The 246808-nt window shown below is 37.7% G+C and overlaps 7 protein-coding genes across 17 annotated transcripts; 3 read left to right on the top strand and 4 right to left on the bottom strand.

Moving 5' to 3' along the window:
• Positions 1-5179: 5179 nt before the first annotated feature.
• Positions 5180-28049, top strand: LAMP1 (lysosomal associated membrane protein 1). The gene is made up of 9 exons (XM_081326752.1): positions 5180-5434; positions 14746-14858; positions 19249-19465; positions 19756-19914; positions 20430-20650; positions 21236-21358; positions 23609-23678; positions 25714-25884; positions 27111-28049. Exons 1-9 carry the CDS (start codon positions 5386-5388, stop codon positions 27248-27250), a joined length of 1263 nt encoding a protein of 420 aa, XP_081182878.1. The 5' UTR covers positions 5180-5385; the 3' UTR covers positions 27251-28049.
• A 232-nt stretch (positions 28050-28281) lies between these two features.
• On the bottom strand, positions 28282-68182 carry GRTP1 (growth hormone regulated TBC protein 1). Its single transcript, XM_081326759.1, has 8 exons — positions 67779-68182; positions 60868-61019; positions 55768-55926; positions 50873-50997; positions 44058-44154; positions 31574-31746; positions 31289-31474; positions 28282-29167 (listed from the first exon to the last, which is right to left on the bottom strand). Exons 1-8 carry the CDS (start codon positions 67835-67837, stop codon positions 29078-29080), a joined length of 1041 nt encoding a protein of 346 aa, XP_081182885.1. The 5' UTR covers positions 67838-68182; the 3' UTR covers positions 28282-29077.
• Positions 68183-76135: 7953 nt separating this feature from the next.
• Positions 76136-116643, bottom strand: ADPRHL1 (ADP-ribosylhydrolase like 1). Its single transcript, XM_081326757.1, has 9 exons — positions 116375-116643; positions 110184-110348; positions 106201-106326; positions 102774-102914; positions 100680-100807; positions 100118-100250; positions 99132-99285; positions 96257-96284; positions 76136-76237 (listed from the first exon to the last, which is right to left on the bottom strand). The coding sequence occupies exons 1-9, from the start codon at positions 116586-116588 to the stop codon at positions 76178-76180; spliced, it is 1149 nt and encodes a 382-aa protein (XP_081182883.1). The 5' UTR covers positions 116589-116643; the 3' UTR covers positions 76136-76177.
• Positions 116644-118946: 2303 nt separating this feature from the next.
• DCUN1D2 (defective in cullin neddylation 1 domain containing 2) lies at positions 118947-151473 on the bottom strand. Of its 3 annotated transcripts, none has more exons than XM_081327569.1 (7): positions 151186-151213; positions 149130-149346; positions 139884-140052; positions 130823-130953; positions 123376-123458; positions 122401-122497; positions 118947-121055 (listed from the first exon to the last, which is right to left on the bottom strand). In XM_081327569.1, exons 1-7 carry the CDS (start codon positions 151186-151188, stop codon positions 120976-120978), a joined length of 780 nt encoding a protein of 259 aa, XP_081183695.1. In that variant the 5' UTR covers positions 151189-151213; the 3' UTR covers positions 118947-120975. The 3 variants fall into 3 exon arrangements, with proteins under 3 accessions (XP_081183695.1, XP_081183693.1, XP_081183694.1); XM_081327567.1 differs by lacking the exon at positions 151186-151213 and adding an exon at positions 150504-150520 and having other exon boundaries at positions 118948-121055; XM_081327568.1 differs by lacking the exons at positions 118947-121055; positions 122401-122497; positions 123376-123458 and adding an exon at positions 127621-127756 and having other exon boundaries at positions 151186-151473.
• Positions 151474-152174: 701 nt separating this feature from the next.
• Positions 152175-179246, top strand: TMCO3 (transmembrane and coiled-coil domains 3). 4 transcript variants are annotated; one of them, XM_081327211.1, is made up of 14 exons: positions 152175-152238; positions 152742-152958; positions 156975-157867; positions 158534-158713; positions 159524-159715; positions 161692-161820; positions 163213-163305; positions 164747-164933; positions 167096-167213; positions 172181-172376; positions 173578-173728; positions 174435-174514; positions 175624-175773; positions 177686-179246. In XM_081327211.1, the coding sequence occupies exons 3-14, from the start codon at positions 157286-157288 to the stop codon at positions 177797-177799; spliced, it is 2172 nt and encodes a 723-aa protein (XP_081183337.1). In that variant the 5' UTR covers positions 152175-152238; positions 152742-152958; positions 156975-157285; the 3' UTR covers positions 177800-179246. The 4 variants fall into 4 exon arrangements, with proteins under 4 accessions (XP_081183337.1, XP_081183338.1, XP_081183336.1 ...); XM_081327212.1 differs by lacking the exon at positions 152175-152238 and adding an exon at positions 152360-152591; XM_081327210.1 differs by lacking the exon at positions 152175-152238 and having other exon boundaries at positions 152471-152958.
• A 998-nt stretch (positions 179247-180244) lies between these two features.
• TFDP1 (transcription factor Dp-1) lies at positions 180245-224445 on the top strand. 6 transcript variants are annotated; one of them, XR_014026300.1, is made up of 13 exons: positions 181183-181259; positions 182166-182248; positions 190779-190845; positions 192652-192749; positions 196794-196915; positions 198597-198762; positions 198973-199119; positions 201092-201160; positions 201676-201827; positions 209237-209403; positions 218246-218327; positions 220106-220356; positions 224421-224445. XR_014026300.1 is itself a non-coding variant. In XM_081326755.1 (12 exons), exons 2-12 carry the CDS (start codon positions 182237-182239, stop codon positions 220254-220256), a joined length of 1233 nt encoding a protein of 410 aa, XP_081182881.1. In that variant the 5' UTR covers positions 180245-180328; positions 182166-182236; the 3' UTR covers positions 220257-221351. The 6 variants fall into 6 exon arrangements, 4 of the variants coding, with proteins under 4 accessions (XP_081182881.1, XP_081182880.1, XP_081182879.1 ...); XR_014026301.1 differs by lacking the exon at positions 224421-224445 and adding an exon at positions 221379-221736; XM_081326755.1 differs by lacking the exons at positions 181183-181259; positions 224421-224445 and adding an exon at positions 180245-180328 and having other exon boundaries at positions 220106-221351.
• Positions 223007-228248, bottom strand: ATP4B (ATPase H+/K+ transporting subunit beta; the record flags this gene model as incomplete). The annotated part of the gene is made up of 7 exons (XM_081326760.1): positions 223007-223376; positions 223464-223550; positions 223996-224052; positions 224399-224598; positions 225819-225932; positions 226703-226831; positions 228137-228248. The coding sequence occupies 7 exons, from the start codon at positions 228246-228248 to the stop codon at positions 223215-223217; spliced, it is 861 nt and encodes a 286-aa protein (XP_081182886.1). The 3' UTR covers positions 223007-223214.
• Between the last annotated feature and the right edge of the window lie 18560 nt (positions 228249-246808).

The following is a 246808-nucleotide window of genomic DNA, read 5'->3' as shown; positions in this document are numbered from 1 at the left end:
AGTATAGGTGGTACCTTGCTCAATAGTAGTAACTGTGAGAGGGATCTCAGAGTCCTAGTAGACAATCACTTAAATATGAGCCAGCAGTGTGCTGCAGCTGCCAAAAAAGCCAACACAGTGCTAGGCTGCATTAACAGAGGGATAGAATCAAGATCAAGTGAAGTACTAATACCACTTTACAATGCTTTGGTAAGGCCACACCTGGAATACTGCATCCAGTTTTGGTCACCACGATGTAAAAAAGATGTCGAGACTCTAAAAAGGGTACAGAGAAGAGCAACAAAGATGATTGGGGGGCTGGAGGCCAAAACATATAGGGAACGGTTGCTGGAATTGGGTATGTGTAGTTTAACGAAGAGAAGAGTGAGGGGTGACATGATAGCAGTGTTCCAATATCTCAGGGGCTACCACAAAGAAGAGGGAGTCAAGCTATTCTCCAAAGCACCTGAAAGCAGGACAAGAAGCAACGGATGGAAACTAGTCAAGCAGAGAAGCAACCCAGAACTAAGGAGAAACTTCCTGACAGTTAGAACAATTAACCAGTGGAACAACCTGCCTCCAAAGGTGGTGAATGCTCCAACACTGGAGCTTTTTAAGAAGAGACTGGACAGCCATTTGCCTGAAATGGTATAAGGTTTCCTGCCTGAGCAGGGGGTTGGACTAGATGACCTCCAAGGTCCCTTTCAACTTATTATTATTATTATTATTATTATTATTATTATTATTATTATTATTATTATTATTATTATTATTATTATTATTATTATTATTATTATTCAAAAGTATACAGTCACAGAATATAATTATCTAAATCTTTGTTGCAATTTTTCTCTTTGTATTACTTTTTTTTTTAATTTAAAAAGTTTTACAATACATTTTGACTTTAATCCCCCCCTCCCCCACCCCTATCCAACCCTCCCTATCCCTCTCCCCCATTCCCTCCTCCCCCCCCCCCGACTTCCCAGAGCTAAATACAGGGTATAAAATCGAAAAACAAACGTAAACACCCCTATGTTATCAACAATAAACTATAAATTCTATCTCCCTCTAGCTCATATAAAATGAATACAAACAATATTAATATTACAAATAAAGTAAAAAAGAAAAAGAGGAAAACAGAAAAAGAACTTTACTCAAAATAAATTTTCTTAATCCCAGTCCTTATTCATATTAATTTCAAAAAAAAAGAAAAAAAAACTTTCACCTGCTATTTGCATTCTCCCCTTTCTCTAATTTCCAAACAAATTCTCAGTTACGCGCCAAAAGCGCCTATCTCTGTTAACCTTAATAATCTCCGACCAAACTAAACTATGATCAAAAATAGTTCTTGCATGTATCACGCCAAATGTCTCGCCGTTCCAAATCATCCTTGAGTTCAAATAAAAAGAATATAAAAAGAAGGTTTAGGCAGTCTCTAAGACAACTTGTTAATTAGGAGCTTGCATACCCATTCTTAATTCAACACATACTTTAAGTCCATAACCCTAATATACTTTTCTAGCAAGCAAATAACATCAATCTTAAATTGTGTAAAATATTAAAAAAAACTTTCTCCTCTATAATAATTTTACTCCATTGACATTCTAATTTAAAAATTTAATCAGCAATCTTAACACCCCAAAACTTTTGGAGCACATCTGTCATGACCCCCAAAACTTCTTTAGACCGCTCCCCTCCCAGATCTTCACTGTAAGCACGCTTTGGAGATTCCATAACTTTCTGCTGGTCTTGCTCTTGCTCTCGTCTCACTCTTCTTAGGGCGGCACGCGTCATCTTCTGGCCTCCTGCAGCAACCGATGAGACTGTGACTTGATCCCCTCCAACACCATTGTCCTCTGTCTGTCTATCTGCAACATCTTGAAACTTTCCCACACCGTATCCTTTTGCAGCTTCCAAAAAAAATAAGGGGGTTGCTTTTAACACATTACTATAAAAATCACGTGCCTGAGCCACAGTAACCAAACGATGTCTTTTACCTTCATACGTCGCCACCAATCCAACTGGAATCTCCCATCTAAACTTAATATCACGTTTCTTAAGTTCCTGTACTAGAAATGCAAAATCTTTCCTTCTCCTTAGGATCTTCGGAGGGATCTCTTTTAAAACCAAAACCTCTTGCTCAGCCACTACCAATTTAGTATCATAAGCAGCTTGAATAACTTCATCTCTAATTACTCTCTTTGTAAAATAGACCACCACATCTCTGGGTAACTTCCTCTGTCTTGCAATCCATGAATTTACACGAAAAACTTTGTCCATATTTCCCTCAATTACCATTCTCCTTTAAACCCGATTCTAATAGCATAATGCATCTGATGATACTGAACAAGGCTCACTTCTCCGTCCATTTTATCCCTTATATTTTCATTTTCTAATACCTTTGCTTCTAATATAGAGTTCTTTTGACTGAGATCCTCCACTTTTACATCCAGCTGTTGCACACATTCAGCTACGGATTCAACCATAGACAAGATGTCCACCCTCATTGCTCTCAACTTCTCTTCCATCTTCTTCTCCAATTTCTCCATTTTCTCCTCCATTTTCTCCTCCAGCTTTTTCAACTTTTCATCCATCATATCAGACATCAATTGTGCATGCTTTCCAAGAGCATCTTGTAAATCCTTAAGCGTCAATACCGGGGGAGATGCAGGAGGAAGCAAAGCTTGCAATGAGGTCTCCTGCACCAGGGAAGACCCCGCATTCCGAAGAGCTTTAGAAGTTTTAGCCGCCATCTTCCCCCACTTTCACTTATTACGCACTTTCACTTTAAAGCTATAAAATCCATTGAGCTAGAGAGTAAAAATAAAGAGTCCACTTCACCTTGACCTCCTGTACCGCTCTGCCTGCGTCTTGATAATCAAAAGTATTTCCTTTTGGCAGGGGTGGTTGCTAACGCCTGGCTCTGCTCCAAAAATCCCGGAGCAGAGGCGCTGCGCAGCTCGGAGCAACCCAGGCTTCGGGGGGGCTCATCCTTCAGCCGCCCAAGCTCTCAGCTCCAGCGGCCCCGGAGAGCTCAACCCCTACCTGGGGCCTCACCCCCTCCTCTTCTCCCGAGGAGGGGGCTTCAAATCCATCTAAACAGCTGATCGGCGCTGTTTACGATGGAAAAACACAGCTGCGGAGCGGGCAGCCCGAAAACGGCTGTCTTCGGCGTCGCGTCGCCACCGGAAGTTTCTCTTTGTATTACTAAATGACATATAAACTGGAGGATTGAAAGTGGGTTGCATTATTCATTGATAGACCCTATATGGAGACAGACACAGTTGTGCTTAAAACTTGTTAACCTTTTTGGAATTTTCAGAACTTTTTCCTAAGTATGACCTAAACATGTTCTTTATACAAGCCTTAAAGAAAACACAATTAAACAAGTGAGTCAAAAATATTATACGTTTATTTCTTTACTGATGAAAATAATTCAGAGCTACATGTATATGTTCAATAACCTGCTTCATGTACCAATATCTGAAACATCTTTAGCCAAAGTCTATTGTAGTTTCAAAAACGTTTTAGTTCTGCTTTTAGAATTCTGATCAAACTTTTAAAACTATTCTTAATCAGATGAACTGCCAAGAGAGTAATTACATAAAAAACATAGTAGCTGAACTTTCTAATTAATTCAAGGCATACATTAGTGGGTTTTTTAATCATATGAAGTGAATTATATGGAGTGAATTAAACTGCCTTACTCCAGGACAGTTGCTTTGTGAAATTTCATGTAACACCACAGGATACTTTAGTTTTCCTTTAAGAGTTGTCCTGAATGTTTTAATGTGTTTAAATGTCTTATAAAGCAGGGGTGTCAAACTGGCATCCCGCAGGCCACACCCACCCCATCTCTGCACGTCATGGTATGCCACATGACGGGATCGAGTTTGACACCCAGGTCTTATAGCATAAAAATATATGTGAAAATCATCTCCTTATTCCTCCCATTTACAGAACCATTTATAGTAGCTTCCCTTCTGCATGTTTAAATATGCTTACAAATGCAAAGAACTAATTTCATGGTTTTTGTCATAGAAAAATAGTAGCCAGAAGACTGATCAGTTGACTTCAGTGAGCTTTCCCTTAGTTAAGTCTTCAAGGGAATGCAGTCCTATACAAAATTAAAATTCTTTCACATTTTTTTCCTGCATTCAACATCACAATGTAATGAAGATCTAAGAGTGTTCTCCCAGTGACTTTTTGTTGAATCACATCCTGAATTCCACTTTGGAAGAGTGTCCGTGATGGATGATCAGGAGTCAATGCTTAAGAATTATCAATTATATTATTCTGTGTTAGCAAAGTCTCAGGTCTTGCCAAAACTTTTAAAATTTAAGCATAATCATCATAAAAACAGTTTGTGAAATTAGTGAAGTCGAAATATAACACATATTGCTTTGTATAAATCAGATTCAGCAATACATTTGCTAGCAATCAAGACTGGGGTTCAGGACTTAAGATTTCCTTCGTTATTCAGTACACTTTCTAGGTACATACTTAATTTTTAGAAAATAATCACTAATAAATATTTACTAATTATATTAACTACTAATAAATATTCAAATTCTGAGCAGCTTACACTCCAATAGCAGTATGTAAAGCAGATGTAACAAAACAAGTCACATTTTGTCTCTCAGTAACATCAAGAGGGCGGGATAGGAATTCACAAGGGATCAAGGTTTGATTCCAAGCCCTCCGGATATACGAGTTCAGTTTCTCCCATTCAGATGAATAGCCGTATCCCGTGCCGTCACTGGATCCTATCAAGTGTTTTATTGTGAGATGAACAGAGGGATACTAAAATGCCACAAACCTCTCGAGTGTCTCTGCACGAATTGCACGCCTCTCCAAAAAGGTGGCGACGAGAACACTTCAAAAAAATGCACTTTATCTGGAAAAAAACCCCGTTCCATGAACTTTCGGTCTGATTCAGGTAAACGCATTCTAGGTTGCTAAAATACATTTAAAAAAAGAACCCCTCGACCCCTAGTTAGCCTCGTACAGCATCACGCGGCAATCACGTGAAAACGCAGCAACGCAAACCAAATGCGTGTTAAGCTAAGCGCAGGGCAAGAGAAAACCGCGGCCCGGACGAACTTCTCTCGCGCTCGCCCAGTTTGCTTTGATGGTATTCTCGCGAGAGCGTGATTCTCTCGCCTACCCCTCCCCCTTTAAAAAAAATAATGAAGGAGGCGGGTTTTAATTGGGATCAGGTGACAGTGAGGGCAATAACGACGGAGGGGCGGGGGTGGGGGCTGAAGTCCCGGGTCATGTGATCGCGCCCCTGGTCGTTTTTCAGCGTTGTGTTAGGTCTCGGCTCCCGCGTCCCGTAGTCGCTCGCAGCTTCGTACGGCGCTCCTCTTCTTTCGGGTCCTCCCTTCTCCCTCAAAGCGCTCCGTCATGGCGGGCCGAAGTGCGGTGGGTTTCGTCCTGGTGGCTGCCCTGCTCGGTGAGTGTGACCGGGGCGGTTTCTCCTCTCTCACCAGGGCGACGAGGCCGTTCGTCTTCCCTCACGGCGAAGGCCCGCGGGGGAAAAACTCCCGGCTTCTTGCGTAGCGCTGGACTCGCCTGGCCCTTCCCGAGGGTACCGGACGAATTCCCCACCCCACCCCCCGGCCGAGGTTCGGTCGTTCTAGCAGGGCGGCCGAAAGGAAAGGTAAGGCGGCCTTTCCTAGGTAGATTGGCCGCCTCCTTGCTTGGCGAGGCGGTTCGTTAGCTGCCTTTGGAGAAGGTGAAAGGATGAAAGGGAAAAGGGTTTCCTTTCCCTGCTTCTCTCCCCACCGGGTCCCCGATCACATCCGCCGCTTCTGCTCAACGTTGAAACTGGCTGATAAGAGCCTCCGAACCGGATCGGCTGTCTAAACTGTTCATGAAAGAATGCGTGAATACAACACGGAGGTGCTGCTAGGCAGCCCCAGCCTCCTTTTGTATTCTGGTGTCATTTCGTAATGCCTCGAGTAGTGAAATCAGCGCCTTTCCTTTCTCCCTTTTCTTCTTCCTGAAATTTATCCCAGCGCTTTTTTTTTCCGGTGGAGGAAGTGACTAACTACTTTCTTCTTTTTTGCCCTTTTGGGGCACTGTAATGTAAAATAAGCTGCTCTTCCACCTTGCATTATGCTGGGTAATTGGGAAATTTTAAAGCTGGAGGCCTCATTTTTTTTTCTTGGCCGTGTTTTTAGCATTGGTTGCTGTATTCTCCTTCCAACTATGTTTTGCTGCCGAAATGCTTTGCTCCAGTATTTGACTTACTCTGTATTTCTTCCCAACTCTCAAGGTAGATCTGGGCCTTAGGTGTTAATTTATGGTAGCTTGGTGTTGTTCAAAGCTTGTACTAAGGAAAATAAGAGTTGAAAAGAATAGCAGCTCTAAAATCTAGTTCATTTTACTCGGAATAGCTCAATGCAACAGTTTCGTACAAGAAGACTGTAACTTCTCCCTGCTCAAAGGGCAACAAGCTGTTAGTGTTATACCAACTAGTGAGGAGTTCACAGATTTATTTAAGATGGTAAACATCTTATCCTTGAGGAAATTCCCTGTGGATTTTTACTATATATTTTCTAAGTAAAACCATTTTAAAATATTTCGCTGTGTCATTCAAACATGATTTATTTAGGATATTACAGCAGAACTCTTGGTTCTTTTTTTCCTCCTTTTTTGAAGATTCTGGATTTCTGCTTTCCTCTAAATGTTACATCTGTATGTTTACTTAAACAACCCAAATTTCTCACATACTGGTAAGATTCAGCTGGTCTATATCCAGGTATTCTTTACTTTGTGAAAACTAGGTAGGTGTGATTCTTTGAAGAATCATGTAATATGCTACCATTGATCCAAATTACATAAATTTCCTTTATGTCTTCCTATGTCAATATTTGTTTCCAGTATACTTACTTTGATTCTATAATGTTTATGATGATAGGGTATGAATGAGCCTATACAAACTTGAGGAAATATTATTGAACTGTATGAACTATTTACAGCAAAGTTTCCCAAACTCTGCATTGTTGTGACCTTGGAAAATTATAAATCTGTGATTCTCTCATATGAATAAAACTAATAAATTCATCTTGTTTACTTTTGTGAGAAATAAACTACATACCTTTAATAAATTGTTAATCTAGAGGCCAAATGACACAACCATAGAACTGTACAGCTTTATAATATAAAATATTTTGCCTGAAATAATAAAACAATTCAAAACCTTATTTAAATAAAGTTTGATTTTACAGAATTCTTCAAATTTAGAGTATATCTTAACCCTATCACTACTTTTTTCTATATTCAAGATTGAGATATGTATTATTTTAGAGCAGCAATTGTAAATAATCCTGACCTTGCTACCAGTTTGTGAGGGCAGAAGAAGAATATGTAAATGAAAGCAATCCACACTTTGGCTTCATAAGCAATAAGAGCTTTGCTTTGACAAGTCAGTTGCTGGCTTGTCCAGGCAAAACAAGTAGTGCTTCTGATATTGTTTCAGCTTTGTGGGTGTAAGCCTTTAAGTTTGTGTATATAAGGCCTGAGACTTGGCATATTGTATTCTAGCTGTGATTGGTCAAATAGAAGAGAATTCTGTAGTAATCTAGCCTTGTATGTTCTTCCTCAGACTAGCCTATAATAAGTCTAGATAATACACAATTTCCTAGCATCTAAGTAAAATATAAAAGAATACCCATAAAAACTATTGATTTAATAGTGGCTGGTTTCATTGTGGTCCTGTAAATGAGATGGATTTTTTAAAAAAAAACACCTTGAAAATTCAACACAGAGCAAATGTTACCTCATTCTTTCTTCCTTTGAAAATATGTCTTATTGCTTATGATTTATAGTATTTTCAAGAGTTTCCACATTATGCAGGGGGGAAAACTTACCAATGAAGTTAATATCTTTTTGAGCTTAGGTATTTCATAAATATAACTTTCCAGTGCCAACATACCTCTTCTTTACCTGAATCCATGAATGATTTGGTTTACAATGTTTTAGAGACAATGAAGCAGATTAGGAAAACAAAAGGGCATTGTTTAATTAGTGAAGTCAGTCTTCCCTGTTTATCATGAACAAAGATGAAAATGTTCTTGTTAGCTCTATGCTTAGGCATTGCAAAACTAAAAATTTAAAAGATGAACTCGTAAATATGACTCTGAATTTTGTTTTGTATTTGATAACTGTTTGAAAGCCACTTTGTTACTTAGCCTTATAGAAATATTTCTTTACCCTCTTTTAAAAGCATGCATGTAAATTTTCTTTTGAAGTTGCTTTTGACTTAAAAATGCTGATCCAGCATGAAATTAGAACTAGAACACTATTGGCTGGAAAATACAATTTATTGCCATGATATGTGACTTTCATAACCAGAAAAGTTTCAAAATTAAACTATTAGATGTTATTTTCTATAGAAATGTATATGTGCAGTTTACTTCCCAGTCCAGTTGGTTTCCAGGAAATATAAAAATATTAGTATTCAAACACAACGAAATAATAATACATTGTAGTCAGTTGCAAATTTTCCATGTAATTGCTCTCTATATAGCTAGGTAAGGTAAGCAACAAAGTTTTTATATGGGAAATAGTTGTTTGGTTGGCCTGGGTTCAATTCCAGCCTTATAATAAATAATGAACTAGATTCTCCACCATTTGTAATAAGGTCTTTGTATCTTCCTCTGCCCGTGAGCTCAACTGATGAAGGGACAGTTGCAACTTAAAATGAGACAGTGCCTTTAGAGATCAGATAGGAGAGAGAGGATTGAAGGAATGACATTTAAGAAAACTATAGACTTTACATGGGAAATGCCTATTTTTTGTTTTAACTTCCCATGTGTTCCTCTTGTGCTCATATGTGCTGTTCTTAAGACCCACTTGACCATGGAATGTTCTATGTTTTCACAGAACCAGGACAGAAATATATAGACATGACAGTATACCGTATTTTCCGCCGTATGAGACGACATTTTAACGCATGAAAATCTTCTCAAAAGTTGGGGGTCGTCTTATACGCCCAGTCGCCTTATACGCCAGAAAATAGTAAATCCTCAGGAGCAGAGACGTTAGTGTAAACGGACAAATCCAGCGCTCAAGAATGGCGAAAGACAACGTCATAAATAAACCGACCAGCCCAACCAAGGCTGAGGCTCCAGCTTACCGGCGTCCTACGGCAGCAGCCCTTTTTTTTTTTTTTTTTTGGAAGGGAGCGGGAGTTAAGCGTGTGCCGAGCCGCTGGCGCTCCGCGAGCACGAGAGCTCAAGGGAGTGCGGGAAGCCAGGCGGAGGCCGACCTGACATGTTCGTGCAGAGCTAAGCTTCACCTGACCCTGGGAGTTTGACTTCAGGGTGTGGTGCCGTGGCAAACCTACAGCAACACTCGCCCGGGAAGGCGCAGCTCGAGAATTGCGACAGGCAGACCGCAGCGGAAAGCTGGCGCTGGGGCTTCAGCAGCCCGGGGTCGCCCCTCCGCCCTGAAGTAGAAGGCGACCTTGGGGAGGGGGTGTGTGTGAATCTTAAACTTGCGGCGCAGGGCTGAGCCCATTTCTTTCCCCCCCCCCACTCCTCCGCCGCCCTGTTCATTAACTAACCTATGGAAAGAACCACCTTCTTTCAGACCTGGTGCCTCCCCAAAGTGTTGGGCCACAATGCTCGTCGCTCCTGGCCGAAACAGCCAGCGCATGTGGCTGAAGTAGAAGGGGCGCCAATGCGAGAGGAGACGAGGTTTAGGCGAGGCAGAGCAAAGCTGATCTCGAGGCCAAAAGCTCTTGATAAACCTTCACCTAATTGAGAAGCAGCCCTGACTTCCTACTTACCTGTATTTTCCGGCGTATAAGACTTTAACCCATTAAAATCGTCTCAAAAGTTGGGGGTCGTCTTATACGCCCAGTCGTCTTATACGCTGGAAAATACGGTAGTACAATTATATTATTTACTTAGTAGAACTAGATAACTTTATTCTTATGATCTTTCCTTTTTTGGGACAGTTACACAGTTGCTCCCTAATCTTAATTTTTAGTATCCTTATAAAATTAATCCTGTTAAATAATGAAAATGCATGCTGTATCCCATTAAAGTGGCTCCAATTTTTTCAGTAAATGAAATAGGCTACTTTAAGATGAATATTACTTCTGTTTTGTTAATGTTGCAATGCTATAATGTAGTTGGTATCTTCTTGAACAACATTTCAGCATTATATTTTATACTGCTTATGCTGAGAAACATGTGGTGGAAGATTGGATTTGGTCAGGAGGCAGAACCCAGCTCACCACTTATTCAGTGAGCTAACTAACCAAAGTCTGGAGTTAGGGCTTATTTATTTCATTTGAAATCTTATCCAGTATTGCAGTAATGTAATTTTTTCTAGGCTTCATCTAATATGCACCTTTCCTCAGTGAAAAAAGATGTGACAAACTAGTACCATCCAGTTTTATTTGCCTCCTGCCATTCCTTCTTTATAGGAAAAAGAAAGTATGAGCAAGGAATAGAGCTTTGGTAGAAGGTAAGATGTGAATCCAAACTGCTTCACCCTGGTCTTAATCCATGTTAGTATGCAAGATTGATGCATTTTAAAACATAAGCAAAGCCAGTATCATTTTCCTTAATATGTCCCAAATCATTTAGCTATTCTTTTATAAGGATAGTGGTCTGCTTTGCTTTGGTTTGTTCTAAGTTAAAGACTATGTTTCAAACCCAGTTAAGTATGTGGCTGACTATGAAGATGGAAGAATTATCTGCCTTTGATAATCCTAAATGTCAGATTTCACTATTGTAAAATATCTTGTCTATAGATTTTTTAAAATCCCAGATCTAAGACAAAATACTCATTTTGTAAGGAACTAGTCTTCTCCCTTCTCCCATTTTTAATAGTGAGCAAAAATCATAACAAATCAACATATCTGGAGTATGCTGGGGTGCAGTGTGTATTTTTTCTGATAGGAAGCAGTTGCCCCATGATATGTAGTTTTGATTAGATGTAGTTTTGATAAAATGTGTATCTAGAAAGGAAAGGAGAAGGGCAGAGGAGCCAATATTATTTCTAATTTGGATCTAAGTTGTGCACATTTTAACACTTACATGAGCTGCATGCACTGGAGTAGTATCCATATTGGGATATTACAAACCCAGTACAATTTGGACAAAGGGACAAGATGTTTAAACAGAGTATAATAAATCCTGCATATAATCTGATGTCAGATTTTTTAAATGTTAGGAAAATCCTATTTGGAAGCACTATAAAGTTGATTGTAGCCACTCTAAAAAAGAAAAAAGGTTGCTGCAATATATACATATTTGTATAGTATCTAGAAGGTACACTTGAAAAAGGAGAACCAGTACAAATAATGTCAATTAAAATAGTCACTACTGATTTATAATTGTAAAATTAGATGCCTTATTTTTAAAATTAACTTATATCAACTTTTTTCCTATACAGAAACTATATGCATACATGTTTACATAGTCCTTTTCAGTAGAAATAGCAAAATGGGGACAATACAGGGTGAGAGATGACGAATAGCTGGAGGGAAAGGAAGAGGAAAGAAAACACAATGGAGATGAGAAAAATAATAGAAGTTGGGAAAATAATAGAAGTCTACAGCCCTTTCCCTTATCAGTCATTGTCAACAGTGCTCCCACTACTTGTAATATTTTGTGTGCCAGCAGTATTACTTAAGGTCATTAGTGATTCTGAATTTTATTTTTCAGTTTGAAGGCTATTCAAATAAGTTGAATCCTTTAGAGCTGTAATAGAATCTTTATTTTGTCACCTTGAACAGTGTGTTATCATGGCCTCTCTACTGCTCATCCTGAACTCCAGTAGTTCAGGACAGTAGGTCCCAATCCTTGAGAGGCCTACTATGCATATCTCTCCAGTGTAACAATTGGTCTACCTATCCTCCTCCTTCCTGGTCATTGAATTGCTCAATTGCTTTGTTGAAGTCTTTCATAAAACATCAGATATATTTACCTTTTCAGCCTGCCTTTTCTCACCTTCACCGAAGTCTAGGTAATTAATATTGTGGAAACTATGTTTCTTTTCAGTCAAATTCACTGCTCTACTTAAATCTTTAAGTAATTTTATTTTATTTTATTTTAATTCTTCTAATTCTTCAATTTTTTTGAACAATTTTCATTGGAACAGATATTAAGCTAACTGGACTGTGGTATTCTTTATCTCTACTCAATCCTTTTCCAAACATTAAGGTCACTTGTAGCTATTTTTAAATTCTGGAAATGGATCCTAATTTTAAAAAGCATTTGCTTTTTTTAAAACTATTATCAATTTCATATTTAAGTTATTGAAGAAATCTCTTTTCAATATTGTATGGCCCTGTGGATTTATTCTTTTAAAATTGTACACTTTGACTTAGGAATATTTTTTCTTCAACTATATTTGTTTCAGTTCATCTGACATTCATTCCCTCTGAAAAAGTCACCTTTGGCACACATATCTGTCCTATGATCTCCACACTAAGAAGCAAAAAATTCATTTTCTATACTGGTTTTCTATCTTTCAGCACACATTGTCCTGATGTTTTCTTTGCTCAGATTCCTGTTTTGAAGAACTATTTTGTTGTCTTAACATTTTACCAGGTGCTTTTCTGCATCTTTTATCATTTAATTAGCCATGTTTATGAACAAGAGTTTTAAAGAGATATATGCTGAATTAAGTTTTGTTGTAATAAGATCTCTGAGTCTGCTGATTATTCACTCCAGTTTCCTCTTGAAACATAGTTAAGTATTTCTTGACCTGAGATGTGCTAATATTCTATTATTATTAAATTCTACTATTAAATAATTTCTGAGCATTGTGGAGAAGACTGGTCTTGACTCTACTCTAATTTCACCATGGCTTTTGAGCTTTTTCAGTAAGCTCATATACATGGATGCCTACAGTTGTGTAACACTATGATTCCAAGTGAGAAAAGAGGGATACCTTTTTTAGGCCTTACACAATATTCACTAGGTGCATCATCCTTTCCAAGTAACTACTTTTTAAAATGAGATGATCTTCGCTTACAGTATTTGCACCTTTCAGTGCTCCGTCTGCAATTATTTAAACCCATGAATTACTTTGTTTGCAATAGATTCAGCTGTCCTAGCAAGAAAATTTCAGTTCACAAATAAATTATTTATAGGGAAAAACTTAATTATATAAATAGTTATCCCTCTCTTCCCAAGTACAGAGGTGAAAATGAGAATACCATGCTGTATAATCCTAGTAGTGAAGCTGGTATTGACTCCTGTAAAAGCAAATGTGTGGTTATAGCTATATGTAGGTAATCTGAAGAGTTGATGTAGATGGCATGAGCAGATTGATTAATTAATCTCCCCAAAATCTTGTTTTGAGTTACCAGTTCTCCTTAGGGCAAAGTAGTTTTCAAAGGCAAGGTTTTTGTCCTTGTTCAGTTAACATCCTAAATGCTGAAAAATTACTTTTTTCTTCTCTTAAATATACCCCATACTCTTATAGTCCTCATGTTCATTAGGTTTTCAGATTGAAGGAAATCTCACTATAGAGTTATAGCAGCAATTTTAAAATAATTTGTAAAAAACTATTTATAAGGGCAATAATGCCAGAAAATTCTACAGTGTTCTAAAGTGCTGTGTTGTTAGCAACACCTATATCATCTGTTCTTGTTCCTGTTTGTACCCTTTCAAATAGTATTTATTATGCATCCTGTATGAAGCTTGGATAAAGCATTGACACAGAAGTGCTGTCACATTCCTAGGAGTTTTTGCCACATTTTTTTATATATGAAGGACTATTTCTCTAAGTAGAACAAAAATGTGCAGCTATATTGTAATGGTAATGGCAATCTTTTTGTATGTGAGTTGAAATCACCATTACATTATATCATTTTGTCCTATGCTACACTCTATTGTAGAAAAACAGATTTGTATGGTTGTGTGTACAATATTACTAATTGTAAATTTAAGGTAGAAAAAGGATATTATGGGGAAGTTGTATCTTGCGAATTCAATGCACAGGGAGTGCATTATTTTTTAAATGCAGGTCTTTGAAGAATTGTCATATATAGAAATTACGCTGTCACTGAGTAAATCATTAGCTCTTGTGGGTGATAGTTTGTACAGTTGCTGTTGACAACAGCTTGTATTGTAATAACAAGAATCTTGTTAATGAAGTGTAGCTAAGATGAAGTTAATATTACTTGCTTTTAAAGCTTTGTCTCCTGCCAAGGTAGAAATAATATTTTATGCACAACTTTGTAAGATAGTGCTTTTGGCGTCAGAAAAACCCCCAAGAATTAATCTTATCTCATTTTTTAAAAAATCTGAAGGATCATTAACATTTGAGGAGGAGAAAAAGTATATATTACTAGGGTAATTTTGAAATAGTATTTTAACCAGTATGTTATTAAGAGTTCTTAATATAAATTATGCTGTAGAAACTTAGTTGACTACTGCCTCTTTAGTAATCCTTGTGAACCTGTTCCATATATAATAAAAGAGAAAGAGATGAATATTGGACACAGACTGTTCTTAAATACTAAGCTTCTTAAGGCAGTTGTATGTAAGCAGGGTAGAATAAATGAATTTGCTTTTAAATCACTTTCCATGTACACAAGAGCTCAACATAAGTTAGAATCCTGAGTAGGTTTCTCTGTGTAAGGTTTAGATCGCTTGAACAAACAAGAACTTTATAAAAAGCTTGAAGATCTTCTGAAAATATTTGTATTATACTGAATCTCAAATTACATACAGCTCTTTAAAATAATTGTAATCCACTGCTTTGTTTTTCTTTTTTATATATTTATAGGGCTTTTACAAACATCATCATCATTTGAAGTGAAAGATGCAAGTGGAAAACTATGTCTATCAGCCAATTTCTCCATGAACTTCACAGTGGAACTTGTCACAAAGAGTAAACAGGTGAAGCTACTGAAACTTAAAGGGATGCTAAGAGAGAATGCTATATAATGTTGTTAGAGCACAACAGTATAGGTGGTCCTCAAATTACGACCACAGATGGAGCCAAAGAGCTGCTTGCAGGAGGATTTCAGCTCTGATCCTGCAGCCTGCTGAAGGATTCCCCCTCTCCTCCATGCATGGAGGGGGAATTCTTCAGGGGACTGCAGAAATGAAACTGAAATCCAGAGTAGTCCTGCAGACCATGAAAGGATTTCAACTCCCTTTCATGCACAGAGCTCATGTGTTCCCTCAGTCCCACTGAGTTTTTCAGGTCTCCTCTGTCCCGTCCCCTTGCAACCTCCTTTTCTGGCTTCCCCATTGACTTTTTGGGGAAACTGGCAGAGATGATAGCAAATGGTGATCACATGATTGGGGGCACTGGGCAACTGGTGATGAATGTGAGCCAGTTGCCAAATACATGGAATAAGGTAATGTGACTGTGACCATCAGAAATGCTTTACAAGCTGTAAAAAAATATCTGAGGCTGTTGTAACTTTGAGCAGTCATTAAATGAGTGGTCATAAATGGAGGATTATCTGTACTAACCCTCCACTGCTTTTTAGATTATATGATAGCAAACATCAAGCTTTCTGAATCATGTACTTTGCATATGAAAGCTAGTTTGATATAATAATAGGCCCAACATCATCCAGTGACTTCATGTCTAGAGCGGAACCAGAACTCCCAGTTTCTAGCCTGGTACTTGTAGACCCACTTAGGCATGAAGTCAGCTGGGTGAGGTTGGGCCAGTCATTCTTTTAGCCCTGGGAGAATGTAATGGCAAGCCACTTGCCAGGAAAATTGCATGGTTTTCTTGAAGACAAATATACACAGTTCCCTTTGCATGCATATGTTCAGCCTATTTTTGTGTTATATTTTAAGTATGTTAATTCAAAAAATAAATGAATTCACTGTTATTTGCAGTAAATCCATGCAGGTCATATATACTGTATGTATGGTTTCAAACTAAAAAAAAATTACAATCAGGTTACATTCTGTGATATCAATTGTTGGTACCTCTAGGATCTAATTTATTTAAACAACTATTGTTCAGAATAAATAGCTGTAGAATGAGTACAGAGCTAAAATACTCCAGTTACACTATTGGAAGAGGTGCTTTTTATCAATAATTAACTATTGCTTATTGTCAAACTATAGTATTTCATCCCCTACCAGCAAGATTTCTGGCTCCCAGGTGTCTTTTATACAGATAACGAGCTGAGTTTAGGAGCACTCTCTTAAAGGGAATGCTCCTAATCTCAGCTTGTTACCTGTATAAAAGATACCTTCCATAGATGCAATCAATCAGATTCCAAACTCTTCACCATGGCCAAGACCAACGAGGTGTCCAAGGTGGTCAGGGACAAGATTATAGGCCTACACAAGGCTGGAATGGGCTGTAAGACTCGCCAAGCAGCTTGGTGAGAAGGTGGCAACAGTTGGTGCGATTATTCGCAAATGGAAGAAACACAAAATAACTGTCAATCTTCCTCAGTCTGGGACCCCATGCAAGATTCACCTTGTGGAGTTTCAATGATCATGAGAAAAATGAGGAATCGGTCCAGAACTATATGGGAGGATCTTGTCAATGATCTCAAGGCAGCTGGGACCACACTACACTGTGAAGGACTGAAATCCTGTAGGGTCTCCCTGCTCAAGAAAGCACATGTTCAGGCCCGTCTGAAGTTTGCCAATGAACATCTGAATGATTCAGAAGAGAACTGGGTGAAAGTGTTGTGGTCAGATGAGACCGCAATCGAGCCCTTTGGCATCAACTCAGCTCACCGTGTTTGGGGGAGGATGAATGCTGCCTATGATCCCAAGAACACTGTTCCCATCGTAAAACATGGAGGTGGAAACATTATGCTTTGGGAGTGTTTTTCTGCTAAGGGGACAGGACAACTTCACCTCATCAAAGGGATGATGGACGGGGCCATATATCGTCAAATATATGTTTGTGGAGTTCCTCAGGGGTCGGTCCTCTTGCCTCTCCTGTTCAACATCTATATGAAGCCGCTGGGTGAGATCATTCGTGGTTTTGGAGTGGGGTATCATCAGTATGCTGATGATACCCAGCTTTTTATCTCTACCCCAAACCACCCCAGTGATGCCCTCGATGTGATGTCCCATTGCCTGGAGGCGGTCCGGGTCTGGATGCGGAGGAACAGGCTTCAGCTTAATCCCGACAAGACTGAGTGGTTGTACGTACCGGCATCTCGGGAAATTCAGTTCATTCCATCTTTAACTATGGGGGGTGAGGTGTTACCCCCCGTAGATAGGGCTCACAACTTGGGTGTCCTTGACTCACAGCTCAGTTTGGAAGACCATGTAGGAGCTGTGGCCAAGGGGGCTTTTGCCCAGGTTTGCCTGGTGCGCCAGTTGCGGCCCTACTCATGCGCTCGTGACCTCTCGGATAGACTACTGCAATGCTCTCTAGATGGGGCTGCCCTTGAGGACCACTTGGAGGCTTCAACTGGTGCAGAATGCAGCCGCGCAAGTTGTGGTGGGGGTTTCCCGATACTCCCATGTAACACCTCTCCGCAAGCTGCATTGGCTTCCAGTTGCCCTCCGGGTGAGATTCAAGGTGCTGGTGATGACCTATAAAGCCCTAAATGGCATGGGTCCGGACTACTTACGGGAGCACCTGCTGCCGGCGTCAACTTCCCTTCGTCTTGTGCGCTCCCATAGAGAAGGCCTCCTCAGGGTGCTGTCGGTCAGGGATTGCCGGCTGGCGGCCCCCAGGGGGAGAGCATTCTCTGGGCGCGCCAGCCCTTTGGAATCAACTGCCTGTTGAGCTCCGGACGGCTCCCGACCTTCGCTCTTTCTGCCGTGACCTGAAGACTTGGTTGTTTAAACAGGCTGGCCTGGACTAAGGGTTTGAGTTTATTTTAACTATTTATTGTTAGGGCTAATTAATTTTAATTTTCTTTTAACTTTTGTATGTTGCATTTTATTGCCCTGTACACCGCCCTGAGTCCTTTGGGAGAAGGGCAGTATAGAAATTTAATAAATAAAATAAAAATAATAAATAAATCTTGGATGAGAACCTCCTTCCCTCAGCCAGGGCATTGAAAATGGGTCATGGATGGGTATTCCAGCATGACAATGACCCAAAATACACGGCCAAGGCAACAAAGTGGCTCAAGAAGAAGTACATTAAGGTCCTGGAGTGGCCTAGCCAGTCTCTAGACCTTAATCCCACAGAAAATCTGTGGAGGGAGCTGAAGGTTTGAGCTGCCAAACTTCCGGTTCAAAATCTTAATGACTTGGAGAAGATCTGCAAAGAGGAGTTGGACAAAATCCCACCTGAGATGTGTGCAAACCTGGTGGCCAACTACAAGAATGTCTGACCTCTGTGATTGCCAACAAGGTTTTGCCACCAAGTACTAAGTCATGTTTTACGAACGGGTCAAATACTTATTTTTCTCATTAAAGTGCAAATCAATTTATAACTTTTTTGAAATGTGTTTTTCTGGATTTTTGTTGTTGTTATTCTGTCTCTGACAGAATAATGAACCATTAAAATTATAGACTGATCATTTCCTTGTCAGTGGGCAAATGTACAAAATCAGCAGGAGATCAAATAATTTTTTCCCTCACTGTACACACACACCAGAGGGAGAGTCCTTCGGGAAAGGGCGGTATATAAATCCAATAAAATAAATAAATAAGCAGTATAGAATTCTTCATTCTGCTGTGGTTGTTGGCTCTGCTTTTAACGAAATTATGTTCACTTTACTATTTCTTCCCTGAAAGTCAGCATTAGACATTTTTAGCAATTATTCCTTGTCCCTGCCCCTCCTAAGAAAAGCTTTTTAGAGTATAAAATTAAATGATAAGGAGTGGTTAAAAAGTTTTACTCAAGAACCATCTCAAATCTTTGTATATCTAGAATGGATGTGTATGTCAAGGCTGCTCCAAATATGTGGGCATGTGTTAATTTTGTATGATGAATGATATGTCTGAAGTGCTCATTATTAATACTGGGCATATAAAAATTAATTATCAAAATTTGATTGGTTTGATTAATGAGATTTTGCAGATTTGTGTATAAATCCATATTTACCCATGATATTCTCACAGGGTTACTGTGGGGGAAAATAGGAGGAGGGAGATGTTGTAGACATGTTTGCCAACTTGATTTAGGTATAAATTAAATACAAAATAAATACATATTTGTTAGATCACCTTTTATAAATTACTTGTGGCTTTGCCACTCCAATGTAATAATTCATTATATACTATTGTGGGCTTGTTGAAGGACGTTCACTTTAAACGTACTCAGATCAAGGGGGATTGCATGTTAAATCTACATATATTAAAAATAGATAATCTCTTTTATGTCTGTTAGAACCCAACTTTCCCACTTCCAATTGATGCTTTTGTAATAAAGAATGCTAGCAGCTGTGGCAACAAGCAAGCACTTGAAGAAATTCTTACAGTTGGATTTGGCAAAGGACATTCATTAAATATGACATTTGAGAAAAGTGCATCTAACTACATGGTCATTGCTTTGGGGTTCAAATTCAACTTGAGTGATTCTTCCCTTTTCTCAAATTCATCTGGAGGTAAGTGAAGAGGTTTTATTTTTAAGGTTTTCAAAATCCACTGCACAGGAGTAATTGGTAAAGGTGTTGGATTAGGAACAGAAAGACTTGGCGTATTGATCTGCCATGAGCTTCAAACACTCTCTGGGTGGCTTTGGACTAGTCTTTCAGTCTTGATCCAATACCTCTGGATTATGGGGAAAAATAGGAGGAGGAAGATGGGGTATAATGTCTAATAAATAATAGTGTTGGGTTCCACATGTATAGAATTCTGTGAAGAATCTTAAACTACTGTCTGTTTCTTGCTACAGAACTAACAGAAGTAAAAAATGGAAGTGATATTCAAGCAGTCTTAAATACAAAATACTTGTGCCATAGCAACAAGTCAATAACTGCGGGAAAAGTGTCTGTTCTTCTTAGTAATGTTGCAATTGAAGCATACATTACAAATGACACCCTCAGTAAGAAAGGTAAGTACTTCTGAAGAGTAACTACATAAGTTAAGTCTTTATTCAGTTCAAGTCTAATACTGGGTATTATCTACTTTCATTTGAATCTATTTAACAGGTTTGTAATTGTTTTAATAACATGGACTTCTAAGAAAGGAACACATTACAGTCTTAAGTAGAGTGCCAGATTTCACCGAATCATAGTGTAACTATTTAAAAAGTATTTTAAAAATAGTTACTATTATTGGACCAGATGCATATGGAGGTTATATGTGGCCGTTGAGTGGCATATTTATAGGTGCATTTAAAGAAAAAAGCAGATTCTCCTTTTGTCATATTTTTAAAATTCTAGTTTGGTAATTATTGTGAAGTTGCTCTGTGGTTCCATCCATTCTTTGGGGGCATTGCAGCATGTGTAAAGAGAGTTGTTAAAATTGTTTAGGTTGGCCTCTCTCCTGGTTATTGGAAGTGAGCCAAGAGGTTTATAATTTTTCAGTACTGTTTCAGCCTTGTGATTTGCAGTTGTTGCTTTCTAGAAACAATTTGTTCTGAAGACAAAAGTTCTACTGTTAGTCCCGTAAGCACTACTCACCTATCACCAACTCACACGCCTTCAACTACCGTTGTTACAACTACCAGTGTACCACCCTCAATAAAACCAGAAGTTGGACAATACAGTGTAAATGGTTCATATGGGATGTGCTTACTTGCTTCTATGGGTTTGCAACTTAATCTCACCTACAATACACAAAATAAGGTATAGAACTTTTTAATATACTTTTACATCAGATCTTTGCAACTAGAGCATCTTTTTAAAACCAGTAATGCTGCTGCTATTCTTCTCCTTACTCTAATAGCTCTAGTTCTAGTTCCTCTCTCTACGTGTATTCTGTACATGTAGAACATTTCTCCATATCTTATTTACATTTACATTTATTAAATTTAGAAACTGCCCATCTCACACAGTGACTGGGTGGTATACAAGTAAAATATTACTGCTCTATCTATATATGTGTTGTGTTACATATAGTATACCTTAAGATAGCTTTGAAAAGTTTATTTTCAACTTTAAAACAAAGTGTTTTAATCATACTGCAAGCTTAGAATGGTTGAAACAACTTTTCAACACTGAATATTTAAAAAAACTTTAATCAGACTACACTGGTGTAAAATGCTGTACATAGTATACTCTATTCACCTTATATAAATAATTGTGAGACATAATTCTTTACTGTTTGGATAAATACAATTGAAGTAAAGTAGTACATAATGATAATTACTACTTTTTCTTGTGTGCAAAGTTTAAACTTTCTATCACAATATTTTTTTATTTAATTTTTAGACTGTTCGTTCAAAAGTGTTGAATATTCCACGAAATGCAATTTCTTCTGGGCAGTGTGATAACAACACAGTTACTTTAAATTTGACTTCTGACAGCACCAAAATTTCTCTCAATTTTGTACAGGTAAGCATATTTCAGTATACAGCATTACCGAACTTTCAGCCTATGAGTAGAGTAGGCTGGGCTGCTTGAGCTGCTTACAATGAATTGGATGTTTATAACATTTAATGACAGAAGTGTTGTTTGTTCTAGGTTTAAATATTTGCTTCACATTTTGTTCTGGGTATAGAGCACAAATATGCACAATTTGGAACAGTTGGAACATTGCAGGGTATAGAAATAATATTCATCAAAATATTTCTGGCACAGAATCAAACATTTCAGGCCTGCTTACAAATTATTATTTGCCTAAATGCATGTATAAAAGATTATAATAGATGAGATCTAGACCAACCTGGCAACCTTGAGATTAATGTTCCTCAACCCCAGCAACTTTAAGATATTGGCTGGTAAATTCTGGGAATTGAATTCCACACATCTCAAAAGTTGCTGAGGTTGAGAACCATTGCTCTGGATGTATTAGGACCCCAAATCTTAACCAGTGCAATCTTCATTCCAGCACACCTGATGTTTATTTGTAGGGAAAGACTAATATAGCTTGCTATAAAAAGATGCAGAACTTGGAAGCAAAATATATGTTTGCAATTCTATTTTTTTTTAAAAAAACGTATCTTCTTCCCATTATCTACGCCAGCTGTAGCTGGTGGTAATTCTTCTATGTAGTTCACTATCATGAAAGATCTTTGAAAGAATGAAAACTTATGGTGAAGTATTTATAAATTTATGACTGATCTAATTTCTGTCAGTATCTTACAGTAAAAACAGTCTTAATATTGCAGTTTTATTAACTGCAAACCAGCTGAACAACTCTAGATTAAGACGCAGATAAATCTCACAAATTGTTCAGTTGTTGAGCACTATTTTGTTGGTTATTATATGGTCATTCATAATATTACCACTTCCTGTTTCCAAGTTACCAGCATACTATTTATTGAATAGCCAACACTCCAGAAGATAGGCTGAAGATACAAAAGGATCTTGACAGACTTGTACACTGATTCTGTCTAACCAAATGAAATTCAGTGATGAGAAAAATAAGGTTCTACATTTAGGCAAGAAAAACCAAATGCACAGTTATAGAATAGGTGGTACCTGGTTCAATAGTAGTAACTGCGAGAGGGATCTTGGAGTCCTAGTGGAGAATCACTTAAATATGAGCCAACAGTGTGCTGCAGCTGCCACAGTTCTAGGCTGCATTAACAGAGGGATAGAATCAAGACCACAAACAGTGTTAATACCACTTTGTAATGCCTATTGGACTATTGCATCCAGTTTTAGTTGCCATGATATAAAAAAGATGTTTAGACTAGAAAGAGTTCAGAGAAGAGCAACAAAGATGATTAGGGGAATCTAAAACATATGAAAAACAGTTGTAGGAATTGGGAGGTTTTTAAGAAGAATTGGACAACCGTTTGTCTGAAATGGTATAGGGTTTCCTGTTTGAACAGGAGGTTGGACTAGAAGACTTCCAAAGTCCCTTCTTTTTTTCTGAATACCATCATAATGAATTCTGAATAAATTTTCAGAAAAAGAGCTCACAATGCAGCAAATTAATATGCTATGGTTTAAATTGATTAATCCTTAGAAGATGTACATAAAGTCCTTGCTTATCAACAGTAATTGGGACTGGAATTTCCATTATTGGTTAAGGAAGTTGTAAAGTGTGATATCATGTGATCACATTTCTCAGCAACAGCAATTCCAGCAATCCCTGTTGCTGTTAAATAAGTATATGAGTTTTACAACTTCCTGCCAGCTTCCCACAAGCAAAGTCAATGGGAAAGCCAGCAGAAAGTCTTTAAGTCTCAGGAAGCTTGCAAGCAGATTGATGGAGGGGCGAGTTCCACTGAGTGCAACTGTATGGGGGATACTAGCTGTAGTCTGGCATGCATAAGCACTGCCAGGCAGGGGGAAAGGGGACTGCTGCAGTGGAAGTCTGCAGGAAAGTGGAGGGAGCAAGTTCAACCTTCTCTGTCAGCTTCCCTGCAATCATCTTAAGTGTGAGCCATTTGCCAAGCACTTGGAGTGTGATCATGTGATTGGAAGGTATTGCAATGGCTGGTATTTGGAGAACCGGTTTTAAGTACTAAATTTCTAAAAAGTTTTAATTACTATTGGACTTTTCAAAACTTCACACATAATGCATGTTTTCTCTGAATTAACTGTGAGGTATTTGAACTGCAAACATTGAAGTAGTGTTTGTTAAAGAAAAATGAAATTAATAAGTGATTACATCTGTGTGTTTTTTTTAAGAATTCGAGTACTGAGAAATATTTCCTGCATGGCATCCTTGTGAACGCAAATCTTCCTTCTGAAGCTACAGGTAAGAATTCAAATTTCTTTATAAAATGTTAATGTTCTAAACATTTAAAAATACATAGTGTGTTTTAAAAGTGCAAACTACTCAATTAAATTCCTTTTACATTTTCTAAATTTGCACTAATGTACATTATTTATTCTTTTTCTTCAAATGGTCTTCCAAATCCTTAAAAAAAAACTAACATATTTTTTGGACCATAAGATCCACTTTTCCCCCCCCCAAAAAAAAGTGGGGGGAAAAACGAGGGTGCATCTTATGGTCCGAAGGTGATCCGTATGGCCAGCCCCAACCTCCGCAAGTGGAAAGCAAGGGAGATTGCCAGGAGCACGAATCGGCACGTGCTGAGAAACGCCAATCTCGCGCTCCTGCAATCTCCCTCGCTCGGTTTCAGCTTCCCTTGCTACAAGAGAAAGCAGGCTGAAACAGAGCGAGGGAGATTGCCAGGAACACGAATCAGCCGATCTCACGCTGCTGCAATCTCCCTCACTCCGTTTCAGCCTGCTTTCTCTTGTAGCAAGGGAAGCTGAATCCGAGCAAGGGAGATTGCAGGAGCGCGAGATTGGCCGATTTGCGTTCCTGGCAATCTCCCTCACTCCGTTTCAGCCTGCTTTCTGCAAGAGAAAGCTGGGCCGCAGGGCCACCTCCGTGGGTACTGCTGTAACGCGGAGAGGGAAGGACAAAGAGGGAGGGAAGGAAGAAAAGAATGAAGGGACAATGGGAGAGGGAGGGAGAGAGACGGAGAGAGAGAAGGAGAAAGAAATAGGGAGGGAGAGGGAGAGAGAGGAAAAAGGGAGAGAAATAGAGGGAGAGAGAAAGGGAGAGGGAAAGAGGGAGAGAGAAAGGGAGAGAAAGAGAGAGAGACGAGAAAGGGAAATGGAGAGAGAGGGAGAAATAGAGGGAAATAGAAAAAGGGAGAGAAAGAGGGAGAGAGAGAAGGAGAAAGAAAGGGAGGTAAATATAGGGAGAGAGAGAAAGGGAGAAATAGAGGGAAAGAGAAAAATAGGGAGAGAAAGGGAGAGAGAGAGAAATTAAATTAGTAACATGATTGTTAAGTGAATCTGGTTTTCCCACTAACTTTGCTTGTCAGAAGGTTGCAAAAGGTGATCACATGACCCTGGAACAATGTGACCATCATAAATATGAATCAATTGCCAAGCATCCAAATGTAAATCACATGACCCTGGGGATGCTGCAACGGTCATAAGTGTGAAAAATGGTCATAAGTCACTTTTTTCAGTGCCGTCGTAACTTTGAACAGTCACTAAGTGAATCATTGTAAGTCGAGGACTACCTGTACTTTATCATTTTTTTTCCTTTTTTTTGGGGGGGTTCAAGTTTTTGACACCTTGCTGGGCGACTGGTGGTACTCGGACATTGCCTTGTACTAAAAGTGGTACAATGGATGAAAAGGTTGAAAAGCCCTGTTTTAGTATACTGGTACTATTTGGTTCAGAATATTTTTTTCTTGTTTTCCTGCTCTAAAAACTGGGTGCATCTTATGGTCATAAGTCACTTTTTTCAGTGCCGTCGTAACTTTGAACAGTCACTAAGTGAATCATTGTAAGTCGAGGACTACCTGTACTTTATCATTTTTTTTCCTTTTTTTGGGGGGGAGTTCACGTTTTTGACACCTTGCTGGGCGACTGGTGGTACTCGGACATTGCCTTGTACTAAAAGTGGTACAATGGATGAAAAGGTTGAAAAGCCCTGTTTTAGTATACTGGTACTATTTGGTTCAGAATATTTTTTTCTTGTTTTCCTGCTCTAAAAACTGGGTGCATCTTATGGTCAGGTGCGTCTTATGGTCCGAAAAATACGGTAAGTATTTAAACTGTAGGAGCTTTGATCAAATTGTCAGTCATGATTTGATGGTTTCTAACTAAATAAACAGATGATTTTTGAACTTATTATTTGATGGAGGGCAGAACATCAGCAGCAATGGTTGCTCACTTTTAGTTCAGTTCTACATCTTGCTCTCACTTGTCTTTTTAAACCAAGGTTGCTTGTAATTTGGATTGTTTCTGTAAATCTTTTGCAGAAAAAAGTATCAGTGTTGCCAACAATAGCCTAAGTGCCCTAAAAGCTACAGTTGGAAAATCTTACAAGTGTGTGGCAGAAGAGATAATTCAGGTTTCAGACAAAGCTTCTATCAATATATACAATGTTCAAGTACAGGCTTTCAAGATTGCAGGATACAAATTTGGAGCAGGTAAGATCTCTTGAATATAGATTAAAAACATAAGTTTATTGCAAATATGCATTCCTATTGAAGGTTTTGAAATGTTTTGTTTCAAAGTATTTTAAGCAATTTAGCCCCATGCCCTTTCAAAAACAGAGTTGATAAAAGTGCTCTAAGAGTCAGCATTACAATTCCTGTGGCATGTAGACAAATTCTACATTAAAAAATAAAACAGTCCCAATGAGAATGGGGAATTGAGATTGTAGCCATTTTTCTCTCAAGAAATGGCATATGCCACCTAATAATAGAAAATGGGTATATACATGGAAACATATTGCAGATAAGTGTGTCTTTATCATTGGAATTATATAAAAACATGTCAAGACTCATATAAAATACTAACAAGATAGCATAATGCCAATGGGAATTCTACATTTCTTCCATCAAAAGGAATATCCATTGTAAGTGCCAAGATGGTAATAGGATGGTAACTTGGTGCATACAGTATAATACAGTACTGTTGTTAGTATATTGCAAGAGCTCAGCAGGGCTTGTATTTGCCAGAACAGTTTCAAACGCTCAATAGAGTATAGAGGGAGGATTGGAATTTTACAAAGTTTATTTGATCAGATCTAATGGGAAAACTGTAATGTCCTGTTGAACATGCTTATGGTAAATAAATATATTTTTCCCATTTCAAATTGGAAACTAACTGTGCCAGGTTTGGAAAGTAGAAAGTAGAACTTCATTTTTTGAAAATCAAAATACATTCTTTTATATGGCAGATCTGCCTAAAGCTGAGCTAAGGACTTCTACATCATTTTTGTGAAAAGAGAAAATTATACATTTTATTATTTGATCATTGGCAAGTAAAGTGTCAAATTGCATTTCTTTAATTTGAATGGAGATGGCTTTTTTCCAAACAGATAACTCCTAGATGTGGCTGGTTTTACACATTGCTTCAAGGCATGAGGTTTATTTGTCATAATGTTTTATTCAGTGATTATAACAGATCATATTTTACTCTAACACAACATGAAAATCCAGTCTATTTGTAATCTTAAAGCTAGTTCTTCATGTGTCATTCTACAGATTTTTACCACAGTATTCTGAATGGTGTAGTCTAATAGTATTGTAGTCTGGGTTTAGTCAGATACTTTGACAAATTATAGTTCTCTGTTGAAAGAATTACATTGTACTTACCTTGCTCTTTTAACTATTTAAAATTGAATTACATTTATTTATTTTTCTTTCAGTGGAAGAATGTCAGCTGGATGAAAATAATATGTTGATTCCTATTGTAGTTGGTGCAGCCCTTGCTGGACTTGTCCTCATAGTATTGATTGCATATTTAATTGGCCGAAAACGTAGCCATGCTGGTTATCAAACAATTTAATGATTTGCACTGAATTATACCAGCATGGAAGAACAGCAGTTTGCAAGAAGCAGAAAATTGATTCCCCTCCCCCATCTTCTCCTCAGTTAGATTTATGAGGGAGCACAATCTTTTCCTTACAACTGTTTCTTGCAGTGTCTGCTTTACTAAATGTGAAATCCATTTTGTGGCATTTAACTATGCACAAGGAATAACTTTAGTTCTGTTTAATTTTGCTAATGGGTTACGTATTTGCCCATCTAGAAACAGGCTGAAATTTTATGAATGCTTTTCTCAATTGGCATGGTTTATAATGTCAACTACTTAAATGAGGATGATATAGTTACTTCATATTCCACTTAAATTCAGATTAATTGTATTTAACAAAGGGAAATTTCCACTTTTCTGGTACTACCAACCTGTGCTGACCTAAGTTACTGCATTTACAGTAATGATTGACCAATCGACCTCTGCTATTCCCACTTTGCCTCTACCTAGGTGTGTATCATTAATCTTTAAATGCTAAGCTTGGTATATGCAAAGTGTGAAAATAAAATGTGGCTAACTCTTTAATATATTTTTGGTCTGTCAGCTTAGTAGGAGCTGGCCCTTTTTTACATGAAAATGGGTGTTACTTTATTTTTGGTAAAGTGAATTTCAGTCTCTTTTGTTGGAAGTTCAAAGGAGATCCTGTTTCTGCACATGTGTACAATAAATTTCAATCTGCTAATTCTTGCTTTGACCTTGGCTGGGACTGTACACTGCAAGGATCAGTTATGAATGCATTGCCTGTAACAATGCTAATAAAGATTTTTCTGTATGTTCTCGGTGTTCTTTTAAGCAATTACAAGGCTGCTTTGATTTTGAAGTAAATTAAGCTTGTTTGTAAAGTTTGGAGGGGTAACTCTTACCTCAGATTCTTAGTTGTAAACTATAAGCCTAAAATCTAAATCCATGTTTTGTATTTCAAATAATCTTCCTTCAGTCCTTGCATAGCTTTTTTTCCCTTGGGGTGTATGGAGGAATTTACCATTAAACAAGTGGATCTGTGTTTATAGAATTCCCTTGTCACACTTGAACCTGAGCTCTTGTGTTTGCTATAGTTTTATCCATAGAGATTTCCCACAATGCAGTTAAAATGTTACAAAGTAGTAGATTGAATAAGAAAAAACTTGGTTATTCCTTGATAGAATAACGTTCCATTAGCAGCACATGGGAGTACATAGGTGATTGCAGCTCTTGTACAACCGACAGTTCTGGGATGAAGCAGATTATTCAGGACAAAACTTCACATGAAGCATTTTGCTCACTTCAGTTGCATGCAGAAAAGTAGAAAGAAACATAAATTGTTTTTTAATTTGCTATAAGGTGTAACTCCTGGTGTTTTTGATTCTATCAAAGTTCACTATTCAGAACGTAAGCGTGTGTGTGCATATAAATAAAATAATCTCATTTAGCAGAGCCAGACAACAGAAAAAGGTAGATATGCTGTTCTTTAAAAAAAAGTGAGATTAAGTAGAGCACTAGTTTTCTAAACAAGGATCTCTACTTAAAGTCCAGAGCCTTAACATGGTTACAATTCAAAAAATGATAGCTTCAAATATACTTTATTATAGTTTCTTTATTATATAGTTTTGTATTCTGTTATTACAAAAATGTCTGAAAATATATAGTCCATTTGTTGAAAAGGGATTACATCTACATTACATTTTATTTACATAATTAAAGTGTTTGTGCTTTTTTTAAAATAAAAATATCCCATTGAACACATGAAAGGCTGAGGCTAATTAGTGAAGTGTCAATGGCAGCCTGAGAAAATTGTATCGGAGCAAGTGAAGTAATGTTCATTTAGACTGATGTAATCAGATTTGCTCTACACGTATCTCGTAGTTTGTTTATTGTAGCCATTCGCAGACTTCCAGGTTCCGTAAATATTTTCTAGAATTGAAAATTAAAATATTAACATATACTACGATACAAAGAAATATCTGAGTGTGCTTTGTGCTACAAAATGAGCAGAATCACACTAATCAAAAAATACCATGAGTCAAATCCCTCTTCCTAGAATGGGATCCATCACATTATTAAATCAACAACTCACAAGGTTCCATTCAGATTGTTACACCTGTGCATTAAGAAATACTTAAAATTCACTTGCAGTACATTAGAAGATGAAAACTAGTGAACATTAGGGTCTTGTACCAATTTGGTCAGATAGCTATGGAGGAAAATTAGCCCTATATCTAAGTTTCCATGTTTAGACACAGCCTACTTCTAAATGCCAGCTAAATTTATGCTGCAGTTGTAACTTATACTGCTAAGCTTGTAAGCCGCCCTGAGTCTTCGGAGAAGGGCGGGATATAAATGGAATTAAAATAAAATAATAAAATAAAACTTTCTCAAGGTAATTAGGCTGGCCAAAAATTAGATGGGTCTTAGAACTGATCCCATCAAAATTTTAGAGAATTTATATCTGACCCTAGAGATTTTTAATTGACTCAAAATAAGGAATTGTGCTTAGGAATAATTGGAATACTGTGTTACATTTAAAAATACTGAGTTTCCAAAAAAAAAAATCCTATAAAAACACGTAAAGCACCAATCTTATGCATGAAAACTTAGCTTTCAGAGTGAAGATGGATAAAGAAGACATTGGAAATATCTATAAAATCATATATGGTTAATATGGCACATAGGAAGATAATTTTTTCTCCTCAGAATGAATGACATTGGGGGCATCCACTAAAACTAAATACAGGGAGGAGATTCAAGATTTAAAGAAGTTCATTTACACAGCATGTTGTTCTACTGTTGAATTTGCTGCCATTAGTTGCAATGGCCATCAAAAATCATTGTAGGAGGGACATTAGACAAATTTACACAAATCAGTCTATTAGTAATTGCACGATGGTTGCATTGTGACTCAAGAGACAGCATATTTTAAATGTCAGCTGCTGGACAGTAATAAGACTGTTCCTCGCTTGTTCTTGTTTGGAGATTTAATTTGCCACAATGAGATAGAATGGGGGACTCAAGGGGTCTTTGAGACACTCCCAAGGATCTACAGGGTTCTTGTAGAAAATGAGAGTATTTCTCAACTTTTAGAGATTTAGTGCTATTCAGTATTTATGAAGCATGGGGCTGCCCCCTGATCTGTGAAACAAATTATATAGCTACTGACACTATATGAAGCTAATTGAAACTAACTCCCTGCAGGCAAATCATGAATATTATTATTATTATAAACGAATGGTAGATTTTACTGAAGCAAAGTGACTTTTCGCAAGTAAGAGCATTGTAGGGTTAAATGTAGTTCCAGAAGTTTGATAGAAAGCATACCCATAAAAGTAAAATGGCATCTACATTTCCATTATCTATCTGTATATCCTTAGCTATTTTGGTTATGCAGAGGTGAGAGAACCTGGTTGACTCTACAATGCTGTGGATTATTTCCAACATGATCTGTGCCCATTACCAAGAGTGATCCTGATTGGCTCAAGGTTGACTCGCCTTCCATCCTGCCAAGGTCAGTAGAATGAGGATCCCAGATTGTTGGGGGCAATATGCTTACTGTAAAATGCTTAGAGCAGGCATGTCAAACTCGTGATATCATGTGACGTCATGCAACGTATTGGGACTTTTTCCCTATTGCCGGCAGTGGGGTGGGCGTGGTTTCAGCGTGATGCATCCCACCCGCAGGCCAGCAGTTTGACATGCCTGGCTTAGAGAGTGTTCTAAAGCACTATGAAGTGGTATATATGTCTTAAGTGCTATTGCTAATATTTTTCGGAGCAAGGTTGAATTCCTGTTGGAGGGAGCCGTTTTGTTTTATATATTTGTCTCAGCAGCTCATGATCTCTTTTTTGTTCTTGTTTTCTTTTTAATTGTGAGCCTCCCAGAGTTGTTGGGCAGTGTGCAGCCTATACATGTATAATTAAATACAATATATTTTAAAAATATTGAATTATATTTCATAATGCCCGCTTAAACAATCTTATGGACAATAGTATCAATACGCATTTTTATAGCAGATTCATTGTTTTCTAGGATGACACCCACCTGCATGAATATGTGACACTCAGTTACAAATGATCCTGTAGTAATCTGCTTAAATTTTTCACAGATTTCAGGAAAATTTGTAGCTTCCAAAATGAAATCTTGATGTTGCTTAATTAATGTTAAGGCCACACGAAAGATTATTTTTGATCCTTCATAAAACAAACAGTCCCAAATTCGGAGCACAGTCTGTTGAAGAATGAAATTAGTTACTGACTGTATGAAACACATGCACTAGAATTTGGATAATTACATAAAAGGTAATACATTGTTGTCATTCTCACTTGCCTCTACTGGAAGAATGTCAATGAACAAACATATAAACCAACGGGATGCCACCAAAGTCCACAAGTTGCCATGTTTTTCCATTAATTCTGCCACGGCTGGAATCTTCATTTTCACAAGGTGTCCAAGAACCTCTTGATCTGTTTTCAGACCCATCATTTCGGGACTATAATAATCTTCAGAAAGATATGAAAACTAAAGTCATCAGAATGCAATTTATTGTTTTAAATATATATATACAAGCAAAAAATCCAAACACTGGGATGAGATAAAAACAAAAGCAGTTTAATAAAATCGAGCTTTCATTGGCCAACTGCCAACATTGTCAGGATAGAATTGCTGGAGAGGAGAAACCACATTTATATCACTGGCGCTTTTGCGCTCCACTCATGGAGCGCATCACAGGTCTGCCCGCGATAACACCAAGGGCAGCCGATTACTTAAAAAAGCCTGGTTTTTGGACCGTTCCTCAATTAACCAGCATATAGATCTCCTCCCTGCATATGAAGCCCTTAAGAGCTGGGAAGAAGAACGGCACAGACAATGTGAACACTCATGGAATACACCGTCGAGCTGAGATCTGGATTGCACGGTTACACAGCAACACAAAAATCAAGAATGGGGAGGAGCAATCCCCAAGGAGGTTTGGCATGAGGACACACGCAATGACGGCATTGATTGTGACCGGAAGAACAGGCAGCGATTCCCTGCTGACAGCGAGTACCCAGAGACAATTGCACTCCGAACGAGCACAAAGTAGTTCGAGATAATACGGCCAATGGAGTCAAACAGACCAGTGATGCACTCCATGAGTGGAGCGCAAAAGCGCCAGTGATATAAATGTGATTTCTCCTCTCCAGCAATTCTATCCTGACGACATTGGCAGTTGGCCAACGAAAGCTCGATTTTATTAAATTGCTTTAGTTTTTATCTCATCCCGATGTTCGAATTTTTTACCTGAATATCAATATTCTGTAAGAGATATCTAACAGTAAGAAGAATCTTCTTTCAAAGCTAGTTTGCATTTTTTCTAGTCCATGAGTCCTGTGAAATTATGAAATTCTAGAGTAGCCAAGAAAACAAAGACTGGGCTGTATTACAAGTTTTGACCAAGGACAGTTTGGAGGAAAAATACATTCATGAACATGGACAGAGAAGATGGGCTAGCAAGAATAGATGGTGCTGGAAATTTTTGTTTTTTATTACCACTAGCTGGATCTCAACCAGAATGAAATGAATTTCCAGCCCTACAAATTATGAAAAGTTATAGATGTTGAGTTTCCATGAAACTACAGACAAATTTACATCTTAAGGAAGGTATGTTCTATATTGAAGTATAACATTGGCATGGTACATCTAGCTTCAAGGAGCATACACACAAAAAAATTATTCCATCAAAAGTCATTTTTCTCCATACTGTATGAGAAAGTAAAATGGTCACACCAATTTTTAATAAAGACACCAGATGGCGCTCCATAACTTGGCACAGATTGCCATGCAATAAATTCCAGGTTTCTAATCAATCCAGGATCTGTTGAAAAAGAACAGCAGTTGCTGCTTTCAGTCTCTAAAAGCAGAGCAAAAACCCCAGGCCAAAGCTCTTTGCATGAACAATGGGGCATTATTTCAAACCACTAGAAATGCTACAAGATCAAGGTTAGGCATGCCACTACTTAGCTTTCCTGATTGTAGAAAAAGCCAACTCCAGAGAAGAAAGATTTTCTTTCTTTAAAACATAGCCCATATTCCAACCGACTCCCAATCAAAATTTAAAACCACATATAAAATCATGTTAAAATTATAAAACTAAACACATTAAAATGTTAAAAACAACAAAAATATGCTGCCAAGTCGAGCTTCTAATGTGCAGTCATCCAAATATGATCCCAGAACTTGAGGAAAATGCCAGAGCTACAAAGCTTTATGAACGACTGGAGGGTAGAGGCCTGTTCCAAGGGGCAGGGGCTGCCACAGAAAAGGCACACTTCATGGTTCCTATCAGATAGCAACATTCAGGCAAGGTACTAGGAGTTGACCTGGTAGGATGGGTAGATGGCCTTAAGTCCGGCAGATAACCTGGCTCTGTGCCATATAGAGCTTTAAAGTTGACGACTAGCACCTTGAATTGCACCCAGAAAGAAACTGGAAGTCAGTGCAGCTTAGTACAACAGAGATGGGCAAACCTAGGAGGCCCTATTACTCTGTGTGGTGCTGCAGTCTGGGTGGTCTTCAAAATTGAAAATGATAAAAAGATAACATAAGGTTTCGTTCTACAATAATGTATGGCATTCTGCTACATCACATGCCTTATTTTACACATGGAACATTACCTGTGGGAAATATAAAAATCTAGCGGAATACAGTGATGAAGCAATTCTGAATGCTTCAGTAACAAAACTTTCGAATACATAATTCTGGGTTGCATTTGTTTTGCCATTTTCAAGTGTTCTGCTGCAACGAACATTCCATTTCAATATTTTACTGCAGCCACAAATTAGCATAACTAGCCCAGAATCACTGAGAATTATAACTAATAAAAGACTACCATTAAAAGCCATAGACTATAAAATACATAAAGCCTACGTATTAGCTTTATATTCCACCTTTTGTTCAAGAGCTCAAGTAGCCTACTCAGAGCTCTGTCTTCCTATTTATCCCCATGGCAGCCACACAAAGCTCAGTTGGGTTAACGGAGAAAAATTGTTCCAAAGTTGCTTTCATGGCAGAAGAATATCTAGAGCCAAGGTTTCCTGCTCCTAATCCAGCACCAGAACCACTATAAAACATTAGCTCTCATTGCTTTCTCTTACTTTTAAGTAGGATGCAGGAAGTGATAGCATCCATACATGCTGCTGATTATTGCATTACTACTCCAATTACAATGTACAACATACATTAAAAAAACATCTAAAATAATGTATTCTAACAATAACAGAAGCCTCAAGAAGCACTACATCACTAAACCACTGAAAGCTAATTTAAGCCGATATTCACAATCCAAGAAAGAGAAAGGGCTTTATTCTGATATTGAAAAGTCAACATAGGTGCCAGGAAAAAGAGTTCCAGAGCTTAGGAGTCCAACTTCTCAACACTCCTTATATCCAAGTATCCATACTAATAGATCATCTCAATATGAATATGCAGATTGCATTAAAATGGCATATGCAGCACTATTTTTCCTGCAGCTCTATGCTGCAAAGGTATTAGTATAAATGAATCACAAACCAGAACTTGGTTATATTATCATAATGCTATTATGAAATTCAGTTTTCTACTTTCAATAATAAAATAGGTATAGATAGATAAAGAAAACAACTAGGAAAGTTTTTGCAACTAGTAAGGCTTTTATAATCTGCTGAAGCAGCCTATATTTTCACCTAACATTATTGGTTATTATTGATCAAAGCCTAAAGCACCCACGCTAGCTTATTATTTTCTATCTCTTTTGCATGAATAAACTCAAATTTTAAAACAGCTGAAAATTCTCACATGCAGGCAGGCCTTGGATCTTCTTAGCTGAATAACCTGGTAAGATTATTTACATGTAAAACACACATATATTTAAAACACTAATGATTATCCAGTCCTTGTATTTATAGAAATAAATCCTTTAGCATTTCACAATCTGATGAACTGTGGCAGGACCCACATTTTGAAGATGGGTCTTCAATTGCTACAGATAGTTCATCTACAAATAAAGAATTCAGTGAATTCAGTATAAAAGGTCAATGAACTGCACCCTTCTTCTATTTCTGGCCATTCTTCTCTATCTATGGTATCTCTAGTCCTTCATTTCCTTATTTCCAAATGCAAAGTTGCTACTTTGCAATATTAAGAAAAAAATATCAGGACTTTAACAAAACAAAATAATCTGCTTTCTTTCCACTAGGTAAATGGAAGGAGGGCTGTCATAAGCAATTGTGTTGTAGTACAATTTTAAATCCATTCTGGAGTTGCAAGGGGATGGGATGGGAAGAAAGTGGTATGAACATATTTGCATATATTGCATCCAGCAGTGGAAATATGTATGCAGAGACTGCAGCCTAACAAAACTGCAATACATCTCCTCCTTGAACATCTCCTCTGCAAAAACAGAAGTTTTTAATGTTTTACAATACAATACAATACAACAAACTGAAGGGAAGAAAAGCATAAATAATACTTTTCAACAGTACAAACAGAAGACTGTGGTTATAAAAAATATGGAATAATCTGAGATATTTAACTGAGACACAAGGAAACAGTTGCTTAAATTACATGCCACTTTGAAGACAAATACAATTACTTCAATGTTAAGACTATAGAGTTTCCCAAATGTTTTCATTTCAGTGTCCTTACTGTATTACTATTTTTTTTCATAGCATCCCTAACTTCTAGTTACATATGGTCCTATAGGTATCAAATATTACTGTGTTATTTCACACAGCCTCTGAGTGTTGGCTGTGTAGCACTCAGCACAACCACCAGTGATAATTGTTCCTTTTACAAGAAAGAAATATTCAGGTCTCTAATAATTTTTGGTTTTCTTTTTTCCCAATCTTTTTCAGCTCTGTCAAATTGTATTCTTCTTAAGATGCAGTGACCAGAACTATGCACAATACTCTTTAAGTGTGATATCACCATAATTTGCAAATCTACTACATATTTAGGATAATAATGATAGTAACAACCCTTGAACATCATTGGGATTGACAAAATCATCAAGTCAATTGCAAAATTCAGTTGCAATTGAACAGTTTACGTCCTTCAACAATTCCTTTTACACTATCAAACAACATCTGCCTATCCCATAACAACAACAGTTTCAAAGTTGATATTTTCACCAGGCAGTCAACTGTGATTCCAAGTCCCCTTCATTAGTATTTATTACCAGCTCATATTCCATTAATGTATTACAAGTGGATATTTTGTATGTGTACCAACATACCGGTATATTGCTTTACTTATTTACGATGACTGCATTTGCCATTTAGAAGGCCATCTAAGTTTGGAGAGATCTTTTTGGAGTTCTGCACAGTTGTTTTTTTGATTTCACTACCTTGAACAGTTTGGTATTATTAGCAAACATAGACACTAACAGTCCAAAATGAACCCCAGATCATCTAAAAATTGCAAATCACCACTTTCTGTATTATACACTTTTCCCCACTATGAGAACTGAACTTTTATTCCAACCACTTCCTATTTTAACAGATGCCAATCTGGATAAGTACTTATTCCATGCAGCTCAGTTTCCTTAGAAGTATTTAGGAAGAATTTCGATAATGGCTTCTTTAAACCCACATGAACATTATTAATTGGATAATCCTTATCTCCCTGAATTTCTATACCCCTATAAATGTTTGAAAATTTAGTGAGACGAGACTCCTTGCAGAAGCCATGCTTTTTAGCAAATCTCATTCTTCTGCATATTCTCTTGTTTCCTCTTTAATATTCCTTTCAGTTATTTTCCTTGAAACAGATGTTAATCTAATGGGATTATTTCCTTTACTGATCCTCAAAGACATTATACGAATTGGGTCACAATGGCTATTTTTAAGCCCTGAGAATGGAGATTAATGTTAAATAAACGTTTTATTATTTTTTTTAAAAAGACCAGCAATTTCATAATTAGGTTTTGAAGAATTTCTGATTGGATATTATCTGGACCTGCATGCTTATTTTTAATTCATCCATTTAGTTTATGAGTTATGACTTTACAACAATTTTTCAATTGTTCTCATTTGTCTCAATTCATCTGACATACATTCTGAAAAGTCAGCTTTGGCTCAGAAATCTGTTTTATGTCCTAAAAGTGAAGATAAAAGGAAATAATGCATTCAATTTCTATTTTCCTATCCTCCTTTAATATATCCTTGTTGTCAGTTTCCTATTCTGAATATAGTTGAGGGCTTTTTTTTTCTTTTTTTAAAGAAAGTGCTTTGGAAATTAATATTGCCTGTATAGGTTCGGACTTTCTCAAAGTACAGAATCCCCACCCAACACCTGGTGTGCTGTCGTCATGGGTGGGTGGGCATATTCCTGGGACAGTTAAGTGAAGAACACTAGCAATATTTGTCAGAAATATATAGTCCCAGCAGAGTCACCCAAGGTCTAGCTCTCCAGCTTAAGCAAGCAGGTACCTATGTTGGGCCGCAGCAAAATAGGGAGATGCTGGGATAGATGATCACTTCAGGTGACAATGGCAATGGCATCAGTTCTTACTACATAGGAAAAGGAAATGCATTTCATCAGGAAAATCATATGAATAAACAATATAAAGTGATTGATGATATAGTGCCAGATAAAAGGCCTCAGCAATCAGATGGCACTCAGCACACTACTGAAGAAAAATTATTTCGGAATATTTATTTATTTAATTGGATTTGTATACCGCCCTTTCCCGAAGGACTCAGGGCGGTTTACAGGGAAGTAAAACAAGAAATATAAAAGTTAAAAACAATTAAAAAGATTATAATAGTCCCTGAGAGAATAAAAACCCCAATTAAAATTAAAATTAAAATTCTCAGCCTGGGCCAGAGAGCTCGAAGATCCAGGTCTTCAGGTCCTGGCGGAATGAACGGAGGTCGGGGGCATTCCTCAACTCCACGGGCAGCTGGTTCCAGAGGGCAGGCGCACCCACTGAGAAGGTCCTCCCCCTGGGCATTACCCACCGGCAATCTTTTACCGGCGGCACCCTGAGAAGACCCTCCCTGTGGGAGCGCACTGGACGAAGGGAGCTTGATGCTGGCAGCAGGTGTTCCCTCAGATATTTATTTATTTATTTATTTATTTATTTATTTTTATAAACCGCCCTTCTCCCGAGGGACTCGGGGCGGTGTACAGAGTAAGGTAGGTATACAGATTGAACCATTTAGGGCTTTATAGGTCATCACCAGCACCTTGAATCTCACCCGGAGGGCAACCCGAAGCCAATGCAGCTCGCGGAGTAGAAGTGTTACATGGGAGTATCGGGAAACCCCCATCACAACTCGCGCGGCTGCATTCTGCACCAGCTGAAGCCTCCGAGTGGTCCTCAAGGGCAGCTCCATGTAGAGAGCGTTGCAGTAGTCTAAACAGGAGGTCACGAGCGCATGAGTCACTGTGCGTAGGGCATCTCGGTCCAGGTAGGGTCGCAACTGGCGCACCAGGCGAACCTGGGCAAAAGCCCCCCTGGTCACGGCTCCTATATGGTCTTCAAAATTGAGCCGGGAGTCAAGGAGGACGCCCAAATTGCGAGCCCTATCAACGGGGGGTAACACCTGGAATATGAATTTTTATGACATGGTTAGGTTAAAGCTCTTGGGATGTCTACTTGTTGATGCTGCCATATAAAAAAAGAAAAACCCAAGCTGCAAAGACAAAATTAAAGTACAGATAAAAACTTAGGATCATTCATTTAGAAACTGTTCAAAGTTATGACAAGGCTGAAAAATGTGACTTACAACTGGTTCTCATTCTTATGACCATCATAGTATCTTCATAATTGTAAGGTTGCCATTTAGGTGCTTGGCAACCAGCATGTATTTACAAGGCTTGCAGTGTCCCAGGGTCACATAATCTCCATTTATGACATTCCCAGAGAGTCACTAGTCAAAAGTCAATGGGAGAAGACATATTCATTTAATGACTGCATTGATTTGCCTAATGACCCCAGCAAAAAAAGGTTGTAAAACAGTTGTTCAGTGACTCATTGAACAATTGCATTGCTTAGAGAAGGAAGTTCCCAGTAGTGGCCCTAAGTCAAGGATTACCTGTAGAAACATGAAATGTATGACGCATAAACATGGCAAAACTCAATATAGCAAAAGATGAAATGAATCAACTACAGGTTGATATCATGGGCATCAGTGAATTGAAATGGACTGAAATAAGAAACTTTCAGTCAGAAAAATCATACTATTACTCAGGACATGAAAAACAAAGAAAGAACAGGTGTACTTTCATATACAGGATGCTTGTATATGATCTTGGCTACAGTGCAATCAATGACCAATTAATATTAATTAGACTTTGCAGACAATCCTTTAATTCGATATTCATCCAAGTTTGTATTTCAACCACTGATGGAAAAGAAAAAGTTTTCTTCACATGCAAGTAAAATAGTGCTTAGGATCATCCAATGTAAATTAAAGCCGTACTTGGAATGAGAGTTACAGTTGTTCCAGAGGGTTAAGGAATAAAAATACATTATTCGAAGACAAATTGATGGCTGCTTCATTGATTATAGAAAGTTATGTGGCTGTGTCAATCATATCAGGTTGTGGAATGTGCTGTGTTTTCCCAAAAATAAGACCCAACCAGAATAAGCCCTAGCATGATTTTTCAGGATGGTCGTAATATAAGCCCTACCTCAAAATAAACCCCAGTTAAGATCGTCAGTCAGAAGGCCACATCAGTATTGTGGTTGCCCGGGGGGGGGCATGGCCAGGTTGACATCACTCGTGTCAGGGGACCCTGTGGAGGTCTCTGGACAGGGCTGGGGGGAATCTAGGGGTCTCTGGTGGAGGGGGTGGGACCAGGGTGGGCACCAGGCCTGATCCACTGGAGGAGCTGTGCCAATCCTCTTGGGCCACATGGGGGGGAGGGTGGATGGCAGTGTAGGCTGCCTGGGGACATGCGTCTGACCCAGCCCATGAGCTTCTGGGGCACTAGGACCCCATGGCCCAGCCCCATTTCCCTGAAGGAGCACCTGGCTGCACTTGCCTCCTCCTCAAGGCTGCTGCTGCTGTGCTTGCTCTCTTTTCCCGGGCTAGGCTTCCTGGGCTGCAGGAGGGCTGAGGGGCAGCGGGGCTCCTGCTGGATGTCACCACCACGAGGCAGGTGGGGGGGTTGGCCTGCCCACAGGGCCCCAAGGTGCATGGGTGCAGGGCGTGTGGGGCAGTTCTGGGGCTGGGCTTGGGTGGGGAGGAGGAGGAGGAAGGAGAGTCCCGGCTGCTTCTTGGGGACCGGAGCTCCCTGCCCTTCCTGTTTTCTGGGGCCATTGCGGGTGGGACAGTGGGTGGGAGGCTTATCCCGCATTTGCAGTGGAGCTGGAGGATGAGGTTGGATGGCAGGAGCCAAGTGCTCAGAGGCTGTGGTATGGCGACAACCCCACCCTGCCACATCCCTCATCTTGCAGTGGTGGCACCAAAAGCAGGCGGAGGCAGAAGCACCGGGGAGGCATGCGATCCAACCCATTGGATAAGCCATGCGGCTGTTTGCCCGATGGCGGCCTCAGGCAAACGAAGGCAGATGATGGGACAGAGTGGGTGGATTCCTCCCTCTGCGCCTCTGCTTCCATGTGTTGCTTGGAAGGCTGGCCCAGCGGTCACAGCGCTCAGACTCACCTGCGCTGTATGAGCTGTGCAATCCCAGAGTGCACTGCCCAAGGGGCTGGCAGTCTGCAACTACTACTGGACACAGTCAGCCCCTGCATGCCGGCTGCCTCCTGTACACCTTGGGGGGGCACCCGGCTGGGCTAGGGTGGTGGGGGCTGGTCCCTCACCATCTCCAGGGTGGCCCCATCAGCCAGATATGGCCCATTGTGGGCCATATGTGGCCCACGGGCCTTCTGTTTGATATGTCTGTTGCACATGAAAAAAATAAGACATCACCTAAAAATAAGCCCTAATTGGTCTTTTGGAGCAATAATTTATATAAAACCCAGTCTTATTTTGGGAGAAATATGGTATTTAGAAAAAATGGAAAGCCCAGAATCCCTTGTTGCCCTCATGCAAAGCCTATAGACAGGTGAGGAAGTCACAGTCTAGGTGGAACATGGCAAAATGGACTGTATATTAAGGGATACTGAATTGAAAGAAGATATGCATAGTTTAAAAATTGGAGGAAGAAATATCACTAAACTGTGCTATGATAAAAATACTACTCCTTTAGCTGAAAATACAAATGCAAAGATAATAAAGCCAAAGAGCAAAGTGAAAAAGTAGTAGTGAGATTAAATATAAAGACAGCCCAATTCATGACAACAGGGACTGACAATGAAAATATTGAAGTGGCAGATAGCTTCTCTCTTTTTTGGAGCAATTACCAATAGCAAAGGAACAAGCAGTGAAGAAATTTACCAGAGACCAGTACTTTGTAGAATAGCAATCTTGGAAAAAAAGATATTCAGATGCTGGGATCTGTCTACACCTATGAAGATGAGAACTGTGGAGGAACTGGTTTTCCTTATGACTCTCAATGGAAGTGAACATTAAAGAAGCAGGACATAAAAAGTATTAATGTTTTTGAATATTGATGATGTAAAAATATCATGGATAATCAATAAAACCAACTCATGGATCACTGAACAAATCAACATACACTACTCACTGAAGGCACAAATACCTGGATTGAAATTATAATAGTTTAGATATATTATGCAAAGACTTAATTTTTTTCTGAAGTCTATAATGCCAAGAAGATGGAAGGAAAGAGGGGAAGAAAGGCTAACTCACAGCAAGGTGAACCGACTTCTTTACAGAAGAGATTGGCACACAGCTAGAAGACATGACAGGCCAGGTTAGGGAAAGTATCCTAGAAAAACTATCTATGTAGTTGCTAAGATCCAACATCAATTTGATGGCACATAATCAATCAAAAATAGTTATTCCTCAATTTATGCATTTTAGTCCATACATCTCCATGCTTGACAGTTAATTCTGTTGCTTTAACACATACATACACTCCTCTCTTCAACCCAGGTACATGCATATATATGCATTTTTTTTCTTTAATTCTTTCTCAAGGAGCTTATAGTTACAGTATGGACTAAGCAGAGATTATGGAATATCTCCATGCAGGAGCTAAATAAACAAAATTAATTTATCCATCTTATAATGGAATTTTGGCATCAGTTCCAAATGATAATAAACATCAAATTACTTTTATTAAGACTAGATTAAATATCCCATCATCACATGTGTTGGAATATAGATTTGAAAGGATTTCTATCCTACAAAGATTTAATTCTTTCAATATCAAAACTGGATCAATGGAGCTCATTTCTAATAATCTGCATTTTTATGTAATAGTTCACAAGGATTTAATCTGGTTTATTTTAAGAATGTATCAAACAGATTTAATTTCAAATATACATTTTTGTCACCAGACAAGAGATACAAAGGTGGTTCTTGTGATGATCAAACCTTTAGTGCTAGCTTCTGAAAGCAGCTAATGAATTAAATAGGAATAATTGAAGTATTTTGGACACATAATTAATAGTTAATCAATACTGAATATTTTTCTTAATGTTATAATCAGCTTAGTTCTGCAATAGCTATATTCCATTTCATGTTTACTTTAACTGTAATAGATTTGCAGTATATAGAAATATAGACTCCATCTAATTTTTCACATTCGCTGCAAGCTTATTCATGCAAACACCTACCTCATCAACTTTATGAGTAGATTAGATTCTAAGGATGAATTATAACATTCTGTGCAGTGTATCATTCCTCATCCTGTTGAATGTCATATTTTTTACTAAATAAGTCATAAAGGATTTTATGTCTTCCATCTGAAAGACATTGGTTAACTTATCCAAATACTATTATATGCTGCCATCCAAAAAAAATCCTCCTTACTTTGACAGTATTATGGGAATGAATTAGTAATAAGAAAAGCAGCATCAGTTTATCAGATATATATAGCAGATTACTGAGCCTATACTGTGTTTCAAAAAGCTGTAATGTACAACAGATTTTCCCACTCTTGGGCAACTTGTGGATATCAACTTCATAATTCCCAGCAGTGGCCATCATAGCAGGGGAATTCTGGGAGTAAAATGCCCAGGTCTGATGTAGAGAACAAGGACTGCTATTCCAAATTAAAAGACTTCAAGTCAAGCTAATGATCTTCCTCAGGGTAAAGGCTTTTATGTTCTTTGAGTAAACTATTTTGCAAATAGTCCAACATAATCTATCAATATTGGCTATTTTTAAAAAACCATTGGCTTCCAAGCACTGTTTTGAATCATTGTTTTTAGTAATTAAGCTACAGTCATCAATATATAGAACACCTAGTGCATTATCTAGCAGTCTGATATATGAAAAGTTATTTTAAAGCTACTAGATCCACTAAGAACTCCAGCTGACCTATTTTAACAATTATACAAATATCTTTAAACTTTTAGAAGAGCAGCTCTGGTTTAAGTCAGTTTTTTTCAAATCATCTCTCATAAAAATAGTAAAATATCAGCCGAGAATGGACTGCAGATGAAAGTCCACATAACCATATAAAGCTTGTCCAAATACATTCCATTTCCCGAAGCAGAGCAAAGTTAAACTGGAAACAGTCTCCTTTAAAAAAAAACCACAAGATGCAAACATCATCATATATTAATTTTGTATATAGGTAAACATCAACTTAAGAAACATATACAATAATTTACAATTTCTGACATGAATGTGCTATTTGTGTAAAATGAATACATTCTCAATGAATTACTGATTGTACTTCATATATATTTAGACTTCTGGAATCTCAGAACACAGGAAATGAATTGTGAGGTGAGATTCAAACATACCAGGTAATATTCGGCTGATGAGTGCATCCAGTAACCAAAATGATTCCTCCTCATTCCTTGTAATAAGAATCAAGTATCCAGCTATGAAATTCATGCCCTGAAATAAATATGAATTTCCTATTTATTTCATGTCAAAAGAGGGAGTCAAAGGAATGAAATAAAAAAAGCAAAACATTTTTTTATTTCTCATTGGTTAAGCAGCACAGGAATTCTTTCTTCTCCTCACATATCCAACAGAAGCACCTTGGGGGTGGGGGCTGCAAGGCTTTGATGAAAAATTAGTCCAGATACTTATGAGGTGGTTAATCTGACATAAACGAGAAAGGAAACTGATCTGGGATAATTTAAAAAATGGCTCTGCTGTCAGTATAAAATTTGCCTTTGCTCTATTACGAGCTTATAGACTGGTGTCTATGCCAATAGATATTTTCAATATAAGCATTTTTATAAATCAAAAATTACTTTGCAACAAAGTTGAGTAATGCTGTAGCTTTTGAAGTGTTAAATGTGTGAGCTGTAAGTTTTAAAATATTCAGGAAGAATATCACTTACATTAATTTAGATTTAATTTCAATGCATCTCCAGTTTCTCATTGTCTTTTTAATTCTCTTAGCTTTTATTTCACTAATTGTTCTTGATCTTTCCAGTCAATTCTAAAGCAGAAAGATTATACTTTTTAAATTTTAATTTTATAAATATTGCCAGCTTAGATTTAAACAAGACAAAAAAATCTAAGTGGCAATATTATTTTATAGAACATTTCAGGTCATTCAAATAGAATCAGCTGTTCTAAGTTTCCAAAACTTTATAATCATCTGTTGATATGACATTGGCTTTCTTCAAAAAGTGCCATCTCCCACATCTCCTCTTTCTAATCTACGAAAAGCCAAAACCAGTATCAAAAGTGTTCCATGTGGTTGCGTTATTTTGCTCTCCAGTTGTGCTGTTAGTTTGCTTGACAATAGCAACCATGGTGACTATTTGGCATTTGGTTGCAGGAACTATAAAGGTCTACCCCTCAGAGGGTGTTTGAAGAACAAGTGCATTTATTAATCATGGACACCAGTACAAGACTCTATTAGTACTGTTGCAGAAAACAACAAAGCAAGCTTGTCCAATTCTTTTAAAGGAACAGTCACTGCAAGATTCTCTGAAATAGGTTAGCTGTCAGTCACATTAAATTTTTGTACTGGTAACTAATTAACAATTCCTGAAATATAAACTTAAATTACAAAAAAATCACATATATTCTACTGCTTCTCAAAGGTCTATGTACTTGGAACAATCTGCCACCTGCAATGTTCAACATATTTTATCCAGTTGAAAAAAAACTTCAACTTCTCTAAAAAAACATAATTGTCACAATTCCTCTACTGATGCACTGATTTGCCAAATATTTTGGAAAACAGTGGATGTATTTTGAAGAATATAATAGCAACATGTTTCAAACCTAAAGTCACCATCTACTGAAATTTGTTGTTCTTAGCTGCGAAGTCGTGTCCGACTCATCGCGACCCTATGGACAACGTTCCTCCAGGCCTTCCTGTCCTCTACCATCGTCTGGAGTCCATTTAAGCTCACACCTACTGCTTCAGTGACTCCATCCAGCCACCTCATTCTCTGTCATCCCCTTCTTCTATTGCCCTCAATCTTTCCCAGCATTAGGCTCTTCTCCAGTGAGTCCTTACCTCTCATTAGGTGGCCAAAGTATTTGAGTTTTAGCTTCAGGATCTGGCCTACTAAAGAGCAGTCAGGGTTGATCTCCTCTAGGACTGACCGGTTTGATCGCCTTGCAGTCCAAGGGACTCGCAGGAGTCTTCTCCAGCACCATAGTTCAAAGGCCTCAATTCTTTGGTGCTCAGCCTTTTTTATGGTCCAGCTTTCACTGCCATACATTGCAACTGGGATGACCATAGCCTTGACTATATGCACTTTTGTTGACAGGGTGATGTCTCTGCTTTTTAATGTGCTGTCTAGATTTGCCATTGCTTTCCTCCCGAGGAGCAAGCGTCTTTTAATTTCTTGGCTACAGTCCCCATCTGCAGTGATCTTGGAGCCCAGGAAAATAAAATCTGTCACTACCTCCATTTCTTCCCCATCTATTTGCCAGGAATTGAGAGGGCCGGATGACATGATCTTGGTTTTCTTAATGTTGTTTCAACCCAGGTTTTGCACTCTCCTTCACCCGCAACAAGAGGCTCTTTAGTTCTTCTTCACTTTCTGCCATTAGAGTGGTATCATCTGCATATCTTAAGCTGTTGATATTTCTTCCGGCAATCTTAATTCCAACTTTTGATTCCTCTAACCCTGCCTTTCTCATGATGTGCTCTGCATATAAGTTAAATAGGCAAGGCGACAGTATACAGCCTTGCCGGACTCCTTTCCCAATTTTGAACCAATCAGTGGTTTCGTGTCCAGTTCTCACTGTTGCTTCTTGGCCCACATATAGGTTTCTCAAGAGACAATTAAGATGGTCTGATAGGCCCATCTCTTTAAGAACTTGCCACAGTTTGTTATGATCCACACAATCGAAGGCTTTAGCATAGTCAATGAAGCAGAAGTACATGTTTTTCTGGAACTCCCTAGCTTTCTCCATGATCCAGCGTATGTTGGCAATTTGATCTCTAGTTCCTCTGCCTCTTCGAAATCCTGCCTGTACTTCTGGTAGTTCTCGATCCACATACTGCTGGAGTCTAGCTTGTAGGATTTTAAGCATAACTTTACTAGCTTGATAAATGAGTGCAGTGGTGCGATAGTTTGAACATTCTTTGGCACTGCCTTTCTTTCGAATTGGAATGCAAACTGATCATTTCCAATCCTGTGGCCAGTGTTGAGTTTTCCAAATTTGCTGTCAAATTGAGTGTAGCACTTTTACTGCATCGTCTTTTAAGATTTTGAATAGCTCAGCTGGAATACTGTCACCTCCACTAGCTTTGTTGTTGCTCAGCTTTTCTAAGGCCCACTTCACTTCACATTCTAGGATGTCTGGCTCGAGGTCAGTGACCACCTCATTGTGATTATCAGGGACGTTAAGCTCATTCTTGTATAGTTCTTCTGTGTAATTTTGCCACCTCTTCTTAATCTCTTCTGCCTCTGTTAGGTCCCTGCCATTTTGGTCCTTTATCATGCCCATTTTTGCATTAAATGTTCCCTTCATCTCTCCAATTTTCTTGAAAAGATCTCTGGTCCTCCCTATTCTATTGTTTTCTTCTATTTCTTTGCACTGTTCATTTAAGAAGGCATTCTTATCTCTTCTAGCTATTCTGTGGAATTCTGCATTCAATTGGGCGTATCTTTCTTTTTCTTCCTTGCTTTTTGCTTCCCTCCTTTCCTCAGCTATTTGCAAAGCTTCCTCAGACAGCCATTTTGCTTTCTTGCATTTCTTTTTCTTTGGGATGGTTTTAGTTGCTACCTCTTGTACAATGTTGCAAACCTCTGTCCATAGTTCTTGAGGCACTCTATCAGATCTAATTCCTTAAATTTATTTGTCACCTCTACTGTATATTCAACAGGGATATGATTTAATTCATACCTGAGTGGCCTAGTGCTTTTTCCTACTTTCTTCAGTTTAAGCCTAAACTTTGCAACAAGAAGCTCATAGTCTGAGCCACAGTCAGCTCCTGGTCTTGTTTTTACTGACTGTATAGAGCTTCTCCATCTTTGGCTGCAGAGCATATAGTCAATCTGATTTCTGTGTTGACCATCTGGTGATGTCCATGGGTAGAGCCATCTCTTGGGTTGTTGGAAAAGAGTGTTTGCTATGACCATCGTATTCTCTTGACAAAATTCTATCAGCCTGTGCCCTGCTTCATTTTGTACTCCAAGGCCAAACTTGCCTGTTATTCCAGTTATCTTTTGGCTTCCTACTTTAGCATTCCAATCCCTCATGATGATAAGGACATCATTTTTTGGTGTTAGTTCTATAAGGTGCTGTAGAGCTTCATAGAACTGGTCAATTTCATCCTCTTCAGCACTGGTGGTTGGGGCATAGACTTGGACTACTGTGATATTGAATGGTTTGCCTTGGATTCGAACTGAGATCATTCTGTCATTTTGAGGATTGTATCCCAGTATTGTTTTTCCTACTCTTTGATTGACTATGAAGGCTACTCCATTTCTTCTGAGGGATTCTTGCCCGCAGTAGTATACCTGATGGTCATCTGAATTAAATTCACCCATTCCTGTCCATTTTAGTTCGCTGATACCTAAGATGTCGATGTTCAGTCTTGTCATCTTTTGTTTGACCACGTCCAGCTTTCCTTGATTCATGGATCTTACATTCCAGGTTCCTATGGAGAAAAAATCTTTACAGCATCGGACTTTCCTTTCACCACCAGACACATCCACAGCTGAGCGTCTTTTCGGCTTTGGCCCAGTCGCTTCATTCTTTCTGGTGCTACTAGTACTAGTCCTCTGCTCTTCCCCAGTAGCATGACGCCTTCCGACCTGAGGGGCTCATCTTCCAGCGTCATATCGTTTTGCCTTTTGGTACTGTCCATAGGGTTTTCATGGCAAAGATACTGGAGTGGGTTGCCATTTCCTTCTCCAGTGGATCACGTTTTGTCAGAACTCTCTGCTATGACCTTTCCGACTTGGGTGGCCCTGCACGGCATAGCTCATAGCTTCATTGAATTATGCAAGCCCCTTCACCACGACAAGGCAGTAATCCATGAAGGGGCTACTGAAATTATTTGATGGTAAAATGAATTTATGGTAGTTATTCTCCAACTTCTCTAAAGCACATAATTGTCAGAATTCCTTTAAATGATCCACTGATTTACCAAATATTTTGGAAAAGTGGATGTATTCTGAAGTCACCATCTACTGAAATTATTTTATAGTATAATGAATTCATGATAGTTATTCTAGAACAGGGATAGACCCCTCACATCCTGGACATAAACTGTTTCAACTTCTTCTCTCAAGATGAGCATTGCAAGCCAAAACAACTAGACAGTTCCCCCTACCCCCCCATGCCATCACTCTGCTAAACAACTAATTCCCACAATACTGTCGAACTACCTAGTAGGGCTGTATTAATATTATATTTATTATCAAGCCTAATTTAGACTACCAGACCAGCTCCCCTTGGCAGTATGGTTGTAAGACAAATCCTTTCCTACTTCCATATCTACCAAAGTTAGTTTCTACAGGCACTCTAGCAAAACACTCTTATGAACAATCCTTTTTTCATGTCTTCTGCCTTCCTTTGTGGAAAGTGCAAAGCAATCAAGAACTGTCAGTTATTCCTGCAAGTATTCTACTTAAAATACCTGTCAGCTCTTTCTTAATGGGAGAATGTACAGGCCAACTAGTTTCTTGGTATGGAGAATTGCCTTCCTGCTGCATCCTGAAAAGAGGAAATGTTTCATGCACAGAATGTTGGTTCTCCACCTCAATTGGCTTTGTCAAGCCTCTACAGATTGCCCCTCATATCCTCCTTCATGGAAAATGCATGTTAGTTGTGGGGCATTTTGGAAAAGAAGAACATTATTCCATTAAGCTTCACCAAAGAGAGAAAGAGGAATGGCTCACCTGGGTAGGTGCTCCTAGATCTATTCTTTGCTATACTGGTTTCTGCTGGATGAACTGATATTCAAACTGATAATACTGGCTACGAATTCTGGATATCATAGCCCCAACTTACATGACTATGCTAAAGAACATCAATTGGGAAAGGCTGCTCTAAAACTATTTTTAGCCAGATTCTTTTATACTGTAACAAGGAGGCAACTCCACTGGTGCAAGGAACATACATATGTAAAGTCATATTAGTCATGTGACTAGTCCCATTCAACAGACTTACAATAATCAAATGGTACAGCACAGGTCTCCATGCCCCTCAATAATATTTATAAGCTCATAAAATCCTTTTGATTATCCCAATGGAAGAGCCTTGTTTGCGGAATCTGAATTTTTAGAGAAGAAATTTACTTGCTACACCAAAAAGATGGTTCTTAATCTCAAGATGCTTTTCAAGTGCTGAGACCCAAAATGCCATCCATCCATTCATATCCCTTTATTATTTTAACAAATAAGGCTGTAAACATATCCAACACACCTTCCTCCTCCTATTTTTTTCCACAACAACCTTGTGAGGTGAGTTGGGCTGAGAGTTACTGGTCCATGGTCACCCTGGTGGCTTTCATAGATAAGACAGAAGTTGAACTCATGATCTCTTGTTTTCTAGCCTGGTGCCTTAACATTATACCAAACTGGCTCTCATCCTAATCATTAAAAGGTCTTGCTTTAAAGCCTAGTTTGCAATCTTGATTTGATAATATTCATTCCTTTGAAATCTGTCAAATATCATATTTAATTATAACATGCTTGATCTGGTTAGTCTTATACACTTGATGTCTGTGGGTTACTCAATCATGGTTTATTACTTAGGACAGAGTAACCAATAAGATTTGTTCCAAATGATTGAGTTTAGCTCAAATATGATCAAAAGCAGTAGGAAATAGGATACAAGGCTTAGAATACATTCTCAGTGATATGCTGATGGTGTCCTTCTTCTTTGTACATTCTCACTTGTTTCCTGTCACCTGTAACAGAGAATTTATAGGTCCTGACACATATGTGGCACAGTACGTCTTCTTAAACCCAGATCTAGTGCTGGGTAGGAGATGCTCAATACCAATTTCCAAAGCAACTCCAAAGAGGTTCAAACTGGAAAACAACTAGACTGCGTGTCTTAAGATATTGAAACATAAGCAGCATTCAAGATACTACAGGAGTAAAATTCAATGATATAAAGTTTGTTTGCTATTATTTTCTACTTCAAAAGTAACATTTATTTTTATATTACATACCTGGCAGTATCCCACAGATGGGTTATGGTGCCCATATGCTACTAATACATTGTAGAGTGTTTTCTGTAAACAGGGAACAGCAGTTTTGCGGAACTTTACATTATCTGGAAATGTTCTATTTATGTCTATAATTTGAAAAAGGAATCATGTTAAACATGTTAAAAATTAATCTATGGAAAAAAAGTTTTGGGAACTGAAGCAAATTGAGCCCCCATAAATTACTCATGAAATTATGATTAAACAAATGATAACATAGATAATACTTTGCTCAAAAGCAAAAACCTACATCAAACATTTTAGAAAAATTCTAGTCTGGCTTTATGTTTTTCTTTCATCCTACAAAATCCATCATTTCTCGCCAGATTGCACTTCTAGATGCATCCTAATGAATAATTCTTGAACCCAATAGAATTTAACTTCAAATAAGTAAAAAGAATCATAGAATTATATTATAAAAATGTAAGTTTCTCAATAATTTTTTAAGACTAAGGTTTAATTACTTTTACTGCCGCATCCTTAAATACAAAAACCAGCTAAAAGAATATATATGAAATTAAAGGACTGAGAAACCTGCCTCTGTTAAACTGACATGTTGCTGTGGCCTGTTCAAAGTCATTTAAAGATAATTTCCAGTGAGTTCAGTAAAATTTATTTCCTTGCAATCACACTAGCTTTAAGAAATACATCAATCCTAAGAACTGTGAGCAAAGACTAACTTGTATGAATCATCATCATCATCATCATTTTAGCCATTGTCTGTCCACTGCAGGATGAAGGCCTCTTCCTCATTTTGCCAACCAATATGGTCCTGAGCTTTCTTTTGCCAAGTGGGCCCACATTACTTGCTGATATCGTCGATCCATCTTGTTTTAAGGTCTCTTTTATGGATGCTTTTTATCAAGTGGGATCCATTCTGTGACTGCCTTGGTCCACCTGCCATCAGTTCTTGCTATGTGACCAGCCCATTTCCATTTCAATTCTTTTACTCTCTTGATGATATCGTATACTTTCGTTTGTTCTCTAATCCATGTGCAGGTCTTTCTGTCTTGTCTTGTGATGCCAAGCATGTATCTTTCCAAGGCTCTTTGCACCACTCGTAACTTTTGTATAATTGTGAGGCTAGTGACCATGTTTCACCGGCATATGTTAAAGCAGGTAGCACACACGGATCGAAAACTTTTCTCTTCAGGCATTGGGGGAGGTTGTTCTTGAAAATTATGCTTAGCTTGCCGAATGCCTATCAACCACATTTAACATGACGTTCAAGTTCCTTGATTGTATCACCTTCCATTGAGATCCATTGGCCAAGGTATATGTACAGTAGTCGTCTACTACATCTAGTTTTTCTCCAGATATAATTTTTTTCTTTCTTTGGTGAATTTATTCAAGATAACCTGGTTCTTTTTTAGGTTTATTTTTAAGCCAAATGGTTCTCCTGCTTTGTGCAGTAGTTGTATGTGTCTCAGTATTCCAGCACGCAATAATTAAGGCATTACTCAACCATGTAAGCATAAACACTGCTTACATAAACTTACTACAATCAATATATGAAAAAAACAATGGCAACAATTTGCCTTAATGACCTTAAAGTGGAAATCGACATAGAACGAGGTGTACGACAAGGCTATACAATATCATCTAGCCTTTTCTCAGCCTGCCTTGAAGAAGTAGTTCACAAACTAGACTGATGGAATAAATATGGAATAAAAATCAGTCATGCCTATTTAAATCACTTAAGATGATGATGTTCTCTTCTCACAAAGGAGAGCCACAAAGACACATACAAGAACGTGTATAAATTATACAGCTATATTTCAAGGAGTAAAAGGGACAGCTAAAATATGATAATTAAGTAATACATTTTGGCTTAAAGTATCAAGAATTTCCCATCATGCTCTTCCTCCTTTCTGCATTTTTAGGCATGCCCAGTTTTCAGTAAAATAGGTTTGTCTTGAGTGTGACCAAATCAGAGTCCTATTTAGTATTCCAACTCCCCCTTTAATAAAGACATGAATTTTAAACTAGCAGGCACTGAAACTGATCCAGGGAACCCTGCAGGATAGAGTGGTTGGTATAGGTAGCAGTGGTGCTTAAAGAGTTATATGTTACTGTATACTTATGCAATGTTAATTATATGGCTAAATGACACTACTTTTAGGATTTTACTTAGAAGAGCCACAAAGCACTATAGATGCAGTCCTTGACTTACAATCATTCATTTAGTGACTGTTCAAAGTTAGAATGGCACTGAAAATGTGACTTATGACCAGTTCTCACACTTACGACCTTTGCAGCATCCCCATCAAAATTTGGGCACTTGGTAACTGGCATGTACGTATGATGGCTGCTGCATCCTGGAGTCCTGGGACTGCATTTTATGCAACCTTCTTAGGGAGCATCTGATAAGCAAAGTCAATGGAAGAAGCCAAATTCGCTTAAGTACTGCATGATTCACTGAACTGTAGTGATTCACTTAATAAAAAAGGTTGACAAGAAGGTTGTAAAATGGGGCACGCCTCACTTAACTGTCTTGCTTAGCACCAGAAATTTTGGGCTCAAATGTGGTCATAAATCAAGGACTACCTATAAATAGCTATATGGATAATGTTGTACTATTATATATTTATATTATATTTATATTTATTAAATTTTTATACCGCCCTTCTCCCAAAGGACTCAGAGCGGTGAGGTTTAGTGTTATTTTTTCTCTCGAGCAGCACAGCATGGTCACTGTTGGAGTGAATAAGGAGTTATTCTGTTGGATAAGATTGCAAAAAGATTTTTTATTGCTATAAAAGTTAGGTACAGGCAATCCTCAACCTGGCTGGTCACTTAGCAACCATTTAAACAACCTTAAACAACCTTATTTGTTGTTCAGTCTGCATTCACTCTTATACCAACAACCTCTGAGTAACTAGGGGGACACCAAGGCAGGATAGGTTTTGCTGTATGAGCTTTCCCACCATTGCACAGGGAGTCTCTTGAGTTGATCAGCTTCAAATACTTGATTTTTTTTTCAACCATTCCCTTTTAAACTAGGGTATATACCAGGGGTAGGCAACCTCGGCTCTTTTATGACTCATGGACTTCAACTCCCAGAATTCCTGAGTCAACTGACTCAGGAATTCTGGGAGTTGAAGTCCATGAGTCATAAAAGAGCCGAGGTTGCCTACCAATGGTATATACTATGTTACATTTCAGAATAACCATTTTGGGGAAGTCTTGTTGTGGGAAACCTATCTTTGTTTAGGGTCCTTCAAACTTTCTAACAAAATTCTTTATTTTCTCCACCTGTTCATTGTTACCTTGCCCTTTCTTATTGACAAAAATATCTTCTCTTTGGGATATCAAATTCTCATGCTATATCTATCCAGGCCTTTTTCCTTCTTATTACAGGTAGTCCTCAACTTATGACTACAATTGAGCCCAAAATTTATGTTACTAAATTAATTTTAATTTTAATTTTAATTTTATTAGATTTATATACCGCCCTTTCCCCAAGGACTCAGGGCGGTTTACAGGGCATTTTAAAATCACACCAATACAAAATACAAAAGTTAAAAGACAATTAAAAAGATTAAATTATCCCTGAAAATAAAACCCCAGTTAAAATTCTCAGCCATTTGTTAAGTGAGTTTTGTCCCATTATACAACTTTTCTTGTCACATTTTCTCAACACTGCAGCTGGCATAAATATGAGTCAGTTGCCAAGCGTCTGAATCTTGATCACATGACTGTGGGGATGTTGCAACGGTCATAAATGTGAAAAATTGTCATAAGACAGTTTTTTTCAGTGCTGTTTTAACTTTGAATGGTCACTAAACAAACTGTTGTAAGTCAAGGACTACCTGTAGTTCGTTTACTTGCTCAAGTCGGTTGGCACATTTCCAGGAACCTGCATGTGACTATTTACATTCTAGACCATTACTTTCTGATAACTCAGTTTTTGCCTGTAGTTCCTGTCTTTGTATGTTTTTAACATTAGCTTAGCCTTGTTAGGACTTGCTTCAGCCGCTTCAACAAATAACTACTCCAATCACAGCGTGAAATGCCGGTTACAAAAGCCTTGAATAGTAATAATCTTAATTGTTTCTTGAGGACACTTACTTTGTAAACAGAAAATCTTTTTATATTACTACCATTGTATCAATTTGCTTATGTCAATTAACATTTATCGCATATTTATCCCTCGGGAGAAGGGCGGTTTATAAAAACAAATAAATAAATAAATAAATAAATATTTCAGCATTCAGTTTTAGTGTTCCACACCTCAATGACTTTCAGAGCTTAAAACCTCCACCAGCTGAACTGGGTTAGAGGCTGCAGCCCAAAATAGCCAGAGGGCACAAGGTGGAGGAAGACTTCTATGCAATGATATAAAGGCAATTGCATAAAAGCAGCTTTACTTGTTTTCAAACAGTCTTCTCAAACATAGCTTTGTCTAGATTTGTTGGAATTTTACACTCTCCCATTGTGGACGTTTTTAGAACCGCAATCCCAGCACAACTGTGATACAGTTGGGAAAATCTAGTGTAGAACTGTTCAGTCATTATTTAGCTTCCTCTAAGAAAAAGTAAATGGAAAATTTATTACAGAATTCTAAACTTACAGGAACTAAAACTTAAAACTTAGAATTAGTACTAGATTAACATATCTGCCAAATTTTCTGACATATAGTGAGACAAGGAAAAACAATTCAGTGATTCTTAAGATGTTTTAACTGACCTAAAAAACATTGCTTTTGTGCAAAACAATAATTATTTATTTTATGCACTTCCACAATGCAAGAAGATGGTTATGCTTATATGCATTATATCTGTGCAGGGAAATGTGGACAACAAAATCCTAATACACACACAAAAAAATAATGTATAGACATGTATTTTGAAGCTAACCTGTCATAATAGTTTCGACAAGTTTACTGTTATGGTCTCCTTCCAATAATTTCTGGTAGTAGCCTGGGTTGTGATCCATATGAGACTGAGCACCACTCACTACCATCCAGACTTCGGCACGGTGTTCATTTGGAATGCCTTTTCTGATATAGCGTTTAACTACAATAAATTAATTAAAATACATGTTTTAACATGTAAAATGATGCAATAATGATACCCAACAATTAAAGCTATAAATAATTAAAATATATTAAACGTATTAACAGTAGAGATAAGGACCATCTTGCACTGTCATACGTCAAGGTGAATTCAATGTTGTTAATGTTTCATTCCAACATAATAATTTCATATTGTCCTTCAAGATGAGACATACCAATAACCACAGTAACTTTGGAGTCACTTCAGGCCTCTTGCACCAACTGTAAGAAGCTGCCTAAAACCCGAAAGATGGAGAAGAGGATAAGCTTCCGATAAGAGCAACTTGGAAAATAGAAAGAATATTGGCCAGGCTATCATGGTGTCTTGTCTACAGAAGTTAATCAGCTCAAACTACCAAGTTCTGCCACCTCACACTGTGTTGTGAGTATACAGAGACACATTGCCAATCTGTATCATAACATGCTTGTATGCAGAAGGAACTTCTTAACTGCTATGCTACAGTAGTGGCCAAAATTGTGGAAACCTTTTGGGAAAAGTGTACATTTGAGGTTTAATGGCTAATAACACCACTTTTTTTGGAGTAGTACCATAAAATTATATATCAATGGAAAGATAATTTAATCAAGAATGTAATGCAATAACATTTATAAGGATTTGCTATTAGAATAGCAGTTATAAAAAAGAAAAGTGAAACATGTAGAAAAAATGAGATATACAAAAATTATCACTGTAGAAAAAACAAGATATACAAAAATTATCACCCTAGAAAAAACAAGATATACAAAAATTATCACCATGTCAGTTAATATTTAGTTGGGTAACCTTTAGCATGAATTACGGCCTTACAATGTCTTCCCATGGAGTGAACCAAGTCCTTTAGTTCTGCAGCTGTGATAATGTGAAACCAAGATTGAATGATTGCTTCTATTAACTGGGTTTTATTGCTGGGTTGCTTCTGACTAACAAGTTTCTTTAGTCAACTCCATAGATTTTCAATTGGGTTAAGGTCTGGGCTATCCCCAGGCCATTCCAGCAGTGGAATATGATTATCTTGAAACCACTTTTTGCACCCAGCAGCAACAAGACATGGAGCTGAATCCTATTGAAATATAAATTCTTCATTGTCTTGGAAAAGATCATGTGCGGAAGGCTTCTGTTTGGGCTCAAGTATTTCATTAATGTATTTTTGGCCATTTATATTCCCATTAATCACACAAATTCTGCCCACACCTTTTAATGTCATACAACCCCAGATCATAACACTGACTGGGTGTTTCATGGTACATGTAATGCAATCAGGATGCAAATCTTCTCGATTCTTCTCCTTATGTATTTTATGCCATCACTTCCAAACAGGGAGATCTTGGTCTCATCACTCCAAATAACACTGTCCCATTATTCCTCTGTCCAGGTAACATGGGTTTTAGCCCAGTTTATTCTTTTCAACCTTCATTTGAGACATAAAAGTGGAATTCTAGAATTTAGGCCAAATTCCTGCAGTCTGCGCAGAACAGTCGTTGCACTCAACTTCACATTGCATTGCGCCTTTTCATCTTGTTTACACCCAGATGATTTTCTTGTCACATAGGCACAGTCTCTTAATTCTTCTATCATCACTTGCTGTTGTGCACCTTTTCCTGCCTTTGCCAGTGTGGTTTTGTAGTGACTGAGTCTCCTTATACCTTTTCAAAAACTTAGAAATGCCACCTTTGGTTAAGTTTCCACCAATTTTTCTTCTAATTTCTTTATAACTGTAGCCTTGTTCACTTAATAATACTATTTTACATCGCTTTCTGGGCGACCAGTCAACTTTTTGCACCATTACTTTAATTTTATTATGTTTTACAAGTTCACTAAATGAAGGAACACAAAAAAACCCAACCAACTTGATAGCGATCACATAACACACTGACAAATGTCCTCCTCTCAGCTTCAATACATGACATCAATAACTGTGTACTGATTGGCTCATTGCCAAAACAAGTTGACACCTGATTGGCTCTCTACACGCTCATGCTCATTGGCTACAATCAGATGAAGGAAAGCTACCTGATAACAACCTAAGCAAGTTGTGCTTCCTTTTTCTGGTTATTTCGCTATAACTTTTCATAGAATAAGATAATTGAACAAACTTGGTTGCATTACATTCTTGATTAAATTATCTTTCCATTGATATATAATTTTATGGTACTACTCCAAAAAAAAGTGGTGTTATTAGCCATTAAACCTCAAATGTTCACTTTTCCCAAAAGGTTTCCACAATTTTGTCCACTACGTGTCCTGACGAAAATGTCCCAGTGCATCGTTTAAGGCAGGAGTGTCAAACTGCCGGCCCGCGGGCCAGTTGCACCATGCAGAGGCCATGCCCACTCCAGCTCTGGCAATATGAAAAAAGTTGCAATACGTCACAACACATCATATGATGCGACGAGTTTGACACCCATGGTTTAAGGGATTTGTCAAGAAAAGATGTTCCATTATTCTGATGCTTTTCTATTTTTTTGCTTCTCAGAACCAAGAACCTAATTTCCACTATAAATTAAAAATGCTTTTCAAAGGGTTCCCTGGAAGGTTTGTAATTTAATGTTTACTATTCAGAAAATCACAGTCTTTTAATAACATTTTGGGGCCCATTATAATTTATAATCACCAAGGTTATGTCATTATATGTACTTAAGGGGAGAACTTAAATAGTAAAGTAAATATGCTACAATCCCCACTTATACAGAAAGAATATGACTTCATTCAATATAATACTAAACTGAATTTTTAAAATAATGGCTTGTTAAGTAAACCACCATGACTGGATTATACAAAGCTAAACAGGAAAAAATGAAAGAAAAAATAAATGACTTAGGTAAACACAGCTCATTTTAAAATGCACAAATTCATATAGCAGTGTATGCCCCTGCCACCTGATAAATTAGATTTTTCTCTGGGATATTTATACCAAAAAGGAAATAGTATATCTGAATATTTTGGTCTTCTCTTTCTCTTGTGGCTGACCCTTCCCTGGCACAGCTACTAATTCTGAAATATTGGTGTCATTCTGTAAAGAAGAATAAGGAAGGGGGGGATTGGGGCTACATGTACACCCAGATCTCAAATGAGAGAAAGCCGCTGGGGGGGGGGCTTAAGCAAAATTAAGAACATTAGAAAAAAGAAAAAAGGAAAGAGAAACAAGAGTGCGAAACAATGACAAAAGATGATATAGAGTATATTGGGACTCCTTCTCATAGATATATACGTAGGGGCTATACTTACATTTACATTTCTAGGATTAGTCTATTAACTACAAGGAAGAGTCACCTGGATGCTCAGAATGTGTTACTGGAATTTTGAAATCTCTGTGTGGCTGATTAAGATGTGCTGAATTAAATCTTATTTAAATATTCATTACACATGAGCAGCTTAGCCCAAGAAATCTAACTCCTTTCACCATAGTAATGTTAGTAGTGTGGCGCAGCAATGTGATTCAGGAAAAGATTATACAGAGCACACAGAGATGCACACGTGATATCTATCAGCATATATTTAAGTGTGTCTTTTCCTGGTTTAATAGGCAGCAGTCACAGTTCCAGAAAGGAATTGCTGACAAGTGTAATATGTGCGCCACACATGCACTCCAAATCATATCTTCCCTTTCGAATCAGGATTTCTCTGTATAATAAGATGGTAGGTTTGGTCTAGCATATGTTGAGGGCACCCACTTGAACAAAGGCCAAATATAACTTCTCTTTTGAACCCTACCAATATTTCATTTTCTAATCTAATTGACAATATAATCAGCTCAGCTTACTTTTATAAAGTACTGCTAATTTTATAATTGTACATTATCATTCAAATAGTGTCCATAAAGCCAGTTAAATAAATAATGTCATGTTAGATTTAAAATCTCATCTGCCAAAATATTTTAAACAGAGAAATGTTTTTTCCTTTCTATTTTTTTTCTTGCTTGCTTCTTGCTATCAGTAGGCAGCTGCTATAAAGTACAGGTGTACATATTATCTGCTATTTAGATATCTATGACAAATTAAGTTCAGTTCTCAGAATGATCAAACCTTGGCTTGTACATCTCTCTTAAATCTATGGATGTTTTAGCTTATTGGTTTAGACTTCATTTTCCATGGAACACACTCTGATCATAAAATTGTGTTTCCTCACTTTTCTTTCCTGCTCCATTTTTCAACAGTCTTTGAAAATCTACCAATAGTGACTAGGGAAGCCTGGAATAGCACCGGATGTGATTTTGGGATCCCTGTGGCAAAAACAAAACAAAACAAATGCTCAGAGTGTCTCTCTTGTAATTGCAGAAACAGAACTGACGGAAACATATCTATGAGGAAGTTCAAAGTATGGTTTGCTACCTAAAATATAATTATACTTTTTATGTATTTATTTATTGATTTTATTTGCCGTCCCTCTCATAGCAAACAACTCCGGGTCGTTCTTTAAAAATAAATTGTATGCATTCATTCAGCATTTATATTTGCCTGTTTAATAATTTGTATTTATAAATATGGCTTTCTAAAAGTGCTATGTATTAGAAAACTATGTGAGAAAGATTGCTTTTGTCTTCAGATGACAACTCATTGTTCCAGTTTTGCAACAAATAATTACTGTTAATAAATGTTTATACCAATAAACAGATTAACCTCTTTCAAAGAGAAAATCTATACAGAAATCAAATCAATTTGTCAGTGATGAACCACAGAATCTAGGTGTTATTGCACTTCAGTTTTGTTAATTTATTTTTCTTTGTTCAGCAATTAAATTGCTAAATTTCTATACAAGCTAGAGAAATAATGACAAACAAGCAAAGGCTCTCGCAAATGATGGCTCTACAATGTAATAAAATACCTTCTGAAAAAAATAAAAGGTTGCATGTTAAAATGAAAACTATTTGTCCCAATGTCATATTTAAACATGGTACAGTCTTACCTTTTACATTTTTCTGTACCCTTGTGCTTCCCTTTAAAAGTTTGGACCACTTAATTGCTCTCCGAGTGAGTACCACTAAGTATCTAGAAAAGAATTCTTCATAGGTTGCGTAGTCAAAGTCTGCTGGTCTTTCAAAACCATATGGATCCACACTATTTCAGAAGAAAGATGATTACAGAGACATAAAAACCATGCAGTTAAATGAAAGTTATTCATTAACCCAAACATAAAACAGAAGGAGAAAATAAAGTACAAATATAATGCCAAACAGATTCCATAAAGTGTTTCAATTCCAAAATATCTAGCTAATAGCAGATGTCTCTCTCAGGACAATAGGGCCATTTCATGCAATCCACTAAAACAGTCAGAGACCACTAATACACTCCTTATGCTCCCTGTTTCTGGATCTATCCAAAAAAGGAGGAGAAAAGATGCTTAAAACTTCCATTTATGTGTCATTTGAACTAGGAGCTATTTACAAAAACTATGATTGTTTTAAACAAGCTGGTTTCAGAAACAATGAAACAGACAAGAGTTCATTTTAGCTGACATTAACTACTTTATCAGCCTGGATGATACCAAAAAGCTAATGTTTATTGTCTTCTATTGCTTTTGTAATGTATTAGAGATGTTTTCAATTGTATGCTGCCCATTTATATTTATAAAGTTGAGCATAACTGCTGGTGATTACACAGTCACAACCATGCATATTTTGGGGGAACAGTGTGGAAATGGGTTTGTGGTTGCTGTTTTTTTTTAACTTTCCACTCAATCCTATCATTCTGACCAACTATAGTGAATATAGAAAAAGGCCTTGAAGATCTGCTACCAAGACAACAATCAGATAAATGACCCTTGAGCCCAGACCAGCAAAGTGGTTTATGCTAAGATCTCAAACAGCCTCCACACTTAATTCATGAGAAGACAGAAGACAGAGATGTGCTTTCTTGCACATTGAGATCTCTATATTTTGTTACTACAGTATGGCTATTCTAATAAAAGTAGCTTTAAAACTGTAAGAAAAAATTATGTTAAAAATATCTGAAATTTCCAAATTTCTCACATGGTCTTATATGAGAATGTCAACAGTTTGCAAGCTATCATGAGACAATGTTTAATCACATTTGTAATATTTCCATTTTTAAAACATTTTGAATGTTAAGGCTCTATATGCATACCATCTGGGAATCTTAAAGACAACTTGGCACCCATAAATGCTGCGTTGTCAATCCAGTGCGCCTGTAAGATTTCCGGAGATACAATTCAATGTATTGCTTCTTTCAAAGAACATGAGCATATTACCATTTGTTCAGTATTTGAACTTGCAATAGTGCTGAGTGAGTATTATTTATGACCGGACCTCATACTTACAGCCTCATGGTCATGTGTCTACAATCTTCAGCCTTCCCTGCTGACTTCCCACAAGCAAGGTCAATGGGGAAGCTGGCAGGAAGTCAGAAGACACGGTCATGTGAGATCCTCACTTAACAACCTGTGAAGTCTTCTCTTAACAATAGTAACCTGGATTTCCAGAACAGCAGCACAGACACATGGTTACTATTGTTATAACAAGGACTACCTGTAGCATAAAAACTTATCTAGGTTACTAAATATTCCTTCATGCATTTCACACAATTGAAATAAATTCTAAATAAAGACGCACGTTATAGTTTCCACTGTGTAAATCAGGGGTGTCAAACTCAATTTCATTGAGGGCCGCATCAGCATTGTGGTTACCCTTGAGGGGCCAGGTGGGTGTGGCCAGGATGGGCGTGGCCTACTGGTTGGGCGTGGCTGGAGTGTGTGTGACCTACTGGGTGGGCATGGCCAGCTCTACATTGTTCGCGTCAATGGTGCCTATGGGGGCCTGGGCAGGAGTGGGACAAATCTGAGGGTCTCTGGCAGAAGGAGATGGGACTGGAGCAAGTGCCGAGGCATGGTCCACTGGAGGAGCCTCACTGTTCCTCTCAGGCCATGTGGGGGGGAGGCTGGACGGTGATGCGGAGGTCAAATGCCCAGCCTAGCCCTCAAGCACCCGCAGCACTAAGCCCACCCCCACTTCCCCAAGGGGGTGCCCAGCTGCTGTGCTTGCTCTCCTTAGCCAGGTTGCTCATGATGGGTATGAGGGCAACGTCAAGAGGGAGGCCCACTTCCTCTCCATGTGAGGAGACCTGGCTTTGTTTCCAAAGCTTCCTTAGCAATAGGATGGGAGACCACCCAGGTTAGGCCAGAAGGAGGGGGCAAGGGGATGGTGAAAGGGAAGCAGGGAAGGTCTAAGGCAGGACTTCCCTCAGAACCTCACTCTCCTTCCTTCCTTCCTTCCTTCCTTCCTTCCTTCCTTCCTTCCTTCCTTCCTTCCTTCCTTAGAACAGAGTGATGGGAAAATATTTGAGATGAGGGAGGGAGAAAAACAGGCAAGAAATGCAGCTGGGGAAGTGTCATCCTTCATGAGGAATGAAGAAATGTACCATCGCCTGGAAGTGGCCAGCACATGGCCCTCTTCTCACAGCACCGAGAGGCTGGACTACTGTAACGCTCTCTACATGGGGCTGCCCTTGAAGACCACTCGGAGGCTTCAACTGGTGCAGAATGCGGCCGCGCGAGTTGTAATGGGGGTCTCCCGATACTCCCATGTAACACCTCTACTCCGCGAGCTGCATTGGCTTCCGGTTGCCCTCCGGGTGAAATTCAAGGTGCTGGTTATCACCTATAAAGCCCTACATGGCCTGGGTCCGGGGTATTTGAGGGAACACCTGCTGCCGGCATCAAATGCCCTTCGCCCAGTGCGCTCCCACAGGGAGGGTCTGCTCAGGGTCCCACCGGTAAGAGATTGCCGGCGGGTGACACCCAGGGATAGGGCCTTCTCAGTGGGGGCGCCTGCCCTCTGGAACCAGCTGCCAGTGGAGCTGAGGACTGCCCCTGACCTCCGGTCATTCCGCCGGGGCCTGAAGACCTGGCTCTTTGAGCTCTCGGGCCCAGGCTGAGGAGTAATTTATTTTAATCGGGGTTTTAATTGCACAGGGTTAGTTTAATCTTTTTTAAATTGGTTTTAACTTTTGTATTGCTGGTTTTTTAACTCCCTGTAAACCGCCCTGAGTCCTCAGGGAAAGGGCGGTATATAAATGTAATAAAATAAATAAATAAATAAAAAATAAATGTCCTAAAAGACATTTAAATAATACATTTTAAAATTCAGATCTAATCTTCCATTATACAGCAATATTAGTTCACCATCTTTCAGGTTATCCACTGTACTACAGTGGTAATAAAACTAATCTACCTTATGCCACTGCAGGTAGTCCTTGACTTACAACCACAATTCAGAGCAGAATTTCTGTTGCTAAGCAAGACTTAGTGAGTCATTTGTGGTATTGTGACCTTTTCTGCCAAAGTTATTAAGCAACTGCAGTTAAGTGAATTATGCAGTCATTAAGTGAATCTGGCTTCCCTCATTAATTTTGCCTGTCAGACACCAACTGGGAAGGTCGCAAATGGCAATCACATGACTCCAGTCCAGGACAATGCAATCATTGCAAATATATGCTGGTTTAGTGTCCAAATTCTTATTACATAACTCTGGGGATGCTGTGATGGCAAGGGCTGGGTTTCAGTGCTGTTGTCATTTTGAATGCTCACTAAACAAATGATTGAACAAGTAGTTGTAGCTTAGAGACCATTTGAAGTTACAATGGACTCTCCCAAAAGATATTTATGACCTTGTTCCAAAATTCCAACACTGCCATCTTCCCCTCCAGTCACATGACTGTGTTTTGGTTACTTGGTAACCAGCTCAGTTTTAAGGCCAGTTGCAACATTCTGTGGTTATATGACACTTTATGGTTTGGGGTTTTTTGCCAGAAGCAGGCTTATTTGGTTAGTTTCTGGCAAAAAACATCAAAAGAAATGTGTTGACTTACCTAACCATCGTGGTGTTCGCTTAACAACTGGCACAAAAAAACTGTAAAATCAGATTGATCACATAGGTTTCTTGACTTACAACAGAAATTCTGAACTCCATTATGGTCATACAAGGACTTCCCTTAATTCAAGGTCTACCTGTATAAAGGTAGATTTACTGAGATGTATCAATATTATTTAAAAAATGTTTGATGCATTATTATGCAGCAATGCTATTAAGGGTAACTTTAATGTGTGTCAAGGGTAATTCTTTCTCATTTTAACCTTGGATTAATTTTTCTTATTACACTAGAATTTGGTATAAAGGATAATTATGTAAATTTTTCAATGATGATTGCTACTACTAGTAGTGGTACAATAATGACTTTTTTAAAGTAAAAAATGTGTGATTCCTGAAATAATGCATCAGGTAAGCCCTCAAACCGGTTATTAGAATTCCATTTCTACATAAACAATTTGTTTACACTACTGCTTCTATGGCCATGCAAAAAAAACCCAACAACATATCAATCAAAAGTATTTTCTGTTCATTTTTAGTTACTTGAATCCATGCCTGTCCAACCAGAAATGAAAAATTGTAACATACCACATTTCTAAGGAAAAATATCTATCTCATAACATCTAGAACAGGGCTTTTCAACCAGTGGTACGGGTACCATCTATGGTACATTGGCACCTGGCAGGTGGTACACAACCATCCTAGAGAAGTAGCGGGGGGCGGGGAGGAATGAGCTGAACTGGTGGCGGCACCGCACAAGCCTGAGCGAGAGACGGCTGGAGCTGCAGGGCTGTCAGGGCTCAGCGGAAGCACCAGGATCAGCGCCCGGCTCCAGCTGGAGCTCGACGCTGATCCTGGCGCTTCTGCTGAGCACAGAAGCGCCAATCCGCTGGAATGTTGCAGCATCCCCAGGGTCTTGTGATTTACATTCAGATGCTTGGCAACTGATTCATATTTATGATGGTCACAGTGTCCCAGGGTCATGAGAAGTGACCAAAACCTGCTGCAACCACCCAGCAAACGGGGGGGGGGGAATAAAAACCAAACACCCCCCCACCCCACCCCCACTGCCAATCCTCAACAGAAATGCTCACAACGATGAAAACCTCGGACAGGAGGAAGAGCACCACCGGGCGGGCAGGCAGGTATCTTGCTCGGCTGTGGCTTGGGGGGTACTTTTTTCAGTGCCATTGTAACTTTGAACAGTCACTAAGCGAACTGTTGTAAGTCGAGGACTGCCTGTACTTCATCACTTTTTCCCTTTTTTTTGGTCATCAAGTTTTTGACACCTTGCTAGGTGATTGGTGGTACTCGGATGTTGCCATATCCTAAAAGTGGTACAATGAGTGAAAAGGTTGAAAATCCCTGTTATAGAAAACACACACACATACAGACACACACACACACACACACACACAGAGAGAGAGAGAGAGAGAGAGAGAGAGAGAGAGAGATCAGGCTAGAAAGGCAAGTGTGTGAATTCTAGTCTCACATTGGGCAACTGAGTGATCTTGGGCCAGTCATTCTCACTCAGCTCTAGAAAGCAGATGAGAGAAAACCTGGAAAACTTGACCAAGAAATGCAGGGACTCTGTCCAAGTGAATTCTGAGAACTGGACAGGATTGAATGAAAAGGGGGGGGGGGGAAGCCTGCAGAAGAATACTCAAAGAGGAATACAAAGTAAGTTTAAGAAGGCCCAGTCAGAACAATGTCTTCTCAAACTGCTTTAAGCCACTTGCTTTGTATTGCATATTCCTTCTGTATCATTCTACAAATTATATTAAATAATTTATATATAATAGTAAATTAGTAAAACATTAAAGTGAAAACTTCAACTATCCATCTTTTGCCTTTCAGGCTTGCTGGCATGGAATAACAAAAACATACCAACATCTATTAGCAACCTAAAGGGCTGCCCCAAAATGAGAGAACAAAAAAACCTAACTCCCTTTGTCTGAATTCAGACCCTTTCTCCCATTCCCATGTGCCACAGAGGAATTAGTGTTGGACAGTGGACACTATTTTGTTTGAACAAGGAAATAGTAATCATTCCTGATGTCTCATCTGTTCCTCTGTGAGCTTCATTCTGAAAACAAGTCTTTCCGCCTGCAGAAAATCTACGTAATTTACACCATTTAGCCTTTTCATATTTAGTTCCAGGAACTATCATCTTCTGCATAGCCTTTAATATATTCTTGTCCAAGTCTAGAGCTTTCCTTCAATTAAACCTTGAAATAATAAAATGAAATAGTTCAACGTTCATTCAGTACAACTGTGAACAGTAGATTAAGAAGAGATCTACCTAAATAACTCATCATCTCATTCTGCTTTTTAAAAGCTTTTCATGCTAACTCCAACAAAAGGAAGAGAATTTCCTGGAGCCTGCATAAAATAAAGTATTTCCCAAATAAGGAAATCTTACTTACCGTATTTCACCGTTTTATAAATTTAACTCTCCTACGGAAGGTAAAATAAATTCTCATTATTTCTTTCAAATAAACTAGGAAATGCCAGTATTAGATTATCCAAGGGTTAAAAAAGTTTTATCCTGAGGAAATCTGTATTCATACAACAAAAAAAATGTATTTAAACATGGTTGCCTAATTTGCGCTTGAGCATGTTGCGGAAATACAGCCACTAGTAATAAAAAAAAAATCCTTAAAACAGGATTGGGTCAAGCAAACAAACACTCTCGGCTGACCGAATATAAAAGCCAAACACACCTTGCTCTCCCAGATAAACTTGTTCCCATTAAAAAGTAGGCGCGCAGTCCTTAAACGAGAGGTCAGCTGCTCCAACAAAGGAGAACTGGAGAAGTTCAGCCTTTACAGGAAAGAAAAGGGAGTTCGAGAACTCATCCCAAAGCCCTTCTGCCTTCCTTACACCTGACGGGCCACACCGCGCACGCCAAGCAAAAGCCAGGTGACTCACGCCCCTTCCTCGAAACCCAATCCCGGCGGAAAGGAAAGGCGCGCTCGGCGAGGACGCGGCTTACCTATGGACGCTGCTTTCCCGGCTCTCTCGCTTCGCTCGCCGCACTTCCTCCTGCTCCATGGGAAGGGCTCTCTGGGGACTCCTCCAGCACTGAATGGTCGAAGGATCCACCCCGCCTCTCCGCTGCGACCGGAGAGTCCAAAGCCCACCGCTGCGTCAGCGAGGGGGCTGCTTTCGACGGCGCCGCTTGGCTCCTTCCCGGCTCCAAGAGCGCCCGGCGCCTAGCCGCGAAGTATTTTCAGGGGGCAAGAAGGAGCCGGTGAGGCTAGTGAGCGCCACGGCGATACTTGCTCGTTGGAGGGACCAGCGGAAGAAAACCATCCGGCTTCCAAGTTCAGCAGCAGCTCGGTCGCTTCCTCCGCTCCCTAGAAGCGCGGAGCAGTGTCTTTCCCGTAGCCCGCGATATAGCCTTTCCTGTTCCCTACCTGCTTTTTAAACCGTACGGAGCCTACCTCCGCTAAGGGAGCTCATAATGGCGCCGCCTTAAGGACAAAGCCGGCGTAGCCGCTAGAGGTAAGAAAAAGCCGCTGAGGAAAGGAACCCCTCACGCCCGGAGGGACTCCTAAATTATACCTCCCTCCCTCCAGCTTCGGCAACTCCGACCTGCGCGCGCAGCCTCGCATGGTGGAGCGGAGCACGCTGAAAGTGCAAGTGGTGGGGGGGATATCTGCTAGCGGCGAGGGCAAATGGTCTGTTAGATCCTCTCGGGCGGACCCCTGAGCCCGTTTTCGGGTCAAGTACGGTAATGAAGAACGTGCGCTTTTAGCGGTGGTGTTTGTGGTTCTCTCAGCTTTGATTTATAGGATTAACTCAATTGTTTGAGGTTTGTGTTAAGAGACCAAACCACAAGCTAACCACACTGGGTGGATTCGCATTATAAACCAAGCCACACGTTTTAAGCTTGCATGGTATGCTAGCACAACTCATGTGCTTTAAGATCAGGGCTGCAGAGTCACTGTGTATGCCTGGAGTCTTCTCCTTATCAGTTTTAGTCAAAGTAGGTATCCTATGCATGTGCACTGAGGCAGAAAAGGGCTGCTCCGATGCACTGTCCCAAATCCTACGGAGGAGGTGGAGTGAGTGAGGAGGAATCAGTTAAAGAAGGATCAGTTTTAAGTAGCTTATGAATTCACTTTTCTGAAATAGGTGACCTCTGGATAATGGCATCTTACTGAGGTCACAAGTAGTGTTCTTAAGCTGATGGGACATGTTAAGCCTCCAAACACTGTTGGCTTTTCCGAAAGTGCCTAAGACCTGACTTTTCCAAAGCATGGGAGTGAGGCAAGAAAGTTAGTTAAAACATAGATGAGTCGATTGCTGGTCTTGGTTGCCATATTATGCTCATTCTGTTCTTGATTATTGTTTTTCTCTTGCTTGGTGGTGTTTTAAAATTTTCTTAGCTGCCCAGAATTACATATGTGAGATGAGCGGCCATATAGTTGATTTAAACAAATAACAGGTTTTATCTAGGATAACAGGATACTTTTTGTTATTCAAATCCAAAATGGAATTTTTAGAAAAAGTTCATTGATATGATTTCCTTTGTCAAAGAACCAAAAAAATGTCAGTTACAAAAACTTGGCTGTTGCAGATTTCGAATTTCCTTTTTTTGTAAGAATCCCAGCTTGATTATGAACGTAAATAAATCCTACCTTTCAAACCATGTGCTTTTAAAATTCCTTGTTTCTCAGATAGAAACCAATATCCAACTTGGCTGCATTTTTCAAGGCAGAGATTTTGCATGTGCACAAGAAAAATTGATCTGGAACAAACCCTAATAAACTTGACAGATGTTACTTCCAATAAATATGCACAGGATAGCATCTGAGATAACTTTGAAAGAAAGTTGGGACACAGTCCTTTGGGTTCAGAAATAAATTTATTTGTGAGTATAAAAACATCTTTTCACTATGTTAAGATATTATATAAGTTGTCCTCATTTAGCAACTGCCTCATTTAGTGACTGTTTGCAGTAACAGTGGCTGTGTGCTCAGTTCCTACCTGTATTCACTGTACACGCATGATTGTGTATCGCCTGACCGATCTACTGTGATCATTAAGTTCGCAGATGATACCACCATATTGGGTCTTATTACAGGTGGAGACGAAACAGCGTACAGGCGGGAGGTTCAAAAACTATCCTCATGGTGCCTAGAAAACAACCTGCACCTGAACATCAGCAAGACGAAGGAGATGGTGTTAGACTTCCAGAAGAAAAGAGAGGAACCCCACTTTACATCGAGGGGGGCTGTGTGGAGAGAGTTTCCTCCTTTAAATTCCTGGGAGTCTACCTCTGGGAAGATCTTACCTGGAAAGTCAATACAACCCAGGTTGCCAGAAAGGCCCAACAGAAACTCCAGTTCCTTAGGGTCTAGTGAAAGAACAAAGTGGAACAACAACTGATGACCTTTTACCTGTCCTCTCGCTTCCTCTTGACAGCCGCGGATAGAAAGACACTACAGAGGGTGGTGAGCACAGCACGAAACATTGTGGGCTGTCCCCTGATAGCACTAGAAGACATCGCTAGGGCTCGCTGCCTTGGAAGAGTGAGGAAAATCCTCAGGGATGAGTCACACTCTGGTCAGCACTTCTTCACTCTCCTACCATCGGGTATGAGATAAAGAAGCATAGCCAGCTGCACCAACAGGCTGAACAGTTTCTACCCATGGGCTGTCGGACTCCTGAATGGAAAATAACTCCATGTTAACATAGTATGATGGGGTCAGCACATTGTGCATTAAGTTCACATGGTGTAATAAGATTGTGTATGTCTTAGTAGGATTCACTGGGTTAGGGATTTTTTTTGTCTTCACTGTGAGTTGTGTAGGGAGAGTGCACAAAGGGAGGCTCAGCCAATCTCATTGTACACATATTGTACTTTGACAATAAAGGTTGATTTGATTTAATTAGATTTGATGAAAAAACAACTTTACAACCAGTCCTCACATGTACGACTTTTGCAGGCCTGTAGAGCAAAGGAAAGTTATGAAATAAGATCATAAACACAATTGTGGTTTTGCTTATTGTTTGCTTTGTTTAACAATCAAGTTTCTCTAGCATCCTGTTGACTAGACAAAATGAACCTCATCTTGAGAAGGCAGGGAAAATATGTAAGTGGGATGGAAGAAATGAGATGGAAAAGAATTTGCCTCTTAAAATTTCACGCCAACAAATAATTATAATACACGCCATAACACTGAAAACAATTTTAAAATACATGATTTTGGAAATAAGATGGTTTTCCTTTCTTTAGCCTTATATGTGTTATCTATTTTCTTATGTTTATAAAAATAGTTGAGTTTATTAAAAGCTGAGAAACATTTTGGTGTAATCATTAAAAGTACCAAGGCAGAAACCAGGAGACTGTGAGTTCTAGTTCTGCCTTAAACACAAAGCCAGGTCGATGACTTTGTCCCTGTCTTCCTAAGCCAGTGCTTTTCAAACTTTGTAACTTTAAGGTATGTGGACTCCAATTTCCATAATTCTCCAACCAGCCAGCACTGCTCTAAGCACTAAGAAAAAAACAGTAGAAAACCATTTCTGTTGCCAAAAATTTGAGGAGCATGTTCAGGCAGTCAATAGCAGTGAAAACTAATTTGAAAACACCTACACACACAATATAAAAGCATGAAAATATGAGGTAGGAGAGAAATACAGAGTTGGAAATGGCAGTAAGAGATTCCTATTAAATAACAGTACATAGTAGACTCCTGCTGATATTATAAGCTAGACATGTCAAACACAAGGCCCAGGGGCCGGATCCAGCCCACAAAGTGGTTTCATGTGGCCCGCAAAGCCATCCTGGAAACATTGAGGGAACGGCCCCCACTGCCTTGGCTCTTGGCCCCGGCCCAGCCAATGTACAATTTCATGGTGGCCATCTATGCTGAAACACATTCAGTCTTAGCTCTACAAGGCCGTCTGGAAACAGCAAGGGACCAGTCCCTCATGCGTTGGCCCCGCCCCATGGGCATGCACTGGGGAGGTATCACCCTTTGTGAGGAATGAAGAAATGTACCATTGCCTGGAAGTGGCCACACACATGGCCCTGCCTACTTCAAGCAGGCTAGGGGCTGGGAAGCATTGCGCTTCTCTTCAGATTCATGCCACTCGGCTCAGCCTCTCGGCACTGTGAGGAGAGAGCCCTGCTGCCTGCCAAAACCGGGCAGGCAGTGGGCTGGCCAACATTGCGCAGGTAACATCGACTCATGCTGCTCATGGCATCCCCTCCCCCAGAGCCCACCAAGCCAGATATGTGAAGTAGGTGAGGGCCATGTGCTGGCCACTTCCAGGCGATGGTGCATTTCTTCATTCAGGATGACACTTCCCCAGCTGCGTTTCTTGCCTGTTTTTCTCCCTCCCTCATCTCAAATATTTTCCCACCACACGTAGGAAGGAAGAAAGGGAGGGTCGGTCTGAGGGAAGTCCTGCCTTAGTCCTTCCCTGCTGCCTTTTCACCATCCCCTTGCCCCCTCCTCTTGGCCTATCCTGGGGGGTCTCCCATCCTGTTGCTAAGGAAGCTTTGGATACAAAGCCAGGTCTTCTCACATGGAGAGGGAGTGGGCCTCCATTTTGACTTTGCCCTCGTACCCATCATGAGCAACCTGGCTAAGGAGAGCAAGCACAGCAGCAGCAGCCTTGAGGAGGAGGTAAGTGCAGCTTGGTGCCCCCTTGGGGAAGTCGGGCTGGGCTTAGTGCCGTGGGTGTTTGAGGGCTGGGCATTTGACCTCCGTGCCACTGTCCAGCCCCCCTCCCCCGCATGGCCTGAGAGGAACAGTGAGGCTCCTCCAGTGGACCATGCCTTGGCACTTGCCCATCTCTTTCTGCTAGAGATCCTCAGATCTGTCCTACTCCTTCCCAGGCCCCCATAGGCACCCTTGACACGAACAATCTAGAGCTGGCTATGCCCACCCAGTAGGCCACACGCACTCCTGCCATGCCTACCCAGTAGGCTGCGCCCACCCTGGCCACCCCCACCGCCCGAGGGCAACCGATTTGAGTTTGACACCCCTGCTATAAGCCTTATTTATTTATTTATTTATTTGTTCTTATATACCGCCCTTCTTATATAAGTAAGTCCTTGTTTACCAACTGCCTTGTTTAGTGACTGTTCAAAGTTACAATAGTTGCAAACCATTCTCACATTTATGACCATTGCAGCCTCCTGCTATCCTATAATCACCGTTCAGGTGCTTCAGAACCAGTGCACATTTATGATTCTCGCAGCATCCTGCAGTCACATGATCACCATTTGTGAACTTCACAACTGATTTCTAACAAGCAGAGCTAATGGAGAATATGGAAGTGAAATTGCAAATTATAGTCATGTCCTGTTTAACGACCACAATGAGTTGTTGATCTCAATTGTGTCAGTATGTAAGGATTATTTGCATTGTACATTGAATGACAGCTTGAAGTGCTTGCTCAAACTCATACTATTAGCATTATTTATTTTATAGCTAACTTCATTTCTGCTGAGTACTTCTGATCGGTCCAGAATCCATATTTGATAACTTTTATAATCTATTTTTCTCCACTGACGGTTTCAGCTGTATATCTGGGAAAAAGGGAGTAACTAAGGCAGCTGAATGCTTTCAATGAAGCTATTCCGGATTTAATTTCATCTTTGTTTAGTTCCATCTGGTATAGTATTTTGAGAATCAAAATATTTTGATATAGTAAAAATTGTTTTACCTTTACAGGGCATCCTGGAATAGAATTTTTTTTCCTTAAAATCCTAAATTACAATAAAAGAACATTTGAATGTGCTTCCCCTTCAAATACTGGGAACGTAAAAAAACAAAAAGAAATGAAAGAAATGATCTTCAGTGACATTTCCAAACTAAGGTGAGAAAAAAATGTCTACAAAAACTACACATGACATTTCTAAATATATTGGGACTATGGTTCCTATGGTTTTAGTGTGATGATTGAGGATTCTGAAATTTGCAATCCTCACCCTTTGGAGCAGGGGTCTTCAAACTTGGCCCTTTTATGACTTGTGGACTTCAACTCCCAGAATTCTTCATCCAGTGTGCCTGGCTGAGGAATTCTGGGAGTTGAAGTCCACAAGTCATAAAAGGGCCAAGTTTGAAGATCCCTGCTTTGGAGGATGTCTGATTCAAGGATACTGCTCTACTTTTTCTGACGTGGGGAAATATCTGCAATGAAAAAATTAAGATGGTGTAGAAATGAAGATTGCATGATTACCAGGATTTAAACTAATTGAACCAGAAGGAGTCAGTTTTTAGTAAGCACATAATTTTACCTATCATACAATTCTTTACTAAATTTTGCTAGTAATATCTTATAATGGTCCAATTAAAATTACAGATACTCCTTGACAATCCTTTGTTTAGTCACTATTCAGAGTTACTGTGGCACTGAAAAAGTTACTTATGATTGGTTCTCACAGTGACGTGATGAAAATTTGGTAACTGGCAAGTATTTACGATGGTTGCAGCTTTCTGGGTCATGTGATTGCCATTTGTGATTTTCCCAGCTGGCTTCCCACAATGGGGGAAGCTGGGTTCACTTAATAACCACGTGATTCACATCTACAGTGATTTGCTTAACCACGGCAAAAAAATTCCAGTAAACCTGGAGAGGGACGTGTGAATAAAGGCATTGTGTTCTTTAAAAAGATGATAATAAAGCCAACATGCATAGGCTCTTATGGTATTAATACAACTCTATTCAAAAGCCTAGAACTGAACTTTATTTTGTTTTAGTTGTTTTTGTGTTAGAGAGGAGGAAAGATGCTTTGAGAGTCCAGTGCTTGTATTTACATGTTTTCACACTTAATCACCAGCTATCTTTTAAATTAGTGTTCAAGTGGAGTGTTTAGTCATATCCTTTCTGTGATTTAGTATCTGTGTGTATGTGTGTGCAGTGAGTATCTAGTTGCATTTAATTCCTGATGAGAAGTTTTAGCTTTTACTCACACCTGCAATGCAACAAATAACCCACGTATTATGGCACTAAGTCTCATTATTAAAAATGAAACTGGGCATAAAAATTCAAAGTAAACAAAGCAATATGCAGTCTACTTTGTGGCCTGCCTCAGCCAAATGGAGATGGCTCTATTCATTTCGATCTTACTGGATTCTGAACGTTACAGTATTATAGCTCATTAGGACAAAGTCTAATGAATATATATAAAATATATAGAGGTAATCCCCGAGTTATGAGCGTTCACTTAACACTAGTTCAAAGTTACGGGATGAGCGTCCCCTAGTGCTTATGAGCAAGTTCCGAAGTTACGAATATTGCAGCACCACGGCAGTCATTCGCCCTTGCAAGCGACCGCAGTGGCTCTGCAACATTCACCCTGGTTATTCCCTCCCTCCCCACACCCACCCTGGATTCCCTAGGCACCAGGCCTTCAATACTCAACCTGCGAAGATCAAGATCCTTTGCTTTCTTGGCTGCTCCAGGCCTTCGGTGCATTCGCAGAGAATGGAGGCCTAAAGTAATGCAAGATCACGTGAGATTGGTGGGGTGAGATCTCATGCTACTGATCTCGCATGATCTTGTGGTACTTTAGGCCTCTGTTCTCTGCAACAGAGAACAGAACCAAAGCTGGGGGACGCTTCCCTGTGCCTCTGGAGGCTGGATTGGGGCTCTGGAGGCCTTTTCCAGGCCACTGTGGCCTGGATCTAAGGCTAGGGGAGGCTTCTGCATCACCACCCCCGTGGCCTAATCCGGGCTCCAGAGGCCTTTTTCAGGCCACTGCCACCCGGATTTGAGTCCAGCGAATGCTTCTGCAGCCCCCCTGTGGCCCAACCAGGCCTGGAAAAGGCCTCCGGTGCCTGGATCGAGCCATGTGGGGGGGCACAGAAGCCTCTCCCCGCCTCAAATCTGAGTGGCAGCAGGAACGGCAGAGAGGAGACATATCTTTTCCAGGTGAGTCTGGCGCAGCAGGAAGGGAGGGGGAACCATGAGGTATCTTAGTGGTCGGGGAGGCCCTGGGGGTCTGTTCCAGCACTAGGCCCTCCATGGCCTTTCCCACCATGAGATATCTCATGTTCGCTTAAGGAGCCGCATGCGTTTTAACGAGCAAGGGAGTGATCTCGTACCTTGAACGAGATTCACTCTACGAGTTTTCAAGTTATGAGTGGAATGGGCAAGCTCCATTACACTCATCACTCAAGGACTACCTGTATTATGATGTTATACTATGTATTATTTGATGACTTAAATAATTGTCCATTTATTGATATTGTCTTTTTAAAAAATATACAGGTAATTCTCATAATGACAATTCTGACCAGTATTTCCATTGCTAAGCAATGCAGTCTAAAGTGCAACATCATATGAATGTACCATTTGGCAACAGAAGTTCCGGAACTTCTGTTTGCTGTCATTAAATGAATCACCATGGGTCTTTAAGCAAGTACATCATATGATCGCCATTTGTAACCTCGTGCCAGCTTCTTCATTGACTTTGCTTGCAGGAACCTGGAAAAGAAGATTGCAAATGGTGATCATGTGATCACACAAGACATCTGTAAGTGCAGTAGTTGTTAAACAAGAACTGTATTTACCTGCTTTAAATACAAATTATAAATTCAAAAAAAGAAAAGAAAGTACAATCAATAAACAGATCATCCAAGATCGTCCCAAGTTTGACGCTACAAAATGCTTTTCATAATTCTTTAATACACACTTAGCTTGGGAATTTTTCATCTACCAACTTTTTTTCTAATTTTCCCCATAACCTTTTCAGATGAGGTACTATATAGAAAATACAGAAGACAACAAATGAAAAAGAACATTCAGATGGCATTTGACTAGGCTATACAAAGTGCAACTTGAATAGAACTAGTGAGCACATATCATGATTGCAGCTCAATAATTAATTATTTTAGTATTGCACTTTGTTTGGAGGCCGTGAAATAAGGCCCTGCATTAGAACTCCAATGCTCTGTTGTTATTCATTATCTTTAGGTTCTTGCAACAACACCTAATACACTGGTTGATCCAGTCAAGCAGCAGCAAACTTGAGGGAAGTTCCTGAGGGAAGTTTGTATCCTGGCTATCAGGATGTATAGAGGAGGCACAAGGCTCACACAGGAACATCTAATTTGTAGGGAGTCAGCTTATGTAGAGATGCTTGAGCTATTTATATTCCTTTACTTAATCTCTTGCTGTTTTGTATTCCTGTATTCACGTACTTGCTGTGCGTGATGCACTTTTGTGATATTTATCACTTCCATGTATGTGCCTTGAAATCTTCCATTCTGGGTTGTACTGTGAACTTCTTTTTGTTTTCTTTTTCTTTTAAGTTTATAGTTGAACATTAAAAGTAGCTGTGCTGAATCAGGCTAAAGCCTAACTCAATCCATTATTTCATTTCTCACAATGGCTAGTCAGATCCATCTGGGGTGCCTGCAAAGAACTGGAGACATTTCCCTGCCACCTTACCCACCCCCATCACTGTTTCCCAGCAACTGGTATTTGGAGCCCTGCTGCTGCCCGCAGCCTGGAGGTAAAATGGAGTCTTTGATACAGATAGCCGTGGATAGATTACCCTTCATGAATTTATCCAAGGTTAGGAGTTCTTATCCTAACTGCAAGTATATTATTGCTGATATCAATATTGAATGACAAGTACTAAAGAAAATGATAATATGACTGAAATGAAAGAGTGGAAAGGAATGGTTACAGATGGCAAACTTGGGGATTAAACAAAAAAACATGAGAGAATAAAAAGAACATATGTCTAAAGAGTGCTGAGATAGAGCAGAATGGCATACATTTTAAAATTTATTTATTAACTAATCATATTTAGAACCTGCCCATCTCCCTCACAGAAGGACTACATAGATCTTGTGTACCTTGGATCCAGGTCAATTTCTCCCCTTCTGTTGTTTGGTTTTACAGGGACAATCTAATATTATGGGTCAGTGGTGCAATAATGAGCCATTTTGGTGTAGCAGTTAAGATGCTAGAATCCAGGAGATGGTGAGTTCTAGTCCTGTCTTAGACACGAAAGCCAACTGGGTGAGTTTGGGCCAGTCATTCTCTCTCAGCCCAATCCATCTCACAGGGTTGTTGTTGGGAAATAGGAGGAGAAAGATGTATTATGTATTCTTTCTGCCTTGAGTAACTTATAAAATAATAAAGGCAGGATAACAAATAAATAAATAAATGATTCTGGATTTATGTTTTTATGGAGGGTTCAAATCAAGGAATACACATTTTTGAATTCTGCCATTCCACATCCTGTACGATTTCAGGTTGTATCTAATGTGCTGTACTGTCATCCTACCTTCCCCCACATTGAGCTTATCCAAGCATGCTAATTGGCTGCCTGATCTCCAGGAAAATGTGGCTCCCGTTTGAGAACTAGGGGACTGACTTGATAAGAAAAGGAAGGTGTTTGTGCCATTGCCAACAGGTATGTAAAGTGGGAGAAGAAGGTGTGTCGGGAAAACACAGCTATGTATGAACTGCAGCAAAATGTGAAGTCTGGGAAAAACTGAAAACTTTATTCATCAAGTGGGGTTGTCTGTCAATTGTGATGGGTCAGCATCAGATAACCACAAGCGAGCATGTCATATATATCCTCCTTATACTTATTTTGCTGGCATTGCTGTCCTAGATTATCCTTGACTTAATAACTAACTTTTACCTTTACTCTTTCAACAGATCATGGTTTCTTTCGTTGCAGCCAAAGCCAAGATATTGCTCTTAGGACTCATGAGAATCTTGGGATCCTTCAAGAATAGATTTGAGTACAGATAGTCCTTGACTTATGACAATAAATAAGGCCAGATTTCCATCATAAGTTGAGGCACCCATGTGACTGAATTTATAATCTTTTTTGTGGCAGTCATTAAGTGAATGCTGCAGTCACTAAGAGAGTTAATGAATTCTTATGGGCATTTTTTGCTGGAAATTGGTCAAAAAGGCCAGTTTCCGGCAAAAAAGTCATAAATCATGTCACATGATTGTGGAATGCTGCAACTGGCTGTAAAGATAAACCAGTTGCCAAGCACCCAAAATGTGGTCGTGGCCATGGAGAGGTTGCAACTGTTGGATCTCTGGTACTGGGTCATAAGTATCTTTTGGGGATTAGATCAATATTTCAGCCTTTCTTCATCATTCAATAATATCTTGCAAGAAATTCTTCTGTAAGTTGGCCCAGTGGGTTGCCCATTATTAATGTACAGATTATATATATTGTTTATTTCTTTAGAGCCATTGAAATATGCTGCTTTTCAAAAAAAATCTCCTTCTATAACAACTTCAGGACAACATCTATAGTACTTCTTCATTTGATCATTGTAGCAGCTTTTCAAAGGTGTTAGATTAAATGAAAGCCATCAGCTCAGATTCAACAGCCTTCAGAGGGGGATCATAATTCAGTACAGCATGGGTTAAACTTTATTATAGTATAATATAGTATTATAGTATAGTATATTACACTATAGTATAGCGATTCACTATAGTATTTACATATTTACAAAGATACACAGGTTCTCAGCCTTACTGTGGTCACATTCATATGAGTAATTAGATGCACATGACTATGTTCCATTCATTGTATGCCTCAACAACATGAGATGCACAGACATTGCAGGACACCCTTTCTGCTTATACAAATCAATTCCATTTGACTTCTTGTTTGTTTCTCATTTAGAATTTATGACTTAAGATATTTTTTTCCAAACGCAACCAAGTTGACGTTACCTTTCTTACATGATGTCTACTGATAGGAAGTAATGGTACAGGTAGTCCTTGACTTATGACAATTGAGCCCAACATTTCTGTTGCTAAGTGAGACAGTTATGTGAGTTTTCCCCCATTATACAACCTTGCTTTCCACAGTTGTTAAGTGAATCACTGAAGTTATTAGATTAGTATCACGTTTATTAAGTGAATCTGGCTTCCCCATTGACTTTGCTTGGTCAGAAAGTTACAAAAGGTGATCTTATGACCTTGGGACATTGCAACTGTCATAAATATGACCCCAAGCATCCAAATTTTCATCACATGACCATGAGGAGGCTGCAATCTTTGTAAAAACAGTCATAGGTCACTTTGTCAATGCCATTGTAACTTTGAAGTCACTAAACAAACACTTGTAAGTCGAGGGCTATCTGTATAGTATGGTAGATACTTGTAGATGAATTTTTTTGCAATATGGAAAATGTGCCATCTAAAGGCATAAAGTGGCACTGCAAGAAACCAAGGCATTTTCAAGTCAAATAATACTACTGGTAGCAGAACATTAATTCTTCTTATTGATTCTCAAATCGAAGAAGTTTATTGACTCACTGATAAACAAAGAAACATTCAAATGAATTGGTTTGGGTTTCAGCTGGAGGCATCCTTTACAGTTTCTATGGAATAGAAATGTTACACTTGAATACTAAAAAAAAGGTGTTTTCAGTGCAGAAACTGTTGTGGGGTGATATGAAGTACATGGTCAACTTTATTAACAGAGTAATTTGATAAAGAACAATTACCTAGAATGATGATGAGTTCCTTCTTTGCTGGAGTTTGCCAAGAAGTCGGGGGTCCATTGGAGATGGTGGCCAATAAATGTATAATAATAATCCAATCTTTGGGAAGGATTTGATAGGTGGATAAAAATGCCAAAACCAGGCTAAACATCTGGCTGACTATACAATGACTATAATACTTTAGATAGTTATACTGAGCAGAGGAGTCTGACTTGATGACCTAAACTCTTTGGTTCTATTATTAGGAGACTTGGTTTAAATCTCAGATGTGACATTAAGCGGATCTTTTTTAATTTTGAAGTTAATTCTGAAAAACCCTATTGAAATGCAAGTGAGTTTTGTTCCCTGTAGTAAATGTGACAATTTAAAATAAAACAATGCAGAAAATGAAAAATAACCTAGCAGAGATATCAGTTGATTATAGGGCCAATGAAATTATTTGACCTATATTGGTACTGATTATATTTTTAACTTTCCTTTCTTTGTAGTATTTTATTGTTTGATGACATGGTCAAAAGACTAATCATCAAAGTGTATGTGTATATGTATGTCATATGTACATAGTGATGGCAGACCTTTATGGAAATAAATAATATGTAACTTTTGTAATAGAATTTAATCTTTTGTGGGGGGGGGTGTTTACTCTTTAGCTCACTTTTCTGACAATTCAAGGTGACTAAGGAAAATCTTAAAAGTGAAAAATACAACCATAAATGAAATAGACAAAGCAAAGCAAGTTTAAAAACCACATTAAAACTTGTTCATATTCTCTTCTATGGTTCATATTCTTCCAAATGGTTGCTTAAAGGTATTTTGCTCATTCAGAAAATGCATACCATGGGGAAATATAGGCAGTTTTAAACTGTACATATGCATATATTCTGGAGTTTCTATCTATCTTTATCCAAGACACATTTCTAGTCAAACATTGGACTATAGCTACTGTCCATTTTTATTTTAAAAGACACTGGACAGCAGTTTGACTGAAATGGTATAGAGTCTCCTACTTGAGCAGGGGGGTGTACTGAAAGATCTACAAGGTCCCTTCCAGTTCTGTTATTCTGTTACTGACTTCAAGTCACAGAATTCTTCATTCTTAGTAGAATACTCTAATCTATCATTTACTTTTTGATTTTGTGAATAGAGAACCCAGAGCAGCTTCCTGTAGCCAGCATGGCCATCACCAAAGATTGCTTAAGCTGAAATGTGCATTTTTGAATGGTGCCCAAGTTGAAAATCTTGTAATAGAGACAGAACTTCAGAATTTGCATGTGCAAAGCAAGTGGTAGGAATTGTAAAGTGTGTCCTGAATCATAGCTCCTTTACTGTATATGCAAGGAAATGCCTGGGCATTAAAGATGGGACTTATGCTGAAGATAGAAAAATTAAACAGAAGATAACTGTCTCTTTACATACAAATCATCATTGACCTGAGTGGTTTCCTTTCATCATTAATTCAAGAATTATGTGATAATGTAGTCTGTGTTCTTCACCTCTATTTGTTACAGTAACAAAAGTGGATTTTTTACTGGTCTTAATCCAGCACTCAACCATTATACCATCCTCTCTCTTTTTAGAATAAATAATTTTAACAAGTTAAATTTAAAAAAAAATCTTGGAACAGAGGTACCTTGGTTTTTATATACTTTGCAGCTGCGATCTCCAGACTTTGGGATATTAATACCAAGGCACTAATCAGGTTTTCTGCAGATGCTACGTTTTCTCAGTGTAGCCATTCAAGAAGAGAGAAGATTGCTTTGTAGAATTTTTAGTCTATGTAAGATTTGAACTCAGGAGGATTGATAGGTGATTGGAGGTTTTCTGCAAGGTATGGATCAATTCATTCTTGGGAGTGCTCCTGTTTCCATTTTGATTGGTCGGTTGATGATTGGTATTTTAATTTAAGTACCTGGTAGATGGTAGCTCAATGAATCTCTTCGCAGCCCATTTGCTTGACTGCCAGACTTCTAGGAAATCTTGGGGAGGGGGGTTGTTTCATGGGATCTACTATTTCATTCTCCCAGTCAAATGTATGATTAGTTTTAACACTATGGTGGCTGTTAGATATTTATAATCCTGATTCTTTAATGTAGTTTTGTATTTCATAATTCTTTGATGTAAGTGATGTATTCTATTTGTCCAATTATAATATGGTTTGCAATGTGGGCAGGTAACTTTGCATATGATTTTAATTCCCTCATGGTGGATTGTGCAGACATTAGGATTATACATCTTCCTATTAGAACACTCCAAGGTGAACCCAATCACAAGGTATGAATTGTGGGATTATAACATCACACAAAGTGCAATATTGAAAACCAAGAAAGTATCATGATCAATTAATTTTACAGGATTGTGTTTTCAATTATCTATCTGTCTTACAGCAATAATGATGAGAAGAAAATTCATACAAAACATACTGAAATATTCACCTTGAAAATTGCTTAGACGGAACTGTCAAACCATTAACCATAAACAATGTTTTCAATTAACTTGTTCAAAAACGTGTTATCAGCTGGAAAACAACTTTGGTGGCTTCAATCAACCTTACCCTTCTTAATTAGTAATTCAGGACAATGAATGAACCTATCCTTGTAGCAAATTCATAAAAACACCTAGAAGTAACAAATACATTTGTTTGCCTTAGTAGACTACAAAAAACACATAAAAACTATTATAACAGCAATAGTTAACTGTCGGTTTGCTATCTAACAAACCAGTAGTAAACATGGAAATGTATTCAAATAGATGAAAAATAATATAATACCAAGAAGAGAGCAGTACAGGATGATACATAGGCTATGTTTTGCAGATGTTCTTACTTCCTAGTAGAGATAGGCTAAGATTAGCTCTCTTAACATGTTTGAAAAAGAACTCAGGGACAATGGGAAAGGTATTGCTGTAATTAAACATGGTTACCATTTTGCAGGTTTTTCCAATTAACATTATTACAACATAATTAAGACCATAAATTTAGAAGTGGGCTAGAGCACGGACCCTTTTCTCTCCTTGATGGAGAAAAACTGGAAGCTAATTGTTTATCTGAAAAAAATTATTGAAAGAAATGTATTAAGATAGACATGTCCAAAGGGAAGCAGGCATTATGATAAATGCAAGTATTGCCCTAAGTAAATCTACGAGCCATTATGAGATGATAATTCGTCCCTTTTTAGGACTGCAAAAAGACAATTACTAAATGGCATCAAAGAGAAACAGAACACTCTTGGCTACCATGTCACAAGTCACTGAATCTTTACCGCCCTAGCCTCAGTTTTGTTTTGTTTTTCTGAGAAAAGGTTGAGAATAATTCAGCCAAAGTAAAGGGCCTTTTACCGTAGTTCCATTGATTTTAGCGGAAGTTAAGAATATGTTCAGTTAATCCTTAATGAAAATCTGTTTAACAAAAAAGTATTTACCATTTCTGGAGTAAGTTCGAAATTGTGAACAGCACAAAATGTGTACTGCCTTGTCGTGGCGAAGGGGCTTGCGTAATTCAATGAAGCTATGAGCTATGCTGTGCAGGGCCACCCAAGACGGACAGGTCATAGCTGAGAGTTCTGACAAAACGTGATCCACTGGAGAAGGAAATGGCAACCCACTCCAGTATCTTTGCCATGAAAACCCTATGGACAGTACCAAAAGGCAAAACGATATGACGCTGGAGGATGAGCCCCTCAGGTCGGAAGGCGTCCAATATGCTACTGGGGAAGAGCAGAGGGCTAGTACTAGTAGCGCCAGAAAGAATGAAGCGACTGGGCCAAAGCCGAAAGGACGCTCAGCTGTGGATGTGTCTGGTGGTGAAAGGAAAGTCCGATGCTGTAAAGATTTTTTCTCCATAGGAACCTGGAATGTAAGATCCATGAATCAAGGAAAGCTGGACGTGGTCAAACAAGAGATGACAAGACTGAACATCAACATCTTAGGTATCAGCGAACTAAAATGGACAGGAATGGGTGAATTTAATTCAGATGACCATCAGGTATACTACTGCGGGCAAGAATTCCTCAGAAGAAATGGAGTAGCCTTCATAGTCAATAAAAGAGTAGGAAAAGCAATACTGGGATACAATCCTCAAAATGACAGAATGATCTCAGTTCGAATCCAAGGGAAACCATTCAATATCACAGTAGTCCAAGTCTATGCCCCAACCACCAGTGCTGAAGAGGATGAAATTGACCGGTTCTATGAAGCCCTACAGCACCTTATAGAATTAACACCAAAAAATGATGTCCTTATCATCATGGGGGATTGGAATGCTAAATTAGGAAGCCAAAAGATAACTGGAATAACAGGCAAGTTTGGCCTTGGAGTACAAAATGAAGCAGGGCACAGGCTGATAGAATTTTGTCAAGAGAATACGATGGTCATAGCAAACACTCTTTTCCAACAACCCAAAAGACGGCTCTACACATGGACATCACCAGACGGTCAACACAGAAATCAGATTGACTATATGCTCTGCAGCCAAAGATGGAGAAGCTCTATACAGTCGGTAAAAACAAGACCAGGAGCTGACTGTGGCTCAGACCATGAGCTTCTCCTTGCAAAGTTTAGGCTTAAACTGAAGAAAGTAGGCAAAAGCACTAGGCCACTCAGGTATGAATTAAATCATATCCCTGTTGAATATACAGTAGAGGTGACAAATAGATTTAAGGAATTAGATCTGATAGAGTGCCTGAAGAACTATGGACAGAGGTTCGCGACATTGTACAACAGGTAGCAACCAAAACCATCCCAAAGAAAAAGAAATGCAAGAAAGCAAAATGGCTGTCTGAGGAAGCTTTGCAAATAGCTGAGGAAAGGAGGGAAGCGAAAGGCAAGGGAGAAAAACATAGATATGCCCAATTGAATACAGAATTCCAGAGAATAGCTAGAAGAGATAAGAATGCCTTCTTAAATGAACAGTGCAAAGAAATAGAAGAAAACAATAGAATAGGGAGGACCAGAGATCTTTTCAAGAAAATTGGAGAGATGAAGGGAACGTTTAATGCAAAAATGGGCATGATAAAGGACCAAAATGGCAGGGACCTAACAGAGGCAGAAGAGATTAAGAAGAGGTGGCAAAATTACACAGAAGAACTATACAAGAATGAGCTTAACGTCCCAGATAATCACAATGAGGTGGTCACTGACCTCGAGCCAGACATCCTAGAATGTGAAGTGAAGTGGGCCTTAGAAAAGCTGAGCAACAACAAAGCTAGTGGAGGTGACAGTATTCCAGCTGAGCTATTCAAAATCTTAAAAGACAGCGCAGTAAAAGTGCTACACTCAATTTGCCAGCAAATTTGGAAAACTCAACAGTGGCCACAGGATTGGAAAAGATCAGTTTACATTCCAATTCCAAAGAAAGGCAGTGCCAAAGAATGTTCAAACTATCGCACCATTGCACTCATTTCTCATGCTAGTAAAGTCATGCTTAAAATCCTACAAGCTAGACTTCAGCAGTATGTGGATCGAGAACTACCAGAAGTACAGGCAGGATTTCGAAGAGGCAGAGGAACTAGAGATCAAATTGCTAACATACGCTGGATCATGGAGAAAGCTAGGGAGTTCCAGAAAAACATCTACTTCTGCTTCATTGACTATGCTAAAGCCTTCGATTGTGTGGATCATAACAAACTGTGGCAAGTCCTTAAAGAGATGGGCATACCAGACCATCTTATTTGTCTCTTGAGAAACCTATATGCGGGTCAAGAAGCAACAGTGAGAACTGGACACGGAACCACTGATTGGTTCAAAATTGGGAAAGGAGTCCGGCAAGGCTGTATACTGTCGCCCTGCCTATTTAACTTATATGCAGAGCACATCATGAGAAAGGCAGGGCTAGATGAATCAAAAGTTGGAATTAAGATTGCTGGAAGAAATATCAACAACCTAAGATACGCAGATGATACCACTCTAATGGCAGAAAGTGAAGAAGAACTAAAGAGCCTATTGTTGCGGGTGAAGAAGGAGAGTGCAAAACTTGGGTTGAAACTTAACATTAAGAAAACCAAGATCATGGCATCTGGCCCTCTCAATTCCTGGCAAATAGATGGGGAAGAAATGGAGGTAGTGACAGATTTTGTTTTCCTGGGCTCCAAGATCACTGCAGATGGGGACTGTAGCCAAGAAATTAAAAGACGCTTGCTCCTGGGAAGGAAAGCCATGGCAAATCTAGACAGCACACTAAAAAGCAGAGACATCACCCTGTCAACAAAAGTGCGTATAGTCAAGGCTATGGTCTTCCCAGTTGCAATGTATGGCAGTGAAAGTTGGACCATAAGAAAGGCTGAGCGCCAAAGAATTGAGGCCTTTGAACTATGGTGCTGGAGAAGACTCCTGCGAGTCCCTTGGACTGCAAGGCGATCAAACCGGTCAGTCCTAGAGGAGATCAATCCTGACTGCTCTTTAGAAGGCCAGATCCTGAAGCTAAAACTCAAATACTTTGGCCACCTAATGAGAAGGAAGGACTCACTGGAGAAGAGCCTAATGCTGGGAAAGATCGAGGGCAATAGAAGAAGGGGACGACAGAGAATGAGGTGGCTGGATGGAGTCACTGAAGCAGTAGGCGTGAGCTTAAATGGACTCCAGAAGATGGTAGAAGACAGGAAGGCCTGGAGGAATGTTGTCCATAGGGTCGCGATGGGTCGGACACGACTTCGCAGCTAACAACAACAACAAAATAATTTATATGATATATGAAGGAAGGTGGCCTTTTATTACTAGCTATAAGAGTTGATAAGTGTTCATAAAAATTAACAGTGCTTTGTTTGTCTGTACATGTGTTACATGCATGTACACATGAATAGTTTTTTCTACCACATTAACTGTTACATGACATAAAAATATATTTTCAATACAACTTGTTTCCTTCTTTTAAAATGGCATGGTTGTTAAACATCAATTATGCCATCACTCCTTTGAGTGGATCAAAGCAAACTGATTTTCTTCAGACAGCGTCTATGAATGTTTTGTTTAAATCCTCAGTGTTACATTTTTAAGACAATTGCCTTGGTGGCCTGCTTGATGGATTTCATTTCTGAAAAGAGAATTGTTATATTCTTGACTTTAAAATGACACTTGGCTCTTGTATTTGGATTTGCATTTTTTATGTGTTCACATTATAGACATGTTTGTGAGTAACTGGGCCCATGTTGCTCCAAAGTTACTTCATTCTCTCTTTGCTCTATAATTAACTCCTGAAACCTGAGCATTAAAAAAAAACTCCACATATGCTACAGTAATTTTCTCAATTTCTGCAAATTTCGGCAAAAGTGCGATTGCACATCAAATACATTTGATCAGGGCTTTTTTTGACATAGAGCACTCAGAACTGAGTTCCGGCACCTTTTTTGGATGGAACCTTGTAGGGTAGGCAAGACGGGTTGTATGACATGTGTGAGTTCCGGCACCTTTTTCTTTTACAAAAAAGGTACTGCATTTGATACTGTATTATTAGGCTTACCAGATTCAGAAGTCTTACATGTAACATTATTAACTAGGATGATAAATGAAATGACAAAGCTATAACACATATGAAAATATTAGATTCATAGAAGACATTAGACACAAGATGCTATATTTTGTACAAGATTTTCATTATTTCTTTTGAAATTAATATGGAAATCCTGCATAGGTTCTACAACATAATTTAATTTACAAATATATATGTTCATAATTTTAATTCATAAAGTTCATAATTTACAACTGCACAAGTTCTACAATATAATATAATTCAATTTAATTCCTAATGTTTTTTTGTTATGATGATTTTGTATTTTGTATTGCTTCTACAGTGTGACTGTTTTCACAAGATGTTTTAAAAGCAATGAAAAATCAAACATTGGCAAGATATAGTTTGTGCTCCAGAGTCCCAAGTAATTTCTTCCATTTTTTTAGAAGATATAAAGTTCAAATTAGAAGGATCACAATTATTAATATTTAGCCAAGAGAGGCAGTTTAGTCTTGTTGCAGCAAAGTTAGATGTGCTGAACTATAACAGGGTTAAAAAGAAACTACCTCTTCTAGTTCATGCCACAGTCATCTACAGGTCATCCTTGTTTAGCAGCTAACTCATTTAGTGACTATTTGTAGTTATAATAGTGTTGAAAAAGTAACTTTTCGGCCAGTCCTTGCATTTATGACCTTTGCAGTAAAGTATAAAGGAAAGGAAAGTCAAAGTAAGATCATAAAAATAGTCACAGTTTCACTTAGCGATCACTTTGCTAATGACTGAGTTTCCATCCAAGTTGTGGTCACCAAACAGGACCTACCTATCGTCTTAAATTCAGTTTCCCAAAATAAACACGCAGATGCCTGCAGAAAATTTATCAGAATAGCAAAGCGGCAATGACATTTTTTTCAGGGATGAGGAATTCAGAGAACCTGCTTTAGTAGACAGAGATTCCATTTAGCAATTTTGGTCAAAGGTGGTTGATAATTTGTGAAGTCTCCTTTTTTCAGATTTTTGAAATCCTCAGGTAGATCTTTCTTTCCCACTCCCATAAATTCCTAAAATACCACTCATACATTTTTAATCCACATTTCTTAATTTCCAAGAATTAAAAAACAGCAGTTTTGTGGGATCATGAAAATTGGCACTTTTATCACAACATAAAGTTGGATTGTGGACAGGGAATTACCGATAATAGAGATTTTGAATGGGATGTCATGTACTGTGAGGGATGAATATTTATCAAAAGAAGTGAAAATGAATGTGTATAAGAGCGTGCTTCTGCTCACTTTGTTATGTGGAAGTTACACCTGAGTATACCAGGAAAATGTAAAAGTAAATTGGATGCATTGAAGCAGTAAAATTAAGAAGAGAATGGAGAGGTAGGACAAGAATGAAGAGGTGCTGAATGAGTGTGGAACTGAGGTATCAGTACAAAAGAAATATGTTGAGGTGATTTGGTCATATAGACAAAAGATACGATGGTCGTATTCTAAAATAAATATATGAAAGGAAAACGAATGGGTCAGAATGAAGGAGAAGAATGAGAAAGGTATGATTGTAAAAGAGAGAGTAGAGAAGTGACAAGTGTTTTAATGAACTTTGGAACCTTCTATTGTTTTTACTGTTAGGGCATAATATGTAAGTGTACAGTGTGGCAGAAAGATGTTAGAAAGTTGAGATAGTAGAATGGGTCCTGCCTTCTTATAAAGGTTCCTGTCATCTAAATAAAAGTGAGGACAAATTTGTCCATACATGACAAACATCACCAATCTTTGTTGCACAAAACCAAGCACTTTTAGATTATGCATATTCTGTGCAGTTTGAAATGGTACTTGCCATGCTTCACCATCCCACTTCATTCTACTTCATTGCTTCATGTGCCCTTAAATGCTACATTAAAGATTTCCCATGAATCTTAGGCTATATTTACTCTTGGTTACCATTATACTATTTCAGTGTTTCAATTATGCTACTTTAATGGCAAAATTAATCACAGGGCAGTCATCTCCATGTGGTTTCCATGCCTTGAAGAGAAATGTGGCAGAAACTGGACAAGCTTCCATCAATGGAATATGGATTTGAAGTTATTTCAGTTGTCAAGCTTAATTGTATCAATTGCCCGAATAACCAGTGGCTTAAAAGACAATGGTGTGGTTTCTTCACTGTAACTTTCTGCTTTGTATTTTTCTACTAATGTAGCTTCATTATTGTCCATTGCTGCAGCCCCAACTTCTTTAGATTCTCCATATTTCAGCCCAGATAAGTAATTTGTTCCTGGTATTTGGTATTTATTAGAGGAATGCTGTGTATTCTTCTGTTTGGGTGGGTGGGTTTTGTTTGAAGTTCCTTCTTGAGAGTCTTCATTATGCTCATAGCTTATTTTTTCCTTTGACAAAGTTTTATCATGACTCAATGTTGGAAGTCTGTATTTGTTTAAGTTCTTCAAGGAACCTTTTTTTCTGTGAGCATTCTGCTCATGTGTTTCTGGATTGGAAGGCAGATGTGATTTTTCAGGTTGTTGATCTTTATACATTTCAACTCCTATGTTAGATTTTGATCTGATATAACCTTTTGGGGTTTGTATCTGCTGCAGTTCTTTCCCTCCTGCCACGTCATCATCCTGCTGTTTATTCATCGATGTCACATCTGATGAGAGTAGCTGATATTTCTTAGACTCTTCCTCATGCTTTTTGCTCTTAGTAATCAAGTGAGGGTTTCTAGAGTCATTTAAGGATGGCTTCTGTGTAATTACAGCTGCCATATTTTTAGGGTCTGTTTTTAATTCTTTTGGTGACAATGACATTTCACTTTTCTTAAAAGGATTCAGAATGGTCTCATCTGTTGCACTGTTCTTTTGATTTTTTGAGCATTTGTGTTTGAAGGGTAACTGGTTTGGGATTGAATTACTGCTATTATCTCTCATCTTTTCTGGATTACTTCCAGGCTTCATTTTGTTACTAGATGCTATTTTCTCATTCTGAAGATTGTCTTGAGAACTACTTCCCCTTGCATTATCATCTTTCTTTGATTTCTTGAGCAAAGGGAGCTGGGGTGTTATAGTGCTTTTATTTTGTGTTATAGCACCTTCCTCTTTTACTGTTTGCCTGGGTGGTGTTTGGTATTCTGAATGTTTGACCATAGAAGGCATAGAACTCTTGTCCTGTGCTGTAACGCCTTCCTGTTTCGCTGGTTCCCTTGGTGGCATTTGGTATTTTGAGTGTTTGGCTATTGAAGGTACAATAGTGTTATCTTGTGCTGTAACATCTTCGTGTTTCGCTGGTTCCCTTGAAGTGGTAACTATGGAGGGTACTATTCCTATGTTACTAGTTTTAGATTTAGGTGGAGTTAACTGCTGTGTCTGAGAAACTTTTGTTTCTGTTATACCACCACTATTCTTTGTAAATTCATTTTTTCTTGATTTCTGGGAAGTTTTGGAAGTATGTGACATTTTTGGTGCAGGATTTGTATCTTCTGTCTTATTTTTCTCTTTTTCCCTTTTGATGATTGATAAAGAAGTCAGATGCTGTACTGTTTGGGGTAAATCCTTGTTCTCTGCATCTTTGGTTCCTAGATATATTACTTCATTTTGGGGAGGGAAATAGCTCTCCTCAGACTTTTCTTCTGACATCATTTTCATCTTTTGTTGCTTTCTAATGTCATTTCCCAAGGACATTGGTTGTGTTTCTTCATTGGGCTTGAGATGTGCAGGGGCATTTTCAGGCCTCCTAAACATCCTTTTTGAAGACAGTTGATGCTTCCCACTCTGATGACCAAAATCTTTGTCTTCTACGACGTTTTTTTCATTGTGTATTAAATCATTGCTCAAATTGTGCATTATTTCGTAATTTTGTCTGGGTGTGTTCTTGGGCTTTAGAAGGTCACTAGGAGAAGGGCTATGACATTTCTTAGAATGAGAACAAAATGCAATATCACTTTCATTCTTTGTTAATGAGGATGAGGCTGGCATTGGAAAGTTCCCTATTTTGCATAAAGGACTGTTGACATCAGCAATATTGAGTACTGCTTTTGCTGAATCATCTAATGAAGATAAATCACATTTTTCAGAAGCAGCCCCAGGACTGTCCATTACATTGTGGCTTTCCTGGCTAAGCAGTTCTTTCACAAGGCTTTGAGAGCTATGCCAGTCGCTCAAGCTCACCCTTTCCTTGTTAGTGTTGTTTTCTGAATATGTCTTTTCATTGATTGAGCAGGATTTGGCTTTACTATTTTCTATTGCTACATTAGATCGGGATTTCTTCATTGTATTAGGCAAGGACGAGTAATGTTTTTCAAATTCACTGTGAATATCATTTCCTTTTACAGTATTATTTGGAATGAGGGCTTGATCTGAGTTATTTGAAAAGTTTGGCCTCCTGTTATCCTGGTAATTTTGTTGGCTCATGGGCAGCAGGGGCAATTTTTTATTTTCTATCCAGCAGTCAGACAAGTTTTGGTCTCCTTGTTTTGTTTTATGATCATTATTTGTCATACATTTTAGAAATAGTTCTTCTTTATCAGAGAGTTTTTCTTTGTCCTGAATTCCATCAGAAAATCTGTTTCCAAAATCTTCTCTATTCTTCCAACTGAGAGACATTTTGTCTACAGCTGCAGGTTCAACACTTGATTGTTGGTTTTTTATTGATGGCTCAATGTTACATGATCCCTGAGTTATAGGAGAGTGAAACAGTAGAGTATTTTCCAACACTTTCTGTTTAGAGAAACATTTTTGGCTGGCAAAGGGAGGAGGATCTTTTACAGACGCTGTTAATTCTATTTCTGTCTCTTTTGACCTACACTGGTCTTCTGGCATGGCAGGAATCTCATCTTCTTTAGTTTCCTGATGGCTGAGGGCACTGACTCCTATAGTAGGGTAGGTGATAGAGGGGCAAATAGCAGAAGCCTTTTCATTCTTAGCAGTTTGTGTTGTACTTTTGTTCGTAGAGCTAGAGAACATGCTATCTTTAGGTGATGTGGGTTTCTGGTTTGGGTCTAAGGGTAAAGTAACCTTACGGTCAACAAGGAATACCTCTTCCATCGAAAGTGGAATGTTGCCCATCTTAGGAGCTGGATTTGCAGAAGTTTCAGCCATACCTACTTTGTCTGCAGCCATCTTAGGCATTTCATTAACTTTCCTTTGTAACTGTCCTTTCTGTTGTTTGTGTTCCGATATCCCACTTTCACCAAATTGAATACTATTTTCTGAATCCTTTATTTTTATCCCTGGGACATTATTGTCAGAAAGCTGAATGATGCATTTGGTATTTGTTGCCCAACTGCAAGGATGATTAATTTCAATAGCAGCATAAAATTTAGGTATAGGGACAGTTGTACAAACCAAAAGTTGTGGCTTATTGCTGTTGATATTTGTTGCTACTCTCAAATTATCCTTTAGTATTTTAGTTTCTGCTTTGCAAATAGCTTTTTTCTGCAGAGGCTTTTTGTCCTTTTTTGTCTTTTCTTTCCCTCTTGCATGGGGGGGAGCTATTCTCACATCAATAGCTGAACAAATATTACTGGTTTGCTCAAACTTTTCTTTCATTTTGGAGAAGACTGAGTTTTTATTGATTATTTTGGGTAGGATCTTTTTCAGATCCGGCTGCTTCTCCTTAGCTTCTTTTTCCTCAGCAGCTATAAATTTCTTCAGAACATTTTTTACAGTATTTTTCCCACATACGCTATTCCATTTAGTTTTTTCTTGGCTTATTGTCTTTGGACTTTCTTCACTGGTTAACGAATTTCTGTCAAACTTGCTTACAATGGAATTTAGCCCATTTTTAGGGGCAGAATGCTTTTCTTTAATAATCAACCTGCCTACCTCTCTTGGCTTCTTTCGTAAGTGCTCACGATGGCTGTTCATGAATCTTGACTGCAGAAGTTGAAATTTTGTAGGACGAATACCATTGTTCGTGCTTTGGCATTTAGGCTTTGAGCTCATATTTTTTTCTATGCTTTCTAGCCACTTGACTTTTTGGTTTTCAGCTGGAAGCCTGTTAGATACGAGGTCTGTGAGGTAAATCAAAAGGCTGCTGAGAACAGCAAAAGCACCTAATTTGCTTGACATCTTATTGAGTTTCTTCTTCAGTGCCATGGGATCAATCTGCACCACATCGCTGCTCACCTTCATAACTTTGCTTTTGCTGCACAGAAGAAAATCAATGCTTTGGGAAGAGGAACCATAAATATGCATTATACATTACATTGTATACTAAAATTGCTCTTAAAGCTGCAAACATTGTACATCTAATGTACACATTTATATAAAATACATAACCTTAGTCAAGATAATCATCAACCTGTTATTATGGATACCTATCTATGACTGGCCATTGTCAACTACTGTATTATCTGATATAAGCAGTAATATGTTTCATTAACTTTGAAAAAGATTGCATACCTTCAGCCAACAGCTAAATAAAGGATACCAAAAAAAGTATTGCTAATAGTACTGGTTGTTGTACATTTTTAAGGAACTAAAAAGACAATGCTGGAAAGTTTGCTCAATTTTTATAAAAATCTATTTCTGCAGTGTTCCATGTCCCACAAAGTATAAATATAGGAAACTACAGTTTTGATAAATTTAGGTCCAAAGCCTACTAAGTTAAATTAAAAGACAATTTACAATTTTGTGGAAAATGTACTCTTAAAATCTCTTTTCTGAAGGCATTACCTCCACTTGGAAACCATTTCTGGACTTTGTGCTTGAGGTAAAAAAAATGAAACTTTGATTTTGGGTTTTGTGATTAGATAGGTTTGTTATTATAGAAACAGCTAGTGTATAGTATCATGCAAAAGTAAAAAGTTAAGACTATTACCTTATTCTATTATGCTAAAAAGAGTTGGAAATAAATGCTTTTTTAATTTCCTTTTTACCCTACACTTTTCCCTCTTTCCTTTTACCTTCCCTACCTTCCCATTATTTTCATTTCTCTTTGTATTTTATATTTTGATAAACTAATAAAAATTTAAAAGTATTAACCCTATAAAATTACAATGGCAAAGATAAAAGCTTTATGTATACAAAGATATTCAGGATAATATTAACTGGCTTCTGTATCATTTCAGTCATTGACATGGTTGTAAGAATACTTTTGTTGGAAGAATTTTGAAGAACTCAATGTGAAAGCCACAGAACGACATCAATGGCAATAGACTATTGCTTGGAAGTGGGTGATAGGAACCCCAGTGGTTTCAGCTTTCTAGCACCTTGAAAATCTTAGCTAGTTAATTCATCAAATAATAAAATAGTACGTGAATGAGATTCATCTTACAGATCAAAATAGGATTACGTTTTTATACCTCTTCATATATAAGCAGAAGCAGGACAACAATTGTTTTCAGATGAAATCTGATGAGGTCAAGGGCAAAGGAAATTATTGATTCCAATAACACAGGATTTCATCCTTAATACCACATAACAAGAAAGTGGCCAGCCCATGTAACACATGTCTGATTCCAAGAAGCAACATGAACTGATGCTCATATTAATTCTGCCATCCAGATCATTGTAAAGCCAGGTAACTATTTATTCCTTGCTCAATAATAATCACATAATGACAAAAATACTACTAGCATTTATGTCCTGCAAACAGAAGGACCAGGGCCAGATTTGGGGGAGGAAGGCACAAACTGTTTTAACATTTGTTGTAATTGCAGTTTCTCATAATCTGAAATTTATAACTTCATGCTGAATAAATATTCTTCCTCTTTCTGAAAATTAAAATGACAGAATCCAGTATCCGGTGTTTCACTTATGGATAATGCTGCACATAGGAACATTTGACTGAAACAGTATTATCATCACAGGCTCCCTTTATATAAACCTTTACCATATTCAACAAAGACAGCACAGAAGAAAAAAAATGTGCACTGACCATCACTGAATGAAATAAGCAATTCAAAGCCAGTATTTGGTCAAATCATTATATCTTCCTGAAGGGCAAGTTTCTCTCCTACTCATCATCCCCCCCACACACACACATAACATTACATCTGTGACAACACTTTTATTAAAAGCAAGTTCTGCTGGGTCCTCTCCATGATAAATACATGACAGAGGGAAGTGTTGCTTTGAGGATTGTGGCACACATTTACTGAGCCAGATCTCAGCATCAGAACCCTGCCTGTCACTGGGTTCTCTTTCCATTATGAAAACATAAGCTCAAGATGATTAAACATTTCAGATGCTTTTAAACTTTGCTTTTAACAAATGGGAATTTGTCACGACCAAAACATTTCAGTTGCAACTAGGACTGTGATGCATTTACAATACATAGATATCCCATCTTGACTATTCCACTAGTTAACAAACAAACAAAAAGTTTTGTAGCTGATGCTGGTTTTGCAACTGTACTCATTCAGTCTAAATATTCAGAGCCAAATCCATACAGTTCACTTCTACATTATCTCTGTAATGTGGGAAAGCATTCTGCGGTATTATGGGTAAAGCAAAAACACTGCATTAATGTTAATTGTGTTGCTAATGTTTAAGGGCATAAAAAGCAGTTAAATTTTATGAGCTTGTTATGCAAGATAATTGCATTTTTATTATTTATTAATATTATATATTACCTTGGACAGTTGTGTTTTGCCAGGTGATCTATATCAAGCAGGAAATAAATAATAATAATTATTTCAGCTCCCAGGAAATATTATGAACTTATGAAAGTTTGGTAATAGTTCTTCCTCTGCAGCAACCCCTAGGAACCCATGACCAGGAAGTGGGTTAAGCAGGCAGCATGGTGGCTTGTTCCTACAACATATTGACCTGCGTGTTAAAGTATGGGATTCTTCCAAAACATAGGAAATGCGGTATATAATAACCAACTGTAGGAACTATGCATCATGACGGTAGAAAGCAATATATGATGCAATCCATAGAACCACTATAATTTATTTTTTAATGTACAAATACAGTAATAGAGTGACATATACAATCCTTCACTCTAACCCCTTTAGTAAAGAAGCAAGATACTTCTAACAGAAACTTCAGAAGGATGTAGGACAAGGATAGGCAATCTCCTCCCTTCCAGATATTGTATATTTCACTGTTTCTCAACCTTGGCCACTCTAAGCTGTGTGGACTTCAACTCCCAGAATTCCCCAGCCAGCAAGCTGGTCAAGATTGAGAAACACTGGACTATATTTCAATACCCTTCAGTCAACCAGCATCATCAGTAGGAAAGGGGTTGTAAGAACTAAAATTCAAAATACTTCGTACATATATATTTCCCTAATTCAGAGATTGATTCACAAATACTTTCACCTTCCTCTTACAGTGGAGGTGTTAAAGAATCAGGAAATGTAGCATATCTAAGCTAAAACTCACATTTTTGTTACCGTTAATGACATAGCAAATTAGAATAATCTTTTATTTAGCCAGTGCTAAATTAGTGCCTGGCCAACACATAAGTGCATAGTTTTATTTCAATGACTATTTTCTTCATCTGAGCAGTTTTCAACCACTAAGAATAGCTGTACATTTTATATGCCTGGATATGCATTCTTTGAAAAGTACAGGAAGGTATACTATAGGGCAGGAATTAGGAATGGCTGTTTTAGGGCAGTGCATTAGTTATTTTAGTTAGTCAGTAAAGGACTATGTAAGGGACGCGGTGGCTCAGTGGGTTAAGACGCTGAGCTTGTCGATCAGAAGGTCGGCAGTTTGGCGGGTCGAATCCCGAGTGCCGCGTAACAGAGTGAGCGCCTGTTACTCGTCCCAGCTTCTGCCAACCTAGCAGTTCGAAAGCACGTAAAAATGCAAGTAGAAAAATAGGGACCACTACGGTGGGAAGGTAACAGCGTTCCGTGCGCCTTTGGCGTCTAGTCATGCTGGCCACATGACCACGGAGATGTCCTCGGACAAGCGCTGGCTCTTCGGCTTTGAAACGGAGATGAGCACCGGCCCCTAGAGTCGGAAACGACTAGCACGCATGTGCGGGGGAACCTTTACCTTTTAAAGGACTATGTAAACCAGTCCTAAATTAATGGATGAAAGACCAGCAGTATCTATGTAATGGGAGGAGTCCAAATTTGCCTGATGGGAATAAGATCGTGATTAAAAATCCCACCCTTTTCTGCATGTGACATTGATGCATATACAAAAGCAGTTAGGCTTCAATCATGCAGATTTTGACACAGATGCCGAGAGAAAAACCAGGCCTTATTGGTATCTCTACCTAAGTCCTTTGTCTCCTAGACTTTATCATCTTTCACCATAGCATGAACAGGAAGAAAGATGTTTAAAGGGAAAGAAAAACAAGGGTGAATAGAATTGGGAAAAGATGGGGGGAAAAGTCCAGCCCATTGATTCAGAATTGTTGGAGTAGAATTGATCATTCTTCCTATAGTCACAATTAGTCATACTTAAGTCCTATGGAAATGAGTGAAAATTAAGTAAGCTTTTATTATTAATTTTATTGAGACCCAGGTGTTCTGCTATTGTAATCCTGTGTTTATCTACTTGGATATAAATCATGGCAAATTCAATTTATTCCCAGGTAAATATGCATGAGCCTGAATCCTGACTCAATATGTAAGTGGAAGGAATCAAAACAGAAGAAATGTCTGCCTACAAATAAATCGCTTTAACCTTGACCTCTAGTGACAACTGCAAGCAAAAATTCCAGTGACAACATACAGGAACATGCAATAAGCACAGTGCGAAAATAAAGAACAATGCTTATGAAGAGGCATAACATTCATTTATTTACAAGAATTTTAGCTACCCGAAGAATTACAAATTTTGTCTTTTTTTAAAAAAAAATTGAAAAATCTGAAAGGCTAAACTAGGAACCATTGTACTTTTGTGGATTTTTTTTTACATTTATTTGAAAGATTTGGATAACTATTTTCTGCCTTTTCTTGGATCACTTCCTGGTGTTAGCTGTCCCTCTAGCTCTCGTTCTTTAAAAGAATGGCACGGCAAGTCTGACACAGAAGTCAAATTAAAAGGAAGTGACAGGAGTGCAGATTAAGAATTTCAGGGAAAATGAGTGCATGAAAAAGTAACAATGCTCTTTTAGAGGGGTGATGAAAGCAATCCCTAGTGTGCAGATAGCATTATATTTTTATATGCAATGATAGCATAAGTGAAAATGAGCATACAGATGACAGGGTGACATTAATTAACAAAGTGAGGCAGAAATTCATGTCATATAATTTTTTTTTAGAAGAGTTACTATTTAAAATGGATGCCAAGATTCCACCTTTGGAGATGCATAGATAATTTTTAAAGGTATTCTAAAACGCTGACTGCCAACTGTGCTTAAATGCTTCAGGGCAACGATCCTAATATCCTGGGGGAAGATGAGCACATCGTTATTACTGAGTAGTATAATCTTAAACAAAAGGGGGCATCTGGTCTTTTCTTTTTTACCTCCTGCAAATGTGTTTTGAAAAGTGGTTACGAGTTTATTATAAAATAAAAAATTAAAAGTATCTTTACTTTTCTTCTGAAGATCGTTGGAAAATACTTTCCCCCAAGCTTTCGAGCCTCTCCCTTTGCTCAAGTTCCTGGTATAAGCCTTTAGGAACCTTGTTGAGGCCATAGAGCAGCCCATATAAGCAGCCAGCGATTGATCCCGTAGCTGCACTCTCGCCTAAAAATCAAAAGCACAAATGAACAGTTAGCTCCATTCAGGGACTTTAACCATGAACGGAAAGATTAGGCAATTACCAAACAATGATCAAGATTGTATTTCTGACAGGTTTCTGGGCCTCATTGTGAACTGAATCTCTAAAATTTCCCCAGCATCTCCATCCTCAATTTCAATCAGCATGAACTGTGAAAAAAATCAAAACCCAGCACATCACAGAAGTAAGATGACAACACTGTGCCCCACTGCTGTAATGTTTTATGTGAATCAATGCATTTATTAATCAGCTTTGGATTTATAAAAAATGATGATTTCATCCAAAATTAGAATTCTTTCATTCTCTTCATGTACAATCCCCTCAATCAGCTGCATAGAAAACCAGCAGATATTCTGTGTTACTACGACAAACTATTCCTCATTAATATCAGCTGACATTTCAACTGATAATAGTTTGCTTTCTTATCATTCTTATACCAAAATAGCATAATGAAAAAAAGTATTATATCACCCTAAGTTATTAGGTAGGAAGTAGCCTAAGATGCTTATAGACCTTTGAGCTTAAATACAAGGGAATCTCTAAACGGCTGTCACTATTACATTCTTTAAATAAGATTATCCTGCTATCTGTAATGGAATGTGAGTCCTGCAGTGAAAATATTAACAATGGTTGAACAATAGAACTTTCAATGAGATACTGGCCAGACTGGCAGGAATTACAGTATATGACTTATAGACCAAGACATATTGACAACTTTTGGTTGAGGAAAGCTGCTGTTGCTTTTTAATTTCTATAAGGATTGAATTATAGAAGAAATACAAAAAGTAGTTTACTCACCACCATGGAACATTGCCCTGTTACAAAGCTCTGTCCAGTCACCACCACATCCTAAGAGAGCATCATATGCAATCATGGGAGCATCATGACCTCTCCTTCCACCACGACCTTCAGAACTCCATCTCCGGTATGTCTAAATGGATAATTAACAACTGTGTCAATTTGACAAAATGCAAACCAGAACACGCAGATATAAATCTCTCAGTTTGCATGTTTTAAAAATATAGATTGATAAAGAAACATTAAATTACAGTTTATGTTTTCAAGTTTCTTGATTTATTTGCTTTTAATGCTTTGAGTAATATCTACCCATTGATCACTGGTTCACTATATACCAATAGTCACTACTTTTTTATCACTTGTCATTGTTTTTATTACTATTTCTCTTACAAATGACCAACTTAAACTTTATTCTATTAAACCTGACTTTTTGAGACACAACCTCTGTCATTTGGTTTCATAATTACAGTATAACATTCATTTTTAGTAAGAAAAGTATCATATCTATTCCTCCCCTCCCCAGACACACAGAGTTTAAACAGTTGTTTCTTGAAGAACATACCTTTTCTCTTTCTTCAGCATCATAATTGTCAGGAAAATGAGGTTTATTCTGGTTTTCTTCATTGATCTCTCTCTCCTCCAAATAAAATTGCCATTTTGCTTCAAAGTAAAACCAGTGTTCCTGATATTCTGAATGGAAAATAAATGTGCAATTATAATATATTTAATCTTGAAAAATTATTCCAGTCAAGAATAGTCAAATAATGCTGTTATAATACTTTGTCATTAATAACAACCAATATTGTACAGTAGAAAATTGGTTTGGAAGATTTTTATTTCCATAAAGACAGAGAATTAGAATCAGCTAACACAAAACAGAGACCCTATTTAGTGTTGTGGTTAAGGCATGAGACTAGAAACCAGGAGACTGTGAGTTCTAGATCCACTTTTGCCAGAAAGCCAACTGCATAACTTTCAGTTAGTCACTTCTTTCAACTCTAGGAAGGATGAATAGCAAACCACTTCTGAAAAACCCTTTCCAAGAAAACTACAGGAGCTTGTTTAGGCAACGTCTGAGAATTAGACATGATTGAACTGAAAAAATAAACACAAAATCTGAAATAAGCAGGGTAGATCTGTCCATCTCCTTCTGCACTTTGAGTTTATGTGTGAATTTAGACTTGAGCCTGGAAATCTTTTAAGATGTTTTCTTACTGCTTAATGCATTTATGGAAGCCAAGTTTTGTTAGCAATCTGGCTGTAATAGGATTTATACTAATTTCATTTTTAGGCCATTTTCAAGGGCTTTCTTTAACACAGTATGCCGTAGTAACATAGCCAACTAAATAACTAAATATAGTAACATAGTCATTGAAGGTAACTAAAGCCCAATCAGCTTTTGATACACAATCTGAACCCTGTAATATTTTTTGTTAATATAATGAGTATCACATTTAAGCTGTATACTTGAATATTATGCAAGTGTTATATGAATCTGGGTGAAAGATACAAAAATTTTTTTAGGGAAATTCATCTTTGACTTTTTTTTTCTCTTAAGAAATAATTTTGGGGGAGACAAAAGGGCACGCTCACTGTTATTCTTAAAATGTGCCCTGCTATTCTGCCTTAAATGTATTTCCTGACACCATGATATTGTGTTAGAAATATGTCTAAACATATTTTATGTTAGAGCTCTTTCTGTTTAGGAAATTATCTTTGATTTCAGGGGGAAAAGTAATTTGTGAAGTAGCTGCGGTATAAGCTATCTAAATTGTATTTATTTTCTTCATTATATTTAGATTAGTGCTACCATGTATCATTTAGAGCTGTTGAGTAGGAAAGAATGAAAGAAAGAAACTTTTATCATTGTTTAGCCAGCCAAATATGTTGGAAAAACAGGGTTCGGTTGTGATTCAAGCAGGGATCTATTTTTTCAACCTCTCTCCATGCTTTCTAAAATAGCACTGTTTTCCACAATGACGGGGTTACAAGCACATGCTTCAAAAGGTTTGCATGTTTAGCTTAGAGATGACATTGCCCTGAGCAAATGCCAGCGTCCTCCTGTGAGAGACAGACCTATAAGTGTTAATCCTGCACCTGCTCTACTCTTAAGAAACAACAACAGTTTGAATAAAAGTGGAAGAACTTCCATTAAAAAAAATGGAGGGGCTGTTAAAAGCACATTGTTTATGCATATGTATCAGTATCACTGATCTATTATGTGTTGTTATTTTTAAATTAATATTTCATTACATTTCTTACCCAACTTCTTATCTCACAATATCATTTAAATTTAAATTCAGACTCAAAATGGCAAGTGAAATTAATTACTAGAAAGGGTAGCAGTAGCAATAGCAATAGCAGTTAGACTTATATACTGCTTCATAATGCTTTATAGTCCACTCTAAGCAGTTTACAGAGTCAGCATATTGTCCCCAACAATCTGGGTCCCCATTTACCAACCTTGGAAGGATGGAAGGCTGAGTCAAACTTGGGCTGGTGAGCATCGAACCCCTGGCAGTTGGCATAATTAGCCTGCAATACTTCATTCTAAGCACTGCGCCACCATGGGAAACTAAACAAAGTTACTGAGAATTTTAAAAAGTGATTTTTTTAACCTTTTATGAATTTGAAATGCCCAATTAATCAGTTTTACCTGCCATGTGCCTGATGGTCTTTTTGCAATATTCTTCAGCCATTGGAACGACTTTCATCATCTCTCTTCCCCATTGGACCAGTGGCTTTCCTTGGATTGCATACGAAACAAACAGAGCTGCACAGAGGGATCCTAGGAAGCCTGAAATTAGCATATAAAGATGAATGTGTGTATGGTTAAAAAAAAAGCTAATACATTTTTTTTAAAAAAGAGTTTGTGGACAGAACCATATCTATGTGTGCGTAAGAAAATAAATGTTTTAGGAGGGATCATTTTGTGAGACTGAAGTAGCTATTTAAAGGTTAAAATTTCATCTGCTTTATTTTATGGATCAGACAAATAACATAGTTTCAACACCTTTTTGAAAAATTGAAGAAGCAATCGTGACATAAGTTATCTGAATCCAAATAATGCTTCCTTTACTTAGTATTTAGGAGTTGTTGCTTTATAAAGCACCTGGACTTTTAATGATCCACTTTGAAATACAATAATAATAATAATAATAATAATAATAATAATAATAATAATAATAATAATAATAATAATAATAATAATAACAACAACAACAACAACAACAACAATAATAATAATAATAATAAAGTTGGAAGGGACCTTGGAGGTCATCTAGTCCAACCCCCTGCTTAGGCAGGAAACCTTATACCATTTCAGGCAAATGGCTGTCCAGTCTCTTCTTAAAAACCTCCAGTGTTGGAGCATTCACCACCTCTGGAGGTAGGTTGTTCCACTGGTTAATTGTTCTAACTGTCAGGAAGTTTCTCCTTAGTTCTAGGTTGCTTCTCTCCTTGACTAGTTTCCATCCGTTGATTCTTGTCCTGCTTTCAGGTGCTTTGGAGAATAGCTTGACTCCTTCTTCTTTGTGGTAGCCCCTGAGATATTGGAACACTGCTATCATGTCACCCCTCACCCTTCTCTTCATTAAACTACACATACCCAATTCCAGCAACCGTTCCCTATATGTTTTAGCCTCCAGCCCCCTAATCATCTTTGTTGCTCTTCTCTGTACCCTTTCTAGAGTCTCGACATCTTTTTTACATCGTGGTGACCAAAACTGGATGCAGTATTCCAGGTGTGGCCTTACCAAAGCATTGTAAAGTGGTATTAGTACTTCACTTGATCTTGATTCTATCCCTCTGTTAATGCAGCCTATCCCTCTGTTAATGCAGCCTACTAACAACCTCTGTCTTTTTATATACAGTGTTGTGATTCAGGGTCAGCCTGTGGGTTTGGCAGTTGGGTCGGACGACTCAGAGGAGGAGGAGGGGGGGTGTTGAAGACCTTGCTGAGGGGGTTGAAGATCTTGCTGATGAGAGCCCTCAGCCAGGCCCCTCCCACTTGGTCACCACGGAGACCCAGCTGTGTGAGCCTGACAGCGTGGATGAAGATGACCCACAGCTGGCCCTGTTCAAGGATGCCCGACGCAGGAGGCAGTCAATTAGGAGTAAACAGAGGAAGGCAATGGGGCTTCTCGGAAGGAGGCAGAGAGAAGCCACGCCCTGAACTCTATATAAGGGGAATGTGTGGGGAGGGCTGGTTTGCTGAAGGCAACCGCTTGGATAGTTCATGTTTCTTAAAGCTCCTGTTTCTTGGTTTGTCTTGTTCCGTTTGTTTTTGTGGTAATAAATTTGGCAGGCGTAATTCCAGCCTCTTGCCTTCTTGTAAAAGGGGTTGTCCCTGCCTTTTCTGCAGGGCCGGTAGCAGGCTGGTACAGAACATACAGATATTTCTTCTAACCAGCAGCCCAATAACAGTTCTTTAAAGAACAAAATAAAAGATTATGCTATATTTAACAGTTTTTAGTTTGACCACGTGGGGCTACTTAAATTTTTTAAATGCTTTATAAACATCCCCAAATGGCCAAAGTATAATGCTAATGGTAGCATAATAAAAACATGTGCTGTGAGGCTTCAAGCTCTATATTTCCTTAAACTTTTTTTAAGAAAGAAAAATTAATTTAAAACTGGCCCTGTGTCAAAGATGTTCATAATGCCTTTTGTACCACTGCCAGCATGTAATCATAACTTCGGAACATTTCAGAGAATAGCTATGACCTGCTACTTGTATCTGCCTTTAGGAGGTAGCTGGCTGGCATGTTTTCATGGTAACATTCCAGGATGGTGACTTATTTTATTTCTATATGCAGTTCTGATCTCAATGATTGTGACATGAGAATGGGATGCAGAAATTCAAAATAAACTTTTAATGATTCTCAGCACAACTTAAAAGATGAATTAATATCCCATTGCATGTCAATGCTTGGAGAGGAGACTGATTTGAATTTTAGTTTACAGTTACTGGGGGCAATAATTGATTAATTCATTTACTGATTTCTCACATTTTTAGGGCAACTGCTCTTGTACTGAATGCGCATATTGGTTTCTAGAAAATATGATATATCTATTTTAAATGCATTAGGGCTGATTTTCATCTGACATTTAGTAGGAAGTCAGAGAAGAAGAAAGTTTGCCATTAATGTGTCACTGTTTATGCATCTTTCCCTAACCAGGATTTTTCCAGATGTGTTAAATTCCCTAGTAAGCATACTTGTAGGTTTACTATTGGTTCCTGGTGGCTGCTTCTCCTGCTGCCCATCCACCCTACTTACTTTAGTTCCTTTTGGGGCAATTGCCCCATTGACTCTATTCCTCTTTAGGTTATACCTATGATCCCCATCTTTTTTTTTCATAGCTCCTTCCCATTGCTCCCTGAACTACAGCTGGGAAAACATATGTTAATTCAGAATGTGAACCTGTCATATTGCAATCAAATCACACTTTGGAATCCTTGGCCCTAGGATTCCACTTGGAACATAAAATATAGCTTCTAAATCTAGGCACATGTATTTGGAAGTGAGTCCTTACAACAGATTGAACTTCTTAATGACTAAATAAAATAGGGTTACTGGCAAACATTTGTGCATTCCTGCATTAACTTATCTAACCTTTTACATTTTGTTTTTAATATTAGAATCTTACATGTTATTATCTCAGCTCTTCCAGAAAACATCAAGCAACTTACTTGCAAATTCTTCCTATAATTATTTTCTTCTCATATTTGTGTGCATGTGTAAGTATCAGTTAGCTTGCAACATACTCTAGAGAAGAAACACAACCAGGAGTACTAGCTCTATATTTTCTAATGGGTAGGGACAGATAAATGATCCTTTCCACGCCCAATCCCACCCGTCTACTTCAGTGTTTGTCTTCATATGATTAGTGTAGTTCTAAGCTTAAGGGAGCTAGTATATTAGAACATATGTTCAGTATACTAGAACATATGCCTTTAATTATACAGATATCAAATAAAACTTATGGTACCCATCAGCCATGGATATGTATTACTACACTCAGTCATTTGCTAATGACAGTGTTTTATACAGGATGACCAAGCACATTCTCCTGGATATTACCTGTAGGATGATTATGAGTCATTCGTCCAACTTCAATGCTCACTTCAATGAGAGTTTCCAGCCTTTCGGGCTTCCAGTATTTCATCCCTAAACACATGGCTTTTGTAGCTGCACCAAACCCTGAGCCTACATGATAAACAACAACATGTACATTAATAAAGTACATCCCACTGTTTTAAAATGGTTGCACAAACAATTTAATTAAATACAAAGAAATCCATAGAAATAGCATAATATAAATACTATAGCATATAAATGTAATAAATATTAATAATAATTCACCATCAGTCAATTGCAAAAGGCAGCTTTAGTTGAAACAGCATATATCTTGCAACGATACCTTTAACACCATCACACAACAAGATCTTTTTATCTCATGTCCTTGGGAAGGAGGCTATAGGTGGATAAGAATGCCAAATCCAATTTAAACATCTAGCTGACCCTGTGATGAACCATAATAATACAGACTTTAAAAAACCAAGATAAACCAGGAACAGGTTTTTAGAGAAATTAATAATTTGGAATGCACACAAGAGTTTTGAAGGAAATTTTTGATATTTTCTTTTTTATTGGATTTGATAAAGTCAATAAAATAAAATTTTAAAAAGGCTCTGGGCAGCTTACAATATAATCAATGCTTAAGTTAAGAATAACACAAAAAAACAACAGAAGACTCCTCATCATGCAAGAGTCATCAGACGGTCCACAGACACCCTAATCCCAAGCATAAGCTTTACACACTCCCTCCTCCCCTCCTCCGACCCCCTCCCACACAAATTTTCTTCCTAAAATTACATTTCCACAGATGAGGGTAATGTATTAGAAAAATCACAATAAGGCTGAATTTTTCCCTCGTGAAAAAGATTTTTGACACATTTGGGTGTGTGCGGGTGTGGGTGTGTAAAGCTTGTGCCTGGGATTAAGGGGTCTGTGGAACCTCTGATGACTCTTGGAGTGTTGTATTAATTTTTCACGCCAAGTAATTTCTCCTTACTTCTAAATACTATTGATCGAACAAAGGTGCATTTTAGTTCTGTAATGTTTAGTAACAACAAACTTTTGACCATTAATTTGGTGTATTTCTATACAGGTAGTACTTGGCATACAGTTTATTTAGTGACTGTTCAAAGTTACAACAGCCCTGAAAAATGTGATTTACAACCGTTTTTCACACAACCATTGCAGCATCCTCATGGTCACATGATCAAAATTCAGGAGCTTGGCAACTGACTCATATTTATGACAGGTGCATTATTCTGGGATCATGTGATTACTTTTTGCAACCTTCTGGCCAGCAAAGTCAATGTGGAAGCCAGATTCATTTAACAACCGTGTCACCAATTTAACAAGTACAGTGATTCATTTAACAACTGTGGCAAACAAGGTCGTAAAATGGGGCAAAATTCACTTAACAAATGTCTTCTTAGCAACAGAAAGAGAGCTTAATTGTGGTTATAAGTTGAGGAATACCTTTGTCTCTTTGAAACCTAGACACCCTACTTGTACTATATATATTAATCCCAAGGTTTTGATTTCTGGGCCTCTTCCTTCACCTTTTCAAGCGATCAACAGCGCATGATTTGTTTCTTAGCCTTGAGCCTATCGCTTGTTTACAAAATGTCTTTCTCTATCACAGGAATCAAAAACTCCAGCTTCATCAGCTCCAAACCCCAGACACTTAATACCGTAAATCACTGCACTATATTAAATGATATTAGGAATATTGTATATTCAGTCTTATTGTTCAAAGACTAATTGGGAATTTTCCAAGTTACATAAAGTGGAAAAAATAGCATGTTCCCATTAGGAGGTGTTACTTATTTTTTCACTCGTGGTTTATAGTAATGTTATTTCTGACACCTTCTCAAGTGTCCTCTCAGAATAATAGAGTAGTATGAGACAGATTTTTCTACGTCATGACAATTTGCTACCTTCCAGTTGGCTGAACCACAGAATGGATCAGATAGAGACACAGAGCATCAGTGGGAAACTATAGCCTAAGACTGGCCCAGTTTTATTTTATCTTTTTTTTCTGGAGAGTGAGGAGGAGCAGCTGTATTGACATTAGTGCTGTACTGCGATGGGACAAAAAAAATAGCCACAGTATGTTGCAATGTTTATGCCATGACACTGCCTTAGACGATGATGTTCCAATTGAGTGCCCTTATATCCCAATGAAACAGTGTCATATTAACCTATTGCTGGATCTGGAATCTGTATCATCCAGTGGAAGCTGGGCTTTTACCCATGAAATATGGCCCCTTAAATTTGACAACATTCAGAACATAGACCAGGTTCTGCAGTTTTCATATGTGTGAGTTAGGTCTGTACAATCTACACCGGGAGGAAAAGAAAGTGAAGTCATTGGAGAAATCAAACCGACAGTTGAAGTTTTGTCTTTAGCCCTTTAGCCCAGTTGGATTGTCTCAGTAATCTGATTTCAACAAATGAAACTGGCAAAATTGTCTAATAAATGCACAGCTCCAGATGAAACATGACCGATTGCTGGAAATGAATACAAATACAAAATTCGAGGACATAAATCTGGGATCAGAACGCATCATGCCAAGAACAAAGACTCTAGAAATAGATATTGAGCTATTTGTAAGCTGAGATAATTTACAAAAGGACACTCAGCTGAGCCCAAGGAATTCTTGGCATCTGACTATGCTTTTCCAGGCACATATAGAATTGGTGATCAGGGATACAAAAGACCATGATTCTTTCCCACGTGTCAGAGGGGAGCATACAAGTTTCCTCCTTGTTATTGTAAAAAGAGAAAAAATATCACATATATTTTTACAGGATCAACCAATAAAACATTTTTTATGAAACACAAAAAAACCTAAATGATTTAGCTCTTTATGTATACCAAACCAAATAGTCTCTAAATTTGAGTGGTCCAAGAAGAAGTAAATTCCTTGACAGTGGTGTAGCCATTCCTAATCTGATATCCTCCAGAAATATGGGAGTTACAATGATATGTGTCTTTGGATGACACCATTTTGGCGAGTTTACTTTAGTAGTTTTCTGGGCTACAAGGCATGAAAAACTGTGCAATCTGCAATGATTTTTCACTGGTTAATTGACATAGCAGCCAAGTGCCAACCATTTAGTATTTTAAAATGCACACACCAAACAAAAGCAATCCTGTTTATATTTACCTAAAGTTGGTTCAATATTGTGTATGGGGGTGCTTGTGTCTCTGTATGTACATACTGTAAATATCAATGTCTTCTGTGCAATCTGCCAGCAGCTGAATACATTAAAGTGTAGCCAAAATAGCAATAGCAGTAGCAATAGCACTTACACAGATATACCGCTTTATAGTGCTTTACAGCACTCCCTAAGAGGTTTACAAATGTCATCATTTTGCCCCCCAAAATCTGGGTTTTCATTTTATCGACCTCAGAAAGATAGAAGGCTGAGTCAACCGTGAGCCGGTCAGGATTGAACTTCTGGCTGTGGACAGAGTGAGCCTGCAATACTGTATTCTAGTCTCCGTGATACAACAGCTCCTAATATATTCAAAATGATTGTATAAAAAGTTGTAGTTTATTAAGTTAATACTTAAGAAATATTAGCCTAGTCCCCACTTACCTTGATCTTGTCTAAGATTCTTTATCACTTTCTTTAATACTTCAGGCTACTTTGAAACAGGGCAGGGAATCCACATCCAAAACTTCAAACTTTTTGCAATCCTTGAGACTTTTAAATACAGTTCCCAGAATATTTACAAAACCTCCTTTTCAACTTTGGTTTTTAATAGGTCAGACAAAAGAAAAGTATTAAATAAATGGGTAGGCATTTCTTTTAACTGAGGTTAGTTTATAATGAATTTAGATTCAACACAATAATTGTACATTTGTTTTGTCCTAGAAATTTAGGAAGCCAAAAGAATGTGGCCTTTGATCTGCATTTTCCCCACTGAAATGACTGTAATATGGCTTTTGTTAAAATAGTGAAAAAAATGTTCAGCCTACCTTTCTCATTGAAGGGTGTATGCCAAGCAAGGAGATAATTATCTGGCTTCAGTTGGGAGCATCCTTCAATAGTAGCAGGATCTGACCTTCTCTCAGAAAGTTTTTCAACTGCATCAACATAACGTTTAACAATATCGCGATACAGGTCTTCTAAGCACCAATAATCTATGCAGGCAAAAAATAAATGTGTATACAGCAGGAAATGTTAAAAACAGAAGGAAGAACATGAATGATATCTGAACAGGGCAATTATTTCATTGTTACTGTCATTTAACATGTTGCATCATAACAGTCTTGGCATACATGAATGGCAATGATAAATAGGGCAACTATGCATGGTTATCAACAAGTTAGTCTTATTACATTCACCCTGGCTTATTCTGATCTCTGCTGAGTGAGTTTATGAATGTAGGATAATAGAGAGTTACGGTTCAGGCTGCAAACATTCAGGTAAGCACTAAATGGTAGCAAAGTATAAATTCTGATATTACTGAACTACACTTCTCAGTGATCCGAACCAGCAGGGTTGACACATGAAGTTCACTTCTTAAGAGCCACAGATCCTTTATTTGTGAATGATTAGAAATGTAGAAAGATGGCAGTAGAATTCTCTATGTAAAATGGAACACATGAATAAGATAGTTTGGAGGTGTCAGAAATTTGTAATGAAATTTAAAGGATTCCCTGAATGGAATGCCCTTGCAACTATGTGGGACAGATGGAGAGGAAGCTAATCATCAGATTGCAAGAACAGTTGAGGAGACCCAAGCTCATTGGTAGCCTCACATTGCAATGAACAAGGACATGCATTCAATTTTGCAGCTACAATTATTGTTGGCTAAGCAGGGACAAAAATAGCCAGAGAAACATTGAAGCCGGGGAAACTGGCCTGTTGTCAGTCAATAGGAGTGCTGATTAACCATGAGCCTATCAGGTACTTAGGAACCGAGGGTGTGGTGGCGCAAGGAAATAGCTAACAACTTAATAGCCAGCCATCCACACCCTAATTACAACTAAAAGCTACACACAACCAGAAGCCATATACTGAGCATAGAACAGCCCAGTGCACATATTTGGAAGAGAGAGAAGTTCCCCGATGATGAGTTCCAGGATGAGCCTGAAAGCTTGGAAGAATAAACCTTTGTTCCTAGTGACTGACTCAGATTGCACCCTTCAACATTATCTTAGGACACATAAATTAGAAATAAAAAATAAGGTGAAAAGTTCTTTGTACAACCAGGAGTTCTTTTTGCTTTATCACAGAGTTAAGAACATTGTTTTATCTCCATAATACAATTTTATAAGAACTGAAAAGACATTGCATTCTGTAACATGATTTGGCCAAACAGATGTATTTAGAAAGTTCACAAATAGAAGATAAATGTCTCTTTCTACTGAAGTGTAGCAGACAGTCATTCAAAGTTTGTTGGCTGTGATTCAGATGTAGCATCAGAAATCACTGATAGCACAGCTGTTTATGAATATGCATAATTCTCCTTTAAAACTTTCTAAATAGTAGGAAATGCTATTGTTAAGTCTGCAGAATGCAAATACACTTTTCATATTTTTGGTATTACTGAATCTTTCTGCTCTAAAAATTAAATTAAAGAACCCATGTCATCCATATCATTTATGATTTATGTGCTTCTGTTAAGTCTCTCCTTATCCTCTATTGCTGTAGGTTAAGAACAAATCCTGCAACTATTATTCATTTTTCTTGTAGGGAATTTGCTTTAGCCTTCTATTTATTTTAGATATCTGTGTTTGCTCTTTTCCAATGCTTGAGACTTTGTGAGACTTAATCAGTATTAGTAAAATCATAGGATGGAATATTGTGTATACCAGTAGGTTTCTAGAAGGACATTGATTACTAGCAATTCTTTTTCTAATAATTCCTAGAATGGAATTCGCTTTTTAAAACAAATAGACACTGTGCTAACATTTTAAATGAACAACCCAACATTTCAGCAAGACTATTTCTTGAGCATTCACACTTTCCCTGCCCAAAGACAGTACTAAAGAGGTATAGATAAAAAGTACCCCAACTTTAAGTGACTTCATATTTTTAAAAATAATTGCATTACATATTTTAATTGCAGTAGTAATAACTGATATAAACTAAAAGAAAGAAAAATACAAAAGGAAGGAAGGAAGGAAGGAAGGAAGGAAGGAAGGAAGGAAGGAAGGAAGGAAGGAAGGAAGGAAGGACTTCCAACTTTCATCACAATAAATATAAACAACTTTAGTAACTTCATCTCCTCATAATTTACAAACTATGATGTCTTCATCCCATGTCCCACTTCTTATCTATAAACAAATCCATAAAGCATCATTTCAGTCCTAGCAAAAGTTCATTAAGGATTGTCAGAAACAACATATCTATAGTATTTTAATTTTGATCAAATAAACCAACTTTATATTCCTTCTTTTATTTCTTATAACTTAATCTCAAGTACTGTAATGTTGTAGGACTTTTGCCCTTTCTCATAAGATTAATCCAAGCTTTAAGAAACCTCTTTTACAAATCTAATATAAAACAATTATCAAGATCAATCTCTTTCTTTATTATTTGTAATTACTTCTTGATTGTTAAAGCATCAACCAATTTCTTTTGTATCCAATGAGACATCTTTTTCCATGTCATTCTTATAGCCTGTCATTTGTACATCCACTTTTAGTGTCAATTCTGTCTCTGCTGTGTCAAATAAAACTTGTTCCTCTTCTACCATTTATTCCATAACATCTTTTGGAAATAGTTTACCCATAGAAACAAGCATCACTATTGACATTATTGATATTAACTTCTAATGCCATATTTCAAAATGGTCCTTCAATATTTCCAATGTTCTATTTTGTATTATTCTGTAGCTATGAATTAGTTTTAAGTATTCTCCTATAATTAAAAAGTGTAGTTCTTTCTAGCATACATTTTTTTAAAAATTGCTTATTTTCATGTCTTACAAAAATTCAAAACAAGTCCACTTTCCAACAACTTATTCATATGATCAACTATCTTTAGTTAGCTCATCTCAGATGATCCAAGAAAGTGGCATGCTTCAGGTCCTTTATGAAACAGTGCCTCCTGGCAAGACCTGGAATGTGTGTCTTCTTTGTTACAGTGCTTGTCCTGTAGAATAGAATTTTACCCATGGTTTTGATGGCTCTAACCCTGCTGATCTTCCATAAACTTAGTTAATCCCCTTGGCATTGGGCCAGAGCATGGAATAAGATCATCCAGAACTGAAAAAATGGTATAGCTGTTGTTGGCCTCATATATTTTGTTTTGGATCTTTGTTGTGGTTTGGTTTCTGGTTCTTTTGTTTATTGTGCTTCTAACCATTTATAAGCCACTCAAAGTCACTTTTGTAAGTTGGGCAACTGTGCAAATCAAATAGAGATACATACATACTTTTCTGCACACCTTGCCAACTGTAGAAGATGCAGCAATAGTATTTAAAGGACATAAATTATCAATGTACTTTCAACACATCCCTGACCTATCATCAGAGAACTAATACACATTCATATGTAACATATGAAGTGGTAGCAGATCCTAGGGTTGCCAGGACTTGGCTGGATGGCAACCCAAGAGTAGCTCTCCAGGATAAAGATTTGCCACATTCAGGGTGCTGCTGTGTTTGCTGTGTTCACCCAGCCCTGGCATACCATCTGACCAGGGCGGTTAGAGAGCTGCCATTTTTGACATGCATCCAGAAAACTGGAGGGCCACATGTGAGTGGCAATTGAAGAGTTGCTTACCCTCACTTGGAGTTTAAGTGCTCCAGCCATCACTTCCATATGATAATGCAAAAGTGGGAAGGGGAGACCGATCTTGGTACATGGAAAACTGTCACAAAAAGGACATTCACTTTTCTCTCCCCTTTGCTTCTCTTCCCATGGATGGTACGAGAAACCGGAAGGAGACAAATGGCAATGATGGCGTCTCTGGTGCCAGTTCTCTAAACAATGTGTTAGACTGGAAAGCTGACAGCAAGAGGCTTTTCACCCGTTTATCTTGACCATATTCCATCTTTTTGTTGAGACAGAATCAGTAGTGGAAATGCTGCCAGCATGTTTTTCTACTGGCATACTGTATGCTGGCCTCTGCCCTCAAGATGGTGCTTCAACACTGTTTTGCAAAATACCTCTCAGCAATGGTTTGGTTCACGATGAATGGCAGCACTACTGGTACTGACCCATGGAGGAACAAGTCAATGTAGCTCTGTTTTTTCTGGCTGAGAACTATTGTATTTGACCAGTGGTAGCCATGTATTCATTTGGTGGCCTAGATTAGAGACCCTTTTATAAAATTGGAATTATATTGGTATAATAAACAAAGCTGCTGTAAAAGTGTCATTAGCTGCTTCTGCACTAATTAAATTGGGATTCTAATAAAATTAAATGGCCAAATGGTACCTTTATTCTTGTATTTTATTAAGGGCTGGAAAGAGAACTACCGTATTCAGAAAGCCATTTGAGGATGGACATCTGTTTATTGGTTGCCTATTTAATTATATATTGTATCTTGCTTAATTTGAATTAATTTGTTATAGAATTTAGATAGTTTCATGGCTTTGGTTTTTGTATTGATCATTCTTAATTATGTTTGTGAAAATAATTGCACATCAGCATGAGTCCTTGTTAGATATAGTAATATAGAAAAAGAGAGAATAATAAATATCAAAATGGCTATTTTACTACTACATGTGCAACATCCACTGTGCTTGTTAACAAACATTTTACATTTCTAATAAATATTTTTAAGTATGGCAAAGCAATTGAACTATCAAAATACAAAAGCAGAAAATAGATTTGTGTCTATTTTCCATCTTTCTAGAAAGGTAGCATGGTTAGTTTCCAGATAGCATGGTTAGTTTCCAATTTATCCTTTGTGAAATGCCTTTTTCCTGTCAACTGGTAGATAACAATAAAATATCAACATCGTATTCCGTTATCTATATAACTTTATTTTAAAGGTTATCAAGTGATGCTTTCTATACTAGAAAAACAGGATATTTCCTATTTAGAATAAAAACAAAGACACTGAATAGCTGTTGCCTGTAAATACAATTGAAGAAATCAAGGTTAAGGTGTATCCTGACAAGTGGTGTCATGTTATATATTGAGAGAAATATGACCTGGCTAATTTGGAACTACTGTATCTAAAAATGGTTGCAGAGCTGGCTGATAAGGCTTGCAGATAAAACCTTTATGCTCAGAGGTCAAAAAGCAAGAGACATGTGACTCATATTTAATCATTGACTATATTCAGAAGTATGCTAGTCATTCTTTGCTTTCATAGGCTGACATCTTGCCATTATCTTTAGGGTGTTAGCTCTATCTCACTTCATTGGCTAACGAGTGACTAGATAAGAAATACTCAAGATTCTCATCAACAGATCAGTGGCAGCTAATTTTAGAACAGCAGTCGGATAAGAAAGGAATTTAAATGAATTTCATTGACTTTGACATATCTGATTCTACAATACACATAAAAAATAAGAAAGCAATACAGGTTAGGAAATGCTTTTGTCTTTGACAAAGATACCTATATCTGTCCCCCTGAACGTGCATCATAAACTGGGTACAAAATACAACTGCATGAATGTTATATCATTTGTTATTGATGCAGGAGACTGATTTTTACTACACCAAAGAGCTGCAGAACTGGCATTTGAGATTAGTTTTATTTCTGTATTTGTGGAAATTCACTCAGTGTATCATGCAATCTTAATGTATTCTTTTAACCAAATTTATACAACCAAAATAAGCTAATGTGCAACCTTGCTAATTGGAATTCAGCTTGATGCACAAATTAAATAAAGCTAATTTTGAGTTTTAAATAATTTTTTACTAGGAATAATTTATTCCTAGTATTATTCATATAATCCTTTTAGACAGACAAGTATGATATTTAAATATTGCAGATAAACAGATACATATCGTGCCTCTCCAAAGGTGACTTTATGAGTTTATGGTTGAGGTGGCATTTGAGTCATAGACTTCCTTCTTTATTTACACTCTTTTTCACCTTATTTAAATTTAGGGCAAATGCATGGCCTATTAAGCATCATTCACTAAAGGTAGTATTAGCTGACTGCTCAACTAGTAAACATGATTATTACAGCTCTTCTCCAGTTCTCTTCCTACCCTCTCATCTGCGTCCAGATAACAGTGGTTTTTCCTCTTACCTGTGATGAGAGCTTCAGCTGTTGCCATGTGCATCAGAGTATTGTCACTTACTGGCCATTTGTCAGAGGACAAGACCAGGTTCCCGAGTCCTCCAATTTCTTTCAATTCCTCTTGGATCTTTGCACCTAAAGCATTGTTTTCCTTAATAAAATTTCGATAGCCCAAAGCATCCCCTACCCCTGCTAGTAACAAAGCAGCCTTAAATTTCTCCATTGTTAAATGATGAGCTTTTTCAGTTCTCTTTGGTCTCAAACAGGCACTTGATGTTTCTTTGTTCCTTTGCCTTCTAGCTTAGATTAAGCAACACTTTATATTGGAGCCACTGTGTCATTGCAAAGAACTGTCCGTATAAGGGAAGCCTGGCCTTTCCTGGCATGCATAGCCCGCTGCTTCTCTGATAGCCAATGGTCAAGATAAAACTGTTAAGTCCAAATATTTTCCCATTTATTTTTAAGCTGCAAGCTTAGAAAGTGTACAGAGCACAAATAAGTATAGTTGCACAACTCAGAAGCCCTAGGACAAAACAAGCCAAGAAATATTTGGTCTCCCCAGTTTATGTAACTCTATCCCTTGAGAAACACATGTTGAATTAAGAGACTTATTTTTAAAGCTGTTCAAATTGGTACTTTTCTCCAATTTTGGAATCACTGCCTTATGGTGTTTCCTTAAAGAACACAGAAATACGTTGATTTTATGGACATTACATTCAGAAGATCAAAACATTATTGAGAAAGTAATTCAAAATCTGTACTGAAACAAATCTCTTCTCTAATCCCTACATTTAACTGAAGCAGCCATAGACTTGTCTGCATATCAAATGCTGTCTTATTGCAAATCTATACTATGATATACATAAACAATTGGAACTGATTTTCCTGCTCAGCATTGTGCATTAGAATCAGTTTGCTGTGCATGTACATAGATGAATTATTCTGCACTTCTCAGAAGAGATTTCACTGATATTTTTTATTCCCATCTTCTTGTCTTTTTTCCTTGTAAAACCTGACAGGATGTTTGTGTGAATGACAAAAGTAACTAGGTAAGTTTTATATTACCTCACAATGAAAAGATAGAAGTTGTAATTATTAATTTAAAATTGATAGGTTTAAATGTAAATTGTAAACTGACACAGCTTTGCAGATGTGCAAGGATATTTACAAAGTAGTTTACAAAATAATAAAAATTATTATGTAGCAGTATGAGGTTTAGCATTCTTGAATGATTTCCTATTACAATAATGGAAACTTTATTTTAGAAAGAAAACTATTTTATTATTAACAATGCCTGGGAAGATGTAGCGTCCAAATACAAGTTTACTATTTTTTCAGTAAATATGTTTCAATTTCTTTCAGTAATAAAGCTGGAAAAAAGATAAAGCATTTTAACTGTTGCAAAATAGTGCTAATTTTTATTTCAAGTCATATCTCTTTGGCAGAGAATTTAAAAGGGTTGGGCAGTGCCTTTCAAAAAGGTACTTTTTACAATAAGCTGTGCCTAAGGAAGTAGCTGGACATCCATATGCCTGGAAACAGCCGTGACAGCCTTGAAAAAGATATGATTGCTTTAACAACCTCTCGTAGATTGTGAAGCATCTCCTTAAGACTTGGAATTTAGTTTTCAAAAGAAAAATTGCACTGATGCTTATTATGGTCAGCCCCATCATCCTGTATTGGCATTTCCATTGTTACAATCCCTGCACTACAAAGTTACAAAGCTATTATGCAATTACTGGGTAAATCCTGTAGCACTACAGAAGAACCATGCTGGATTTGCCCTAAAAAGCTGGACAAATTCCAAATGACCTGGCTTATGTTGGTCCAGTTTTTCTCTTTAAACCTGTATCAAACTGAAATTTTGATCTGTTTCATGGGATTTTTGTGAAGAACAGATAAGACAACATATTATATTTGATACTAATGATCTTGAAGATACCATCTTCCAATTTGAATTGACTTTGATTTAAACACATGTACTGATTGAAGAGTATAAAATCATATAAAGTGTAAATGAACATATTCCATTAGTAAAAAGTGAATGCACAACTTTGTTTCAAATAAAACACAGTTCCAACAAACCTCATAATATTTAGGTCAGCAGTTGAATTCACATCAGTTTTGCAAGCTGTGTGTGAGGACCATCAGTAACCACCTTTGCTCAATCTTGGTTTTTCATTTCCTATAAGCATAGAAACCTCTCAATGTTTCAATGATAGGTAGAAATATTTATCTTCACTTTAGCTACTGTTACATTTTATAATATTGCTCATTGTAGGAAAGTTTACATTTCTTAAAACTCCCAATATGAATAGTTTGATATTGTTATAATAGGAATGCAATAGTAAATAAATTAACTCCAATAAAAAAATGGTAATGTCTGGAATACGTGATTGTTTCCTTAACTCTTGAATTAAAAGAATAAACTGTAAAGATGACTATTAGAAAACATTAAAACTAATTTTAAGCATGATTAACATCACGTTTAATGAGTTTCAAAGCCAAACCTTTGCAAAGCTTTCTTTTAAAAGAAATTCATTTGAAGAAGTTCAGTGAGGGATACTGTTGTATTTGAGGATGCAACAAAGTAGTACAGTAGTCTTTAGTATTGCTATATTTGACTGAGAGCAACAAAATGAAAAATAACAACTGAGATACTGGCATCTAGTGGTGGAATGAGAGATAATCCATTTCTCACATTTCTATAGCTAATGTTTCCAACACCCGAAATAAAAATTAAAGTGATTGCTTTTAAGTTGTAGTTTATGCTGTACCATGCTGAAGTTTTTTAATTCATGCAGAATTCCACTTTGAATTTAGCATACATGTTCTGTGTCTGTTTTCACAATTACCAGTTACACAATGAAGAGCAGAGTTAAGTTTAACAATCATGTGGAAGACAGAATTTTAAAAAGATGCAGGATCCAAAAATATGTCTATTTTTATCACCTATGCTATACAGGAGGCACAACAGCCATTTTTTACATTTGCCATTCCTTTTATTATTTTATTTGAAGCCAGACAAAAAGAAAGCAATATGGTTAGTGCTAGCACAGAAGCAATTCACTTTTGGTTGGGATCCTGAGTCAATAACCACTAGTAGGCAACATGCTATTTCTTTCAGACTAGTCCTTTAGAAGTTGCTTACCATCCTGAGAACTTTAATACAAACCACAAAACAAGATACTCTTTTGCACAATTATTTCTGCCTGATATTTTTAAGTAGCTTCAATTTTGGTTGAAAATTAAGCAGTGATAGCAGCAGAATTTAATTTGAGCTAAAATGTGCCTGCACTTCACTTGGTATATTTAAAATAATCAAGGCTTCTTTATTATTAAATACATGCCAAGGTTACTGGTGCTTAAAGCCACGTTGCTGCAGTCACCCTTTTAACGGAGCTGTCTATGGTCAATTTTGGATATAACAATATTATAATCCAGGCTGCATCCCAAAATAATCATCTTGTCTATTATTTGGGAAAGCTGTCTAAACAGTAGGGCATATTTTTCCAAGGAAGTGCTACCCGAGCTACAGGTAGGAGTAAGAGGCATTCCTTAATCCTTCTTACAACTCTCTTACTTCCTGAGTAAGAAGGAGAGGGAAGGAATGAAAGTGCTCAGGACGCAGGCAGGAAAGTTGCTAGGAAGAGGGCCTCAGTAGGCAGTGACTGAGAAAGGGCAGGTAGCCGTGGGCCACTGTGATATGCAATGGGACAGCAAATGGCAAAGCAGGGGACTCTGGCTTGTGGCCCCAACAACGCTTCCTTGCGGAGAGCAGTTATAGAAGCAGGACTGATAAAAACTTCCTTAAGTCTGGCAACGAGAATGATGTCCCTTGGAGTTGTCATCAAAAGCTGGTTCCTGAAAAAAGTCTTTTTTTCCCCTCACTGTAATTAACCTCCAGGAAGGGAACAAAAAGAGAGATAGAAGCATCTGGGTGTATGGAAATTGCTTTCCACAAACAAACCATTAAATTGTGTGAATGAGGAGTACAAACTTCATTTGGCAATGGAATGAGGAAAACATTTTTTAAGAAAATTGAGGTTGTAATAAAAATTTATAAACACAGAATCCTGCATCAGGAAAATAACTCAATAAATATTGCATTGTATTCTCTCAACATATTTTAGATATATAGAAAAATACCACATACCACATATTTGATTTAGAGATTTAATTTATATATCACAAATACTGCTTTTAATATAAGTACAATATAATACAGTTGTATTTATGTAACTGCTGGTGTTCACCCTGTATTATGAACTGAATGGCATGCTGTGCTGTTAAAATTTTACTAAAATGGCCTCTAGTTAAACTTTTCCAAAGTATAAAATCATGCAAAATCTACATCCTATATAATACAACCAGTACAGTAATTGAAGCCAGTATGCTACGGATAGCCTGGGCTATCTTTTGAATTTCTTCTTGCAGTGTCCATGAGTCAGCCATCATTTTCTTGCAGCAGAAGTAGCGATTTCTGTTTTGTCAGTGGCATCCCACCTCAACTTTTGAAATCGGAGACAGTGTGTGCACAGTTATTGGCCAAAAGTCTTCATTACCCGATGCAGTTCAGACTGCAAAATTAGTCTACTGAGAAGTCATGGTTAGGAAGCTTTACGTTTTCCTCCTGTGACTACTGGTCTTGCATATTCCACAAAATCATCTATTAGGACTGGCCATGCTCCTAAAGACGAATTAAACAATTTTTATTTTTATTTACAGCAATCTAATCTTATAGTAATCTGTACCACTTGGAGAAGTTGATGATATGTCTTAACCTAAAGTCAATTACTGCCCCATTTCTATTCTTCTCAAAGCAGGCAATTCCAGTCAACAGGAGTAGGAAAGAGAATGGCTAAGGGCTCAGTCCTCTTCTTCACATTATTTAGCAACTACATAAAAGTGCTAGAAGGCATTTGTTGGTTGTGGACACATACCATCAAAATACTAATGAACACAAGTATACATCTCTCAGCTGGATTACACAAGAGATGCAGTGGATGTCCTGTCCTGATACTGGTCAAAAAAGGATCAAGCTGAATCCCAGTAAGGTAGAATCATTATTCAAAAATTATAAACCTTTTTAAAAGCTCCAACTTTGGTTCTGGATGAGGTCGCTCTCCCTTTGAAAGACCAGGCCTGTGATCTAAAGGTTCTTTTGGACTTGTAATTTTTCTGTCACATTGCCTGCCTTTTGGAATACCATACCCACCAAGATTAAATTGATCTAAATCCTGTAGACTTTCCAAAAAGCCTGACAGACTTTGATGTGTTCCCACGCATGGGGGAATCAAAAAATTACCTGGAGCCCCTGAGGTATTCTTATTTTATTAGATTTGTTTTTATCTTAATAGTCATTATGATTTTTTTTAGTTTGTATGGTATTTTTATTTATTGCTAACTCCCCAGAGTCATTATGGCAAGACGGGCAGCCCTATAAATCTAAATCTAAATCTATAAAATTAAAGCATTTTCTTCATGGGAAAATATAACAATAATCTGAAGAAAGACTTTTAACACCTAATTTAAATACAGTGTACATTAGCTACATTTTAGAATGACAATTCTTTGCAGTACATACATACAATGAATAAGAAAATAAAATTTATAAAAATTATAAAAAAATAAAAATTAACTCATATTCATAGGAAGTCACTAAAATAATAGAAACCAAATTAATCCCACTGATTATGTGAGAGCTAGCAACCTATGACCCACAGGCAAGATGTGACCTACCATTCATAATTATCTGGCCCATTGTCCCAAAAACAAATATATTTACCTGACCTGAAACAGAGAAGGAGGGAGTGTTTGCCACCTGCTTCGACAGCCATTATGGTGACACCTTCACCACTCACCTCAGCACAGGAGGAACAGTGAAAATAGCATGGCTTCTGGCTCCAAGAAGATTGCCAACCCGCTTAATAGCTACATTCCAAATATTGCTAATCTGGTATCTAATTAAAAGTAGAATTTTTAAAGACAATATTTCAAAATAATATTTAACTCTGAATATCTACATCACTTACCTTCTTCATCATAGTTTGACATATCATCTGCAATCATATTTCCAAAGTCTAAAAGAAGGTTCCAAGTATCCTTAGGGATTGATCTTTTATGATGCTCCTATGTAAGAAAACAAATCTAGTATGAATTCAATTTAGATTTACAGATTTAGTAAAATCTTTATTGAGAAGATACTGACCAGAATCATTAGAGGAGCCTAAAATAAATCAAGATGCAGTAATTTTTACAAATTACAGTAAAATTACTGTAAAACTTCAACTTTATTGACCCCAATCAAAATAATTTTGTAATAGACAAAATCCATTATTTTGAATAACCTGCGGCCGGCGTCAACTTCCCTCCGCCCAGTACGCTCCCACAGAGAGGGCCTCCTCAGGGTGCCACCGGTCAAAGAATGCCGACTGGTGGCCCCCAGGGGGAGGGTGTTCTCTGTGGGCGCACCGGATTTATGGAACCATCTTCCGGTCGAGCTCCGGATGGCGTCTGATCTCCGCTCCTTCCGGCGTGATCTTAAAACCCACCTTTTTGAACAAGCCGGCCTGACCTGATGGGATGGAGTTGGGTTTAATAAATTGGCCTTAACTTTAAATCTGTACTAATTTATTACGGGCATCACTGTTTAATTACTTTTTAATAATTTTTAATTTTTGTATCTTGTTTTTATTATGTATTGCCCTGTTCACCGCCCTGAGTCCTTCGGGAGAAGGGCGGTATACAAATTAAATAAATAAATAAATAAATAAATTGACCCAGAAATAATGGACAAAATATGTAGCTTTCAAAGCAGCTTGCACAACTGATGCAAACATCTTAATTATGTAATTATGCAGATGATACATTGGTGAATTGCCCCCAATTTGCTATCAATAAGCTCTAATGCACAAACCTTCTTCCCATATGATCTGTTACACAAATTTATTATATTCCTATTCAGAATTTGCACAAACACACTTGGAATAATCCTTCGGGGTACTTACCAATAAAAATTTATTCCAAAGATCTAAAAACTTAAATCTTCCTGATAACACTAAATTCCAATATGCAATTGCCATTTCTAGATCTGAAAGACATAAATGTAATTTATAATCCACATTAGTTATTATTAGAGTTTCCAACATCCCCACCTAGGCAGAAAAGTATGAAAGAAAATATGTGGTTTTATGTTATACATGGCAAGAAAATTCAGTACAGGTAATCCTTGACTTACTTCCACAATTGAGCACAAAATTTATGATGCTAAGAAAGACAGTTAAGTGAATTTTGCCCTATTTTATAACCTTTCTTGCCACACTGTTAAGTGAATCACTGAAGTTGTTAAGTTAATAACACATGAAATGAATCTGGCTTCCCTATTGATTTTCCTTGTCAGAAGGTCGCAAAACATGATCACATGATCCCATGGTACTGAAATCATCATAAATATGAACCAGTTGCCATCTAAAGTTTGATCACGTGACTATGGGGATGCTGCAACGGTTGTAAGTGTAAAAAACTGTCATAATTCATATTTTTAGTGTCATGTAACTTTAAACAGTCACTAAGCAAATGGTTGTAAGTCAAGGACTACCTGTATTTCTATAGATTTTAAGTTACATTTTTAAAAAACAGAGTTTGTGCCAGTACAAATTCTAAGCCATTTCAAGGTTTAAAAATAAATACGTATAAGGCCTGTAAATATGGAATGGGTCTAATGAGGTCTCAATCTTCCTTGTTATGCTATGACACTATAGCTCAAACAACATTTCACCTTATCCATACAAATTTACAACCCTTTTACTACAGTCTTTTACTACGAGCTCCCAAGTTGTAATGTTGAATGTGACAGAAAAGGAAATTATTAAATAATGGAGAATAACCATATTTATTTCAACTACCACAGAATAGTTTTTCTCTTGTTTTCAGAATGTACCCCAACTATTCTACTAAAAACTGCCAAAGTTTCTCTTTTTGTTTCAAATGATACCTATATTGAAAAAGGATGCCAACCTTGATCAATGGCAGAAGGGTATTAATAAATTTATTTGGGCGGGGGGAAAACCAAGAGTTAAATTTAAGATTTTACAAGATGCTAGGGAAAGAGGGGGACTCAAGGCGCCGAATTTGAAATTGTATTATGATGCGGTTGCCTTGACGTGGGTTAGTGATTGGCTTAATTTAACTAATAAGACAATACTTCATCTTGAGGGATGGGATTTGGTATATGGATGGCATGCATATTTGCTTTACGATAAGAAGGTGGACAGGGCTTTTAAATCCCATATTCTTAGAAGTGCTTTATTGCGTGTCTGGAAAAAGTATTATTATAAGTTAAATTATAAAATACCGATTTGGGGAATTCCTGGACACGCGATAGAGGGCGTATCTATGGGAGTGAGTTTGGATATGGTTTCTTATAAGGAACTACTTAGATTGCAAGGGAATGATTGGCAACTTAAATCATTAGATGAGTTAAGACAAGAAAACATAAGTTACTCTTGGTTTCAATATACCCAATTGAAAGCTAGGTGGAAGTTAGACCAAAAGGTTGGCATCACAATTACAGATTAAAATTTAGTAAAACATAGTAGAGATTTAAATTGTGCACATATAAAGAGGATATATAATGCTTTAATTGAATTGGATTCGGAAACGGAATTAGTTAAAGATTGTATGATAAAGTGGGCACAAAATATTCAGGAACCAATTTCGTTGGACACTTGGGAGATAATTTGGGTCAGGAATGTTAAATTTACTCAGGCTCAAAACTTAAGAGAAAATTTTTATAAAATGTTTTATAGATGGCATCTGGATCCCAAGAAGTTGTCTAACATGTATCCTAATTTACAGTCTAAATGTTGGAGATGTGGTAGTTTAGAAGCCACCTATTTTCATATGTGGTGGACTTGTAGAAATATAAAAGCTTTTTGGATTAAAATTTGGTGGAACATTCAAAAGATTTTTAAGAGAAAGATAAAGTTTTCTCCGCAATTGTTTTTATTGGGTATTGTTGTAGATTGTGATGTTAAAGAAACTAATTTGATGTTGAATATGATAACAGCAGCACGGTTACTGGTGGGACAATATTGGAAGAAGGATAGTTTGCCTACTATAGAAGAATGGGTGCTTAAAGTTTCGAATCTTGCAGAAATGTCTAAGATTTCTGCTTACTTGAAAGATCATTCACAGGAAAGATATATTTCAGTTTGGAGGAGATGGATAGATTATATTCAGAACAAATATGGGACTAAAAAGTTCCATTTAGCTTATGAGTAGATTTTAGTGGGATATTGTTATTGGTACTTTGTTTGTAGTTATGTTAAAGGGGAGTTAAAGCACATTATGAATTTGGTTAATTGTATATTATGCATAATTTTTATTTAGAATATGATTATTGTAACTATAATCCTGTATTTAGCTCTGGGAAGTGGGGGGGGGAAAGTGGGGGGGTTTGGGGTGGGGGGGATTTGGGGATATATTGTAAAATTTTGTTTTTGTAAAACTCTTTAATAAAAAAAAATAAAAAATAAAAAAAATAAAAACTTTTTTACATAATAGTCCAATGCATGTTTACTTAGAAGAATGTGAGTAAAAGACTACACAGCATTCTAGTCTTATACTGAAATTTATCAGAAGCATTTCTCAGAGGTTACCATTGATACAAGTGCACTGCTCATTATTTTGAGCTATCTCTACTGTACACAAACTGAAATCTGGGGAGAGATTACCAAAACAATGCATATTTTTACAAATGTACATACTAATCTTTATTTATTCTGCATGTACTTTCATGAATTAACCAGATCATTCTTTATTATTCCTAAGATTAAAATAATTTTATGGAAACAGAATTTGGATTTGTCACTATAAATGAGACAAATATTTTCATACTCTTACTTATGCTAATATTTTCCCTAGATGCATACACTGCAGTGCTTACTTGAAAATGTATTTTTAATTTCTATTAATGATTTTTAAATACAATAGAAAAACAATTACAAATTAAACTCACAAAAAGAATAAAAAGTGAATAAAAAAGAAAAACAGAAAAAAGGAAAGAAGTAAAAAGAAATATAAAAAGAAATATGTAAAAAGAAGTGACTTCCAATCTTCATCACAAGGAAAAACAAATTTGATAACTCATCACCTCCCTATAAATTTACAAATATGTATTTCTTCTTCCCATAATCTATCGCTTCTATATGCAAAACCATAATTCATCAACTTTGCAGTTCTGGAGTCAGCAAAAAGTCCATTACAGTTAACCAGAGCTTTATAAAAATAAGCCAGAGCTTTATTTTAACCTTGATCAAACAAACCAGCTTAATATTCCTTTCTTTTACTTGTAACAATCTTGAACTTGATTCATTCAAATGTTATGTCTTTTTTCCTATCCCAAAGACTTCTTTGAGGCTTTCACAGATCTGTTTTGTAAATCCAGGGGAAAGTCATTATCCAGGTCATTGTCTTGGTTTGTTTTTTGTATTTCCTGTTTGATTTTTCAAAGCCTTAACTAGCTTCTTTTATATATCCAATAAAAAGTTATTATCGGGGTTGTTCTTTTCTCTATTTTATAATCCACACTTTTTCTGTCATTTGTATTTCCAATTTGCATCTCTTGTCTGTTTGTAATCCACACTTTTTAAATCCACTATTTCTGATTCCAGTATTACTACATCAAACATTTCTTTTCACGTGTGTCATTCCTTCGTCAACATCTTTTAGGCTAACTCAATCCTTAGAAGCAGACATTGTTACTGATATTGTTGCTACCAATTTCTGGCCCCATACTTCAAGTATCTCTAATATTTCAATTGTTATAGTATTTTGTATCTTTTTGTAAATCACTATCTTAAAGGCAAGTTTTTTCTTTTCTTGAACATTTGTCCCTTCTGGTGTCCAATTTAAATCAAAAACTCTCTTATCTTTGTTATGACTGGAAATAGTCAAAATAATTCTGGTTGTCACAAAAATCCATTTATTTCAAATTGAGTTAATTTTTCATTTGTTTAGAAATAAACTCACCAGGTGACTTTTTAGACTGAAGATATTTAAATAAGCAATTTCCACATGTGATTAGAAGTTGAGGTTAGCAAATTTAGTGTCCTTAAAGGTGCCAGCTGGTGCTTGTGAGCTTGATGATTAATTCCTTTCTTTCCTGGCATTCAGATCTATTAGAGACCACTATCTTGCATTGTCCTCACGAGGACAAGCCATCCAAATCACATTTGAGTGATCTCCAGTCTTCTTCTTATCTGGACAGGTTCCAAAGAACTGGTCTACTCACTGGTTCTTTGGTCTTTGCCGTGGTTGTTATCTTCACTGTCCACAGAGATGTGTTTAACTTGCCATGCCTCCACTGGAAGTTGACAATATATAATCCTTCATTAAAAATAAAAATAAAACTATACCTATTGAGACAGCTTTTTGCCCCCAACTCAATCAGTGGAAAGTATGCACAAAACAGAATACACATTTGAGTACTAATATCTGTGTCTCTGAATAGAAATTATATTGACAATAAGCTCCTGAATGAAAGGCAGAATATAAATAAATAAATAAATAGATAGCCCGTACCAATAAAAACAAATCAGTGGAACATCTGAAAATCTTAATAGTACATACTTGCTTGAATATTTTTTTTTAAAAAATTAAATGCATTATCAAATAACATGCCAACCAAAGACAGGACAAATTTGAGGATGTTTTGTTTTAATAAACTATAGTGTATTGTGAATAATCATGGAGCCTTGTACAGATATGCCCATCTTTTCTCCGTATTTTGATACTTTAAATATCTCAGACAAAAAATAAGTTCCATTTGCATATTTATTCCAAACTTAAGTCAAAATCATTAAAATGCTACATAAAATTTCAGATTAAAGAAACAAAAAATATCAAAATGAGCAGCCAAAGAGATATGACAACATGGGCTTAAAGCATGGCATATTAAACCATGCTGAATCAAGTCTACAGTGGAAAATGGACATAACAGGAATAACTGTTTCCTTTACATATACTGGACAGTAAATTTTTATTTTGCTTATAAATGGGGGGGAAATAGTTTTGGCAATCATCACTATGCAACTGTTTGCATAAATTTCCAAGGATCATCCAGTCCCTAAAATAGGCTGCAGGATTTGTCCTATTTATAAAAGGAATGTCCATACCATTAGTATGGTCAAAGCTTAATGGCATCTATGGTAAAATATTAGATATGTGCTGAGGTACCACACTAAGGAAATACCTTTATTGCACTATGACATTTTAACCATTTGTCTTGTAAATCTACAAATGATTGTCCTCCTTGAAGACTGTCGATGCACCATGACTATACTGTACTCATTTCATTTGATATATCATTTGTTTACAAGGTAAGCAACGGCAACTACAATATTATATATAATAAAATATGATATACTTTCCTTTAACCAATGAATTCCAAAAACTCTAAGCAACTTCTAAATTCTAGAGTAGACCTTTCCTGTAGCAATCTACAAAAGTAGTGTACCAAATAGGTTTTAATTTTAACTTAAGTAACAGTGATATTTAAGTAATTAGTGGAATAAAACAATAATGAATTTAAAAGCAATGCTCATTTGTCATGAGTGACAATTCTTCCTAATTTACCAAGTCAATCCAAGCAGCTAAAAATCCCCCAAAATAAGATTACAAAAGTGGGTTTGTATTATATATCAAATAACTAATATCATATATATCAAATAAATATTATATTGCTTTCTCAAAAATACCTAATAACAGTCTCTTCTTATCACAATTTGTTGTGACAAACAACAAATATGACAACAATACTGTAATTTGTTTTGTATATAAATGCATGTTCAGTGTAAACTTGAAATATTTGCTTCCCAGGATAGCATGTGCTATCTTTTGCATGGCATTCACAATCCGTATATGTCTCTAAAAGATAAGGCTAACATTCCTTTGGTGCATTAGATTATTTTAAGAGAGGATCTGAATTTTGAACGTTAGCTGCAATTTTTGTCATAACTACTGTTTCTAATGCCATGTTTGTACACATTAAATAGAAAGAAATTCAAAACCAGACTACCTTTATGCATGTGCAGTCCAAGTGGATTCCAACTTTGCTTGATCTGTCTATGATATATTTCTTTTATCAAATATGACCATTTATATATAATAACATATAAGCACTAGAACAGTTAGTTGCCTTAACACAGGATGCACAGTTTTAAGGTCCTGAAAAACTGAAACATTTAACACAGCCTCTGAACATTTAATATTTAAACACATTTAATTCATAAATGTGCAAAGAAAAGATAAAAATTAAACTATTCCAACCATATGGCATCATAGTAGCATACAAATCAACTAAAGTCCTCCAAGACATAATGAAAACTCCTTAATTTCACAACATATGATCAGACTTAATCATAATTTCAATTGGGAACTGTGAACAGTTAGATCAAGCCAAGTCCAAAAACGCCAAAGAGTTCCTAAGTTTGGTACACAGACAAATCAGTCATCAATAGGCACATAGAAATAAACAACATCTACATACCATTCAAAAGAAACAATAAACAAAAAGGGGGGGGAAAAACCAAAACACCTCATCAGCAATGAACACCCAGGTGAGCAGAGATTAACACGAAGATTAATACTCAATCATGAAGAAGCAAACAATACCCCAATCAAGAACTACCAAGCCAGACAAACAAGGGAACAGGTAAACAATAGCCTAGCCAAGAAACCACCAAGACCACTCCCACTAAAACTGATAGGGCAAGCTATTAGTACATAAAATAAGAGCAAATCCCATTCTCTTCTAGCACTGATAATGTTACCTAATTTGATAATGAAATGTCTGCAAGAAAACAACCAAGCTCACAGAGCACCAACGGCTATCCATTGTTGCCTTAGCCAAAGGGGCCAATGAATCAAAAACTGAAACAAATGTTTTTATATAGGAAAAGAAAGAAAAGCCACCAGAAACTGCTGAAATGTACAGACTTGTCTTTGAGATGTAGAAACTTAGATTTATATACAACATATATGCCAATATACTGAGACCAGAAAGAGAAAGAATATTGTAAAAGAAACTCCTAAAATTCCTAAATTCTAGTCGAGAGAATTGCCAAAAGCTATAAGAACTGAGATTTTAAAAACTTATTGTAAAAAATAATGGCTAATATACTGATTTGTACTTAAGAAAAACTGTAATATACTATCCCACTATCAAGATATTATTCTGTCATATTTTTAAAATAATAATGTGACATTTATTACTCAAAACATGTAAATTAAACCATTCACTTAGCCATGGATCACAATAATGTTGCCTTCCCTGGCAACCTAATATCTCGCCTACAAAAAATTACAAGTTGAGACTCACCTAAGCTTTCATTTTGTTAAATCATATTATAAAATCTCTTATTATTGAAAACACAATGATTAAAAAAAACTCACCTAAACCTTTTTGCCCAGGGTTTTTAGCAAAGTTAAAAGTAAACTGATAAAAATCTTTAAACTTCATTGGATCCTTTAATTCTTGTTCCAGTCTTGGCAAAAGAGTTTTTAGCTTGTCTGTGGTATCACACCTGGTAAAAAGATGCTACTTTTCAGTTTATTCGGTATCAATTATATTGTTTTAGAATTTTGAAATATAAATATAAAAGTTATCAAATATATGTTTAAAAATGGGAACTTGCAATATACAAGAAATAGTTCCATTTTAAGACTAATTCAGTTGATGTTAATATAATAAACTTATATTATTCCATAATATTTCATTTAGCTGGTGCTGCATAATTCATAAAATACATATTTATTTTTATTGCATATAGAACGATTTTGCAAATAATAGGCAGATATAATAAATGCAGTAAAATAAAGGCCTTTTACCCTTATCAGGATTAAATATGGTGTAAGGGCATTTATATGCAGTCAATAAATATGATAAAGTTGTAACACTCTCTTCAGCTAACTTATTTTCCTACAATAATCTCTACTACCATGTTAACATTTTCATACCGTATTGTTTTATGCTATTTTTCTGCCAATAGAGAAAGTAGATCAAGTATATTTGTAAAATTGAAAACAGTAATTCTTAACTAAGAAATCATCATCATATAACAAAATCATCATAGGCAGCTATCCATTCTCCACTTACCGTATTTCTGATAATGATAAAGTCCAATTTTAGTGAGCACAAAACAAGAAAATTCATCTGACTTCCTAGTAAGCAATGTGGGCAAAAATCACATCCTTGTGACAGCATTAATATTATTTAAATTTAATTATTAGTATACTTTATTTTTAGGTGCACAACCAAGTCATACTGGGATTTTATAATATTTGTTCAGTATTGTCTTATACTGGTACTCAACTTAAAACAAACAGTCCTTGTACTTACAACCACTGCAGGATCACAGTCACATGATCAAAATTCTGGCGACTGGCAATTGACAGTTGCAATGTCCCAGGGTCATGGGATCACCATTTGTGACCTTCCCAGTTAGCAAGTCAACAGGGGAACCAGGATTCACATCAACCTCATGATTCATGTAACAACCAGTGATTCACTTAACAATTGTGGCCAAAAGGATGTAAAATTGGGCACGACTTGCTTAACAACTGTCTTAGTTAGCAACAGAAATTCTGGTTCTAATTGTGGTCATAAGTTGAGGATTAGATATCTGATCTGTATACAAACTACTTGTCCTAGGATTATAACTGAATTACAGCTTTTTGCACAGGTGTCAGATCAACAATTAAGCATTTGCTCGGAAATTTAAATCAGCTATGGTTTTATTTAAACACAATGGGTAAGTAAAACCGCTTGGTTAGGTGACATCAACATACCTACAATCCATGGTGACTACGGAAAAACACTGGCCATCACAATCAGTGAGAATCTATAGATCTTTTAAGGCAGGGCTTTTCAAACGCACCTGGCAGGTGGTATGCAATCATCCTAGAGAAGTGGTAGTTGGGGAGGGGAACCAGCTGAACCGGCAGCAGCACTGCACAAGCCTGAGCAAGAGACAGCTGGAACTGCAGGGCTCAGCATAAGCACCAGGATCAGTACCGGGCTCCAGCTGATTGGTGCTTCTTCGGGGCTCAGCGGAAGCGCCAGGATCAGTGCCGCTTTCCAGCTGATCGGCGCTTCTTCAGGGCTGTCAGGGCTCAGCAGAAGCTAGACGTTGATCCCGGCGCTTCCGCTGAGCTGAGAAGAAGCTCCAGTCAGCTGGAGTTCGGTGCTGATCCTGGTGCGTCTGCTGAGCCCAGAAGAAGTGCCAATCAGCTGGAGTTTGGCACTGATCCTGGGGGGGGGGGAGAAAGGGGGCAGCTTCACCCCCCAAAACGCTGCCATCCCACAAAAGGAGGATGAAAATTCCAAAAAACGACAAGGGAAAAAGGATAAAAAAGAGTGTCTTGTGATGGCTTGCTCCCCCACTACCTTCTAGCAATTTAAATATGTAAAAACCACAAAAAAACTAAAAACAAAACTTGGCTTTCTTTCATTCTAATTCAGAAGGCAGGAATGGGAGGATTCGGGGGGGGGGGTTTCAAAGGAAGGGAAAGAAGGGATGTGGGGGACACAGCAGGCGAACGGAGATGATGTGCAGCTTCTGGTGTTGGGGGGGCGTCTTTTTTAAAGAGCAAAACAAGGCAAAAAATAAAAATCCCCCACTCCACCTGCAAGAGCTGGATGTGGATGTGAACTTTTTTTTTCTTGTTCAGAAGAGACACTCTTCTGTTTTAACCTTTTTTCCTGGCCGTTTTTCAGAGTTTTCATCCTGCTTTCGGGAGAAGGCAGCATTTGGGGGGGGGGGTGGAGCTGCCCCCTTTCCCGTCCCAAGCCACAAGCCGAGCAAGACGCCCACCAGTCTGCACTCTTCCCCCAGTCCGAGGTTTTTGTTGTTGTGAGCATTTCTGTTGAGAATTGGCAGGGGAGTGGGCTGTTTGGTTTTTATCCCCCCCCCATCTGCTGGGTGGTTGCAGCAGATTTTGGTCACTTCTGTAGTACTGGGTGGTTACCCACAAAGCAATTTTTTGGTGGGGATCCCCACAAGAGTTGCTAAACTTGTTTAAACCCTCTTCCTCCTCCTCCTCATTGGAGCCTCCCTTTGTCTGCAATGATGGGGCAGGAAGACCCCTGCTGGGCCAGGGGTAATGGGGATCTGCCTTCTACGGAGTAGGGGCAGGATTACTATGCTCCTTGTCAATCAGGTTTGATTTCCTTTCTTTGCCTCTTCCCCCCACCTCCCCTGCTTGTAGCTGTCTCTGAGCCCCTCATTTTTGGGAGTTAGCATTGCTGGCATCTCTTTCTCCTGAGCCCCTCGTGCTGGGTAACTGTTGCCACCCAAGAGCTATTTTAAAGTTAGGGAACACCTAACTTTAGGGAATGCCTAACCCCCCCCATGCCCCCACTTCAAGTGCAGAGCCGCACCCCCCCCCCAAAGCCCCTGCAATCACCTATCAGCTTCTTTGAGTCAATCAGAAGGAGAGAAGGGGATAGAACAGTGCAAAGATTAATGTCAGAGAAACAGGCACAAGTTTCCCATTAAATTGTATAAGTGGGTGTACAGATAGTCCTCAACCTACAACCACAATTGAGCCCAAAATTTATGTTGCTAAGTGAGAAATTTGTTAAATGAGTTTTGTCCCATTTTATGACTTTTCTTGCTACATTTGTTAAGTGAATCACTGCAGTTGTTAAATTAGTAACAGGGTTGTTAAGTGAATCTGGCTTCCCCCATGGACTTCGCTTGTCAGAAGGTCACACAAGGGGATCACGTGACCCTGGGACACTGTGACCGTCATAAATATGAATCAGTTGCCAAGCATCTGAATATAAATCACAAGACCCTGGGGATGCTGCAACAGTCATAAGTGTGAAAAATGGTTATGTCACTTTTTTCAGTGCCGTTGTAACTTTGAACAGTCACTAAGCGAACTGCTGTTAAGTCGAGGACTACCTGTACTTTATCACTTTTTTCATATATTTTTTTGGGTCAAGTTTTTGACACCTTGCTAGGTGACTGGTGGTACTCGGATATTGCCATATCCTAAAAGTGGTACAATGGGTGAAAAGGTTGAAAAGCCCTATTTAAGGAACTCCTTTTTCTTGATGACATTTATTGTTCTTTTCTGCTACCTTGTTCAATCTTCCCAAGCATGATTGTTTTTACTAGTTTGCTGACATGACATTTTCTAATTACGTAAGTTTTTGTTTAGTGAGCATTGCTTAATGGAGACAATAAATCTTTATTTAGTCCACTGGATGTCATTTCCTTTGTCTTCTTAAAATTTAACATTTAGCCAAATCTTTCACTTTCCCTAGTGAAAGTTCCCTAGAAACTAATGTTATCTTTCAAACTGTTAGTGTTTCGACCTTCAACTTTAATTCCATGTCTCATCCCTTCCCATCTTGCCATTCATATAATCTATTTTCTGTGTAAATTAAACACATTACTTTCACTTTATCATCATACTCATCTGAATAGTGTTGGTATTTGAAATGATCACTTCAACAAATACTTGTATTTCATCTAGTATTTTGCTACAGTACTGCGGTTTGGACCAATATATTTTTTGTAAATCCACCTTTCCATCCTGAGTGGGCGTGTGTAACTGTAGTGCTACCATGTCACTTTTTGTGTCCGTCCACTGTCTGGTAAATGTTCAATGACCCATATTCCTTTTTATATCAATTTCATGCCATTTTTATGACAAATGTTAGAGCATTGCACCAATTAAATGATATAAGGACAATTACAACTATCTCATTTCTTCTCGATTTTGGACAATTCTACTTCTCCAAAATTAGATTTTATTGTGGCTTCTTGTTCTATGAACTAATAAGATTCCTTGGAAAAATGATACAATATTCTGACACACTTATTAATTTTAATATTATGTGCATTCTGACAAACTCTGCACAAAGGTCTCATTATATTTAATAAAACACAGGAAAATCTTATAAATTTGCTTGGCCTCCCTATTTACACTGTACATGATCTTACATCCCTTGGCCTCTTCAGACATCAGGATCTCTGAAGTTGCAGGAGCTGTTCACTTGCCATGGCAGAACCACTTCCCACTGAAATTTAGAGTTACAGCAACTATTACTTTCTCTGAGGAAACACCAGGATAGTCCTCCTTGGAATGAATAGATCTCAATGGATTCCATAAAACTCTAGATCTTTTACCTAATATGATGGATACTCCTGTCAAAGGTCTTGATTATTCTGTAAATGCAGATGTGACTTGTGCAGCTGACACAATAAGGCAATTATAATATATATAGAAGTAAAAAAATAATCAAAATCTGATTAAATACTAGTAAGAGCTCATTATTACAGCCTACTATATGGCAGGGATGGAGGTAAAGAACCAGAATTTCTTTGTGTGCTTTGGGCATTACTAAAAATGGCCCAGCATAAAGTTTCACAGAATCCTGGATAATACAATGTGGTGTGCTGGCTTTGAGGATAAAATCAATTATACTTATACTTAAGACAGCATTTCTGACAGTTCAATTTATAAGGTTTTTTATGGCTTTCATTTGTTAAATTCTGATGACAAAATGCTTGATAGAGAGATTGACCTCCTCACTTGACTTTAGCTACTACAGCTTATTACATCTGGCAGGATGGGAGTATTTGGGTGGAGGTTATAAGCTACTTAAGATATATTTTGTCATACTGTAGCACATTTGCATTTTAGAAGTAACATTTGTTTGACACCTTTCATTCCAAATCTCATTTTATGGTTTTTTTTTTAAAATAAACTTAAACTTCATCAGTGAAGGAGTGGGCCTTCAGTCATAAAGACTATGATGAAAAAATTCAGATCCAGATCTGAATAAGTATATCCTTCTGAATTCCCTTTTATCTTCCCTAAGGTTTAACATCTGCATTAATCTGTTCAGCGAGGTCATTCAGAAATTTAGAGTAAAATATTACTATGTTGCTGATGTACAAAATTCTTGTTTTCATAAAATCCAGTGAAAAAACAAAATGTTGTACTTGGTCAAAGTAATTGAATGATAGTCAAAAAAGCTCAGTCCAGACATAGAGATGCTATTGGTAGGTGGTTTATTTGTCTAGATGAGTAATGTACAGCCTATTTTAAAAGAGATTGCATTCTTCCTAATTTGAAAAACTTCTATATCAATCTTTGTCATTATGTGCTCTGTGAATGGAGTATCTTTTCTTGGTTTAGATTACTGGGCGAGTTATAGTGCTATTTTGACACAGTATGCCCTGATAATTTTTTATGTAAATTACTATGTGTTTTATATGAGACTAATCTTCAAGGTGGGCCAAAAACTACAGTTAGTATTAAATAGTTCAGCCAGGGTATGAATTGGAATTAGCACTACGGTATGAATTTAGTAATTCATTAATTACCCTTAATTAATATTACCCTTTTAAACTATAGTTATAATAATCTCTAAATCAGAGTTAAGAGACAGGGCTGAATACATACCAAGAATACAAATAGTCCCCAAATTAAGACAGTAATTGAGCCTAGAATTATAAGACATTGCAGTTATAAGTTAAGGCATGATGTGCCTAGACCTGGTTATTTGACATTTTCTGTGGTAGTAATTTAATTTAACAAACACTATGATTCTTAAGCAAATACTGCTGTCGCTAAGCCAATCAATTTTCCCCAATGGATATTTTTTGCTGCAAACCAGAAGCAAATGCCAGAAACTGAAAACAACACACTACAAATCATGGTCACATGACTGCGAGTCACTGCAAAGGGCCATAAAGTTAAACCAGCTGCCAAGTGCTCAAAATGTGATTCCATGACCAAATGGCAAATGGGCATTATAATTTAAAAAATGAGTTGCAAGTAGCTTTGGGAGGAACCATTTTAAGCTGAGACTATCTGTAACTGGTTGTCACTGAAATCAATTAAACATACCGTATATACTTGAGTATAAGCCGACTCGAGTATAAGCCGAGACCCCAAATTTCACCCCCAAAAACTGGGAAAAGTTGTTGACTCGAGTATAAGCGGATCCGCCGTTCTGCAAGCCTCCGCCGCCGGCGGAGGCTGGATCCGCGCTCTGCAAGCCTCTGCCGCCAGCAGAGGCTCGATCCGCCATTTTGCAAGCCTGAATACACAGGAATACCCTGTGTGGCCGCGGCTCTCGGGGAAGCCCTGGCTGTCCGCTTCCTCGCTCCACGCTGCCATTCGGGGCCCGCGCGTTCCCCGGGCAAATCGTGGCGCCCAGCAGGCGAGGAAACACGCCCGCTCCAGTCGCCCCCCCTTCCCTCAGGAGACGCGAAGCAAGTGACCGCCCGGAGCTTACCGAGGACTTGCGCGCGGCCGAGGCTTCGGTGCTTCCAGGATCGCGCGCACCTCTCCCAAGCCGCCGCCGTCCGGAGACCTGCCGAAGTTTGGGGAGGTGCGCGCGCACCTCCCCAAACCTCCCCAAACGTCGGCAGGTCTCCGTTCCTCCGCGCAGACCTGCCGACGTTTGGGGAGGTTTGGGCGCCTCCCCAAACCTCCCCAAACGTCGGCAGGTCTCCGTTCCTCCTGCCGACGTTTGGGGAGGTTTGGGCGCCTCCCCAAAGGTCCCCAGGTCTCCGTTCCTCCGCGCAGACCTGCCGACGTTTGGGGAGGTTTGGGCGCCTCCCCAAACCTCCCCAAACGTCGGCAGGTCTCCGTTCCTCCTGCCGACGTTTGGGGAGGTTTGGGCGCCTCCCCAAACCTCCCCAGGTCTCCGTTCCTCCGCGCAGACCTGCCGACGTTTGGGGAGGTTTGGGCGCCTCCCCAAACCTCCCCAGGTCTCCGTTCCTCCGCGCAGACCTGCCGACGTTTGGGGAGGTTTGGGCGCCTCCCCAAACCTCCCCAGGTCTCCGTTCCTCCTGCCGACGTTTGGGGAGGTTTGGGCACCTCCCCAAACCTCCCCAGGTCTCCGTTCCTCCGCGCAGACCTGCCGACGTTTGGGGAGGTTTGGGCGCCTCCCCAAACCTCCCCAAACGTCGGCAGGAGGAACGGAGACCTGGGGAGGTTTGGGGAGGCGCCCAAACCTCCCCAAACGTCGGCAGGTCTGCGCGGAGGAACGGAGACCTGGGGAGGTTTGGGGAGGTGCCCAAACCTCCCCAAACGTCGGCAGGAGGAACGGAGACCTGGGGAGGTTTGGGGAGGCGCCCAAACCTCCCCAAACGTCGGCAGGTCTGCGCGGAGGAACGGAGACCTGGGGAGGTTTGGGGAGGCGCCCAAACCTCCCCAAACGTCGGCAGGAGGAACGGAGACCTGCCGACGTTTGGGGAGGTTTGGGGAGGCGCCCAAACCTCCCCAAACGTCGGCAGGTCTGCGCGGAGGAACGGAGACCTGGGGAGGTTTGGGGAGGTGCCCAAACCTCCCCAAATGTCGGCAGGAGGAACGGAGACCTGGGGAGGTTTGGGGAGGCGCCCAAACCTCCCCAAACGTCGGCAGGTCTGCGCGGAGGAACGGAGACCTGGGGAGGTTTGGGGAGGTGCCCAAACCTCCCCAAACGTCGGCAGGAGGAACGGAGACCTGCCGACGTTTGGGGAGGTTTGGGGAGGCGCCCAAACCTCCCCAAACGTCGGCAGGTCTGCGCGGAGGAACGGAGACCTGGGGAGGTTTGGGGAGGCGCCCAAACCTCCCCAAACGTCGGCAGGAGGAACGGAGACCTGCCGAGGTTTGGGGAGGCACCCAAACCTCCCCAAACGTCGGCAGGTCTCCGTTCCTCCGCGCCCTGCCTGCCTGCTTCTTTCTGCTGCGGAAAGAAGCAGGCAGGCAGGGCGCGGAGGAACGGAGACCTGCCGTTTGGGGAGGTTTGGGGAGGTGCGCCCGCACCTCCCCAAACCTCCCCAAACTTCGGCAGGTCTCGGACGGCGGTGGCTTGGGAGAGGTGCGCGCGATCCCGGAAGCACCAAAGCCTCGGCCGCGCACAAGTCCTCGGTAAGTTTTTTTGTTGACTGGAGTATAAGCCGAAGTGGAATTTTTCAGCCCCAAAAGTGGGCTGAAAAATTCGGCTTATACTCAAGTATATACGGTATATTAATAGTAAACCACAATATTTGTGTTTTAATCTCATCAAATACCAAGACTGCTGCTCTCAGAACTGCCTGCCTTAAGCAAGTCCACTTAAAAAAAATAAACTAGTTTTCAGTTGAAAAAAATAGTGAGTCAGTTATTTAGAAAGCACTCCAACTGAATGCAGAATATGGTTTGTAGATGGGAATAAATAAATTCAGAACTGAGGAACTGGATTATTCTTTATAAATTTTAAAGTGTTTATGCACTCTTAATACACCATAGGCTTATGTCAAAACATTTTTATAGTCCTTGCATAATGAATTAGGCAAGTTACTGTTACATTTTAATGCCACAAGGATGCTTCAGATATCTGCATAATTCTTTGTATGTTTCAAATAATTGAATTTTTAACCAATTTGACAAAATCAGTTTTGATATAAACTATTTTGATATTGAAAAAATATAGAATTCTGATAAAAACTGTAATACTTACCCCAGCTCCGTCATGCCATCTACAAATTCTTTTTTACTAAATTCACACTGAGTGGCTGCCCGGAATTTCCATGCTATGACCAACACACTGATATTAGCAGGGTCCAGACTTAAATCATCACAAAATTGCTGAATTCCATCAATGCCAATTTTATTGTCATCCTGTGGGTCTGTATTTGAAAAGAAAAAACAAAACAGAATGTTATCTTACATTTTACATTAAAGATGTGTAGCCTTTTTATAATCACACAATGTTATTCTGATTTTTAAAACTACAACTTTATAGTTTCAACTCTTACTACTTAAAAAAATATAATCATATAAATCAGGTCAAAAAAGGAGGTTAATGGGAATTCTGTATACTGTATATAGAAAGGTCCATTTCATTTAAAATTGTAGTAATTATAGCAAAGCACAACCGTCAAATATAAAAACCCATGGTTTAAAAAACATTGTGGTTTTCTTCCAATATGAGCAAGTAAATTTATATGAGAAATATAGATTACATTTTGCTGAGGTGAAAAGCAAAAATTTTGAGATTGATTAGGGTTTAGAATCCCTGTTGTTGAAATTGTTAACCCTTATTATTTCAACAAAAAGTTTCTGCTATTTTAAGGAACATAGGTCTCCAGTGGGTTGATAGGCAGACTTCTGTTTCTCCATATCACACCATCATTCGTTAAGACATCAGCAGCTAAAAAAAGACACCTCTTTGCACATGCTACACTTCTGAAATATTATTTGTTTATCTCAAGTAGAGCCTTGTAAAGAATGCCAGAGACTGTCAAATCAATCTCCCATCCAGGGTGGATAATAATCAATGATTTTTTAAAAAAAAATAGGATTTTTTTTATTTAAGTTGGATTTTTTTATTTTTATCAAATTTATTTTAATAAAATGCTTTAGGAGTAAAAATCTATCTAAATATAGTTTTCTATTTAAGATACATAAATAATTCAGTTTATTCAGCATGAAATGGAGCTTAGTTATGTAGCATAAGGCTGTATATTCTGCAATATTTACATTTTGGGTAAACTCATTCAATGAATCCAAGCTCTGCAAGCTGAGATAACATGCACTGCATTGATGCATTCACACAATTTCACAGTAACCATATGATAAATCATAAAACAAAGTTCAGGAATATTCCTTTATCCCATTATTTTGCAAATCTATGTACATTACAAACTGTATGATTGTTTGAAGAGAAATGCATCTGTACCAGGCTCTAAGTATTTTAGTTAAATAAAAGAATTTGAGTAGTTTTCCAACTATGTATGATTAACCCATTAACCTAACATCGGTTCTGATATTACTGTTTTACTAACCTGACAGCTTATTATTCTAAATAGGAAATTTCATTGTGTTTGCAAATAATATTAAAGATTCTATCTATTGGAAAGAATGAGTCCTTACATTTAAAGAGCACCTGTCATTTCAGATCCATCATGGCAGCACCTGTTAGCGGGCATCTACTCCCCTGCTGCCCGCCACATCCCTCACCTTGTTGCGTCACTGCTACATCACCAGCCATCCCATTAAAGTGAATGAGACTGTCGGTGAGTCAACAGCAGGTCAGAGGAGGAGCCACTGCGGGTCAGAGATGACAATTGCTCCTTAAAAAATATGATTTAAATTGAGTTGATTTAAATCAAGCCTTTTTACTAGTGATTTAAATCGTGATTCCCAGCTAAAAATAAAAACAAAAACAAGATTTCTACTCTCCCAGAGAAAATAGCTAAACCTTTAGAAAGTATTCCTGCTTCAGTTCACATATTTTGCCTTCTTCCTTTTATGTGGCATATACGGTAGGTAAAAAAGGCAATACTTGTTCTTTAACCACATGCTTAACCTAACTACAGGTAGTCTATCAACTTACAACCCTTTGTTTAGTGACTGATCAAAGTTACAACACACTGAAAAAAGTGAATTATGAGTTTTTCACATTTACGACCGCTTCAGCAGCCTCATGGTGTGGGAAGTCAGCCCCCCAGAGAAGGAAATATTAAAAGGCAGAAAAATATATTTCCTCAAAGGATCTTGAAGAGGCAGAGAAGCATGCCCAGTTTTTCTTAATAGCCCCAGGTCTCCCTCCCCCAAACAGAAACCAGCTCTATAGAAATGCAGGTATAAACCATCCAGGAAGGTTGGAGGCCCCAGCTGGAAGATTAAGAAGACAGACTCCTAAAATCTACATACCCCACCCAAACTCTAAGACAGGACATCTGGCTCTCCTCTTCAATAAACTGCAACCTTCTTCCTAAAGCAGTTGCCATGTTTATTCCTAGCTTGGACTGAATCACGATGAAGACTTTTCTTCCAACAATGGACACATGATAAAAATTCAGATGCTTGGCAACTCGATCATGACGACTGTCGTGATCCAAGGGTCATATGGTCACTTTTTGTGATCTTCTGACAATCAAAGCCAATGGGAAATCCAAATTCATTTAAGAACCATGTTACTAATTTAATAACTGCAATGATTCACGTAACAATTGTGGTAAGGAATCTCATAAAATGGGTCAAAACTCACTTAACAGCTATCTTGCTTAGCAACAGATATTTTGGGCTCAATTTTGGTCATAATTTGAGCACTACCTGTACTGCAGCTGAAATTAGCAAGAATAATTTTCAAGTTATAGCTATTCCAATATCAATTATTTTAATTATTTTAACTATTTCTTATATGCATCTTTAGGTAAAGGTAAAGGTTCCCCCGCACATGCGTGCTAGTCATTTCCAACTCTAGAGGCCGGTGCTCATCTCAGTTTCAAAGCCGAAGAGCCAGTGCTTGTCCGAGGACGTCTCCGTCGTCATGTGGCCGGCATGACTAGATGCCAAAGGCGCACGGAATGCTGTTACCTTCCCACTACAGTGGTCCCTATTTTTCTACTTGCATTTTTATGTGCTTTCGAACTGCTAGGTTGGCAGAAGCTGGGACAAGTAACAGGCGCTCATTCTGCTATGCGGCACTCGGGATTTGACTTGCCAAACTGCCGACCTTCAGATCGACAAGCTCAGTGTCCTAACCCACTGAGTCACTGCATCTTTGGGGGTAGCCATTTCCATCACCACTAATCACTTGTACTTCTCTCTCTGTGCTTGAAGTGCTGATAACTATGCAAAGCCTCAAAAGGTACTTATTTAGGGCAAGGGAAATAAAGCATTCTGTTAAATGTTAGATATCCGGGTAAGACAGAATGTCCCTGACTAACTTGTGTCTCAAAACAATCGGAGTAGCCATATCCTTATAGGAAAAGATCTTAACATTTTCAAGCATTCAACTCCCATGCTAATCAACAATACTATGGTGCAGAAGTTTTAAATAGCAAATTGCAAGATGTAATTGACAGGAGACGGCTTGGGAACGCAAAGAAAACCATTTGCAATGCTCTGAGAAATCAATGTTGTTAAAATAATACATCAAAGCATTAGTTAAGGGTAAACCTCTACACATCATTTAATTATGCTCAACGACCAGTAAGATAAAAGCCATGTCAGTCATATGTGACTTTAAAAGTTATGATGTAAAAAAAGTTGATAAACTAGATTAAATAAGAAAATAAATGTAATGTAAAATTTATGAGAATAAACTAAATTACAACATAAAATTTAACAATGTCACTACTCCAAGATTAGATCATTTTACGCCTTTTTATAAAAACTGCTGTAGGTAACTACTTAGTAATTTTATTGGTAATAGATACATTGTGATCTGAGAGTAAGAAAGAACCATCTCTCCCTCATAACAGATTTCATTTTTTGTTTGGATATGTTAAAGATATATCTACAACCAAATTTCTGTAGAAATGGGAAAGATGTATGACTTAGGGTCTTAGGTTCATTCAGACCAAAAAGACAGTTTCTTTTGGTGAATGGAATCCTGCTGTACATTTCTAACCTGGTACTATAGAGAGTGAAATGAGGCAAAGAAAAAGCCATTCAGCATATTGGTCAAATAAGACTGAATAAATAGCTTGTGTTGGAACCAGCATTGAGATTTGGCTACAATACCCAAATCCTTCTGCCATGCAATGCCAAAAATTCCTTTACAGACTTCAAATTTAGCTCTAAATCTAAGGAACAGCAAAGAAAAGACCAATTACAATTTTTATTTACTACCTTGATAAATGTTTTCAAAGAGAATTAACAAGGCAAATGAATCAGTGTTAAACAAAAATTTAAGCTAGTAGGAGATTAAGCAAATGTGCCTCTAATGAGAACGTATCAGTTTTGGGTGAGGATTAAAGTACTTGAGAAATAACAAAGGATTTTGTAAAAACCTACCTTCGACAATGTCAAAGGGCCTTGAATCATTAAAGGTGCATACCTATGTAGCACATATTTAAGATAGAATTTTAGCTTTAAAAACAAGTTTACATCTATCTATCTATCTATCTATCTATCTATCTATCTATCTATCTATCTATCTATCTATCATCTATCTATCTATCTATCTATCTATCTATCTATCTATCTATCTATCTGATTTTATTACTTTATAAGTAACTCAAGGTGGTGAATATACATAATACTCCTTTGTCCTATTTTCTCCACAAAAGCCTGTGAAGTAGGTTGTCTCAAGAGAGAGCAACTAGCTCCAAATCACCAGCCAGCTTTCTTGCCTAAAGTGAGACTAGAACTCACAGTCTCCTGTCTAGGCTAACACCTTAACTATTACAACCAACTGGAAAAAACAGGATTGCTTTGGCAGTACTGTTAGCTTTGGCAGACACAGAGTCTAATTTGTTTTCATTTTCTGTTCACAGAAATCACCGAATAGCACAACTTTCCTACAGTCCACCATTGTCCTTTTCAATCCTCCACCAACACAGTGCCTTTATGAAGTTTGACATTAATGCTTTTTTAAAATATATACCTTACAAAGAACTAAATTTACAAATACTAATGAACACATTCTCATTACTTTTATCTTCTTATTGGAGATTTAAGATTGTCCACCAGTGGAAATTAATATTCATCTCTTCCCACTTATTGCATCTCCAAATCAATTTCAGAGTTACAGGACTTTCCAGAGCAGATATAATATACATGGAAGGAAATACAGAGGGAGGAAAGCCAAAAGAAGCTTGTTCTTAGATGTTTGATAAAAATTAAATAAAATGCAGCCATTATACTGGTAATTTATTTCCTCAGAAATATACTCGGAAATCCAGTTTTATGGAAAAGAACTAAAATCACAAACAAGGATTATGACTAACTCAAAAAGATAACTAAGTGTGTAACATAAGTAATCTTTTTTTCCACTTTTTATATAGTCCTCGACTTAAAACCACAATTGAGCCACAAATTTATGTTGCTAAGCAAGACATAAAATGACCTTTTTGTGATCTTTCTTACCACAGTTGTTAAATGAATCACTGCAGTTGTTCAGTTAGTAACATGGTTGTTAAATGAATCTGACTTCCCCATTGACTTTTGTCAAAAAATTGCAAAAGATGATCACATGACCCTGGGTTGCTGCAATCATCATAAATATGAATCAGTTGCCAAGCATCTGAATTTTGATCATGTGACCATGGGGATGCTGAAATGATTGTGAAAAATGGTCATAAATTACTTTTTTCCCCAGTGTTGTGGTAACTTCAAATGATCACTAGATGAACTGCTGTAAGTCAAGGACTACCTGTACCCCCTCTCATTTGCATATAAAAAACACTGATAGGACTAAACATAGAAAACTCATAATTTATCATTTATCCTCAGCAGCTATACAAGGATTAAAAAATAAATGTAATAAAATTATTTTGTATCACAAAATGTATAGTTGTATTGCCGAATAACTGAGGGATGTCTGAGAAATGGAAATGAAATAATCATGAATTTAACATACCCTCACTAACCTGAGGCTGCAGTGAAATTGAAAAAGTAACCCATTTTCTTGTTTTATTGACTTTCTAAAAAGCTATACAATACCCCCAGAAAAAAAATTAAAGGAAAGGAAATAAAGAACAGTTCAACAGTGAAACAGCTATAAATATTCAATAAGACAGGTACATTTTTGTCTCCTTTTTTTCTTTACATTCAGGCCATTGAAAAATTCATTGAACTGTATATCAGTAATAAATAAATCACACTTCTCTTAGTTTTTTAACAAATACCCGTTGAATAAAGAAAATTTGTTTAGCACAGAAATCAATTAATCGCAAGGGAAGAAATAAACCATATTTGGAAATAATTATATTTGTGGATTTGATTTTTTTTTAATGCTGCAAGGAAACAAGGAAATATATTCAGGAATTAAGATAACAGCAATGACCTCTGTTAGCTATGAAGACCCCTGTATGCAGCACAATGGGCAAAGTACAATCCTACAAACAAGAACTTCTGAACTGAAGACTGAACCTTTTTTTAAGAAAACTAGGTATTTGAACTGTTATCCAGAAATATGCATGTGAATTAATATACAATATAGCTAAAGGAGTATTCAAAATATTTTGTTATTCATTCATCCTATTTATAATCTCTTCAATGGAGCTTAGAATCCTAAGTATGATTACCTCTCATTTTATTGTCACAGTGAAATAGACAGGGCAGAGAAAAATTGATTGGATTATAATCACCCCATCAATCCAATAATTTATTATAATCCATGATCAGCATAGGTCCTAGGACAGTGCTTTTCAACTTTTTAACCTAGCAAGGTGTCAAAAACCTGATGACCAAAAAAAAAAAAGGAAAAAAGTGATAAGTCCTCCTCGACTTACCACAGTTTGCTTAGTGACTGTTTAAAGTTACAACGGCACTGAAAAAAGTGACATGATCATTTTTCACACTTATGACCATTGTGGCATCCCCAGGGTCTCGTGATTTATATTCAGATGCTTGGCAACTGATTCATATTTATGACGGTCACAGTGTCCCTGAGTCATGTGATCCCCTTTTGCAACCTTCTGACAAGCAAAGTCAATGGGGAAACCATATTTACTTAAGAACTCTGTTACTAATTTAACTACTGCAGTGATTCACTTAATAAATGTGGCAAGGGAAGTCATAAAATGGGGCAAAACTTATTTAAAAATTTCTCACTTAGCAACATAATTTTTGTGCTCAATTGTGGTCATGGGTTAAGGACTATCTGTACACCCACTTACCACACTTTTAATGGGAAACTTCTGCCTGTTTCTCTGACATTAATCTTTGCATTGTTCTATCCCCTTCTCTCCTTCTGATTGACTCAAAGAAGGTGATTGCAGGGGCTTTGGGGGGGGGGTGTGCGGCTTCTGCCATTGAAGTGGGGGCATGTGGGAGCATGTTGTGGTGCTAGTTGGCTATCCCTAACTTTAAAACAGATCTTGTGTGGCAACAGTTATCCAACACGAGGGGCTCAGAGGCAGCTACAAGCAGGGGAGGCAGCGGGGGGGGGGGGAGAGAAAGAAAATCAAACCTGATTGACAGGGAGCATAGTAACCCTGCCCCTACTCCGGAGAGGGCAGATCACCATCATCCTCAGCCTGGCAGAGGTCTTCCTGCCCCACTGTTGCAGACAAAGGAGGGATCTAGTGAGGAGGAAGAGGGTTTAAGCAAGCTTAGCAACCAGAGTGGGGATCCCCCCCAAAACAAACGTAACCATCCAGCACGACAGAAGTGACCAAAACCTGCTGCATCCACCCAGCAGATGGGGAGGGGGGAAATAAAAACCAAACAGCACCCCCCCACTGCCAATCCTCAACAGAAATGCTCACGACAACAAAATTCTCGGACAGGAGGAAGAGCGCAGGCCCCCTTTCCATCCCCAAGCCACAGTGGAGCAAGACACCCGCCTGCCAGCGTTCTTCCTCCTGTCCAAGGTTTTCATTGTTGTGAAAATTTCTGCTGAGAATTGGCCGGGGGGGGGGGGGAGCGCTATTTGCTTTTTATTCCCAGCTGCTGGGTGTATGCAGCAGGTTTTGGTCATTGGTCACTTCTGTCGTGCTGGGACGTAACCCACGAAGCACGTTAGTTTTGGGGGGATTCCCACTCCGGTTGCTAAGCTTGCTTAAACTTTCTTCCTCCTCCTCACTGGAGGCCCCCTTTGTCTGCAATGGTGTGGCAGGAAGACCCCTGCCGGGCTGGGGATGATGGTGATCTGCCCTCTGCGGAGTAGGGTCAGGGTTACTATGCTCTCTATCAATCAGGTTTGATTTCCTTTCTCTTCCCCCCCCCCCCGCTTCCCCAGCTTGGAGCTGCCTCTGAGCCCCTCATTCATGGGAGTTAGCATTGCCGGCATCTCTTTCTCCTGAGCCCCTCGTGTTGCATAACTGTTGCCACCCAAGAGCTGTTTTAAAGTTAGGGAATCTTTGGGGGGATAACCAACTAGCACCCCAACACATCCCCCATGCCCCCCCCTTCAACTGCAGAAGCAAAAAAACCCCAAGCCCCTGCAATCACCTATCAGCAATTGCATGTTGCTCTGAGGAGGAAGGCTGGAGGCAAATGGGAGGAGGTGGTAGGCTCAAGGAGGAGGAGGCATGGCCAAGGGTAGGAGGCAAAAGATCCTAGACCTGCTGCCGATCAGCTGTAGCTGCACGTGCCGATCCTGGGCTCTCAGCAGAACCCAGGCAAACTTCACGCAGCTCCAGCCTAATCGCCGCCCTAAGACTGCGTGCGGCTGCCTGCCACCCACAAAGCTGCCGCCGATCAGCTGGAGCAGTGTGCACCGATCCTGGACTCTCAGCAGAATCCCGGTGATACCTCACGCAGCTCCAGCTGACTCTCCCACAGGCCTGTGCAGCGCTGCCGCTGCTTTACCTCAACCACTTTTACACTATTTTTTACACTTCTTTTTTTACAGGGCTTTTCAACCTGTTCTACGCGTACTACCTGCCAGGTGCTGAAGTACCACGAGTGGTATGTGTACCACCGCTAGAAAAGCCCTGGTCTAGGAGATGGAATACAATAATATAATTTTGGGACTCATTTGTGGTCGTAAGTTGAGGACTATCTGCATTAGTGCCCAGATGTTTATATATTTTAAATTAAAACTTTAGATTTTTTTTAAAGAGAAACAGTTTTACATTTAATAAATTATACTATCTAAACACCCATACACACATAGGATGGTATCACTGTACTCATGTTTATAGTTTGATATTGTTCATGCTTACCTAGAACTAAGTCCCACTATGTTCAGTAGGGCTTACTTCTTAGTAAATATACTAGAACTGTAGCCCTTTTTTCCCCTGAAGGTGCAAACTGAAGTGGAAATCAAGCTCAAAGGAAAAAGTGAAGAAGTAAACCTTACCTTTGTACCTGTTATACAATTGTTCTAATTTCTTTCTGTCTACTGAAATTTTCATGGATTCTTTGTAGTACAAGTCTGGATTCTGGAAGTAGTTGTCTGTTGCCACTTCTAGTTTCCACTCATTCTGCATTAAGCAGTATATAGCAGTCCTTTCACCAGCCTGGGTAACTGCCATAAACTGGCGTACCTTGTCCTTCTGAGCCGATTTAAGCTTATGCTTTGGGATGCAAAAGAAGCAGGAAAGCCAATGAAGCTAATCCAGATGTTTGTTTCAGAATTTTACTAAAATCGCCTGTCTTTAAAAAATATTGTATTCTTTTTTTGGAGTAATAACATTTCATTTCAGAAAAAATAAATATATCTTATTTCATTACAGTAAAAGACAATTTTCTTTTGAAAACTGAAAAATTAACTGAACCTAAATATTTTTAACACACAAATTAAAAATCTGAGGGCAATTCATTTCAGTCTTAACTTTATGCCTCTAGTTTTCCATGTAAAAAGACATAACTTTTTACACAGTGGCTTTCCATTAAATGCATAAATCATTCAGTGAAAGAATCTTTACAATACCGGTAACTCTACAGTAAATGACCAAAAGTATCCCATTCTTAATATAATATGAATATGTGATTATACTGTGATAGATTCAGAACTTTAAAGCTGAAAATGTATACACAATTACTTGTGCCTTATTCTAAATAGTCATGCACAGGATTACACATTAGTTGCCATATAAGTGGCGCTGCAAGTAAAAAAAAGCAATTTCAGGAGTAAGCCCTTCATAAATATTGCTTTACATTATAAAAGTAACATTTTTAAATATGCCCTATAAAAACACAGCCAAGATAAAATAATGTCAATGTATAATTTTATACAATATTTCTACATAGGTTTTGATGGCATTTCTGAACAATAGGACCCTAAAATATCCCTCAGTAAGATTTATTACACACTTTAAGAAGACCCTTCAACAAAGAATGCCCCTCCGCAAACAAATCATTTTAGTTAAGAAAACGAACAAGTTTCAAGCATAATTTGGCCTACACAACTATGATTCATTTGCATAAAAGAAGCATGCTTGATACAAGTGCGTTTAAAAAGACACTGTAATAAAATGAAGATCCTAATTTCTGTATTTGCCATGCAAACTTAATATTTAATTCTTTTAATTTCTATTTTCGCATAAGAATGCACGATTTCTTATTACTCTAGGTTTCCCAATTCTCTTTGGGTGACAACGGGGGTTACCAAAACGGCTTGCAAGAAACCAGAATGGTACGTTTAAAAAGGAGAGGGAGTTGCAATTTGGGTTTTTCCTCCCAAGTAGGGATCTTCTTTTAAATTTTGTTCTCCATCAAAGACGACACTCACCGAAAGGGATGTCAGGGAAAGAAAAGTGGCGGGGGGGGGCAAGGAGAGGTTTGGGGACTGGAATAGCGAAGGAACTATTTCACCCTGTGAGAGGAGAAGGGAAAATTCAACCCGAGTGGGCTCCTTCCTCCCCTGGGGGGGCTTTCCAGCTCCTGAGAGAACAGGTGAAGATCCCGGGGGGCATCCACGGGAGATGGGGCCCCTCGGCCGGTCTATAAAAAGCGAAAGGAAGATAAAGCTTGGGCCAGGGGAAGCCGGGACAGGGTCGGCCAACAGCCACCTGCCACCTTCTCCCCTGCCCAAAAAAGGGAAAGGTACGTGGCGAGGGTGGCGGCGCTTTCCCTGCCCGGCCCCGAGCTCCTTCCCCACGCAACCGCGGAGCCCTCCCGTCCCTGCCGCCGCGTTGCGTCCCGCGGAGGCTTCCCTGCGCAACTCTCTCGCAGCCCTGCGCGCCCGTTGCCCCCTCCCCTCCCCTCCCCTCCCTCCCTCGCGAGCTCCCCATGACGCGGCGGGCGGGGAGGGGGCGCCGCGAGTAGAAGAGCGCCCGCCGTTCTGCCCTTTGCTCGCGGACAGAGGAGCCTGCCTCACCGCTCCCCCACGTCTCCTTCCCCGAGCGCGCGGAGGGGTTCGTTCCAAGCGGGGAAATCCACCCGACCCCCCCCCCCCTCCGCAGCCCACCTACCATTTTATCGGCAGCACCTTCACCCAACTTCACTCGCCAGCGCGGCCGCTGCCGCCGCTGTTACCGCTGCCGCCAGTACAGCTTGTTTCTGCGCACGCGCGGCTCGTCTTTCCCTTTACTCTTCTCTTCTCTTCCTCCTCCTCCTCCTCCTCATCCCCCACCCCTCGCTCGCGGGTTTCAACTGCCGAGCATCACCCGCACCGTACGGCTTCAAGAAGCCCCTCTGCGCCCCGTTTTTCTTTTTCTCTCGCTCCCGCTTGACAACTACTTGGACCCGGAGGAGGCGGAGGAGACTCACGCGGGGCCAGCCAGAGCTAAAAACTACGTTACCCATGAGACCTTCTGGCCTAACCATCTGTGGCGTAGATTTATGTGTAGACTTGTGCGCAGCTTGCAGCTTCCGCTTTAATTTTATTCAATTGTATTCTGCCCGTACCGTGAGGGCAGAAAACAGCGGAAAACTCACCTTTTAATCCAGTTGTGATTGGACAGAAATATATATTTTCTTCACTCCCAAGTCTATTGGTTATGGTGGCTCTCCCCCACACCCCCGGATTCCGTTCAGCGCTAGAACTAGGCCAGGGGTCGGCAACCTCGGCTCTTTTATGACTCGTGGACTTCAACTCCCAGAATTCCTGAGCCAGCATAGCTGGCTCAGGAATTCTGGGAGTTGAAGTCCACGAGTCATAAAAGAGCCGAGGTTGCCGACCCCTGAACTAGGCTGACCGAGGATCTCTGAACGAACTTATACGGAAACTGCATAACCTCTTCCCTAATCTTTTCGCTGCTACCGAATGAAAGCAAAACTTACATTTTGGAATATTCCCTCGTTTGTAAGGGCAGTTTTCTCTCCGTGGCTAAAAAGGGGAAACGAGCGCCAATGAATCCTACAAAAAAATGTCCACTCTAACTGTCGTACTTCTATATACTGGTACTGCTCGGGGATGGTGTTGCTTCCCACAATGCACCACACATTCCCGTTCACTACATTTCCCACAACGCACCGCAGCCAGAGGCCAGAAAACTACAATCTCCAAAAGGCGCAAAAGCCGGGTAAGAGGCAGACAAGCAGCTAGGACCAGCTAGGTGGTCCGGAGTTTGCTTCCCCTGGCCGTTTCGCGTGTTGCTCAGGGATTGCAGGGCGGCTGAGCGAGGGCCGAAGGCTGGTGTGGGCCTAGGTTTAAAGGGCGGCGCCGTTTAAAGTCCGTCCGCTCCGATGGGGGAGGGCTGAGGGACCATTGGGCACCTGAGAGCAGGAGGAGGAAGGGCGGGGAATGGGCTTGGTGATGGGGACGTGGCTCGGACTCTCCTGGGTGAAGCGATGTCACTCGTCCGTCGGCGGAGCCGGGAAAAGAAGGGGGAGTGCAAATACAGCGGTAGGGGTCGGGTTTGAGGGGTGAAGAAAGGTGAGGGGGGGTGGCACCATCAAGGTGTTTCTAGGGTAGGGAGAGGTCGGAGTGGTTTTTATTCTGATTTTAATTGGGACGGGGGGAGTGGAAACAGACGAAGGAATCCCAAAAAAACCCTTTCCCCCCCTCCCTCTTCATCTTTGGTAGAATGCAGCTGACATTACCCCCTCCCCCCCTTCAAATATGCCCTGGAAAGGAAAAAAGAGGGTTCTCCAAACTGGTTTTTCTTTGAACCTGGACCTACCAGGACGCTGGTGATAAGCCTACCCTCAAATACGATGGAGGGTGTATTACAGCAGCTTCACTTTGGAAGATGTGGGAGAAATGCCTCCTGAGCAGCCTTCCTCCCTGTGGTGCTTTTCAGGTATGTTGGCCACCAATGATTATCATCCTCAACTCTGCTGGCTGTGGGGATGGAAGCCCCCTAAAAGGCACTAGGATGGGAGGCTGGTTTTCGGTATTACACATGCTTCTGTACTATATTGTCCTTAACATAAATAACGTCTGTCTTATAGGCCATCAATATTAAAAAGACAGGAAGCTGGTAACCTTAATTATTCTTTATATATAGAAATGAACGTACACCTAATCGATTCATCTTTAACTGGTGTTCTAACGAACATGTCACAAATACCATTTGTAATATAATGAATTTACTGCATCACTGTCTCTAGTAGTACCTTAAGCTTAGATCCTGACTGTGTTAAGCAAATAACTCTGCAAGCAGCTATCAAAGTTAATCAATAGCAGCTGGCAATGCATAATTTTGAAGGGACTGTTTAGATAAGTCACAGACCAGTTTACTTTTTCCCCAGTGTTTGCAAGATTAGTAGTGAGGATGGTTAAGAATTGTGATCTTGCTTGAAGATGACATTTAAAATGCGTTATAGGAATACATATATTTACTGAAGGCTAAAAATGCTGTAGAACAAGAAGATCTTGAAGGCATTGTCTCAGTGGTTTGACAAATATAAAGAAGGAAACTGTTAAGCAGAAATGTGAACTTCTAGTCAAAAAATGCCCATCTGATAAAAGAAATGAAGGCAAGTACAGAATAAGAAAATATGGAATAGTTGGATAGGATAAAAACATGATAGGGGACTTTTGGTTTTGCGTCATGGTGAGACAGGACGCAGGAAGGCAGGGCTCTGCCTTCCATGCCCGATTGGGCCTTGCTGGGGGCCCTGAAAAGGGCCTAAAGTTGCCCCGAAGAGGCGATGAAGAAGGAGACAGCTGTCTCTCCGTTCAATCCAAGGAAAGCCCTCTAGACTGGCCACACCTCTGCCGGCGGCCATTAGCTGCAAAAACCGAAGAACAAAAGTTTAATTAGTACACCGTAAACAGCATGTTTGGACTGAGTGAGAATATTGATCCTTTCTTTACTATTTTACAACTGAATTTTCTGGGAAGGGCTCCCAAGAATCTTAAAACCTCCAGATGTGAACAGAAGCGGCGTTTTAAAATTTTTTATGGGGGACAGAAATACATAATACTGAAGTGAAAGTAATACAAAGGTACAGTTTTAATACATCTGAAAACAGATAAATTGTTAAGATTTTCTGTTTGGGAAAAAAAATACTGAGGTGAAATATAAGAAATCAACCCTTTGTTTTAAGAATGGAAAATGGACTTTGAATAACATCTAGTGGTGGATTTGAATATAGCACTATAACTAGCTCCTTCGCTACTTGGTGCATTTCAGGTTAAGGGAGAACAGCTGGAAATAAAGGAAAATATTTTGGCATTTTTATCATCCTGACCTTATTGGACTATAAATACCTATTGAGCTTGGACTTTTAATTTCAAGAGCTAGTGGGAAAGAAAGGAAAATTTGACTTTATACATCTGGCTCCAGGGAGGTTGAACATTTAGAACACTTGGAACATTGGGGATTACAACCTTGCCTGACTGATAATTTTCAGGATACCTGAGGCAAAGGACTACTATAAAATATTGCTATTAGGATGGGATTATAAAGGTTATATATAAAGACCAGAAAACTACAGGAAATTCTGTTCCACTCTTACTGAGACTAGTGATACTAGAGGATTTCTAGGAATGATGCCTCAAGAAAAAACAAATACATGCTACAACAAATTCATCAAACAATTCTTGCACACAAAGAGGATATAAAAAGGAACCATAATGAGCCTAAAAATAACCTAAATGACATAAAGGACCAAATCTCCAAATTGAAGCTACAACTGGAAAACTCCCAGACAACAGCTACAAAGTATGAACAAATAAACCAGAAATTAGAGGATGAAGCAGATGAAATAGACCTAGAGATGGAGGAGATAGGAGAAGGGAAATATGGACTGCCATACAGAAATAAAATACTCCAAGACCTACCTATAACAATGAAAATACAAAAGACCTTTTACTCCTTTCTCAAAAATACACCTGATGACAAGGAAGAAGAGTCTATACAATGGAACATAGAGCAGGCAGGGGAAATATTTAAGGAATGTGGATGGGTGGAGTTCCCCTCCCCCCTAAAAAAATCTACCTAAACTGTCTTTCTCATGCCAAGCAGCTTGCACAAAAATAGAAGATTCTTGGGCAATTTAATTGCCCTGTTCTGGAAAGCTGCTTGGCAAAGAAAGAAAGAGTTAAACTTAAAAAACACAGGATTTGATCTATCAGAGGGGGCATTATCTCTTTAATATACTTGTTCAAATATGATTAAAAGAACAGATGACCCTTAGATATAACTAGATTTCTATAATGGAAGAATTTAGAATTAACATAGCATTTTTTTCCTTTCTTTTGATATGGGAAATTTGAAAATAAGAGGAGGATTGGTATGAAATTTTTTTAGCTATATAAATGTAATTAATATTGAGAAAGTCATAACTGACAAAGATATTTTAAATAACAGCATGAAAAACAGGATATTGACTTATGAATTGATATTGTTACTTCTATAATATTAGTAAAATATGATGAAGCTGTCTATACCTAATTTTGTATGCATTAATAGTACTAAGAATTATAATTGTTTAATGAGGGGAAAAGGAAAAAAATATGGGGAAGAAAGGAAGATCAAGAAAAAAAATACTAGATTGTGCAGTATTGAATAGATTTATATTGACGAATTTAAATGTTAAATATGTGAACTCAGACAACGTTTACTAAGCTTTAAAGGTTGTAACTTTTAAAAATTAATAAAATCTGAAAAGAGAAAAAAGTTACTAGCTACTAAAAACATGATAGTAATGCTATAGGGAATTTAAATGCAACATACAATATAAATTTATTTATTTATTTATTTATTTAATTAAATTTTTATACCGCCCTTCTCCCGAAGGACTCAGGGCGGTGAACAGGGCATATAAATAGAAGTACAAAAGTTAAAAAGGATTAAATTGTTGCCCGAATTAAAACAATCAAAATATAAAAAAAACATTAAAACCCTATCATTTCCCCCAAATTAAGTGTGATCTTAAATATTTTACATATGTGGATGTGGTACTTTTGGAATTTTGAGAATAAGCTGTGCATTCATGAGGAATTGTGAGTCTTGCCTACTAACTTTATGGATATGATGGTGAACATTTCCCATGATGAGGTTGCTCCCCACTGTATCCTATCCACCAGTCTAAAGGTAGTCATTATCATTCCAGTTCACTTATGTTTTATTCACATATCTGGCCAGGTGGGCATACTTCTGAACAAAACAAAGTGATTTACCATTTTTGATTTTCCAATAAGCCTGCCGGGCTCAGAAGCATTTTAATAAACATGATACTAAAGCCTGGTGATCTGCTTTGTAGTATGACAACTTCTCATTTAATTTTATTTCAAAAAATGTTCTTTCAAAAAATGTCAAGAGAAGTGTGTTTGTGTGTGTGTGGGAATGCATACAGGTATTATGTGCTTATGATACTCCTAAATGATGGAGTACTTAATAAAATTGTGATGGCAGAATAAGATTTGAAAAAAGAATCAGGAATGGGGAAATACTGTTTTAAATATCAAAGGTTATATTACATTTGTGTAATCAGTTAACAGCCAGCATTGTGGGTAAAGTTAGAGCTAAAATTCACTGTGACTTGATCCAGAAGTGGCAACACCCTCTTTGTTTGTTTTAGCTCTTATACTTAGTTTGCAAAACAACATTTATAGTTGGAAAAGATTAAATATTAGAAAGGGGAGGGGGAAGGAAAAACAATATGAGAAAAACAGAAAAGGAGAAATGAGAGCCCTGTGGGATATGTGTTTGAATGGCAGAAAGAAGTGAGGAGGGAATCTTATATAGGAGGATAGATTTTTGGTAAGGAACATTAAGTTATTTGGGAATATGTAAAGCTTTTTTAAAGAAAACTTTGGATTTTATTGTAAAAAATAACCATTTTACTTTTATGTTTTAAAATACAGCAATGGTACTGTCAATTATCTACATAAGAACAAGCAACCATATCAAGGGGAAAAGAGATTAGGATATTCTTCACTTCTGGAACAAAAACAGGCAAAGAAAGAAGGTGTTTGTAATGCAAAGGATTTTAAATGTGTGCAAAGAAGAACCTAACCTAGTTTATCCTCAAAGAAGAACCTAACCTAGTTTATTGTCCTGTTTGCCAAAATTTAAATTTATGTTTAATTCAGAGGTCCTACTGTGTGTTATAGAGAAACGTTTTTATTAAGTGGTCATTGTTGTTGCGAACTTGTGTCCGGCCCATCGCGACCCCATGGACAACGTTCCTCCAGGCTTTCCTGTCCTAAGTGATCATACTATATGCATATTTGAAATGCAAAAGACTTATGACAGAAAGTTTGGCATATTTTCTAAGTGGCATTCCACAGCTTGTAATAAAAACTGGACAATGAGTGTAACTGGATTTATTTCACTATGGGTACTGGCCTTACTGCTTTGCTGCCAATTAATAACCCATGCCGAACATGAAGACATAGTGAAACATGCAATAAAGCTGCATCGTGGAAGAGGAGTTGCTATTACTCAAAAGAAACAGTGGCTTATAGAAAACTGCAGAAAATTATCTGGACTTCTACATCAGAAGAATGTGGTTCTCAACAAACTGAAAAGTGCAATAAGAGCAGTGGAAAAGGATTCGGGATTGTCATTTGAAGAGAGGACTTTTCAGGTTCACACATTCGAAATTTTTCAAAAAGAATTAAATGAAAGCGAAAATTCAGTCTTTCAAGCAATCTATGGGCTCCAAAGAGCTCTGCAAGGCGATTACAAAGATGTTGTAAACATGAAGGAAAGTAGTCATCAGCGGCTGGAAGCTTTGAGAGAGGCTGCAATAAAGGTAAGCTCTTTGAGACCTTCAAACTGTAATGTTTTACAAAGATGAAGCATGAACAAAATAGCTAAAATCAAAGCTGAAGATGGTGTTTTGCATACATTCAACATTGCTTTCCTTTTAGAAAGGATTTATAAGTGAACGATTATAAAAGCCTTTTAGTTCTGCTATCTGAAAGAACTCTGTTCAACTTCAGCTAACACGTCCTTCATTTTGTCTTTTCTGGCTTGGCAAAGGAAGGAAGCATCTTCCTCATATTCATGTGCGTGATTTTCTCACATTAGACTACAGCATAATATAATGGTTTGCTAGACTATTTGTCTTATCTCCCACAACTATATACAACACAAAAGTATGCAATCCAAGCTGAGCTGCTTTGGGGAGAAAACAGTAGAGTACAAATATATACCGTTGTGACAGGAGAAAGAATATATCTTTTTGTGTGCTTTCTCTGTTTTAAATTAGATAGCTCTTTCTCATCTTTAAAATGATATTTTAGAAATCTAAAGTATCACCCAGTTTTATTAAGTAGTTTGATGCTACTATAATAGCTGAAGGTACAGAAAAGCTTTCTTCAGATTTTTCAAAAGTCAAAAATTTTCATTAAAGTCAAAATTTGACAAAGCATTTTGAGCTTTGAGTAACCATTCACCTTTTAATGTATTTTGACAGGAGGAAACAGAATATGTTGAACTTTTAGCAGCAGAGAAGCATCAAGCTGAAGCCTTGAAAAACATGCAGCATCAAAATAAAAGTCTTTCTATTCTTGATGAGATTCTTGAAGATGTAAGAAAAGCAGCTGATAGGCTAGAAGAAGAAATAGGAGAACATGCCTTTGATGACAACAAGTCAGTAAGTTTATTTAGAAACTGGTTTTCTAGCTGTAAATGAGATAATTTGTCTACATATTATTTTCTCATCCCCCCCTCCCAAACAAGTTTCTGAAAGAGCAATTATTCTATTCCTTGTTGGAATGTAATTTTTAAAAGATTATGAAGTGTGGAGGAATACAAAAAAATCAAAATATGTACTGCTCAAAAAAAAAATAAAGGGAACAGAAAATAAGACATCCTACTATTAAATACAGTACATTGTGTTGTTTGTGTTCCCTTTATTTTTTTGAGCAGTATATTTCAGCACTATGAGGAGTAGCATAGCTGCACTATTCTGTGTTAACTATAATAAATAACACAGTTACATATCCTAAGGTTGAGAATATATGCAGTAAAATAGATGTTCAAGGGTAATGTTACAGGCTAGAATACAGTATATGATAAAGCATATAAACTGAAAATATAAATTCTGCAGTGACTGTGCTTATATATATTTGAAAAGTATTGCATTCTAAAGCAATAGATGCATAGTCTGCATACTTAAATAGTTTTCATTGTTTTTCCTGTTTAAAAAAATTCTCAGAAGACAATGTGGTAAAAGGGATTTTTTTAAAAAAAGTTTATCTTCCATATTCAGGAAAAGTCTTCTGATGTATTTTTCTTTCTCAGCAGGCTCTCTGAATCCTCAAAAGTCTGCTTAGTCAGTTCTTTGTGGGACGAAAAACGGGGAAAGAAAATAAAGCAATATTTGTAAATAGGAATCTCAGTCTTATGACACTTGAGTTTTGCCTTAAATAAATGAAACATTACAATTTTATTTCATTGGCAGGTGAGAGGAGTTAATTTTGAAGCCGTTTTAAGAGTAGAAGAGGATGAAGCAGATCCCAAAAGAAATATTTCAAAAAGGGAAGTTGAAGATGATTTGGGTTTAAGTATGCTTATTGATTCACAAAACAATCAATACATTCTTACAAAGCCCAGAGACTCAACCATTCCACGTGCTGACCATCATTTTATAAAGGTAAGCTGCTATAAAGAGATGAAGAATATTAAAAATCTATCGTCTATACATTTCTCTTTCAATGATACAATACTAGAAGTTTCAACAGAAGAAAACTCATTCAACCATGACAAAATTTTGTGGTGCGTCAAGAATTCTCTATTACTGAATTCATCTCATTACTATCTTCATTGATGTGCATTGTTATTTTAAGAGAAACATATGGGAAATAAGCAATAAAATTTGTCTAAGTTCATAAACTACTGAATTTTGGCTGGATATGATAGAAAACAAGTATTCTGATCTTTGTTTCTTTGACAGTCCAGGAATATTTATGTAAGTTGCTATTACATAACTGCATATAATCATAATTCTACTGGACTCAGCTTGATCATTCACTGGGGGGGCATATTTAATAAGAAATCTGGATTTAGCTATCAAAATATATTTGCAATAAGATATGGATGCAACAAGCAGGTACACTTGATGCATTTAAATATATATTTGAATAATTTGGATTATATATAATGAAAGGAAACATAACTTTACTGTTAAATGTATTATTGATGCCACTGGATAGATAATTTGATGTACTAAAGTACAAAAAATTCAAAATTTTATATTTATTTTAATAAAGGCAGCACTTTGATTTTTAGTCTGTAGCCTCAAAAATATGTTTACTTCGAAGGCAGGAAAATACACTTTAAGTTGCCTTTGATACAGGTCGGTCAACAGGTCCTAGTTTTCATTGAAATTTCTGTAGATAATCCTCATCTAAGAAAGTGATGTGACATTCTTTGTTGACAATCTTGTCAGTGCTCCTATTAAAACATGCACAAGATGAGATCCACTTTGTTCAGCATTCACAGAAGAGGCCTAGGAAGAACAGAAGCTACCAAGCATTTCTTCAGAGGCCATGTCAGTCCTTGGCTAAACTCCTTCCTAGGTGCACTTCTTTTTCATTTTGGGAAAGCCAACTCCAAATGAAGCAGATATTTTTATGCAAAAGAACAAAAGAATTTATTTTCCATGTTGTTCTGTATGATGAATCCAGTGGCATCGTGATAGTGCTTAAATTATTACATAATTCCTTCAGTTAAATTTTGTCCCCTGACCACCTGGGTGAAGTAGAGAGCTAAATTTACAGTATATTGTAATAAATCACCAAAGTATGACCCAAATCACTTCATTTCAAAATCTTTTAGCTAGTTTTACAAATAGCAAGAAATGATATCCTGGAGTTTCTATACTTACTTTAGAACCATGTTCTCCAATTTTTATGTCTTCCAGATATGGAGATTTCAATTCCCCAAATTCTCTTTAATTACCATTGCTGGCTGAAGAGGTCTAGGAATTGAAATACAGCTATCTAGAAAATGTCAAGTTTGGGAAAGATTGAATTTAAGATAAATTCCATTGTTTCCTGCAGGAAAGCCCATCCAAAATTTACTCTCTCTCCCCCATCTAATAAAACTGTCCAGTCAGTTTAATTGTTTTGTAACTTTCAGTTGGGTGAAATGGTACATCATAGGCCAACATTTTTTTGAATCAACATACAACAAATGAGCTAATTTATAGAATGAGTCCAAAGTCAGGACCCATGATTTGCATGGATTGAAATTTGGCAAAGTTGTGACCATTTTACTGCTGCTACACTGCTGTGTTACTGCAGTCAGCTGCAGTCACATGATTATCATTTGTAACACTCCCTGTCAGCTTCTTGCAAAGAAAGTCAGTAGGGAAGATGGCAGGAAATTGGGAAGTCCCATTGTTTTTTAATCCACCCATGATCATTCTATTACATAAGGATATATCTCTGAAATAATGACCCAACAGGTCACAGGTTAAAGTCTCAAAGTCCCAGGAACAACATAACCCTAAAATATGTTCAGTAATGAACAATGATGAATTGTTAGTGAATTACTTTTCCCCCAGGATGGATTGCATTGATTGCTTGGGTCTTTTCAGCAGTGGTGTATTTTTATTTTATTCATTAGGATATTGTGACAATAGGAATGCTGTCTTTGCCTTGTGGTTGGCTATGCACAACAATAGGATTACCAACAATGTTTGGCTATATTATTTGTGGAGTACTTTTGGGGCCATCAGGTTTAAACAGTATAAAGGTAAGAGTATATTTGGGGGTGGTATTTGTTTTTAAGTTAAGTATCAGAATGCATTTAAAAATATATTTGTAAGAAATAAGCTACTCGGGAATTTAAATGGACAATTCTATGTGACAATATTAGAAAATAAACTTTTTCTATGTTTCAAGGAATAAGAATTGAATGAGATGAAACTGAATGTTTGATTATAGGTAGTCCTCGACTTAAACCATTTTTTAGCGATCATTCAAAGTTACCACGGCACTGAAAAGTAACATGACTATTTTTTCAAACTTATAACCGTTGCAGCATCCCCATGGTCATATGATCAAAATTTGGAAGTTTGGCAATTGGCTCATATTTATGACAGTTGCAGTATCCCAGGGTCATGTGATCACTTTTTGCGACCTTCTGACAAGCCAAATCAATTGGGAAGCCAGATTCACTTAACAACAATGGTACTAACTTAACAAGTGCAATGATTCATTTAACAGCTGTGGCAAGAAAGGTGGGGTAGAATTCACTTAACAACTCTCTTGCTTAACAACAGAAATTTTGGGCTCAATTTTGGTCTTAAATCGAGGATTACCTACAATAAGTATTTATTATTTGAATATTAGGAATTAGCCAATATTCATCCAAAATTAAAAAGGAAATTATCTTAAGCAATGAATATATTTTTATTTTTTTTATTCCAAAAAAGGATTTTTTTAAATAACCACTAATTTCAGAAAGCATATAAGGACTCTTTAATTAAGAAAATGTTTTATCTAATGTAATTTCCCTATTTAATTCCAAGGTATATCATTCCATTTTAAAAAATATGTCTTGTTAATAGTAAGCACTAGCAAATAAGGTAGTATATTTGGCCATTATATAATTTGTAAAAATTTATTACAGAATACATATAGTGCTTGACTTTCAACCATTTGTTTAGTGACTACTTGAATTATAACAGCACTGAAAAAAGTGACTTACGATCAGTTTTCACATTTATGACTATTGCAGCATCCCCAGGGTGACATGATCAGAATTTGAGTACTTGGTAACTGGCATGTACTCCATTGTCCTGGAGTCATATGATTACCATGTGACCTTCCCCGCTAACTTCCAACAAGCGAAATCAATTTGGGGAAGCCAGATTCGCTTAACGACTGCATGATTCATTTAACAACTGCAGTGATTTGCTTAAAAACTATGATAAAAAAGATCCTAAAATGGGACATAACTCACTAAACTGCCTTGCTTAGCAGTGGAAATATTTGGCTCAACTGTGGTTGTAAGTTGAGAACTACCTGTACATCAAATATGGCTACTATGATTAGATTTTTTTTGTAGGAATTCAGTCCAATTGAATATTTTAAGCAACTGTTATAATAAGATTGTAGCATACTGAATAGAATATTTTTTCAGTCAATTGTGCAGGTAGAGACATTAGGAGAATTTGGTGTATTCTTCACACTGTTCCTGGTTGGTCTGGAATTTTCTCCTGAAAGGCTAAGAAAGGTATTGTTCCATGAAACCTATGTACATTAGCACTATAAATTTATATTAAATATGATACCTAGCATATCTGGAAGAGCATTAGACTCATTTCCATTGACACCTGGTTTTCAAAATGAAGGAATTGTTTTGCATTGTCTTATGAGAAGCTATTTGGTATAGTGGTTAAGGCCATCAAGCTAGAAACTGGGAGACCATGAGTTGTAGTCCCGCATTAGGCATAAAGCCAGCTGGATGACCTTGGACCAGTCTTGCCAAGAAAACTGCAGGGACTTGTCCAGGCAGTTTCTTCCATTCTTCTGAAAGAAAAAAAAAGTGTCGTATAAGCATGGATATAAGTCAAAATCTGAAATTAGTGGCACAGATAAACAGAGTCCTTGTCAAATTAGTAGGATCTTAGCAAAAGAGAAAGTTTAAGAAAATTAAAATTGACAGTAAAAAGTAGGTTGGGTCTAATTAAAAGAATCTGCAAACAGAAGGATGTTTTCTATATACTGCAAGGATATGATTTAAATGGAACTCCCTTTGGGCTGAGATGAGAACAGATTTTTGAAGCACAGTGAGAAGTGATGTTGGGAGGAGTTTTTTTATGGGAAAAAGGGCAGAAGTTCTTTTCATGTATCACTAAACTCAAGCTTCCTCAACTGTAAACCGCTGAGATTTTTTATGGAAATTTGGCAATGTATGTATGTACTGTATGTATGTATGTATGTATGTATTAATGGATGTTGTGCCCTGTGGACATGTAGATTTTAGTTCCCAGACTTTCTCAGGTAATTTTCAAGAATTCTGGCAGTTACAGTATGTCCACAAATCTAGGAGACATCAAGGTTGCTCATGAGGCTGCTCACAAGTTTTGATTGTAGGCTGGCTATGATTTTTCAAGAAATATTATTGATTAAGAAAATAACACATTTTTGTCATTTGTATTTTAAGTGCACTTACATGTGGCACATATTGCAGCATTGCTATTATTCCGAAATTTCAGGATCCAAATGTTGGACCTGAATATAGTAGTATTTTAGGACAAAGCTATAATGATGATAGTAATAATTAGAAGGTTTGAATACTGATTATTACCAAAATAGACTGCTATGGTTAAGGCTATGACTAGAAGAAAAACTTTCTTAACATTGTAGCCTTATTTTCTCTTGGCAATGATAGATTTCTTTGAACCTTTATAATAGCTTAAACATCTTTGACTTTTCACTGATATACAGATATCCAAACTTTGTATCAATGAAGAAAAAAGGGTGTTGGACTTCATGCTGTTTGGTACTTTTAATATCTACAAACATTGGCAACAAAAGTAATTTTGAAACTCAAAAGAACTTTTGGCATCTTAAATAGTTGCACATTTTTTCTTACCAAATTTTAGTATTCAGTTGAAAATAATATTAGAAAAATGCTAAAATTCAATTCTATATTACAATTATTTTTAAAGGTATGGAAAATATCTTTGCAAGGACCTTGCTACATGACACTCCTGATGATTACTTTTGGCTTACTCTGGGGGCATTTGCTACAAATCAGAGCAACTCAGAGTGTTTTCATTGCTACTTGTTTATCATTATCAAGCACACCGTTGGTATCTAGATTCCTTGCAGGGAGTGCTCGCGGAGATAAAGAAGGTAAGTCCAGTGCAACTTCTTTATTAGAATGCAAACATAGGCACATATACAAATTTTTAAAAAGTGATGTAAATAGTATTTTTGAATTTTTTTGCTGTAGAAAAGTGCTTTTAATTGACAACTTTCAAATGTTATGTTTTGAACATGAATGCTCTTAGTTATTTCAGTCACATATATTTCTTTTAGCCAATCTATCAGTTGACCACACTTTATGTGAAGAATACTTTGGGTTAATGTTTGGTGACACCAAACCTCTATGTTCTGAATTATTGAGATCAGTAATTCATGAGGTAATATATATTCCTTTTATATGGTAAACATATTTCTTGATCGTCTTTTGTACTAAATATTGTCAGCATTTGTGTAATTGAAGCATTATGTTTTAAACAGTACCAAGATTGATAATTTTGCAAATATATCATGTAAATAATCTTCATAAGCTCAAATTAATATAATAATGCATATAGTTTTACATTTAGTGAATCTTTTTTTTTTTTCTCTGGCAATGGCAAAAATTTAAAGTAATACAGTAATGAAACTAAATTGTAGGTCATAGATATGACCGAAAAAGGATTCTTCACTTCTTCTGTAGTACTGAAAGCTGGAGTCAGTCAATTAAAGTGAATAATGAAAAGTCCAGTCCAGTCCAGTCCATATACTCACTTTCTTCAAAGACATTTGGTTGTACTTTGTGTATTTTCCATGAGAAGAAACTGGAAATGGTTATATTGAAATGGTTCTATAGTTATCTTCTATGTCTCTCATATTTGTGTCAAGAAATTGTCTCAGTTTACTTTCTGAAGACTTAAGATTCCTCCTATCCATTGAAATATCTACAGGTGGAGAATGAATTGTAAAATTTGTATAATTACACATGAAGCTTTTGGCTTGTCATAGAAATCTTATGATGAAAGAGTAGTTAGATAGCAGAGAGGAAGATACCTATTGCTACAGAGGCAGGTGGGCTATTTTCTTGCCTGTTCACTTCTGACTGCTACGATAGATTGTGGCATTAAAGTAAGAGATGTTTTTATTCTTCTTTAGGAAGAGGGAAGACAAAACTGAAGTATGACAAGAATGAATCACTCCTTATTTGTCATGTACGAGGGCAATTCAGAAATAAACCTGTTTGGTTATCAATGACAGACACAGATACAGAACTTTTATTATACACATTAGAAAACTACAACATTACTTTTCGACATAATCGCCATTCCAGTTGAGGCACTTGTCATAACATCTTACAAGGTTTGAAATTCCTTAATAGTAGTCGCTCGACGCCAAATCTGGGCTATACGGGGGGGTGTGATCAAAAACATCCCAACAGAACTGCTTCAAAAGTTCTTGGGTGCGTCTAGCAGTGTGCAGGGGAGCAATATCATGAACCAACACCACACCGGAAGTCAGCATACCCCAATGCTTGTTATGGTTGGGTTTTTGTAACGTTTCACAATAGACTTCTGAATTGATGGTCGAACCACGCTTCATGAAATTCACTAGCAGTACTCCTTTGGCATCTTCACCTTTGGCGGGATTTTCTATGGCAGGGTTCATTTTCAATTGATATAGAGGACGAGTCAACTGCAACACAACCTTCTTCCACTCCTCACTGCCTACTGAACTACGGTGCACGGCACCATAGGACGGGCGTCGCTATCTCTGCCTATTTCTTGCACATGCTCAAAGGGAGGTTTATTTCCAAATTGCCCTCATATTTTTATCTTTATTTATTTATTTATTATTTATCAAATATCTTTGATAAATTGTAGAAAAATATACAGCCTAGGATAGCTTTTGGAAGCATTAACAGATTACAGCATGTAAATTGGAATAGAAATAGGTCTCAAAATCTGAGGAATGGAAGCAGGCATCTCCTTTTACGGTATTTCTGCATCCTGAAAGGGGCACCCATATCAGCATTTTAAATAAATGAAATAAAATAAGTTTTTAAACATGTACAGAGTATTAAAACTCAGCTTCCTTGAGAGCAAGGGAATAAAAGGTGATTGATTTTTGAATTCTGAAAGTCACACATACTAAATACTGACATTTATATGATCAGTTAATTTTGAAAGTTACATGATCAGTTAATTTGAAAGTAGACAATTCTTGTTAATGAAATGTTAAGTTTCATATTACAGTGAATGTTTCTTGCCTAACAGGTGAAATCGATTATAGCAGTGTTCTCCTGGCAATGTTGGTGATGCAGGATGTACAGCTTGGCTTATTCATAGCTGTGATGCCAACTTTTATTCAAGCTGGATTTGGTACACATTCCAGGTAATAAAGCTAAGTTGTTACTTTGTTCATTACATTTTTATCTTGATATTTTGAAAAAAAACCCTTGGATAATATATTTGTAGATTTTAATTTTTTATATACATTGCTTCATATTTATGAATCAATTTGCTATCGATCTTCAGATCCCATGAGACAAAGTCTTGGGGAACTTTGATACTGTTAATTCTTGCAAAAAAGTAAAAAGGGGAGGCATTAAAGTAAGAATAATCAATACTAAAAGTGAAGATGGAGCATTGCAAAAATGAGAGAAACTAAGTCCACAAGTCATAAAAGAGCCAAGGTTGCCTACCCCTTACCTAGGAGAAAGAATTCTTGAATCAAATCTAGAAAAAATCAGCATTGCTAAAAAAAATCAGTTGATATTGTGAAAACATTTATATAAGCCGACATGCCAGTCAATGAAAAACCTAAGCTGCAAGACACCCCCTGAAGATTTAAGAAATAGATGAACTTTTACAAGCAGATCTAGATGCACTGATGTGGCCAGATCACAGCTACAGTGAAGTCTGGTTACTAGTGTTATGTTGCTGGTATTGAAAAAAGGGTTCTTCAATTTATAAGGGTTCAGACAGTTTTAGACGAACATTAAAAATATTTTAATATTTAATATTTGGTACAGTTCAGAGCTACCTAATTCCTGAAGGCATTGGGGGCTTATATTTTAAAAAGTATGAACAATACTTTTGGAATGCTTCAAATTCCCAACACTGGAGATTTTAAAGAAAAGATTGGACAACCATTTGTCTGAAATGGTATAGAGTTTCTTGCTTGTGCAGGGGGTTGGACTAGAAAACCTCCAAAGTCCCTTCCAACTCTATTATTCTGTTATAAAAAGAAAAAGAAACAGATCATAAATGTCTGGAAGACAGGCTTTAATGTACGAGTAGTCCTTGAGTTATGATTGCAGTTGGGACTGGGATTGTCTTTGCTAAGGTGTATGATCATAAAGCATGATATCACATGACTGCATTGATTAACAATGGTGATCCAGGCAGTCCTGGTTGTCACATCATTAAGTGGGAGTCCCAGGTAAGAAATGTTGGGGTGCTATGGTGGGGGGGAATCAGAAGCCCTGGAAGGCTCAGCATAGATCACATGTGAGCAATTGCAGGGAGGCTCAAGAAAGAAGGATTCAGGTGCATGCATGTGAGCACAGGAGATCCAGGAAGGGTGCAGAGTGCATGTATGGTCTATACCTCCTTTGAGCAACATGAAGGCATACACTATACTTGGACATTACCAGATGGATAACACTGGAATCAAGTGGATGAAATAATAGGGGGGGAAAGTAAGTAGTGTGATCCAATAAGCTACAATAGATATAGACTGTGAAACAGATCATGCTTATGCTGGTGTCACATGTAATGGTTAAACTTAGAAATTTAAAGCGAGTAGGTATACTACCAAGATATGATTTAACAGGACATACAGTGATGTAATCAGGCTAGTTTCAAAAAGTCAAAAAATCAGCTAAAATAAGTTGGAAAATGAGAGAGGATTACTTTTGCTTTGTTGATTACAGTAAGGTTTTGTTGTGTAATGGATAGAATGTGTGAGCCTAACAGGTATGTCAGAACACCTAACGTTGATTTCCAGATTGAGAAATTCAAGAGACCATTATGTAAATAAGCAGCTGTAAATTTCCCATTTTCTGCGAAGAAGGCTGCCTCATTAGGTTGCTGTCAGGAACAGAATAAAAAAGTCTGTCCGCTAGTGTTCATAAAGATGTATTTGTTCTCAATTGGAAATAGTTCAGTTGCTAGAATTCTTGTAATCTCAACCATCTTAATAAATCCTGCTAAAATGAACTTTTGAGAATTGCAGTTGAGAAGAGACAGCTACAGTAAAATTTGAAACTGAAAAACAAAAACTGAAAAACAACAGAATAGAGAAGGTTCGCCCAGGTTCGCCTGGTGCGCCAGTTGCGGCCCTATCTAAGCCGGGATGATCTATGCACGGTCACTCATGCGCTCGTGACCTCTCGACTAGACTACTGCAACGCTCTCTACATGGGGCTGCCCTTGAGGACCACCCGGAAGCTCCAACTGGTACAGAATGCAGCCGCGAGTGTTGTGTTGGGAGTCTCCCGATACTCCCACGTTACACCTCTGCTCCGTGAGCTGCATTGGTTACCAGTTGCCTTCCGGGTGAGATTCAAGGTACTAGTAATGGTATTCAAAGCCCTACATGGCAGGGGTCCGGAGTACCTGAGGGAACACCTGCTGCCGGCATCGACTTCCCTCCGCCCTGTGCGTTCCCACAGAGAGGGTCTCCTCAGGGTGCCACCGGTCAGAGAATGTCGATTGGTGGCCCCCAGGGGGAGATCCTTCTCTGTGGGCACCCCGGAGCTATGGAACCAGCTACCGGTTGAGCTCCGGACGGCGCCCGACCTTCGCTCCTTTCGCCGCGAGCTAAAAACATACTTTTTTGAACAAGCTGGCCTGGCCTGATGAGGGGATTGGGGGGGGGGTTGCTACTGTTTTTTATTAGGTTTTAATGATGTATTTTAGTATGTGGGCATTTATTTAATCTTGTTTTAACTTTTGTAATTTGTATTTTTATTCTTGCCCTGTTCACCGCCCTGAGTCCTTCGGGAGAAGGGCGGTATAGAAATAGTATTAAATAAATAAATAAATAAAAATGCATATTATCTCTATATTGTTATCTTATTCAGTGAATACAATGACAGGAAGGGAATAAATGGAATTAAAAACAAATTAGAAGGGCAAAATACTAACAAGTAGGGAGATACAGGCAGTACCATTTTATTAACTGAAGCTGAGAGGAGCTTATAATGAAAATGAAAAATCTGACTTAGTGTTAAATATTAAACAGATATAATGTCACTCTATGTGCTTAGTTAATTTATTAAGGACTTCAAAAAAATGGAAGCAGTACTTTTGTTTTCCTGGCCTCAAAAAACAATAAAGAAGGGATCGTGTGGCAAAGTAAAAAGGAGACTGCCTTTTCTCTAAAGAGGATGGCTAACTTAAAAAAAATGAGGATATTTCAGTGACAGCAAAGATCAGACTACCGTAGTTTGCACAGCTTTGTGTTGTATGCCAGTTGCACCCATTCCTGGATCAGAAGATTGCTCAGTCACTCATGCCCTGATTACCTTCTGAGTGGACTGTTGTGATATGCTGTACATGGGTCAACCTTGAAGAGTATCCAGAAGCTCAGCTGATGCAGAATGTGATGGTGTGGGCAGTTATGTGTTCCCCTAGAAGGCGCACATTACACATCTACTCTGTAAGCTCACTTTGCCAGTTTGCTTCCAGGTCCAATTCAAGATGCTGATTTTGACTTTTAAAACTCTTCATGGCATGGGCCAGATTATTTGAGGTACCGCCTCTTGCCAATTACATCTCTCCATCCCATTACATCCAAGAGAAGAGGTATGTTGTAGATCTCATCCACTAAGAAGTTATATCTGGCAAGACCCATGAGTTGGGTCTTTTCTGTTGTGGCATTCACCCTTATACACCTCCCCCGCCCACAGGTGAGATTGGTCCCTTCTGCCATCCTTCTGGAAATCCTTCAACTGTTTCATCAGCCCTGGGGATCTCAAGGGAATGGTGATCCTAAAGTGGCTTCACTGTTCATAATATACAATGCTTTTGCTTAGCCTTTTTAAATAGTATCAGTGTTTTTAATGGTAGAGTGTTTTAATATTGTTACTTTATGGTTTTATTGTATGGCACAAACAGCCACATTTTGTGAGACAGATAGCCATATTAATGTGATTGATGGATAGATAAATAAAGCAATGGTCTCTTGACTAATCAAGTTTGTGCTCCTGTTAATGAATCCCAAGTTAGTATTTGCTTTTTAACCACTGCATCTGTCTAGTTTGTGTTCGTAAGGAGACCTGGATCTTTTGTACATGTATTATTGCCAAGGTAGAAATTCCCAATCCTATACCTGTACCTTAACATATTTTTCCCACACAAATGCAGAACTTTACATTTCTCCCTGTTAAATTCCATCCAGTTCATTTCAGTTCATTGCTCAAATATGTCAAGATATTTTTTGATTTTGTTTTCATCTAAAGCATTAGGTACCCCTCTGAGATTTGTGTCATCTGAATTTTTTGTTATTGTCCCTGACTTCCTACATCCAAGTCATTCATGAAAGTGAAAAACAGCACAGGATCCAGGATAGAATACTGTGGCATATAGTTAGGAAATACTTAGTATTTCCTTGGGGTAGGGTGAATTATTTATTTGTCAAGGTAAAAAGAAGTAGAAAGGGAAGGCTATATTTGAGATAGATGCAAGTTTCAAGATTACAGGACTGTCTCTGGAAAAGCTACAAGTTATTCCTGGAGATAGGAATAGTTTTTATATATTTTTATTTATATTCGATGTACAACAGTTCATTTAGTGACCATTCAAAGTTACAACAGTGCTGAAAAAAGTGACTTATGACCATTTTTCACCATTGCAGCATCCTCATGGTCACGTGATCAAAATTCAGACGCTTATCAACTGACTCATATTTATGATAGTTGCAGTTTGCCTGGGGTCATGTGATCACCTTTTGTGACTTTTTCACACCCCAGATCAATGGGGGAAGCCAGATTCACTCAACAGCCATATTACTAACTTAACAATTGCAGTGGTTCACTTAACAACAGTGGCAAGAAAGGTTGTAAAATGGGGCAAAAATCACTTAACAGATGTCTCACTTAACATAAATTTGGAGCTCAGTTGTGGTCGTAGGCTGAGGATTATCTGTATTATTATTAAATGTCAAATCCAACTCAGTAATATTCTTTGATAAAAGTACAAAATCAGTTACATCTTAAACACTCCTCTGAAATCAATGTTTTTCTTTTAGAGTAAAATGATAATATACATATATATTTGATACTACATTTGTAATATAATAAATTGAACAATTTAGAATCATGACATTGATACTGGCTTTTTTTCTTTTTCTAGCATCATCAAAGAAATACTAAGAATATTGATGCTGATTGGACAAATCCTCTTCTCCCTGGCTGCTGTACTGCTTATATGTCTTATTTTGAAGACTTACCTGATAGGACCCTACTACCGCAAGTTGCATATAGAAAGCAAAGGAAACAAAGAAATTCTAGTTCTAGGGATATCTGCTTTTATGTTTCTTATGTTAATGGTAATTTTTACAAATATTTATATTTTTGACGTGCTTATATAGTAATTTATTATATTTGAAAACTTACAATAACTGTAGATGAAAATACAGCTTTCAATCATAGACGCTAAATCTACAGGAGGATGAAAACTGTTGATAAACATCTGGCATCTAATAATTCCCAGTTTGATTATATTAATGCATTGTATTGCATATTGCATATTTATAAATAAATGTGAATTCTTACAAATTGGGTATGATAATCAGTGGCCCAAGTTATTAATACCTTGCTGATCTTGAAAAGCTAGGCAGGGTTCAACCTGGCTAGAATTTAGATGGGAAATCACCAGAAAAGAAGCTGCAGGAGTTAAACGGGGCTAGGACACCTTGACTTCAATTATTTATTAATTTGCTGAGTATTTTACCACCCATTCCCCCAAAAATGTATGCCCACTCTTTAACATTTATATAGAATGGTCAAATCTCTAATCATACCATTGGCATGTCCACTTATATAACTTGCTTGGCATTCAGCAAGTTTGATATTTATGTCCTAATGTTTTAGGTTTATATCAAAATAATTCCAGATGACATCTGTACACTTCAGTGAGGAATGACATCTAGCAAGCAAAGTTGCAATATTTATTTAGACTAATGAAATTGAAAACCATGTATGTACAAGATGTCTTCCCCCTCATTTCTTTTGATTTCACAGTTGGCTATTAAGAGATGGGCTTGCAGAAACAGCAAATTATAGGGGCTAAGAATCAATGATAATGTAGTATATGGGAAATGAGGCAGTTGTAATCACAATGGCTACATATCTCATTCAGGATCAGAGACAGTAAACACTGAATAGCAGTTGAAGAGGAAACGTGCCCAGAAAAGGATATTATATCTATATGCTCTTTGCAGAAAATACCTATCTGATTTATCACTTTAAAAATAGATATTACACCCTTTTGAACTTAAAATGGAGGTTAAGTCTCTGAGTCCATAAGTTTTTGCATAACTCATTGTCATCTGTTGAAGTTTAAGTTCCTATAAATTTATAATCATGTAATTGTATGTAGAATGTAGTCATCTATTGGGTTATGTGGAACATTTTTATTGTAATCTTAATTATATAATCTTATATGAAACTGTACATTAAATGTACATTATCTCTGTGAAGATAAATTAACATTCAGTTTAATCTTATGTATTTCCATCTTCCTAACAGCTCACAGAGTTATTGGATGTTTCAATGGAATTGGGATGTTTCCTGGCAGGAGCACTTATTTCTTCTCAGGGTCACATGGTTACTGAGGAGGTTATATCCTGTATTGAACCAATACGTGACTTTCTTGCTATCATATTCTTTGCATCTATAGGTAATTTATTACAGAATCATATATAAATGACATATAAAATTTAACAAATTTGATTATTTATAAGCATGAAGAACATAATACAAGGTTTCTAATCTAGGCAAAGTTGTGATGCTCTTCTAGAATTAGAAATGTGGATGAGAGAATGAGAGAAACTGATAAAGTATATGGATTACTTATTGCAATATTCAGTTTCCAACTTTTTTGGAAACAAGTTTTTTTAATGTAAACAATAGACTTAGAGGATAAATGGTACTTGCCATTACTACATCTGTGGTCTTTCCTGCATTTTAGCCATTTATTGGAACCATGTTCACATCTTACTGATATTTTCTAAATTATATTTTAAGCAATTATTAAACAGTATTAAACCTTAGAAAATTACTTAAAAGCAGGCATTCAGAAATGCGATTATCAGTTAGTTAGGATAATTTTGTCAAAAAAAGAAGCTGAAGCAAAAAAAAATCAGTAATAAAATAGAGAAACAATAACATGCTCCCCAAGGACTACTCAGAAAATATTTCTTCCACATACTATACTTCAGACCTCTATACAAATATTGATGACTGCTTTGATTTGATATATTGTCTTTCAAAATTTTGGAAATGAAGATCACCTTATTTTCCATTTCATACATGGAAAAAAAAAGCCTGATAAAACTTTCAGGAAAAGTAATGGGATGTATTCCTTTTTATTTTTTCTTTTGCAGGTCTTCATGTATTTCCCACATTTGTAATATATGAACTCACAGTCCTGCTGTTTCTTACACTTTCAGTGGTGATAATGAAGGTATTAATATTTTCCTAATAGGACTAGTTGTTAATGGAGATTTATAATGTGTATGATTACCCCTGTCCCCATGTGTGCCACAGCTGTTATGCATAGTAGACAGCAGGCAAGAATAGCCAAACTTACTAGTATATACACTTCTCTTGTGGGTGTCTTTTCAAGAGGACTGGAGTCACAAATAATTTAATATATACTGTTTTTCACTAATGCTATTTTAATAATTTGATGTTATTAAAGTATCAGTTGTGGGCACCATTAATGTTTTTTTCCATATTCACCAGTCCAGGATTGTGTTTTACCTCGGTTGGTAGATGATGAATGTCTTGTGTCAGCTAAATGTTAGATAGAGATATTTATAAACGTATATATTATATAATTATATATTATAATTATATATAATACATTATAGAGAATTATAATCAGTGCAGTTTTGTTCATTTCTCTAGCATGTCTCAATACAATCAAAGTATGAGATAATTGAGAGCAAATTGGCTGTTGAGTATTTGACTATGTCTTGCTTTTTTTTTTAGCTGTAAATTTACAGCTTAAATCCCATGTCCCTTGAAGCCGGTAACGAATGCTTCCATCCAAACATTTTTGTAGATAGCATTCAAAACAAAATGGCCCAGCAGACTGAGATGTAAATAGGAAAACTTGATTTGTGGAAGCTAAACTTCAAGAGGCTATGTCTGCCTGATTTTAATTCGTTTTTTACCATCCCATTCCATGTATTACATTCCAGAACTTTGTTCAAGGCTGTTCTTTTTTTTTAATGGAGACATTTGGAGATAGGAGACTGCTGTACATACTGACTCTATAAGTGACAATAGTAGCCCTTTTAATATGTGTCAATACGTGAAATGTGTCAAAACATGTAAAAAAGATGTGCAACTTGGGTCATGCAGTTATGACTTTTTTTAACCCTCTCTAGATGGCTCTGGAATTACTTGAATTAAGTTCTATCACTGAACTCTTCATATCAATATAGTTCATTGATGACTTCTTGATTTTGACTTTTTAAAATAGTCCATTGAATTCCATTGATTTTTTTAAAAAAAGATAAGCTTGTTTGTTCCACTGTTTTTTCTAAAAACAGTCTTTCTCTTAAGTTTTTCCTGGCAGTACTTGTCCTTTCCATGATTCTTCCAAAGAACAGCCAGTATATCAAATGGATTGTATCAGCAGGCTTGGCTCAAGTCAGTGAGTTTTCCTTTGTCCTGGGAAGCAGAGCACGCAGAGCTGGAATAATTTCTCGAGAGGTGAGCTATGATTGATAGTTTCTTTTATATTTTGTAGGATGTAATAAAATGCTAGACTAGATATTATATAGTTTCTTCTGTCACTTTATTTTCATGGAACAGTAACAAAGGACAAGGACATTTGATTAATCCTTTTCCTTCAAACTAATTTTCCATCTAAAAAATATCTTCCATAAGACTGGATGCAAAAAAATGGGAAAAATCTATCAAAAATGCTATTTTCAATTAAGTGATTTTTATCTTCCCATCACATTCCTCTGGACCTCTACAGATACTCGACTTGCAACCATTCGCTTAGTGACTGTTTAAAGTTACAATGGTACTGAAAAAAGTGACTTATGACCGGTTTTCACACTTAGGATCATTGTAGCATCTCCATGGTTATGTGATCAGAATTCAGATGCTAGGCAGCTAGTTCAGATTTATGATGATTACAGTGTCCTGGGGTCATGTAATCCCCTTTTGTGACAAGCAGTCAGTGGGGAAGCCAGATTCACTTAACAACTGTGGCAACAAATGTCTCTTAGCAGCAGAAATTTGGGGCTCAATTTTGGTCATACGTTAAGGACTACCTTACTGACATTGTTCCAGAGGTTGCAAGATATTCAGGAAGATTAAGTGAAAGTTGCCCCGGCATTTTCCACTGGCATGAGCCAAGAAGAGCAAAAATCATGTGTCATTTCTTAATATAGCTTATTTTTCATTGTCTTTATTTTTTGCTCGAATAGTGACATCATCTTTAATATCTTAAGTAGCATAACATAACAGTATTTGGGCATTACACTGCCTAGAACAGATTAGTAGATTTGTGGGGGCCAGAGGTTAAATGCTGTTCCTTAGCTGTTTTCATGACAGCATCAGCAACTCTTTAAACTATCTGATTTTGGAAACTTAACGCCTTAAAACCATGGTAAGATAGGATTGCTGACATTTTAATGATCTGAAGTCTATGAGGAAACTGGAAAATTTAATGACATGAATACATCCTGAAGGCTAATACTGAAGTAGCAGAGACAGAGCTGGAGTCTTTGAATAAGAACAGAGAATAGTATTGGGCTAATGGCAGATTAGGATTGTGTTTGTAATCAAGCTTTCCAGAGTCATTGACGGAGATGGGCGGCCATAGAAACAGAATGAATGAATGAAATTATGAGGAAGCTAGGAAAGGAATGGGACACAGATCAGTCCATTCAATTTTTATATAATTTTAATTCAAATTTACAAAGATTAAAAAATACACACTAACTTTTTAAAAAAGAAAAATTAAAAAGTACAAGAAGGCCAAAGGAAAAAATATATAGAAAAAAGAAATAAAGAAATGGTTCTCCCTTCATCAAGACAAGTACAATTTTAATAACTTATCACCTTCTCTGATACTATAACAAAAGATGTCTTCTTCCTATCTCAGCTTTTATCAATAAACAAATTCTTAAAGCCCCCTTATTCAACCCTAATCAACAAAAGCCCATTAAGTATTTTGTTCCATTGTGTATCAATGGGTCTGTTCTTTGATTTATAATTGTTAGTGTCCATAAAGAATCTGAACTATGGGGTTGGGCATGATGCCTCTAAACCCTCCACTGTATTACAATCTCCTCATGGGGAGCATGTGTGGGTAATCCTAAATTCTCTTCCTTGTCCATTTGCTGGCTTTTCATTCTGCTCCAGTCATTTTCTATTGCTTCCCCAGAAAGCCATTCAAATAAAGAAATATAGAAAATTGCATGCTGACTTCTTCTATCTTGGGTTGATTAGGTCATTGCCAAGTCATTAAGTATTCAAGCTGAGCAGGTTGTCCAGGTATAGCACAATTATGTTATTTTTATCAGTTAAGTTTTAAGCACTTATAATGTACTCCTGATTTAAAATGTAAATAAAAAATATAGATAACATTTTATTTTCTAATTTCTAGGTCTACCTCCTTATACTGAGTGTGACTACTCTAAGTTTACTGCTTGCACCAGCACTGTGGAGAGCTGCAATTATGAAATGTGTACCAAGATCTGAAAGACGATTGTATTCCTGAAAACCTTTAGTTCATGTGCTTCAGAGAAGGAAGCCTCTTTAGATAATACATTTCATATGTTATTTAGCTTACTACAAGCCTTATACTGGTTTCAGTTCATGAAACAGAAATGTAACATTTTTCATAATACATTTTGATTTTTAGAATACTGAATATATGTTAAATAGATTTTTCCAAAATTTGATTTTTTTTAAAAAAATCTATGAATCCAATAATTAATGTGCCTTTTACAGGATTATTTTCCAGTCCATGCAGCAAATGAACATTTATAGTGCCTGTGGTACTGTTATAAGACAACCACCCAATTAGTATCTATTGAAACATTGGTCACAAAAGTTTTTTTTCCAAAGCAATATAAGTTTTTCATTCAAATACAGGATTTAAAACTGCTCTGAGAACTGTAAATTATATTCCTAAGAATATCTCACTGCATTATTTTTAAAAATAATTACATATAATGATTTATTATAATGATTTATGGTCTGAAACATGGTTAATAGTGATCAGAATAACTTCTAGTATGACTACCAACGTCTTTTCATACTGATGATAACTGTTAATTAAAAGTGTTCTTGGGGGATATTTAATTTTGTAGTTCTATTTATTGGATATATAGCAAATTAGAATTTGTTGTCATGTTGAACTGGCCTTTGAGTATAAATAAATGATTAATTACTACGCTTTTTAAAATGAAAAAAAATCCTTAAATTATATTGCTCCATAGTATATGCAATGTTACTTATTAGAAATAAATGCACTGGTTATTTGCTAAACTCAGCTAAATTTTAAAAACTGGCATCCTAAGTAAGAATTGATAATTCTACACATTCTTCACTCTAAGAGTTTGTTATTAAAACTGTTTTCAAAATATAGATTAAATATTACTTTCTAAAGTTACAGAAGGTATCTGTAAAAGTTGCAAACTGAAATATTATTTCTGGACATAACATTGGAAGTGAAAAACCTAAAGAATACAGGTAGTTCTTGTTTAGCAAACACAATCCGGACTGGCAACTCAGTCATTAAGCAAAGTGGTTGCTAAATGAAAATGTGTTTATGATTTTATTGAGCTTTCCAGCCTTGTAAATGCAAGGGTTGGTTATAGTTAATTTTTTTCATCAGCATCGTAACAGTGAACAGCCACTAAACTACCTGTGCTACCTTTTCTCCAACTTAAAACGTGGACAGAACATTTGTGTTGTAATATTTCTATTCAAGAAATCAGTAGCAGATATGCACACAGGTATATACTGAGTCAAATACTCTTCTATTTTAAATATTAATATTTTTGTATGCTTTTCTGAGTTTGGGCAAAGTATGTATGTAAATGTATGTTTTAAAAGTATGTAACATTTTCAATATCCTCAGAGTCAAATAGTGCAAGAAAACTGCCTTTACAATAATATGGGTTGATAAGGCAGGAACAAATTAAAGCTGTGGCATCAACCTTCCTTTGGTTGAACTACCTTTTACTAAATCCTGTTCCTTACAGAAATGTGCGATTGTGCAAATAGATAAGGACATTTTAAGAGGCAGTATGTTAATTCAAAAGCCCATTCCTCTAATCCCCATTTAAAGATGAGCGACTATAACATATTGAATGTACAAATAAATAAATGTAACATATAAGCAGGGAAAATTTTAAATGTGCAGGGAAAGCCCCAAAAATAGTAAAGTCGAATCCTTGGACTTCCATCTCTGGTATCCATATGGTCTGCCTCCTGAATTAATATCTTCTCTCTCTCCCCTAAATGGCTTTGTGCGGCTTCCTACTTTGGAATCAGCTCATCCACAAAGATTATTAATGATAGGCTGCTTCTGGAAAATGACCGACAATGCATTTCTTAACAAGCCCACCTCTTCCATCTCGCTATAATCCGGTGTGCCAGTATCGCAACCATTCAATACAATAAGCCTGTTCGAATGGACTTCGACATGTCCTTCTTGGCCCTTGAACATATGCGAATTTCAAGACGCCACCAATAGCCTACTTTTGCAATGGGTTAAAGCTGCTCCGCTCCTGTCTATGGAAGGAAAGAGGGCAGGCGGGGGATTATTCATGCCCCCCTCCAGTGGGCGGGGCAGCCCTTCTCCCGACTGAGCCTTGCATTTCGCGAGGGCGGGGCTCTCAACGGGGGTGGGGGCAGCTGGCGGATTCCGAAGCCGACAGGGTCGGCAACCTCGGCTCTTTTATGACTCGTGGACTTCAACTCCCAGAATTCCTGAGCCAGCATAGCTGGCTCAGGAATTCTGGGAGTTGAAGTCCACGAGTCATAAAAGAGCCGAGGTTGCCGTCTCCGGGAGCAAAAAAAAAAAAAGGCGTGTTGGAATCCCGAAGGCGCGAAAACCTGACGCATGCGCGCGGTTTTCTTTGCGCCGCCCCGTAGGCTTGGCTAAACAAACGTCCGGCGTGAGGAGACGGGGGGGGGAGGGCGTAACGAGCTCCTCGGGTTTGTCTATGTGGGGCACGTTTCCCTCCGTGACGTCAGCTCCAGCGCGTAGCGTCACTCCGGAGGGACGCACGAAAGTGTAAGTTTCAATTTTTTCCTCCCTTCTTCCTGCCAACCGCCAAGAAAATCCTCCTTGTTGGGATCGCGGCGGGAGAGAAAGCGGGGGCCAGCGGCGCTCCTCGATCGTTCTCGGCCGCCTTCTGTGCAAGGAAGCGTGAACAGGTGTGAGGGGCAGCTACGGCGAGTCTAGGACGACTGCCCGCCGGACCCTCGGGGACAGGAAGGAGAGCGCGACTTGACAGGCAGGGGTTGATAGAGCTTCGGAGAGAGGCGAGGGCCAGCTCTGCCGCCGCATTCTGTTTTATGCTTTCCGGAAAGCAGCTCCCCGCCGCCTAACGAGGCGCCTTTAGGTTTTTTCCCCTCAATCCTTGCACGCGGATTTGGCGTGCAGCAGCCACCGCGGACCCTCGCTCCCAGCCAACGTGCAGAAGAAGCTGCACCCTCAAGGGCTGCAGACAGTTTAGACTTGGAGGGACTTGCGACTTTCGTGCTAAAGCGGGTCGGGCCGTCCACCCTTCGCCCCCACCCGGGCCCTTTGCGAGGAACATCTCCCGCTTCCGCGCCCCCGAAGGAACCAAACCGGGGAGTTGGATGGCAGCGCTGCGAGAAACGGCGATTTTTTTATTTAATTTTTTAAAAAAGCGTTGCATTCTTCCCGCTTTGTCATTACTGCGGGATAGTTTTCACTTCGCGACTGGTGCAACGGGGTGGGGGGGTGGGGGGCTGCTGAAGCGTCCCTCCAAGTACAGCTCCTGCCGGCGAGGGCGCCCGCCGGGTCTCCTCCCCCCCCCGGGGGGGAGTTTAGGAGGGCCGTGCATTGCACATGTGCAGTTGGCATCTCTGGCTCCTGTGAGAGCGCGGCGGCGGCGGCGCTGTGGGTGGGGGAATCGCTCGGGAGTGCGCGGTGGGGGATGGAGTTGGCTCTCGGCTACTCCTCGCCCGCGCTTCAGGTACCCGGGGGGGGGGAGGGCGGGCGGGCGCGAGGACAGGTGGCAGGGAAAGAGGAAGCGGCAGCCGGGTATCGCCGCCGCCGCTGCTGCTTCTGTGGCGGAGCATTAAGGCGGGATGGTTTACCATGAGGAAGAGACCCTCTTCCCTTCCCTCGACCTCTTCAGTCCGCCGACCCTCCCCCTTCCCTCCTCGGGCCGGTGACACAGGAACCAGGGGGAGAGTGGTGCCTGGGTGGCCCGCGTCCCTCTCCGGAGGCAGTTGTGTGGCGGGACTAGACTTCCAGTGCTCCGGCCGGGCTTCTGAGGCCCTGGAGAGGGGCGGGTAGGTGCAGGAGGCGGGGGCTGGCGAGACTTGTTCTCTGAAGCACAGATGCTGCTGCTGCTGCTGCTGCTGCTGCTTCTGCTTCTGCTTGCTTGCTTTCCACCGGGGCTGAGGGCCCCCTCCTCTTCCTCCTCCTCGTGGAAACATTACATAAATTGCCTCGGCCTGCTTGGCTATTTGCGCAGAGGAAGCGGCGTGCGTTTTGTTTAGGATTGGGAAAGAGTGCATTGGGGGTTGGGCCCCGAGGCCTAGCAATTGTAATGCAGTGAATGGGGCAGGCGTTACACGCTTAGGTTGTGCATATCTTTATGAAGCATAATCATCCTCTGTAACTCGGTGCACGGTTGGATAGGACCTTATCTTGCCCATGTTTCTCGGTTTAGATTGTTTTTTTTATTATTTTTCTCCCTAAGAAAGAAACTTAAATTCCTTGAGAACTAAGCTGCCCCATATGTGAGGGGGAGCGTTTGCAAATCTTATTTTAAATCCAAGCTGGATGACTAACAATATCTGAGCACTGTTGGTATTCAATATAAAATGTGTGAGAGTTTACACTTAACTATATTCTTCCCTTTCTTTTTCAGAATATAATACAACTGTTTCTAGTCTTCCTGTGGTGATCAGGAGTAAACATTTTGTTTTTGGACTTGGTAACATGGCAAAAGATGTAAGTATAGTAAGTAATACTTATAGAGATTTATTGCTAGGATTAATGAATAATAGAAATTACTTCTGTTGCTAAAATGGCCTCTTGTAGAAGTTGAGTGAAGCAGATATATTTTATTGAATAATAACGATATCAGTGGAACTATTACCATATTCTAGGAATGTATAGTAGTATCCTCCCTCAGCATACCTAAACTACCTTTAGTATATCACAAACTCCATTTACAAACAAGACAAGTCATATCATACAGTAGCTTATTAGGCAGCTGCTGTGAAAATATGCCATGTGTATCAGAATAGACTACCGCTGTAAAGCATGATAAGTACATTTTTATTCTTTTTACTTTAGAAAGAACCAGTTATCAACACTTGATTGTTCTGAAGCAGTTTTATTTGGATCAGTAGTTCTGCCTATTTTCAGCAAAAGAATCATTAAATTTTGCCTACCTTTGTATTTTTCTAAAAATTGACTCCTTTAGATTATTGCTTTGCTATGTCTGTGGATCAAATAATAGGTTTCATAATAATTTGTTTTCATCTGTTGATAGTTTTTAATATCGCAAGAAAGTTTAAATTTGAAAAGATATAGATAGCTCATCTGATGCTGACTTTGTTTCATGCTTATTTGTATCATAGATATAATATTTTGTAATCATTATCTAGTGAACTAGGTATATTTTTAAATTTCTACTAATATAACCTTATTGTACCTGAATGTGTAAATACAGGTTTTAAACAATATCAGCTTTAATTACATTTTTGATTATTCAAATCATCAGAGAAATTTTGCTTGAAGTTTTAAATCACTATTTCTTAATTATAATTTTCTTCAGAGCTAGAAATGATTCAATTTAATTCTCACATATGTTCCTATATAAGCAGGAATTTAATTGATTGGGTACCCATTTGATACATTATATTTCTAAATCTTGTGATCCATCAAGCCTTCACCCCCTCCAAAAATTTATTTATTTATTTTATTTAATTGTATTTATATACCGCCCTATTCCCTGAGGACTCAGGGCGGTTTACAGGGAATTAAAAATCCAAAATACAAAAATTAAGAACCAAATTAAAAAAAATTAAAAATCACTGTTTCTGATCTACCAAGGTATTGATTGGTCAGTTTCTTTGGTTTTTTGTTTGTTTTAATGATTTACTTATGAAACTCAAGAAGTAGACTATTTCATTTTCAGGAGTCAGCAACTTTATATTTAACTCAAACCATTTAAACTTAAATCAAACCATTTTAAACTGGTCATTATTACTTTAAACTGTATGCCTAAACAAGCTTTCATAGGTATCAGTTACCATAATAGTTTGACTTGAAATCTGTTGCATATCCTAAATATTAATTGAATTGGTATATATATATATTGTTTGTGTGTGTGTGTGTGTGTGTGTGTATTCCATTAAAATTCAGAACAAGGCAATGATATATACCATTTTCCTGTGTTGCCAGATGAACATGTATCCATTAAGTTCACAAATTAAGTCTGACTTATAGAAGACTTTAATTACCTTTAAACAAAGCATGCAGCTATGTTTGAACATGCTAAGGATTGGATGTAAGCATGCATACTTGGCTACTACATAAATAAGATGTGTTTATTGGATGAGAAATGTTCTTTGCTTGCTAAAATCATAAATAGAATGTTGCAGGATCTGAAGTAGGAATAAGAGTTTTGAATAAGTCTGAGATGATGTGTGTCCTGGGACCCTGAAAACCTTTCTATAATAACTTGAATAAATCATTCAATATCAAAAATCATATTGCTTTTCTTTTAATTAAATGTGTTTAACCTGTACTGTCCAATGACCTTGTGATTCATTTTCAAGTTCAAAATGTCCAGATCAGTATTTGAAACAATTGTTCTGGCATTAAACATATTCCAGTGCTGTTTCAAACTTGGAACACTTCTGGAATAGTTGGATTTATTTCAGTAAACATTTTCAAACACTTTCATGTTAACTTCATAATATCAGCAATGCTTAGTAGCAGAAAGTAACAACTTTTTCTGGTTATTACTTTATCTGCATTCTTGCAGGGTGGGCTTCTTTTGCATGTTGCAACCTAAAAGCTCAACAATATAACAGTGCTACCTATAATGTATATGTAGAGTGCATATTTTGCATTTGTCTGAAAATAAAGCCCAACTGACAACTCGTGAGCTCTAATTTTCCAGTAATAAACAGTTTTTTAAAACAGGCAGATAACAATATTTTCTTATCCAGACATATTTTCTTATTTACCTACTCCTTAAACTTAGTTAGTGGTTATTAGGATTATTCTCCAAGTCAGCTTGGTTTGGAGAATTTGTTTTTTAAGTCAGTACTGTGAGGTCACATAAAACCACGTGGAATGATCTGCCTCTTTTTGTCTTGAATTTGAGACAGAATTTAGGAACCCTATGTTCTGAGTTGGGAACACTTGAAACTTTTGAATGTTTTACACATCATAATAAAATACTGTTGCTTATTTTTTTCAATACTGTACCTTATTAAGAACCTTTAGACATTACATACTCTTAAAAAAACAAATAATTGCTTTTTATTTTACAGACCTGATAATCAGTTTCAAAATACATCACTCTGCTAAACAAAATGCATCCTTCACATAAACTTTGATTTTATAATCGACAGACCTAATTTAATAGCGTTAAAAGATGATGATGATGTATTCTTTCCAGGAAAGGAACCAAAGCTGTCTTTAGAAAGAACTATAAAATTGAAAAGGAATATCTGTTACATATTAAGTGATTGATACTAACATTTCCCTTTGCATTTAAGTGACTGTCTAGCATATGACCTTGTAAGAAAGGATTCTGTGTCTTCGGGGAAAGCATTGATTTCCATAGCATGTTGTCTGCTTCTTTCATACATCTACATTGTATGTACTGAAAGTAATCTAGGAAGTTTAAACTCTTTAAATCATTTTTGCTTTGTGTATTTTGTAAAGATGAGTTAGTTGGGAGTGCTTGGGAACTTCATTTTGACTTGATTAGCTGAACAAATTTATTTTGATTAAATCAGCAATGGGGATTACATTTGTTACTTTTCAAGTATTCTGAACTATTCATTTTAATAAAACAGCTATGAACCTAAAATCAAATTTAATTTAAGATTTTGAGTCTAATAAGAATTAAGAATTAATTTTAATTAATAAGAATTATTTTCTACATAAGTAGTTACCGGTAATCAGAATTTAAAGATTCCAAATCAAAATCATATCTTCACGTTTGATGTTCCAGAGTCATATGAATGACTTGATTAAGCCATCTCTGTTAAGTTCTGATATAAACATGAACTGCAATTTGTTTCCAGTTAAGGTGAAAGATAAGTCTCAGGATTATATTGGGCCTTGGTGTAGTGCTCAGCAATAAATTGTGTTGTGAGTTTTATCATTTGTGTTTAAGTGTGATAGCAAATCCAATCTAGTAACCGCAAAAAAGTAGACTTTGTTATCACATGTGCATAATGAAGAATATTTTAAAATTTGTTGGATTATTCAGCAAAGCTGTTTGATCCCAAGTAAAACACTAGAGAATTCATGAATATTTTATTGTATTAAATTATATTTCACAATCATTTTATACAATTTAAAAATGTGATACATACTGATGTGAGACAAGTATGTGCATATAAAATACAACAGTAGCTTGTCATCATCTTAAATGTTTTTCCACATTTCAGTCTACAATCCTAATACTTCCTGATGGATTCCCATCCTAGTATTTAATTTGTCTGACTTTGCTTAACTTTTTCTAGAAAGGCAGTGGTTGACTGGACTAAATGTATGTGTTGATGGAAACTGCTTTTACAAATTCATCTTTATATTTATAAACTTTGAATTGATTTGCTTTTAATTCTTATCTTTCTTAAAGAAATACTTTAATGCAATTATTTATATAGTCCCTGTGATTCTACCCTATCTTTGTAGTTTTAATTGTGAAATGGCCCGGTTGGATAGAGCATATCTCAAATTTCACTCAAAAGGTATTAAATATTTACTTTCTCCAAGTCAGAATAAAGTTCCTTATTTATTATCTGGTGTACTTTTTTGCAGTGATTACAAAATTTATGTGTTTATAATAAAGAATTTCTAATCTTTAGTTCTTTTATTGTAAGTGGGTACTCACAGCGAACTTCATTGTTATGTGAGAAATGTGGGAAAAACACTTTTCTCCTGTTAATGGGAAATTTTACTTGGTCTTAAATAGATTAGTTTTCTTGACTGGGAAAGTTTAGATTGTGCTTTATAATGCAAAATGTATAAAAATGTTGACCTGCTTTCATTGCTACTTTTTGGAGCAGATTGGAACTTTTGGAGCATTGTAGCTTCAGATTTCAAGATGAGGCAAGAAATTCAGGTCCAGCTTTCTTGAGACTGCTTAAGTTTTAAGTCCTAAAACATATAAAACTTATTTTGTGTACTTGGTTAACAGAATAAAGATCCCAATGAATCCTATTTTAAATGAATGCGTTTTGGTTTACATAAGGTTTAGGAGTGAAACAAGTTGATCATTGTTGAAAATCTGTTTAATTAAAACTAGATTTTCTTTTGGTTTTGATGGGAACTGCCTAATAACTTTTTCCGCCGCCACTTTTAATTATTTTATGGTTTTATTTAGTTAAACATGCTAGTTACCATCATTCTACCTGTAATTGTTTAGATAGGTCATCTAGGGATGTTGTTTACATTGTCACAGATACATAGCATGTAGTAGTAATAGTCTTGGTATCCTTCTGGACTACCTGGTGGGAAATGTATTTGATTTAAACATTCTTTTATGAGAAGAGAAGCCATGTCTTATGCAACCTCAATGCCACAGCTTTATATATTCTTGGAAAGTTATTCTAGAGAATCAAAAACTGCTACAACAATTCTAAACCTTTGCAATAATGCAGTACACCAGACTTTAAATTAGGAACATTAAATTACGGTAAACAAATTAGGAAATGAAACATGTTTTAGCAAGGCCTCTAATTTTTCCTTTTTAATTTTAATATTGGGATATATGAACAGACATGATAGCATTTCAAAAGTATTTGCAGTGAGATTTGTTGAAGTTGACTTAATATTAGCTTATTTCAATATTCAATATGTTTTTTGTAGTGAGTGCTGCATATCTATTTCACGTATTTTGGAGGAAAAGTAGGTTCTTTAATGCTTTGCTTTTAAAAAGTATTCTCTGAAATTTCATTGCAAACTTTTTTTTATTTGAGGAGAAATGTGCCAACATCTGTTCATTACATGGACACAGCAGTTAGCTTGGTGAATCTTAGTTGGAAGGTACTTTAGGGATCATCTAGTCCAGGGGTCAGCAACCTGAAACAGTGAAAGAGCCACTCGGAACCGGTTCCCTCACAAAAGGAAAAACTGGGAGCCGCAAAAAATGTGTGCACATTTTGGACTGCACATGGCAGAGGACTTGGAGCCGCAGGAGATGGCTGAAAGAGCCGCATGCGGCTCCAGAGCCGTGGGTTGCAGACCTGTGATCTAGTCCATCCCTCTGCTTATGGCAGGATCCATTAGGACTCATCCTTTTCCTCTTTGATAGAACAATCCTAGTATTTTAAGACTGTTACTGAATTTAAACATACCCTAGACTCTTTAACTGTTTTGTCATAGGACTTAGTTTCCAACTCTAATTATCTTAAACTCTAAAGCTGTTCCAATTTGTCATTATGCTTTTTGAATTGGTATTATTTGGATAAAGGCTCCAAATGCACTCAGGCCAAGGCAGAGTGGAGTGTGCAGTGATTTTCTTACTAACAAATGTTGGAAATGTTATGAGATAGAAGGAACTTTTTATTATGTGGTAGAAGAATAATACTTAATAAATATTGGAAAGAAATTCATAGAACTATTCAAAAAATTTTAGAAATCAAATGTGAGGTGAAACTTTTACTGGGCATAATTCTAAAACATATTGATAAAAGGTATCACAACTTACATATTTATGATGGAAATGATAGATTTGGGACAACATTATAAAAGAGATATGTTACCCCAAAATCAGACTGAAAACTTAAACATAGCAAACATGTCAAAATTAACAACATATATTCAGATTAGAAGTATAAACAAATTTAAGCAAGAATAGCATCCTTGCATATTATATACAATGCAGCAAGGGAAATACAATTATTCATAGTATGGTTTTAATGGGAAAAAGAACTGACTAAAATTGAAATTAAGAGAAGCACAAAAAAATTAAAATTAATTTTCTATAAATATTGTACATTAATTGGTGTAGAGAAGAAGTTACAAAATCAATTTTATTTATTGTGTTCTTAGTCTTTTATCACTTTTGTATTCATAAACAACAAATAATGAAAATGTTAGCATTTAGTTCAGAGATTTAAACTCAAAATGATATAATATATTTAAATGTAATTTGATTATGGTTAATTTCTAATCAAAGATATACTGAGCACTAATTGCATAATCTTGTTCATTCCTTTGTCCAGTTATAGATATATTTTTGGACCAATTAATTTTTTCTGTTGCTTGTTGCTTGTTTTTTTATGAAAACTGTTAAATAAATTTCCTATGGCCTGCATTCTGTGTTCCTGCTAACACATCCCAAAATAGCATTTTAGTCTTTTTAGCAGCTGTGTCATACTGCTGGTTCAAAACCTTTTCCATGTACTACTGCCAAGCCAGATCTTCCCCGTGCTAAACTTGTGCCTTTTACTTTTCCTTCCCAGATACAAGAAATACAGATTTCTTTCTTTTAACTTTATAATACAAATTTCAGAACATGGCTCAAACCTGTCTAAATATTTTGAATCTTAAAAGTACTAGCTGTCACCCGCCCTACCATTATGACACTTGCAGACTTCAAGCTCAGAACAGGACTTGATGCACTATACCAGGGGTCAGCAACCTGAAACAGTGAAAGAGCCACTCGGAACCGGTTCCCTCACAAAAGGAAAAGCTGGGAGCCGCAAAAAATGTGTGCGCGTGTGCGTACATGCGCGCATGCGCAGAACAGGGTTTGACTGAAGAGTGGAGCCAAGGCGAGATATGCACCTACCCTGCATATTTGAATAGATTGGTTGAACTTTTTTAGTCCCACATTATTATTTTTTTGGACTGCACATGGCAGAGGACTGGGAGCCGCAGGAGACAGCTGAAAGAGCCGCATGCGGCTCCGGAGCCGTGGGTTGCAGACCTGTGCACTATACCAAGTGTAGGCAGCCATGGCTCTTTTATGATTCATGGACTTCAACTCCCAGAATTCCTGAGCCAGCATGGCTAAGCTTGGAAACCTCTCCCTTTTCCCTCAGCATGGCTGGCTCAGGAATTCTGGGAGTTGAAGTCCACGAGTCATAAAAGAGCCAAGGTTGCCTACCCCTGCACTATACAGTCCATCTCTACAAGCTGAAGTGGAGCCACAAATACTCATTAAAGTCAGCTGTGAGTTTATCAAAAGAAGTACCAGCTAGCCCAGAATTTTTTAAATTGTTCTGCAGAATCCTTGATGGAGATTTTATTTTATTTTATTTTAATTCCATTTATATCCCGCCCTTCTCCGAAGACTCAGGGCGGCTTACGAGCTTAGCAGTAGCCTTCATTCTATGTATATGCCTGCTTATTAGGGCTTTCACACACACCCCCCCAAGCGGCATTATTACAAAGTCAGCTTAATTGCCCCCAACAATCTGGGTCCTCATTTTACCTACCTCGGAAGGATGGAAGGCTGAGTCAACCTTGAGCCTGGTGGGACTCGAACCTGCACTAATTGCAGGCAGCTGGTGTTACTTAAGGAGGCATTAGCCCACTGCTCCACCAAGGCTATACCTTGGTGTTCAATGAGAGATTAAGCTCTGGCCTCTGCCCCAGCCCCAAATGCATTCAAACACAACTATTTTGTATCATCAGAGCTTTGTTCATTGGGGATTGCAGGATTTTTTTTAATTAACTAGTTCCATGAGAACTACTGATCTGCCCAATATTTTGCATATTTGTAGCAAGCCTAGCCAAGTATTCACAAACATGCTGTTAGATGTTTGCCTGGTACAGATATCAAACTGACCAGTTTGCATTTTTCAGAATCCTTCCTCTTTTTGAATAGAGGAATATATAATATTTACTCTCCTCCCATCTTCTGGGAATGCTTACTCGTTTTCCATTTATCAAAGATTATAAGAACAGTTCTGCAATCACCTCTCCTAGTTTCTTCAGTATAGGTTAAGCTATGATATTGATTCTATAGCTGAAAGATATTTTGTTAAACTAATTAACATATTTCTTATTCCTTCCAAAATGGTTCAGATAATGTATGTTACACAGCTTTTTGTATCTATTTTTATTGCTGTGTGTAAATGGACATTATTTTAAGTTACTGTAGAAGAAATTGTATTGCTTGATATTTCTGTCTTTAAAAAGATGTGTTAAAGCCAAAAGAGTGAAAATTTATTCAAATGTCATAATATAAATGGTTTTTTCTACTAATAGAAGTTGATAGCAGAATATAATTTGTTTATACATTATTTTTCATGGGGTTTTTTTCCTGTCATAGGCTGGTCTCATTGAAGCTAATGGAGAGTTAAAGGTTTTTATAGATCAAAATCTTAGTCCAGGAAAAGGTAACATTTTTTTATCATTTGTGTTTAAGAAATGACATTGTATAGGTTTGAGGATTTCTGATAAATTCAAGGACTACATTCACTCTCCATTCTTTCTCTACTACTTCCCAATAATCTAATGAATAATTATTTTGAGGTGGTGGAGTTTAGAAGGGGGAAAGAAATGCTTTGAGTTCATCTAGAATTTGAAAGTTAAAAATGAAGGACAAATCAAATAAATGTATAAGATTTTAATTCAAATAATTTGGTGGTGATTTTCATAAACGAGGCATGCACTGTTTGAAATAAATAATAATTTTGCATTGTTTTCCACTGAAATTCAGCATTTCCATGAAAAGCTACCCTGATTCCCTGAACTGAATATATACATGTCAGTTTTTTATTTGAGTTGGTGTTTGTTAAAATTTATGTTGATGGTGACATGTACTTTTATAACTGAATTTTGAGTAAGTGCTAATAGGAGAAATATATTTTACAAGAATTTATTTTGCTTAAAGGTGTGGATATTAAGTAAAGGTTATTTTGTCCCACGTTTTTAATCACTGTTTACAAATGTTTTATTTAAAATGTTATTAAACAATGGACTCACAAATGTTAAATTAATTAAATGAGAGTTATTGCTAATTATGCAAATTTAATATGTTAGCATCTCACTTCCTAGTGATTAATAAGTGGTAGATTACATAGAGGATATAATGTTTTCATATTATTTGATGTAGATTGTGATATTCTTTATCTTTAAATGTGACAGATTATAATTCAGGTTAATTTCAGATGCGCACCTTGTTTTAGGCAGTGAACAAATAACACCAAACAAGCAAATTGTGCCTAAAAATTACTTTCTTCTCCTTTCTCTATCCCTCAGTGCTCAAATTGTAACCGTTTTATATCTTGCTAAATCAGGGGTAGGCAAACTTGGCTCTTTTATGACTCGTGGACTTCAACTCCCAGAATGGCTCAGGAATTCTGGGGTTTGAAGTCCATGAGTCATAAAAGAGCCAAGGTTGCCTATCCCTGTGCTTAATGAATTGATTTTTTTTTTAGGAATTTAATCAGTTACATTATTTTTGACCACAAGGTGGCAGTGTTTTGCATATACATTGGACGCTCAAAATTCAAACTTCCGAGTCAGATTGGAAAATACAATAAAACTGCAACTTTCTTAGTAGGATTGGAAAGTTTTGACACTGAAATCTTATCAAAACAGAAAATTTGCTAAATTGTAAATATAGAGATTCTCATCTATTCTCATTTAATGTTAGTATTAAGTTTGAAACAAAGTTGGATATTTGTGTTGGTCATTTAGAGACTGTTTAAGTGTTAACTTTTCTGATTTCAAAGAGTGAAGTAATAGTTTTATCAGCTTGATTTTAAATAATAGAGATAAATTTTAATTTCATGTTTCTTGGGCAGAAGCTTTCAAAATTGGAGCAGTTGATGATCCCTTTTCCTAGGTCTTCTGAATCTACTATGGAGAGTTCGCCAACTTCCAAAATAATTGAAAAACTTAAAACAGTTGCAGGGACAAGACAAGAAAGGGAAATCTTGTTAGGCATATAATTATCCATTCACATAACATTGAATTCCATACCTTATCTTAGGTTTTTAAACGATAACTAAATTTCTGGAAGCCTCAGAAATATTAAACTGTTGAACTTGAAAGTATATATGGAAGTATATATTGGAACAAGATCTGAAACTGGGTCAACATTAGAGACAATTATATCTGTATTGTACATGTATTCAGTGTTAAGGTAGGAAGTTACATGCATTGTCAATTTTTAATTTTTTTGCATGGACATTTAGGTGTTGTTTCATTAGTAGCTGTTCATCCCTCAACACTTGGAAAACAGCTTTTGCCGAAAACATTTGGACCATCGAATGTCAACATTGCACAACAAGTGGTAAGAGGCCTATCAGTAAAGTCTACTAATCAAATTGTTAGATAATTTTTAACACATACACATGAATACATATGCACCTGCTTATTGGAAAAGTATTAGGCATGTGGGACATAAGAATATTTATTCCAAAGTTATAGAAAAAGCATTTGCATTGTCAAGGCAAAATGAATGCTCTGCCAGTTAGTTCTGGTTTATTTTATTTATGTCTGAACATACTGTAGACTAACAATTAAGTTGGTATAATAAAATCCATTATCCGATTTATACGAGGATTATAGTACAATCCTAGTTTTTTCATTGTATGTTATAGATACATGACTATTTATTTAAAATAATATCTGAAATTGTATTTATTAACCATCAGTGACCAGCAAAGTAGCTATAGTGTTAAAAAGACAGCACATAAAAACAGGCTCAATATAATAAAAGGAAGAAAATCACCCTATACCTTTGCTAAAACAAAATAGAACAAGACAAAATAAAAGAGATAAAATTAAGATAAAAGGATAAAAGTACTTCATTCCTGTCAACTTCATTCCAGGAGTCACACATCTTGAGCTTGTGTGTGTGTGTGTGTGTAATATATAATATATAAGATATACATACACACATATATACATATATACCCACATATACATATACATATACATATACACACACACAGAGACACATTTTTTAACATTCACCTTAATATTCGGTAGACAATGCGTTGTCTGGAATTACATTTAGCAAACTTTCACTAACAATTATAATCTATAATCCACATGATAACTTTACATGATTTCCTCTTTTCCCCATGGTGTTCTCTTTTAACAACCTTAAGTTAATACAATTCTTATTGTTTTAATAAATGATAATTAGATATAAATGTTTTCTAATATTTCTAGAAATAATAATCACAATAATATAGTATTCCTTTTCTATCTAGTCATTCTGGTTGTCTCATCATATATCCTGCTTACGGTTCTTGTTTACATTTTTTTTCCCCACAGTGTTCTAAACATTTTTGCTGGTTAAGATTTTCTCAGAGTTAATTACATTTAAATATTTAAATTATTTTTCTCATGTAAACCAACCCAATACTTTTACCTCTCTTAAGGAATAAATAAAACTAAAAAGAGAAAGAAGAATGAGAATAAGAAACAGAATAAAATAAAAAGATAGTATACTACTTAAAATCCCTATTTCATATCAGCTAACACATATTTATTTCCAAACAATTTTCATTCTTTTTTACCATAATTGAAAATGTATTTAATCTTAAAATATTCCCTTTAATAAACCTAATCCCCTAGTGCTTTAACTCTTAGTCAAAACATTTTTTAATCCATTTATAGTTTTCTTAAAGTCAATCACCTTTAGATATCTAAAACATTATTCCAACTCTTTTATATTACTCATATCCAAAAATAAAATAGAAAGGAGGAAGAAAAACCAAGCACTATATTACTTGAGGGGCTCCTCCCTCTTAAAGTTAAATTCATATCCAAAGTTTTTCTATTTCTTTAACCATTTTCAAGTAAGTGTTTATTTTTTAAATATTCTCTCTGATAGGCCCCATCATCTATTTTCTTAATTTTCACTTTAGACTTTTTTTTGCCCAATGCCTTTCTTAATCCGTATGTTCTGCTGAGTCAAAAAATCTTTCCATATTCTTATACATGTTACTGTAGATGTAAAAAGTAAGTCAAGTGCAGTATCTTTATTATAGGCGTTTGCCCACTCATTTTTATTGAGAATCTTTTTCCTTCTTTTTCTCTCTGCTTCTTTTGTCCTTTTTTGTCTCTCCAGTTCTAGTGTTTTCCCTGGCACCTCTACAGTCTGTTTTATCCAGTCTCTTTTCTTATCTTCAAGTTTATTTTGTAGTGTTGAAATGTAGGTTGCCTTTTCCAAGTCCAGTATTTCTTGTGAATTTGTTCCACTTGGATTAAATCATACTTCCTTGTTTTGTAGAATTCCATCTTTAAGTCTCTATCCTCAAATTTATGTTCAGTTATCTGTTTTATCTGTTCCTTCTCTGTTGTATTTTGTTGGGCTTTGTTTTGGTATAAAATTGAATTGGAGATGACTTGGTTTATATTTTCAAAGTTCTTTTTGATTTCTTTGTGGTTTGAAATCATTGATATTTGAATTAGTTGCAATGTATCATATGTCTCCTCTTGAAAAGTATTTATTTCTTCTTGATAAATTCTTTCTATAAATCTGATTTTCCATGATGACCAAAAAACCAATCTCCCCCCCCCCCGGAAAGAGCTTTGAGATCAGTTAACTATATACTTGAAATCCAGAGAGTTCACAAAAGTTATTTTTTTTGTTCCCTAAAGTTTGTAAGTTTCACTTTATCTACAGCCCAGATTGTTTTCTTTTTTGTCACAGCTGTTCTCTTTTGTTAAAGCTTTGAAGGTCACAAGTAGAGATTAGGGTTTTTTTTCCAGATTTTACCAAGTCCTGTCATAATCCCCATCCACCAGTAGGTGTCAGCACTGGTTGATTTTTCAATTTTTTTCCTCCATAAAAGGTTCAATTCGCTGCTTCCATTAACAAAAGGGTGGGGCAGAAACCCCCCTTCTTCACTTCTAGGGGTTTTTTTTCCCCTTGGGAATTTTCTTTCTCCCCTTCAGGAAAATTGATAGGTAGAATAGAGAAAATCGATGTTCTTACCCAGATTCAAGCACACTGTTCACGATCAGCTTAAAATAGTGCTTTTGACTGGTTGCTTGCAGCTTGGGCTAGACTCTGAAGTTAAGCTAGCCTTTGTCCTGTTGGTTTGTAGAAGGCTTCTCCTGGACCAATCGGGTCAACCGCTGTCTCTCCGAGGTCCCCAGGACTTACTTACTTCATTGCCACCTCTCCGGGGTGGCTTCTGGCCCATTTAGGGTCCCCTAACAGGAAGAAACTTGGAGGGCACGGAGTCCCCAACCTCTCAACTGCTGTGCGTAGGACCAGAAGTCACATCTTGAGCTTTTTTATAGCAGTAATTGCTAATAAAAACCTGGCTACTCTTTTCCTAACACAGGGTTTGGATCTGAAAGTAGGAAATAAATCACCTCTTTCTCATTGATTTTTTAAAAATTATTTTTATTGCTTTAAAATAATAACAAAAAGGAACAAAACACAAAATTATTGTAAAAATACTTAATTGCTTAACAGAGTGAAAAAATACAGCAAAATACACAAGTATATATTATTTCTAAAACACCTATAGAAGTATCATGCTTTTTTTGTACCAATGAATCCCATATTTCATTATACTTATCCATACAAGTCTATGGCTGTCGGTAATCTCCTCATAGGTAGTAAGTGTAATCAGATCTTCAATCCATTAAGTAAATGGAGACCTACAGTATACTTATCTTTCCAATGGTGCAATGTCAGAATTTTAGCCATGACAATATGTTTTAAAGAAACATTGTCCTTATTGCATTTCTAACAAAATTCCGTTTTGACAGTCCTTCCCTATATAGAACATAATGGGGCCCAATATATTTTAAATATTTTGTTCTATAAGTCATAATTTGAGATCTATTGACATTCTAGGTATGGAAGTTAAGACACTCCCATTGTCTAGGCAATATAGAAATCTCTAATTCTTTATTCCATTCAGTTCTCAGCATCTGGATATCAAACTGATTTACTGAAAATAAATACCAAAATTATAGGTTTTTTAGTGTTAAAGGATTTAACAAGTTGTTCTAGTATCTCAGGTGTCTCAGAATCCCTAATTGAAAACCTGTACTAAGGTAATACAGGTATACTTAAAGTAACATTTTCTCTTGCAGAGGAGAGACCCAAGCTTATAAACTTGGGGACAATATTTTTGTGGACATTTTTATTATTACTGTTAATCATGTAATAACTAGTTACAGTATTGATAAATATGTTGAAAGTGAGGAACAATAAGCATATTTTAAGATTGTGTTCCTATAGGTACATGTATTTAATTTGGCCAGTACAAAAAGTTGCAATTGTTTCTTTTTTAAGGAAGCTAATAACATCACAATAATGAATAATTATTTTTTTCTAATGGTTTTCTATTAATTGTAGGTTATTGGTACACCACAGAGACCATCAGCCCCAAATACTATTTTAGTAGGAAGTCCACATACTCCTAATACACACTTTGTATCACAGAATCAGACTGCAGATTCTTCACCTTGGTCTGCTGGGTAAGTAATGTTCTGTTAGATTAGAACTAGAATTACTGTTTTGTAAAAATATCAAAATATATGCCTCAAAAATATGCAGTTTAACTCTGACATCAATCTTTTAAACAATCTGGCATTTGCTAAATAATAGGTTCTCAAGCAGCAGTTATTCTTTTCCCTAGTACAGGGGTCAGCAACCTGAATTGGTGAAAGAGCCACTTGGAACCGGTTCCCTCACCAAAAAAACCCCTGGGAGCCGCAAAATGCATGTGCGCACGCATGCACAGAACAGGGCTTGATTAAAGAGTGGAGCCTACCTAAGGCGAGACATACACTGGCCCTGCCCCCTGTCCAGCTCTGGTATGGACGGCTCTGCTGTGCTGGCTTCTCCTCCCCTCAGAAAAGACTGCTCCGAGGGAGCGGAGGAGGAGGAGGCCGACAGGGAGAAGGAGCTGCTGTGGCAAATCTTCTGAGGCTGCTGCTCGGGCTTGCCTATCTCAGCCTGCTGCGGGATTTGGGGGTTTTTGTGGGATTTTTGCATGCAGTTTATTTTGGGGGGGGGAGGAGGAGGAAGTGCGGAGCAGGCAGTCAGAGCCTTGATTCTTTGCTTATTGACAGAGAGAGAGAGAGAGAGAGAGAGGAGGAGGAGGAGGAAGGGAAGAAAGGAAGACAAGAAAGGAAGAAGGCAGGAAGAATATGGGAAGGAAGGAAGGAAAAAATAAAGAGAAAGAAAGAAAGAAAACAGTTGCTGCTTGACTCGCTGCAGCCAGGCGTGTTGCGTGGCTGGCAGCTTTGTGCAGGCAGGCAAGGGGGGGTGCTTCTCCCTCTGGGGTGACACATTCTCCAACTGGCTCTTCCTTCCCCTTCTCTGGGCTGGGCTGCAATCTTGCCCGCTGCTTCTCCGCCTCCTTCTTCCTCTCCCCCTTGCAGAAAAAAAGGAGAAGGCAGGTGGTGGGGCAGGGGGTTTTCCTTCCTTGCCCAATTCCAGTGTTTGCAAGAGAGGCAGAAGTGATCGCCCTTTTGCAAGCAGGAAATCTTGCACGGGAATTGCAGCCCCCCCCCCCCCCACACACACACACTTTCCCTGGCTTGCCCATATCTGGGGTTTCCTTCCTTACGAGGAGACCCGCAAGATTTTCTCCGCGTTTCCCCCCCCACCCCATCTGACCGACCCACACACCTTTCCAGCAGTCCTCCGTCTCTTCTGCTGCCGCCACGTGCACTCCGAAGAAGAAAAGATGTTTGTGGGCAGTCCCACAAACCAAAGAAGTTCAACCAATCAATTTGCGAGATTTTTTTTTCGTGAGATGTTTGAATTGATTGGTTGAACTTTTTTGGGGGGGGACTGCACATGGCGGAGGACTGGGAGCCGCATGTGGTTCTGGAGCCATGGGTTGCCAACCCGTGACCTAGTATATTTTGGTACAGGATGTTGATATAACACATACTTCTTTAATTCAGAATATAGTGTTGTTTTTTTCTGTGAAAGCATATGTTTTGAGTCATAAAATAAATTCATTTTCTTTTATTGTTTATCTGTAGATATGTTTGGTCATCGTGTAAATAAACTAGTCACGTACACTGAAATTAAATGAAGCGAGTAGTTCAGGACATCTGTTTAAAAAGTAAAATATATAAATCTCTCGTGTACATAAATGGATTAGGGAGGTTTGTGTACCTAAAGCTAATTGTATTTTTGTAGGAAACGAAACAAAAAGGGAGAGAAGAATGGCAAGGGTTTACGACACTTTTCTATGAAGGTTTGTGAGAAGGTTCAGAGAAAAGGAACTACCTCATACAATGAGGTAGCAGATGAGTTAGTTGCAGAATTCAGTACTGCAGATGCTCACATCTCACCAAATGAATCGGTAAATATATTTGTATTCTAAATTCATTTTTAATGAATTATATATTCCCATAAAAACTCCCTTTTTACTTAAAGATGCCCATTTATTTCTCTCTTGGGTATCATCATTTGGACTAACTGATGATAACAATGTTTATCTAATTTGCTGGTTTATGTTGCTAAGTAGTATAACTGCAAATATTCTGATACTTTTAATTTATCATGTTTACAGCAGGCTTATGATCAGAAAAATATAAGGCGACGAGTCTATGATGCCTTAAATGTTCTTATGGCCATGAACATTATTTCCAAGGAGAAGAAAGAAATCAAATGGATTGGCCTACCTACTAATTCAGCTCAGGAATGCCAGAATTTAGAGGTAAAATTTGTTGAAAATATGCCATTTGTAATATTTTGTTAATGATTTTTCTCATTAAATATGATTGTATAATAGGTATTTTGCCTGTCAGGGGTGTCAAACTCAATTTCATTGCGGGCCGCATCAGCATTGCGGTTGCCCTCAAGGGGCCAGGTGGGTGTGGCCTGGGTGGGCATGGCCTACTGGGTGGGCGTGGCTAGAGTGCGTATGGCCTACTGGGTGGGCATGGCCAGCTCTACATTGTTTACATCAAGGGTGCCTATGGGGGCCTGGGCAGGAGTGGGACTGATCTGAGGGTCTCTGGCAGAAGGAGGGTCTCTGGGCCAGGGCCAAGGCAGTGGGGGCCGTTCCCTCACTGTTTCCAGGATGGCTTCACGGGCCACATGAAACCACTTCGCGGGCCGGATCCGGCCCCCGGGCCTTGTGTTTGACATGTCTGAGTTATATATAATGTAATGAATTTTAAATACTGTTTGGATTTCATTGATAGTAATATAGTGCTATATGTGCAGATGTTTCAGAATTTGGGATACAAGTAATCCTTGCTTAATGATTCAGTGACCATTTAGTTAGTCAGTGAACATTTAGTAATTACAGCCAGTGCCCAAAGGTGCAGCACCTCATAGTAACATGATCAAAATTTGAGTGAGTCACATGATCAAAATTCACATGACTGCCCACGTTTATGATGACAGTAAGCACTTAGACTCCCACCACCCATTGGTCTCCCCTGCACTTGCCTTTTTGCCTGCCCTGCACTCTGCTGCCTACCCCCACCTCCACTGGTTGACCTTTTCTGTCTTCCCCCTCCCACTGCTGATGAAGCATACCTGGTCCAGCAGCTGTCACAGCCAGACATCCTCATTAGCAATAGGACAAAGAAGATAATGAAGGTCAGCGGGCCATGAATTAGTAGGCCACAGAGTGCAGAGATGGATGGTTAGGCAGGTGGTGGGAGTGGAAATGGGAGATGAGCACAGCAGGGCAGGAGAACTGCGATGGCATGTTCCTGGCCTAACCACTAGAACTTCTGTCTCCAAGAAGTGCAGTTACGTGATGTTTCATCTAATGATCACATTGCTTAGCAATGGAAATTCTGGTCCCAATTAGGGTTATTAAGTGAAGACTACCTGTCTTTGCTTTAATTTTTTAAATAACTGTTCCATTTATTGCAAGAAAATTGCTGACTCTTAGGTAACGTTAGGTAAAATAGGTAATATTTTACAAAACTGTTTCAGCATAATTTAGACCTATAAAGCTCTAAATGGCTTGGGTCCGGATTATCTAAGGGAACACCTGCTGCCGGCATCAACTTCCCATCGTCCTGTGCGTTCCCACAGGGAGGGCCTTCTCAGGGTACCGGCGGTTAAGGAATGCCGGTGGGTTATTCCCAGGGGAAGGGCGTTCTCTGTGGGCGCGCCGGCCCTATGGAACCAACTTCCCACGGAACTCAGGACTGCCCCCGACCTTCGCTCATTTCGCCGGGACTTGAAAACCTGGTTCTTTGAGCTGTTTGGCCCAGACTGAGGGGTTTTAACTAATTTAATTTAATTGGGTTTTAGTTTAACTTCAGGGACTGTAATCATAGTTTTAACTGATTTTAATTTGTATGTTATGTATTTTAATTTTCCCTGTAAATCGCCCTGAGTCCTATGGAAATAGGGCGGTATATAAATTTAAATAATAAATAAATAAATAATAAAAATATTGGATATCTTTTTTCTGTACAGCTAGTTTGAAACTACTTTGGGGAAAAAAAGCTTTTGGAGTTGCTTGGTATTCTGATACTATTTTTAGAACAATTGTAACTTTTCTTACATATACAAAATTGTTTTCATGCTGCTTTAGTTGCTCATTGGTGAGTAAAACCTTTAAAATAGCTCCTAGTATGAATATACATCTAGGAGTATACTATGAGTATACATATTTGATTCATTCAACGTGTTATTAGTTGTTTTTTCTTTTTGTTAAGGTGGAGAGGCAGAGAAGACTTGAAAGAATAAAGCAAAAACAGTCACAACTACAAGAATTAATTCTTCAGGTATCATCATAGAGCAGTAGCATACATTTTCTTCCTGCTAACCTGATGTTAGGTGCAACCTTGAAAATAGACATTTGAATTCAGGTTTTCTCTTCTTTTTTAATTCTGTTTTAATTTAATTAATGTCAATCATTATTTTGACAGTTGTCAAATTTACATGCTTTAGGTTTAAAAAAACAGAATCTGATGAATGAGTAGCATACAAGTGACTAATAAAAAATAAAAATGCCCTTGAGTTGAGTTCAGCTCTGTGATAGCTTAAATTTGAGCAATTTTCTTGGCATTATTGCAGAAATGGTTTGCCATTGGTGTCTTTCAGGATTCCTTTTTTCAACTCCCCTGTCTAGTCAACAAGTTTAAAATGTTCAGATGGTCTCCTATCTAATAATGTCCAGGACTTCTGAGATCACCAAGGTCAATTTGGTTCTGTCACCTGCTAAGGCTATTGAGATATATAATGCAAATTGTTTCCCAAATCTTAAAAAAACAAACTTTGTGTTTAAATCCTTTAACAGCAAATTGCCTTCAAAAATCTTGTTCAGCGAAATCGTCATGCAGAACAGCAAGCAAATAGACCACCAACTTCTAATTCTGTCATTCATTTGCCATTTATCATAGTGAACACCAGCAAGAAAACTGTAATTGATTGCAGTATCTCTAATGACAAGTAAGTTACTAATACCCAGAAAAATGATTTCTTTTGGTTTTTTAGAAATAGTATGAGGTCTTGTTGAATAGACCGATTGAAGGTTATAAATGCTTATATTATTGTTAGTTGCAGGATAATAAATTGACAGATTTTCCATGCCAATCAAAACCTCTGTATGCATTTTTAAATTTATATATGGGGGCTGGTATCTGGACACAAAAAGTCATTAGTAAAGACTTTACTGTTAATTTGTTCCCATTAGACTTCAGGTGTTTAAATTTAGCTGTGTTGGTGGGAGGTAGCTTGTGTTTACATGGTGAATAGTTGAACTTAATATTGAAAATAAAATATTTGAATACTAAGTCTCTTTACCGGTGGACCATGTCTGCCTTCTAACTATACTAGAATTATTTCTTGCCTGAGGAACCCCTTTCATTCTATGTCTTTATGATTAACATGGGACCTGCTACTGTAATGTACCTGTAATGTGCCTGTAATATAGTTTGATGAACTAGAAATCAGGACAAAGTTCTGTGAAAGTTGTTAAGCACAAGACTAGTAAGAGCACTTAGGCAGGAAAAGCCAAATGCACAGGTATAGAATAGGTGGTATTTGGCTCAGCAGTAGTAACTGAGAGGGACCTAGCTGTCCTAGTCGACTACCACATAGGTATGAGTCAGCAGTGTGCTACGGTTGCCAAAAAGGAACACTATCCTAGGCTACATCAACAGAGAGATAGCATCAAGGTCACAAGAAGTGATAGTATCACTCTAGTGAGGCCACATTTGGAATACTGTGTTCAGTTGTAGTCACCATGAGACAAAAAATGCTGAGGTTCTTTAAAGAGTGTAGCGAAGTACAACAAATAAACAAGTTTGGAGGCTAAATTATATGATGAATGGCTAAGGGAACTAGGTATTTTTAGCTTAACAAAGAGAAGACTTGGGGAGACATGATAGCAGTCTTCCAATACTTTGAAGGGCTATTAGAAGGCATCATTTATTCTCCATAGCTTCACTTAGTGACCACAGTTGAGGCTAGCATCTGTGTTGCTAAGCAAAACGTGACCATGACTGACTTTGAGGTCACTTCTCATTTAGTTGTTAAGTCACTGCAAGTTGTTCAGCAAGACATCACGTGACCGTGACTTGGGATTTTTTTGCCAGTTTCTCCATTGACTCTGTGATTGGGCTAGCTAGATGAAGCATGCCAATAGTAATCATATGTTGGCTGGATTGTGCAACAACAATAAATACCTGCTGGTTGCTAAATACCTGAATGTTGATCATATGGACACTGCAATGCTTGTAAAATCAAGGACTGGTTGTAAAGTTACTTTTTCAGCAGCACTGTAACTTTGAAAGTCAGTAATAGGGCAGTTGTTAACCAGTATGAAGTTTGGGATTTTTGGCCACATGTTTCCTGAGACCTGCTACAGATGAAAAGAGCCACCCAGAGTCACCTTGAACCATGATATGATAATAATCCCACCCAATTCTCATTTTGTCTTTTGTCCGTTTTAACAATGGATCTTTGGTTGTTCTCTGATGTTTCCATCCTATATTCTAACCATGTTATAATGAAACGTCTCTGAAACCTGATCTGCTTTAGCCAAGGGCATGTAATAAAGACATGCCCTCACTGCCTCCACTCCCTAGCAAACAACGTTAGGTGACCTGTTTGATATGCTTCAGGTGTGCTTTATAGATCTTCCAGTCACTGCATATTTGTAGCTTTGCACATTTGCAGCTTAGAGTTTAATGTAAAGCTGCATTGCCTATGCAATTGAAGGCATTATTTGATTTGTTGACCTTGTAAACACAAACTGCTTCTGATCCTGGAGCACTGACACCAGAACAACCACCAATATCAGCACCATAAAAGAAAAAAAAGGTATAAGCTGGCTGCTTTTTCATTATTAAACTCTTTTAAGCTTTGTTTTATTGACAGTAGCACCATTAATATTGATGTCATCACCATTTCCATCATTCCTTTACTTTGTCTCCTACCATTTCCTATGCTACTTTTATTAAAAGACTATTTGGGAGTGACCAGATTACAGACTCAGTCTCTGGGAAACAAATTCAGAACCAATTGCCAAGCAACTGTCATTCTCAGTTTTGAACCTGTCTACCTATTTTCCTGTAACTCATAGCAGATCTTGTCTAGTGTCCATTCTGTTTCTAATTTTCAGGTACAACTCTTGAACAATACAGTGCTTTATTTTTCCCATTGCCATAATGAGCTTTTCTCTCTGAATATATTGGATCTAGCAGGAAATAGACTTTCTGGGTTCAGTCATGACCCTTGTCTCCAAAAATCCTCTTATACCTCAACATTATCCTGGGGCTAGTCAGCCATTTTCTGACCCATGGGACTGCTGTTCTCTCAGCAGCAAGGTTTGTGATTATAATTACACCTAGAAGCCACAACTTACATTAAGCAAATGTCAATCCACAGCAGATCCTCTGTCATTAACATATTGAAAGATACTATCTAATGATGCTGGTCTTGCTGGTGGATAATCATCCCCATCTAGATAAGAATTCATGTTCAGTTTCTACCCCATCTGAATAATTTTCCAGAACCAATTTTATTCCTCTAAAGCAGGGGTAGGCAACCTCGGCTCTTTTATGAGTCATGGACTTCAACTCCCAGAATTCCTGAGTCAGCATAGCTGACTCAGCATAGCTGACTCAGGAATTCTGGGAGTTGAAGTCCATGAGTCATAAAAGAGCCGAGGTTGCCTACCCCTGCTCTAAAGCATACTATTAATAGGAAATATTGGGAAGAAGCTTGATGAATAGGTCAGAAGGGTTTTTTTCCTGTAGTGTGTTGTCTCAGAGTAGATTGCAAAGCTTACCTAATGAAATAACGCTTTCTTTTGGTGAACACGACATTCATAGCATTACCAAAATCTTCAGTACTTAGCACTTTGGATTACTAAGTAGCAGATTAACACAATGCAAGATTCAGGAGAGTGCAACAGAAACTTGTAGAAATTTTGCCCTTCAGCAGCATGTATGACTACATTCTACAGACCTTTTGCAATGTCTTAAGACCCAAGATACGAATTTCAGGGCAATAAATGGTTTAGTAAAAAAGAAAATGTACATGTATACCATACATCTTAATATGGTATTCTACAATCTCACCATGCTTCTATACATTGTTGTACGTGTATTGCCCATTGTTTTTAAAGTCAGCAGGGAAGTGTACATGTCACGTTTTCCATCCTGAACCTACCTGCAGGCCATTCCCATTTGTAACAGGTTCAGAAAACAACATACAGCAAATAGAAACTGAGTCCAAAAAGAAAGAACAGGGAATGTTCAGCTTGAGAGGACTGAGGGGAAACAAAGTATTCTTCATATACACCAAAGAATGTTGCACAGAAATGTTAAGACTTGTTCACCATTACAGTATTAAGCAGTACAAAAAGAAGATAATGTAACCAAGTCACAAGAATAACTTTTGTAGCTAGCAGGTTGGAAAACATGCAAATAGTAATCACATGATCATGGGTTGCTGTGATAGTCACAAATGTGTGGATTGATTGCAAAGCTTTTTTTTTTAACACCATCATAGCTTTGGTTGCTAAATGAAGTAGTTAGTAAGCCAGGGCTGCATAAAGAATTCCTCATCTGAGCTAAATCAGGCTTTTATTCTAAATAACTCACAGTAATGAAAACGATGGGAACCCTTATCCAATTCTTCTAAAGAATGGAATGCTTATTTATTGGTGATACACTTTTATATGATTTCCTAAACTAGATTTTTTTCCTTTTCTTTTAAAGGATGTTGATTTGCCTTAATAGTTTATTTATTTATTAGTTTATTTAATAGTTTATTTAATTATTTCAGTGGATACCAATGGTATTCATGACATTTTTATCATTTTGCTATTATCATGGATATTCTTTCTCAATCTTACTGCAGATGCTCTTTTCAATTTGACACATACACTTGTCCATGTCATATTAAGTTGGCCTCTTACAGGGTTCAGAAATCTTATAGTTTTCAAACCTCTTTTACTTCAGCGGAGGTGTCCACTATATTGGCTTTGCCTGCTCATAATAATCTCAGATTGGTGCATCCAGTAAGATATTGCACCAGTTGCAATCTGACTCCCAAGCCATGACTTGTAATCACCATAGAAAACAAAGCATCATCACTGAATGTGACTAGCAGCTAAGCTTAGCAGAACTTTATTATATTCTTCAGCATTGGGAAAGAATAAAGATAGATTCTGCCATGCAGAAAAGAAGTATTTATACACAGTATTATTGGAGAGGGAAGGGATTGGAAAGGACTCTTATGTGACCTATTTCTCATAAGTTTGATTTTTTTTTCAATTTTTATCTACTGTTGCCCTTTCAGAATTATGGTAGTAAATTGTACCAGCAATTAAAATAATTGCTATCTAATCTTTCAGTAAGCTACATAAAGATAAATTGATGTAGTGTTAGGAGTTTTGTTTGTTTGGGTTTTTTTTAACTTAAAGATAGTTCTGGCATTTCAGTATGGAAAAAAAACCTGATTCTGCCTTTTTTGTTTCTTGCCCCTCAACCAGAATAAGAAAAATCACTGCGTTCATTAAAACATATATAATATAAGGAGATTTTTCATAACACTTTTTAACAGAATAAAAACAGTACAGATTTTAAGTTAAAGATGCTAGAAATAGAGAAAAGTGGTAGAAAAGTGAAAAATGAAATAGAAACGAAAAAAAGAACAAATAAAGAAGTGGCTTCCGATCTTGTTATCAGCAGTTATAAATACTTCTATATTTTGCCCTGTCTAAGGTGGAAACAGAATGTAAGGCTTATGTAAGGGATATGGGAGATCATCTAGTCTAGTGCAATCCCCTGCCAGCGCCCCAACTCCATTGCCACAGCATTTGGAACAGATGGCCATTTAACCTCTGCTGAAACATTTCCAGGGAAGGAGCATCTGCCACCTTCCAAGGCAGGTCCTCTGTTATTGGACAGCTTTTTCTGTTAAGATTTTTTCACTGATATTTGGCTAAAATTTTCCTTGTGTAGATAATCCCCGAGTTATGAGTGTTCCCTTGGTGAACATTCGAAGTTACACGATAAGCGCCCCCTAGTACTTACAAACAAGTCCTGAAATTGCGAATGTTGCCACACCACAGCAGTTGTTTATCCTTACAAGTGACTGCAATGGCTCTGCAACATTCACCCTGGTTATTTCCTCCTTCCCCACCCCCGTCCTGGGTCTCCCTAGGTCACAGGTCTGCAACCCGTGGCTCCGGAGCCGCATGCAGCTCTTTCAGCCGTCTCCTGCGGCTCCCAGTCTTCTGCTATGTGCAGTCCAAAAAAAAAAAAAAGTGGGACTAAAAAAGTTCAACCAATCAATTCAAATATGCAGGGTAGGTGCATATCTCGCCTTGGCTCCACTCTTCAGTCAAACCCTGTTCTGCGCATGCGCGCATGTACATGCATGCGCATACATTTTTTGCGGCTCCCAGTTTATCCTTTTGTGAGGGAACCGGTTCCGAGTGGCTCTTTCACTGTTTCAGGTTGCTGACCCCTGCACTAGGCCTTCAATACCCTGTGAAGCTTGAGATCCTTTGCTTTTTTGGCTGCTCCAGGCCTTCGGTACCTTCGTAGAGAATGGAGGACTAAAGTCATGCAAGATCAGTGGAGCGAGAACTCATGCTACTGATCTCCCGTGATCGCATGGTACTTTAGGCCTCTGTTCTCTAACAGAGAACGGAACCAAAGCTGGGGAATGCTTCCACATGCCTCTGGAGGCCGGATCTAGGTGCCAGAGGCCTTTTCTAGGCTGCTGCCATCTGGATCTGAGGCTGGAGGATGCTTCTGTGGTCCTCTGGAGGCCCGATCTGGGCATTGGAGGCCTTTTCCAGGCTGCTGCCACCCAGATATGGGACTGGGGCTCTTCCATGGCACTCCAGAGGCCTGATCCGGGCACTGGAGGTTTTTTCAGGCCTCTGCCACCCAGATCTGAGAAAAGACCTCCGGCAGCAGCCTGGAAAAGGCTTCAGATGCCGGTATGCAGCCTCAGGCGCGCGGAAGTGTCTCCCATCCTCAGATCTGGGCAGCAGCAGCAACTTAACTTATACAGACACCTTCAATTTTTCGGTAATGAATAGCACATGGTCTAGAACAGAGTCCCATGTTATATCCACTGGAAATGTCCCTCCAACGTGATGTAGAGCCATTGCGTATGGTTGTTCATCTCTGTCCATCCATCCATCCACCCAAATTTATTCGCTACCCCTCTCGCAACGAAACAACTCTAGGTGGTGAGTAAATTCACTAAACAAAAATACAACAGGCCTCCTTCTTTTTGGTACTGACACAACCCAAAAAATCTCTGACAATTCAAATGTTACACTACACTGTCAAATGTTTTACTGCACTGACTCACAGCAAGCATGGTACTCTTCAGTCTTTAATGTCTTAATGTGATACTGACTAGAACGTTAGAATTTTAAAGAGAACTCTTGATTTCACCTTTGGTGATCTTTTGAGTCAGTTCCAAACCCATGGAAAGTTGCTGTATGTAAGACATCCCCCGAAAATAAACCCTAATGGGTCTTTTGGTCAAAAAAAAAAAAGTAAGACCCGGTCTTATTTTTGGGGAAACACAGTATTACTATTGGTACTACCTTTGCTTGCTTTTGCCACAGTCATTTTGTTTCTATTTGTAGCTCTTTGTATTTTGTTATCTTCTCCAGTTCTTCCTCTTCTATTCTGCTGTCTCCAGGAATTACCATGTTCACCATCCAGATTTTTTTGTCTTTCTTATCAACATTTATTAAGTCTGAGGTGTTATGTGACAGTTCTTGTCTGTTTGAATTCTAAGGTTCCAGAGCAGTGTAGCTCCTTCATTATCTATTACTTTCTCTATTTTATGGTCCCACCAGTTCTATTTGCAGGTAAATGGTATTTCTTGCAGATCTTTCGAAGCACCATTTTTGCTACTTTGTCATGCCTTTGCTTGTAGTCAGTCTGTGCCATCTTTTTGCAACAGCTAATCAGATGATCCACTGTTTCGCTATCATCATTGCAGAGGTGGCACTTGCTATATGTTGCTGTCTTCTCAGTTCTGGCTTGTATGCATTTGTTCTTAAGGTTTGGTCTCTTTCTTCAACTTTCACATATCATTCAGCTTCTCAGTAGAAAACTACACTGTTCTGTAAACTGTAGTTGCTTTTGAACTACTGTGCTATAGGTATGATCAGTATAAGTTTATATTGGACTAAAAGGTGGTAAAAGACCATTAAAAACAAAAATTTTCTAAAATAAAAGCATTTAAGCAGTATAACACTAAGCATGCTTTATTTTCAAATTTTACATTTTAATGGATGAAATACTTTAGAAGAAAAATATTGATACCTGTATATAACATATTGACCAACATCTATTCATTCCTTTTAGGTTTGAATATCTATTTAATTTTGATAACGCATTTGAAATACATGATGATATTGAAGTATTGAAGCGCATGGGAATGGCATTTGGACTGGAATCTGGAAGTTGCTCAGCAGAAGATCTAAAAAATGCAAGGAGCTTGGTTCCTAAAGCTCTTGAACCTTATGTGACGGGTAAAGTTAAATGAAATAACTTATTTTTAAACATTTGAAATAAAACTTAAGAACAAAATAAACTGCTTACAAAACAGGTCTACAAATAGTTATAAGCTTTTCCATCCTTACTTAACAAAAATGCTATATTAAATACACAAATATTCCAGATGAGGAAGTCTCTGTCTAATAATAAAATCGACCCAACATCTAATTATAGTGTTGTGTTATACCCAAAATTTTTCACCCATTTTAACATACAATCTTGGAAGTATTCATCTTCCAGATTCATCTTAAGTAACATTTTACATATGGTACGTTAGTAGTCAGGTGGTCATCTTCAGAACATGAGTTGATACCCAATTCAGATTTAATTCCTGTGAAAACGCCTTTTTCATCAAGTTTAAATCTTTCAAAAATTCTATAATAATTATAACAGTCAAAAACAAATCCTTCACTTACTAGTTCTCTTGTTTTTATCTTAAGTCCCTCTTCTTCAAATAAATCCCAATATGTCATCCATTTAATTCCAATAACATCTTTTTTCTATGTAATGTTTCATGGGATGATAGCCAAAGTGGCACTTTATTAGCCAGTCTTTTGTATTTCCACCATGCATGCCCAATTGATTGCCTAATGATATGATTCTTAAAACCAGTAGTGTAAATTATTATGAGGTTCACATATTGTGCAAAAAAACAAAATTGGTTTGTTTTGTTTTATTTTATTTATTTATTTTATTTTAATTCCATTTATATCCCGCCCTTCTCTGAAGACTCAGGGCGGCTTACAAGCTTAGCAGTAGCCTTCATTCTATGTATATGCCTGCTTGTTAGGGCTTTCACACACACCCCAAGCGGCATTAGCTTAGCAGGTTGTATAGGTTGTATAGGCCCAGGCATTTCCTGTGGTTGCAATACCATGGTCTATTTTTTAGAGCAGTATTTTACAACCGGTGGTACACATACACTGATATACACAGAAGTAATCCAGGTGAGTTGTATAGCACAACTCTTCTCACTTCTTTAGGCTAAAAGAGTGGGACTTACACCTGTTAAGGTAAAAGAAGACCTTGTTTGAGAAACTTCAGATACTGCTTTGGAAGAGTGGCCACAAAACAGGAAAAGTTTTTCCCCAGAGTTCATCTAACTCCTTTCTTTGTGGCCACATGACTGGCCACATGACTCCGTGGTCATGTGGCCAGCATGACTAGACGCCAAAGGCGCACGGAGCACTGTTACCTTCCCACCGTAGTGGTCCCTATTTTTCTACTTGCATTTTTCCGTGCTTTCGAACTGCTAGGTTGGCAGAAGGTGGGACGAGTAACAGGCGCTCACTCTGCTACGCGGCACTCGGGATTCGACCCGCCAAACTGCCAACCTTCTGATCGACAAGCTCAGCATCCTAACCCACTGAGCCACCACGTCCCTTTTAACTAACTTCTTACAAAGCTGCAAAAAGGAGAAAAGGCAACAAATACAGCAAGTCCCACATTTAGATTAAGAACATGTTTTGCTTTCCAGTCTGTCCTTAAACCTTACTTGTATGTAAACCAGAAAAGATACTTAACCTTGTCTTACTACGAACCACTGAAAACAGACCAGAGTGCACATGGACTCTGGATTTTTGGGGGCGGGGTGTTAGCACACATGCAAGCAGGGAGGATATAAAAGTGCGAACCGGGGGGAGCCTCAGAGATGCACTGGTGGAGTAGTAGCGATAGCCTGCAGTACTCTTTGGCAACCGTGTATGTAAGAGAAATATTGCTGGGGTCTTCCCACCTTCCACACCATAGCCACATGGACAAGAGAAAGATGCCACCAGATCTCCCCGTCTGCAGCACGGGGTCTCCTTGCCAGTGCATTCCTGCCTCTCTTTTTGAGTTGGATGTTGTTACCAGTTGGCTGTCTGCCATTTTGAGTACAACAAGCATCCAATTTATACCTAGGGATTGTTTGTAAACCAGAGATTCATCACGTGGGACTTCTGGCACCTAGATAAGCAGTAGCTTTCCACTTTTGCATCACTGCCACTGCCTGATGAAAATATCTGCTCTTGGTCTTTTTCTTTTAGTCTGCACCCGCTGAGATCTCTCTCGGCCTTTTCACCCTTTTGCTTATAAAAAACTACTTAAAACTATCCTCATTTTTCCCTAGTTTCCTTCATTCTTACCACTTCTTGCATAGCACCAAGCTTCTCAGAAAGAACCTCCAGGCCTTATCAGCCACTTCTCAACTTCACAATTTTCTTTTGCCTTTCAGCTACTAAAGGAATTGATCTTTTTGTTAAACTTTAAGCTATTGCATGTTTATTCCCTTAAAGATTATCATAGATTATAATAAAAATATCTACAGTCACATGAAAAAGAAAGTATATCCTTTGAGTTCTATAGTTCTATGTATCAGGACTTAGTAAAAATCATCTGGACCTTAGTTCTTAAAACTAGGTATATACAACATCAGATGAACAATTACACCCTGAGGTTAAAATTTAGTAAATCTGTGGCTGCATCAGTGCTGCCACATTTTCATTTCTTTTTTTATATATAATATATTTTGTTAATTTTTTAACATGGTCACCTTAGTATTCGGTAAACTGTGTTGTCTGGGTTTACATTTAAAAAGCATTCGCTAACAATTGGTTTCTATGATCTATAATCACATAATAGCTTTATTTGATTTCCTCTTCTTCCCATAATGTTCTCTTTTACCAACCTTAATACAATTCTTATTGTTTTGATAGATAACAATTGAATATAAATCTTTTTCTAATATTTCCATAAATAATAATCACATCAATATAATATTTCTTTTCTGTCTAGTCATCCTGGTTGCCTCATCATAGATCCCATTTACAATTCTTGTTTAAATTTGTTTTTCCCACAATATTCAAGACATTCTTACTGGTTAAGATTTTCTCAAAGTTAATTATATTTAGATATTTGATTCTATTTTTTCTCATGTAAACTATCCCATACCTTTTGCCTTACATAAGGAATTGTTAGTTGCGAAGTCGTGTCTGACCCATCATGACCCCATGGACAACGTTCCTCTAGGCCTTCCTGTCCTCTACCATCTTCTGGAGTCCATTTAGGCTCACGCCTACTGCTTCAGTGATTCCATCCAGCCGTCCCTTTCTTCTCTTGCCCTCAATCTTTCCCAGCATTAGGCTCTTCTCCAGTGAGTCCTTCCTTCTCATTAGGTGGCCAAAGTATTTTAGTGGTGTGGATACTACCCCGTATTTTATAGCCAGTGGTGAGCCATTCAGCACCCTGGAGAAAGATCTCTATGGATTTTATTGTGGAGCTTCCTGAAAGAGCTGGGTATTCCCTTATTTGGGTGGTTACAGACTTGTTTTCTAGACAAGCCCATTTCATCCCATGCCCACAGATCCCAATAACCAAGACATTGGCTAAGCTCTTTATGCAGCACATCTATTGATTCCATTGGGCTCCACAATGCACAATTTCAGACAGCGGGGTTCAATTCACCACCACGTTCTAGAGAGCTTTTCTGGAGCTTTTGGGTTCTAGTCAGGGGTTATCATCTAGTCATCATCTTCAAACAAATGGGGGGACATAGAGACTGAACTCAGTTCTGGAAACTTAGATGCTTTATCAGCGATCAACAAGATAATTGGACTGATCTGTTGCCATTTGCTGAAGTCACATATAATAATGCTGTGCACTTGACATACTGGTTATACACCATTCCAGATTTTGTTTTTAGTTACAAAGTCGTGTCCAACCCATCGCAACCCCATGGACAACGTTCCTCCAAGCCTTCCTGTCCTCTACCATCTTCTGGAGTCCATTTAAACTCACGCCTACTGCTTCAGTGACTCCATCCAGCCACCTCATTCTCTGTCATCCCATTCTTCTCTTGCCCTCAATCTTTCCCAGCATTAGGCTCTTCTCCAGTGAATCCTTCCTTCTCATTAGGTGGCCAAAGTATTTGAGTTTCAACTTCAGGATCTGGCCTTCTAAAGAGCAGTCAGGGTTGATCTCCTCTAGCACTGACCGGTTTGATCGCCTTGCAGTCCAAGGAACTCGCAGGAGTCTTCTCCAGCACCATAGTTCAAAGGCTTTAATATTTTGGCGCTCAGCCTTTCTTATGGTCCAACTTTCACTGCCATACATTGCAGCTGGGATGACCATAGCCTTGACTATACGCACTTTTGTTGACAGGGTGATGTCTCTGCTTTTTAGTGTGCTGTCTAGATTTGCCATTGCTTTCCTCCCGAGGAGCAAGCGTCTTTTAATTTCTTGGCTACAGTCCCCATCTGCAGTGATCTTGGAGCCCAGGAAAATAAAATCTGTCACTACCTCCATTTCTTCCCCATCTATTTGCCAGGAATTGAGAGGGCTGGATGCCATGATCTTGGTTTTCTTAATGTTAAGTTTCAACCCAAGTTTTGCACTCTCCTTCTTCACCCACAACAAGAGGCTCTTTAGTTCTTCACTTTCTGCCATTGGAGTGGTATCATCTGCATACCTTAGGTTGTTGATATTTCTCCCGGCAATCTTAATTCCAATTTTTGATTCATCTAGCCCTGCCTTTCTCATGATGTGCTCTGCATATAAGTTAAATAGGGAAGGCGACAGTATACAGCCTTGCCGAACTCCTTTCCCAATTTTGAACCAATCAGTGGTTCCGTGTCCAGTTCTCACTGTTGCTTCTTGACCCGCATATAGGTTTCTCAAGAGACAAATAAGATGGTCTGGTATGCCCATCTCTTTAAGGACTTGCCAGAGTTTGTTATGATCCACACAATCAAAGGCTTTAGCATAGTCAATGAAGCAGAAGTAGATGTTTTTCTGGAACTCCCTAGCTTTCTCCATGATCCAGCGTATGTTGGCAATTTAATCTCTAGTTCCTCTGCCTCTTTGAAATCCTGCCTGCACTTCTGGTAGTTCTTGATCCACATACTGTTGGAATCTAGCTTAACTTTACTAGCATGTGAAATGAGTGCAATGGTGCGATAGTTTGAACATTCTTTGCCACTGCCTTTCTTTGGAGTTGGAATGTAAACTGATCTTTTCCAATCCTGTGGCCACTGCTGAGTTTTCCAAATTTGCTGGCAAATTGAGTGTAGCACTTTTACTGCATCGTCTTTTAAGATTTTGAATAGCTCAGCTGGAATACTGTCACCTCCACTAACTTTGTTGTTGCTCAGATTTTCTAAGGCCCACTTCATTTCACATTCTAGGATGTCTGGCTCGAGGTCAGTGACCACCTCATCGTGGTTATCAGGGACATTAAGCTCGTTCTTGTATAGTTCTTCTGTGTAATTTTCCCACCTCTTCTTAATCTCTTCTGCCTCTATTAGGTCCCTGCCATTTTGGTCCTTTATCATGCCCATCTTTGCATGAAACAATCCCTTCATCTCCAATTTTCTTGAAGAGATCTCTGGTCCTCCTTATTCTATTGTTTTCTTCTATTTCTTTGCAGTGTTCATTTAAGAAGGCATTCTTATCTCTTCTAGCTATTCTCTGGAATTCTGCATTGAATTGGGTGTATCTTTCTTTTTCTCCCTTGCCTTTCGTTTCCCTCCTTTCCTCAGCTATTTGGAAAGCTTCCTCAGACAGCCATTTTGCTTTCTTGCATTTCTTTTTCTTTGGGATGGTTTTAGTTGCTACCTCTTGTACAATGTTGTGAACCTCCATCCATAGTTCTTCAGGCAGTCTGTCTATCAGATCTAATTTCCTTAAATCTATTTGTCACCTCTACTGTGTATTCATTAGGGATATGATTTAGTTCATATCTGAGTGGCCTAATGCTTTTCCCTACTTTCTTCAGTTTAAGCCTAAATTTTGCAACGAGAAGCTCATGATCTGAGCCACAGTCGGCTCCTGGTCTTGTTTTTACTTACTGTATAGAGCTTCTCCATCTTTGGCTGCAGAACACATAGTCAGTCTGATTTCTGTGTTGGCCGTGTTGTTATGTCCATGTGTAGAACCGTCTCCTGGGTTGTTGGAAAAGAGTGTTTGCTTTGACCATCGTGTTCTCTTGACAAAATTCTGTCAGCCTGTGCCCTGCTTCATCTTGTACTCCAAGGCCAAACTTGTCTGTTATTCCGATTATCTTTTGGTTTCCTACTTTAAATATCTAAAACAGGGGTGTCAAACTGCCGGCCCATGGGCCGGACGCGTCGTGACAAAACCGCGCCCACCCCATTGCCGGCAATAGGGAAAAAGCTCCAATACGTCACGCGACATCATATGACATCGCGAGTTTGACATGTCTGATCTAAAATATTTATTTATTTAATTTATTTATTTAATAATATTTCTATACCGCCCTTCTCCCTGAGGACTCAGGGCGGTTCACAGGGCAAGAATAAAATACAAAGTTACAAATATTAAAAGGAAATTAAATAATTGCCCGATTTTAAAACAATTGATATGTTACAATTATAAAACCCCAAAGATACAATATTAAGAATACAAGAATAAAAAACCCCACCAATCCCCCATCAGGCTAGGCCGGCTTGTACAAACAAAAACGTCTTCAGATCGCGACGAAAGGAGCGAAGATCGGGCGCCATCCGGAGCTCTACCGGTAACTGATTCCATAGTTCCGGAGCGCCCACAGAGAAGGATCTCCCCCTGGGGGCCACCAATCGACATTCTCTGATCGGTGGCACCCTGAGGAGACCCTCTCTGTGGGAACGCACAGGGCGCAGGGAGATTGATGCCGGCAGCAGGTGTTCCCTGAGGTACTCCGGACCCCTGCCATGTAGGGCTTTAAATACCATTACTAGTACCTTGAATCTCACCCGGAAGACAACTGGCAACCAATGCAGCTCATTATATATGTCATATATAAGCCATACTAACTCTTTTATATTACTCATATCAAGAAATAAGAGAAGAAATAGAGCGTACTATGTTATTTGAGGGACTCCTCCTTCCTAAAGTAAAATTCACATCCAAAATCTTATTAGTTTAACCATATTCAAACAGGTGTTTCTTTTTTAAATATTCTCTCTGATAAGTCCCATCATCTATTATCTTAATTTTCACTTTGGTCTTCTTCTTTTGCCCAATATTTTTAAACAATGTATTCTGCTGAATCAAAGAGTCTTTCCATATTCTTGTAGGTGTCACTGTAGATATAAAAAATAAGTCAAGTACAATATCTTTGTAAGAGGCATTTGCTCTTTCATGTTTGTTGAAAATCTTTTTCTTTCTTTCCGTATCTCTTACCATTTTTTGCCTCTCCAGTTCTAGTGGTGTTCCTGACGTCTCTGCAATCCATTTTGACCAGTCTTTTTTCTTATTCTCAAATATGTCTTGTCGTCTTAAAGTATAAGTTGCCCTTTCCAAAAAGCAAAATTTCCAACTTGTAAATTTTTTTCCACTTGGGTTAAATCATATTTCTTTGTTGGGTTAAGTTCTATCTTTATCTATCTTCAAATTTGTGTTCAGTTATCTGTTCTATCTGTTCCTTCTCTATTGTTATTTCCCGGGATTATTTTTTTTTGTAAAGTTAAATTGGAGATGAATTGGTTTATGTTTTCAAACTTATTTTGGATTTCTTTGTGGTTTGAAGTCATTGTTGTTTGAATTAGTTGCAGCATCTCATATGTCTCCTCTTGAAAGGTATTTATTTTTTCTTGATAAGTTCTTTCTGCAAGTCTCTGATTTTCCATAGTGGTCAAGGATCGAGGATTTCTTTTATCTGCAAATTGCTTTTAGTAGATATTTATAATCCAAAAAGGTTTCCTGAAGTTTATAATACTCTCTTTGTCTGCAAACCAAATTGTTTTCTTTTTTGTCACAGCTGTTCTCTATTGTTAGCTTTGAAGGTCACAAGCATAGATTAGTTTTTTCCAGATTTTTCCAAGTTCTGTATAAAAGCCATAGCTGTCATAGTCTTTATCCACCACTAGATGTCAGCACGAGTTTATTTTTCAAATTATAAAAATAGAAAATTGCCTTTAAAATGAGAATCTTAACCGTTCAACAATTCCAAACTTATCCAAACTTATGTTTTATTTTCATTTCATTTCTGTATGTTTTGGTCCCCCATAAAAGGTTTAATTCACTGCTTCCATTAGTAAAAGGGTGGGGCAAAAATCCCCCTCCTTCATGTTCGAAGGTTTTTTTTGGTTCTTGGGAAAAAAGTTTTTCCAGGAAAGTTAATAAGTAGGATAGAGAAAATCAATGATCTTAGCCAGATTCAAGTGCGCTGTTTACAATCAGCTTAAAATAGTGCTTTTTTGACCTCGGTTGCTTGTAGCTTGGGCTAGACTCTGAAGTTAGACTAGCCTTTCTCCTGTTGGTTTCTGGAAGGCTTCTCCTGGACCGATCGGGTTGACCGCCGTCTCTCCGTGGTCTGTGGGACTTCCTTCTTTGCTGCTTCTTCGGGGCGGCTTCTGGCCCATTTAGGGTCCCCTAACAGGAGAAATTCAGCCAAAGGGCATGGAGCCCTGAAATCCCTTAGCTGCTGCACTACTGCGCAAGACCGGAAGTCCCACATTTTCATTTCTAATGCTTCCTGTCAACTTTCTAAAAGAAAAGTCAATGGGGAAGCCAGTTGGAAATTGCTTCTGCTCCAGCTGCATGTTTACCTACCTCTGATCATTCTATTTCTTTCTTTGGGTAAGAATATATTTTGGAAATAATAACCCAATGGTTCATGGGTTGTCTGCTATAAATGTAAAGGTCTCCTCTGAAAGACTATTTGGTTCTATCAAGCTACAACCCAGGTTTACTAATTGAGCAGTTGATGAGACACTAAATATGAAAGTTTGAAATGCTATGTATGTAAGTTATATTCAGTGGACGTTTTATTGAATTGCAGATACATATGCTATATAGTGACTGCTGTCTAATTCCTGATGTTACTTTGTCTTACAGAAATGGCTCAGGGATCAATCAGCAACGTGTATGTCTCATCCTCATCGGGTTCAGCTTCAAATGGGACAAGATTTTCCAACAGGTTGGATAAGATTGAGTTTTATGTTTAAAAACTAGTTCATAGACCCAGTGTTATCTGCTAAATAGTAAAACTATATTATTTCATTTTTAATTGTTAATTGTTACATTGACTTTATTTAATTAAAAATTGATCTAAATAGATATCTCAGAAACATTTTAATATACCAACTTATCAAAAGACATCTTAAGAAATTTTCCATTTCAGTTGCCAAAATTGACCATTTTGCCACTGAATTTCTACAGTACTATTTGTAAGCTTCAAAGGAGCTGGGAACTAGATGAAGGCCAGACTACCTACTCCTGTCTTGAAGCTTCAAACAAGAAAAATATTAAAGAACTTCAAGCATGTATATAAAATGAAGCTAGGCTAGTCTTATCAGGGTACATTGAATGGATCCTCTGCCAGTAAGTGAAAACCGTTCCCCATGTGCTTCTTAAAAAATGGGTCTGAACTTGCTCAAGTGAAGTAGGTTTTATAGAGCCCCATAGTAACATGCCAAAGGTCAGCACTACTTTTGCACTAAATACTTTCAGTATAGGTGTCAAGGTACCTTGGTAATTGTAATTAGAACTTAGAGTAAGAGTTGGGACCTTGGAGGTCTTCTGGTCCAACTCACTGCATGAGCGGGAGTCTATACCATTTCAGACAAATTGCTGTCCAATCTCTTCTCTAAAACCTCCAGTGATGGGGCACCCACAACTTCTGAAGGCAAGGCATTCCATTGGTCGATTGTTCTCACCATTAGGAAATTTCTCCTTAAGTTTTAGGTTGCTTCTCTTCTTGATTAGTTTCCATCCATCGGTTCTTGTCTTGCCTTCTGGTGCTTTGCTAAATAGTTTGTTCCCCTCAAGGACTGGAGCTATGCTGTCATATCTCCCCTAGTCCTTCTTTTCATTAGACTAAAAGGTAAAGGTTCCCCGGCACATGCGTGCTAGTTGTTTCCAACTCTAGGGGCCGGTGCTCATCTCCGTTTCAAAGCCAAAGAGCCAGCGCTTGTCCGAAGACGTCTCCGTGGTCAGGTGGCCGGCATGACTAGATGCTAAAGGCGCACGGAACACTGTTACCTTCCCACCGTAGAGGTCCCTATTTTTCTACTTGCATTTTTACGTGCTTTCGAACTGCTAGGTTGGCAGAAGGTGGGACGAGTAACAGGCACTCACTCTGCTACGCGGCACTCGGGATTCGACCCGCCAAACTGCCGACCTTCTGATCGACAAGCTCAGCGTCCTAACCCACTGAGCCACCGCGTCCCTGCTTCACTAGACTAGTCATACCCAGTTCCTGTTTTTCATATATTTTAGCCTCTGGTCCCCTAATCATCTTTGTTGCTCTTTTCTGCAGTCTTTCTAGAGTCTCAACCTCTTTTATATTGTGACCAAAACTGGATGCAGTATTCCAAGTGTGGCCGTACCAAGGCTTTAGTACCGAATACTTCCCATGATCTTGATTCCTGTGTTAATGCAGCCCAGGCTTGCATTGGCTTTTTTGGCTGCCGCCGCACACTGCTGACTCATATTTAAGTGATTGTCCACTAGGACGCCAAGATTCTAGTGTAAAAACCTTACTTTTATCCACACTGAATTCCATTAATTTATAACTCATTTAACAATAAGTGATTCATTAATTCATAATTTATATAAAATAATTTTTAGTAGTTGCCAGAGTTTAATATTTTAATATTTGGCTTTAGGAGTCTGCAGTTACCCGCTCCTGGCTAAACATATTAATTGGGATGGAAGGTGGAATTAAAAGATTTATGCAGTTTGCTTATTTTGCAGTGACTACTCAAATGGAGGAGATGGAATGTTGGCTACAAGTTCCAATGGATCTCAATACAGCGGCTCCAGAGTAGAGACACCAGTGTCTTATGTTGGGGATGATGACGATGATGACGATGATGACTTTAATGAGAATGATGATGATGACTGATACTTTTTGCCTGTAGACTTTTTTATTTTTAAAATTCAGCAAGCGGCAGGAATAAATTCTAGGAAGAGGTTGTCAAAATTGTCCCATCAAGGAGATACTGGTAAGAGTCTGAATTTAGAAAATTGCACCTCCAATAAAGTAAAGATTGTTTGTTTTTATGTAGATTTTTTTACATGTGATGAGGATGTGTGTGTTAATACCAGTGTGTTAATGCAGAACTTTTATTTACTTTTGCTTAGGATTTTTAACTTGAAGGAAAATGCATTTTGCCCCTAAATGTTGTCACAAAGATGGAAATGTAGCCACATTTAATAGAAAATAAAATCTGTCCACCTGTCAAAATGCATACATGAATGGCATTTTATTGAGATTGAATTTAGGTGACATCGTACTGATGCATAGTAATCAAATGTAATACTATATTTTGCTGATCATGCCATGTCCAAAGAATCAAAAAATGATCTTTTAAATGTTAGTTTGCAGAAATTGTATGAATTTATTTCTCTTTTTACTGATCATTGTAAGCCCATCAAATTCTATATACTATGTTTGCAGAAGTTAGAAATATGAGTTATGATTTGGGGGCAAATGTTTACTGCCAGGCTGGAATAGCTGTGTAAATGTCTTGAAAGTTTAGAATGAGTTTTGCTTATGATAAAAATTTGCCTGATTTCTTACAGGCAAATTTTGAAAACAATTTGTTACATAGTTGTTTACATACTTAGAAGTCTATGGTATAAAAGACATGTACTGAAACAAATGGTTTATATTTGTTTCATAAACATCTTCCAGTAATCTATTATAAAGTTGAAATTAAATATAGAGAATGTTTTATGTTTAACTCAAAACTTGTCAATCACTTTTAATACTTCATTTTTTATAATAAAAAAACCAGGACAGGTGGTAGTCTTTTTAAATTTATTCACACAGAATTAACTGCACAAATACTGTCAGCTGCCTGTTTTAAGACAGAAGTCTTTTTACTGAAACACAAATAAATTTTCTGTAATATTTTATGGCATATAAGCAGTTTGTTTTACTTGTTTAATTGTGGCACTATTAGTTTTTATTAATAAAACACGCGTGGGCATTTTTAACAGATATTTTGTTTCTCTAATCAAGATTATTTTCACCTTCTGCTTTGTTGTGTTTGACTTACCATCTGGTTCTTCAGTATGGAAGAGTCTCAGAGCTCTTTTAAAGGGTAAGTAGGGAGATATATCTATATCTATATGATGAGAGACAACAGCATGCACTGATGATTGCTAAATTCTTGGGAGATTGCATTCACTCTACAAATATGTAAGTGATTAAATGTGTATTTCTAGTAATATCTGTCATATGACCAGTCATAAAATACACTTTTATTGATAAGGTTCTTCCAGAATGCGTCTTTCAGTTTCCCAGTTCTCCATCTTAATTTACCTCCTGTCTTTTCCCCTCCTCTTATCTAACATAAGAGGCACGGTTCTAAACAAATACTGGCCTACAGCTCTCTGTTTTAAGAGTCCCTCTTTGTATATACTTTATTTATTGAGAATAAATATTCATCTTGAGGCTATGCAAAGAACTGATTCCCCTTCATGCATGAACATGCGTTTCATTTGCATATGAAATTTTACTGATATTTGAGTGCTTCTCCAGCGTAGGAAACATTGTACTAAGCTAATAATTTAAAAGCATGTTAAATGCAAATATCAATAGTTCTAAATGCCTGTTTTACATTTTACTGTTATACATTGATATAGTAGATAGGTATATATCCCCATGGTGTAAAAGCAAAAGGCAGATGCATCAGCAGAATGTTTGATGGACATCTTCATTACAGATAGGAGAATGTTACAGGTGGTTGCAATGTTCTGGTCTTTCCCTTATGGACCAATTCTGGTGTTACCCCATTTCATCTCCTCATCTTTAATTCATTTCAATAACTTCTTTTTAATACCCATAAACACCGCTTCCACTTTTCCTATCTATCATCATCATGCAGGTGATGAATTTGTTGAAGATTCATTATGAAGATGATCTGGTTCAATACATGTGCTATATATATACAGATAAGTGCATATGTTTTTATGTGTAAAGTAGGTTTCGATTATTAAAATGCCTTCATATTAAGATAATCTAGGTGCTTTAAAGTAACTTGTCTAACACAATTGCATCAAGCCCACTTCAAAATATTAAGTTTCCACTGAGGCCTCTGTAAAGGAAATCAGTAATTTCTTAAATAACATTAATGATACAATTAAACAACAGTAAAAAACAATACATAAGATAATTTTAGATCAGGGTATGTAACATTTTCATATTCAGAGTCTTTGTTTTTGTTTATTACGTTGTTGCTGCCACTATGACACTGAAGCATTGTTGATTTTCTTCCAATGTATCCTAATACTGTCAAGTGAATTAGTTAGCTTTGTTTTACAATCAGTAAGATTATTGTTCCCAGGTTCAGTTTACTGCCATTATTTTGGAGTTTCTAGGGTCACAAAAAAGATGCTCAGGAGCTATATTTGATTCAACAGCTTTTGTTTATATGTTTCTTTCATACAATAGTTCTTAATTTTTTCTTGAAATATGTTGAGATGCAAAGCAATGTTTTTCTTCCTGCCCAATTCATTATATGAATTATTCCAGAAATAATTTATTATGTTTATTATTTTTCAATATATAAATAGTTGTGTATTATATAACTTTACTCACATTCAGTGGAATCATATCCCATTGTCAAATATCTAGTAAACCAGGAATATGTTTGGTATTCTCAAGTGTGGGAAAATCCAATAAACATTTCTAATAAAGCATACTAGATAATGTAAAGAAACTTTATACAATTGATTGTTAAAGTTGTGAGTAGTTTTGCTATAAACTGTACACTTACTCAAGTTGAAATCATACAAATAATCATACAAAACTACATAACACATAAATTCTCTGTGCAGTTTTTATAAACCTTGATTAATTTTGTATCCGAATTTTGAATTCTACTTTTCCTTCATATGGATCATGTGGGTTATCTGAAGTAATTCCAGTGCCGATAACTCTGCATACTATGTGCAGTTCTTTGTTTAAAGAAACGTTGAGAAGTTTCACTGCTACCAGTGGATTAGTATAGCTAGGCTGAGATAGAAATACATATGACAAATGTTAATAAATATATGCAGCAAACCTATCATAACAGAACAGGTTGAAAGGAAAAAAACATACCTGTGCCTTGAGTCCATAGTAAGGGAAGTAGTGAAGGCTAAAAGTTCCATTTGTGGGATAATATGCTACTTCAAGTGGGCTGTCATCCTTCAGTTGATCATAAATAAGGTAAGTATTAGTGCTAATATGAGATAACTTTGAGACTCAATATATATTATCATACGGTATGTAAATGCATCATACAACAGTATAGCCATATTTTCAGTGTGAGTTTAATTGGTCTTATTTGGAAATTTCATTATTTAAAAGTGAATATGTCTAATAGTGTATCAGTGAAATTCATCTGCATAATACATGTCATCGTACAATTTCTGCAAACCTCAGGAGGCAAGATTTGTTTCACTTGCCAATTTAAGTATGTGGTTAATAACTGAGATTGCATTTATTTTAATAATTTTGTGGAGGCACATGAAAGGTTTCGAAATAACCACTGAAACATCCTTGAGAGGAAAGCAGATGGTTGATAACTAGGAAGCAAAGGTGAAAAGTGTGGGCTGCCTGAGATCTGAAGAACCTTGTAATACATACTTACTAGAGTTGTGCAGTTCACTTTTGGTGCAGTCCCATTGCCAGGGAGAAAATTGATAATCTGTAATACAATTTCCTTGTTAACCGTTTTGCAATTTAATGTTAATAAATCAAGTGTAGGCATTAAGCAACTGTAGAAATTAAATGTTTATGTCCACCAAACAGAAGATTTTCCCATCCTTTTGTGACTGCCACAATTGATCTCAGTACTTTGCTTTTTCTATGTATTTGACTCCAAAATTTGTTTTTCTGTCAAGCTTCCCTCATTTGCAGGTTCTGGTTGTAACAATATTTTTATAATTCTTTGCAGAACACAGTGCAGAAAATAATAAAATACCTGTCAGCAAAATTTCCTTTCCTGTTAGTTGGTTTTAAACTATGCTTTTCACGTCTGGTATTATACTTACTCTGTTCATCTTTATTATTAAGCATGGACTTCCTTCAGGAAAACCAAAAGTGGGATCTGTCAAACCAGAGCAGTTTTCAAGCATATCTTTCGTAAATTTGCAAGAATATTTTTCATTATTTGGAGCATCAAATGTCTTTTGGTAGTAATAATTTTCCTGACTACAATTTTTGTGGCCTTCTTGCATAGTTTCATTGTATGCTACAGTGAGAAAGGAGAAGAAAAATAAACATTTTCTATTTGCAGATACAAATAAATAGTTTATATAATAAATTCAAAAAGTACTTTTTCTTGCCTTTTACTGAATTCTAAGCTTCTGTAACTTGGTTATTTCAGTTATTATATGCAACAGTGGCCTAATTACGTTTTGCCATATGGGAAAGGTAAGTCAGATTGGAAACAGCTGCCAAGTATTTCTTGGGTCCCAACTAAATTGGAGTGGCCAGGGTCGTGTGTAATGCTCAGCAAGCCATCATAATCTGGTTTGTATGGTGCTAAGCCATAATCATTTGTTTCTCATATCACTCCTAGCCAAAATGAAATGTCTCAAATAAGTTCAAATCCATTGTATATTGGAGAGGTGAACTCTGTCTTATGATAAGCATCTTTCTTGCAGTAAATTTCATGTGGTAAGCCACTTTTGCGAAGCAAAGTTTTGAAAATGCTGGTTAACAGCTTTCCAAACTGTGTGCTCTCAAGGATGTCCTACCTAGCATAGTAATCATAATTGCAATATTTCAAGATAGAATGTTACACTAATATACACTTGTTTGTTTATTATTGTTGAATTGTATATTGTTATTTTACTGGTGGCTTTGTATTTTGTGAACTATTGTGAAATTTTTGGAATATGAGTTCAACACAAATACAAAACTTTATAGTAATCCATCTGTTTAGGACAAATAAAAGGAAGAGAAGTGTGAATTTTTCAATGGTACTTAGAACCAACTGTAAAAAAAATAGTGTTTTTCCTCCACCATGACTTTACTGTAGTAAAGAAATCTGCCTAGGCCGAAGTCAATATTTAAAATGACATAGAACAATTGTGTATAAAACTTGTACTGAAGTTACAACACAGAGTTGACATTGACATTTCAATTACAGATAATATATGATCATATACTATAGTAAAATGATACTATAGTATATAGTATCATGTACTATAGTAAAATTGAAATTGTTTACCCTTTTTGTAGTCAATTTGTTTTCTCTACTAAAGTGCCTTATATTCTCCTGTTCCTGTTTTTTTTAGTAAGAAACTTTGATAAAGGTTTTTGCATCAAATACTTTGTTAATTGGAACTCAACCTAACCTGTATTTCATTTTCAAGTTTCTGTTTTCCTTTTCTTTGTAACCCTCAGTTTTTCAATAGAACTTCTACAGTTTCCTACATTATTTCCATACCACTGTTCTGCCTTTACCTGAAAGAAATTTATGAAGTGTCAGAACATAACCATCCCAGGAAGACTGCTGAGAAATGTTATAATAAATTTCCAATCCTTTTTCTCCATATACATCTGGTCGTAACGTCACTCCTTTAACGATAAATCAAAAATAGAAGAACAAAAATACAAAACTACAGTTTGTTTATCAAGTCTTTTTCACCAAATCTAGCATGAAGTAAAATTTAAAAGCAAAATATATTTTAGCAATGTAGTCTTTAGCTGTCCTGAAATCTATATTCTCAAATTACGTGTATTTTGTCATGAACCTACTACTGTTTTTTTTCTTTTGAGCAAAGTAGTCTTAAGGAATGTAAGGTTTAAAGTTTAGTTAATAAAAATGGCTGTTTTGTTAATTACACTTTACCCATCACTGTATGTGATAACATTAACTTTAATCCATATAAATTTCTGTATTTGTAACTTTTTTAATGCCATATAACTCATACATTGGTCAAAGTGGTAGAATGCAGCGTTTTGCTTGCTGTTTTTCTTCCTGCATTTAAGCTGTTGGTTTTATTATTCTGTAGTATATGATCTATTTATTCCTGTTATAACCATCCTAGGATAAAAAGTAGACTAAATACTTTTGATAAATAGTACTTATACAGGAGGTTAGATGGAACTTTTACTCTTAATATACATTTTTGCTCAGAAGCCAAATTATTTGAGATTGAGGTGGATCTATAGTGCATCAATCCATCAGATTTTAATCAGTTGATAATGCTTTGAAGAGCAATTTTGAATTTCCTTTACTTCTGTTTCATAGTGTTCTCTCCCATAAATTTAGATAAGTTTACAGTATAAAATAATTTTGGGTTATATGGATTTAATAACAAAATGAGAAGAAATGTAAAAAGTACCTGGTGATTTTAATCGATCTTGATAGTCTGGTGTATAAGGATTCATTGTCTTCATTAAAGAATAGATAGAAAGTGTGAATAGTCCAACTATTATCACATAGAATGCAACATAATAAAGACTAATCCATACTGTAATAAAGAAATATAGATTTTAAAAATAAAAACGTCCATTAATCTGGCTCAATAATTTAATTCAAACAAATTACTGCATTTGTGTTATATTGTTCAAAATGCTCTCAGCACTGGAAATTCCAGTAGCTAAATGAGAGCTGGAAGGATGTGGATGCTACAACATCAGGGCTGCTTTGCTTTCTGGGTTTAGGATGACCATACGGGGGTGATCAGAGCCATGCTATCTAACTGAAAATGCGGAGTTCAGTTCTTTTCAACACCCTTAAGTTTTGAAAATCCCCAAATTAATTCCAAGCTATAGTTTGATCAAGTTTATTAGATAATCCTTATTCTGGAAATTAATACATTTGAAAATGTGATGGCTGTTGAATTCTAATGGGGGAAAAGAAATTCTAAAGTAACATTAACTGGATTAAAGTACATCTATACATATTGGTACATTATCAAATAGTTCTCAATAACCTGCTGAGGCTTCTCAAACTAATTAATTGTCTCCTTCAGAAATAATATATTGGTGAATAAAGTGTAAAAAAAAGGAATGGGACTAATTGGAAGTCAAATGACAGCTCTAAGCAACTAGAAGCATGTACATTTTTTTAATACTATGCAAACTATATTTGAGATTAGACCAGCCATCCCAAATTTGAAGCATGCTTAGCTAGCTTTTCCTCACATACACATGCATGCACACTCCTTGCATTTCTAGTACATATTTCCAAATTAACCAGAGGGAAATGTGTGTTTTGTATTCTGAGCCCTTTCAGACTAATATTTCATTTTCTTCAGGTTTTACAAAGCCAGTTGTCTCACCTCCAAGGAAGCAGCTGTCTAGTTTCAGTGGGTTTTTAGGGCCATAAAATGTATTGAGAGTTTTGTCTCCAGGATGAACATAATTGAGCCTGGGAATTTCTGAGATAAAGACTGAAAGAGGGCAAGCTGGAAACCCAGTAGGACAGGGCTAAGGATTCAGTAGGTCCTCACCTTATCCAAATCTTGGCCCTTGCAAATAATTTCAAAGCATTTATAATCTAATTTAGGTTTGAAAACCAGTCTGATTGAAGAGACATCTGGCATCATCCCAAATCTATTGCTGTTTATAAGAATTTTCTATCAATTGGAATGCTAGCATGGACTCAGAATTATTAATTCTTTAATAATTACTATTGATAAGTAATATTAATAAGTAATATTTGGGTAATTGACTTCAGTGTTCTGTAAAGCAGCTTTCAGTACTAATTATTGGTCTTAGAACAAGTTCCAAAAGTTCTAAAATCATACTTTTAAAAAAATAATATTGCATACCCCAGTTAATCAAAGTTCTTCCCATTAACTGTCCTGTGTCTGGATTCCATAAAAAACGCTGGAAATTTTCCATTCTTTGGCTGCAGGTCTTCTTTTCATTAAAAGTTGCCATTTTCCACCTTGAGATCTAGGAGCTGTAGAAACTAAACTCTTCCACTGGTGCACAAGGATTTGGCAACCCTATTTTGGTTTTATACCTTTTTCCTCTGAAGGTCATACAGATTATATCCATCACCAGCAAAAGCTGATAACAGCACATACCTGCCCACAATCACTTTTTTAAAGTAATTTGATAAGAATTTTTTTATTGGTTAATCGAAAACAGCCATCAAATGTACTTTTCTCTTGATGTTACTTACTTTTCAGAACTTGTTATACTTTCAACATAATAGGTGTTATCAAAACAGATACAATAGTAACAGCTTCCCTTGATAAGCTGTGCACATTGTATGTACGTAGTTTTGAGTGTTCCTGTCAACATTCAAGTGGAGATTTCTCTAGAACATTTCAATTACAATTCATAACCCCTCAGAAGCTGACCAGTTGTATTTGATTTTTAAGTAAAATGATTGAACAACGGATATTCTGCTGATCCTGTCTTTTTGAGGCATGCATATGTTAAAACCTTAAACATGAACATGTCTGAAGAACTGAGAAGTTATATAGCAAGCAAAACCTAGTAAAACCCTAGTATTAAAATCTTACGTTTTCTATACTCAATAGCACTTAATTTTGATCAGACATACATAGTACTATGCTTAAGATGTTATTTAAAGATCTTATTTTTGATGAGCAATTGAATATACATGATTGGCAGACATACTGTATCAAAGCTAAAATAGTTTAAAATTTATATGTTCAAATTCACTGCAAGCCAGCATGGTGAGTGGGTAAAATGCTAGGTTGTGTGAGAGAAAATCCAGGTTCTGGTCCTCCGAGGCACAGAGCTGGGTGACCTTGGATCAGGCACTCCCTCCCAGAAAATGTCATTGACTTAGGTAGGGTATTCCTTCCGTTCTATTACAAAGACTATGTAAGATGAGGGTGTCCATTCTTTTGATGACCAAGAAACAACATTAGTATCTAAGAGATGAGAGCTGGATAGATGAATGGGACAAGTTTTTTGAAGGGAATTGGGAATGTATTTTTATAACTCCACCATTTCTCACTTCAAATGGCCTGAAACTATGTAGTCAACTTTTTGTCCTCATGGCCAAAGAGAGGTTTTCCAGAGTGTTTTGCAGTCTTGGGGTTGCAAGTTGCCCATCCCTGACTTAAATAGAATGAAAGACAAAACCTCCAGCACCATTTTATCAGAATGGAAATGATTTGTCATAGTCATTTCCCCCCCCCCCCCCGTATATATTTTATTGGTTGTTTTTTTTAACAGAACATAAATCATTCAGCAATTTGTAAACAGTATGTTGTCTGGGTAGCATTTATAAGACAATCTTTAACAATTGATTTCTATAATCTATATTCCATATGTTAATTTCAGTTGATTTCCCATTTCCCCAAAGTATCTTTCTTTGCAAACATTAGATTAAAACAATTCTCATTATTTTGATAAACAACAATTAAGTATATAGTTTTTCCAATATTCCTATTTGTCATTTTAGTTGCCTTATTGTAAATCCTGTTACCGTGCTTATTTCAGTTTATTTCTCCCCCCCAAATTTTAAATATTCTTACTAGTGACCGTTTTCTCAACAATTAATTACATTTACATTGGTGCATTTAATTCTATTTTTTCCATATAAGCCCTCATACTTTTATATTTCTTAATCAATAGGTAAAAAAGTAGAAAGAGAAAAAAAAAGAGGAGAGAGATAAAAAAGGAGAAAAAGAAGAAAAAAAAAATAAAAGACAAAAGCACTGAAATACAAAAAATAACATATTACTTAAAATATATATCCCTCCTAATTTGATATATATTTATTCCCTCAATTTCTTATTCTTTTTAACCATAGCTGAGAACAATAGATGATGGGACTTATCAGAGAGAATACTTAAAAAGAAACTTGTTTGAATATGGCTAAAGAAATGGAAAAACTTTGGAATATATTACTCTTAGAGGGATGAAATTTTTTAACTAATACAATATGTTTTTTTCTTTTTCCTTTCTGTAAAAAAAAGTTGAAATGATTTAAACAAAGCAAATGTTTTAGTTAAATATGACGATAAGCATAAAAATGTGTTTTGAATTAAAGGATTAGATGATTAGATCTATTGAATGGAATGTTTAAAGCTTAAATAGATTAAACAGTCATTTTTTTATTCCACTATTATACTGTGATATATTTAGGAAAAGTCAAATATTCTGGGTGTTTTATTTAAAAATTATTATAATAATAATTATGAACCATAATTGTTATAATTATTATGAACCATAATCCTGGGCAGCTCACTAAAAACTAAAAACATCTTGACAACCATAATAAAATCTGAGATTCCTGGATAAGATAGAGTGTTTAGTTCTCTGTTTTTATTGAAATTTGATTTTTAGAAGTCTATGCTTTTCACGTCTGTGTGTAATTAGGCATATTGTATACTATACTGTACTTTAATCCTGTAATTATTATTTCTTTTTGTGATGGTGAAATCATGAAAAATATTTGTGGAATATTCTTATACTGGTCCAAAAGAAATGTTTGCATATATGTTGATTCATGTCTTTCCATAGTGAAAATAATTTGAAATGTGTACATTTAGTGTATCTGTTTTACGTATTCTTGGTATTTTCAAATATTACAGCATATATTCAATATAATTATTCAGTACTGCACATTCAACTTAATTCCCTAATTTCCTGTGAGGTTTTTTTTTTGTCTCTTATGTAAGATTATTATATCAGCTGCTTACTTAAGAAATATCTAGCTCGGCATGTACGAGGAAATTTTCATTGGTCCTTGGGAGATGTTTTCCATGTAATTTTTCTTTGTTGTACTTTCCACTGAATCTGAACATACTGATTACTTGTTGCCCTTGAGTTCACTAGTGACACAAAGGACAGCCAAACTTTAATGTGAAGGTTACAGGAGAAATTATATGAGAAAGTTTTTAATAATAGGTAAAATAACTAGTTTCAAATAGCTTGTTCAATATTTGCTTCATTTAACAATGCAGAATTTAAAAAATGGATTCAGCTAAGGACATTATTATATGTTTAGACGTTTCAGGATTTTGTCTCACTGTATTATTAATTTGATTAGATATACCTTTTGTGACAAAAGTGGTTCATACATATTAAAAGCCGTGGCTTATAAAATAAACGTGTAGGTTCATGCATTACATAAAATCACAAGCCGTGATTAACAAATTGCAAATAGCAAGTCTTTTCAATTCTCCATTCCAAATCTCAATGAAATGTAACAAGTTTTTTAAACCAATTCTTATATAATTTTGCTAAATTATATAAAAATCTAGGAAAAATGAAAAAAACTCACAAGATTTAGGCAATGATTTGGGAAGTTAGAAAAGGCCCTCCTCTCCATGCAGCCTTGCCTAGAAATGGCTGACAGAGTTGTCCAATTGGGTTGCAAATGAGAAGCCTGACTTCAATCCAGAGGGAAAAAATGGCTAGATCCCAGTTTATCATTCAAATTTGTTGCATTCCAGGTTCTGGATGGCCAACAGTCTGGAGACTGAGAATATGTTTTGAGCCTAAGATCTATTACTCACCTTTAATAAAGCCTTCTTATCTAGCAACTCACCACTTAAGTTTCGCTTTTATAGGTTAGAGCAGGGGTCCCCAACCCCCAGGCTGTGGACCAGTACCGGGCCATGGCATGCCAGCAACCAGTCCACACAAACAAGCAAAGCCCCATCTGTAGGATGCAGGCAGCACACAAAACCACGCACTTCTCCTCTAATTTGTGGGTGGTGGATGATGCTTCACTCTAACGTTCCACTACGGAACTGATCCAGAAATTGAGTCTTGTCTTGACAGAATAAGAGCCTTGCCATAAAATGAGATGTGAAGATCTTTGGCACAGTCTAATGAATATGTGGTATCTACTGCCTCCTTGTGCTAAGATCCAGGATAACATCAGTCTGGAAATTAAGCACACACAGAAGTACAGGTAATTTTTATTTGGTCATCAATCAGCTCAAAATGTACAGAAAGAGACATATAGAAATATTAAGGCTACATAAAACAAAAGCATATTGAAACCAAAATCATTACAAGATAGTTCCTAACACTAACAGAATCTTAGCAGTATAAGTATAATCTATGATAACTTCAGCATTATTGATCTGAAAAAGTTTTTTAAAAATCACTCCTGGACCAATTTTTTCCTTCTTTCCATTGCAGCAACTAAAAAGTACTGAGCACATGATAAAAGGTTTAAAATCTTTTAAAAGAAACTTCACAAGGTGCTTGTCTGATCTTCCAGCATATTTGCATAAAATGTGTAAATAGGATTAGCTGGAATGATCCTGTAAAATGTATAATTTAATAAAAACATGGGTGATTGTTTTTATCTCATTAATGCCATATAAACAGATATGCTCAGTTAATGAAATTTTAACATACCTGTTTTGCAGCACTGCAAAGGGAATGATGCTAGTCTAGTTTTAAAGAATGCTTTCTTTAGCTTAGGAAAAATAAGAGAAAATAATTTGCTGGTTTCCATTTGACAATCAAAGTTCTGTTATTCTGGCACAGCCTGTTTCCTTAATCTAATGTTCCATATCATTCATTCTTTGGATGACCATTTTCTTAGTCTGGTTGTATCCGAATGATATTAAAAATAATGCTGAAGTTTATTGTTTAGCACACATGAATCGTTTCCCAAGTATAAAGGTAAAATATTATTTCATGAATTGGTAGCTGAGACCACTGTTTCTAATTCTGACTTAATATCATCAAGGTTGCTTATTATATTTCTTTTATGTTCTTGAAAAAGATGAAAAGGATCTATAATAAGTCAATTTTTTTCTCCTTGAAAGTCTTGGAGGTTATTCATTCATGACTTATTACATGGGGCAGCCTTAAGCAAGTGGGGGCACTATTTCCTACTCCCACTCCATCTGGCATTCTTCCCAAGGTTTAATAAAGGGCAAAACCAGCCATCTTGGCAGACTCTGTTTGTCACGATGTGAAAAGTGGGTAGAAATTGTCTGAGTCTTAAAGAGCATTTGAGGCACAACCCTAATTGTTGAAAATAAAATATTAGTCTCTTAAAGCCATGGAGAATAGGAAGCCCTATTTATCTCAGTTGCGTCACTTACATTTGTTTATTCATAACAAAGAGATATACCATTGTCAATATAAGTATTTTTTTATGTGCCACAATTGTCTTGCTGTCCTTTTTAGAGCAATGGATCTTTTTTTCCATTAAGGTTTTAACTTCTCTGGCTTTCCTTTGGCATCTGACAGCCATTCAAAACTTGTTTTTTCGGTGTGGGCAGCTAGCAAGCATTTTTTATTTTATTTTTTTTGCAACCAAGGACAAATCTGTACAGCATTCTGACCAGCTACAGGCTGCTTCATCTTTTCCATTCTCTATTTCCATTCCAATTTCTTTTCCTTCTCCCTTGATAAAAAGTTGTCAGTGTCCCAGTTTAATAAGTAATACTATTTATTAACTGTAAATATAACAGGCAAGGGAAACATACTTTTTCCTTGGTATTTGAGGAGTGTTGCATTTTTGGATGCTTATTAATTTTCTTTGGTTTGGAGTTCATTTTGTGGTGTTTCTTAAAAATCTTCCAGGAACAGTCTTTCTCATGTTGTGAGTCTTATGCTAACAGTCATTTTATGGCTTATTTTGCTTCCCATTCAGTTTCCAATTTTCAGAAATTCCTGTACTCACTCTGCTCCTTAATTAAAACTTGGGAAGCTTGGATTGAAGTTTAGATTTCACAATAAATATCTCCCACAGGACAATATTCTTAACAAATTAGAAGAAAGTGAGAACCAAGTAGAAAAAGCAACAAGTACATGAGTTCACTTAAGAATAAAATGGACTGGTGAGGTCCAGTATCGGTTTCCACTTACATTTACAGGTCTACCTGCATTCTTAAAACTGAGATTTGGTGAATTATAATCCTCACCTTCAAGAAGAAGAAAGATCATAAAAATCAGTCTCTTAAACAGAAGTAGCAAGTATTTGTATTGGAAAGAGCATGCTGGTTGATTTAGAAAGCATCTTGGCAAATAATCAGAATGGCTTTAGAGCTGGATGATCAACAGTGTTTGGTATTACATTAGTTTGTGGGGAAATACATCTATAAATCAAAGTCAATCCTATTTCCATTTTTTGTAGATTTCAAATGAGTCTTTGAATTAGTCTCCAGACTCTAACACAAGCTTAAGATCTCTTTGATATAATAATGTCTACAAAAATATACACGTACCACAAATGCAGGACAATAGAACTCTGAGACCAAGGATCTAGCACAGAAGAATACTTGTTGGTACTGATATTGACTAAAGCACGGAAGTATTCTTGTTCAACAACTATTTATAAGTGACTCACAGTAACTCACAGTTACTGTGAGAAGTGCCTAATTTCAGAAACATTGGCACGGTGTTCTTTTAGCTTCACACATGCAGTGGCTTTCAAATGGTCATTGAACAAGAATACTTCCATGCTTTACTTGATATTCCATACTAGAATTAATAACCATGGCTGATTTTTTTTCCCCTCTGGTGGTGGAGGCAATGGAGAGTAATCAGGATTGACTTGTGCCACATTGACTGTATGCAGATTTTTCAGCTCTTCTAGACTAGAGAAACAAAACTGATGTAAGCTCTGTGTTGTCCCCCCTCCCCCTTTCTTTTTATGACTGGGGACCAGCTGCCTGCAACATCAGGCTGCATTTTTTCTAAAACGAGGATAAACTGCCATCTTGTTGGTGATAGGATTTAAAAAACAGAATATGTCATTGTAGTATTTATATTTACTTCTCTGTTGCCAGATTCCAAAGATTTCTGGCATTGAGCACATTAGACTTGTATGACAACCAGTCAAGAAATAAGTAATTGAGATATACTAGCTTAGATGACATGTTCAATAATTTGATTGCTAGTTTTTACCAATGCAGGTAAAGAGTGATGAACATACACCTTGATTTGAAATCAAGTATGTAGTATATAATTATAGACCACCATGATCTGCACACCAACAACTCCACCATGGCCCTAACCAATAATTTAATTAAACTGACATTAAACAAACATATATGAACATTACAAGGTTGTATTTCTATTCTGCAATATTGAGAGCTTGAGTCTTCTTAGTCTAGTATTTTCACAGTGGTTATACGTTCTGCAATAATAATCTAGACAGATGACAATTGAAGTTATTTGCTTCTAGTTTTGTTGAGACCACTGGCTTCTGATGACCATAAAATGGTAGAACAATTTCAGGCATTTGAGCCCATAGAGCTTATTGCTGTTCATTTGAGGTTACTGAACTTGGGCCCTGGACTTAGAAAATGTCCCTATAGCACCATAGAAGTTTATCTCAAATAAGTTGTCATGCAGAGTTACATACCCTATGTAACTGCCCCATAGGTTTTGCATTGACCAACCAAGTTTTATTATTTATGCTGCACATACAATTGGTTTAGTTCAAAAAACCATCATGCCCATATCTTGAGATCTTGGTCTAATGCCCCCTTCATAGAAAAATGTTGTGGTTAACTACAGCAGTGGCCCCGAACCTTTCTGGCTTGGCAGACTGGAGAGGGGGAGAGTGCAAGTAGAGCTTTGTGTGTGAGCATGGAATTCCACATGCAAGCTTGCTCACCCACCTGCCACTTTCGCAGCCCAGTTCTGAATGGGCCACAGCCCAGTACTGGGTCATGGCCTGCGGTTGGGGACCCATGAACTACAGAATTGTCTTCTGAGTTCAATCTGCCCATCCTTTGCTTGATGCAGATCTATTTCTTACTATCATTCTATGCATGGTGGATTTTGCCTCTTGCCCAAATCTAGGATGTCATAGCTTCAGGAAATGCTTTATTCTTGGTAGGTATAGATATTCCTTGACTTACAAATTCAGGTGCTTGGGATGTCCTTAAAATGATTGCAGCATCACAATATCATTTTTGAGGCTTTGGTGATTGCCATCTGTGATCTTCCCAGCCAACTTCGGACAATCAAAGTCAACAGGGGGAGGTGGATTGGCCTGATGTCTTCATGATTCACTTAACAACTGCAGTGATTCACTTAACAACCATGGCAAAAAGGTTGTAAAATCAGGCACGACTCATTTAACAATGGTGTTGCTTAGCAACAGAAATTTATCCCAATTATGGTTGTAACTTGGGGACTATCTGCAATGTAAATCACCTCAGTATTTGCTTTTGCTTATGTACTGTTACTTTTCTCCTAATCTTGCTGACTCTGACATAAAGTGAAAACAAGGGATTTTACCATGATGGCAAAATAAGGCTTTGTCTATTGTAAACATTTGCAAAAGGCTAAGTTAAGAGTTAAGCATTATTCAGACCATTGCCTTTATAGCAAGATGAATTTGTTTCCAATGGCTGCTTCTAGGACATTCTGATTTGGCAAGAGATTCAGAGACACCAACTTCTGCATTTGATTTACAAGTCATAAAAGAGAAGGTTGAACTTCTGTAATGTGATCATGTTTGCCTGACCTATCCAGTGAAAGGGTATTGGCTTCCCAGTGAATTATGGTTTTATTATATTCAGCTTTAAAAAGCCACCCAGAGACATAGTTTATTTGTGTTCCTCTAGGCTGCAGTATCATAATTAAGTAACTGATGGGCTGTCAGAATTTCAGTGAGCTTTACAAACTCCCATCCCCCACACAGGAGCTCCTCTCTTCTAAGATTATACTTGCTTGCCATTGGAAGCATGAATTGGATTAATCTGTCTACATTTTCTTCATATTGACCAAACCTTCTTATTCTGACATGAATTAGGCAGACTGTGATTAATTGCCCACAGATTACTGCAGTCTGTTACACCTTTGAAGATGTATCAGAAATGCTAGTTAGAACAAAAGATAGCTATAGCATGAGATTGGCAAATATGAAGCCAAGTGGTCAGTGCTTTGTCAGCTGCACAGGATAGAATCCATTCAGTTTGGAGGGAACTGCTTATTATTAGCAGCTTGGGTCAGAATCTGTAAAAGAAATGTTTGCCAGATGGACTTGCTGGTCTCATTTGATTATACATGGAAGCCCTCTTCTAAGCAAAATTCAGTAATAGCTACTGAGAAGACAGCCTTCTGCAGAGTTGAACTTTAGTTGTCCAAATAATGTTTTGTTGTTGTTTTTCCTGATCGATTCCATTTTTTCACTGAACTTTTTGCAGTTATTTCTGATTTTTAAATCCCTGCATTCTAATAATCATTTAAATATATATTTTACTTTAATATGTTTAGCCTATGGAATGTCTTAATATATTCTAGTGTGCTAGAAAGGTGGTGCTCTCAGATGTATTGAATTTAGCTTTTATTTCTCTTCATCCACACGGTTAATTAATAGTCTTTTTGCTAGAATCTGAAACTCTTCCAACTTGAGTTTTAAAAAAATAGATAAGGGAAGAAAGATTAGGAAAACCTGTAAACAACTACAGTGTCAGTCCTAGTAAATTTTACTTTCTTTTTTCCCCTCCCTGCCTTGAATCCAAATCAAAGGCAAGGTACTGTAGGTATCAGCAGGTACGAGGAACTTTTTAGTACAGGAGTCCCTGTCCTCTTTTAGCTAGTTAATCTGTCCTTTTACTCCCCTCTCATTTAGATATTTCCCAAGATTCAAATACTGTAAAATAAAGATACAGGAAGACATCGGAGCATTAACAGTCCTAGACAGATGGGAAAAAGATCTTGCCATGATTGTGCAACTAGCTACTGTAGATCTTCTAGAAGTACAGAATTGAAACTGATTAGCCCTTTGAGGTCAGCTATATGAGTGAAACTAAAAAAATACAGAGAAATTATAAATAAGAATAGGCATTTCTTTTCTCTTTCCAATATGAAATAGTGGGATTCTGCTCTCTTCTGCTCTTCTCTTCCTTGGTACGGGCATTTATTGAAGTTGTTGTTCACAATACGGTGGGGAGAAGTAACAGGTCTGACAAGAACATTGGGAATAAATGCAAAGGGAAAAGTTTGGGAATGAAAAGAGCAAAATGGATCAGAGGAGAGTTGGTATATCTGAGCTTCCTATAGTCCCCAAATCTTTGTTACATATTCAGCAGGTCACCTGATTTTGTCTCCCAGATAATGAGTGGCAAATCATAACAGATTGTATACACCTTGAGGTTGTCCTTGGATTGTGTCAAAATAAAGGGAGAACGCTGGCTTTATACCGTTGCAGTCAATGACGATATAAACTTGTCCCATTTGCTTTGTCAAGGCTTGAGTGTGCTATGATTCAGGGCATGAGAACAGGCCCTATATTTTATGCTTATGCTTTCATAGCTCCAATAATGCATAAAATTTCAGGTCAAAAGATAAATATGTAGTTTTAGTATTAGAGAGCAGATGGCAATTTCAGTTCTTTGAATTTTAAGAGATATCTAATTTTTGTGAAGCCATAGAGTGAATCGTCAATAGCCAGAAATACCCAGATGGAATTCCCTTTTACTGATTTCAGAAGATAATTGGAAAAATAATTAAAATAATCTTGCTTGCTTGTAGGATTTTTGCTTATATTCAGTACTAATAAAGAAGCAGAAGTGCTCAAGCAATACTAGTGATGATTTTCCTAAATGTTGTGCACTCAAAACTCATATTCTGAATATCAAGAGTACAGCTTACATGCATTGTTCTTTACATTGAATAAAAATAGCTGTTATTTCTTAGCCTCAGTTCTCCTCTCTCAACGTGTCTCTAGATGAATTGGAGGTTAGACTTCATTGCTCCTCTTTGACTCAACCAGCCAGAAGCAGCGACAGAAAATTAGAACCATAGGAAAGGTCAAGCCATAGAACTATGAGGTCAGAATTCTTCTGTTGCCTTCCAAATATACTGGACAATGTCCCTTCATGATTGCAGAGGATTAGGGGAAGAATAATAACATATTTTTTTAGATTTATATTTTTACTTTTGTTTGCTTGCTTGTTTGTTTCTATCCTGCCTTTATTATTTTTATAAATAACTCAAGGTAGCAAAGCACATACAACACTCCTTCCTCTTCCTATGTTTCTTTTTAATGTCTGTATCTGACTTTATTTATTTGATTTTAGCCTGTCTGATATTGTAGACACATGCATAGATTTTTATACTTTGACTTATAATAGTTCATTTAGTGATAGTTAGAAGTTACAATAGCACTGAAAAGAGTGATGCATTGACCATTTTTCACACTTACAGTATGACCACTGCAACATCTCCATGGTCATGTGTTCAAATCTTGGCCACTTGGCAACTGACTCATATATATGACAGTCAGTGGTGGGATTCAAATATGTGAACAACCAGTTCTCTGTGTGGATGCCGCTTCCGGAAGTCCATTCTGGCGTTGGGCAACAAAAAATTAGTTACCGGTTCTGCCGAACTGGTGTGAACTGGCTGAATCCCACCACTGATGACAGTTCAGTATCCAGGATCATATGTTTGCCTTTTGCGACCTTCTGACAAGCAAGGTCAGTGGGGAATTCAGATTCAGATTGTTACTAAATTAACAACTACAGTGATTCACTTAACAACTGCAGCAAGAAAAGTTGTAAACTGGGGCAAAATTCATTTAACAAATGTTTCACTTAGCAACAGAAATTTTGGGCTCAATTGTGGTCATAAGTTGAGGACTACCTATACTGCTTTATGATTCGCCCAGGTTCGCCTGGTGCGCCAGTTACAGCCCTATCTAGACCGGGATGCCTTGCGTACAGTCACTCATGCGCTCGTGACCTCTCGGTTAGACTACTGCAACGCTCTCTACATGGGGCTGCCCTTGAGGACCACTCGGAGGCTCCAACTGGTGCAGAATGCAGCCGCGAGAGTCGTGTTGGGGGTCTCCCGATACTCCCATGATACACCTCTGCTCCGCGAGCTGCATTGGCTTCCAGTTGTCTTCCGGGTGAGATTCAAGGTGCTGGTAATGACCTTTAAAGCCCTACATGGCATGGGTACGGAGTATCTTAGGGAGCACCTGCTGCCGGCATCAACTTCCCTCCGCCCAGTGCGCTCCCACAGAGAGGGCCTCCTCAGGGTGCCACCGGTCAGAGAATGTCGTCTGGTGGCCCCCAGGGGGAGGGCGTTCTCTGTGGGTGTGCCGGATCTGTGGAACCGTTTACCGGTTGAGCTCCGGATGGCCCCCGACCTTCGCTCCTTCCGACGTGATCTAAAGACCTATTTGTTTGAACAAGCCGGCCTGGTCTGGTGGGTTTTGGGATTTTATCATGTTTTTATGTAATTTATCTGTTTTATTGGGCATTATGGTTTAATCTCTTCTTAATTTTTGTATTTCTGTATTTTAGTATTTATTGCCCTGTTCACCGCCCTGAGTCCTTCGGGACAAATTAAATTAAATTAAATTAAATTAAATTAAATTAAATTAAATTAAATTAAAATTTAAAAAAAATTAAAAATTTAAAAATTATGATTATTGGCCATCAACTCAATATCTGTTCCTAGCAACCATGTAAATAGACTTTCTCTAGGTTGATGTCCGCAAACTGCCCCTTCAATTTCTTTCAATGATACACCACTTTAGTCTCATCCTTCCTGCTGCCAGTCATCATCCCTCCTTCCACCTTTCCAGCATCGTAGACTTCTCAGTGGTGCTCGTTCTTTGTATTATGCGTCTGAAGTAGGATAATTTGAGTTTGGTCATTTCTGCTTCAAATGAGAACTCTGGTTTGATTTGTTCAATGATCCATTGGTTTATTTTTTTTAATCTATTACTGCACTATCAGATGTCTTTTCCAACGTGTCAACATTGTTTCTATCCTGTTCTCAATTTGATCAGTGTTGTAAAGGAAGGATGATGCTGGCAACCAGTGACCACATTCAACAGCATCTGGATGAATCCCAAGGTATCTGCAAAAAGGAGTTGGAGTAGCAAAATAAGAGTGTCTCCAGATGATAAAAACAATAGGAAGCAAGGCCCACATTTTTTTTGCTTTTATTGTTGGTAGAAGCAGCAGAAAATCTGTAATGTATTCATCTGAGACACACAATCAGCTATACTGGCCAACAGTCCTTCTTTTACAAACAGGTCTACCAAATTTCAAAAGATTTTTTCATACATGATTATTCAGTAGTCTAATGGTCTTCCTGAAGCAGTGGGGTGTAGCAGTGTATTTAAGGAATCTTATAATGCCTGAATGCCATTTTGGCATTGTGGGAAGATGCCTCTTTGGTCTCTCCTGCAACTCAAGCCAAAATTGCCATTGAGGGCAGTGTTAAGTGACAGAGGAAACAGGTGTGTCTGAAACAGACTCAGCCAGCCAACAGATGTTTAACAGATGCCAGCCACTCACTGTGGCATCACCAAAATTGTGAATGAACCATTGTAGCTTGTATATCAAGACCTGTATCTAAGAAAGAGGAAACATATTGGAAACACAGTACTAGAAAAGCTAAGTACAAATTTATTTATTTGTTTATATATGGCCATATTGCATGCTGATGTATAATAGAAACCAGAATAATCATAGAAGAAAAACAAGATAATACAGAATTTAGGCTGCCTCCATAGTGAGTAGAGGATGAGATAAAGCAGACACTATGAAAATGTGTCCTATAGTGGGAGTTTTTGTGATATGATCAGTGGGAAATGAGAATGAGTCCATACTATACCATTGAACATCTTTAAGAGATGTTCCATCTAGATATCTGTATCAAAATTCTGGTGTTCAAATTCTTTTCCAAGATTTTCCCCTCCTATCTTAAAGCTGTAACATGTTCTCAAAGCCCCTGCAATTTGAGTTTTGCTTATCCAGGTGTAACAGAAAACAGAGCACAGTAAAATAAAATAAATTCTGTTAAACTAATTTAGAAAGGAAATAAGACATTTCTCATCATTTAATCTATAACTTGGTTACCATAGTAAGCTTTTATAATACAATGACATTTTCTTCTTGGAAAAATATTTCTTATTAATGTTTTACAATGTAAATAACATGATAAACTCTGATATTGAATATCTGTTCTGGAAGATGTATAGTGCAAACTTACATAGCATTATATAATGTTATTCCAAAGCAAATCACCTATTACATTCAGTGGAATTTACAAATAAATAAGGGAATATGTGCTACTGAAAACTTCATTGAAACTCAGTAGTAACACACGCTGCCCATTTCTATCAGTGAAGGAAAATGTTAAAGACCCAGCATTATTCCAAGTTTGGGCAGCACTGAAAGAAAGCCTCTGGAAATTTGTGTTGTATTTGCTTTTAGTTAGAAATATTCAAGTAACCATTGCTAGAAGTACAGCTTAAACATTCCACCCAAATTCTCTGCCTTGTGTTAGATCTTTATAGAAAATCAGCTCTTTTCTCCATGGATTGAAATGAATTTCAGATATACATACATTTGAATTTCAAATGAACAGATTGTTTAGGTGAAAACATCAATCTGTTTTCTTGCAGCTGGTAAAATGTATGATCTGATGTTGTATTTACAGAGATGAGAACTTCCATGTTTACACAGAACAGGGAATTTGCCTACCTCCCATATCCAAGAGATTTTCTTACATTGTAAGTTATTGTTTTAACACGTTTCTTATCAAGGAAGACTAACCTAAGGTTCCTTCCAATATTCACAGTCAATACAAAATCCTAGAAAGAATGGAGCCTCTCTAGGCACTCAGTCTTCATCTTCTGTGATTACTGTATATCAGGAGAAGAAAAATGCTATAGAAATATCTAGAGGTGAGAACCATGGTGGGATTCAAATATGTGAACAACCGGTTCTCTGTGTGGATGCCGCTTCCAGAAGTCCATTCTGGGCCTGGGCAACAAAAAATTAGCTACCGGTTCTGCCGAAGTGGTGCGAACCGGCTGAATCCCACCACTAGTGAGAATTACCCATTGAGTCTGCCTGCATTAATATTAGTTTTGATTACATGATCACAAACTTTCTTTCTCCTCCAAGGAGAAAGAAAGAAATAATTTATGAACTGTCAGCCTTCTTAGCAGACAGAAAAGATGACCCCAAATCCCAGATTCTGTAGTACCAATCAAGCAGGAGGAGGTGAGTCATTTGCATGTTCAAACAAGGGATGTGAGTTCGTTAGTTTAATTTTATAATAGTAAAGAGTTGCAACACAGTTTACTAAGTGGTTACATGAAAGAGGGTTTTTTTCCCTAAACAAAATTGATCTGTTGAAGATTTTAACAAGAGTATAAGAAATATCCCCAAAAGAGGAATTGGAGTTGGCAAGAATACATGCTTATCCTACATGGAAATAACCCTAACCCTAAAAAACGAGTAGACTTTAAGCCAGAATTATTTTTGTTAGGAATAATAGGAGCAAAGTATGACAAAGACTGTATATATTTAATTTTACATATACTAACTGCAGCAAGAATTGTATTTGCCCAACATTGGAAAAATGAAAATCTACCAGCTGAAGAATTAATTAAGAAAATTTTAGAGTGTGCAGAAACGGATAGTTTGACTTTAAATATAAAAGAGAAAGAAGACTCAGTGTATTTTAGAACATGGGATAATTATTATCAATGGCCAGAAAAATGAGTTAGCGAGAAAAGAATGTGTTATGTAACATTGAATTTATATTAGTAAGAAGACTATGGAGCGATTAATTAACATATTGTTTGTGATAATTAATTACTATTCATTGTTTTTTTTCTTTTTAAATACATGTACCCAGACAACATGCTGTTTGCTAAATATTAAGAATGTTATTTTTTAAAAAAATCTTAACTCTAATCCACCCTATTCCTAATCCTATAAAAACTAATAATATATGTGTGTGTGTGTGTATACACACACATACACACACACACACACACACACACACACACACACACACAATCCTACATGGAAACATTTCAAGAAGTAGGACAAAACAACCCCCTTTCCTCTTCTCTACAGCCATCCTTCCTGCCAGCATGAGATGCTCGCAGTGTGGGGGACAGCTAGTTCTAAGTTAAATTAATATGGGGCAATTATTGGCAAGTGTCAGATAGGAAAATAAAAACTTTTCATCTTTCCCTTTTCCAATTTGGTGCTTTCTGCCTCGTCTCCTTGAGCAGCCTGACCTGATTATGACTAGGATACCCTTTAGTCTTTTGTTACAGGATTCTGAGAGGAATATACAAGTGATGAATATACAAGATCTCAGAAATGGCTTGGAGGGTAAAATTGCAACTGAACAAATTATACTGAAAAGGCAAGCTTTTTAACAGTAAAATTAAGATACATGCTACTAAAATAGCAAGGAGAAATGAAAGGGCAGGAGTAAGTCATTGGCAGACAACCATGGCAGAATCTCTTTATTTAACCTGCGAAAGAAAAAGAAAAAAGAAAGGCCTTATAAATCCCCATTACACAAGTGATAAATGTAATGTCTCTAATTCTTTATAAAGATGTCCAATTTTAAGTGGGGACGCTAAGAAAGATTGCAAGAGTCACCTTTGTAATTTTAGTGGTATTCAAAGTCTGCTTTGGCCTCAGCCGACGTATGTCATGCCATATGCCTTCTGAAAAGTATATTGAAGTCCAGCAATTTGCCTTATTCTGGATCAGACCAATTCTTGATTTTGACTGACTGGAATTCTCACATTTTTTTAATCCAACCTGGAGAAACTAGCAATTGCTCCTGGGGCCTTTTGCATCCAAAGCATGTACTAGAGCAGTCAGCAATAGCGGTGTACTGTATTTTATCTACACATGTCTGAATATAGTTCTATACATACAGCTGCAAAGTAATTCATGGGAACTTAATATAAACTCATTTTATCTTTTTTCTCTCTTTACTGGTATCATAGGAATGGCCACCTCTTATTCTGCTATTTATTATAGCGGAATAGAAAATGCCTAGTGAGCTCCTCTCATATTTTATTTCATTATTTATTTTATTTTATTACATTTATATACCGCCCTTTCCCGGAGGACTCAGGGCGGTTTACAGGGTAATTAAAAACCAAAAATACAAAAGTTAAAAACCAAGTTTAAAAAAGATTAAATTTATCCCTGTATAAATAAAACCCCAATTAAAATAAATTAATCCTCAGCCTGGGCCAGAGAGCTCGAAGAGCCAGGTCTTCAGGCCCCGGCGGAATGAACGGAGGTCGGGGGCAGTCCTCAGCTCCACTGGCAGCTGGTTCCAAAGGGCAGGCGCCCCCACTGAGAAGGCCCTATCCCTGGGTGTTACCCGCCGGCAATCTCTTACCGGTGGCACCCTGAGAAGACCCTCCCTGTGGGAGCGCACTGGACGAAGGGAACTTGATGCCGGCAGCAGGTGTTCCCTCAGATATCCCGGACCCAAGCCATGTAGGGCTTTATAGGTCATCACCAGCACCTTGAATTTCACCCGGAGGGCAACCGGAAGCCAATGCAGCTCACGGAGTAGAGGTGTTACGTGGGAGTATCGGGAGACCCCCATCACAACTCGCGCGGCCGCATTCTGCACCATTTGAAGCCTCCGAGTGGTCCTCAAGGGCAGCCCCATGTAGAGAGCGTTGCAGTAGTCCAAACGGGAGGTCACGAGCACATGAGTGACTGTGCGTAGGGCATCTCGGTCCAGATAGGGTCGCAACTGGCGCACCAGGCGAACCTGGGCAAAAGCCCCCCTGGTCACGGCTCCTATATGGTCTTCAAAATTGAGTCGTGAATCCAGGAGGACGCCCAAGTTGCGAGCCCTATCAACGGGGGGTAACACCTCACCCCCCATTGTTAGAGATGGAATGGTCTGGTTGACCCGAGATGCCGATATGCACAGCCACTCAGTCTTGGCGGGATTGAGACGAAGCCTGTTTCTCCCCATCCAGACCTGGACCGCCTCCAGGCACCGGGACATCACGGCGAGGGCATCGCTGGGTTGGTTCGGGGTGGAAAGAAAAAGTTGGGTATCATCAGCGTACTGATGATACCCCACCCCGAAACCACAAATGATCTCACCCAGCGGCTTCATATAGATGTTGAACAGGAGGGGCGAGAGAACCGACCCCTGAGGAACTCCACAAATGAGAGGCCTCGGGGCGGATCTCTGCCCTCCCGTCAACACCGACTGCGAGCGGCCCAGGAGATAGGAGGAGAACCACCGTAAAACGGTGCCTTCCACTCCCAACCCCCTGAGACGCCGCAGCAGGATACCATGGTTGATGGTATCAAAAGCCGCTGAGAGATCTAATAGGACCAGGACAGAGGAGCAACCCCTGTCCCTAGCCCTCCAGAGATCATTCACCAGCGCGACCAATGCTGTCTCCGTGCTATATCTGGGTCTGAAACCCGATTGGTACGGGTCCAGATAATCAGTTTCCTCCAGGAACAGAGGAAGCTGATGCGCCACCACACTCTCAACAACCTTCGCCAAAAAGCGAAGGTTGGAGACTAGACGATAGTTATTTAAAACAGCCGGGTCCAAGGCAGGCTTCTTGAGGAGGGGTCTCACCACCGCCTCCTTCAAGGCGGCAGGGAAGACACCCTCCTTCAAAGAAGCAGTTATTACTGCATGGAACCAGCCTCGTGTCCCCTCCCGGGCCGCATAAGCTAGCCAGGAGGGGCACGGATCCAACAAACAGGTGGTGGTGCTCAGCCTCCCCATGA

This window comes from Vipera berus (assembly GCF_964194415.1).
Source record: "Vipera berus genome assembly, chromosome: 4".
NCBI lineage: Eukaryota > Metazoa > Chordata > Lepidosauria > Squamata > Viperidae > Vipera > Vipera berus.
Note: the sequence above shows the minus strand (reverse complement) of the source record. Positions and strands in the feature narration are given on the sequence as shown.

Excerpts from the sequence above, each read along its gene's own strand:
- LAMP1 (XM_081326752.1), top strand. The coding sequence starts at position 5,386 with ATGGCGGGCCGAAGTGCGGTGGGTTTCGTCCTGGTGGCTGCCCTGCTC. Across the intron at positions 19,466-19,755 it reads TTTCTCAAATTCATCTGGAG|AACTAACAGAAGTAAAAAAT; the intron begins GTAAGTGAAGAG and ends TTCTTGCTACAG. Across the intron at positions 20,651-21,235 it reads CCTACAATACACAAAATAAG|ACTGTTCGTTCAAAAGTGTT; the intron begins GTATAGAACTTT and ends TTTAATTTTTAG.
- TMCO3 (XM_081327211.1), top strand. The coding sequence starts at position 157,286 with ATGGACAACGTTCCTCCAGGCTTTCCTGTCCTAAGTGATCATACTATA. Across the intron at positions 174,515-175,623 it reads TTTCAGTGGTGATAATGAAG|TTTTTCCTGGCAGTACTTGT; the intron begins GTATTAATATTT and ends CTTTCTCTTAAG. Across the intron at positions 175,774-177,685 it reads CTGGAATAATTTCTCGAGAG|GTCTACCTCCTTATACTGAG; the intron begins GTGAGCTATGAT and ends TCTAATTTCTAG.
- DCUN1D2 (XM_081327569.1), bottom strand. Across the intron at positions 140,053-149,129 it reads ATTGTATAACAGGTACAAAG|ACCCACAGGATGACAATAAA; the intron begins GTAAGGTTTACT and ends TTTCAAATACAG. Across the intron at positions 122,498-123,375 it reads TTTGGAATAAATTTTTATTG|GAGCATCATAAAAGATCAAT; the intron begins GTAAGTACCCCG and ends TTTCTTACATAG.
- TFDP1 (XM_081326755.1), top strand. Across the intron at positions 199,120-201,091 it reads AGGAATGCCAGAATTTAGAG|GTGGAGAGGCAGAGAAGACT; the intron begins GTAAAATTTGTT and ends CTTTTTGTTAAG. Across the intron at positions 201,828-209,236 it reads TGCAGTATCTCTAATGACAA|GTTTGAATATCTATTTAATT; the intron begins GTAAGTTACTAA and ends CATTCCTTTTAG.
- GRTP1 (XM_081326759.1), bottom strand. The coding sequence starts at position 67,837 with ATGGAGCAGGAGGAAGTGCGGCGAGCGAAGCGAGAGAGCCGGGAAAGC. Across the intron at positions 55,927-60,867 it reads GGTACAGAAAAATGTAAAAG|TTAAACGCTATATCAGAAAA; the intron begins GTAAGACTGTAC and ends AATTTATTGTAG. Across the intron at positions 31,747-44,057 it reads CATCAGCCGAATATTACCTG|ATTATTATAGTCCCGAAATG; the intron begins GTATGTTTGAAT and ends ATCTTTCTGAAG.
- ADPRHL1 (XM_081326757.1), bottom strand. The coding sequence starts at position 116,588 with ATGGAGAAATTTAAGGCTGCTTTGTTACTAGCAGGGGTAGGGGATGCT. Across the intron at positions 110,349-116,374 it reads AGCTGAAGCTCTCATCACAG|ATTATTGGTGCTTAGAAGAC; the intron begins GTAAGAGGAAAA and ends TTGCCTGCATAG. Across the intron at positions 106,327-110,183 it reads TACACCCTTCAATGAGAAAG|GCTCAGGGTTTGGTGCAGCT; the intron begins GTAGGCTGAACA and ends TTTATCATGTAG.